Raw genomic sequence first — 228656 nt, 5'->3', positions numbered from 1 at the left:
TACTCACATCCAGGAAAAGAATTACTGGACTAAGGGCTGCCTATTCCATGGTGTCATGTTTTTGCCTGGTCTCTAAATGATCAGTTATGTGGGAACCTGAAAATACTTTGTTCTACCTGAGGGAAGTATGCACTGATGTGATCTGAGTGGTATTTAAGACTTTTAGGTACCTGAGTGTTGTATCTTACTGTCTTGCCAGAGAGACTCATTTGTCAGAGAGAAGAAAAATAAATTGTCCACAAAGCTGAATGTATTTCTGACTTCCTGGAAGTGCTTCCACTCTCTGATTGTATAGATACTGCAATCCTGCTGCTTCTGGGATTGCAATTACCATATCTGGTGAAACAGTGTTCATAGAAATATTCTTCCTTTCTGTGGGCCTTTGCAAATAATACATTTCCACAGATCTTGAGGACTGATGTTCAAAATTGATTTTGATGTCGACATGCATGCTAATGCAATGGCAAGACACATGTAAATCTTTCTAACTGTAGTCTAATTTGATTAGTCATATTAGAAATGGAGTGGGGCAGCAGGTACCTGGTATGCTGCATTAAAACTCACAAGCTTGTCTTCAAGAGGTACCGTCAAGATTTACTTTGTAATATACCTCACCTTTGTTAGTCCAAAGCGCTGGTTTTTACTTTGTCTGTGGAGCAGTTCTGGTGGACTGAAAGGCAGAGCTTCTGTCTGAGATGCATTGTTTTGGAAGGACAAATTTCCTTCAGCAGACAGCAGTACTGACCATGGGCAAATCACACAGATGGCAGGGTCTGAAAAATATTGAAGTAGGTAAGGGAGACCTTAGTGTTGAATTCACTGCACTCAGAAAATCATATTTCTGGCATCTCACTTGTATAGCCAAACTAATCCCTGATGTTTCCTGAAGATGTACCCAAAATGCCTTGCCTGACTTCCCAGCCTGACCTCAGACTTGCCTTGTCACTGTGGCCTTGCCTGCTGATCGCTGGGCTGTCTGACCCTGGTCGTCCACACCACACCTGATCCTGACTCAGTTTCCCAGCTTGACCTCTGACCTGCCTTGTTACTACAAACTTGTGTGGTGGTTGGATTCTCAGTTATCAACCCCAGACCTACTTTGATCATCTTCTTTGGATACTGTGGAATAGAGCCCTGGCTGGCACAGCCCCTGCTGACACCCTTGTGGGTCCTTGAGTCTGGGCTCCTTCCTAAGAAACATCTTGCCCTCTCTCTTCCTTGAAAAAATCTGTTTGAAGGTAGCTCAGAAATGGACTGGATTCTACTTGCAAATGTCTAAATACTCTTAAAAAAATATCACTGCAGAGATCCACTGAGGTTGCTCCCAGTGGTGTGAAGCAGGAATGGCAGCATGAGGATGTGTAGTCTGCTGTTAACACTGAACTTGCATACATGCAGTAAATGAATTTGACCAAAGACATCCAAGTGATTTCATTAAAATACTCATTAAAAAACAATGATAAACAACATATAAGATCAATATGTTTACTCCAGAAAGAGGAAAAGCTGCATTAACTATGGCAATATTTAGTCACTGTGTTTCAGGAAATATAGGTAATTCAAAAATAAAAAGTTGGCTGTTAAACCACTCTTCAGTCTAGAATGTGAGAAGAGAGACCATTCGGATCTTTGCTGGAGAAGTGCTCAGAAATGTGCCCTAGATGCTTTAGTATTTTAGCATTTAAGAACTGTATATTAAAAAAGGTCTACTTAGTTCTTATGCATGGTGACCTTAACATCAGGAAAATGGATAGTAAAGATAGGTAAAATGTTAAGCTGGGAACTCATACACACCTAGGAGATTTGTATAGCCAGAGGACCCAAAGATTCAAGACTTAGGGACAGACCACTGGTATTTGCAATTGAGGCATTTATTTCTTTAGAAAATTAAAAGTCTTAAAATCATCAGCTAGCCTTCTCTTTTGCTCCTTCCCCATTTTCTGTAGTTAAAGTAAACAAGTACAAGTAGCACATGCTAGGAAGCTTGTCTGTTTTAGAAACAGGCAGTCAGCTTGTACTTCAGCCTCCATGAAGAACACCTGGCCTTCTGTCATGTTGGCCAGCCAATGTCTGAGCATTCCTGCCTAACCCATCGGTGCCCAAGCACACTGGAAATATTGCTATTAGCAAATGATGTTTACCATCACAAGGTCTAGCAGGATTTATCACATCAAGCACAGTGAAGCAAACGTGGCAGTACTAGCCCTGAGAAGAAGCTGATTCCAAAAGCAATATAGTTGTAATTAAGTGATGTGGAGCCACAGATATGCCTTAGTCAGCTGGGATGATGCTATGCAGAGGCAGGTGACCTCCCCTGCCCTGCAAGAAACTGGAGGACTGGGCATTCAGCTTCAAAATGTCTCCAGCTTGGCATCACTTCTGGACTTCAGCTCTCTAAAAACAGCAGCACTAAAAGACTCAATTTCTGGGGAGGTGTGCTGGGAGGCAGATCTGTGGAGGATCTGGGGGTGGATACTTCTTGGATCAGACCATAACCTGTGGAACCCCTAGACACAGGTGCATGCCTTTGTACTCCTTGCACCAGAAGGTCTTCATTAAAGACCTGCTCTGTATCTTACCTATAGTAAATTTGCCTGGTGAGTTTTTTTTCTCCCTGATCTTTAGGCAACATTATTAGCAGCATGCTGTCATTGCTGTTAGTGCTTTTTGTCTTAAAAACAAACAAACAAATGCAACAGAAGTAAAATAACTCAATAATTAATTTCCAATGGTAAGAACTATGAAAAGATACTTTTCACCTCACCTTTGTGAAGATCCTCCAGAAGCTGTATTGTGGACAGGTACAGAAGTGCCCATATTTCTTCTTCCTCCAAAGGGCTTCCTTTTGCCCACAGGACCTCGGCCAATGTTACACAGGAACTGCTCATGCCTGCTGCAGTAAATACCAGATTTTGGACACACTAAAAAAGACTGAATTGCTCAAGACAAGCCATACTGATTATAACTGTACCCTTCTCTCACAGGAAGAAATACATTGTAAAACATCCTGCTTTTTTGTTCAGAAAAGGTAGATATTGCTGATCCCTGTCTTAATCTGAGTAAGAGTAAATAAAAGAGACTGGACTAAGTGATTTCATGTAATCTTTTTGAGCCCTTTTATTCATCATTTGAAACCGAACACAAGATTCTGTGGAGCAAATAGCTTTTACTCAAGAGATCCTTCATGAATATGTGCTGTTCAGACTTTGTGAGTAGTTATTTGAATGGCAGGGGATTGATTTTGCTGCTTAATTGGATGCTCTTTTCTGTAAAAACATGACAGAGTTAATCTAGGGAAAAAAGAATGTCAAAGCAAAAGATGCACTGTAACATAAAAGGTTTATAAACAGTCCAACAGAACAATTGAGTTTCATTCATTGCTCAGCAGATTGATCAGTAAAAGCTTGTAGACTCTTACTGAATTCACTGATGATAGATTTTCTTGCTCAGATATCTGAGACTCAATACTTGCAGTTCATCCATTCCAATATACATATAAACTTGCTTTATTTCACTAAACCAAATTAAAAGATGGTTCTCTCTTTGGGCTGCCAAATAGCATTTTAGTGGCTCCCAGCACACTGTCCTGTCTGATGGGTACATAAGACCTGGTGTATTGAAAAAGAATGTGGGTCCACACACTTTCCCTATTTTGTCTTAGTTGCAACACAGCATCAGATCATTTAGACAAAGGGATTCTGTAGCAAATCATAATTTCATGTGTTACCTACTGGAAAAGTATTTTCCTAATCCCAGCCAACTACAAACTGACTTGTGACTTGAAGTATCAAGGCTGCTTTTCCTTCAAATGTTTTTTCATGCTAAATACTGTCAAAGAAGGTTTTGTTCTTCATCAATGGGTCTGATCTTTCCATTTAACCAGTTTTACATTTTTATAAATTACTAATTTAGGCAGAACTGCTCTAGGTCTGCACAAGCTTAAAATTTCAAAAAAATTTTTAACAGCTTTTGCTGTTACTCTCCTGTAACAGAGAGCTCCACAGGTTCCTTTTAGGCTGTGTTAATAGGGGCATAATGAGAAAAGTTAGAAGTGATCCACTTATTTGAGGTTTTGACAATGTCTGTAGACCAGCAAGTGAGGACACTATAGCCTGGGATGCTATTGTCTCATACAAGACTATAAACACCACTGTAAATTGAGTTCACTTACAGCCTGAAAACTCATCTTCCCTCCTAACAATTTCTTCACTCTCTGTACACAGTCCACTTACTGCTACTGTTTGCTCTCTGCCTGCAATGGAATTCACTGTGTCTTACAGCTGATTGCTTTGCCAGCTTCCCATTCGTTATGGAGTCTTCAAGGGGTCACTGCAAGAGCATTACAGTGTTCTGCAGGACCAACTTGTTGCTGATTAACAGACTACTCAGACTTTGCTTCATGGGGTCTTGTCCTGGCTCACTAGCTTCCAAACAAGGAATCACAACATAGGAAGAATGATCCCTTGTTGCAATCACTACAGGATTATAAACCAACCTAGTGACATTTTAAACAGAACCAGAGTCCTAATTTTAGTCTCTGCAGCTTCAAAGGGCAGTAAATCTTCTTACAAACCTAACCTTAATTAGAAGAGACAGACAAATCTTCTTAGTCTAAGCCATCACCATTTCTCTTAATAATAAATTACTGTGATAGCATTTCACTTAACCCTATGGTACTGGGACTAAGCAATCAATTCACCTTCCCAGAGCTAAAATCTTTGTGGGTTCTCCATATAGGTAATCCACCAGATTGTACTTAGTGCAGTTTTATTTGAGACTGTGATGGGGGAAGGAGCACTACATCCCCCATTTTAGATAGAAAGTGCTTTAACCAGTTTTATTTCAGTGCTGATATTTCTAACTAGCTTAAGTTAGTCAATAAGCAACTAAAGTGCAGGTGTTACAACTCCATAGAACCGAAATGAAATCAGCAGTCCCATCAGAGATGCTTAACTTTTGTAATGAATCTTTTTTTCTAAGAGTAAAAGTAATGTCTCAGATCAATACTAAATTTGAATTAAATGAATTCTGCTATCAATGATGTGCAAACTTCTTGCAAAAAGTGTTAGACTGTATGGCCATGGAAATCATAATCTCTTTAAAGTGTAATAAATTATTGCTTTAAAGTAATGTATAATTAAGCAATGTGCTATTTTACAAGCAAATTGCTAATTGGTTTTTAAACACACTCAGAATGTCCTGTAGTTTTAGGCTGTATTTTTAACTTCTGATTTTGAAGACCAACATGATGTGATATTTGACAAAAATGTAACTGTGTGAATGCTTGAGGAAAAAAATACATCTCATTTCCTTTTATAGCCAGGCTATGCTATGTAAATTATACAACACTAAAAGTGATGGAAGGACATTGTTATCATTATAGCACTGCCCATATTCATGGTCCCTCAATTTAATAAAAGCTGTGATCCAGAACCAAACAATTCTGACCTTTAAACAAGATACAAGTGATAAGACAAAGCAGACAAATTAGGAGGCAAGAAGGAAAAAGTTAACAGCAACCTTGCAAAAACGGACTTCTTTTGCAGTAACACTGCATATCAGGAAATGATGCTGGATCTGGTTGAGCCTGCATGGAAAAATTAGAGCAGCAGAATGTAATCACCCACTTTGGAGTTTACCTAGAATATAGAGGTTAATGTTTTTGTGACTGGAAAAAGTAGCGAAGGGCTTCTAGTGCCAATTTGTGCTTTGAGATCAAAGGTGAATTCTGCTGATTTCTATGGAAGAAGGTAGTGCCATCCAAATGAGCCTAAAATGTCCTCTCCATTCTAATCTTTGTAACACAGTTTTTTATTATATGGACTCTCTCAAGTCAAAAGATTTTCCCCTACTCTTCTTGCATAGATATGAAAGGTACATTGAGGTGAGGATAACCCTCCATTTTCCCACCAACATCCACCTATTTATCACATTTCTTTCTAAATTATATTATTCAATTTTGGTACGTTTCATTTTATCATTTGTGCAAACTTTTATCTATTGAAAGCTAGAATCAATGAAGGAAATTTAATTTATCATAAAAGTTAATGAACTACAGCTTTGCATCTGAACTTGACACTTAATAATAATTGTGCATTAGTAATTTCATATGCCAGGGTCACTTCATGTGCAATTTGGCTTCATTAGATTTGGCAGGCATATTTAGCAAAAAGTAAAAGAGCAACTTGACTTTTGTCAATCTTCATCTTTACTTTTGCTATTTTGTTTACTGTATAAAGACAACAAAAGAGCTAAAAACTATTACTTTTGTAGGAAAACTGACCTTCCCTTATCAAACACAGTCATGTGCATTAAATATCCTAAAGAGGAATGGATCATCTGGATTCCTAACTAAACTTTTCATGCACGCTTCTCAGAGGGAATTTACTGCAGAGTCGGTTCAGCTGTAGAATCAGTTTCATGGCATGAAAGTCTTAATCCACTATCTGGATGATGGTGAAAAACACAGATAAAGGAGATCATAGGACACATCAGGGAACAAGATGATGAGGAAGGAGAAATCACACTTAGGTTTTGAAAATATGGAGTCAAGTTTGTTTCTGGTCTACTTTTAAAGACATGAAACGAGAACAGATTTGCCCCATTTGGGCACCCTGAAGAACAACTGGAAATTAAGACTTTGGCAAAAAAGTTTCTATATGAACACAACAACAACAACAATAACAACAAAGGATTAACCTTGGTAGGAACCAAGCATTTTGTGAGCTGGAAAGGCTTCTGTCTAATTAGAAATGCCTTTCAATTTTTACTGCCTGGAAGGTGTTCTTGCAGAAGTCTTGTCTTTCATCTGACTGAACTTTCAGTTCTGCTTCATTACTCCATCTGTATATTGCAAAATACCTAGCTGGAAGTGTAACCAACTTTTAATTTGCTGGATGGTGTAAACAAATGTAGATTTTTTAAAAAGTTCTGTCTGGGAAGGGTGTATTGCCTATTTATGGTTTGGACATAAATGCCCATCACAGCCCCTCTACTAGAGGTGAATAATTGATTTTGACATGAGCGAGTCAGAGAGAGGCCACTCAAGTAGGTCCTCTCACAGATCTGAGAGGTTGCTAACATCGTCCACTAACCTCACTAAAAGAGTTGGAGTGCAGGCTTGTATTGACAGGAAAGTGAGAAGGGGCTGGGAGTGTAATTTCTTCCATTTGCACCACTGTATCCAGAAAAAGTTCTATACTCATAACATTCCATGGAAACTGGTGTAAACCCACTGCACTTGAAAATGCATGAAATTGGCTAATACTGATTTTGATTAATTTAACTGCAATGACTGAATATTCATCTGTCACTTTCAAGGACAACTTTAGAGACAAGGATTTGTTTCTTCTAGTGTGGCGTTGAAGGACACACTGATAAAACTACACACAAGTCTATAAAAAGATGGTCTTTAGCCAGCTTTCTCTAGATACAGTATTTTTCTTAGCCTCCTATCCCTTTCAGCTGTTGTACTCTGATTTCTTAGCTATATTAGTGGTCCCTTTTGGGATTCAGGGCTATCTGATAGTCAAAAAGCACCTTCTGTAAATAAATGACCAAACCCAAGGGGACCCAATCCTCCTTCAGTATAGCCAAAGGAAAAACTTCTTGTATCCGTGGCAGCAAGATGCAATGGAGGGAAAAAACTTCCTGGAAGAAGGGAATTAGCCAGAGGACCTCAGGCACTCTTCTGCAAGATGTCAAGCAATCTGCTTTCAAGATTTCTGATCAAACTCCAGGAAATATGGGAACCTGAAGTGATATTTTTCTAGAGTATTGGAGGGCTAATAGACTGATTTTAAGGGCTGAAAAGGGGTCCAGAAAGACAGATTAGCAAAACAGATTTGCTAATTCTGAAATATCTTTTAGAGAGAAAAGTAACTAGGAAAATGCATTTTTAGTCATCATTCTTTTACTTGACCTGAGGTGCTGGACAATGGGTTAATTAACTTATCAATAATGCAATTTCTGATCGTACCCAGGTGAAGACTTTGACTGAGATAAAATCAGTCTGGATATCCTATCTCTTGGTTTTCCTCTGTGGTTCCACCCCTCAAAGATTAATAACTTACAGTAACACATTGCTTTGAAGTGCCTTATGTTTGACAGTAGCCCAGTGATGAATGTGTATCTTTACATCTTTATGACACAAAAGTTCAGAAACTTCATCAAAAGGGACTGAAAATTCATGGATAACTAGAAGTAAATTAAAACACAAATATTCTCTCACTAAAGGCAACACAAATTCTTTTTTAATACCAAGTATTCCAAATACCCTAAGAGAAGTTCTTGCAGTGCATCTCAGGACTGGCTGCATAATAAATCAAATTTGGAATACAAAATTAGCAGGATTAAAAACAGGACCAGCATTAACATTTAGATTGAGCTATAGTTTCAAAATCATCAGTGATAATTCTGAAGTAAATTTACAAAATTTATCAACAGTCTGTCCTGAGCCTAGCAGTACATCGATGTGACACAACAAAGGAAGAACCATTTCTGTAGTCACAAAGGGAGAAGGAATGATGCACCGAGCATCAATCTTACTGCCTTTGACATCTCTGAGTCGTGGTGGCAGGAACAGCATTTGGCATGAACCTGAACCAGGGCCAGAATCATCTTTCTGCATTCAGTAGGAGGTATTTCCAGGAAGATATTTAACAGATTTGCTTATACTCTTAAAAATTATATAGTTATAAAAATGAATGTAGAGACAGTTTTGAAATTTAAAATTATCCTAGTGTGCATAAAGATTAAATATTTGATGTACATAATAATTTCTCAATTGAAATGGGAAAATATGGCTTGCTTTTTATAGAGGCACAAGATTATTCCATATTACTTGTGTATTAATCTGATTTTAGGTCTCTACAGGCAGTTTGGGATCAGTGAAACAATTTGCCCCACTCCTGAGTGTCTACACTAAAATACTCTTAAATGAACAATTTTCACATGAGAATCACAATCTTCTGTTGCTCAAGGTTGAATTTTTTGCTTCTTAAAAACAAATAAACAAACAAAACCAATAAACAAACCCTGTAAGTTAGAATACTGCATAGAGATTATTAGAGATGTTGGTCTCCAAAATATCTATGACTAGGTAGCTAGGAGATACTGAAGAATCAGTGAAAGTTGTGGCCAAACTGTCAGTGACAACCCTAAATTTCTTTTGGTTTGCATCTGATTCATAACAAGTCTCAAAACTGTAATGTGCAAGTGGCTACAGAGGAAAGAAGATGATCACATCAGTCTGTAACTGTGAGCTTTGGATAGGGTCTGACTGTATATATTGGGTTGATGATTGTTCTGATTTCAGATTTCAAGTTGTGTTCTGTTTCTGAAGAACAGTACTCTTCCATAAGAAAAATTAAGGTTATAAAAAGTACAGTGTAGAAAGTATTTACTAAGAAATGACAACTAAATATATTTGGTTTATAGGCACTATTCATCTATAGCATTTAAAATTGAAAACCCCAGTAAATTCTCAAAATATATTAAAATGTTCAAATTGAATTGAGTGAATATTGTTGCTATCACCAAACTAATGACTGTTACTGATAATCTATGGGAAAATAGAGAAAAAACTGTATTGAAAATAAATGTAATATAGTATCTTAATCATAAATGTATGCATATGTTAGAGAAATGTAAAGGGAAAGAATTTAGGGAGAGTAGGTGCCCTCACCATGTACTTTAGACTTTCTTAAATGTTACATCAAACTCTGAGTTTCTTCTGTATATAATGAATGTTGGGCCCAATACAGTAACCTTTGATATATTTAAATGGTTCTTAATACATGCTATCATTCATGATAACATGGTTTTTATCTGGATACATAAGCGTAGTAACTGGATAAAAAGCTGGATATGTTACTTTGCTTAAGTACAAACTACTGTATTCCAGTGCTGCTTGTCCATAAAATACCAATAAATTTTAGCTATATGGAAAGTTGCAAGAGACTGAAGAGAGCACATTTTTAAAAGGTCAGGTTTAAAATTAATTTAAGTCATAACGTGATTTATTCATATATATTCCATATATGAATTTTATACTCCAATTCACTGTACATTTGTTATAATTGTGGAGAGAATATACCTTATTCCTCATACCAGAGAGATGAATCTCATTAAGTATGAAATTTAACTCTCTGAAATATGGGTTTATAATTGGAATAAACTCTTAAAATGCTGTTAAAAACTTCTGTTTGAGTAAAGTAGACAGGCGGAACCAAAAATGTAAACACTGACGAGTCAATAAGGGAGTTGCCTTGTTGCTAAAGAATGACTTTCCTTAGAAAGATTACATCCCAGAAATCATAGCTGGAATAATACAGCCTTCACTACACAGTATTTTTTCACTCTCTAATGTAAATTTCTTTATTTTATTTTCTTTCTAAGAACATATACTTTAATCAATAGGGGACTTAATCAGACTATTGTAAAGTATTCATCACTCAAGGGGGATAAAATTTCATTGCTGCAGAGAGACACATTTCTTTGCTACGAAATCATAAACTTAACATGGGTTGGGCCAGTCTCTAAAAAAAGTCTAATCTTTGAAAGAGAGAGTTGAAATCTGGTTCCTGAATAGTGTGTTTATGTGTCTCTCTGTAGTGACTTTCATGAGCTGAGTGCTAAAAGATGTGACTTCATTACAAGATCTTCATCACAAGATATTGTTCCTCAAAGACACAAAACATTATTGATTCCAAAAGAAAATGTAGAAAACCCCAGCACCCTACAGAATCAGACTTACAGGGCCAAATTCTTATTTCCTCTCTACCTCAAAGGGAACCCACCTGTGAATTTCAGAGGAGAATATTCCACTGTCTGCAGCCAGTTTGCAAATAGATATTCTTTCAGTAGAAATGCATAAAAACATGACACGGGATAACTGCAATCGAAAGTGGTGCTCTGCTTGTTCTTGCTAACTTTATATGCCCTTTCTCCTCTGCCCTTTGGCTGATGCCAAATACCAAAGACCTCCTAGAGTATCTGTCTATGTCAGAGAGCCACAGCCATTCTTCTTTTTTTTTCTTTTTTTCATGCACCTTTCATAAAAGCTCATTCTACATGACAGTACACCAGACTGGTGACCTAGAACTGAATCTAACACATCTAATACATAATCCACATACCAGCACTTCAAAGATTGAAGCTTCAAAGCCATGCTGTCTGCTGCTGCCATGCCAGAAATAATAGAACCCAAGCACCACAGTAGTATTTCTCTTTTATGTTTATTGATTTATGTCCTTTTTAAGGCATTATGTAATTCTCTGCAATGAGGCAGCCTCCTTCCAGACAGAGGAACAGGGAATGAAGGGCCAAATGATATGCTGATGCTGAGGTTAACAGGCAGCACCACAACACAGGTAAAAGAACCTGAACAGACTTTTACACTTTCTTCTTCATGTACCAAAGAAAAAGGAAGTCCTAAATGAAAGATGAAGAGCTAAGATTTTAGCTTATACTGTCCACTCCTCTCAAAGTCTGTCCATAGCTCCTCAAGCAGCTAATCTTATTGTAGTCAATGTTGCTGTGGTTTGCTTATTGCTAATAAGTTAAAGCTTATTAGCTTTATTATCTTGAATTCTAAAAGTGCCACAGTTATACCTTTGCTTGCAGAAGAGAGATATTCAAAGCTTCTGATCCTGATTTTGATGCTGACTGGTTCTATTGGCTGACAAAGACTCAGGGTCTTCTTTCACCACATCATTGAGGATGACGCGGTTTCCAATCATTAGCGATACACAATAGATGTAAATAGTAAATTATCATTATTTGTACTCTTCTGGAATCTCAATCTAAAAATCTCTAAATCAGTAATGTTTATGAAGCATATGCCAAAACTTCCATAAAATCAGGCTGCTTTTATTTTAGAAACTGCAAACTGTAATGTAGGGACTTGCCTAAAAACACATTAGAGAGCTGTAGAGAAGAAATTAGGAAACCAGTTTCTTAACTGAGAGTCTTTAGTCACAGGTTATAATCACTGGTAATCTTTCTGCTGTTTGGAGTTCAGTGCTGTTTCCTAAGTAATAGTACTTAGTACAAATCCATGAATAAATAATATACTTAAATGTGTTTTCCAGAACCATGTGAACTGTGCTATGCAAATGAAGATTTATCCCTGCTGTAAGAGCAGTAGCAATTTAGCACCTTCTATTCCTTTGCCTTCAAGAGAAAATAAAAATATGCTGAGGTACTCTGATTTTTAGTCAGTGCAATTCTGTCATATGAAATGAGATTTAATGTAACCCCCCCCCCCAGGGTAATTATTAGATACTGCTGTGCAAAGCCAGGAAGATGAGTGATTTAATACTTATTTAATTGATAATGAGATTAAGAGAAATACGTAAGAACCTACCTGTACCAGTTGGACAGATGCCGCATCCAGAATAGTCTGAAATCTTCTATATTTTTGCCCAATAATGATTGTTTAGACCATAATAGTTGTAAATATAACATTAAACATATTCAGGACCTGATTGGACTTTTTTTCTTGGGTTTTTTTTTCTCTCTTTCTCTTTCTTTCCTTCCGTCTTCTCTCTTTTTTTCCCTTTTTCTTCCTTTCTCTCTTTCTACTGCTTTGTTTGTATCTCGTAACCAAGCACTGTGTGGTCCGGCAAGTGGTTAAGCAAGTAAACAGTGAGGTTCCTTTTCTTGCTTGCAAGCCAAGCCTAGCAGCTCCTGGTTTGAAGCTGAGGGCAACGTCATGTCTACTAAGGCTGTTTACACTCCTTCCTTTTTTTTTTCCTTTCCTTTTTTTTTTTTCCCCCCCCTCTGGCAGTTCACCCGCCAGGTAATGAGAGTCAGCTTTTAGGAAGTGGCTCAGTATAAATCTCTGGGTCCGTCGACTTACAAGAACTCAATTGGATTACCTGACGCACACGGGAGCATTAGATCTAAAACCCCACAGACTGATGTCCCTTTCAGCCCCTGCCAATCCAGGGAGCAACTGTACAGCACAGCAGAGACTGATGGTCTAAGGGTGTGAGTGTGTCTTTTATGAGCAGCAAAATCCTTCAGATTCAATCAACAATGCAGATAAGATTTTGATGGGTCTATCTGGCATGAAAAAAAACAACCTGAAAGAAGGGAATTTGGTGTTTTCTTATTATAGCCTAGTCTGAAAAGTTTTAGTAAGTTATGGCAGGGTGCAGCTGTGCTCAGATCAAGGCAAAGGGATGCTGCAGGGCAACTGTGAGCTGAGCATAAGAAAGTGAAGGTAAAAAAAGCTTAGCAAAACAGAAGAAAGTTCTATTGGAATTATTCAATAAGCTCTTCACATTAATTGTTCCTCCATTTTTCCAGCTCTGTTTCTCTTGTATTCTATTTTTGTATTATTTTTATAAGAAGTCCACAAAACTGCATTTATTTACTCTTTCTCTATATATTTTGTTCCTGAGCAATGACATTTGCAAATGCATTTTCAGCTACAGTCTTTATGGCAATACCTCACAGACATCTCTAGTGTATATTTCTCTCTTCATGTCAAAATGAAAACCTTGGATTGTCTCTCATTGCCTAACTTCATGCAATAGGTGAACAGTTCATTTAAGTTCAATGTGGCCACAGAAAAATAAAAAAACCAAAAGTCCCCTATTTCCATATTTTTCACTCCTTTTTCCTTTCTTAGTCGCTGTGAATGCTGCCACTGTTATCCCCAGCCCACGTCCTGAGTTTCACATTCAGTTTGTTCAACCCTTCCACTGTATCTGGATCTTGACATGTACTTTTAAAGAAAATATACAAGCTATGGTCTTCTTTATTAATCTTTAAAGAAAATGTATTCAGGCTTTCATCATCTCAAGTGCTGTAAATCACTCTCTTTTGACACTGAGAAATTCAATATTGCCTTATCCAAAATGTTACATAAAATATCCATTTTGCTGAATCCTCACACTGGGCACATCACCCATCCTTTGGTATCCCCTCTCCGATCCCTTTACTTTATAGCACAAAAATAAAAGTATTTCTTTTCTAAATATGCTCTTGCTCCACAAGTCATAAATCTGATCTGATGGGCAGTCTGACAGAACTGCAGGCAGGATTAAAACTAGATAGAAAAGTCTCACATCTATGATGTCCCAGACAGAACATTTTGGAATTGGCAAACCAACATCTACTGATAAACCTTACCAACTGTGCAATAAAAATTATTTGTTGACCCTTTTCCTGTGACCACTGGGACTGACAATGCTCTTCAATTTTTGAATTCATGGATCCAAATACGAACAGATCAGCAAAAAGGCTGTTAATGATAAGAAGAAACTGAGCACTGATGCACCTCAGGAAGTATTCTGCCTGATGGTCTGATACAGTCATACTAGCAGGAGAAAAGCAACACAGAAGTTTGTAGCTGCTCCTTCCCCAGGTAATGAGTGGGGAGGAGATAGGAAGTTATTTATAGTGGTGCATTTGTAGCTACCAGATTAGATTTAAGTAGATGTGTGTATAATGCTGTTTGTGGGGTTAACAGGGGTGTGTTGAATCATTTTGCTAGGAATAATATGTTGTGTGAACATGCTCCTGTTAAATAAGGTAGAAATGTTGTTCTGATTAACTAATCAGAGCTCCTACATAATTTATGCTTTATTGCTTTAAGAAAAGACTCGATCATTCTTCTCATGAAAACATGCAAATGCAAACCTGTGGTAGTTGTTTTGGTGTCAGCAACAGTTCCAGATTTATGAGATCAAATTCTCGTTCATGGTTCCTTCTTTATTCTAAATAATCATTGAAAACAGACATTTTAGAAAATTATTCACGACCTATGGGCTTAAACCAGTAGTATTTCAGACTCCTAAACTCAAAATAGACAGTATGAGAGCTTCAGATGAATTAATTCTGTTCACCTATTGAATCCATAGGGTGTACAGATTACATGTATGGAATTGCAGCAGTTTATGTAACTAGATCACTATGAAAGAAGGTTAACAAGATGAAAGACTATTTATCCCAGTGAGGGAACTGCTGGATGGAGGCTTAGGATCCCCCTTATGTTCCTTCCAGCCTTGTGAGAACTGGCAATGGTTAGAATCCAATTATTCTCTGACATTAATGCCTTTTTATCCCACAGAAGCTGAAGTGTGGGAAGCTCTTAAAGTTTACATAAAGGTGAAGATTGCTATTTACTTCTCAGCTGATGGTGGTACAAGCAAGCTGTCAAAACTACAACCACAGCTCAGGCCTGGGGTTTTTGTTAAATGGAGATCTATAGTGCTTCTGTTAAGGTTTAACTGGTTTTAGTTCAGAGTCCCATGCGGTGGATCATAAACTTCTTGAGCTGTCAGAGCTAAATAGAGATCACTTAAGCCTTCAGAAAAATTGGGGAATCTCCCTTTTTGTTTTAAATCTACTCAAGACATATAATAGGACTTAACCACTTTTTCTGATAGTGAACTTCCACACATCATCCTTATGCCCAGTAGATATACAAATTAAAGTTTTATTTCCATCATGGTTTCTAAGCAGATTGGAATTTGTCCACTATATTTAGCTTAGCAAAGTAACATAGGGATGTGAGTCTATGCTCTTGTTCTGGTCTTTGCTTCCAAGGGTGTTTCACAGCAGTATCTTCATGGGAATTAAAAAAAAAAGAAGAAGAGGCCAGTATCTGAATAGCCTGTTTCCCTTTAGAAATAATCCATAAGATAATTAAAAACACCTCTAAACTGAGAGTGGAGGTATTTTGGGGTTTGTTTCTAAGTTTGTGTTTGAAGAAGGCAGGAAGGCAGCACAACATTTATTGTCACTCGTGACAGTATCCGCTTTTCCTTAAGAACAACAGCTGGCAAAATCTGGCTGAAAGTTCCTATATCTTTAGCAAGTTCTATGAATGGATGAGACCAAATTAAAATACTACTTTCAATACAATCTCTTTTATTTGCTTTTGCTTCTTACACCGCTTTTGAAATGTGATGTAAGGCAAAAAGCATTACTGGACAAGCAGCTCATGTTTGTGATACCTGATTTACAGCTCTGCTGATCCCAGAAGTAATTCAATGAGAAGCCAGTATTCCTATGAAACATACTCTAATGCATTTATCTAGGATACAAGAAGAGAGGGTGTGAAATGATTACTATTTAATGCCAAATGTTCTCAGATTGTAATGCAGCCACTCTCAAAATAAGAACAGTAAGTTCAGGCCATTAATCTGAGGAAAGAAAGATTAAAACTTCTTTAAAGGTTTCTGGAATATCGTGATGGAATTCCGTGTATCCACTCAATGTATAGTTTCATGACCAGCAGTTACATGGATGCTGATTATAAGGGAAAAAAAAAAATCATCTTCTTTCTCTCTTGGAATAGAAATTTTATATTTGTTATGCTCTTTGTCAAAACAACGAAACCTGTGTACATTCATGTATACTTGTGTATATTAAATTAACATTTTCTTACAGAGTGAAAATAATTTTTTCTACAGTAGATGAAGTGATCAAAATATATCTTTATTTCAAAATCCTAGAATGAGTGTACATAAGTGGTTACAGGGTACTATTCCATAAGGCAGAGATGTTTGCAGGCACCAAACTAGCACAAAGAAGTACAGTTTCACCCAAGGGGAATCATTTGCTGTTGAAGGTATCCTCCTTATTCTGCCTGGTTCACTGAATGCTAAGTACTGTATTGCACAGTGTGGACATAAAACACACTATTAATTATCTTCAAAATGCTTTGGTAAAATCATGAACCAGTAAGATGAACCAAGGCAAAAGAGATAAAACTAAGTTATCTGTATTCCTCTACCTGCCATTTAGCTCACTGTCCCCACATTTGGTTGTTTTTCAAAACTACTTTCAGAAGTCAGCAGGTTTTGTATTGGAATCATTATATGGAATTCTAGATTGAACTATATTTAGACAGGATGTAAGATAATTGGTGTTGGCCAATTTAATTTTCTAGCTCTTTTCAGAGATACTGTATGACACATTATTTGCTATAGGAGAGGTGTTTGCAGTTGAAACTAAAAAACTGTGAGAAGAATTGGTACGTTCCTGGGAAGTAATTTTTTTAACCAGAAGGACAAGTTTGGGAATGAAGAACACAGAATGCTGGTTGGAGAGATTGTGACTGAAAGTTAGCCTTCAGTATCCCCCAAGTTCAGTGCCAGAGTCATCAGTAGTGTTGTTCTTTATAAGGTCACTAAGTTTTTGTTAACTTTGGATGGTCTCATGTAGCAGAAGCTATGAACAGAGGATGGTACAGGAGCTTTCCCAACTATAATCACCTTCTAATGACAAGGGAGAAGAAGATGATGTAAAAGTCCTTTATGGCCTTGTTCTGAATCCTGGAAATGCCTTTTGCACTGGAATTATTCTTAGAAAGGCAAAAACTAAGTCTTCATTGATAAGGGTGCAGGAAGGAATATCAGTATGTAATTTAGAAAGACAGGCATGGGGTACAGATATAAATTATGTTTGGCAGATTCCTGAACTAAAACCCACAGCTGGAAAGCTGCACACAATTACAGTCAGTCTTTGCCCACTAAAGAAACCACAACAACTTCTTTGTGACTGAAGTAGAACATATTGTCACAATCCAACCCAGTGAACCCTCTGTCTAATGTTATCCTCAGTCAATGCTAAACCCCAAGAACTTTTCTTGAATTTACCTGTGAAAAGTTTCCACTGAATAATAGAATAAATAAACACCCTATGATGTGCTAATATCACTGTATAGAAATATGAGGTATGTGATACCATAAACACTGTTTTGTAAATAGTTAAACTACACTTCCCTCCACAAACCATTTCCAGCTGGCTGAGTATGTCTAATGATTGTAGACTTGGCTGCCTAGTTAATCAGCGTACCAATTAATATAAATTGGCTGCACATTGAATTATGGCAGCTCAGAAAGAACTTGCCAGGGACAGCAAAGAAGAGGTTAATAGTATTAATGATATTTGAGAGAACACAGTTTCTTGACTAGATATTCAGCCATGTCTGAGCTTCAGTATCCCTTAGCCAGGAACACGGCCCCACTCTCACCTTCACATCTATAACCTGTCGCATGGTGCCCCACGGTGGCTGCTTGCCTTCTGTAACATGTGCTCAAGCCAGGACGTGCTCCATTCATTTTGGTTACTGCTAAAAAAAAAAATAAATTTATCCCAGTTCATCATTATTTGCTAATAGTCAGAATTCAAGTGTGTAACAACATTTTGCAACTACTGACTGTTTCTAGTTCCATTCAAAGAGGGAATACAGGTCCCTCTAGCTGGTTACTTGGAGTTGATTTCATGCTGTTTTTCAAGATATAATTAAATAAAAAATATAATTGTTACAATGTTTCTTTTATTAGATTATTTTTAATTTTTTCATTATTAAAATGAAACATTTTTACATCAGCTGTATTTATCAAGAATTAGTATGTGTGATTTTTCTTTGTACATCTTTTTAGGCTGTAATATGTATATTAGTTTGCTGTTTGGTTGTAATTATTTTCTAGCAAATTTCCATTTCACTTTCTTATGTGAAATGCAGCTTCTTTGCCACAACCAATGATAAACGAAAATGTTTCAGAAAAGATATTATTACCAAACTTCTTTCACATAAACATTTGCATTACTTCTGTAATTTTGTAAAACGTTTCACAGTCTGGATTTTCTTTCCATGTATATCTATCTCCCTTAACAAACAGTATCTTGTTTTCACCTGTTTTCATAAGGTGAAAACATTCATGAATGTTGATCCTGGCTGTGACATTTCAAGCCTCAGCTTGGAAAAACTGGCCCCCGAGTACCCACAACTCCTATTGATGTCTTCTTAATGAAGTAATTAGTGAGGTGAGAGAGCCAATTAATTGGCTTAATTTCCAGAAGGTGGTTTTCAGTGCTGCAAGGCACTCCGATGGCTATATAATGATAATATGTATAAATGACTAAAATAAATAATGATAGAATTACAGTGGCTGCATATATGCAGAGGTGGCTCAGCCTGAGAAGTAGAGAGGTGAGCTGCTCACCAAGGGTGTCACTGGAGCACAGGTTGTTATTCAGGGAGCAGATGGGGCTGCCTTACTCAGCTCCAGCATCTCTTCTGATGTGACAGGTCTTTTCTCTTCAGTCTGCAGAGCAGTGAAGCAGGTCTGCAAGGGCACATGCCTAGAATATCTTGATTCTATTTTTAGTTTGTCTAAAAATGACTGTAGGCATAATCAGATATTTACTTGAAAAACAACTATTGTGGTTTAAGCAGTTACCACCTTGTGCCTGTTCACTACAGTCCCACTCCGCTGACTTACTATTTGTATTATGCTAATCCATTTTGCTGCAAAAATAAATCAGTATTCTTTACTATGGCTGTTTTGTGGACAAAAATGACTGCTCCTTCTATCTTTTGGCCTGTTGTTTTATGCTATAGAATCTAATTTTTGACATTTTGATTTTCATACATCAAAATTTGGGTCAGACATTCAGATCCATTGCCTCGACTCCAAAGATTTCGGCCTGAATTGTTTGCTTTGCAGTTTATAAACATCAATATACTTAAACTTTGTTCACTGCCAAGAGTGTGGTAATTGATAAGAACTTAATGAAAATATTAAAAAATTACAAAACTACATTTTAATGTAATGTCATGACTGCTGAATCCAAACATTTTAATATGATTTCATAAACATACTTGTATATCAGAGCATGGGACTGAAAAAGCTTGCAGTATTTTGACATAATTCAGATTTTACTGGCACTTTTAAAATCCAAACATTTATTAAACACTCAACAACTGCTTATTTTAAAGCAGGAGTCCAAATGCAAGACTACTGCTACATGAACACTGAAACTGAGGAGATTAACAATTATGTGTAGGCAGAGGAGGATTTTCATGCTCCAAATTGTTCATTAACTTAATTTTGGAGTTTCTATTACTAAATAAACCTGCTCATCACATTCTTCTCATATATAAAATGTCATGATTATTTTGGAAAAACGATTCAAGTTCTGAGGTTGGTGATTCCCATTATTTTGCAAAGAAGACACTTATCAGTTTTCAGATTTTCTCACTGGCCACTGTGAGAAAATGCACCTTTATTGTCAAACCTATCACCCAAAATTCTGTCAAGTTTATGTCATTCTTTGGCCTCAGTAGGGCCACATCTGAGAGTCCTTGCTGCAAAGACCTTTGCCCCTGCAGGTAGCCAAACTTCCTTCTATAGTCTTCTCTCTTTATATTGTTCTGCAAAACGTTTTTTCCCCTTCTGCTACTGATCCTCTATGAACAAATATTAATTTTCTGTCTGGTTGACTGTATGTTCTGTCATAATGGATCCATACTCCTGCTCCCTACCCATATCCTTCTAACCTGTTGAGAGGTCCAGAGCAAAATTCTGGCTCTGTTGAAGCCTGTTGTAAAATACTTGTTTCCTTTCATAGATATCAGGAATTTAGCATTGTATTTTCTTGAATATCATTCAGGACAGTCCAGAAAAGAGTTTTCATCCAGATGTTTGCCATACAGGAGTGCAACCATAATGCTTGTAAGAAAATACTTCTGCAAAACAGTTTCAAAAATAATACTATAGTGATGCTCAATGACATTCTCAAGGTTCCCCTTTCTTATACAGGGACTTGTTTTTGAAAAATTGATTATACACCCAATCAAAGAAACCTTTGTCTTTACTCAAAGAGGTATTATTTCAATGTCTTGTAAATTTTGCATAATGTACAGGAAGTTTACAGCCAGTCTATCATATTATCTTTATTTTTAAAACCATTATACTGGTAAGTGACAAATTTACAATATGAAATATTTCCTTTCACATTTTTCCTTCATAAAATCTTTACATATTTTTAAAAAGTCACACAGAAATATATCTCTGTCTAGAAGCATCAACTTTGTCAACTATAAGATCCAATGAAAATTTTATTATGTCCTAAAAAAAAGAAATGCAACAAATCTGGATCCAAAGCAAGAACTATTTTATACTTTAAAGGAACTGTTGTCCTTTTTCACTTGCAAATCTCGATGTAGTCTAACTTCAGATGGAACAATCAGGAACAATGACTCTCAAGAACACCAGGAGTACCATCAGTCCTGTAAGGCCATGGGACTTGCTGCAAATAACTCAACTGGCCAAACATGATGTCACTCTGCCTGCTTCTTGCTGTGCAGAGAAGACCAGAGATTAACACTGGAGGTCTGTTTGCCAATGGAAATAAACATCTGAGGGTGCCATGACCTGCATCAGCCAAAACCAGCAGGCTGGTTTAATCTGCTGGCCAAGATGAATGTGACCTATCCAGATTAAATTTTGCCTGCAGCGTATTTTGGGGATTCATATTGCCCCTTCTGCCAGCTGAGCTTTGCTTATAGCACATGTCAACATGGAAGGGAGCGCAATGCCTGGGTCTGATCTAACATGCTGCAACAAGAAAAAGCCTTGAAGCTAAAAACTGGCTAATTCTGTTTGGGGTCTGTCCCACGGAAATGATCAGAGGTGATGTGGGAAATGTGTCTTAAAAGCCCAGAGGCATCTAAAGGGGACTGGTGGTGGAGTCTGAACAATAGTGTTTGGTTTTTGGGGTTTTTTTTGTATAGATATAAAGGAGGTGTTATATATATATGTCCTTGGGATCTGTAAAAAAAACACTCTAACATATGGAATGAAAGTGGGCTTGCTTAAATCAAGTGACAATTTTAAGGGCAGTGTGCAGAGATCTCACTAAAATAGGCATATGAGTATGTACATGGACAGTTTATGGAGGTGAAGCTTTTAACACCAAGATAGTAGACAAAACTGGAATATTCTGAAGCACTACCTTTACTTTGTAAAAGTCTATGCTTATTAAAGAGGGATAAAAGCTGCTATCAACAACAATCTTGATAGAATCTCTGGCATCTTGAAAAATGTGACACAGGACACATTTGACAATGAAGTAAATCTGAAATGTCCATTTTCACAGTACTCTCTGCCTAACTGGCAGACTTTATATATTTTTAAAATACTGCTCATAAGGCCTTTTTCTGTACTATGTAGTAAAAATACACAAAGGCTTGCTTCAGGGTGCTGAGTGGCCTCCTTTTGTGTCTAAGCAGGGACATTCCTGGGGAGAAAAAAAAACAACAACAAAAAAAACAACAACAAAAGAACCAACCAACCAACCAAAAAACCAAACAAAAAAATGCAAAAACAAAAACAAAAAAAAATAAACAAAAAACAATAACCAAAAAAACCAAACCAACCAAACAAAAAAACCCCACAAAAAACCCAAACAACCAACCCAAAACACCAAAACCAATTATATGCCAAGGAAAATACTGAAAATCCAAGGAGAGAGTACTCGTGTCAGGTGCCAGGAGCCAAAGGCAATGGTAATGAAAAACTCAAAATCCCACAAAGAGGTACTTAAGATTTAGAGGGAAAACACTACCATCGCAGATACAGAACAATAAAACGTTACACCACTCCAGACACCCAATAATGAGATAAAGCGCTGCCATGCCAGGCCTGCCGCGGGAAGCCTGGAGCTGCCAGGGCCGTGAAGGACGTCTTGGAGCAGCAGCAGCCCCGATGCCAGAGTACGAGGGCTGGGTGCCAGCGCCCTGGCGGAGAAGGCGAGGGCAAGGCCTGGAAACACGCAAACATTTTACGAAAGCCCCAGCAGGAAGAGAGGCCCGGCCACCGGGCGTCATTCGGGAAAAAGACTGCTCCAGGAAAAGGGCAACATCACACCCCCGCCCGGGGCGGCAGGAGCACCGCAAAGCCCCGACAGGGCCCGGGCGGGGCCGGGCTCGGGGGCCGGGCCGGGCGCGGGGCAGCGCCGGGCGGGGCGAGCGCAGGGGGCGGTGCAGCCGCAGCCGCAGCCGCGGCGGGCGGAGCGCGGTGCGTGAGCGCGGCCCGGCCCCGGCTCATTACTCAGCGGCCGAGGCCGGAGGCGGCGGGCGGTGAGCGGAGCCGCGGCCCCGCGGACACGGAGCGGGGGCGGCGCGGTGCGGGAGCCGGGCGGGCGGGAGGGCGGGCGGCGGTGGCGGCCGGCGGTGGCGGCCGGGGCCGGCCTCGGCCCGGGCGTTTTGTTTACGTTCCGACGGGCAGCGGGCGGGAAGGAGCCGGGGACGGCCCGTGCCCTTGCCCGGGGGGCGGGCGGCGGTGCGCGGCTCTCTGGCCCGGTGACCTCCCCTGCGTGCTCGGGGCTGGGGAGTCGGGGATGTGCGGTGGGTAATGGCGGGGGGCTCTTTGTTGGTGTGGCAGGAGGGGCAGGAGGCTCGGCGCGGGGCTCCTCCTCCTCCTCCTGGGAGCGGGGGCACCCGGGCAGGCCGAGATGGCCTCTCGTCTGCGAGGAAGGAAGGTTCTGCGGGAGAGGCGGCGAAAATGCAACCTTCCGTGGTCAACTGCCATGACCTTGCTCCTAAAAATGCCTCTTAAAGCGTAAAAATATTCCTCTGGGATAATGTAACTGCTCCAGATCCGGGGGCTGGGGGGTGACCGGCGGCGTCTTTGATTCATTTGCCTTTGAATTCTTACATTTCTTGCAAAAGGAGCCACTGTCTCTTTGCAGAATTTCTTTTGCTCTTTGGTTTCTCTGTGTTGTTACCTCCAATTTTCCTCCCAAAGCGTGTTTCTTTATGCCTTTCTGCTTAGAGTAGTTCTATCAGTGAAGTTTGACCTGAGCTCCTCTAATCTACAAAAACAAATGCCACTTGATTATTTATTCCACCCCCAGCTACACTAATGGTTTTGGACGTATTGTGTAGTTTTAAATCTCAGTGTTGTACAGAACAGGCTTGCTGACGGCTTTCAAGCAATCGAAAAATTCTACACGCTTTGACCTATCTGATAATATAAACACAAAGGGTGTTATGCTTGTTTGGGGATGGAAAGTATTACTTGCCCTAGGGCATATGCATGTGGAATTGAGCAAGCTTGCTCACTGCAGCTGGGTTTTACTTACAGGTGTGGAGACTTAACCAGTGATGGTCTGGCAGGTCACAGGGGACTTGGTCTCAGTTCTAGAGGTGCCAGCAAATGCAGTTCTAGGCCCGAATAGTACATGATGTGTGTCTACATGTGCCTGCAGGTATATCAGTGTATTAGATAACTTGGAAATGGTTTAAACTGTAACGTGAAATGAAGCTGGGCCAAACCTTTTTAAGAATACTGTCGAAGTGAGTTCACTGACTTATTTGAGCATTCCTTGTATATAACAAAGGAAACTCTTTATTCTTCTAACGGTAGTTAATAAAAATGTTGAATTTCAGATAGTCCCTTGCTTTGATCTCGGTCTGTGGGAACAGCCATCTTGCCTTTTTGCCCTGTTTGATTTGAAGATGTGTAACACAGGCTAGTTTGACAGTAGGATGCTGTTCTGGAGTTCTGCAGGACATGTGATGCCAGGGCACGGACCAGACACGTCAGGCTGCCTACCAGGTCTTGATAGTTTTCAGGAAGGCCAGCTGGGCAAAAGTATAATAGGAGAAGAGAGAGAGAAGCATCTGCTGAACCGAGAATAATTCAGAGTTGCGGAGGGTGTACAAAATTGTACTATGAAACAAGGAATTTTAATAATATTTTCCCCTGCAAAAGTTCCCAAGGCTTTTGGACCATTGGCTTGTATAAGGATTCAAAGTAATCTTGAGGGCTACCATATACTTCATGGAGACTTCTGGGTCAGAAATATTAGTGAGGGGATCTGATACGGTTCCAAGTCCTATAGTTCTGCTTGTTCTAGGCAGAAGTAGAGTTGCCTTTTGTGTGTGGTTTTTGTGTTTTAAGTTTAACCCTGCTCTTTAGGGACCAAGGCTTTTGCTGGCTTTATATGTGTGCAGGTATAAGCTCCTTTGCAAGTGCTTTAGGTAAAATTGTTATGTTAGTGAATTGTTATGCAAAATTAGGGAATAAATGTTTGGAGATGGTAACAGCTGTATTTATTTTCTGCCCACTACTTACCTGAAATGAATTGGTGTGTTTATTTCATGTGCTGTTTGTTTATTTTCTGAAACAATGAGCTAATACATTAGTATTTGAGATCATAATTCTACCTGGCTATTTATTTACTGTATATGTGTTTTGGTTTCCTTTTTATCCTTCCTCAACTGCCTAAATTGTTTGGATGCTTATTCTTCAAAAGATGCATGCACCTCCTCATTTCTGAAGATTGATCCATTACTCTGAACAAATACAAATGGCCTTCCTAATAATTTGCTGATAAGTATGGTGTGCTATTTCTTAAATTTAATTTACCACACCCCCCCCCCCCCTTGGGGGAAGAAAAGGGCTCTGTGTATATAGTTTTACTGTATGTTATATTTAATATATGTAATGTATCGTTTTGGAAGTTAGACAAATGTTGTTTTGCTCCTGTTTTTTTTAATAAAGGCTAAATGTATTGTATTGCTGTAAATGTTCCCTTTAAAAAAAAAAACACCTTAGTCCTTAATTCAAAACCTGAAGAAACAGGCTTCTATTTATGTTATGGAAAGATCTTTTGAAAGCTCTTTAAAAATCCAGTTGAGACTACTTATGTTGCTTGCCTGCTGTGAAATTCACCACAGTTTTGCCATGAATTCTGAAAACAGTTTTTACTATGATTTAGGAATCTAAACATATAGTTTTCACATCTTTCAAGAATCCCCTTGTTTATATGGAGTTGGAAATTCACCTTTCAATTTGATAAAGGTCCTTTCTGGCTCATGAAAAGATGAGCTGCATTCAAAGAAGCATTCAGTGCTCTATTACAAGGTGTATTTGTATGAAAGTACAGTCATAGTCTCTTTTTATTTGTGTATGTTCTTTTTAACAAAGACTGTAGTGGCAGTGAAAGATACTTGGTTGATATAATTGCTCTGAAAAGTCAGGACTTAGTGTATGTATTTCTATGACACCACACCATAGTTTTGTGTTCAGTGCCTGCCTTGCTTAAGCAGTTTCTGTTACCTGCTGTTCCTCCTTGCCAGCTGCTGCGTGGCAAAATAGATCAAGGAGCTAACTGATCCAGCTGAAACAAATCTTCCTCTTGGACTATTTTTCAGCCTGATTAATTCCCTTATGTGTCTGAACCAAACGGCTGTGCCGCTGCAAGGTTGGAAGACCAGGAGGTTGCTTGGGCGGGGGGAGGATTGCTGTCAGTCAGGGATATGCACAAAGGTATTCACAGATCAAGTGGTGATTGCTGGAAGACTGAAGTGGTGGGAGGGGGCAAACCTCTTGTATTGAGAAGTGCTAGTTTAAAGACCTGTTTGCAGACTTCTGCTGCTGTTACTGAAAAGCATTCTGAACAAGATGTTTATTTTGATTTTTTTAAATGCGCTGTAAAGCCCAGAATTATTGGGGATGAGTATCCATTTGGTAATGAATGTTGATCTAGAAGTTATGTGCCAGTAACTTGATGTGGATGGACATCCTCTTCCACACCTAGCTGTATTAATCATTTCAGAAAACATGTATTATCAATAGGGGCCCTTAAATAAAGTAATCTGGAAATTTTTGGACTGAGGTGGGGCAATGGGGCGGAAGATGCATCTTCCCAGTGCTGAAAACTGTTTGTACTTTCTACTTTAAATACTGTGTGAAGAAAAAAATATTAACTATTTTAGGACTATTTTATGTGAAGGAATGTGAGTGCTCAGTTATCTTTTGTGGCACTTCAAAAATATGTAACATTTATCTTTTAGGGTTTTTTGCTTGGTAGGGGCAGCTTTTAATTCAATGTTCAAAGCTTTCCTTCTAAAAGCTTTTCACAGCTTATTATATCTCAGTAATACATGAAGTCTTCAGGAAAAAGCTGAAAATAATCTACTCTTTTTCTGTCCCAAGTCTTATTCAAAATATGAGACTGCAGATGTAGGTCACTAAGTAGTTTCTGAAGTTGCTTGGATTTACCAAATACTTAGCGGAATTTTATTAGTACTAGACATCTGTATAAGCTTGTCCTGTGGCAGAACTGTAGCCTTCTTAGTGAATGGTGATATTTTTAAGAAATGTACTGTCTTAAAAGAATTTGAACATGATGCTGGGAAATACATGATGACTTGGCGATGGGTAGAATACATTGCCAATACATTGACTTGAAATGTATGAGAAGGAAATGGCTATAGGTGTAGCAGGGAATAGCAGCTTGCTTGCTGTAGGTTCTGCAAAGCCTTTGAGTGAGAACTCCTCCAACAGACTGGAGCTGACTGCGTCAAACTGCGAGAAAGAGATTCATTACTGATGTTGAATCAGATCAGCGTGGGTAACTTCCCAACTAGCTGTTCATATAGTTCTGTTGACTGTTATTTATTTTGTAAAATATTTTTGTAAGGTTTTCTTTGACTTATGTGTGAAGAGATAATGATCTTTGTGTACCAAGCATGTAATTAATAACCACACATTTCATCTTACCTTTAAATAATTTTTTTCTTCTGTGTGATTAAAAACTAATTCTTGATTCTTTTTCTGTCCAAATTGATTGCCTGTAAGCTTGATACTAAAATAAACCCCACTGTTACCCATATTGTAATTTTTATTGTTGGATAAATGCTGCTTGTTATGTGAACAGACGGGATGCTTATTAATTTTTCTTAGCTGAATATTATAGACTAATGCTAAAATGATGACTGGCAGAAAATATACTTCACATTAATGGTAATCTGTGTTGCAAACAAAGCAAATACTGTGTATGTGTTCATATGTGTGTACACTTAAAATAAACAGAAAGGGCAAACATTAATTTTACAGTGCTACTGGACAGCCTGTTTACTGTGATTATTGATTTTGAGGTTTTTTCTAAGAAAGACAAACACAACTCTAACAACCTTCAATTACTTAATTTTATTGATGTTATACCTAGCATTTTTTGATACAATACATCTTACAAGTGTGCAGAAAAATGTCTTTACTCAATATTTATTCTTCTACAAACTATGGCTAAAATGTGTGTTCCCATCATTGTAGTCTATGTCCATTGAAACATTTACCTTGTCCCTCAGTCTGCTGAGCAAAATTGAAATGTCTCCAGTCTGGTCCTTTGCTTGTTGTGAAATCAGGATGAACAGTAGGTATTGTGTTTCTCACCGGGATCTCAAAGTCATGGAAATGCCCAAGTTTATAAAATGAAAATGATTCTTCAGCTGTTGGTTGCTGGCAGAAGAGGATTGGGGGTCCTGCTGGATGAGCAGCTGACCAGGAGTCAGCACGTGCTTCTGTAGCCCTTGAGGCCAATTACTCTGAGCTGCACTAGAAAGGGCCTGACCAGTGGGTACTGGGGAGGAGCTGTTCCCATCTGTGGAGCCACTGTGAAGCCCCACTGAAGAGCTGCTCAGTAGATCACACACCCCTGCACTGTGTGAGAGAGACAAACGAGGGAGTCCAGCACTGAGTGGGGTCTAGAGCACCTGAGGGTACAGAAGGGACTGGGTTTGTAACCTGAGGAAGAGCAGGCTCAGGGAGAATGCAATTGCTGTATTTAACCACCAATTACAAGAGGTGATGGAGCCACTTTCACCTCTAAAGCGTACAGTGAAAAGATGAGCCAAGGTTGCAAATGGAACTTTCAGAAGGACAGGAAGGAAATAAATGTCTTGGTGCAGCAGTCACACCCTCTCATGGATCAAGAGCCCAAAGGGGCCACGGAGTCTTCCTCCAGGGAGACTTTAGATGGAGCAAGGTTCGGAGCAGCCTGAGAGAAATACAGATTTGAAGTTCTGCTTGTTTTGGACAGATAGATGATCTCCAGAGGTTGCTTTCAAGCCATATTATGATTCTTCTGTTAGAGATTTTAAAACTTTATTTTCCAAGTAGCTTGAGGAAGTTGGCAAAACAAAGGCAGGGTGATGTAGATAAACAAGGCTGCCCCGAACTGTGTTTAGAAGTTGTGAAGGGAAAAGTAATGAGATGTGATAAGCATCTTAGTTCAAGTCTGCTGGTGGCAATACTGATTTTTCTGCCCTGCATTGAACTTTCCAGCTGACTAGGCCAGAATTGCTTGCAGGCTTAGCATAAAGGACAAAAAAAAATGGTTATGGTGCCTATTATGCCTGTGATCACTCTAGTGAACACAAAAACCCATCTGCAAAGAAACAGCTGGCAGCGAGCAGCCTGTAGCCAGCTGAAGTTAGTCCATGTCTCGCTTTCCGTAGCAGAGGAGCACTTTGGCAGCTGCTGCTCCAAGGCTTTGATCTGCTGGGTGGGTGATGGTTCCTTACTCTCAGCTGGAGTGTGGTTACCCTGGCAAGGGACTTCATGGAGTAAACCAGCTCTGAGCTCCAATGGATCACAATAGCAGTTCATGACTGCAGAGAGGTGGCAGGACTAATTGCTGCTGGGAGAAAGAAAAAGGGGCCATGTCAGAATCATAAATCTCTCTGTGCTGTTGTCTTTAATGCTTGTACTGCCTTGAGAAGACCTTGTCCTGCACCTCATTTGTTTCTGTGAGTTCTTATGTATTTGTCTATTTAGCAAAGTCAACAAGAAATCTTAGAGAAAGGGAGGTGAGCAGAACAGAAAGTTACAACCCAGAGTGAGTGTTTTGTATCTTAACAAAGCAGCTGTCCTGGTGTGAACTTGTTGGTATTTAAATATGTGAATACAGGTGCTTATGTGTGACTCTAAGAGAGAATTGTGTGAGAAATCCAGTATTGGGGATGGCACATCCTTGAAAACCCTAGATGTGTTCTTTAGTAGCTTTAATGCTAAGATGATGTTGGAGTAAGTACAAGTCATGATGCTTACTTGCAGTATCTTGGGTGTAAAAGTACATAGTTTTGAGCATGTAATCCCAATTTTAAGTTTTACTATGAAAACAGTAAAAGTGAATGCCATGGTTGACATGCCAGCCAGCATAAATCTTGATAAATTCTTGATTGTTCATTGTGATTGGCATGGTGACAAACATCCTGATCGCCTTCAGAGCAGGAAGAGTGGTGCTAAAAAGTTTTATTAGAAGGCTGTGAGCTATGTTCACTTGTTTCACTTAATGCCATAAAGCGAATACATAGGAGACACACAGTAATAGCAAGGTTCTTTTGTGTGGCAGTGGCTCATCTGAAGAGCAGTGAAACCTTCCAGCAGCAGGTGACTTCCATTTGCACAGTTGCTGCAATGCAAAACTCATCCTTGTTGAACAATAGACTGGGTTTCTTTTGCTGCTTTTTAGAAAAGCATTACAAGGTTCTTATGCCACTTATATGTCAAGATGAGGGAAGGGGGAAGACAGTGCAGTTTGTGATAAGCTTATATTGTAACAAGCTTTATAACCTTTATTATAAAAAGGGTTAATATTAGCATGGCATTGTGGGGAAATCATAAAAGCTTGTTGTGACTAGAACTACTTTATTCTCCCCCTATTTTAGTTTGTTTGAAATTCTTTCTTAGTTCTCTTCAGAAAATTTCTCCTCTCAACTGTGCATGGCCACCAGCACTAGTGTACAGTGCACAGCAGTGCTTCTTAAGGGTGGTTTTCTTCTTGTGTAAAGTATAGGAATTCTCAAACTCTTTCTATTTTGGAAACTTCTGTCTTTTTTTGCTAAGGCAGAGCATCAGACGCTGCTGAGGTCTAAGAGAAATGGGACAACAGAACAGACTGTATTGCCATTAGTCATGATTGGTGGAGTTTCCTGCAAACTACCTGGAAAGTAAAGTCTTTATTTTGAAATGTACTGCCTTTCTTCCCAGCCCACTCCCAGGAAATTATTGTGCAAAGTAATGTATCTCTGAAGGAATTGTTAGTGCTCAAGTTGTCATATGTTTTGGAGATTTTTTGTTCCATTCTAAAGCTCTTATTACAGAGGTATTTTATGCCAAATACTTTAGACAGGATTTCATAGCACATTAATCTACTTGTACTTCACAGATAAATGCATGAATTAGCGAAAGTAGCACATTCATAATTGGATTCTAAGTTTTTGTAGCTGGGATTTAAAGTTAAAATTAATGTAGTTTTAAATATTCTGTAAACTTTTTTCCCCAGCTGTTATGCAAATCCTTGCTTCCTCTAATGCGCTGTAGCTGTTGTCCTCTTGATCACTGATATTTAATTACTATTTCAGGTCACTTGGTATCTTTTGTTTGCTGTTGTCCTTTAAAAGAATTAGAGAACTGTTTGATCTGTTTCTTTTGCTTAAACATTTAATTTTAATTTTCCCCTGCAAGAGGTTAAAGAACAAGCATTTCCTTCTACCTCCAGAGTAATCCTGGAATGGGATTTCGCTTCTAAACTTTGCAGATCTCATTGAAGCACTCTGAGTCATATTTAATGGTTTACTTTGCTGATGGTTTGCCTGTTTGTTCTATACTGTTGCTTTTCCAGTGGTCATTGGATGGGCAGAGGGCTGACATATGCAGGCCCACTTTTGTGGAATGGTTAGAATTAGCACTCCCTGAGATAGTCAGCTGAAACAGTGTTGTGCCAAGATTAGTAATTTATTCTTTTCTCATGAATTTCAAGTTAGCTTATGGTTAAGCTTTTTCAAATATCTGAATAAGTTGAATGGGCCATGACATGCTTCTGGCAAAAGGAAGATATCTACAGCAACATGGAATGGCATTGCCTTGAATGCAGTGTACTCAGTCATAATCTAGGCAGGATTATGATCTGACTTGTTTTCTGGGTCCAGCAGCGTGCATTCAGATTGCACTTTTGACAATTAAATTGTGTGCTTAAAATAGAAGAGCTTGTTGAACTGTTGCTTTACTGAATGTGCTCTGATTTCAGATTTTAAGAGAATTGTTCAAAAAAAAATACAAATTCAACTGACAAATAGTGCCCTGAGATAAACCTGAATATTTTAAGCCTTTTATCTTGATTTTCTCTCCATCTACCATCCTTTTGTGTAATCTTTTGTTAGAAAAAGGATTAAGGAATTGGAAGATCCTTGTCTTACCCTATTATTTCTGAAAAGGAGAGTTTTGCTAAGAATAGTCTTTTAATCTGCTGTCACAACAGCTTCTTTACCAAACTGTAGAATTATATAAGTTTTCTTTTCATGGAGCCATTCTGGTTTATGATTTCTAATGCAAAACTGACCTGCAAGACACAAAGGTCAGTTTGTGATAATAGGATTTATCATGGAACCATCTGTAGTGGAGCTTCGAGTGACATGACACTGAAGAAGCTGTAGAGGTACCTTCCTATGAAATGCAGCACAGCAGTGTGTTTGCATAGTGACTTTTTTTTTTTTTTGGTAGGTATAGCACTACTCATTCTGATAATGCTTGTTCTAGAAAAATGCTACCTATTAAATATCTTTATGATTAATTAAAGTCACAGTTCAGGAATCCGGAAAAGAATTTGAGAGGAAAGGTAGAGTGGGAATCTTCATCATTAGAAATGCCAGTTTACAAGCTGTTTCCTAGTGCATGCTGCAGGCTGTCTGCCTCCTTTACATTCTCCTTGCATGTGAATCGAAAACCTGTTTTAAAGGGGAAGGAAGATACTTTCCTAAAAGGATCTCTGGTGATGTCTAATCACTTAGTTAAATAGAGTATTTAAGAATAGAGAAACTCTGCAGTGTATTCTGTTAAAAGTGCATCGTTTCATTGTGCAGCCTCCTGTGTTAGTCTTTGTGTCATATGTACCCTTATCACAAAATAAAGACCCCTGGAAATCATGTAGTACAGAATACCACATAGCAGCAGAGTGTCACTGTAATAAACTAATTCAGAAGTGATCTATAACTTGGTAGGATACATAATTTAACAAAGTGCTGTTGGCCACAGGTGAGATTTTCCAGAGAGAGTGCACTGGTATTCCAGAGCAGCTGTGTTGTGGGAGCTGACCTGACTGTGAGAAATGCTGGGAAGTTGCATGTGCTACTGTCTTATTTGCTTTTTTCCCATGCTTTAGGGTGATCTCTTTTGTTGTGCCATTAACAAACAACACCTTAAATCTTCATTCATGACTACTGTATGCATTTTTGTAGTACTTTTTGTAGTGGAGGGCTGTAACTTATAGTCTAATGGCGTTATGTGGCAATGCTTTAACATTTAGAGAAACTGAGGTGCAAGAGGAGGAAGGTGGATTAAGTGTAATCCTCTCAATAAGAGCTTTATTGATAAAAAGCAGAAGAATGTCTGTTTTGAAAAGAAAATCACTGCAAAACTTATGTCAGTTGTGGGTAATTTACTGTGGGTGCATCTATTACTTTGTTCTTCATTTTCCTGCTTGTGCAAGGTGTCTGGTGTGTTTATCTGACTAAAAAATTCAGTTCTCAGCTGAATTGATTTTGATATTAAAAAAAACAACCGTTTTAGTAGTACCACAAATTATATTGATTGTCTTATTTTGGATGTTTTGCAAGAGATGTTTCACGGTATGAGAATTCTCTTTAGAAATGTGGGTAGCAGTTTAATACTGATTTTTATATAGAGGGTACTCAGAAGTTGTGATTGTGGATTCAGCATTTGAAGTTGATGCTGCTGACCCCAGTTCAGGAGTCAGGACTAGAGAACACTGGTATTTGGTACTTGGTTTGCATAAATTCATGCTTTGAGCTTTTGAGGGAAATGGGATGTAAAGGGGACGTGTTGACTCTCTGCCTGTGCTCCTTGGGGAGCAGTGTGTGAAATTGCTTTTGGAGCGTTGGTGGTTCTGTCCATGCCAGCTGACCCAGCAGTGCTAGGAAATGGTTTTGTTGGAGCAGTGTTTAACAACAATGTTTTTTGTGTTTGCATGTGATCTTACACTACCTGTTTATAGACAAATGTCAGTATCAGTATTCTGCTAGTTACAGTCTTAATTTTATTGCTTCCAGTCATAGGCCTTTCCTTACTGTTAAACAGCCTCTGAATCATTAGTTACTTCTGACATTATATGAGATGGTTTGAAGTTCCCTGAGACATGGAAGCAGAAAAGCTCAAGTTCTGGTTGCCCAATACAAAAACTTCAGTTTTCCCCAGTTTCGGGTTCAGCTGTTAGCATTTTGGCACTGGTGACTGCAACCTGTGACTGATTGGTGTTTCAGCCTTCCTTGTATTTGAACATAATTTGATGCAGGGAATTTCAACACTGGTACATAAAATATAATGTTGAAAATGAACTGTTTGAGCTCATTCCTGGTTTTGTTATTAACCTTTTATTGTGACTTTTGAAACCATTTGGCGTGAGGTTTCCACTGCTTAGTGGCTGAGATGCTCTGGTATTGATCAGGTAAGTCTGACAGGAGCAGTGCTAGAGAACATGCCAGCTTCAAGTTCTTGCCTGTGTGACTCACCCTGCAAATATAATCCCTAGGGTGTCCTAGCTACTGTGACACCACAGAACGTGTCTGCCCTCAGCCTTGGTGAAATTGCTTTCTTCAAGAGAGAATGAGGAACAATACGAAAAGGGAAAACTCAAGGGGCTGCATTCACCAGCAGCTGCTACTGAAAGCTCTGCTTGGGAAATAAGTATGTTGCTCTTCCCTGGGGAGATCCTTGCTTGGTTGCCAGTAATAATTCTCATCTTCATCCCTCCCTTCAAAGCAAACAAGGGAGCTCCCAGTGCCGGTGGTGCTTGTAGATCAGGCTGTTTACCTGCGCTCTGCCCAGGAGCTGCAGCCGCTGTCACGGCCCCGGGATGGGGGTCAGTCACTGACTGAAGTAACTGGAAGAAGGAGCAGGTCAGTTTAATTAGGATGAAAAATGAAACATGCACCTGCTATCCTTGTTTATGTTTTTATATACTTTTTTTTTCTTTTACTGACTTCTAGTCTGTCTCTAAGCTGGAAGCTGGCTTTCAGTAGGTGTGAAATTTCATGGATGCATTCTTCCCCCTTCCATTGCAGTTTACACAGTAAATATTAGGCTGGGAAAGATTTAAAATGCAGGAAGCTTGCTAAACGTAATTTAAAAAAAAAGTTGCTGGTTGTTTTTCTATGAAGAAGTTTTCTCCTTTCCTGCCCATCAAATTCTACTATAATAGTATTAAAGGTAAAAGTTCACCCGGTTTGGCAAGAGGAAAAAATAGAGGGCTGAGCCTGGATGTCTGTTGAAGAATTTTTGAGAAACTGACTAGCATTTGGTGTCTCTCTTGAGCATTAATTCATCCTCAGTGCACTTGGATTCTGGTTTCCTGCATCATTCTCACTCTCCGTTCACACATGGAGTAAAAAAAAACCTGTCCAAATCTTCCTCCACTATTCAGGCTCTGCTTTGTTGTTCTTTTTGTCTTCCTGTTATCCTTTGTAAATTTTAATTATTTATTTCTGCTTTGATTCAGGATCTGGAAAATCTCTTCAGTCACTATAATCTAGGTAAAAACTCATAGGTACCTTATGACTCTTGAGGGCACTTTGTGCTTCTTATATACTTATATCTGGAGATGATGGTTGCAAGAAAGCTCCCTCTATGTAAGGTAATAGGATTACTTGTCTGTTCCAAACAGAGCTGGTATTTGGGGAAGGACATCACTTGTGAAGATTAAAATCAGATTATCAGACTTGTTTTGTGAGTGCTGAATCAAGAAATGCTGATGGGTCGTTGGAATGCTCTTTTGTGGGCAACATGAAGTCTTGAATTTAGCGGAATTTTAGATTTTTCTGAAGGAACTTTTACCGATAACTGATGAAGAAAGAAGTATAGACTTTTTATTTGCCAGGTTAAGAACTTAGAACGAGATGCCAACTTTTGGGTATTTTACAAGTAGCTTACAAAACCATTTTTATGTAAATACTCTTTTCCAAGCAATGTAACTTGCTGATCTTCCTTGTCAAAGGGAGAATGTGCTTCCTGCTTTCTTTAAAGTCTCCTGTGATCCCTACCATCCTATATAGGGATTGTTTTGTATTTAATGGTAAAGCTTACGTTCATCTTAATTTTGCAACTTTATTCCATAGATGGCAGAGGCATCACTGAGCAGACTTGAATTAGAATTCAATATGAAGTGCCAGTGCTCCTGTGTGAACTTGTGCTGTTTAAGTGGTAGGCACCTCCTTGTTACTGATGGGGCTCCAGGTGATTTTTGGAATGCCCAATTCAGTTCAGGTTACTGCAGTTGCATTCAAATAGGTTATCTTTTATGGAAACTGTAATAAGGTGAATAACTGGTCAAGAAAAGACCACTGGAGTGGAGAAGAGGATGGTTTATTTCCCTGTATGTCCTCCCCTTCTTAGTAGGCTCCTCAACGACTGGAAGAAGTCATATGATCCAGCTGAAGCATGTGGTTAGAGTCACTATATGAACCTGTAAACTGCAACACTAAATCATGGTAAAGGTTGCATCAGTATTAATGGATTTTGTTCATTGTTTATTAATTTAGGACTCTATGTAGTTGTTTCCTGTAAACTGTACTGAGAACAGAGTTAGTTAAACAGAGAGAGCTATAAGGCTTTCCAAGAGTTTTATCAATCTGGCAGTGATGTTTTTTGAACCAGTGAAGTAATTACTTGATTCAAACAGCCCATATTACATTTTCTTGAGCTTCATTTGCTATTGTGTACTCAAAAGTTTTTTGTTTTAAAGCCAAATTTATTTTTCTATAGCAAACCTGTGATCTTTTCTGAAATTATCTTTAGTGGAGAAAGCCATCTGTTTATTGTTAAATATTCAACAGACTCTAGGAAATCAGTAATTGCTTTAAATATTCCATATAAAAACGATTACTAAAAAAGAAAATGTAACAATCCTAAAGTTTAGAAAAAAATAAATGGGTCTTAAATCTCTTGTCTTCAAGTAAACTGAAGTGACTTACCCTTTTCTGTTTGACCTTGAAAGTAGTAGGCAAGTCATAACATAGAAATCTAAATGTACCCTTGTTGCATTTATGCAGGTTTCCCCTGCCTCAGTACTTCTTTTCTGGATGAACACTGAGATCTGGTATCCACCTTTGCTTTACTGAATCTGTAACTAGTGAAGTTTGACTTTTTGGTGGGCAAAAGCTGTCTTAAAATGTACTGTTATTTTAAGAAGTGTACCTGCACTGCACTTCAGACCTGAGCTATGTAAGAATCACCCTAGTACATTTGTGTTTTGTTTAATAGCTGCAAATGGAAAATAGCTTCTGGGATCAAGCTGTAGACTTGGAATTTTTGCTATACCACTCCTCCCATGAGTGGTGTGAGCCAGACAGAGGACTACTGTAATGCAGGCATACATTAGATGAGATGCAAGGCACTTCCAATGTCCTTTACACATCAGCCAGAGGCCTCATTAAATGCGTCAGCATTAGTAGTAGTTCAGGCAATTGTGTGGAAGTTGTTCAGCTTAAAACCATCTGATCTGTGAAAGTATAATTTGAAAGCCATGCAAATCCTATAGTCAACAGTGAGAATATCTCATTTTAGAATAAGCTTTAGGTTTTTCAGACATCTCTGGCATTTGTAATGGTTTAGTAATATCTCGCTGCAGTTTTCAGTCAGCTGATGTTAACTCCTTTTTCCAAATTCCTTATCTGCATTAGCATTTAGCAGAACTGGAAGTATTGCAGAATACAACATTCAGTTTCAAGGGCAGCATGGAAAAAGAAAATGTTATTAAAAGTGTGGTTACTTTTGTGAATAACTGAAAGAGATACAGAGTTACCTTTAAGAAACAGAATTCTTTTGTTTCCTAAATTTGAACCTTTGAAGCATTTTTTTTGTTGTATATCTGACAACTAGGCTGTATTTGCACTATCCATTTAGCAGATGTCCAGAAGCCTTTAAACATGACAGCTGAAAATTAGACAAGCATTCACGAACACATGATGCATACAAATCAGCTATGTGTGAACTGTATTTTCACAAAGAAATTAAATAAAATTCATTAATGCAAGAGCTTTATAAACACTGTGCATTTGTTTTGCATTCAGTAGCAATCTAGCGTGTACTTGAAGTACTGTTGGCTTTTACTAGGTCAGCCATACATTCCTGCAGTATATTCATTTTTATAGTGTTAGATGCCTTCTGAATGGTGTTATTGAATCATCGTTGATATGGAGTTATGTCATTATACTATCTTGATTGTATTGCTAATTAATGTGTTAATATATGCAACTGTTTTATTTTAAGACTTTTTTTTTTCCATTTCTTTGTCTCTTTAACTGTTATGGTCTTCATCTTTTGTCAGTCCTACTTCTAAGCAGCTACTCTAATAATATCCTTTCACTGTAGAACGGTTTCGCCCAGGAGGCCACAGTCTTCACCATGTGTAGACAGATTGCTGTCTTAGGTGGTGTTTGTCTTGTACCTGAGATATGTCTTTTGCCCCAAAGACTGTTTGCTGGCGTAGCATCCTAAGTTTCTTCCAAGACTAAGCCCACTTATGCTTGCTCTTAGGAAAGCATTGTTCTAGAAACTGTAAACATGAAAACCGAGTCTGATTTCATGCAAAACTTCTAGTTAATGCTGGTTGTTCCTGCCTATGGTTTTTTCTCATTTCTTATACTCTGTTGCATTTCAAGGTACTGGGGTATGAAAATACCTCTTCTGCTATACCTCTCCACTGCAGTAGGAATAACCTGAATATGAATAATTTCTTAGATAAAAGGATATTTAGAATAAGGTGTTATACACTATAGCATGGATTGAATCCTGGATTTTCATAGAGACTTAGCTGGACAGAGCCAATGTTTCTCCACCCTTTGTCAGTATTCGGGCCAATTCTATTTCCATGTCCCTAGTGGAAAATTATCTCTTGGGTTCCATTTCTTTGTCTGAACAGAAGAGACATCTCTCAAATGTATCCTTTATGTCAGTTTTTAATGCAACCTTTGAAGCTTTCCTGTTCATTGTTACTGTCTCTAGTGAGGGGAAAGCGCAGAAGAGGTTGTAAGATATTTTCTGCTCTTATTTAAACTGAGATATCCTTTCTTTCACAAAACATGTTCCATTTCTGTTCCTCTGTGTGCCTGGAATGCATGCATTCAGATCACTGCATAAGCAAAGTAACCTTGTACATAATTGTGTGTGGTTTTTAAAGTGATGTCTGATTTAAAAAGCATAGTCTTGGTATCTAGTTGATGTGAAGGCTAGCAGGTGTGATAGCCAAAAAAGTAGCATTTGATTGTGCTGCGCAGAAGGTAAATACTCACATGTCTAGTGGAAAGCACATGGTTTCCAATTAAATTCTAATTGTGGATACAGAAACTTTCTGTGGTTAACTCAGGTGCATAACACTTTGGGCTCATGAACTGAGCAAGTTTTTAGTTGCCTGCTGTTTCAGCCAAACTTCTTGGATGAGCCTGGATTGATTTTAAATGCTAAACGTTAGATTGCTCAAATCCAGCCATAAATACACAGTGGGGACTGGTGTGATAACTGCCTGTACCACGAGCTCTGCACAGAGTAAACCTCAACGGAGCCACGCTGGTGCCAGCTCTGGTTCAAACATGTTAAGCTCACAGACACCTTGCAGTGTGCTAGTTAGAGTTGAAGCTCTGTTACTGTGAGGGCCCCTTTTGAGCATTGACCGGTGGTGTTGTAGGTGTAAAAAGCATTAAATAAAGCAGGGTCTGGAATGAGCAGCAAGCCATCTCTCTCTGCCTTCTAAAGAAATCAATTGATACACTCTGCAAAGACAAGTTTACTAAATATATTCCTATTGTTTATATAATTTTGCATTGTGAGTTTTGGTTTTTTTTTATTTAAAGCTTGGCCATTTCTAAGGTTTTTAATGCACTTGAAGTAGGGCTTTTAAACTGAAAACTGTGTGTGCAAAGAATTAGCTCCTCTGTTTCCCACCCCACCTTTCTGTCCCCAAACCATCTGTTTCTCCAGTGTATTGAAGCTGTATTGGAAAGTCATTTTAATGTATAGTGTCCATACATTGTCCCATATCTTGATTAATACATGGAATGCTTTCTGTATTAGAGGCAAAATTTAGTCTTGAAATACAGCATTATGTTATCTTCCAGATATCTTGAAGTCAGCAAGTTTATGTAGAACAGTCTTGTTGAGACATGCTAAGGTACGTGTGAGATGTTTGCATATTTGGGTATGAATATTGCTATACATGGTTTCTTTACTGTTTTAAATGTGCTTATTTTAAAGCTGGATGAAGAATTTTGGTCAATCTTCATTGGTAGCATTATTCACTTTTGGAAGAGGAAGAGGTGTCAATGAAACATTTTTTATGAATGTCCATACCTCTCAAGGTTAGCCATGATACTTTCATAGGTCTGTGCTTCTTGCATTTTCATGGAGCTACATGTTCAACGTGTCCACGTTTATCCTTTTACAACTGTATCAGGCTGTAGAGAAGTGATGAGTGGAAATTGTTGACCATCTGAAGTCTCCTGCAGGACTATTGAATTCTAGTTGCTGTTAGTGAATTTAGAATAAAACTTATGCACAGCCTTGCAGATCTCCTAGGGTATGGATACAGTGTTACTTTCAATTCCTGCATTTTTGTTGTGCTTCCTTGGGTAAATAGTACTTAGGGCAGTCTGAAGAATTGGTAAATTAATATGCCAAACACAGAGTGCTATCTTAGGGTTCAGTTTTGAAATACCCTTATTTTGACTAATTGTGGGCTGCCAGTAGAAGGTTACCATGTACTGAAATTTGCTTAGGCACAGTATTTTCAAGGAAAGGAACAATGGTTGATGTGTGAGAGGAAATTGAAGTTTTCTGTGGGATTATTCCCCTGCTGACAGTTGACAACATTCCAGCAAGTTGACAGTTAATGGGAAAAATGAATTATTAGTTTCCTCATTAATAATAGAAATCTAGAGTCTGCATCCTGCCTCTCTTTCCATATGTGCTTCTGCAAAGTTGCTAGAAAATGGAACAAAATGTCAAATTTCAGGCAGATGACTTTATCTGATATAGCTTAATCATGTTTTAATGAAAAACATTGAAGGTATACATCATTTAAGAATCTTAAAAGTCTGACAATTTCTGAATTTAGACTTGCTTTAATATTTAAAGACTAAGATTTTTTGGTGTTGTGGATCTTTGAAGCTAGTCTTCATAAGACTAGTCATCAGTAAGTTAATACCTAGGAAAAAATTAAGTCTTTGGCTTTTTTCTCTGAGCTCTGTTTACAGAGCTGGCAATACCAGGCATTTCTGAGGATGCTTTCATGTGAGATGAAGATACAGGGAGCACAAGGGGTTCTGAGCTGAGTGGGAGCAAAGCACTGAGTGGAAGTACACTTGGTTATAAAATGAGAGACTTACACTCTCATGATTGATGAACAAAACTGTGTGGAGGTTATGAGACATTGAGGTGAGGGGCGCAGAGGTGATGTGTGTCAGGGCTGTCAGCCTGAGGAAGCTGTAATGGCCAGGTGGAATACCAGAGGGTTGGAGGCAAGGGACATGTGTACATATTTTTTAAGACCTCTCTTTGTACTGATCTGAGTGTGTTATGTCCAAGTGGTTTATTTACATCCCACAATGGCTCCCCACAGAACATGTGCAAGAAATGGCTTTTCTGGGAACGTACTCCATTTCTTCTGAAGCTGAGTAAGTCCATTTTATGGCAGGAGAGCATGCATTTAAAATGAAGAGAGAAACTGTACCTCCTGCTATCACAGTATAGACTGATAATTTTTGATGAACAGCACATGGGGCTGCAGAAAAAGGAATGATAATTTAGATGCAAGTGGAGATACTCCTTCTTCCTCACTTTGTAATACCTCTCCTTCCTCATTTATTTACTATTCTCTTGTGACCGTGGTTTGACTGATACCATTTTTCTATCCAAACTATTGGTCTGGGGTGCTTTGAATTCTTTCTCTGCTTTAGCCATTATTACAGGCCTACTTTTTAATCTCATGTGAAGCTTATAGGAACAAACTTCATGGATAATGGGGAAGGAACCAATTACTGTGATTCTGGTTGCACATGCTTTAGCATATATTTAACTTGATGAAGAGTTTTCAGACTTGGAGTGGTGCTCCAGATTTGCTGCACACAAATGTATATTGAACTACAAAAACTTTTCAGTTTTATCAAGTATTTGTTTTCCTGCTGTGTCTTGATTGCTTTTACTGGTGCATTATACCCTGACTTGAAGTTTCTCAGGAGTTCTTTGAACACTTTTTTTTTTTTTCTGAGAGAGCAGTCCCTTCCCTGAAACAGTGCAGAAATTGTTTGGTTTTGCTGTATGTAATAGAAGGGCTATTTGTTTTTGCTTGCTTCCTCATCTAAATGTTTCCTGCAAAAACAGTCTTTGCACTGCAAAAGTCATCTCTCCGGTCTTGCTTTTTACTCATTTTCTGGAACTTTGAAATATTGCCAAATAGAAGTCTGAGAAACCTTAAATTCTCACAGTCTTGTGAGGGTAGTGATGGGTCATGGTGGTGAGGGGGAGTCGGGTGTCTGAGGAAGGGTCCAGGTAGATCAGGTCTCTTACAGAATACCCACAACTATTTTAGGAACATATCTTACAAGGAAGAGTTACTCAACAGGTTTTGTGAGTAAAGGGGGAAGCACTCTGAAACTTTCTAGTAATTTATTTTGTATAGAGTTTAATAGATACATCAGCAACTAAAAACCCGAGTTTTTCAACTGGCAGTAGAAAGATACAGTGCACTGTAGGGTCTTCAGTATTCAGGTGCAACGTATGGCGTGTTTTTTAACAACATTTTAAAGAATCCAGTATCAGGGAAAGCCTTTTAAACCATAATCTGATAGTGCTTTTGTAGTATGTTATGTTTTTTCCATTTTATTTCTTTGTTCTTTACTAATTGAGGTTTATGTTTGGTTTTGAGTTGGTTTGGTTTTTTGATTTGAAGTTTCAAGAAGCCTAACTAAAGTGAAAGATGTAACTTAGATACCAAATCTTGTAACAAGCTTAATTTTTTTTTTTTTTACTATCACCATAGCTACTGTAATAGTCCAGAGTATGGGCCTTTCAGTTATGAAGCTTAGACTTAATTTAAGCTTTTTTTGTTCATATATCTTTGCAGCAGAGAGACGAATTGGTTATAGGCAGTACCTAGGTGACTGCCAAGCTTATATATTCATAATGGAGTTAAAGCTTTATTACCGAAAGATTACACAGAAATTTTTTACCGTGGTAAAAATAAACAAGGACTTCTTTCATATGCTGCTGTGTAGTAAAATACTATTATGAATTATAAAATAGTTAGTAAATGCAAGTTTCTCAGCCCATTTTGGCAAGCATGTTTTACAGTTTTGCATGTGTAGTAGCTGACAAAACTTCAAGGCAATAAAATTTGCTTGGTTATAATACTGTGTCTGGGATGTAGGTAAAAGCTGTTAATATAAAGAAATTGTTTTCTAAGAGAATACTATCTCTCAAGATCCTTTTCTTAAATTACACTTGCTTTGTTTCACTCTTTGATCATATGAAGTTTACCAAATTGAAAGAAAATTCAATTGAATATTTGGCTTTGACTATTCAAAATACTGACCTTTAAATAGAATGGTGTCAACATTCATCTGGAAACCTTGGAGGGAAAGGAACAGTCCTTCCTGCGTTTGTCTGAGAGGAATTATCCAAAGTGAAGTATGAAACTTTCATTGTCTTGATGCTGATACCAAACAGCAGACCTCTATTTACTGAGCTGTTCCAGCTAATCCTACATTGTTCAGCGTCACTTGATCTTAATACATTTTTAGTGGATAAACTCAAGATCCCGTTTTGGTTTTTTTATCTCAGCTGATGATGAACAAATGTAAAATTACATGAATTATTGTCTTCATTCTTTGTTTTCTGATTTTCAAAAATTTGTTTGGGTGATTTAATACCATCCGCAATAAATTTTCTTTTTCCTAATTCAGGGTGGTTTTTTTGTCATTATATGTCTGTTGGGCATTTTTATTCCAAAACTGTGTGCAAATACATCTATGAACAGAGTGTTGAGAAAGTAGCAGAATCCAAAGCTCTAGTGATAAAAGGTATAGGGAAGAAAGAGCTGGGGATGGTGTCACGTATTGCTCAGAAATTAGGCTTTTTGGGTCCCTCCAGTAAGCCTACCTCTTTTTAATATGAGGGGACTTTGGTGAAATGTACATCCTTTTCTCTTGCTCTTGTTCTCTCTTTCCGTGGTCATTACTTTTATTCATAGGAGCTCATATGTGAGATCTCTGACGAGCCAGTTTTCCTTCTCTGTCCTGGACTGACTGTATGTGTTTCCACATCAGTGGCAGGTATTCCTGGTAGTTGTGACCAAGAGTATTTTGATGATTGTAATATCTGGAGGACTTGTCACTCTTTTATTTATGGACTCATGCAACAATTCAGGTTGGATGGGACCTCTGGAGAGTGTCTGGCTCCTTGCAGCTCCCTTGCTGTATGTGAATGTGTGAAGGGATGGTAGGACCCTTGGAGCTCTCTGGATGATGTGTAGCTTCCTGCCTTTTGATATTCTGTCATTCCCACCTAAGATTTTTGCTACCATCCATTCACTTTTGGCTTTCTGTTATTTTCGCCCTTCTAGAATCTTATCTTAGGAACACTCCTAAAAATAAAACATTTCAAACACATGCTATCTCATTCCTGCAGACATGAAAAATAACTTACATTTTAGTGTGGGACTTTCTTGGGAAGTATCTTTTGTGTCTTATAAGGAATTTTGCCTTTTGTCAGATTACATACAGTTGTAAAATCTTAGTTTTTCAAATTTTGTCTCTTCATAGGCCAGAAGCGAAATTTGGATGAACTGAACTAACTAAGTCGCCGTCATGAGTAGGAGCAAGCGTGACAACAATTTCTACAGCGTTGAAATTGGAGACTCTACTTTCACTGTATTGAAACGATATCAGAATTTGAAACCAATAGGATCAGGAGCACAAGGGATAGTATGGTAAGGTGTCTTTAAAATTTAAGCGTTCCTTCAGTTTTCCTTAACAGAATTTTTGGGGTTCTTGAGGTGTTGTGTGTCACTGAGCAAGAATGTGGAAAACTACCTTCTGCAGGCAAAACAGTGATGGTAGCTGTTGGTCATTTGTCCTTAGCAAGGGCTATTGCTGTTGCTTTTTGGTGTGTGTCCTTTCCAGCTTCTGAGTCAATGCCCTTTTGTGTAAATTCAGCCAGATATGCTGAGTCCTGTAAATTAATGGGGGGAAAAAACCTGGATAAAGAAATGAATCCTAATCCACACTGCTTGCAGTGGAACAAAAGTGAGAAATACTCTTTATAGTATTTGCTGCTTGTAGATGCTTGTACTTCTTGAAATGGTTTGTTAGGAGTCTGTTTCACTTAGTTTTGTAATCAGTAATTTGACAAGTTTGTTTAGTTGCTATAGAAATGCCAGCAAAAGCTTTAGATGTTATAACTGTCCTTCTGATTGCCAGTCATATGTTACTGCCTATTTTCTTAAAGCTAAGATCCAAAAACTGACCATGTAATTACTCTAGTGACATTCTGTACTTGCTGGTAGTGACAATGGAAGCCTTTTTAGTTAAACCTCTCTGCTTGCCCTGAGGAGGACTGGAGTGCTCATGTAGTTAAATCTTGTCCATGTCTGAAGGAGATATGGTGCAATTCTTGTGATTTGGGTTGGGGTTTTTTTTAGTTAATCTGTATTTGTTGGTTTTAAAAAAAAACCAAACTAATAGATCCAATTTGATTTGGAAGAATATTAAGTAGTTGGCCTAATATTGAAACAGGCTCTAAGGCTGCAGTTATATACTGGGGATGCAGAAATTTAAATACTAGTACAGGAGTCCCAGGTTGGCAGTCTTTCCTGGCCACCTCTTGAATGCTCTTTCATAAGATAATCCTTGTCTTGGGGGCAGGTGGAGGAATTCCAGATACAGTAGAAAATGTAAATCAAAGAAAGTTACCAGTACGTGTTGTTCCCATTTTCTTTTCCTTCGATTTAATAGATGCTGCTGTTTGCTGGCAGATGTTCTTCATTAGGTTTGAGTACCTTTCTTGATAAGAGACACGAAAACAGTATTTTCCCTGCTGAGACTATTTTAGTAACTGATAAATATTTCCTGAGTCTGCATGGTGGTAGTCAGCTGTTGTATTAGCTCTGGCAGGAAAAGCAAGCTGAGCCTTCCTGTCATGGAAATGTGATATGTAAGGGAGTTGTCCCCAGTAACAGTCTTCATCAGTTAAACAGCTTGTGTCGCTGAATCATATGACAATCTTGACATTAGTCTGCAATCAAAATGTTATTCTTTCTTTTTACCAAGTTAAAGCCAGTGACATCTAGATGTTAAAGCTTTCTTAAGACTTTTTGTTTTGACATTGATGCTCTCATTGTCATCAGGATATTAAGCAACTACATAAGTGAAAGCATGGGACCTTTATATAACCTACTTTTCCACTCTTTTCCCTTCTTTTCGGTGTGAAGATTTTGTGTAAAATGGATGTGCTTTTCATGTTTGAAGTATTTTGGATCTTGTTTAGGCAGTCTGTTCCTGGGTGCCAGTGAGTGGCAAGAACTCAATATCTTTGGAAGCAGAAATCCTGCAGTATTTTGTAGAAGTTGTCATGTGTTAATACTCTGAAGCTGGGAAATACTTTTAAATTTTGAATCACTCAGCATACGAGAGCACTTTGCTTTATTACACTCCCTAAAGCCGAGTAACACTGGAAATATGGGGTTTTTGCAGACATGATTCAAAGTATATGAAAAAGGTTGCAACTGCCACAGCTTAAAGGACCTTGGGTAGAGATGTAATAATGTTATTTTTAATTACAGTGCAGCTTATGATGCCATCCTTGAAAGGAATGTTGCAATCAAGAAGTTAAGCCGACCGTTTCAGAACCAAACCCATGCTAAGAGAGCCTACAGAGAGCTTGTTCTTATGAAGTGCGTTAATCACAAAAACGTGAGTGCAACATCCTTGTCCTGCTCCAAATGTTAAAGATTTAACTAGAAGGTTATTCTTTGTAAAAGGAAGTGACTTCAGGAGAGATTTTCATTGCATGGTTGTATCTCCATGATAAGTACAGAAGGATATATCAGAAGAGCTATTATTTACTGGTTTTAATACCTGCCCCCACTTCAAAATCAGGAAGGGAGTGAGTGTTAAATTGCTATGTTTTACATGCAGCTGTCAGATAAGAGGAGGATGATTGGTAAGTGCATCCTTGTCTCTGTTGCTGCTGCTAGACACATAGGAGGAAAAAAAAAAGGCTGTAATAGGTTTTTCTTTTTTTTTTTTCCTGATGCATGAATGAGTTTGGAATCTTGTGTTGTGACAACAGTAACTGTGTTATGCTTATGAAGCTGTGCAGTAGACCAGATCACAGAAATGGGAAGAGAATAAGTGATAAATTTATTGAGTTGAACTACAAAAGGCTGGTATTGGCCATTTTCTTCCTTCAGAGACAGCTGTGTTCAGTCTTCCTCACTTTCCCTCTTAATCCCCCATCAGGAAGATGGCTGCTAGGGAGGTAGGGAGTCATAGAAAACTTACTCTGTCTTCTAGCTTCTTGGGAAAATCTTATAACTTTTCTCAGATGGGGTTGGCTTATATGGATTCTCTGAAGGAAGTTTCACCTAATAGCATAATTTGTATGATGATAAACTATTATAAGCCTTCCTGACTCTTGATGAGTAGTATCTTGGCTTGTTTCTGCACATCCCATCCATTCTTAGCACTGGGAAGTGTCCTAAATCAGCTCTAAGAATCTGTTTGTCCATTTGGATTAAGTTTTTTCTTCACCTCTGTCAGTGGCAAAGTGGTATCTCTTAGGGAGCCTTTGTCAGGTTTTCATTTTATTATTCCTCATATGCAATAGAAATCTTACCAGATCTCTTCAACCTGAAGGTAGGAGGAAGGGAAGACTGATTAACCTTCTTAGGTTTTAAGCTTTGAATGTCATCCTGTTAACGCACACAGAGTGTCTTTATATACTCCTTCTAAAATCATTAGTATCTGCTACAACATGGTAGGCCTGGTTGAGCCACTGAGCATCTTGAGCCTCAGAGCATACCAGGAGGTTCATATCAGAGTAATAGTTACCAGTTTTCAAAAGTTGGCTGCATCTTTGCTATTTCTGTGGTGCAATTACACTTCCTCTCCCCCTTCTGACAGATAATCGGCCTACTGAATGTGTTCACACCACAAAAATCCCTGGAAGAATTTCAAGATGTGTAAGTCTAATTTGAACTAAATCTGAGAATTTATTTTCAAAATATTCATGCCAAAGGATGAGCAAGAGAAAAAATACAATAGAATAGCCGTATTATCTGATTATTTTTTTTCTTCATAAGCTACATTGTGATGGAGCTCATGGATGCAAATCTCTGCCAAGTGATTCAGATGGAGCTAGACCATGAACGAATGTCCTATCTTCTTTATCAAATGCTGTGTGGTATCAAACATCTTCATTCAGCTGGAATTATTCATAGGGTAAGTGAACTAAACTGTGTGTAATTTACATTGCACCTGGTTTTGCTTTGAGTATTTAAAAGATAAAAAAAAATCAGAAATAGGATCACAAAAGGTGATTCATAGCCTGTCCCATAGGCAGAGAGAGAAAGCTGAAAGGAAATCACACTTACCATTTTGCAGGGTGATTCTGGAATGAACCTTTTGAGTGTTTGAATGATTTGATGATAATCTGCACAGAGCAAATAAAAGATTTTTGCAGTGAGTTACATTACCTCCTCTGTATAATGTTCTATTTTAGTAGTCATGGCAGGAAAGAATATCTGAAAGCATCTCTGCCTTTATTGTTTTGGTAACCAAACCTGAAATCTCATCTTTAGAAGGAACTGCCAATTTTATTTCTCATCTTGAACTAGCAGAGTAATGAATAAGTACCTGAAATCATGATACAAACAGATGATAAAGACCTGTAAGTGGAGCTTGCATTACACCTGTCTGTCACAAAGCATTTACTCAGACTGCCCACAGGCAAAACTGACTACTGCTTTTTAAATGGCATCTATGTTACAATCCAGTCAAGAAATTTTGAATTTAAGATTGCCCGCTCAAGTTAAACATCCTATATACATTTGTATGTAGTGTAAAAATTGCTTGAGATTGTCTAGTTACAACTTTTTTAAATAGTTTGAAATTGTTAGTTTGGGAAATGGTAAGCTTGTATTTCTACAGTACTACATTTTTATTGTTACTTTTTTAGAGGGTTTGAGAAGTTTTCCATTCTGAAGGGATGCAGAAGATTTCATTAAACTTAGTCGTGTGGGTTAGTTTCAATCATTATCATATCGTCTTCCTCATGGATGATAAACACAGCAATTTTGTGATTGCCATAGGCAACACCACAGGAATTGCTGTCCAATTGCTTGTCCAGGTCAGTGGTTCACCACACTGTGAGTGGGATGTTGAATGGCCTGCAGGCTGGATCTGGCAGTCTGACATGCCTGTTCAGTTTGCTGCTTTTCTCCCAAGGGAACAGGGACAATTGTTTGAATAGAAAATACAGTTTGAGTGGCCAAACACTGCTTCCTTTTGCTCAGCTAGTTCTAGTACTCATCAACTGCTTCATTCCAGTGAGGAGCTCAGGGAGCAGAGGTGAAGCTTCTTGCATGCGATTTCCCTGAACTGCTGTGTTGAAAGAGATGGGTGAGGAAGAGTAGGGAAAAGCATCACCTACAACCAGACATTGTACCTGGTGCTGCTTGGTCTGCACTTGGCATTGAGACAAATCAGTGGACTTCTTGCATTATTATGGGAATGCTAGGGAAAACAAGGTTGCTTCACTTACCAGTGTTGGGGTATTATGTTGCATATGACTGAGATTATGCAGCCCTTTGTGTCCTAATGCATGTGCCTTTGGGTTTGAAATAACTGTTTTGTATGCAGCTTCACATTTCCTGGTCTCCTCAATACTTAGGTATGCAAGTTAATTGCTATGGGTTTTCCTAGGTCTTTTTTAGATTTGGAAAAATGGCATATTGTATGGACATCCCAGAGTAGGTAATGTATGAATATCTCTCTGTGGATCTTAGTGCAGGCACAAGGGACCTTCTGAAACAGTGCTTGTTTTCAGAATGGTTTTTACTTCTGCAAAGTGAACGTTGATCCTATAGAAGTCACAGAAATTTGTACATTTATAGAAAAGGAGTCACTACTCAAGTAGCTGTTGGGCAGGAGTAAAGATTGCTTTGAGGATAGAATTCCTGCCTCTGTAAACACAGGTTAAGTCTTTGAAATGCTTCATATTGCTCAGGGATAAATGATGCCAAAGAGACTACAGGTACAATTGCTATGTAAATAGTACCATGCGTATGCATGAATGCTTTTGAAGGACATGTGCAGATACATTTCACTTGCATGTCTTCCTGGTAGATTTTCAGCTGACAGCTTCTTCTCAGACTTTGTTAGAAGATTAAGTACATTCAGGCAAAACATTACCCACTGTGTGCCTTGTGCCTTTACACTTCAAGGTGTAAAGTATCAAAATTCTGTTTCTCTGTGGAACAAGTTAAACAAAACCTTGGAAGTCAAGGAGGGCATGCTTGAAAAGAGACATATGTTCCGTGGACCATGTGGTTGCAGCAGTAACTCTATATCCCTCTTTTGGGCTCTCAGCACCACTGTCCTTAAAGTTCAAAGATAATTACTTGGTTGAAACTCCTTAAACATAGCCTGCACTACTGTGGCTGCCTGTGGAGCATTCTGGCTACAAATCTAGTATACTACTTTAGCATTCTCTAAAGCTTTAAGCTTTTTTGGTGTTGGTAGTTTCACATGTTTTTTAACTGGGTTCTTAAGCTTCTAACACAGCTGTGGGACTCTCAGCATCTCAGTAACTTTTTCAAACCTTGCTGCATGACTGAAACCACAGCAATCTGTGTATGTGTCTTATAGCACTGGATAGTACTTGCCATAGAAATAGGTGTTTTTTTCCTAGTGAACTAGAGGCACGGAATGAAGCAGAGATCAAACGCAAAGCGAGTTTCAGTCAATTTCCCCTGGAAAAGTTGTAGGGGGTATATTTAGGTGCCACATCAGTGGGTAAAAATTTAATCTCTGTAAAGATTTGACTGTAACTTTACACTGATTTTAACAGACGTTGGCAAACATTTTGCAGAGAGGCAGTTTCCAGCCAGTGTAGAAGTACACGTTCACTTCTGTTTCATAATCTCAGGGGGATGAATGATCAGCGTTTCAGAGTTGTGCCTCGCTGACTTGCTGAGGGACACAGAATGTCTCATTAGTCTTGCATGGGAGCTCTGAAACATGGAATTCTGCCTGATTTTGAGTACTTAAGAAAGGGGCCCAATTATGGAAGCCCTTCACAAATCTTTTGTTAATAAGGGAAAAGCCCAAAGAAGCCATGAATTACCCTCCAGAGATGTCCCTGTCTCCCTGTCTGGTTAATGGGGATACAGCTATGAAAAATCTGTTTTCTAAGCACTGACATTTTACATTTTTAAGGTTCAATGACACATCTGCTATAGGTTCTGGATATATTTATACGGCCTAATTAACTTGATCACTCTTAAAGGAAGTTTTGAGTTTGTGTTTATTTAAAACATAAGAGATGTGGGTTCTGCATGAATTTGAATGCAGTGTTAAGTCAAGTCTGGCCTTCATCATTTTGATCCTAGGCTTCATGACAGCTACATGGTGTTCAGAAATTAAGGAGGGGCAGCTTTTGCATTTTGTCCTCGTAGTGATTTTTCTCGTGCAAAGGGAAGATCTTTTAACATTTTGAGTGTTAATCCTGCAGCTTTGAGGAGGATGAGTATAGTTAATACCATAAGCATGCACCTGGGATTTTGCAATGAACATCCTGAAAATAATAGAATTGTGCAAAAATAAAGATGATAATAAACAAGACTGTAGCAGAATCTGAAACATACGTATTAAAATGACTGGAATGCCTTGTAGAACTTGAATTAATTTGTGGTGTGTGAGAATGTTTTAAGCCAAGGTTGTCTGCAGAGTCCTTGTGCAAGTGTTTTGGAAGCGCATGTATGAATATGTATGTATGCAAGACTTTTAATTGCTCACTAAAATTCTGTTGTTCTGAAACTCTTTTTTGTGGTTTCCTCTCTCTTTAATGCAGTTTTCTTAGCTTTGTGAGGAGATTGCTGAAACTACATAAATCTTGCAGATAGCCAATTTTAAGTCTCTGTAAAACAGTGACAGATATTGCTACTTATCAAATGCCTGCAGCTCAAATGCTGGAGTCCTCTGCCGTGTCTCAGGTTTTTCTCTCATTAATCCAGTAGAGTGTAGGCAGGAAGGATCTAAGTCTTATCTGTGTTGGCCTGTGTGCTGTGAATCATTTTATGATTGTAAAGTTATTCAGAAGTTACTCTGTTTGTAATATTTGCTCTGTGACATTCAGATGTGTGTAAGATCCTCCTGATATGATGATGGAGTATGCCAGTGTAATGTCCGTATAAACAGATGTTGTAAAGCCACTTGTCAATAGGATTCAAATGAAAAGAATAGTTACTGTATTTCTAACTAAGATGATCTGAAGCTATATCAGTGCTCCACTCTATATTTTTCACTGCAATATAATGATTGTGTTAATTCTTGGCAGTTTTTCAGTGGTGCCTTTTTAGGTTTGGTTGCCAAAATTAGTATAAAACCAAATCCTAAATGGGAAACTAAAACTATGTGGGCATGGGGATTTCCTTCCTGTTCAGAGAAACATTGATTCGAAAGAGGTAATGTAACCTCAACTAGCAAATAAACCTTTTACTTTTTACATTCATATTATAATTCTAATAATTTTTGTATCAAGATGATTATTACATCAAATGATTTCAGCAATTGTTATGTTACTTGTGTTCTGCATCATAGTAATAATCACTGTTCCAGTGAGCAGTTTCTAGACCTTTCCTCAGAGCTAACACTTCTTACTAACCTCAATTTATTTCAGACATTGCTAACATATCTTGTAATGCTGGTTGTATTTTCCTTCTCTAATTGCTATATAAATCTACAAGCACAATAAAGGAATTAGTTCTGTAGTCTGCTGAATGCACATGAATTAATGCAAGGGGAAAAAAACCTGCAGTTATAGCAATAACCAAGTTGTATGTGTGGGGTATAATGTTAGCAGTAATTATATTTTTAAAATGTGAACCACAGAGTACTTTGTGCTTGTCTTAGCAGTCATATATGATGTTTCTTTTTAAAGGATTTAAAGCCCAGTAATATAGTAGTAAAGTCAGACTGCACTTTGAAGATTCTTGACTTTGGACTGGCCAGAACTGCAGGAACTAGTTTTATGATGACGCCTTATGTAGTGACTCGTTACTACAGAGCACCAGAGGTCATCCTAGGGATGGGATACAAAGAAAACGGTCAGCAAATATAGTCTTTCTTTGGCATAGCTTTATTTTTTTTTTTTGTTTGGCACACCACATTTTACATGTTAATGTTTTTTTCAAGCTGTAGAAATTTTATAAATTAGTCTTTTGATCAAAATGCAGATTTTGGATACACCAATTGTTTATTCAGCTCAACCCATTAGAAAATGTTTGCATTTAATAGGAGAAGAAATTGAGGGCCTTGTTTATTTAAAAATTTAAATAACAAGTGACATCCATAAGAACTGGAAATATATTTCCTTGATATGTCATGTACCTTGATAGACCTTCACCTGACTTTATTCCTGGTGAAGATGTAAATTGACATTCATCAGTAGATGTGTGTACTAAATTGAACATTAAATAACTACATTCCATATAGCCTTTTAGGATGTAGGGAACATAAAGGCTACTGAGGAACAAACAAACTGAGACTACCTACTGTGGCATTTCTTTTAATTAAAACCCGTGTTCTTTAAACCTGTTGCACTCAGTTCTTAATGTTGCTGAAGTCAGTAATATACTTGAGACAAGAATACAGAGAGTACTGTCACGAAGCATCATAGATTCCTTGAGGTCCATGACAAATTCCAAGGAAATTTTACTTTGTCACTCTGCTTGCACACATTTCCCTTCTCTTTATACTTGCTCTGTGGCCAGTCTGTCTCTCTCTGTCTTCTGCAGGAAAATAAGGAAGGGCTGTGTCGTTTGAGGGAAACACACAATCAACTACACTGCACCTTCTCAATGACACAACCAGTGCCAGTTGGGAAAACAAACTGATGTGTCATTCCTGCATTCCTGTTGTAGCAGCCCTGATTCTGCTGCCATTTCATTGATCTGCTGTCACTGTGGCCAGTCAGCTCCCTTGTTTCCAGCTCAGGCAGGCACAGTGCCCAGAGGTCACTGGAGGTATTTTAAACCCTCTGTTGATCCACCAGCAAGGCGCTGAGATGCCCTGCTGCTTTAGGCTTGGTGAGCTGTCTCCTGGGGATGTGAGGTGTGGCTCCTCACATTACTGACACAACTGGGGCTTGCTCTGCCTTTCAGGATTCCTAATATAGTCTGCAAACCTGCCTGGCAACTGCAACTACATAGTCACAACCAATGACTTCAGGTTGTGTGTGAATGGTGTTAACAATGAAAGAAGGCAGCTCAAAGGAGTGAGAGTAGATCATTTTTGCAAGGCTGTGGTTTTATTTCTGTCTGGATCGTTAACATGAATGAGAGGAGGTACATTCCTTCAAGTGGCCTCCATGGCTGGCTGTTTTTCCTGTGATTTAGAAGTCACAGGTTGAGTACAGCAAGTTATTTTTTTTACTCCTAAAGTTTTTAGGTTTGCAAATTTGTCTTTTTTTTTCCCACAAGACTTTACATTGGCCATTTAAGGGGCACTAGATAAAAGTACCCAAAACTGTAGTATTGAGTCATGCAGCTGCCTTACAGGAGGAATTGATACAATGAAAATCATAAGCTTTCTAATTTAGCTTGCCCAGTTTAGATTTTTCTCTTAAATAGTAAGTAATTGGGAGTTGCAGAAGTGTGAAACATTCTTTCCACTAAAATGTTGCTTAGGTTATTGTTAGTGTTAAATAGATTGTGTTCCAGAGTATCCTGTCATGATAGTGACAATCCTGTTCCTAAGGACACAGGACTTGTTTGTGCAGCAGAACATAAATAATAGTTTACTTTCATTTGAAGAACTGTCATGTCTTCACACAGCCAAATACATGGTCATTGAAATTAGACAGACACTTCTGGAGAATGTAAAAGTAAATCTATGGACTGAGTCTGAAGACAGTCTGCATTTCCACATGTACTGTTCTCATTAAAAGACCATTTACACTGTTTGCATAGGCTGTTATTCTTCTCAGTCACTGCCTGAGGAGTTTGTGGAGCTCCCATGACTAGGAGACAGGTATCAAGGATGCACTTAGAATAAAAACCATGGGCTGCCCAGAGGCTTAAACCTGTTAGTATGGATGCCTCTTATAGCCCCTTAAACCAACAGTTAAATTAACTGTTAACTTATTTAATATAGAGTTAAATATTGAAAATTGATGGTTAACTAATGGTTGCAGGGTCATCTGGCAGTTTCAGCACCCTGCTGAACTGATGTGAGAGGATTGCAATTTATATTTTGATGACTGAGAGTAGTGTTCTTTTGTTACACGCATCCAAAATATTTGTTTTAAAACTCGCAAAGATGCCAAACTGATTATATAGAATTCACCTCTGCACATACTGAAAGAGATTTGGGTATTTCATATTGAGAAACCAATCCTTGCAAAATCAAGAAATGAAACTCAAGGACTGAAGGACACCAAAACTGTTCATGCACATGTACCTTAACGTATTTAGATTTATGCACACTTATGTGCATGATTATCAGAAAGGAAGCACTGACAAGCAAGGAAAGCCCTAAACCCTTTGAAACAACTACTTTTAAGTTTCCTATTATGTACATTGGGTTTGAACTTAATTTTCACATGGTTTTTTTCCTCCTAGAGTTATAGAAAACAGTTCACTTCAAACAGGGTTATTAAGAGTACAATGGACTCCTTATGGCAGCATTAGATTTCTAAAAATATTTTCAAATCTTTAATGAGATTTTACTCATTTTACTTGGTCTTCTATAGAAGTATTCACAGGAGCAGTCCTCAGTGTACAAATTAGTTTAGCTTCATAAAAAAAGTTAGAGACTTCTTGATTTAATGAAAACAGCAAATCAGAACACCCCAAAACATCTCAATTTTGGTAACTTTATTGTGTTGGACACAAACTGATTACAACAGATTTGGGTATATTTTGGGTTGGGCTGGCAGAAGATTGATTTGTGGGTGAAAAAGTCAACCTTCAGAATTTTATTTAAAAAGTCAAATGCAAAATTTGACTTCAAATCTTTGGGTCTCTGAGCCAAATAATATGTACTTAAATATTTGGAAAGGGTTTTTAAAGGAAAAACAGCACTAATCATAAAATGTTGACAATCATTTTTAAATGAACCAGGCCCTTAATTTTGACCTATTAATATGCACAACTAAGATCTCCTGTCATATGATTGAGATACTATTTTAGAGGAACTTGTAAATGAGGGAGAAGGAATATTTTCAGTGAGAAGCAACATTGTTTGCTTGACATTGTTGAGCTCCTTCAGAACATTTACATGTGATTCTTAGTATACAGTTGTTCTCATTTAAATCCCCTTCTTACCTGCTTAATTGAAATTGCAGTGTTATGTTTTATATAAAAGTATTCATAATTATATAATTATTATGACTTCAAGAAAACTTGTGCATACAGAGTTAACAGTACCTCTGAAAGCAACTGCAAAAGAAATTGGCATACCTGTACAAAGTAAACTTGTGCATCTCTAAGTATGTCTTTTGAGTAATTTATTTTAAGGTAATGTAGAAAATGCATATTTCATTTAAAAAAATTGCTTTTGAGTTTTTCTTTTGTATAAGATGTTATTTCAGCATAACTGGAGAAATATCTTTAAACAAATGATTTCAACTGAAAATCTTCTAGGAGCATACTAACATTGTCATTAACTGATCCTCTAAAATTCTAAGTGATCTTTTACTGATTCTGTTTGCTTTTTATTTAAAGTGAGAGAGAGATGCATGGTAATCTGACTTTTAGGAAATACTTGACGTCAAATTTTAATTCTATGTAATACCTAATTAATTCTTCTAAAAAGCATGAACTGTTTCAATAGGCAATATTTTTACAGGTCAATTTACTTTGCTGCTTTTAGAATTATTCATACAACTACAGTGGAATTACTTTCAAGAAATCAAGCTGTCTTTGGTGCTTGAATCTGGTCTCTTGGCAGAGGTAGCTTTGCAAGCTTCAGAGCTTGGAGAAGGGCCTTACTCTGCTTCATGTGTGTGTCTCTCTCTCTCTCTGCTCAAGCTCTTGCTCTAGCACTATATTAAACAAAAGGATGTTTTTCTGCCTTGTATTTGAGACAGTTAAAAGCTAATCCTTACACATGGTGTATTTTAAAGTGTTTTCATTGATTAATACAAAGATTTGCTCTTCTTCCTGTGCTGTCTCTGCAGTTTATAGGATGCAGTCATGTTATGCTTCTTTTAATTTTAAATGACCGTTTGCTTTGCTTTTCCTTCTTTTTGTGCTACAAACATAGTGGATTTATGGTCTGTGGGGTGCATTATGGGCGAAATGGTTTGCCACAAAATCCTCTTTCCAGGAAGGGACTGTATCCTTGTGCTGCTGCAGCAGGTTGAATTAGTTAGGAAGTGATTAACCTTTTTATTGATGTTGTGTCATGAAGATGCATATTGTACAATTTTATTTTTTTTTTATTAAATGAACATGGATTTTTCTTGTGATACACTTATTAAAAAAAAAAGAACTTCATTTATATTCAGGCTGCACCTAGCAGTAGGACATAGTCTCTGCTGGTCCTGTAGTTAGCATACATTCACCTTCACTCATTACATTACACATGCTTTTTATAGTCACTTCATGTGTATGTGTGTGTCTGAATATTTTTATTTCTTTTATTTTAATAACTATCTTTTATGTTAATATCATTGCATTTTGTTTTCAGTTGACATTTGGTCAGTTGGGTGCATCATGGGAGAAATGATCAAAGGTGGTGTTTTATTTCCTGGTACAGATCGTATCCTTACCTTTGGCCTAGGATGTAGTTGTAAAAGGTCAAAAGATACTGCAGCTATATAGTTCCAGATTAAGGTAGTTCTAATTTTTAAAATACTGGTTTTCAACTGCCTTTTCAAAGTGCAAGTTCATTATATACCACTTTGGCAAACAGACTTATTTTTAATTTTTCCTTTTTCTTTTTTTTCCTCTCTGTTCTTTTTCCAGTTTAATATAGTGCCTATCATTGCTTTTGAATGTCGTCACATTTAAGACAAATTTATTTATTTCTTTATTTTTAGGTGGTGTTTTACTGGTTCACATGCATTGGTTTTTACTTTGGAGGTTATTTTTATGTAATAACTTACTAATCTTGTTTAGTATCTGAGTGTGTTAGCAGTTATTATTCTTTGCATTTTAAAGAAAATGTTCACAAAAAATTCCTGATCATCTTCATTAGTTACACGCTGGAATTTTATATTTTTTATATTTTATTTATATATGCAGAAATGATCCTGCAAATAGCTTTCAGAAATACCTGGCATTTCTGTCTTTCTATTCTATGAATGGCTTGGTGGTGTCTATATGGGTTGTCCTGTGAACACTATTTCAGACAAAGAGTCCACTCCAAACGAACAGAACTGAAACCTCTGGATCATCCCTAAAATTAATGGAAATAATTGGTGTTTGACATCTTATTTGTTTTACTAGTACTTACAGACCAAGTTTTTTAGATGCCATCAGAAATATTTCCTGCTTTTGCTGCAGGTTACTGTTTAAAAATTGTTAAGTACCATTTAGGGGTGGAGATGGGGTCAAGATTTTGAGACACAGTGAGGAGATCAAGGGCATCTTTACTTTCACACAGCTCTGTCATTGCATGAGCTGCACCATGCTTTGCTTTATGCATCTGGTTTGCTAGCATGGCTTTTCAATTTACACTCAATGCCATACAGTGTAAATACTTTTTTTGTCAAGGCCTGTACTAAAACTCTGTAGAGCTTGAAAATCCTTATATAAAGATCTGTTATTAAGTTTTAAGAACAGAAGAGAAGCCCTGCTACAACCCATGGAAGATTTAGGTGGCCCGGTATCCAGTCTTTGATGGCAGCTGAAAATAAAATTGAGGAGAATATATGAATGAGATAAGGGTATATAAAATGTTATATGAGCTCTCTTCCAGTATCTAACCATCTGCAACTAGGAATTCTCGAGACAAATGTTACTTTTTTTGTTCAGTAACATGTATTAAATTCTTCTGCCGTGAACTGGTCAATCTCCCTTTACGGTGTGCAGACTTTTCAGTTAAGATGTTCCTTATACATCCTTGAAACTCTTTAACTTCTTCATTCAAGTCTTTGACAGTATTGTCATTGACCTGTGTGGGCCCAGACTTCATCCTTTGTGTGCCCACTGGTGGTCAGTGTTGCATATCCTTAGTAAGAGGTTGCCCCAGATTGGGGTGAGGTATCGAGATGAGAACAAAGGACAAAGCACCTACCTGGGGTAATTGTCACGAGTGCCTTGGTGATGTGTAGTAGCTCCACTACTGTGAATGTGTGTTCAGACCAGGAAGTGAGAGTTCTTCTCCAGAATCCAAACGAGGCCTTAATTTAAATTCATTTAATACATTGTGTGAGTCTTTTAATATTCTGTTTCTCAGAAGTATATCCTTTTCTAGTTAATTATTATTTTAGTAAAATTCACATTGCCTTGACTACGCTACCATAGTCTTGCTTTGTTTCACTGTTTTCTCTAAGAGGATAGTCCTAATTTGTGATGATAAACTTGATATTTTATTATCATTTTCTGTATGTTCTCTGTTGGTTATTTCATGTGGTTTTAATATAACTTTCTAGCTGAAAATCAGGCACAGTGTTTTTCTTAGCTGCATAACCTTAGATATTGATCAATGGAATAAAGTTATAGAGCAGCTAGGAACACCATGCCCCGAATTTATGAAGAAATTGCAGCCTACAGTCCGAACTTATGTGGAGAACAGACCTAAATATGCTGGATATAGTTTTGAAAAACTCTTTCCAGATGTCCTTTTTCCTGCTGACTCTGAACACAATAAACTTAAAGGTAAGGTCTATCTTCTGTGTGTTGTATATTTTAAAAGTTTTAAAACTGTGATATACTGAACAGAAATGTCTTGGTTTTGTTCACTATAAAATCACCCCATTAAAGATTTAAGTATATAAGATTTATATCATGAGAATGGATGAATGTGCTGGCATATGCTTGCCTCCACTTATATATTTTCGTGAAACAGCTGCTATTCTTGGAGCTGTCTTTATAAAGAGAAGTAAATACCTATATTCTTCTCAGTGACAGATGCCAACATGATTTAGAGAAAAGCTGGGGGAGGTTGGAATAGAAGTTGTGTAGGCAGAGTAGATCTTTGTTCTCTAGGGACGCATATAAGGAGTTTGTATTCATAATATATAGATATCCTGTAGTTATTTCAGAAGCTTACTGGTTTTAAGTCACCTACTCACTGTATTTTCTGTGACTAACAGTACATGACAGAGGGGGGGTAATAGGTGCTTGCCTGTTGCCAGACAAGGCTGCACTGCCAGCTGAGCTGTTTCATGTAAGGATGTCACACCAAGGGACACTGTATGCTGAAAATGTACAGTGAAACATATCCAACCCCTTTCCCACCTGTGTAATTTTCTTCAATTTTTTTTCCCATCAAATGGCCCATTCTCCTAAACCTCACATTATGGGAGGGTTGCATCAGTATTTAACTGGAATTTGTTTACTCTGGATCTCTTCTTTATGAGATTTGAAATACTGTGTTATGTGCTCTATCTATGGCACTAGTCTGAGCAGAAAATCTTATTTTTGCAGCAAGTCAAGCAAGGGATTTGTTATCAAAAATGCTGGTTATAGATGCTTCTAAAAGAATCTCTGTGGATGAAGCCCTGCAGCACCCATACATCAATGTTTGGTATGATCCATCAGAAGCAGAAGCTGTAAGTCCTTATTTTAGGTCTCTGCTTAGGAAGGTACTGTACTAAAGCCATCTTGTTGTGATGCTTGATAGAGCTGCTTGAAAGAAGATTGTTGCACATTTCACTAGAAGCTTAACTGAGCCATAATTATTTTTATTGACATCTATAGATGTGTTTATTAGAAACAGCATTAAGAATAAGCTTAGACTAAAGTACTGATCTCTGTTGTTTGTACAGTTGCATATAATCTGAACATGTAGTAATGCATCTGAAATCTTTTATATAGGGTTCTAATTTATTGAGCTTCACTTGCTTCGGTGTGGTTTGATTGCCCTTGATGGGGTTCTGAGGTATTTATTCCTGGGCAAGAGAAAAATTTTCATTAGTTGTAATAGTTGGTTGTCCTCTTAAACTAGAAATTATTGTTCCAGCAAAATCAGAATACAAGATCTTGAGTTTTCAATTGTTAACACTAATGAGCAAAGGGATTAGTTGAAATTTTTTCTTAAAAAATTAGTTTTGGGACAATATCATTTTATGAGAAAAGCATCATTTTTTAAAAAAGAAAGGTGGTTGGTGATTGCCACTAAGAATAGAAAAAGATGCCTGATTGTAAGTGGAGCAATTAGAATTCTGATGATCTGTAATAGTTAGATGGCAAATGTAGTAATTAACAGTAAGTAGCTAAAATTGGCTGCTTGTGCTGGAGACTGCACTTTGGAGCTCTTTTACCAGACCATTTTTCTATTCTATTACCATACTCGGTTTCTATTTTAATTATTACAGTAAGGTAAGCAAATTTTTTATTCAGAAGAACATTAAAGCAGTAGCATCTAGAAAATAGGCCAAGTCTGAGTGAAATATATGATCATGTAAATATGGTATTTTAAAAATAGGTTAATGTTTTGAGTGGTTAATTTAATTTTCCATTTATACTGGTTTTGTATCCCTTTTGATTGCTCTATGATGAGTTTTGTTTTCCAGCCTCCACCAAAGATACCAGATAAGCAGTTAGATGAGAGGGAGCACACGATAGAAGAATGGAAAGGTAAGAAGGGCATTTAAGGTAAAATAAGGCTTTTGGGAGTAGGCTGGGCCCCAGTGATTACACTGAGGTGCTTCTGAGCAACCTAGTAGTATTTACTTTACCTGCTTGGAATGGCAAGGAAGTAGATCAGTGCTTCACAACTTCTTGATTATTGGGACACACAAAAATTTTCCTTTGGCGGTGCTGAACCTTTGTAGAGAACTAAAGACCTGTTCATTGCAGTCACCTTTTGCAAACCATAGGACAGCATTTTTAGGGAGGGTAACTCTTCTGGACCAACAGCTAAAACTGAAAAAGATGCAGGAGTTTGAGCAAAATAAGTCTGAATTAGAAGGACTAGTTCTCAAATGAAGAGCACTGTAGCAATAACTGCTCTTTTAAAATCAAGCAGAGGACTTGTAAGAAGAAGCCATAAGGAGTGTGAGTAATTTACGAGATAGCGAGGTTAAAGCTGGTGTGGGAGATGCTGATGGTTATCAGCTGTGAGATCCTGAGAAAGTAGCTGGGCTTGAGGTTTGGAATGGATTGTAGTATAAGACTCATACCTCCAAGAGCATGATCTTTAGTGTTCAGTACTGGTTTAGTATCTATATGTCCTGGTCATATATACGAGGTACAAAATGGTAAGTATAAGGGGAACATCCTTGTAACCTGTAAAGCTTGTGCTTCATTTTGAAATTGCTTCTATTATTGCAGAGATTCTAGTGCTAAGAAAAAAGTCCAGATTGCTGTGCAGGCTATAAAGGTTGCATTTAAGCAAGAGTTTAGTACATTGAGCAATCTAATAATTTGTACTGAAAAAGTTTAGGAAGGGATATTAGACCTGTATAACCTTTATATCCTCAGAGGAAAAAGAAGAAGGGAAAATATTTTATGAATAATTTTTGACAGTTTCATTGTGTTGGCTAATAATGGGCACAAATCTGTAAAATTTAGTACTATCACACTTCTAGTTTACCTTCTGTTAAAAATTGAGTTTTAATTGTAAAGGCAGAGATGAGGAGAATTGTGGAAATTCTCCTACCGTCCTCATTCCAAGCAAAGTTATTTCCCTTTTGAAGCAGATGTGCTGAGGGTATTTCAAGCAATATGGTGTTTACTTTTGAGATTCCCATAGCCCTTGAAATTATAATTCTTATATGCTAACATTATGCTCCATTTCATGGTGATCTGGACTTTTACACGTTGTTGCTGAGGAAATTTAGTGGCAAATGTGCATTGGAGTTATGGCAATGCTGTCTGGGCTTGTTCTTAGCTCTTCCTTTAAAGACAGCTGATTGAGTTTATCTGTACCAAAGAAACCAATGATAAAAACTGAGCGAGCCTTAAGACTCAGTTTAACCTCAGGTCCCAAAGCAACCTGGATGAAAGAACCTTAGAGCAATGTCAATGTGTTCTCAAGAGTGCTAGGCCACTGTAACTCCAACAGAAAAGAACTGTACATTTTTATATCACTTTCCAGTTGCTGTGTAGGCTACAACCTGTCGTTCAAAACTAATTCTGAACAGTAATAAACCTGTGAAATTTAAATGTACATCTTAACAGGAGATGTGTTGCAAATTCTTGGGGTTGCAAATTCATTTTTTGCCTTCCCTTCTCTGCATTTTCAGAGTTGATATACAAGGAAGTCATGGACCTGGAGGAGAGAACCAAGAATGGGGTTATACGCGGCCAACCAGCCCCTTTAGGTTGGTTACATTAAAAGCACAGTACAAAGCTCCATGAGTTGTAGGGCAGGAGGGAGTAAAGCTGTTCAAGACATCCAAAAGTAACTCAAAAATATGGCTCTTAAATCACCAAACCTCTTGAATTCTCTTTGAGGTATTGTATATTTGAGTGGAATATAGGGGGCTGACATCTCTTTATTAGTCTGCTAAATCCCTCTATTATTGTCTCTGTGTCATTTCAGTCCTCAAGAAACATGCTGTTATGTACTGGTGCTCAATTGCTATAGTTTGGTTAGATGTGTAATGAGTAGCTGGTACAGTTTCAGATAAGATGTAACCACTACTTAGATCTTGGAAATACTGAAACAGGATTTCTAGGCTGGAAAATGGTGAAGTACTTTGCACTTAATTTTCACTGGCCTTGGAAGAATGTGCCCATTAACTGACTCTTGATAAAGCTTTGTGACAAAAGTTGGACTGCCCTTGCTCACTCTGCTTGGGATTCACTGAAGTTCAGACTTGGAGAAATCCCTGGATATCTGAGGTTGAATGGATGTGATGTGGCTGGGCACCAGCTATTCCCAGCCCCAAGGGGAGGGGAAAAAAACCCCAAGCCCCTTCTTTCTTTATCAAAATATGTAGATACATTCTAGCTTAGGGTCTCAACATTTTCTAGGGTATGTTATCTTACTGTCTTTGTGATTTATTTTTTTTTTAACCTTCAACCATAAGCATTTACTGTGATTTGGCAGCTGTCTGTGCCATGTGAGTTCTGTGGTTCTTGACATACCATCCATTAAACCCCACATTAAAGACTTGTGGGTTTTATTTATTTTGACAATGGATTGGGACACATCTCTTTCAACTTGCCAAAACAGGGAAAAGTAATGGCCATTAGGAAAAGACAGACTAATGCAAGTACTGAACTGTGCAACTGTATCTGCAACTGATTTGCTGTTTTGTTTCTCATAGCACAGGTGCAGCAATGATCAATGGCTCTCAACATCCATCTTCATCATCATCTGTCAACGATGTGTCTTCAATGTCAACAGATCCAACATTGGCCTCTGATACAGACAGCAGTCTAGAAACCTCAGCTGGACCTCTGGGTTGCTGTAGATGACTACTTGGTCTTTTGGGGGGTGGGAGGGGGGTCCTTTTAGTCATTAATAGGGCACTTTTAAAATTTGGTGGTATTTTTGAGTGTTTTTTCAAAAATAATCATGAAATTCATCATAAAGTGCTGTAATTTCAAACTGTAAGTTGTGTTAAAAGCAGCCACTTTTTTGCTGTAATTAACTGTAAAATATTAAACCTGATAATTTTTATTGTGGTTTTAAAATCTGCATATTTGCTTTACTATTATGCTGCTGATCTTTTTTTACTGAATTTGTAAGATTTGTTTTATCAAAGCACATATTAATGTTGTGGTCATTACCATATAATGAATTATTTAAGATTTTATAGGTTTTCAATTTTTTAATTAGAATTTATTCCAGATGTTTTGTTCATGATATCCTTCAGAGTTTTATGCTTGGTCATACATCTGTGGTCTAGGTGGAGGGGGAGAGAATTCAGTGCAGCCAGCTGTAGTTTTGGGCATACTACTGTGGTGCTGGCAGTGAAAAAAATCCTCTTTTATTTTGGCCACTTGCCTATAATACTTCAGCAAAAGCAACAATTACTAAGTTTTTTTAGAGAAAAAAAATCCTTTGCAAAATAACATTGTGTGAATGGGTTTATGAACATAAGAAAGCAAAGCATATCTTCAAAGCTGCAGAAATACCCAGCCTAGCAAAGTAATGTGATGTTTTCTGCAGAGTTGTGGCATGCCAAATCTTGTGATCACCATAAAACCCAAGGATACTTCATGAATAATGCACTGCAATGCCAATAAACTGTTTACTTTTAGCTTGTAGCCTGTTTTTGTACACACAAAACAAAGTGTATCCAGGATGTCTAGACTGACAAAAAGGAAACTGAATATGCTGTAGCTATACTTTCGTATAAGATGTGATTCTTGGGAGTTGTGGTTCTTACTGGTTTTGTCTACTAGGGCGAGTGCTTTTCGAGTGCTTTTTGGGTCAAAGAGGGAATGACATGAATGCAATAGGGGCAAAACTTCAGCTACTCTTTCTCCACCAAAAATACTGATTGCTAAAAACCATTAAGTGGTAGGAGAACCTCAGGATTTCTGTAGCTACTGCATTAATGAGCAATATATGCCATCCAAAGGAGGGAGAAGTAGTGCTGTATAAATTAATATTTATCTCTTTCATTTCACCATGAGATCAGTGTAGCAGAAATCTTAACAATGGTTCATTTTAAGTCATAAATATTCAGTAGTTTTCATCACCGAAGCTCCAGGCTTCAATACACTTTTTAAACAAAAGATATATTGAGATATATAGAACATTTACTAAATAGTCATGTAAGATGGTGCTGCTCATCACAGAAGTATTTTAACTGTTTACATTTTATATTTACAGAATGATTTATGTATAACTGACTTAAGTTTGAGTTAAACAATCATTCAGAATTTATTCCTTTGGAAAATGCAGATTGTTAGTGAAGCTAGGTTATATAATTGATTGCCTCGTGTAGATGCATATTTTGTGTAGTGAATTAGAATGCGAAGAGCAGTTTAAATTAGTAATGCTCACAGAAATGGACACAAATACAGAAGTCTTGCCAGGCACCGAGCATAAGCAAGTAATGTAACTGGCTACAGAGGTCATCCAGGAATGACTGATAGTCTTCAGTGTGGTTCCTTCTGCCTGTTGGGTTAAATAAGTATCTTTTTGAAGTTCTAACTGAAAGAGGAAAATGTGTCTTTACAGTAACTTTCAGAAAAATAGAAGTGATAGTAATGCTTTTGATATCTAACATGTCTTTTTAAAAAACATGCAGGGTTTACAAGAAATGGTAATGTCTCAAAGATGACTAAATTGATAAACTGCACAATTGTTTTCCTGGCCTGGCTAGACTGCTGGTAAGTGCTTTGTGCATGTAATTTTGCTTTCCTCACTTGTGTCTAATATTTCAATATTGCCTTCCTAAACCACATTTGTTAAGGCAATTATTTTTGCAGGATCTTGCCAAATTGTGTATTACCTTGGAATAGGTAGGACATGTTTGGATTCATCTAGCACTGGAATGTAGAAAATCTGCTCAAGTTGAACGGAGACCAACAGAACAGTCTATTTTGTCATTTTTTTATCAAAGTTTAAGCTGTGAATTAAGCCAAAATTTTTGGTCATATGACAGTTCTCTGTTGTTATATAGGATCAAATGACTGTGTGGTCAACAGTGTAATGAAGTTAAGACTGACAAAAGCAACTTCTGATGCCTCTAAGTGCTGTTAAAAACAGAATTTGATAAATATAATTCGTATTCAAATTTATTTTAGACCCCTCTGGATTACAGTGATGATTGAAATATTTTGAAACTTAAAAATACTTTTTGCTGTCACTTTCCAGTGTCCTAAATAAAATAGCCACTGAAATGAGTTTATAAGCTCTAGGGAGAATTGAGCTTTTCTTCTTTCACGGTAGGTTTAATGAATAGGTAGGACTGTCCCCTGCAGCCCATTGCAGTGTGATTGGGCAGTAGTTAAAGGGATTGTTTTGGTTGGGTCAGAGCTTTGCCTGTGGAAGCCTAGAGCTCACTTCTGGCACTATCTTCGTAGTAGTGTTGCGTTTGCTTTTTTTTTTTTTTTTTTAGGCAAATTAGTGGTGGCAAATTTCAAAGATAAGAAAGTCAGATTCAGTCACCAAAGTATCACAACAACATCCTAGTCTTAACTTTCCTTTTTATTTGATGAAATATAAAATTACTTAAGCGATAGTTGTGCACCGCCACAGATAGCAAACAAATAGGTAACTGGAGTTGAGCTGTCTTTGTCTAGTGTTTGTTAGATTATATGTTGTCCAGTACACTGTACAATTTTATTCCTAAAGTATAGTTAAGCTTTATTTTAGACTGTTTCAAAATCTTCTCATGACAGTGGGCTTCACTAGAGTGCATGCAACTTCCTGGGGCTGTTCTAATCCATGGGAGAATTGGTAGGGATTGAATTACAATGAGCTGTCTGATCTCTTATGTCAGGTGAGCTTAAATGTTGGGCAATAATAATGAGATTGATTTCCACCTCCTTTGGTCAGAGCTGTGGCATGCATCAAGGATAAAACAGCACTCTCCTTTTGTAGAACTAGGTTCTTCAAGAATTTGAAATAGAAGTGTGGGGGGCAGGCGGGAACGAGTACCATGATGGTGTGCTGCAGTACTGTATTGTAAGGCCTTTTGCTGATGCAAGACAATGGGGTCAGAACTGATGTTTCACTGTGTGTTGGTGTGTGTGAGCAGCTGGGCTGGCAACTCTCAGCCCAGCCTGACTGTCCAGGGCGGCCCTGGTTCATTCTGCTCTGCTCAACAGACACAGCACTTGCCCTGTGTGAGCTGCACTGCTTGGGATTTTAGCTTTGAAGAACCTTGCTGTGCTGGGTGCAGTGGCATGTTTTTGGATAGGAATTCCAGCTAGATACAGAGTATCACAAATTGTTTGGTCGGGGGGTGTATGGGTATGTGTGTGGGGGAGTGTCTGCGTATGACTGTCTCTGTGTGTCTCTGTGTGCAGTCCCCACGTCCCCACCACAGGGTGGGTGCTGAGGGGGTGCCAGGCCACAGCAGTAGCACCCCTCGCTGTCCGAGGGTCCCACGGGGATGGTCCGTGCAGTCCGCTTGGAATGGTCAGTGGAGCCAACACTGAGCACCTGGCCAGGGGCCCTGCAGGGAGGGAGGGATGATGTGGCATTCAGCTCAACAGTGCATGAAGAAAAATGGTCAAAAAGCTCCTACAGGAGGATGGTTCTACCCAGCCAATAATCCAAAGTGTGTGATAAAGTTTCTCAATTAAGATTATGGGGGAAAGGGGGGAAGAAGGTTCAGCTTACACTCAGTCTTACTCTTTCAGGTTGCTAAAGGACAGGAATTATGGTTTCTAGAAATGGTTTTGTTTGCTGTTGGCAGCAGCTTCTCCATGCTGTTATATTTTATTTTCCTATCAGTGGTTTGGTTCTTACATATTTAGGTTGAGGACTGGAGTTGAAGGAGAGCCTGTCTGCATTTTTCAGTAGGATTAGAAAGAGTTCTAATGAAGAAATGTGATGAGACTGTACCGCCTACCCAAATTTTCAATTAATTTAATTTATTCCTAGTTTAGGGCACTGGATAAAAGTGGTATTTTAAGTGGTCTCTTTCACTCCTTCCTCCTCTTTAGATATGTCTGCATTACAGAAATGTGTTATGAATCAGGTCACATTGTGTTTCTAATTCTGCAGTTAAAAATTTAAGCTAGGTTTTCTTGAACTACCTCACACAAACTTTCTACGTTTCTTAAGTAAGCAAAGCTAACCCTTGCTATTGGAACTACACTGAATGTGAATAGAAAAATACACCTCCTTTAGAAAAACAAACCTATTGGCCAATGTTGAGACAATATCAGTAAGTATGTTTCTTATATATTTCACGTAAGATGTTCATGTGTAATATATAGCTTGTGTACAGTAATGTACATCTAGAATATTGTGTTAGCTGTAAATTGGTGATTTTATTATTGTAGTCTGGTTTTGTAGGGTAAAAATAGCTTACTAGTAATGTCAGCTCATCCTTTACATTTTACAAAAGGAATAATTCTTGGTAAGCTTTGCATACAGATGAATTACTTTTGTAGGCCCAATATCTAGTCTATTTTTGAGAGTTCTTTAACTTTTATTACTAAAGTTGAGAAAAAAAATCCCACCCCAATTATTGTGATCATTCCTTCTGCCCCTTTTGAAGTATATTCTTAATTTTATTATGTCCCAAGAAATATGAAGTAGAAGATACACCATTAAAAATACTGGGGAAAACTGTAATTCTTTTTTCTTCCCCACATTTGATACTTTTTCCTGCTTTTCCTCTTCCTTTATTCCCTCCAAATAAGCTGTTGGTGGGGCATTACTGAGAACATTGTGGGTTTTTTTACTCATTCATGCCATAGGTCATTACATGTGCACCACTGGAATGTATACATTGTTATCTAGTATGTCAATTGGTTATAATGATATTTTAAATAAAAAAGAAAAAAAAAAGTTTGACCACTATGCATTTAGTGTTTCTTCATTGCTAGGCTAGAACGGTTTCATATGGATTGCATAAAAAGGCTGCACTTGAAATCTTATTATTGTCAGTACTTCTTGAGAATTCATCTGGTTTTTAATGGTACTTCAAGTCCCGTCTTGTGTGTGAGCTCACTCATGGGCAAAGTGACATGTTTTTTCCGTTTCTCCATTCCTACTGACTTTGGATGTGCCACAGACTGTTAACAGCCACGTGTCTTTGCAACCACTGGGAATGTGTTCTTGCCTCCTTGCTGCTAGCTCTAGCCACTTTATTTCCTGGAAATACAGCTGCCAAGACCCTGTGCTGCAGAAAGAGGTAAGCCACGGGTTGTCTAGTGTATGGGACTAGAACTGAGTCTCAGAGAAGCCTGAAGGATCTGACTTCTGAAGAGCTGACTTGTGTGCCCAGACCACTTGCTGGCCCCTCTGCTGTGGGTAAATCCTAACACAAAATGCATTTGATTGCCTTCACTTCCAGCAGGGTGTGGGTGTTTTCTTGAACAAAGACTGCAGATGCCCTTGAGCTGTGCTGTTGGTGTCCCTGTACAGTTTCAAGGGAGAGGGACTGAGACTCCTGCAGTCCAGTGTAGCCAGCTTTGTTTCTCTGGGCCAGCTGTTTGTGAGACGTTCTTCTAGGAATGTGGTAGGACTCACAAATGCTTTTCTTTATTTGCATGTCAGCATAAAGAGCAGCCAATTTCGAATGATATGCCAATAACAGAGCAAGGCTGGAGAGACAATCTTAGCTCTCCCCAGGATTTGTGTGTGGGTGACTCAGGACTGAAACACTGCTTAGAGCTGCTGGCTTCAATAGAACTCACTGGTGAATGTAGATGATTCAATGAGCTACCTTCGGTCATTTTCCTTTTTGTGTTAGAGATTACATGGAGACTTTCAGAAGGGTTTTTTTGTTATTCTGAAGCATTGCTGTTTTGATTTTTTTTAAAGTATATGCTTGTGTTGGGTTTTTGTCACTGAAAAGTTTTTATGCTTTTTTGCCTGCAAAATACTGGAAGGGAAGATTGCACAGGTGAAGCTGTGGTAAAAACATTTTACCTGATTCCAGGAACCTTTTGTCGTGTTAAGTAATATTACCAACTTGTATCTTGTAAACACTTGCTAAGAAAGCTGACATTTAAATCAGGGGCTGTAATGAGCGAAAGGTCTGCAAAATAAGGATGCTTGATATGGGGAAATGAAGTGGTGGGAAAGGGTGTATCATCTTCCTCAGATAAGGGCATAGTGTTCCATGAGGTGTGTACAACAACACAGGTGGGTTCCCATTTCTTGTATAAATGCCCATGTCTGGAAATGAACATTATACTCCAGTTGCTGCATTTAAGATTTAACATCCTACCATCGTGAATTTTAGTGTGAACTGGGTATTTTGCAGTTTCTTGCAGGCTTTGTTTACTGCAGCGTCTCATCTTCAAAAGGAGCTGGAATTTATTCCTCGTGAAGAGGCATAGATGGTGCTGGAGCACAACAGTCAACCTGCAACTGTTTAGTTTCACTAATCAGTTTGAGTGTATACTGTTTCATTTGTGACACTGAAAAGAAGAATTAATTTTATCCTGAATGCCAGAGTAATTTTACTCCTACAGATCTGACAGATTGTCCTGGAGCTGAAGGTTTAGGATAGGTAGGTTTGTTCCCCAGTTCTGCTATATGTAGCAGTTACCTAAGGTTAAATACTTACAGAGTTGGCCAGCAGTCCTGTTCACTGCTTGTCTTGCATATTTGGTGTTTAGTCTCCCAGTCAGCATGGCTCAGTTCCCAAGTTTGTAGTGTTCCCAAACTAAAGGGAGCAGTCTGCACTTGATAGATATAGGAGATAATGCAATATAGTCTAAGGGATGTGTGAGCCATCATGATGGCTACAGTGAAAGGTTTCCACTTTTGGGATAGCAGTAAGAGAGGGCATTGAAATACCCTGGTTGTTACTACTAGTTGTATTGAATGTTATCAGTAGAAACTTCCTTTTTATCAGTCCTGATTTTCTACTTACATCCTGACTCAGGCCACCCTCCAATATTTAGGTTTATTTTGTGATCACTGGCCTGGTACTGCAGCTCCATGCCACACTGTGCTCTTCCAGCTTGGTCATTGTTACAACAACTGCTTCTCTCTCACATTATTATGGATCTTAATGCTGCTGTTTTAAATGGCCATCCTATTCCATGCAAGATCACTTGTGACCATCAGTAATAACCTAAGGCAGAGATGGAGAAGGAAGGTGGGGGTGATGCTTGTGCCTGCAGGTGGCAGGCGGGTGCTGCTGAACAGACGGGTACCTGCTGCCTCACGCCACGGGCTGGAAGGAATCCAGTGCTGCTGGAGAGCCTGGGAAGGAGGAAAAAAGCTTTGAAGTAACGGAATTGACCTGTCCACAGCTTACTGTACCACCTTGCTTGACTTGTCTTATCCAGAAAAGATTAGGTTAAAATGCTGGGGTTGGCTCCCATTCAATGGCTTACATTTTTATAGGAAGAAGTGTTACAGTGCAGCAGAAACAAGTAAACATCCAGATGTTTAAATACTGAAATACCTGGATGTGAGTTGATGATGAGAAAGTTGCTACTGAAAGGTGTACTATCTGCTGGTATGTAAAAAAGCCCATTCTTATTTCCAGACAGTGAGTTATAGTCTTCTCTAGTAAGAAACAAGATTCAGGGCAATTTTTTTTAAATACTTAAAATAAAGCAAGCTCTTCATTGCTCCTTCTGTACTTTCCCTTTAGCCAGTTCATGTTGTCATGACACTTTTCTGTTAAAAAACTTTCTTCTTAGCGACTCCCAAGCTGCCTCAGCTGTCAAAGATAAAGTGCCAAGAAAACATGAACAGTGCTGTGAGTGCTGGGCTGACAGGTGAGAGTTCAAGCTGAATCTGGTGAAACAGTTTTCTGTGTGCAGGCTCCACATGGCTCAGGGTGCTACAAATGCTATGCAGAGCTTCTCAAAATCCCTTGGGAGGGAAGTCAGCCCTGGCAGGTATTTACCAGAAATTACAGCTTCATTCTAATGGATTTTTTCTTAGTAGAAATAATGAACTTGGGCTGACAGGTTGTTTGCAATATTCCTCCTGTCCCCTCATCTCCCTGTGAGAACCACCAACAAAAAAAACATAATTATGTAATGAGAAGTGATACAAGGCAGCCAAGTGTAAATTGTCCAGGGAAGGTTAAAGATAGATCCCCACCCTTCTCCCTCTACCACCCCAATGCCCCCCACCCTGACTGCACTAATTTCTCTTACCATAGGTTTTGCTATTAGAGTTTTATAGATTAAAACCCCTCGGCAGCTGGATCAGTTGGATATCTTTTGATGATAAGAATCTTCCATATTCTACCTTGATGACTGATATTCCATATTCTATCTTTATGACATAAATCAACTCATGAAATTTTTTTTCTTGCAGCTAATACTGGTCTATTTTTGGCTCAAAAATCCCCCAGATACCTAGGGCAAAATGTGCATATTTAAAGTTCCATGGAGTTTGTGTAGCCAATCTGATTATTAATCACATACAGTTTAATAAGTTGCATTTTTATGAAACACTGAAACTGTTTGGCAGGTAAGGGACCATTTTAGTGAACTGTCAAGATTTTGGTATCTTCAGCTTTTTTGTAGATTTTGTTTTCACAGTATCTTCATAAAATAATGCCACTTCAGGAACGAGAAATTTGAACAAACTTTATGTAGGGAGTGGGGAGAAAACCACCTCATTAGAATCCATCTGGTAAACAACCCCATTGGCTGTGGTGCCAGACTGGAACTGCCATCTCCCCAAGCACAAGTACAGGAGGCCCTCATCTCCTGGCTCAGCCTGTCCATCGGTTCTGGCCATCCACCCATGCTGCAGGACTTCCCACTGTCCTTCAGCCAGTGAAAGGATGGTGCATTTGAATCCAAAGATGGCAGGACAGCTCTGGAGAAGAGTGTCTTTTGTTCTGTGGATATAAAGGGGGCCCCTTTTCTGGCCATCTGACATCTAAACTTTCAAGCATTATGGTCACACTTTCCCAGCTTGCCCAAATACTATAGCATATGTAAAGACAACAGAGCAAGTGTCACCAATAGCACAATCACTGTAGAATTACTCATGATACATGAGTATACTGGAACAAAGTGTGCATTTTCACTCATTTTGCCAGAAATAGAAATTTCTGTGCTTGTTCTACTTGGGGACTTTAGCACTTTGACTCCCAAGAGTTAAACATCCTAATGTTGAAAAAAACTCCTCCATTTCCTTCTGCAGGAGGTAATTTCTCTTCTCAGCATCTTCACGAGCACGTTCAGAATTCCTCAGCTTGATCTCCAGCATTGTGTATTTCTTTCGTTCTTGGTCCAGTTCTTCTTCTAACCTAACCACTTGTTTCCTCAGGTCTGCACTTGTTTCTTCAATTCTTAAAACCAATGGGGAGAGAGAAAAAAAAAAAAAGCTTTTTAAGTGGATGGACAAATACAGCTTGTAACTATAATAAATTTAAGTTGTTCCACTTAGTTCTCTCTTTTAAAACTTTCTCTTAGTTTCTAACTGCCATTTCATTAATGATGATATGATTTAGGATATAATTTAAAAAATTAGGCTTTTCCTAGGAAAAGTGTACCCCCTTTAAAATAGAATAAATTTTTAAAAAATAATTAAAAAAACCCAAAACACCAAAAAAACCCCAAACATGAAACCAGTCCCCGCTCTCACCGATACCCAGCTGTGAAGCTTACCTTTCTGTGAAACTGTGAACAGGTTATTTTTAGACAGAGTAAATTATACTCAACAAGGGCATGCTACTGACTCCATACTAAAACAAACAAAAAACAAATGAGGGCTTTGGCAGTGCCAGAAGGGTCTGAATTCCATTTTGTGACTGGCCAAGATGCAATTATGCAGGCAGTGCAGTTTGTCCCCTTGAGCTGTTCCTTTACATTGTTTTACATGCAGGTAAAGATGGCAATGGGATCCTTGTCGCAGTTTCCACAAGGAATCAGAAAGTCACACACAGGTGCACTGACCTGCACCAAGTTCTGCAAAAAAGGCCCATCTTGGTGAAGGCAGACCTTTGTCACCAGCCAGCTGTGGCTTCTTACCTAATAGGACTCTTCTGAAGCTGGGTTGCTTCCCCACACACACACTTTAAAACATTTTTGTTACATTCTACAGCTCTGAGCTGCCAATTATATTTTTCTACCACTAAATTTAGGGGTCAGCTACAGCAGCCTAGATTAGCTGTCTATGTTCTGAATTACAAAGGGTAACAATACCTACTGCATTTCTACATACACAACATAGCAGTCCTCTCCATTTTCTTAAAGAGTCCAGGTGGTAAACATGAATTACTAAAAACAGAGAATGTCTGATAATTATATTAACCTTGAGGGAGAAATGCTCTGGAACAGGCTGGTTACAGGCACGCCATAAAACTTGCCTCCCTCTGACTAAGAGAGAAAATAGGCAGTTGATGATGAGAAATAACAGCTTTTCCATCAGCAAGTGTTCCTTACATCTGCCACAGGCAGGTAGTGACTCTGCTTTCACTCCACTTATGTATGTGCCAACAAAAAGCTCATGTTCTTTCATTAAAACTTGTCCTGCTACACACACAGAGTTCTGCAAACCACACAAGCACATGTACAACTGTAAAGCAATAAATTATTATTTTTGGGGACTAAATTATCTTCAATAAAATAAAGACAGTGAGGCAGCCTAAATTTTTCCTGCTAAGCAGCCTCCCTTCTTTGCTAGTTAGCTCTTTCCACAGAAACAGACTTTCATGCAGTCTCAAAAGGAACATATTTTTTCACGTGTAAATTGCTGCAGATGTAGTAAAAACATTGCAAAATTTTTGAGAGCTGAAAAACTTGGCTTGAAATTCTTAGACTTGACAGCACAATCCTTCAGGCTGTAATCCTGAACAGCTGGAGTCATCCTGTTTGATACATAAAGGCTGTGATTGCATCTTGCCTGGTTTTATGAAACTATTAGTTCATTACGCATTTTCCTCTCAGTTACTTTGCCCTGTGAGACCTGGGCAATTTATAGCCCTCCCCTCCAGCCACAGTGCTCTCTGCCCTGTCCAGCTGAAGGGGAAAGGCAGGTGTTAGAGCTGAAGCAGCTGGAACTGCTCAACAGCTGGAATGAAGAACAGGTCTTCCTGGATGCCCCTGATGTTCACAGCTTAAGGCCCTGTTGGAGCAATTTTAGTAATAAGAGGTGGAAAGCCATCTCTTCCCCCAGGCAGCAGGTAAGAATGTGCAGGCTGGTGTTTCTGTTTATTACTTTCTTTCCCTGCATCAAGGCTTGCCAGAGCAGCTCTGCAGAATTAAATGCAAGGCACATACCTTCCTCTCCTCCCATTCTGCATCAGTAGGGCATCTAAAAAATCCAAATAAGCCATGAACTACCACACTCATTCAGAGACCTTTTCCAACACCCCCTGCTAGCAACTGGTGATGTTCTCATCAGCTCCTGTACCTGGAACACAACAAGGTGAGGGTAGGCTTTTCTCCCACTGTGATGGAACTGAAACTGCTACACAGCCTCTTTTTCTTTTCAGCTTCACACACCAAGGCAGGACAGTGCACGAGGCAGAAATGCTGCAGAGGCTGGCAGGTCACCACCATAGGAAATCATAAAATAAAGCAGGAAGGTAGCAAGTAGAATTCCTGCCTTAACAGCTGGCCCACAGGAAGACATCAAAGTTAGATACATTTCTGAGAAATTAATTAACAAGGAAAAAAGTGGCAACTAATGCAGCCTGAAGCTGTGCTATACTATGCCAGCTGTCATATGTGCTTTTGGTACCAGGTTTGGGAGACTGTAAACTGAGGTATGGAAATGCTACCAGAGTTTTAGTAATTGAAGGAGTATAACATCAACACCTGAACACAAAAAAAACCCAACAAACTCTGAGAACTAAACTATTAGTAAAAAAATGGGACTACAGCCCTTCTTCAGTGCTTTCATGTGAATACTTCCCTGAGTGCTTGCCTGAAAGTCATTCTATTAAGCACATACACTCATAAAACCTAATATACCAACTCCCACAAATGAATAAATATGACTTCCTAGTTCTTAATATTTTCTACTTCCTACAACAGCCCCTGTCCTCACACACAGCTCTCCTGAAAACTAGAGGAATTTTTCTGAGCTCAGCTCTTAAGTATAACACCAGCAGTTGTGCAAGGAAACACCAGTGGGCAAATAATGACACAGTTTGCTGTCTGCTGCACAAGCTGCAGCTCGCTGCTACTCCAAGCCAGGGGCTGCCACAGGAGCCAAAGACCGCTTTTTACATAAAAAAAAACAAAATCAAGGTTTCTAGAAGTTTAACACAAAAGGGCTGCAGAAAAAGTTGTAGCTGAGATGCAGTCCCAACACCACAAAAAAAATCCACTGCAGAACAGTCAAGAGCAGTTTCCTCAAGAATGTTTCTGTTGGGAAAAGCAACAAGAAGCCCTCAATTTCAGACTGATTTGGTACAAATACTAGCACCTGCAGAGACCAACAGAGTTCTTTGTTGAGGCCTGACCATGCTGGGTCCCAATTCCTGCCTCTAAGATTTGCTGTTTCTCTGAGGACAGTAAGAGGAGACTTTGGTATTACCTGTGCTGTTCTCATTTCCACTGAAAACACAGAATGTGAAATACTGGATTTCCCTGTATGGCAGAAATCCCCCTTTTTTTTTTAATGACCTCTTAGATCAGAGAAAGAAAAGCTGGATTCAGAGAGCAGTGAGGAAAAAACAGGACCAGATCTGCTGTCATCTAAACCCAAACTTCAGGTCTGAGATCCTGATACCCTTCAGAGCTCATGCTCAGACAGGGCTAATGTTGGCAGACAACTTCCTCGTCCCCCCTGCAGATGACATTACCTTTTGATACTAGTCTCATACTCAGTCCTCTGTTTGCTCAGTTCTGTCTTTAGCTCCACCACCAAGCTCTGTAAGGCCCTGGAGCATTGGACAGAGTCTCGGGAAGCTGCAGCTGGGTCGCTCTGTTCGCTGCTGCTGCTGCTGCATGCATCAAACCTGTCCATGCTGTTTTCCAGGTCTGCAGTCTTGCCCTCGCTCTGAGACAGCGAGCCCTGAGTTATCCACTCGGTTTTGAGAGAGCTTAAAGCAGAAGAGTCACTGGCCCGGCAGGCTGGGCAGCTGCTGACTGAGTCCATCACGGAAATCTCACACGACGACGTCGACCATGTAGTGCTGGCCATGCTGTGTGTGCTGAGGGACAGGCTGGACGAGGGGACGTTGTCGTAAGTGGAGAGTCTCTGGGAGGAACATGAGTCTTTGACTCGCTCCCCAGATGCTGTCCGGCGGTGGCCTCGGAGTGAGTACAGTCCGTTCATCAACCAGTTCCCGCTGGAGGAGAGATTGGGGATATCTAAGGATGAGCTGCCGAGCTTTGGACTCACAGACCGTGCTCCCTGCTGGCGGAAGGAGTATTTCCACGGAGGCAGTGTCTGCACTCTTTTACTGGGGCTGGTGGCAGGCTGAGTTAATTTGCCACTGTGCTCTGGAGGAGTGTTTTTCACTGCAGGTCCTGGGGTGGCCTCTAGTGCCACAGCATTGCTAGAAGGCAAATCAGCAGGGCTGGGAGCACTGTTCTCTGACCTGCTGTCCTCCCCGTCCTCCTCAGAGATCCACTCCACAGTACTGCGCTGCCGCACAGGCCTGATTTCCAGCTGGCTCCCTGGCACGTCTGCCTGAGGAACAGCAAAGATTCGCCCCTGTTCACTTATCAGCACTGTCATCAGGTGTTGAACTAGTGAGGTGCCTGTGGGTGGAAAACAAAGGCAAGCAGTTGAGGAGAGGTGAAAAGCCCTCCCAGACTCATCCCCAGCCTGTGGGATGTCCCGTGAGCTCCTTTGAGGCCTGTGGCTGCCATGCCTTTCAATGGGTCTGCAGGAGGAACTACTCTGGGCCTTTCTATACAGGACTTCAAAGGAACAGGAGTCATTGCTTTTACTGGAAAGTGGGACTGTGAAGGATGTGGGTCTCAGTTCAGTTCATGAATGTAGTTGACTAGCAGAGCACAAATTATCACTAGCAATGATTAATAAACTGACCTGCTTAAGCAGGCTGGAAGCTTAACTGACCTTGGAGGATGACAGAGGTGGAGGACACCTGGAAAACAGGGCAGGTCTGTACCACACCAGGCATGGGCTTCAGAGCCAGCATCAATCTCAGTGTTTGCATCCACGCAGGATAGTGCAGCCCTGTGCAGGGATGCATGGCAAGATCCTGAACACACTAACCTATTTGCTGGGATGAAACACCTCTCCGTCCAGCTTCCAAAACCAGCAGGTTTACACAGCTAGGTTGCAGTCAGTTTTACAGTCTGAACAGGCCCAGAGCTACTGCTTATTGAAACCAGAAATTTCAGCTCAGGCCTTCTGCTGCACTCAGTGTGCAGAGAAACTTGCAGAAAGTATGACATTTGCATGATACTCACAGAAGGTGTACAGCAAGTGCAGAAAGTACTTGCAATTATTTAAATCCACAGAAATGAGCTATCATTGTTTTCCAGTAGTGGAGCCAACTGTTAGGAACTAATAGAGAACACCACACTTACCAAACCTAATACAAAGCACTTCCTACAAAAGAGAAAAACCCTTAAAAGAGTGAATATGCTATTCTATCTTTAAGTATTACCTAAAATAAAGAATAAGACCAACATACTCAGGCGTTCAAGACAAAAGCCTGATTTTAATGATGACATTTTGGCCTGACAGCAAGAGGTACTGAACTCACCTACCACTTCTATTATGTCTGTGAACGCAGGAAGAGAAATAAATGTCTTGAAGATAAGGGCATTCCTAACAATCTAGCTGTCAAACTTCAGATATTTCTATTTGAAATTCATGGTTTAAATTTGAAGAGAGACACAACTAGAGCGCTTTTGTTAAGATCTGGGTGCAGTATTTTACTTTACCAGTTTATTTAGCAGATTGAAATTACCCTGAAGCTAAAAAAAATTGAGTCTGTACACTTCTCTGTTATTTCTATCTAATCAACCTTCTATCCTCAACTAAAAATTAAACAAAACATTGCTATTGCTGTTGTTATTAGTATAATGATTAAGTAAAAAAATCCAGCCTACATATCCCAATTTTTCTACAGTTCAGATCTACGTCAACACAGAATTTCACATCAGATCACTGTAGTGTTTTTAGATGATGATTAGGAGAGACCAGGAGACCACAGCATCTGTGGCACCCGTGCACCTACACACAATACAAGCACCTCTGCCATCGGATGAATGGCATAATGAAATACCTGAGGTGAACTGAACCCAGACTTGTCTCCTGTGCCAGCTGAACAAAGAGCATGCTGTTGGCCCAGGCTGTGAGAGCCACCAGCGCTGGCCCAGTGGCCACTAGGGGAAGTTACAGCATCACACACAGGCTGATTTCCGCTGTCCCCACCTCTCTAATACTGAATAATCAGCATGTGCTCCCACGCTCCCTTCTCCTCCCCGGACTTTTGTACCTTCCACACTTTGAGGGAATCTCAAATCTACCCTTAATAATATGGTCCACATCTCTGTGGTAGGTTTTGAATCCCTGAACAACTAGAATATGTCAGGACATGCTCTGAAGTTGTCCTTACAGTGACTTGCCATTATGGGCAACATCTGCACATCACCTGGGCAGACCTAAAGGCACTGCTGCTACTACAGCATAAAAATATTGGTGTTCTGTGAAGGATTTCCATCACGCAGAACACCACATCAGCTGTCCCCTACAGCTCAGGAGCAGCACCAGAGCCAAGTTCAAACATCCTGGGCACAGCATCTCTGTCTGTGCCTCCTACTGCACATCTGTGCAGGCTTTCCAAGAGCCCACAGAACTCAATGCAAAGACTCTACTAAAGCCTGCACCACAGTAGTTGTGTTCCAGTGCCAGCTGGGAGAGGAGCTGCTTCATAGCCCTAGTGTCAGCCTACTCGACCCATACAGAGGCAGATGATTTTAAAGTTTCAGATTTTTACATCCAAAATTAATGATTTTACATCCAAAATTAATGATTTTCAACTCATTTCTTGGATTCTGTGAAGTTCTGACCCATATACAGTCTGATTAGAAAACTACACTTCTAAGAACCCTAGTTATAGCCACTGTGGCACAGCAAAAATTACAGCCCTCTCATTGTGGCCTGGATGTTCTCTACAGGTTGCTGTGTAACTACTGAAATGCACCATTGCTAAATGACAGCAGTTTGGTACTTAAGCATGGTCCTTCTGAAAAACATGTGAGCTTTTATTTTAGCAGTAGGTTCAAAAAGAGTTTCCAGGTGGCAGAGGCATCTCCACATAGTGGAGAGACACTCCCAGACCAGCAGCAAATGGAGTAAGAGAGGCCAACCAATACACCCCCTTCATAGGCACTGATGGATGGCTTGACTTGTTCTGACTGTGCAGCTACTGCTCAGCTACCAACAAATGCATGATCTGCAGCTCCAAAGTACAGCTGTTGTGCTGTCTCACAAGAGCAGTACCTACCTTCCATCATGGTCACCGGATCTTCCATTTTGGGACGTAATATATTTGGTCCAAATACTGTAGCCAGGTTCTGGACACTCATCTTGTTAATGCTGGAGTGAGCCTGAACTTCATCGAGGAACCTTGAAAAGCCCCCCCAGAAAAATCAAAGGAGGAGGGGAATAATAAGTAAGTCACTTCTTAGACTATAGGCATTCTGGGGCAGGGACAGTTTAGTCTTACTTTCATACAACCCGGACACCTGAAATGATTCTGGGGACTAACGCAGCCTAAATACTCAGTAATTACCCCAGATCCCTTTTAGTGTATGAACTAGAGAAGACAGGATGGTTTCTCTCAGAAGTACCCATCTAGCAGGGATCCAGCCTTTTACTGGGTCTGAAAGGACAGCTTTTTGCATTTTTATAGGAATTCTCCAATTACACAGATTGACTTTACATAGTTTTCACTTACAGACATAACAGAATTAAAAAGACATTTCACTCTTCTCCTTATCCTAGAACTAGCAGTCTGTGAAAAAGGCTTGAATTTAACAAAATACAGATCACAGAATCATAGAATGGTTTGGGTTGGAAGGGACCTTTAAAGATTATCTCATTCCAACTTCCAGATAAAAAGGCAGCCCAAAAACTGGGAGAATCAGCACAGAGATGAGGGGAGACAAGGCTGTGGAGTCCCTGGAATCCAAGAGGAAGCTACTCCTAACCACACTTCCAAACCAGAGCAGATGCCAGACTGGCTGTTCTGACTGCATCTGCTACTCAGCTTGTGTCATAAATTTTCCAAGTGTGCAATACGTAGAAATAATGTCTTTCTTTAGTGGTCTGTAAGTACTTCTGAAATAAACAATATAAAACATTGGTATCATTCATGCCTTCTGCCAAGGCTGTGGGTGACAGCAATTTGCTTGGCTGATGCTCTTGGATAAACCAAGAGCTTCCTTCAGGCAGGCTGTTCGTTCACCTCTGAATGTTTTATAGGAGCAGTAACTTACACGTAAGTGATGTCTGAATATTCATACATTCAGAGTATATTATTTGCATGTAAGCCTCACAAAACTTAAAGACTTTTCCAAGTGTTAATTAATTTCACTTACTTGCATATGTATTTGAGGAGGTTGTAGTTGGCTTGGGGCAAATTCTTCACCTGTTTAACCAGTTCCTGGGTTCCCTGAGGGACAGGAAAAACAAGAAGGAGAGATATTAATGTAAATGCTGCAAAGCAGACGTGACTTTCCTTCAGTACTACAAAGTCCTCTTTCCATGGCCAAATGCTGCACAACAGATGACAACACAAGGACGCTTCACTTTAAAAGAGGTGTCATCTAATGCACTGTGCATTACCAAAAGAAACCGCAATGTCCGGAACTTGACTCAGTTCTCAGTGGAAATCCTCCAGTCAACTTTAATGGTTGATGTAGAAGCCTTCAATTAATAAGGCCTGCCAGCCTTCAAAGCCTGCCCACTGGCATCAGTGGCAATGTACCAGCAGATGTGCCTTTGCAGGACATGGCCTATTTGAAACTTTGAGGCACTGAGTGCAGTACAAACACACCGCAGTAATGCTCAACTGGAGCAGAGGAGAGTTTTTCCTGAAAAAGCTAAATGACACTCCAACTACCTCCTTTTAATTACATACTTCTATTTGCAGTCATTCTGACCGGGAACATACTTCCTCACAAAATTTCTGTTTTCACATTAAAACGTAAGATGAGACATCAGCTGAATGAATGACTTAAAACCCTGAAGCTATTTAAATCATACAATGAAAACCTCTGACTCAGAAGGCTATTGTCCTGCTACAGTCCTAAGTATCATTTGCTTCTTCCTGTCAATGCTGCAGTTGCCCTGGATATTGCTTATTTTGGGGGACAATTAAACCTTTTGTAGAAAAATAGATACCGAAGCACAATTATGAAGAGTGATAGCTCCTAATGAACGACAGAGGCTGCAAACTAATGATGGAGACATTCCAGAAGCAACTGGTTCGGGGCCAAAGAAGTGCAGTTGGACATTCATTTCAAACTCTCCTCAATTTATTAAGGACTGTTAGGGAGGGAATTCTGTTGGCCAGACTCTTGCAAGATCTTCCTGATTTCTCTGGTCCAGATAAGTCAGAAAGATCCAGAGAGCAGTCTCTATCCTACCTTTCTCCTTAATGTCCTAAATGTATAGGTACTTCTTTATTCTGTACGTCCCATCACAAAAAAAAAACCCAAAAAAAAAACCCAAAAAAAAAAACTTCTCTAGTAAAAACCTAAAACATAAAACACAATTCTTAAAAGCAGCAGGCCTTTTTTAATTCCTTAGCTTAAACACCATGCTGTTTTAACAGTGACAACAATGGAGACAGCAATAAAAGGCCAGTCGCTTTTGAAAATCAAAATCTTCTTTTTTAACTTCTGAAAATTTTTGAATCAAGAACAGCTGCTACTGACATGAAGGTTAAGGTCAGTTGTTCAGGTCAACCAGCTTTCAAGTGACAAGTTTGAACTAGAAATGGGTGAGCTGACAGACCTAATTCCCTCTTGAATTTTGCTCTGTAACCCAATTTATTTCAAATAAGGAAATCAAGATGGTATTTGGCACTATATTTCAAGTACTCTGAATTAAAATACCATAGCTCCACTGAAAGTAAGAGGAGGCTTTAGAAAGAAAACTGCAGGCAGCTGTGAACAGCAGGGAACATGACCTAAAGATACAAGATGCTACCTGAAAGAAGAAAAGGTTCTAAAAATTTATCATTCATGCTCTGTCACAAGGAATCTCAAACACGGTATTATACAGAAAGTATCTTCACATTTATCAAGGTAGAAACACCTGCCAGGTTAAAAAAAGCTTTCTCTCCTACTGCAGCATTTATAAGCTGTGCCACAGATTTGTACCCACCAACCACTTGAACTGCAAGAGGGCAGAAGGCTGAGCCTGGTAACACCACAGCGAAAGCGTAAAGGAAAACACAAGCTCGAAACCGCTGAATTAACAAATAGCACTGACCATGCTATGGCTGCAGCCCAGCAAGCAACACAAGCACTGCACTGTTATTCATCGTGGGATTTTGCAGTGTTAACTCTTACCTCCTTGAAAATGCTGCTTTCCAACGAATTATCCCAAACCCAAGGGTTTTGCACTGTGTGTAACAGATCAGCACCAATTTGGAGCTTCTAGTTTGGCTGGAAAACTAGTAACACTTTAGATGCTCATCCAAATTCAGATCCCTCTTTAAAAACTCAAAGCCATGTGTTCAATCCACTGAACTGCTGTGCAACTCTAGAGTACAGGTAGCAGTGAAGGCTGAATACTACCATGTCAAGTCAGCTCAGACTCAAATGAGTTTTTAGAAATTTGAAGATCTCTCTTTCTCTAAAATTGTTTTTAATTTTTGATCCCTTCTCCAAATCAATCGGGATCAGAATCAAATCTTTTTTAATGCTGCAGTCCTGCTGAGATACCTGGAGACCTCAGCACAATCTAAGGTCTCTGTTACGTTTCTGTTTGCATTTGAATACCAGAGATGAGTTGGATACAGAACGAAGAGATGAAAAGCAATTTGAATGAAAAATGGAAAGCTTAGCACAGTGCTGGAGTTTGGCCAAGCTAAAATCATAGTAATTTCTATCCACGATCACAATGTAGCAGCACAAGGTGCCAAAAGTTTTATTCGAATGGTTAATTTGCCTTGAGCAGTTCTGGTTTTATTGGGTGAGGGGGGGAGAGTGGGAGTGTAAAACTAAAGAAACTGATATTTCAAGTTCCAAGTAAAAAATGAAAACAAAATAGTACTTCAAACTAAACACCATGCTGTTCTAACAGTGACAACAATGGAGATAATTGTTTTAAATAATGTTTTATTCTTTAATAAATATGTTTTGATTTTTAAATTCCCTGCTTATCATTATGTGTTACAAATTATGGTTTCAATGAAACCACAGTTTCTAGGCAGGGGGATTTTCCATGTGGGAGGCGGCGAGTCAGGCCCCACAGGCTAGGTATGACTTTGTGCTACATTCTGCTCCACATGCTACTGTGCACGTACAGCATCTCCACCCTTGGTGTGGGCACTCCAACCTTCCTTTCTGAAAAAGTAAACAGTCCTTGCTAAGGTTCCAGATTTTGTTGAAAAATAAAATTGCTTATGTTTACAACAGCAGCTTAACAAAACAACTCTGTGCTAGGACCAGTGCTGTATTTTGTAAGCTTTCATTTTGGCTATCTTGTGCTCCCCATCACCTTTCTCATCCAAAGAGAATTCTGCACTACAAGTCATTTGAGTCTGACCTTGCTCCCACAGAAGCAACACAGATGTTGCTTCCCAATCTGCTGCAGCCTGTGCAGGCAAAATCAGGCAAACAACGTAGTTAATAAGCTGAGCAGTGATATACAATTATGTTTGCCCAATTTGGCAGTGTCTCTACTCTTGTGCAACAGTGCTTAATGGATCCAAAACTTCTCAGTCTGCACATCTTATGACCAAAATGAAACCAGCTCCACCGCCTCAGAAGTACTGCTGTTTCTTGTGAAATAACCGCTGTGTGGTCTGTAACACAGCACCCTGCAGAGATGCCTGAGTTCACTGAGGGTAAGGCAGAAAATGAGCAAGTTTTGGAGCTAGTAGACACATACCTCTACCTATGAAAAGACAACACTAGTGCACTGACACACTGATGTGGCTGTGTCCAGGATGCAAATGCATATTCACCTGTGGTAATATACTGTGCCATGCACAGAAATTTGCTTTCTTGGAGCTGATTGGAGGTTACATCATTTGAGTGTTGAGAGCAGTAAACTTGCCTTTTAACCATAAAATCTTATATTACCATATATGCTACATTTGAGGCACACAAACAAGGTTCTTCATATGGGCATCATGAAGGACAATCTCCCCAGATCCTTCTGCCACTTGAACTGAAGGTGAACTCCAGGCTCGCAGTGAAGAACAGAATCCCACCAAAGACAAAGATGAGCATGCTCTTGAGACCACACACAGAAAACAGAACTGTGGACTGCAGCTTACAAGCCCTCAGGCCTTTGCCTCTTTAGCAAAGGAAAGACACCAGTAACAGCCCTTACAGCTTCTTTAAATTGCTGGTTTAGAAAGTGGCACAGTTCCACCGCATCAGACCAGATCCAACGTGCCTCTGCAGACAGCAAAGGACTAAAGTAAGAAGAACAAAATGGATGAAACCAATCAATCAATCATATTGTAAATTATCCTGCTCCTCTCAAGCAGTGAATCAAAATTTCCATGACTGCCACAGACTTGATGATTTTTGTCAGCCCCTTCCCTTGCCTGGAAACCAAAGAGAAGAATATCATAAGAAGGTTCTGGCAAAGTATTCATAGCATTATTTCCCCCCCCATTTGGGGATAATAGCGTAGTCTGCTCTTTTGTAGTGCCTTTCCTCTAAGAAATACAAAGGCCATTGCACTTATCACTGTCTCATCCACCAAAAACTTTGGGAAGCAGAATATGTTGTTCTGATATTTAAAATGGAAAACACAGGAAAAGGGAGTGACTTTATACAGACTGCTAATGAGTTAACAGCAAGGCTGGGAAAGGAACCCATACCTCCTTCCTACCTTGCATCTCTTGCTGATTATGCTACAGAACAGCTTTGTTTAGAAAAAAGAAGCACCAGGCTACAAGACTGACTTCAAAAAAAGCTCCTGCTTCAAGCAATAGCCTGTGACAATAGCACCCAATTCACAGCTTCAGGAAAATTCAGAGGAAGGTTCCCAGGGACTTCACTGATTTAAATCAAGATTGAAGAATGATGAGAAAAAAAATTATACTACACTGATCTGGGGAACAACTTCTGATGTAGGAGGAGACAGATTAGAAGGATCACTGACCTCTCCTTCATCTTTTGAGAGCAGTTGTCCACAAGAAAGAAAGTCTTCATATTTGGCAAAGGGGATGACAGGTTCTGGCAACTCTCGAAGGTAAAGCTTCAGGAGGGACGCCACAGTGTGAACATCTGTGTTGCTGCAACAGAGAAGAGGGAAGGAAATTTAGAAACCTGCATTACTGTAAAGTTTGATGCCTTTCACTTGGGGTGCATCAAGGTCCCTCTTAGGGACAGGGACAAAGTAGGCACATGGAAGGAAGCTCTTCCACCACATGTTTGTACTAGACAGGAGGGTCTACCTGGAAACAAGGGAAATCTCCCATTTTGTCAAGATATAAATGCACCTGAGGCAACACAGGCAGTGGAAGGGATATGCCCATGATACTGCTTCAGGTAGGGTGGCACTGCGGTTCCTCGGCCAATGTGGATCAGGAATGCGAGCAATACAGTCCAGGCAAGTGCACAGTGAACACACAGCATTGATAATAGAGCTCAGCTCCTGATTCCATAAGCTCTTAGCCTCCCACTGATCCTTCCTGATACTCTCCCCAGCCAGCACACACATACATGTGATGGGCTAGGCTCCCAAGTGCCCTAGTCAATCGTTAGGAAAAAAATGGAGGAAGCTGTATTTCCTCCAGGTCCTCTACTGCCATTTGGCATGGCTGCCCGGCTTGTGGGTCACATCCCCTCCCCCAGACTGGGGTATCTGGCATTTCCTAGCACATCTGTTATGATAGGATATCGGCTTTTATTTTCTCTCCCAACCCCAGAACTTCTTTTTCCTCTTTTCTCTCCTTTGCTTTAAGTTGGGTTTGAGGTGTTACATAGCACGATGAAGATGCATCTGTTCTTCCCTTTCCAGCTATCCAGCTTTTGGTGTATGGCAATACCTCTCCCTCATTTCAAGTTTCCTGTTTTACAACTTTGTTAATCATTGCAGGTGACCTCCACAAAGGTTTTGAGTGTTGGAAGTCTAAACAGGTTTTGTCACCAGCTCCTCCCTACCCACCATTATTCTGGCGGTCTTTAAGGAAGAGAAAAACACATCATAAACATTGGGCAAGGGAACTTCAAATCTCTCTTGCTATCCAAAATCTGAATCTCTTCTACTTAGTATACTTTTAAGCATTTTTGGAACACATGGTTAAAACAAAACTGGAAAAATTACAACAGGAAGCTGTCAGCAGATACCACTTGCTTCTAATCCTGCTAAAGCTATTCCTATTAAACAGCTCCATCATATTTGAGAATACCACAGTTTCACATAGTGGTTTTCTTCAGCTGATTATAAACATTCTACAAATGAGATCAGTACCATTATTCGTTTTTCTTTTTTTTCTTTAGTGCAGACTTTCACGCAGGGATGGTGGATATGACTATCACTGAGCAGCAGAGCCCAGACTACAGCTTCAGGGCTGCTGGCTGCAGTAACTGTTTCATCCATGATGCCATGTGAAATCCAGCCAAACTTTCAGTGGCATGAAAGCGCAATAGGAGCAGACTGCTGTAGGTGCTTCCAAAAGAGCAACACCTGGCCTTTCATAAGAACATGCACATGCATTAAAAACCCAAATTGGAAAAGCAAGCCTTTTAAAAATAAATATTTTAATTATCAGTCATCACAGAGATCTGATCCACCATGGGGCAGGCAGGCCCTGTCTGTCTGGAAGATCACTGTAGTTACAAAAGACACCTACAAGTGCTGACTGCAACTAGGAAATAAGAAAGGATATTCCTTTCACTACACCTGATTTGGAAAGAAGCATAAAGATTTCACACTTCTGTTGCCTAAGCATTCCAGGCCATACCTAGATAGTTTGAGTTACACACAGAGAAAATTACGTTAGCTAGGAGGAGGAACATTTCACTTAGCCAGAGTGTAACTGCCTCTCCCTTGTTGCTATCTGTGACTATACATATACATAAGATAGATTATATATATACAAGACCAGAGAGAGCTGGGTCTGCAAGTTGCAGTGGACATGGTGGAAAAAGCAAAAGGCAATAACTGGGAGACTCTCAAGTATCACACCAGTCAGGTACCCCAGGCTTGCTTCCTTTAATTCTGTACTGAACCTTCAGTTATCATATCACACATCGACTACCTGAAAGGCAGGCATTCCTTTGTGGAGATCTCTAGTTAAAGGGGAGACTTAGATGCAGAAAGCACCTTTATTTTCATAGGCATTTACACTGCCTAAATAGATCAGTGCCGAGGGTGGTGAGGCACTGGAACAGGTTGCCCAGAGAAGCTGTGGATGTCATCCCTGGAAGTGTTCAAAGCCAGGCTGTATGGGCTCCGAGCAACTTGTTTTAGTGAAAGGTGTCCCTGCCAATGGGAGGGGGTTGAAACAAGATCATCTTTAGGGTTCTATTCTGCTTTAAAAATGCTGGGTGGAGGCTTGGCTTATCTTTGTAGCAATGAAGTTCGTATAGATAACACTAAAGTAAAACATGAAATTGAAACTGTCATTCCTAATTAACTCCTTCCATAGATACTCCTGTTCCACAGGAGTATAATTGAATGTGTATAAGCATTCAATTAAGATAATTCTAATTCTGAACAAGAACACCCAGACATTCAATTAAAAATACAAAGATTTTTTTTAAGAAAAGATTGAGACAATTTAATGATTTCAAACTTATTTTTTCATGAAAATATTTCTCAATGTTTGACACATCCATTTAGGGAGCAAATACTGTCTGTGGTTAAGAATCAAAGAAATGAGGATGGGTGGTCTGGGAAGCTGAGGGAAGGGAAGAATTAGAAGAATGTTCCAAATAAACTCCTAAGATATTCTTCCCAAGATGAGACCAAATACTGTTTCTGCCCACGCAGGAGAGTTCTAGCTCTTCCTGGATAGCAGGCAGAGAAGTTATTGGCAATGTTGAGGGTGGTTGCAGGTCCAAGGGAAGTGATCCCCTAAGGTTATATATCAGATATATGGTAATATATCAGATGCCACCTGCATCACCTGGAAAAATGGTGCTAGTGAGTTCCAGCAAGAAATGATGCCAGGTCTCCAAGACAAGATCCCAGATCTGATCTCACTTATGGATCTGCGAGACAGGGATCAGGCCAGATCTACAAAATGGCCTTGGATCCAAATATGCCTGAATGTTCTCTGCTAGGGTCCAGCCCTATTTCACAAAGCATTATTAAGGTTAGCACAATGCTGACCTTCACTCTGGGCAGCACGTACATGTGACAGAGTAGAGGAAATGTTAGTTACAGGGTATGGACAGGATTTGACTGGAAGGGTCCTGAGAGCATTCACCTTTCTGATCATTTGACTGCCTGAGCTCAGGGTCAACATAGAGATAGCAGAGCTGAGAGCTGTCCCTTCCCTGGCTGCCCTTGGATGGAGCGCTCAGAGACAGGTCTGACACTTCCCATGGGAACGGATACTAAGCTGAGCATAATAGTCTCTGGCATAACAGAGAAGATGTGTGAGATGGTGGTGACTATTCTGAAACCTGGTGACAAAGGAAGAGTCGAGCTATTGCCCCAGGCAGATCTGCTGTGTTTGTGACAAGGGAGAATGCAACATCTGAAAGCAATGAAATACCTAGTTCACCCCTGTTATACCCCTTTCTATGAGGGGATCCCACCAACTGCACAGTATGCTGCACCCAAATCTAGCAATGTTTTTCATTCAACACATGCTGAAGATGAAACACTGGAGTAGCCCCATATAGATTAATGAGCCCATTTTTCCCTTTGCTCGAGCACTGAGCTAAGGCCTCCACACCCAACACCATGCACGAGAAAGCTCCATCAGCATTTTAAATAAATAGAATGGTGGTGTGGAAAGAACACATAAGCCAGGATAGCCACTGCAAGGACATTCCTAGCAGATTTTACATGTCAGAAATACACTAGCCTGAATTTGGTGATGCCAACTCACCTGTCAAAAAGGGGTTTCTCTCCACAATCAAAAGAATCCTGCAGATCTTTGACAAGGTTGGCTTGTCCAGGCATCCGAAAGAGCCCCTCCTCTGTAAGACCTCGCTCCCGAATAAAATCCACGCACTGTTCCACCAGCAGCGGGGCCAAGCGCTGGCCATACTTCCGCTCGTACTGTACGGTGTCCTCCAACCGCTGTCCAAAGATCCCTGACAGCAGAGAGCAAGAAAGACATCTGGGTGTCAGCTTAAACTCCTCTTGAGCTACTGCTCGGGGCTTACAAGGGGGGGAAACCTTCACATGGAGGGGGGAGCCTCCGTGAAGGCCCAGTTTCTAACAGACTCTGAAGAATAAAATTATTTTTAAAAGCAAGAATTATATGATGAATGATTTTTTTTCCTCTTCTTATGAGTGCTTCAAACTATCCTCTGCCCTAAGCTAGTTCATATCTCATACACAAGGAAGGTGGGTTTAAGATTATGCTTATGGTAATCCACATCTGTGCTGAGTTTGAATCAAGTAATTACACTTTTATTGCATCTTCTGTCCTAAGAAGACCAAAACAAAGGCTACACTGACTTTATGGGACTCATTTCCTTTCTGCATGCACTCTCCTCTTAGGCTCTTCTCACACAGCTGCCCTCCAGTAGTTTGCAGCTAGCCAGCCCTACAAGCAGCAACCCCACTAGGAAGGGATTGCTAACACTGCAGAGTACAGCTGTCAACATTAGAACTGGCTATTGTGAGAATCTCCCACCATCTTGGGAGACCCTTTCTATATCTTTTTCTTTAATTAAACTTGCTGAATGAAAATAAAAAAAAAAAAAAAAAACAAAAAAACCCCAAAAAAACAAATAACAGTAAAACGCATGCAAAATCCATTGCCCTTTCTACTAAAAAGTGTGTGCTATATTTCTTGCAGCTTGGAAATATCAAAAGCACCAGATACCCTAAAACGAGACCGGCCTAGGTTAATTCTTAAGTCAGATCTACTGTAGACACACATCATCAGGTATGAAGCATTGTCTCTTTCTTTGGGGAACATGAAGTTCCTGGCCAATAGCAGCTGCTGAATGCCACTACTGGCACCAGATCTTTTGACAACAAGGAGTTCAGGCTGTAAGAGCCAGAGGTCTTAGTTCAATTCCTGCCACTAGGAAACTGCTCCATGTAAAAGGACAGCCACTGAGTTGTGTTCTGAAATTCTAATTCTAACACTCCACAGCGTGTGGTGGAGTCATGGAGGACAGCATCCAAGTTAATCAGGTTTTGGTCATAAAAATTCAGTAAGTGAGGGAATCCCAGAATTTACTGAATTTCAGATGACAAGAGACCACAGCAGATAGGAAATTCTATTTAAAGATTTCTCAAAGCAAGAGGAAGCTCTCTACAGATATCAAGATCTTCAGATTGTTCATTCAGTAGTTAAACCTGCAGCTCTAAAAAAAAAAAAAAGCAGCATGCAATGTTGGACTTACACTGTTCCACAACCAATAGCCAGATGCAGTGTTTAATGGCTGCACTTATGTGCTTATACCAGGCCAGGGAATTTGGTCATTTCTTAAGGCTCTACTTACCTTCCCGCTAGTGACCATGTGTTCCATTTTTACTTTAGTGCTATATTCATGAGAGGCTGATAACTTCTGGCAGGAAGCTTCCTAATGCCTGTTCACTGTTCTTCATAGAAGATACCATGTCAAACCATACCTGCTTTCTATTTTCAGTCCAACCCTGCTGAATCCTCAGTGAAACAAACCTTTTGTTATCAGTTTCAACTCCCAGAATTAAAGCTTCAAGGAGGATCCTGAATTCCAATTTCCTTTCCCTGCCTGTTTGTTATACATTAGAAGACAGAAACCTTCCTTACACCACAGCCTACACAACTGCATTACAGTATCAAGGCCGGAGGGCCATGAAAAGTCTCAAAGGAAATTCCCTCATCCTGGCAGGAGGGCATGCCCCGGAGCATGGGAGCGACTTATCTTTATCACTGTATATACTGGATTTATTGCAGAGTAAAGGTTTTACTAGTTCTCATTTCTAATCTGTTTGAATTTTCACTGAGTTGGGTGTCTCTGAAGTTACATTCTAGGATAGGGAATGTCTTTCTGCTTTTGCACAGGTTGCTTGGTAATCTCATCACATAATCCCTGCTGTCATGATGGGGCATATCTATTTCCTTTAAATGATACATGTTGTTCACTCTTCTAGATGCAAGACATATAGGTTCAGGGAGGTCAGCCCGTGGTAGATAGCAGCAGGGCAATAGCAGCCCTGTTTTCTCAGATCTCTACTTGTTGAATCACAACCCTGTTTTCTAATGTGTCTGTTTAGAGAAGAGTGTGGGAAAGAAGTAAATGCTCTGCATTCCCCAGGCATAAAACATATATAATGTTTTTCTAAAAGCTCATGTTCTGGTGTTCTAGACTTAACTCAGATCAAGGACAAAGGCAGTGTCAGACACACACGTAAGCGAGCACACACAGAACAACTGCATGCATAATCTCCACTGAGGCTTTGTCTACTTTTCCCGAGCCTTGGCTGGTCTGTGGTCAGCAACATGCTCTAATACATTTCAGGCAACATCAGTCCTTGCCTTCAACTTGGAGCACAACAGCTGGAGCTTTCTGTAGGTACAATCAACCTGTGAGTGACTTCCGAATAACAAGTGGACTACAGTCAAACAGAGACCACTGACACAGAGATTAAGCAACATGATGCTAAGGAAACAGAGATAGAAAGGGGACCTGCTTTGAGACTCAGATGGAGCAGCAGATGGACCCTTCACAAGCACAGCATCACCATTACTGTCTGCTGCACATCCAGATGTTGGGGATCCCATCTTTCCCCCTTCTCGCACATTGAGGTCAGTAACACCTTTTTCTCCTGGATAAAAATAACGATCTTTGGAGGAAACAAAGGCACTGAAATATTCTTACACTGCAATACTGCTCCACCTCCCTCCAGACCATTTCAAATAGGTAACAAAAAAAACCCAGGCATGAGACCAAAACTGACACGACTGAGGATGAAGCTGACCTATCTATCACATGATGAGTGAAAGAAATTGGCACAAGTGCGGGTTTCTTCTTGTGTGACAGTGTGGGCTGAAGGGCTGTGCAAGTGAGATCACAAAATCCGCACAGGTCATTTTTTGTGGGAAGATGACTCTGAAGCCATTGCCAGGCTGAAAGACTCCTCCCAGCCCAGCTCTCTTAGGTGCCTCCCACCTCGGTTTGGCAGCCCCACTCCAGCCCAACCCCAATTGCAGATCTATGCATTTTCTTTACCTTGAATCCTAATTTTTCCGGGAAAGCACTAGAGAAGATCACCAGGCATTGCACAGACCAAATACTTCACCCAAGCTAAGTCTGTTGCTAACTGCAACTTTTCCTCTGTTACATTTTTCCAGTTACACTGCATCTCTGTTTTTTCTTTATCCTACTTTTTTTTGCTGAGCCACAGACAAGGACCACCACAGATACTGCTCAGAAGAAAGACTGCTCTCAGGCCAAGTCTTTTGGCAGTAAGAGCATTATGGTTGGTGTTTAGAGAGAAAAAGCACAGAGCTGCAGCTAGAGTGGGACTGGAAAGCTGGCCTTGGAGAAATTGTTCATCTGTGCAGTGGCTGCAGAACTTGTCCATGGCTTAGAAAGGGAAAGTAGTGCTAAGGTTCATAAAAGAGGAAGCTAAGAGCTATCTTTGGAGTGGGGCTGGAAAGGGACTGTCAAAGGCAAGCTGGAGATGCTGACAGTTCCAGGCTTGCAGAAATCTTTCATGTGGGCATCTGCTGGGGGACCTTGATGAAGCCTGCCCTCAGGAGAATTATCACCAGGGCTCTCACAACCACACTGGTAACAGATGTAACAGATGCGCCTACTTCAGCCTCCCAGGGCTAAAACAGGGCAAACCGAGGAAGCAGTGTCCTGCTAGCCCTGTAGTGTTCGTCTCACCTCAGTCAGGTCTCAGAAGAGTTTGTCAAACTATGTACTAAAATGTCCGTGAAACTACCAGGTTATGATGGCATCTCCGGGTCAGACAGGGACTGCCCTGCTTTGCAAGGAAAATCTAATGTGGAGCCAGTCACACACAGCCTCATCTGCTGGTTCCTCGAGGCACAGGCCTGTTTTTAATCACTGGGGCCTGCAGCTGAGACTGAACTTGGCAGCGCTTCACTCCATTTGATGATCCCGCTGGAAGACATTAAAGTCTTTTTCTTCATTCAGAAGAAGGGGAGTCAGTGCCATCCAGTCACACTCCAGACAGAATTAGGCTGGAAATAAAGCCAAAAGATTGCTAGCAACCTAAGGGTTAACTTTCCTTGTCATACCCTTATCTTTAGTTAGGCCCTTTTGTTTGGTTTCAAAGCAGAAAAAAACTCCAGCATGCCTGGAACCACATCCTTAATCTCAGAAAGATTCAAGAGATACAAAAAAAATGGGCTAGCAGAGCTACAGAATTTCTTTCCTCCACTCCAACAAGCTGCCTCTGTTCTTTAAAGATTTAGGTGACTCTTTGTGGAAAAAGCGAGCCAGGAATGATGTACTGACTAAGACACAGACAGGCTTTCTGTCCTGGCCTGAATAGCTCACCCACCAGCTCCAGGCATACAAAGCCTATACATTCAGCTATGCTGTCCAGACATGCAGTGGGCAGGAAAATATATGCTCTCTGCTACATTTTTCCTCTTCAGAGCTCTGATTTCAACCAAAATAAACTAAAGACAGAGATAAAGTCAGGTTTTGAGTAGATTTTTTTCATGGGGAGGACTGAGGACTCCGTATGTGCTTAAAGGGGGAAAAGTCCAGACACACCTACGTCAGCTGTATGTACAGCTTATTACACACACGTTAAAAGATGTGTGGGAAGATAATCAGGCTTACACCTGGATGCTGCTGTACAACAGAACATACACCCGCGCACGCATGTGGTGCCTCACAGACAGGCAGTTTACGGATATAAAGATTGTGTACGTGCTCACCTGCACAGGTAAGTGCCTGCTTTTACCTTCCCACTTTCATTCTTAGTTTCCCATTTATCTGTCCCTCTCACACATGAAAGCACTGAGAAAAAAATCACGGGCAGATATTCAGAAATGCATTTGCTTCTACAGCACAAAACACACACAAACCTATAACTTGTTTCCCCTCCCCTAGCCCACCCAAGCACACTCTATGTGAATTACTGCAGCAGCAACAGAAAAAAGAATTGCATGGAAGGAGCCATATGTACCTAAGAAAAAGATAGTCCTGAAAAACTAAGCATTCTAGTCAGCCAAAGAATTCAAGAATGAGGGAAAAGAAAGGAAGCAACAGATAATTAAGAATCAAGAAAAAATTATGAAATAACTTGCTCATGGTCACACAAATGGGTCTGTGGTAGAACTGTGTGTCTTCTGACACTCCACACAAGGACTAGTTTCCATATACTAGGAGCTGATTGTTCTCAATCCCGTACATCCATTTAAATATTCTATCTAAAAGCAAAGAGAAACATTCCTCCCCAGAACTATCTTCAAATGCTAGCTTGGTCTCCACTAGTATTTTTGGCCATGGGACAATGACTCTGTCCTTCCCACTCTTTCCCCCTTTGTAAAGTCAGCTCCTATTTTAGATTCTTAGTTTCTGTCTAAGGCTAAACTCAAATATCTGCTTTTCCTCTAGAAGGAAAACCATAACAAATCTAAAGTCTGGAAAATCATCTCATACCTCTCGTTCTTGTGCAGCACTCTGCTACATGACAGGCGCTGAGCTTCAAGCAGAAACCAGGCAGTGTCAGACAGCAGGAGCGGCAGAGAAAGAAAGTCCTGACTTCAGGCATCAGACACATTCTGGGTCCCAGCACTGGCAGCTTTCCATTCACCCAGCGCTTCAGAGCGGAGAGCAGCCGATCTGCCCTGGGAGATAATCTCGGCAGCACATCTGGTCTTAGCTCCACAACTCGGCATTAATTATGACTTGTGCAGAAAGCATTTGAAATATCCAATGAGATGCAGAGCTCCCCGGCTCGTTCCGCACAGAGAAGGAGAGAGGAGAAAGACAGGCAGGTAGGGTCTTGCCCACCCTCGAAGCGGCCGCCAATGTAAACAGCAGCTAAGTATGGGTCACAAGTTTTAACAAAGGCATCCCCCATCGGCTCTGTAATATATTCATGCTCTAATTGCTTGTCAGATCTATTCTAGATAGCTGGAAAAGCTGAGCAACAGTTGCCGTCTGCATGCCACACTCTGGATCCCTTCCTGATACAGGCAATATTAGCTGTGCTGCAGGCAACCTGGTGCCCTGGTCTGGCCCCTGATCTGCTCGCAAAGCACCAGAACCAGAAACCTCATTTTGGAGGGGAACATTTCCCCAGAGTAGCCTTAGCATGCCCCAAGAGTACCTCTACAGCTCTGGGACATGTTAGAAAGTTTTACAAAGCTTAGGAAAAGCTACAGTCCTTGACCTGTGCGGGTTTTTTGGTACTTATAGCCTCTGGTTTAGCTTTTTACAGAGAAATTGCCTGACAATTAATATCTCAGCTAAATAACTGGTAGGGGAATGAACTAAAAGCTCCTTATATGTGAACCAGTACCCAGTCACTTTGCTTGCAGGAAAATATTCACCCCTCTCAGCTCCTGCTCTCAGAGAAAGAAGCCTGTCGTTAAGAAAAAGGCTTATCAGACAACGCCCCGTGCAGTTATACAGAGGTCAGCTCCCCATCCCATTCACAAAATGCACTCATGTGACTACAAATCTGCAGCAGCCGCTACCCAAAACCTTTTTCACGAAGCTTCTGGGTAATTTTATCAAGTTTAGCTAACTACTTCTCCCTCTGCAGGGAAAAAACAAAAACAACAACAACGTTATCCCTGTCCACAGCTGCTCATCTGCTTCAACTATTAAAATATGTCTGTGGTCACTGTATAGAGCACATTCATCTGAACTTAGTGGCCCACCACTTTCTTAGCTACACTGTGGCCCGGCTTGAACACACATGTCAAAGAAGACACTGACCCAGTAGTCAACCTTTGAGATTCCAGTCAGTGAGACAGTGTTGTTCCACAACAAACTTCTCTACATTCTCTGTTTTGACCCAAAAGCTCCTGAAGAAAAGAATACCCCTCACTACAGGTGAAGGCAGTACCAGGATCAAAAGCTCCAGTTCTTGAAAATGCTGTGATTCTTGGGGCTGTCCTGCACAGCACCAGAACTTAGATTTGGATGATACTAGTGGATCCCTTCCAACTCAAAATATTCTATGATTGGCAAGGTAGTAAGGCATTCCTCAGCTATTCAAGGTATACCCTGAGTAGCATGGCATTGCATACCTAGACTCAGAAGCTCAGACAATACACTAGACACTATTTAAAGCACACTACAGAATATTTGGAAAGTGATGGAAATCCTTAAACAAAAGGTACAAATGAGATCCTGGGTATTCCTCACCCTTTAATTATCCTCTCTTCCCTTGTTGTGAACACAGAAGGCTGCAGGTTAGGGAGAGCCTGCCTACAGTGCTAACTCTTCTAAATGGCAGAGACACTACCAGGATTTTTGGCACTATTCCCTGGAATAATATCTCAAAATGTGTCCCATCTGTTAATAACATTATAGCGCCCAAGACTCAGTGTTTGGGATAGGAGCCCAGGAGATAGCAAATGCAGACTTTTATTCTTCCATTCACTTCTCCATTTCTGTTTTCCATCTCTCAAAACACAGAAACAAGGAGGTATCCAACGAAATAGAAAGTCGTGCTGTTTAACGTGGATATTGTTATACCCAAAGTATAATTAACCTGTGAAATTCACAGCGTCTCTGTGGCCAAGGACACAGCATGACTCCAAGCATGATTAGACTTCTCCAGAGCCTATAATGCTATGAGTTGTAAGAAAGATGATGAAACTGATGCAAACTCAGATTTCTGAGTTTTCCAAACAGCAAACACAGATCTCTGGTGAGAGAAAAAAGCTGGAGCACATGCTTGCTCACATAAGCATCATAACTAAAGCAGAAAATGGCAGCTGCCTCAGTTTGTTCCCTGCACAAGGTAACTGTGCAGCTATAGGTGTCCTGTGACAGCAACATTGTGCTACACTCTCCAGTTACCACTTATCTTCTTACATGAAACAACCCTCAGTCCTTTTAAAAATGTGTTAAAAGTTCATGACTTAGACTATAGAATATGATGAGACTGGAATAAACACAATATAGATAAAGATATAAATTTTTTCTTCTTGTTGAATTTCCAGGTCATACTTGGATCCTGCTTTCTCTGTTAACCCCATTTTCAACAACGAAATCCAAGACTCACACATAATCACTGGATTGCAGGGGCTGAAGACTCTAAAAGTATACTTGACACTGCAGGAATTGCAATAAAATCCAAAGAGTTGTTCACATTGCATATAAACTACCATCTGGTAGTTTTCACCTGGAGATCTCCTCACACACATGTGCCAAGGAGAAAAGGGGTAATGGAGATTGAACTCCCTCTTTCCCCACTTGTATGAAGTTTTTTAACTGTAGAAAAGTTTACCACTTGGCAGATCTTATTTTCTAAAGAAGAGCTTAGGTTTATTAGACAGTAAATCTCACATGAACTTGCTGCTGGGAAACTGGAGGCATTTTCTTTCCCAATGTCATTGCAGGGACAGAATCCTAGCAATGCTCTCATGACCTAGCACCACTGCAGTTACTCTGTTTCAGGTACTGGAACATAGAGAAAGCATCCTGCCTATATATGTCACTACAAGCCTCAAGACTGGCTGGGAAGTTCACTACAGCTCACACAACCTCTGAAAATCCAAGCATGTTTTAGGCTTGGCATCTAACTCAGGTGAAATTCAGTCTTGAATCTGGTTGCAACAGACAGGATTGGTGAACCCACATGAACTCATAAAATATTCCTCCTCGTCTCTGATTGTGAGCAAACTTGTTGGCTTCTACAGCTCTAGCAAGTGCCCATAGGGTGTGGGTATTTTTAGATACAGGCTTAGCGTATTAGCTAATATACTCAAGCGGATCTGAGGGAGTTCAGAGCTAGGAAATTGCTCTATTTGTACAGAAAGGGTCTAGTATCAGAGTTAGAACCAGAGCTAAAGTTCCCTTATTTTCAAGAAGGTTGAGCCTTATACAGGCTCATTTTTTAATCCAGGTAAGCACAGGCACTTCAACATCTTATATCTGCTGAAAGCTGGCAGTGAATTGGCTACAGATCATCAGTCACAAAGCTGAACTCAGCAGGAAAGACTTTAGCAGTATGTCCTCTGTACAGAAAACTTCCCTTCCACTTTCCTCCCTCCCCAGACTCTTTGGTCAGAACCTTCTCCAAAAAAAATTATGACCCCACCCCCCTCACCTGCTGGGGTCTCCACCTTTACTGGTGAAATGAAATCTCCTGAGAATAAACAGCCTTCTGGTTACTGACTGATAAAACAGTTCACTCTGGGTTAAAGATTAGCAAATAGCTATACTCACCCTTCCATGACAGCAGATTCTGCCTAACCTGTGTGAGGTGTCTTCCCAGCTCTCCAAAATATGTCAGAAAAGGAACTGTCTAAGGAGCACAGTATATTACCCTGCCATAAACTCTGACCAGTTTATGCTCTAAAATTGAGATTTTAACTGTGTGCTCACTGAGAAAAGATGATAAACAAACCTAAACATCACTTAACCACGGCATTCTGAATCCAGAGCTCTGTGTTTATTGCTCTGTTTCTCTCTAAACAAAGGCAAGAGTATTTAGAGAACAAAACATCAAGGGCAACAAAAAAAAGCAGTGATCTGGACCAACGTGCCCTGGAAAACTTCTTTCTTCCCACAACCTAAGATCATATTTTACAGAACCTTTTTGTTTACTGACTCTTGCATATGTCTCTATGTTTAAAAAAGAGCTTCCATACCATTGTCATAAGCTATGTCTGTAGAAAGCACCTGACCAGCAGATCATCTCTTTGAAGTGTGCTGCATGTTGATGCCTCCAATGCACAGAAAACTTTACAAAAATTCTGGGTATGAGTAAGTTAAAAAATAGTTATGACATAGTATAATTTTTGCCACCAGTGTCTCATCACCAGAGATAGATGAGAATTCCAGCTGTGGGTTCAAATGCAAGGATCATGGAGTCTGAAACCTGTTGCTGATCCTCATCTCTAGTACAGAAAGAAATTATTTACCTGGATTTCTGGCCATCTAGAAACCTGGCAGGGCCTGTGATCTAGACTCACAACCAAAATTTGGCACACCAGGCAGTTTTACCCATTCAGAAAACCAAACAGGTTTATGTCTGGCAGCTTTTCCACATCCCAAGACATCCCATATCCCAAGGTTGAAAACGCAAGCACAATCAGTCACTGAGATGCAGATAGGATCAACACTGAACACACCAGATGATTATCCAGTTCAAACTTCATCAGAAATACCTCTGTCAGTCTCTAACTTGCAATTGTAAAACTCACTGCCAGGTAAATTGTGTATGGTTTCACTTTTTTGTATCCTCAAACTCAACCAGTGGTGAAAATCTGTTACCTAATTCCCATATATTTTTCTTTATCCTCCACTGACCAACTTAAATCCTCAATCAATAAAAAGCACAACTTAACTTACAGCTTCACCACCCAAGCAATAACATCATCTCAGTTCCAGCAACAGCTGAACCTGACTGGCTCTGCTTGGGGAAGCGATGGCATTTAGTTCCAATTTGTAAAGTGGATAAACATTTCACTAAATTTGCTAGGCTATAAAGAACACTTCTAGAAGAGGTAAACAGCTGAATGTTCCCTTCTCTCACCTGCAACTCAGAAGGCATGAAGGGGAAATTGCAAGTCCAATTACATGATGATGAAAGAGGGAAAAAAAAGGAGCAACTGTGGAGGGTAGAAGGATAACATTAGAAAGAAAATAGGAAAAGAGAGACAGGGTGGATTTATTTGTTCTTGACTCCTAAATGGTTAAAATTGCAACTTGCAAGGAGCAGGTTACCATTCAGTAATCACATATCCTCATAACATTCATCAAAGGACTAATACACAGAAATTAAAATACTTGCCTGCAAGCTGAGAAACACCACAATAACATGTTTGTCCCATTAATACACAGTCAGGATGTGCAGTGAGAACCATCAGTGTTTTAAGGACTGTCAGCTTTCGGACATCAAGCACAAAACTAATGATTACAGGAGTGGTCTCACTGAGAAACCACCAGTGTAGGGGGTGATGTTGGTCAGACCAAGTGCTACAGGCAGTAGGCACCAACAACGTGACAAATGCACAGCCACTGTCACCTCTCCATGGCTGAAGAGAAGAGGAAAGCAATCCATTATTGAAGCAAACACAAGCCTCATCATATTTTATCTAAAGCTGAACTGCTCCTCACAACACAAGGCATATGAAGTTAATGACTGCCTCCAGAAATCTTTCTTTGATTGCCCAGGTAGACTTATCTTCTATGAACACAAATAATTTTATTTTTAATCCATATGTTATTTTTATTGTGACAATGAATTTCACATTTCAATTGTGCTCTACAGGAAACTCAATTTTTTTTGGTTCAAACCTCATCACTGTGCACTGTTCAAATTCTCCTTAGACGTGTCATTTTATCCATCAGCCCTTCCTGCAATTTTCTCTTTTCCAAGAACATTTCCATAGTAATTTTTTTGAGGAAATGGATTCAGATGGATACATTTTACATCTTAATTGCTTATACAACCTCTGGAATACAAGACCAATTCAGGGCAGAGTTTGTATTAAAAATTCTACCCTGAGCTCAAAAAACCTTTCCTAGCACAAGTTTCATTCAAATGAAAACATACCCATATGATGTTTCATTTTATCAAATCAGCATTTCCCAACCAAAAGAAGTTCCATCAAGCGAATCCCATGAAAAGCTTAACTCTGTTCACCTGCAAATGTTATGAAGTAATTTCTGTTTGTAGTTTTTCTCTACCTGCTATCTGGTTGAGCAGAGGCACCGAGAAGCTGCCTGCCATTCCCCAGCTCAGGGTGCCTTTGGTGCACTCTTTGGTGCCCCAGACTGCCCACAGTAACAGATAAAGCACTGCAAATTCATTCTCCTGATGCCAAACTGCATTATCCTTCAGAAGCCACTGGGACTAAGCTGGCTAACGACAGCTGGAGATGGTGCTGCAGTGCAGAACTCGTGCTGCTGCCTGGGGCTTTTGAAACCAGTAGGAGGTGACTTTCCCCCTGTCAAGTCCTGACACAGTACTCCAAGAAAATTAATTTTTGCTCTGTGTTAACCAGGCTACTGCATGGTCTCCACTCAGAAGCCAGACCAGCTTAGGCTCTAATACTGAATGTCACTGAAAGCTTTGACCCAGCAGCTTTAAAGGTGAAATACATGCAAGAAGCAGGGGAGCAGGATGTGACTTCTAAAGGTAAGATCTTCAGAAGTCAGCAAGGAACACCTTTTGCCCTTGACACGCTTCACTTTTGCTTTTAGTTTTAGACCCTTTCATCAAATATTTATGCACACTTATAGGAACCATTCTGCACCTTCTCTTCTTCAGGTTAAACAATCCCAGCCTCCTCAGCTTCTCTTAGTATTTTACTTGCCACAATCCTTTAATCATTTTAGTGGTCTTTCACTTGACTCACTCCTATAAGCCCATGTTCTTGTCCAGGGACACCAGAACTGGACAAAGAACTCCAGATGTGGTCTTACCAGTGCTGAGGGGAAGGCTCACCTCCCTGAACCTGCTGGCAATGCTCTTCCTAATGCAGCCCAGGAACCTGTTGGCCACAAGGGTGCATTGCTGGCTCATGTTCAACTTGTCCAAGAGCATCTCAGGTGCTTTTCTGTAAAGATGCTTTCCAGTCAGTCAGCTCCCAACATACACTGTTGACTACATTTATTCATCAACCTCGTGTGCAGGACTTTGCATTACTCTCTGTTGAACTTCGTGGAGTTCCTGTTCACTGATTTCTTCAGCCTGCTGAGCCCCCTCTAAATGATGACACAATCATCTGATACACCAATCATTCTTCCCAATATCATCTGCAAGCTTACTCGAGAGTGTACTCAGTCCCATTTTCCAGGTCATTAACAAAGTTGTTAAACAGTACTGGCCCCAGTGTTACCCTTCACATCCCTAACCAAATTTAACTACAGGTGTCCTTTTCCTAAGTCTGTTCCTGCATGCTCAGTTTCTCTGTATTTCCCCTCTTAGGTCACTGGTCCCTGCTTCCACTTCTGTGCTTCCTTTGTAGGTAATGAGCTTTGTCAGGAGCTCCTTGTTCATCCATGTCACCTTTGCTTAGTTACCTGCACAAGGAGGAGTGCTGTTTGAGCTTGAAGGAAGTAATCCTTAAAAATCAACATGGTCTCCTGGTCCCCTCCTCCCTCCAGGACCACATCCCATGGGATTCTTCCAAACATATCTCTGAGAAGGTCAAGGTCCAGAGTTCCAGACAATTTTTCTATCTGCATTCAGAGTGGCTCTTTTACAGACAGTCATTGTCACCTCAGGCAAGTTAGCTGATTGCTCAATACTTCAGATTCTTCCTCTACAGAAAATGAGGACAATTGCCTTTCCCTACCTCAAGGCAGTAGAATATGACAGTAAAATATTCTGGTCATAAAGCATTAATAGAAGACCCAGATGTATCTGACAGAGATAAATTTTAAAAAAGAACTTAATCAGATCTTAGATCTTAAAACTTTCTTTGTTGTAAACAGTTGCAGCAGCAAAATCCGCTCCCAACTCACTTTAGTTACATGCTGTATCTCAGTTTCTATATCCTAAAGTGTACCATCTGCTTGTGATACCTTTGCCTGGGGCAAGGCTAACCAGCACCTCCTTACAGATGATTCATGCATCCCCTAGTCCTGGGCAAATATCTGAACTCATAACCCCCATCATCTTTCTCTTCCTCTTCCCTTGGCTGGGCCCATCTCCCAGCATTAGACAACAGCAAAGAGCAAACAGTGATAAGCTGCATCAGGCGCCAGCTATCTCTGTGCAGAGATAACAGCACCTATCAGGCACAACAAACACCACACACCTGGGGCAGCCTGCACAAGGGAAGCCCACCCTCACACCTAGTGAAGGGGCACCTCTTGACCCAGTCAGGAATCCTACTTGAGACTGTCAGTCAGGGGTAGCCCACTAGCAAGAAAGGGAGCAGAAACCTCTTCTCTGTCTTCACACTGGGGAAGTAACAGAAGTCACCTCCCTGCTCTTCATTACTGTGGTATCTTAGCATCTTAAATTCACTGATATGGCTTTATGCTTATGATGCTCTTACTGGAAAATTCCCATCTTGCAGGTGAAAAAATTAAACTCAAGACTTCCAAAACTTAATCCTAGCTTCTAAACAGTCTGGCATCCAGGTGGACATGCATCTAATACAAAACCTGACCCTTCACAACAGATCACGTTTGCTCTCATGCAGGTGTTATCTGAAAGACATTTACTCATCCAAAGCAGGATTCCTAATTAGGCCTATGTAGGTCTAGTCTTCCATTTACCCATAAGGACATTGACCCAGGAACTAAATTACACCTCAATTACCCTAGTTTGTAGCTCTCCCCTAATACAAGACATGGTCTGCACAATAAGGCCCTGGTTGCCAAAAAAAAAACCCCAAAATATTTTCTGCGCTGTTTGCTGGCAGAAGAAGAAAGAATCCACACATCATGGTTTATCTATATGGGAAAGATGTCTGGAATTAACAATAGTAGAGTGGCTTCCTCAGTGGACAGTTCCTCAGACCCCACCAGTTAAAAACTGACTATTCCTCCTGAGCAGAGAAACTTCCTGAAGCTCTTGCAACGCAATTCCTTTGTCACAGGGTAAAGCCCTCCATGCTTGCCTAAGGGAAATACATCCCTTCCAACTACTTCACCTCCCCTGCATCACAAGTAACTGATGAAAGCTTGGGATGAGGAGGAGGAGAAATTAGGATAAAGTAATGGAGAAAGAAAGCGGCTGAGACGTGTATTTCTGGCAGAGGAGCAAGGAACTGCTCACGGCAAGACAGAATATGTAAACAGAAGAAAACAAACACAAACATAAATCAAGATTAACAGAGAATTATTCTGTCCCCATGGAGTGTTGGCTGTGTGCTGAGCTGTGATAGAGTTATGCCACTTGGCTTTCAATTCAGGCACCAAAAAGCCCAGGCTTTGTATCTCATGGCCAAAAATTCAGTCCTAGACACATTCTGCTCTACAGCTGATGGAAACAAAAATAAGGAAGGCATGTCAACTGAGAGGTGTGTAGAAGAAAAGGGATTTCCTTTTAGTGGCTGTACCTCTTCAGACTAGAAGTACAGCCCCACCCTACATGTACAGAGCTAGGAATGACCTCCTCTCTCCCCCAACTACACCAAATGCATCCACCTTTGGAAGACACTAGCAAGGTCATTCTCACCCAAGCCTATGGCCACAAACCCTTTGCATTTAGCACTACAGCACTGCTACAAGCACTTCACATGAAAGAGCAACTGCTGAACAGCATGACTGTAGGACACAGAGGGACTCTCCAGATAAGCTTTTAGTGGTGTAAACTTGGAACAAAATTTGTCACAGAAGTAAAAAGGACCATAGGAAACAGTTTTAATCACCCTCTGTCAGAATGTGCTCCAAAACTTACTTCTATCAAGTCACTGTGACAAATTTTTTTCTTAAAGACAATCAAAACATACAGAATACTCTCAAATCACTGTTTACAAAATCTTCTGGTCTGAATGAGATGGGCTAGACTAAAGAATTAAGGAGCCTGAAACTCAAGGAAACTTGTTAGGAAATTATTTTCCCTGTAAACAAGACAGCTCTTCTTCAAAAGACTCAGGAACTCTAGGATTTTATTTTAAAGCCACATTTGAAGTGTATTTCAAAGAACACATTCCATATGGCTTTTAAATCTGAATGTGTCTATTAATAATTTAGGATCCTCAGCAGCTTTGGGGAGTTTTCTGTTTTAAGAAGCCTTTGCTGTTGACCTTTAAGCACAGTTCATGTGCTCGCAGCAACATATAAGAAGGTACCCTCAACCCTTTTTATTTACGTTTCTTCAGTACATCAGCAAAGATTACAGTGTGGTTAAGCCCCCCCCTTTTATCTTTGCATAATTCTTTTTTACACCATATCAACCTTCTCCAGGGCTGGATATTTGCATATTAATAATGAAGCCTGCTTTTTAATTCCTCCCTTTAGCATACTATATTAAATAGTGTTGATAGATAAGACTCGGCTCTCAAATTAGTGGTGGTAGCAAAGCAGAGTTCAAATTATTCAATTAAAACAGAGACAGCTATGTTTATTGTCTTCCCACATTTGAATTAAGCTGCAATCTCACTCAAAGAAATTGCCCTGCTCTGATTCTGATGGAGAAGGTGTAAGTTTGATCATTTCCCCAGACTGCCTAAAAACCATTTGGAAAAATTGGTTTGAACATCTTCACTGTTTCATAGTTATTGACATTCCTATAAATTCTTTGCAAAGTGCAAAGAAACTGAGGATGCAGCTCCACAGTTCTTTAAGCCAATTTAAGTGTGGGTTGCAGTCAGAATGAACAAGCATGCTCTCTTCTACCCCATCATCTCTCCCCCATGTCCTCATTGTGTTGGAACTACTAGTCCTGCAGCTGCATGGTTAGCAGGACCAAGGAATCAATCTACTTTCAAACTAATCTTCCACCCTTTTTTTTTCCTGTCAGGTCATTTCCTACTGCACAGCTGTGTAACCACTAGTGTGAGCAGAATGAAACCTGGTGGGAAGCCATGGCTGCAGTGGGAGAAAAAACCCACCCCTGACAGTGTTTAGTACTTCTGTTAGCTCAGAGAAGTGACCCCAGCATAAGAATCTGCCCATGCAGCTTGGACTACAAAGCAGGCATAGCCAAGCTAGCCTCAGTCTGCTGCATTTCAGTAGTAAGGCAGAGAGCTCAGGTCAGACTGATTGCCCAGGGTGTACCCATATTCTTGTGTAGTTTTAATCCACAGATAGGAAAAATCAATACATAATTGCACTTATTTCCAACTCTGCAAACAGCAGTGCTTCTCTTCCACAGGGCTTAAGCCAGCTCTCACTGACATCCGAAACAACCTTTACACTGACACTGATGGAACAAGATCAAATCTGCAGCATGTGAAAAGAGCAACAAACAGAAGCTGCTGTATTCCCCCTTGCACTGCTGTAGTGCCCCCACCCACTTCCACATCCTCATGATTTCATTTTATGGTTCTATGGTATCTCATAAAGTCCCAGTTCCTGGAATCAATGTAAGAGTAACAGTATCTGCCTCAGTTAAAGGAAAACCAAAATGTCATCTGATAGTTTTGCAGAGAAGTTTAGAGGTACAGAAGAATAGCATATTAATTAGGACAATACTACCCCTTAAACAGACAAATAAAAAAAAGGAAGTCCATCCCTACTTTTATGCCATTCTGATGTTTTTGTTTTTAAAATATTGTGATTTTTAATTACTTATTATTTTAATACTTAAAGATGTTTGCTCTGAAACTACTTCAAGAGACTGTTCAAAACATTAGCAAAAAAAGAAGCCAAATTTGCACTGATACCCACAGTGCTGACAAAACATGCCCTAAAGATGGTTGTTGCTAGAACATGTAGCATTTGTCATGACTGCCTCCTTTTTCCTCACAGTATTTCTTGGATGCACATAGCAAAGCTGTAAAATACACACTATAAGGTACACTACAAATGGCCACAGAAATACCAGCTTAGATTCTGAGACTTCTGATGGAAGACTTGCACTGAGCTCAGAGACTAAAAGACCCTTCATTGTGGACTGGAATTCAGAGTGAAAGCAAAACAAGCACATATTCATGTTTGAGGAGAAATCATGGTAGACCTATTTCTACTAATGAAGAGGGCTTGTTCTGCCCACAGCACAACAGCATCACACACAAGCTCTCATATCAGATACAAGCTAACTTTTTTACATACGCCCTTTCTGCTAAGTAAAAGAAGGATCTAGGAAAAAATTGCATCAGTAGAGATTTTATCTCCTCCAGACAAAGCAAATGCTGCTACACAGGAACTCCAAATTTCAAGAGTCACTTAAAAGAAAAAGAAAAAAAACAAACCAAAAACCAACAAGATAAAAGTTACTAACAAACACCAGGTCTTCTTGGTGACCTTGTGGTATTTGAGCCTCCCTCAATTGCATCAAGGTCACTTTTCTCACCCCTACATCCAGGAAAACTAGTAACTTCATTTCTGCAAAAGTAATTGTATTACCTAACCCTTATCTGGTGCTTTTTTATCTGTACCCCTCAAAAGATGTCGACAGCACTATCTGCATATGATAACACTATTTGCATGAACTCCATCAGTAGCATGGAAGTCACTTCAAAGCCCAGTGTCCAGCACCAAGCCAGCAGCTGCTGTCACCAACATGAACTCAGAAGAAAACAACTGTGAACCCTTGTTCTATGCTAAAACCACACAAACAACTCCTATCTAATCTACTGACTTGAGAATTCTAAGACTATGGTACCATATCAATAACAAGAGTCTGGATTTTTTGTTCATTTTAACTACAGGAATTGTCGGCAGCTGTATTACCTTACAGGTGTTCACTCAGCCTGACCCTGTTCTTCTTCAGGCTACACCCCCAACTAAAGCCAGTGGAAGCTTTGCCTTCTCAACTGGGCCCTACGTTAATTAGATTCAAAGTTTTGCTGCCTCTGGCTGGTATGGATGTTCAAGGTGGGCATCTGCCCTTATGGAAGAAAACCAAGATAACTGGATAGACTCCTTCATGTCCATAAGGATACAAAAGGTCCACAGAATAATTTGCTGTAAAGAACTGAGTAGTGACAACAGCAATATGTTTGTTATCACCACCCATTTCTGAGTCAGTTATACAGTCTGCATGTGCCCTTCCCTTCTATTCCTGTCCATCCCCTGGCAGGAGGGGTGTGGGGGGGAAATCAACCCAATCTCCTTGCTTCAAAATACTCCAGACAATCAAGAGCTTATCTAGACATCTCAGTGATTTTACAGTGTTACACATATCCTAGTATCACAAGAATATGTTTTACCTTGAGGCAAATGTTTTAATTTATGTGCATGTGAGCTATTTGCAATACCTCCACCAAATGGAGCCCATATAACCCGTCGGATGGCTTTTACCCAATCTTCCATTTCGTTCTGGGAATTAGCCATGAGCAGGAAAGCCTCATGATTGACAGGCATCTTTTCCCGGTCCCCTGCGCCACCTGAAAGACAGAATACAAATCTCTTTTAGTACCTAGTTCAGAGGAGAGCAACCAATGCTTAAAACCACTAAAAATCTGGGCCCAAATGATCAAATTATTATTTTAATTGAGCAGTTTTACACACAATTCCTACACATGTGCTGCAGCACCCACAAAGCACAGGTTAATAGAAGATCAAAGCAGAAGTGCAAAATGGGCATTTCCAGTGTGGGAACCTGGAGATGTTGTATCTGCTGTCTCAGCAATAAGAAAGTGAAAGCACAGGTTGTAAGATCCCAGAGGAAAAGTATGTAATTAATTCCACATACCTGAGCTGAGATATTGAGAGATTATTACCCAGAAAGGGGACCAAGGGAATTGTAAGACATTTTAATTGCTCAGATGCACAAGTCACAAGATAATCCACTTTACCCAAGTCCTAGGGAATTTCTAGTCTCAATACAAAGAAAGAGACCCATTCTGATTTTGAATCCTATTCAGAAGAAAGTTAAGACCTGGGAATATGAATCTGACACTTCCACTTGACACAAGAACTTCAGGAGCTACTAATGCTGGCACACAACATCTCAGAAAAGTACTGACCAGAGTATCAAATCCACTCAAGCTGTCACAATGCATGTGTCACCTGTGGATACTTCAAGACTTGAAACATTTTCACCCCTCTTTTCCTGTTTCCTTTTTAGGTCAGCACTCACTTCAGTCAATTCAAATCTTCCCCTCACCCCTCATTTTACGTTCCAGAGCTGGATACAACCTATGAGTGAGTACCACATAAACGCACAAAAGCTTTACAAGAGCAGCCTCTGTATGAAAAGGCTACTGATCCCATCCAACACAGCAGCTGCATCACTGGGGGCCTGGAGCTTCTCCATCACCATGGAAACTGCTTTGGCTTTGCTAAGGAGATAACATCTGAGCCGTTGTGTCACTGTCATTTCCACACTTACATGGATTTCAGCACCTACTGGCAAGCTAAAGCTGCCAGCCTGTGCTGAGCAGCTGAGATTGCCTGTCCATGGAATTCAGAGATAAGAGCAGGATGATGGTATGCTGTGGTTTCTGCAGAGCTGGTTTAGCATACAGAATGTGTGCTTCTTAAATCCTCTCCAATCTGGGCAAAGGAGCAATCTGGGAGCTGCCTGCAAGCCAAGGAAGCACTTTTTCTTGCTATTAATTGTTTTCTGGCCTCAACACACTCAGCAGCATATGTTGATTTGCAAAGCAAAAGTGGTAAAATGAGATATGTTGGGAAGTATTTTGTGGCTCTCTAAGAAGCTATTCACTGAACTGGGAAATTGAGGCAGTCTTTCAGTAAAGAGGAGAAACAATGGCCACCTGGGACTAGGCATTAAGCTTAAGAAACAAAAGCCATGATGTTTTATCCCCCGTGTATCCAAATTCTGCTTTTTTTCCTCATAGCATGCTCTTGGACAGTCTCCCATTTTGAATTTACTGAATTATTCATATTCTTAAGATATATGAAGCAGAACAGCTCTCTAGCTCAAGGTTAGGATGCAGGCATCTGAACAGATCAATGTTCCACCTCACTCTGCTACAAGGATGACATACTTCATCCTCTGCATACAGAACAGTCAGAGCAGGAAATTAGTCTGGGAAACTTGTCACCACCTAAATCTTTTACCAACATACCCAGCCTCATGATGAAAGCAGAGTTACCTTACCCAGCAGACCCATTACTGTGCCCTTTTTCACAATCACATATTTTATAGGAGATACGATAGCAACAAAGAGGTTTTCCACAGCCCTCAATGCACATAAGAAACTGGGTTCAGGATGTGGCATCTGGAAGATAGGTGGCCTGAGCTCAAGCTAGCTCTTCAGTGGAATGAAACTGTCTCAAAAAAAACAATTACTGTATGGGTCATACCATCAGCAAACAACTGAGCTTGGTCAAGTTAAAACAAACATCTTGTCCTGAAGTTCAAAGGGACCAGCTGAGATCTTGCCTACTCATACCACAAAGGGCAAAAAGAGACCAGAATTAAATCACAGATTGCAAATTTAGTTGGAACAACTGAACTAACCCATACAAAGATTGCCATAGGAAGTACAATAAGCAGACAGGGAAGACTTTTTACTGTACTTTTGCAGAAGTGGTGTCAGCATCCTCCCAAAGAATCACTGTGCCAGAGGGACCTGACTACAGTTCCCCTTCCCCAAGATGTTATTTGGACAAGCCAGCTGCTTTCTAAGCCTTCATAGACATTTTTCATGAAAGTATTTAGGAAAAAATAAAAAACATTTATACTTCTATTTGAGTCTCTAAAAAGTAAAAACTGGATGGGAAAAAAAGATTCCTGTACACACAAGACCTGAGATTCTGCCAAAAACTACATACAGCTCCTCCATGTCTGGCTTTCCCCACTGAAACTTTAAATAGGAGCAAGGTCATGACCCTACAATTTGCCTGTGGGAGAGTCAGCAGTGACTAGACATGTAACTACAAGCAAATGAAGACAACTCTACACACGGAGGCCAGCTTAGAAACAAGAATGCACTTCAGAAGTACTTCAAGAAAGCATCATGTGTTAGCATGATGTGAATATGCAGTGACAGAGCTTGTAGACCAACCCAGAAACGTTTTTCTTTTTTAGTAACATTTTACTTGTATTCCTTTGCATACATGGCTGGTTCCTTTCACTACATCCTTGAAGCAACAAGCAGAACTAGAGATGCCCAAAAGGCAGAGTTCAGACATATCTCTCTACATTGTGGTAATATTCAACATATTTTGAGTCTTAGAAGTCAAAAGAATAAGAAATTACTGAATTCAAACACCTAGATCTTCTTAAAAAAAAAAAAAACAACAAAAACCCCCATAAACCAAAACCAACAAAAAACCCCCAAGAAAACAATGAACAATGTCACATGCACCTTCTTCAGAAGTCCAGAATTGTACCTAAAATTCATAGATGCTTTCTTTTCTGGGCTCAGGAAAGGATCTCATTATGGATTTCAGGTTTGAGTTGGCGACACAACACTGTATCAGTTCAAACACCCTAGACTTTAGAAATTGTTTTAGGAAATCAATTTCAAAGCTTCCTGCCTAGAAACACTTGGGGATGGAATTTTAATTTTGCCCCCCACAGCAGGATGAAGTTCATATTCAGCTACTGCATTCACACATCCTGTCACTAACAGAGCTTCAGCTCTTATTATGGTTGCCGTTAAACTCTAACCCTGAAGCACATGAGCACTGCTTCTACTCTGTGAACCAAAAAGGGCCTCTAGCTGCTAAGTACCATGACAGGGACGCTCTGCTAACAATTTTAAACACAGACAAGGGTTTTTCATACCCTTGAACTTCTTGCTCGTCTTTAATCAAGCTTCCATACAAACAAGATTGGGTCTCAGAGACCAGCCCTGCATAGCTCAGGGTTGCCATAGGTAGACATTCCAGTCCTTTTGCTCAAAGCTTCTTCCATCTCCAGACCAGAGTTTGCAAACACAAACAGAGTGCAAGCACCTCAACAGATGTGGCAGAAACAGGGGGCTTAACTTTGGGGATGAATAGTCCATCTGCTTCAGCATTAGCCTATGACCAGGGCATCCTGCATTCAGTTGCCTCCTTTGCTGCAGACTTACAGTGCATGTTGTGCAAGATGCACTAGATTCCATCCTTAAGCAAGCTGGCAGTGCGGTTTGCCTCCCATCTGGGTGTACAGAAACTGGGAAAGGTGATGGCAACCCTGTAAGCATATACAGTAAACGTAAGAGCCTAGAAAGATTAAGGGACTTGTTTTGTTACTGCTCACCATCAAAAGGGCTGCAGGTCCCAGCTGACTTCAATGCTTTGCCACCCCTGTCTTAAGGTATCTTTGTCAACGTGCTTTACATACCCTGGTAGGTATCTTTGCCTGGAGGGAGCAGTATAGCTCTAGGCCCCCAGTTGCACTGCACGAGTTCTCTCTTCCAGGCTCAGACTACCTAAAGCTGGCAGAACTGCTCTCCTTTGCATCTGCTTATGTTGTTTCTGCAATTGCATTTCATATGGCCTGAGAGCCATCTCCTGTTAATGTTAGCCATATAGCATTCACCTCAGAGTAATGTGCCACCTCCTAATCCTTAGAAACAGTCCTCCTTTCAGCTCTCCCTTGCACCCCACAACAGGGAAGGTTAAATACTGAAAGTCTGGGACTAAGCGACTTGCTGAAGGTCAGATGCAGAAGCAGGAATCACAATCTACACTTCAAAGCTCTGTTTACTGAAAATTCTTCTTTTTTTTGACTATCCTTAGTCTGGTATGCATTCACTGGAAAGTGCAAAGCATAAGGCTGCCATTATGTTATATTTACCTGTCCTGCCTTATATTCCTGTTCAAAGAACCTGCAACAAACATTCAGTTGCATCTCTCCCTTTATATAGCTGTTGCAATGAGGAAGAGTTGGAATTTTTTTTTTTGCCTTGAACCTCATTTACTCAAGCTTAACCTTCTTAAGATCACTTGTGAGGCCAAGCCTTAGATCCCCTTTGTCTGAGGGAAAAGTTCAGGAGGAACAGGACTAGACTTCCATGTAGAAGATGTTCCTGCCCCATTGCATGTAAAAGGAGGAACTTTTATACTCTCAAGTAAAGATGCTCTTGCGTTCTGCTGAAGTTGGCAGCTTCTTTTTTTTTGGTTAGATAATTCCTCTTCCTTTTACCCCCCATCTGGTTTGCTTTTCACCCATTTCTTATGTCATTCTGCTTACTGATGTGTTTCTATATTGTCATTACATCAACACTATTGAAAAGTTACACAATTACAATAACTTGTGTATGTATATATATATATTTGCATGTTTGTATTATGTATTACACGCTTGATTATATGTTTGTATTGCTTTGGCATGGATAGTAACTCTACTATTTTCAGTAAGGGTGACATTTAGTCGGCCATGTGCTGCTGCAGCGCACGGGGAGACAAATGGCAGCTCAAGGCTGAATTGTGAAAGGGGTGGCTGGTGGGTAACACAAGGCCCAGCTGACGTGTTTGCCCTCAGTACTAAAGCAGGTAGTGACAGGAAGCCTTTGATTGCAGACAAGCAGCAACAAAGATCTTGACAAATGGACAAAAACTAGCACCCATAGCTGAACAGAACAATTGCAGTGATTCATCTTCCCTGACTTGCTCTTTACAATTGACTTAAAGGTGAGTATCAGTATTCAGGGCTCAAAGATCTCCCCGATAATGAAAGAAGGTGAAAAATGAGATGAATTATGTCAAGATTAAGGGCAGCTCTATTAGGGGGAATCTTCCTGAGCACAGCAGGGAAAAAAAAAAAAACAAACCCAGTCTTGATCTTTGGATTATGAGAAGAGACAAAAGAAATATCAGTGAGTAAGGAAAAGTTCATTAAGATTGCTTGGAATAGATACTTGAAGACTAATTCCATTTCTTCAGTCTTTTTGCCTTTGATTCCAGCTAATGCTGAACCTCTATCCTGAGTACTCTTCACCCCAAACAAAGGTTTTCAAGAGCCTGAATGCCAGAGATAGACCCTGTCTATCACAACTGAATCTTGGGTAAACCTGCCATCAGCGTCGGTTTAAACTTCACTACAACCAATAACAACTCTGCTATTTTGTTGTTGGCTTTTTTCTGGATCATTCTTTAATAGAATGAAAAACTTACTGTGCATAAAAAACTCATCTTGAAATGCTCCATTTAGGCTACTTGAGAACAGAAAAAAACAGCAAGAAAAATCTGAAGTAGCCAAGGAGGCAGAGATAAAAATAAGGAAAGCTGGAGTTTTCTCAGTATGGGTAATATTTGTGAAGAATTAAGCTGTACAGTAAACAGTGCTGTGTGCTTGCCATGATTTTTTTATATCTATCTATGTAAGCCCACCCACCCATATATCTATATATGGAATATATGAGTTGGAAGTTGATTTGGAGTTGAAAGAGTTAATGCATGATCGTATTTTAAAAAGTGTAAAAAACTAGGAAAATACAACCCATGGGGATTTAGTATCACGTGCAGTGCAAATAAACAAGCTTTGAATCAAAATAAATTCACTGTGTCACAGTTCCAATGGAAAACTTTTCCTAAAGTTGGTGGCAATTTTTCCTAAGGAAAAATGCACCCTTGTAGATGAAAGGTGTTTTATTTCCACAGTATGGAACGAGTTTGAGAGGATTCTAACATTTAACATTCATTTGGTTGTGTCAATCAGGAAAGGGAAATCTTAAAAACCTTTTATTGCACTGAGGAAGTTCAGCTCATAAATTGACATGGTTCAGATTTTCTAAGGACAGGATTTACAAGCATACACTAACATCTCATTGACTTCTCAGTCAAATATAAATGCCTAATTTCCTTAAACATTTTTCAATTTAACAGGTTTAATGATCGCTACAAGTAGAAGATGATCAAATTTTCAACTAAAAATCATCGTAGAGGATTTTCATGAGTCCATAATGATTTTTAGATCCCAGATCTTACACCTCATCCCAGAGCATAAAGCAAAAGCAGGCAAAGGCACTGCCATCTATCATCTATAAACTAATCCAAAGGCCCTGTGATCTCCCCTCCCATGCCTTCTGTGGTTTCAGAAGCCATTAAGCTGCTTTAAAAAAGCACCAACAAAGAGATCAGACCTCAGAACTGTGGTTTCTTATGCAAAAGTGTGACAAGATTTAACATGAACAGAGTCACTAATAAAGTTTCTCTGTACAGGTACATGGACTACAGAAAACCCTTACAAACCTAAGGCTAGTGATCTGTTTCAGTTGTCAGGATCAAGTGTATGATTACTAAAACTACACTCAAGAAACGAGGATTTAGTTTAATCTCTGGCTTATTATTCATAAAACCGTACCTGCTAGCTTGACTCTCCTGCCTGGAGATGCCTTTCTTGATAATGTGTGTGGCCTTATTAGTCTAGACTTATCTATTTATTAAACTGAAGAACTGTTAGAGACTACCAATCGCTTCAAATAAACCAATGCCTTGAAAATAAACCAAGCAATGTTCCAGCTAGGCTAAACACTGGTAAGTGATGTCACACCTCAGGAACTATGGCAAGCAGAAAAAAAAAAGATGCAATATAAGAGGAAGAGAGAAAAATAATTTCAAGTGCTCTTAAAGAGAAAGTACGTAGCACTGCACACAAACTTCACCTTGAACCCTTGCTTGTAAAACCTGCTTACATGAGTTCAGTGCTTTGTAATGTTTGAGTCTGCTTGAGCTGAGTTTTTCTTAATGTGCTTTGTTTGGCCTCGGCTGAATTGTGAGAAGTTTCAGTAAAAAAGTTTCAGTTATTTTTAAGTTATACTTCTGGCATTAAAACATATTTATTGTAATAGTACACCAATGGTCTCACATCTCCTTGTTTTCAGTGATTTGTAATGTCAGAGAAGAGACTATGTTGCCTGGAATGTGCTGCTCGCTGTGGCCCAAAAGTACAGTTTGTTTTGGCTAAAGTGAATTCACAATGAAGGAAAGCCACCTCTACTGCAGCAGCCCAATATTTAGGGTTCAGATGAGCCCAGGCACAACACGCAACTGTTAAGTACATTTTTTTCCAAGGACAAAGTATTTCACTTGTACCAACACAGCTCAGGCAGTATTCCTCCCAGCTTCTGCCCACAACTACTTTGTTCCTTAAAAGAAACAGATACTAACAACGACCATGCTGCCTCCCTAACTAGAGAGGATTCTGTGAAATGTGCTCCCAATTCCATGCAGCAATCCTATAAGCAAGCTGTATTATTATTGCTTTGTTATCAGCTCCTACTAGCTAGCAGCAAGAGATGAAAACTCTCCAATATGGTCACAGATAGTTCAGGAGGACAGCAAGGAGGATGCCAAAGAGGAGCTGATCAACCATAATTAACATGAGGAGCAAGTACTGCACCAGCAGTTTCTAGGAGTTGCATGACACCATTTCACCTCTGTTGCTGCTTTTTTGTTTCATCCTGAGTAGGAATTCTAGAGTATCAATGTTCTAATTACATCCAACGACACCTCAGGGGTTAGACTGTCAAACAAGTGACAATTAAACTGTTCTGGCTCTTGACTCAAATAATTTTTCCTGATAGGTTACTGTGGAGACTGAGCATGTCCACTTCCAAACCTTGATCATAACAGAGACAGCAGCTTCTTAGGTGGAGCTCTCACTGTGCAATGGCCTCTTACAGCCATATCTACTGACAAAGCAGAATATTTAGGGTATAGTGTTGCCTAACACTGCCTTTGCCTGATGAAGTTCCTACTGGAAAAGAATCTGAAAGCATTGAGAGCTTAAGCATAGGTGCAGTTCAGCTTCTTCCACTTGCTCAAACTTGAATTCTAGAAACTCATAAACCCTTCCCTCAGAATCTGTCTGACATACCATCTGCTCTTAGGGAGCTGTTCACCTCTGAAGGGTCTTAGAAAGACAAAAGGATTTCTGTCCCTCTCTACAGGTGTGCTAGGGGGGAAAAAAAAAACAAAACAAAAAAAAAACCACAACCCACTATTTCTTCCTCTTGTGTAAAAAGACCTGGTGGGGATGACAAGGGGGAACAAGAAAGGGTTGCACAGCTTTTTCACCAGCATGTTCCATAGACAGCCTTGTACCAACTACTTTCCCTTACCCTTCTTTCTTCCACTCCAGAAAACTAACCCTTGCAGTCTTTCCTCAATGTATTTAAGATCTAGAAGGTTACAATGAGCCCAGTCCTCAATGGTGATAAAGTGTGGAATTGCCTGCACTACGTGCCTACAGTCATTTCAGTGACCTCCAATTTGGATGGAAGGGAAATGAATTTTTCTCAGGCCAGCAGAAGCTACACACTCACAGGGAAGCAATTTAGGCCAGCCAGCTGTCAGAAGTTGTGTGTCTGTCCCTACAAGGCACTTTGCAGGAGACATCTGAATTAAGGCAACTGTGAATTTGAGGGTTCAAAAAAAAGTTACAAATATATGTATGAAAGACTCAGAAAACAGTAGCACATCTATGCATAACAGGTCACATTGTTCCATGTGGTTCTCCAAAGCAGCAAGTGCTCAATGCTTCTGAAGAATGTATCAAATTATGTATTCCAACTGTGGTTATGTTTACACGTTATTATAAGGAAGGAAATTCCTTCCTGACCAAAGATGATGATACTTCATGCTTTGAAAAATCTGAATGAAAATTACTGGATAATTTTTATGCATTACCATGCAACCACAAGCAATTTGCTAATTCTCATAAATTTCTTTAAATCTTTAACACTGAAGACAAAACTTGAGGAAAATTTTAAGTCTTGACAATTAATTACTTACTATATAACATTAGAATGGTAAAGCCGGATCTATTTTTCTTTAACAATTTCATATTGGAGAGATAATACGCAACTTCTGCATTCTTTTGGAACTGTTGAGCTCACATTTTCCAGGTCTGCTCAATGACAGGAATGAAGTGGTTCTCATGCCTTTTAAATAAGTCTCTCTACAACCACCTACTCCTCTTCCTCACCCCTCAAAAGCCTATGTTTTCTTTCTCCTGCATCTAATCCACCATGAAATCAAAGACATCCTCAATGTATCTTTAAAGGATTGCATGTCTCCCATCTTAGCCAATGCTCTGGATTTTGAACTAAGAAGAATGGAAAGGAAGCCATCAGCTGGTACAGCTTAGTTTGCAGATGCCAGAGCTTCTGGCTGAGCCTGTAAAGACGCTGATTCTCTGTAGAATGAATACAGAGTACTGCAGAAATTCGAGCCAACCAATTACAAACGTTGTTATCTTCTTTAGTAAAATGACTGAAGCTTTACAAGCACAGTTTTGGCAGCAGTAAATTAATGGCCTATCATTAAGGACTCAACAGTTGCAGACTTTGTTTTTACAAAAAACAAAGCTATTTGTCACATTAATGCAGAAAAAGGATTGAAATGCAAAGGCATATATACTGTAGGCCTTTGGCAAAACATTGGCAAATTTGAAAAAACCCTGGCCAATACTAATGATGAGACAATGTAGATGGAAGTACTACTGTTCTACAACCAAACTTTAAGAGCTCAGGGATATTCTGATCCAAGTCTGCAGTCTTGTTATAGTTTGCACAGACTAACAGTTTTAGAGCAGTCTCCTCCTATATCTGGCTATGCATGGAGTAGACAAAGAATCTTCTAAACATGACTGTCTAACACATAGAATTCTTCACTGTCACAACAGTGCTCATTGGAAAAAAGGAGAATTACACACTTGCCACTTGGGCTCAGCACTGCAGCCACTCAGAACATCCACAAGCGTGGATGGCTAAAGGACTCCAGGACTTGCATTACTCCAGGTAATGCAAAAAGCAAGGGCCTATATTCTTTGTGCTTTAAGACAACTGCCAGTGAACTGTGAGCAGAACAATCCTTCGAAGAGCCAACTCTAATTCTGTACACTCGCTGGCAATGAACAGTCTCCTCCCAGTTAATAGCATTATCAAAATGTCCATAAAAGTTCCTTTGCACTAGTTAATCACTAGCCGATATAACCTCACTTTCCAGAAACGTGCTGTTTTAGATCAGACTTAAACAAGAGAAGAAAAGAACCTGTTAGGTAAACAACTCATCCTAAGAGAGGTCTTCAGCTGGTGGACTTGCTCCCACTGAAATTCAAGGGAGTGTTGCACAGAATGCCTTCCTCTGTGAATCCGGATTTCCCAAAGCAAGTCCTGTCTTGCAGCACTCACTGCCACTATTGTATACAGATGTACCCTTCCATTGCATCCCATCTTGATGCTTGTATGTCTCCTCCATCATGGGCCAAAGGCCTGCACACAAATGTCTCAGCTGACAAGCTAAGACAGTCACCTTTACATTTTAGAGGCAGAGAGTAAAGCCCAGGTGCATAACATTAGAGACCACGTTTCAGGATGACTGCTTGAAGAAGACTATTTATGATTTGGGACTATTCAGAGTCTTCATCAAACACAGCAGAACTGCCTCAAGCATTGCTGTGCAACCTTCCATGCCCACAGTGCAGAAAGCTCATCAGCACCAAATCAATCAGCCACTGAGCTGTTGCTGTCCAGCTCCTCCAAACAACAGTTTCTGAGCTGGTACAGCCCACTCCTGTCTGTATGTCTCAGTACTCATGGACTGGGGAAAACTCCAGTCAAGTGACATCCTTCCTGCAGAAATCCTTGAACTTCTGCTGTCTTCCTAGATCTGCAATGCACTGTAGTCTACATGTTCTGTCCTGACAGTCTTCATCCAGAATGGTTAGCTGCCAGAAGGGAAATCCTTGTATTTGAAAACCTGGATCAGCAGCCTCTTCTCCACTCTAAGAGCATGCAGAGTTCCTTAGCAAAGCACAGTCACCTACTGAGGGCTCTGTTACACTGCCAGAAGGTCCTTCAAACCATCTTATGTTATTTGATAGTTTACAGGTCTGTTGTTCTTCAAGCAAAGGCTGCTGACCAAAGCCAGGTCACAGTCCTAGCAAGGTAGAGTCTCTTTACTAACAAGGGAAACTAAGAATTTCCACAAAGGAGCACAGAAAGGAGACAAACGCTCAGCATTACAACTCACATGAACACACCCCAAAAGTCCTGAAGACTGACATTGGTATGTACAGCAACCAAGTGTGATGGTGCAACTTTCTCCTGGTGTGAGTGCATATTTGCAGCATGGATGTTAACACTGGTTAGCCAAACTTTGTAAATACACTTCAGTTACCTCTAGAGCAAGAAATGTTACCTTAAGGAAAACCTCCACTTTCCCTAAGCTTAGAATCAAGTAACAGGTAAAGGGACAGAAGAGGTTTACCACATGCAGTTTACACATGGTCCTTTGAAGACACACATACTCTGGGGGAACCTAGCCATCAACATATTTTATCATGTTCAAGTACAAAAGATCAAGTTCTTATTCCAAGAAATAAAAAAGCCTTGCACCATGCATCTTGTGATATATTACTTAAACAGAAATGTTAGCATTGCCAGTTGAGCTGCTTTTGCCAGAGTGGTATTAACTACATAAATCAAATGTAAATACACAGATTTAGGCCACAAAGAACTAGAACTTGGGTGAGACTAGAAGAATATCACCCTCACTGTTTGGAATGCTCTCTATTGGCAGTATATTTGAGTATTTTTATGCTTATAGAAGCAGAAAGCCCATTCTAACAATGCTGGCATAAGTGTGGCTGCTGCACAGATATACTGAGCCCAGTTGGTCCACTGAGAAAAATGCGAGCAGGAAATAGGGCACATGTATCTGCCTTGCGAGCCTCCCCTCTCTCCTCACCCTGCTCCTTCCTTGAGAAGGCAGAAGTCTGTGCAGCCATTGCAGGCAGCATGTGTTATAAGGATTTTTGTCTTTGTAGTCAAAGGCAGAGTAACAGCCAGCAACCAGGATCTGCTCAGCCAATGACAGGGTATATTAAAAAGCCTTCCAGCTTCTGTTTCAAAACAAAGAAATCTTGATAAGCCTGAAGGCAGCAGCTGCTGCCAGCAGCATGTTGCCTTCCTTACCTTGGGGACACCTGCTGAGCTGCTGGCTGTTTAATTTTACATTAAAACAGCAGCTTTCCAGATAATGAATTATCTATGGTGAAGCTGTGGTACGCAGAGGGTGTGAGGACATGGTTTGGAAATCGAAGAACCATTTGGGTTAATGGTCTGCAAGGCTGGGGGGGAAAAAAAAATACTGATGGCTTCATGATTTGTCAGAGCCCCAGTCATGTAACAGAGGGAATGAGGGAAGCATGTTGAGTGCCCCTCCTCTTCCCTTTCACTTTTTTTTTGAGAGCAATCAGGTGAGTTTGAAAGTCCCTAAAAGGAGATACGAATCTAAAATGAGGGGGAAAATAACAGAGCTGTGAGCTTGTATAGCTTGTGACTGCAGCCAGTTTCACTGCTCTAGCATTAAAGACACAGTTACATTTTATCATGTTTTTTTTATTTAAATGGTCCATAACGTGAAGGCAGAAATCGAAGACAGTAGTAAATTATTGTCTTCAAAATCTGGTCCCTGCCAGTTATGTATCTTTAACAGAGAACTCTATCTATGGTCTCTGAAGCAAATCTGCAAGCACTTGTCAAACAGACACAGCTCCTCCAGCCTTCCAGAGAGAAGTTTTAATTCTCTTGCTTTTTTTAATTTAAGTTAGGTGATCTGGGTACCTAATTATGAAAGCATTACATGTATGTAATGATCATAACGAATGAGCATATATGTAAATGCATTATTAAACACCTGTAACCCTTAAGTGTTCCTGTTTGCCTGTTTGCAGATATTCTAGTCCTGTCCATGTTAGAGTCTAAATATGAGTAAGGCTGATTCTCATAATTTACTGTTGGCTCAGGAGGCTGACAGTAAAAAGAACTCTTTATATCATACACCTTATCCTAAATCAGCTTCATTCTGTCCAGTTCTATTACTTCTCTGTCCAATTAAAAATATCTAACACAGCCTGGACTGCCTTTTTCAGATAAGGAATAGCCACACAACAGTAACTGCAAGCCAATCTTATGACAAGGATATGAAGGCAGAAGTGATTTCAGTGTATGCTTTAGTTAGTAACAAATAAATCAAATGAAATAAAAAAATAAACCCCATTGCTGGAGTATGCTTTTTAGACAGAATTAAATCTTAGTGTTTTGGGAGAACAGGCACAGAGAGGCTGAAATTACTTTCCAAGGTTATATTGTGCATTAGTGGGAAAATGCCTTCTCTGTATTAAACAAAAAAAAATAAAGAAAAAAGCCTTCAAATTCCACAGTGAGAAATTCCTACATACCAGTAGAGAACAGAGAGATACAGAGACACTAACTGATTTCCAGTATGATACTGGCTAGTGAATGAAAAACACAACTACCACATCCAGGCACCCTGGATCCTCATCTATCCTCATAAAGGAAGGAATACTGTTTAGAAGGTGGTTGTGTGCAACTGCAAAGGCAGTGCCAGCCCTAGAAAGCAGAAAGCAAAGAATGAGAGAAAACAAGCTGAACAGCAAAAAGATTGTTCCCCCAGCACTGGATGGAACGCTGGCCACTTTCTCATCAAAGCACTGCTCTCAAAATGGGAAATCAGAGCAGAAATTAGGAGCGTACTGTGTCTCTAAAAGCCACTCCTTTGCTCAGCAGCTCCAGAGGTTGCCTGGCACCTCCTGTATTTGGAGAGCTTTAACTGGTGAGCTGAAGTCACCACTCTCTCAGCAGTGTGCACATGGGTCATTGAGAGGCACAGCAGTGTGTTGGCCAACTGTGCCTCTTGAGCACTATGATTCTTGGCAGCGCTGGCCTCTCTGGCTGCTGAATCCCAGAGCCCTGTGGAGAGAGTGGCCCAGATCCCACAAAAGCCTAGATACTGATTGGATAAAGCCCGAATTCCACTCAGATTTTAATACTGATGAGGGAGAATTGCACCAGAGCCACATGGCTCTGCAAGTCATTTACTGAACAACGGACACGTCTCTGTGGTGCCCTGCCAGCTCCTTTCATATCTCCAGGTCTGTGGAGTCCAGTACACTGTTTCCCGAAGACTCGAACCACCCGAAATGGTAAAGTGTGCAGCCAGGATCCAGACTGTCTGTGGACTCATCTTCTACCCAAGTGCCTTGTCGTGATCCCAAGTACCTCACCTCATGTTCGGACCTTGCTGCATTCCAAACCTGTAGAATGAATTTATTTGTAGGAATTTTTAAGACTGATTTCTACTCAAGAAAACAGTCCTTGTAAATAACATCCTCATCAGTTCAAGAGGTAACAGTTATCCAGCCCCTTTTCTGCCTCATCATGAGGTTTTTGTTCTACTTTCTGAACTGGATAAGTGGATAAGGAGTTTGAGGAAACACAAAGGATTATGTCACATTGCCTGGGCTTCAGAGTTGAAAGCACAGCCACACACCACCACACTTTCCAGGTCCACCGAATGATGGAGCTATCTAGCTCCTCTTTCCTCCCCATTAGCCCTGCTGTATTGAACTGGTGACACATGGTTGATTGGACAAAGTATTAATATAAGAGCAAAATCAGAATGGCCCCTTTTCAACATGACTGCCATAGAAGAAGAGCATCCTCATCTCCAGTCCTGGACCTTACACCCCTCAAACCACAGTGCTGTATGGATCAAATGCTTCCTTTCACCAAGATAGCCTCTCTCAATTTCCCTAATCTGTATAAAACCACCCATGCTGTGAGTGCATCAGAGGAGGAAAACAATCAGGCACAGGAAGAATAAAGCAGGAGAGGCAATAGAGCTCAGCCCCAAATCCTGCCTTTAGCATGACCATCCCCAGAGGTCCACAGAGAGAGAAGCTCTAAGCATACTAAAAGCAAACACTGAAAGTCTTACAGGTCAACATCATGCAAAAATGACCTAATCATCAGCCATCAAATATCCTGAGGTTGCTGGGTGCGGGCTGCTCTTCTCAGGCAGCAGCGAACAGACTCCCTCCCAGGAGTGGCAGCCACATCACTTGTCTGCCGCACATGGCATTTTCCCCAGCAGCTCCCTTTGCTGAGCACAAAGAGCGAGCCCACAACATTAAAGAACACTCCCCTCCTTTGAAGTTCAGATTGTTTGGTTTGCCTGGGTACAAACTAAAACTGCACCTTAATCATCCAGCTTTGAAGTTCTGCAAATCTACAGCTGCAGAAAAGTAAGGACCACTTGGCAATAAAACATTCATTATTAATTTATTTTGAATTAAAGTGGAAAAGGCTTGGCTGAAGCTGAAATATTCTTTTTCGCCCACTAGAAATGAAGAGATATGTGAAAAACCAACGGTGACTTGCCAGATCAGAGACAATTATGACTATATGACATTTTATAATCCAATTTTGAGCAGTATTGAGCCAGTGCTCAGGGCATGGTCAAAGAAAACAAAAAATTTTTATGGGAGAAAGTCATATGAGAAAACAATGGGATTTAACAACAGGCTGCAGAGGTTAATAAATAGTTTAATTGTTTTGATGCCTTATTTAAAGTGTGTATGGGGATGTAACTGATAGGAGTTTGATAGTAATTAAAACTGGTAACAGGAAAAATAAAGGAACCCTTACTTGTATTTTTCCAGAATCTGTCACTGCTGTATGTTTACCAGAGGGTATAAGTAGGCTAAGGATACATCACCAAATGAGACCTGTGGGAAATCTCCATAGGCACAACTGTCTGCAAAGCAAAGGATGTACAGCAAGAGAGAACATTCTACTTTGGCTGTGCTTTTTCACTTCAGGCATATCTGGAAACTCTCTCAGCCCCCACAAAAACAAATAGAGAATTAATCCAAAACACAGAAGGTCTGGCCTGGAATGTTAGCAAGGAGATGACATGGTGCATCATGAGAATAAAGCTCACTTAGAGAGAAAGAGGCTTCAGCTACAACCGGGTACAAAGGAGCTAAGACACAGAAGCATGAACTCCCAGGCTACAAAACTCTGGAGAATCAGGTTTCAGTTCCCATCTCTGCTGGCCACTTCCTGTAGTAATCTGGGCAAGTTCCCTCTCAAGGCTGAACAAGGAGTGTTTACCCGGGAGTTTTGTTTCCCATGCAATCAATATTTCTAGCTGCGAACTTGTCCACAGCCCAGTTCTTGTCCCCAGGTCATTTGAACCTGTGGGAAAGAGATCACAGATCATGCATAAACCTCACTGCTCTTGATGGCTTGCTCCTTCCCTGTTCAGAGACACAGAGAATAGCAAGGTCAGATCATTTGGAGCCTGTGGCTACTATAGTTTTTATGCAACCGCACTTTCGATGCCATGCCTTGAGCACCCTAATCATTGAATGCCTTTGAATGACCACACTTACTTATTGGAAGGATATCTTTACTCAGATGATAGTAAAACCCTCTGCAAATGAAGTGCTTTCTGAAAAAGTGCTAAAGGGGATTGCCTTAAGCAACTGGATGGAAAGTGGCTCAAAAGCTGTCAGGAGTTCAGCTTCTTCAAAGCAACATCAGCGATAGACTGATATTAAACAGCTCATGGAAAAGCTCAGCTATCTCAGCACTTCCCACTCAGACACAGGTTCTCCCTTCATGCTTTGGCACTTCCCTTCCTAGACTGTCCTGGAAGAAAAAGGAAAAAAAGCCAGCACAGAGCAGAGTGGCATCAGAAGAAATCAGGATCTTTACCCTGCCAGAGTGCCTGAACCAGGTGGTGTTCTGGACAGCTGGATGGATTTCACAGATCAGGTAGATTTGGGCAGAAACAGGTTCAGATTGACAACACCCTCAGTTCAGTTAGCTGACAATTTTCACATTGGTAGTGACTCAGAGTACAACTGGTGTCTGTTCCCTGAACTTACCTCAGTCACCTCCTCAAGTCTCAGCCTTACCTTTCCTGGCTGTACCATAAGCCCTGTCCTGCAATGCCTTCTGTATACACAGGTAAGGCAGCCACCTTCCCTCAGCCCCTGTCTAGAGTCACATTCCTACTGTGGCACATGCTATATGGGAAAGAAGCACTTGTCAGCTGATGAGCAAAAAGAGGGAGCCAAAAATTGTCCTATGTCCCCATTGTAAAGTGGCATTTATATGTGCACACATTCAACAAAACTCTAAAAAAGAACTCAGAACAATCAAATTCAATTATAATATTTTTCCTTCTTTCTAATAAAAACTTTTCTGACATGACTCTATCCTTAAGAATTTCTGAATTATTGTGTAAATTTGTGTACAAGTGCATACATTTCACTCAAAAAAATACCAAATAGTTGGTACCAGTGGTTACAGGTCAGCTTAACTCAATTCTCACAGCTAAACTGCTATTTCTAATTGTGCAATCCCCTTTTAAAATAGGAACCCATTAGTAAATACAAAGATAGGTTAAAGAAAGCAAATTCGCATTTCCTAAAAACATTTTCCTCAAGTTTACACATGTAGTGAAAACCTATACAATTCCCACTTGTATGTATACCTTGGAAACAATTTATATTCAAACTAGGAATTAGGGAAATGCACATATTAAAAACATATATATAAATTCCAGGTTATAAAACTAGCCAGGTAAGCAAGTCAGATTCCTCAGATCCTCTGGAACTACTGCATGTCCCAGCTATAAGAAATCACAGATATTTGCCTTTATGCAACCCCCACATCTGGACTGCTGGCTAAACAACAAACATCACAATAAAGACACATGCAAAAGAACAATCAATGTGTTTTTCTGTTAGGAGTTTAGTACATTGTCAATTTTTAAAATGCTAGAAGCAGACTGTTCTCATGAAGAGAGAAAAAAACAATTACATTGTATTTGGAGAAAAAAACAATTACATTTCCTGAAAAAGCCCACACAGCAATTCACAAAAAGAACCTCACAACAGCAAGCTGAAAATCTATGTGGAATCATGCACTCAGGTAGCCCGACATGGGAAAGATACTAAGAGGAAATATGCTTTTCCTTCACTTAGGAATATTATTTATTATTTCAGTGCAGATTTTAAAAAAATGCTCCTTTTGGAGAAAAAGAAAAAATACTAGAGCATTACTCAGCTGCCTAACTAAACTTATCTGTAAAAACAAATACATATTCTCTTTTTCTGTTTTGTTCTACATTAGGGATTCCATCCCTATGCAAAACACATGCTCCATGTTTAAAGGGTTAAACATCCTCTCGCTTAGTCGGCTTTTCTGAATGTAAAATGCAAGATAATAACATACACTGTATCTTGAACCAAAAATGCACACAGCATAATAAAACCCCCAGTGCTAAACAACCAGCAGTATGAATAGATCCATTTCCACCGCTTGTTAATTCAAAATAAATCCTGTGCAGTGATTTAAAGCAAAACAGACAACACTAAACACACCAAAAACATCATGACTTACCCTTTCGGAGACACTTGCTTTTCTTAAGATATTTGGCAGTAAAAAACGGCATGGCTGCAACACTGAGGTTTCAGCCAAAGCTGACCTTTTATTACCAAGTGCTAAGACCAAAATGAACGGACCAAAGAGAGAAAGGAAATTATTATACCAGATCTTTAAAATGCTCAGAGATGAGCAAAGGGAATTCAGAGTGGGATAAAGTATGTCAAGTTGCACGGTGGGGATTGCAGATATCTTTCTGCTCATTAGCACTGCTGTTCGAGTTATTTAAAGTGTGCTCAGGGGAAATGAGGACAATTTCCATGACAATATGTACAGTATCATATAAGGAGGAAGCATTTTTTCAGGCAGAACTTCTGCATTACTCAGCTGTTAGAGCAACCAGCAATATGGTGAGAAGAAAAGAAAAAAAAAACCAACAGGTTTGGATAATGTAAAAAAAAAAAAAAAAAAAGAAAAAGAAAAAACCCACATCAAAACTGATTCTATTAACCAATTCTTGTCTAGAGTGGAAAATGCATCACTGTAAATCTCCTGTCATGTCACTGGGCTATCTCCTCATTTTCTTCTTAGGCACTACTGGAAAAAAAAGGAGCCTTGCTTCAGGAGGTTTTGATTCCAGACAGTCATCCCACTACCCTATGCTTCAGTTTCCCTCTCTTTCAAATTGGGCCTTAGTATGACATTGCTTATATTTTAAAAAAAATCTTTGAGACTCTTGGGCAGTAGGTAATAAGAGAAGAACCAGAGCTTAATCCCATTTCTTTACCCTAGATGATTACAGTTGTTTATTTCCCCTTACTCCACCATGCTGCTTTTAAGTTTCCTAAAAATCTTTTGGTTTTATTCAACCAAGATCACCCAATCTTGAAATTCAGTCTTATTCCTGTTGCATTTGCTGCCTCTCTGAAGAGTTTAAGGTAGTTTGGTACTGACTTCATATCCTTTCTAATTCCATAAGGTTGGGACAGTACAGTTAATGGCAATGGCATTTATCTGTGTTTGCCTCCTCCTAGTCACTTACCTCTAAGTCACTCAACCACAGCCTGCTGCTTGGGCAGGCAACACCTCATTCCCTGGCATATAAAGGACAATGCCAGAAATTTGACTACAGAGTCTTGGGCACATTAGTGTTTCTATGCCTCAAGTCTTCCTATGTGTAACGATTAGAAGATGGGAAAATGCATAAAAGAAAAGATCTAAACTTCCACAGGTGCTTCAGCCCTTGGCTTTTACTGATTCCAGCCTTTGGGATACTGCCAAGTCATAACTGCACTGAGATACAAGTAAGCAGTTATTTGTAAGAGAAAACATTTATAATCTATAATCAGCTACTGACTGGATTTGAAGTCAGCTTTCTATACTAGCAAAGCAACTGATCTGAATAAAAGCAGTGCTATTCTTATAAAGTAAAAGAATATACAGCGCTATAATGAAGACTGTAAAAACTAGGGGTGCACTCCAAAAGGTAGAATGCCAATAGCAGTGGCTTTTCTTGAACTATTTGTTGTCAGCACAGAAATAAATACTATGCTTTTTTCCGGAAAGCCAAGTTTCATGCTTGAGGAAAATCCATTTGGTGTGCAATCTGAAAAACTTCACCATAGTTTAGTATTCATAAATCCTGCGATATTCAATAGGATGCCATTGTTCTTGTATCTGTACTATCATACCGAAAAAGCCCAAACCAAACAAATCAGCAACGGTCTGCTCTTTCTAACTATCAGATAGTTTGGAAATCAGCTGACAAGTTTTCAGACACATAAAAAATTCTTCTGAATCACACTTCAAGCTACGGTCAGGTTAACATCATTATATAAAAAACTGGTTTGTATGTAACTGTGTATAGAGCAGAAAGGAACAGTAGAAAGGAAAGAGGTGAGAAGAGGGTCCCTTTAAGTCAGTGACATGAGCAACTGCCACTTGTGAAACACTGCAGGCTGTGGGTTGGACTTGGGAAATCACAGGACCTTGGAATGGGGGGCCAAGCTTGCTACTGCTCTCCCTTGGAGATGGCCCAACATCATCTGCTTCAGAAGTGGAAGGCTTGCACACATTAATGTGCATGTACCACATCCATTCCCTCCATGATCTGGTTGGCACACATCTCTCCCCCAAAGACTAGGGGGCACCACAGTGTGTGAGTACAGAAGGAACTGGTCTGGTTAAACCAATCTACAACATATTTAATCTGGAAACAATGCCTGAACCTAATCTTGTGCCAAAGAAACTCAGACTTTCTCCCAGATTAAACACAATTTACAATCTCACAAATCTTTCCATAGATATCTGGAAATGTTTGGGTGGGTGGGACCTTTCCATCACTCCTAATTCCTTACAGAAGACCTAAACAAAAATTTACACTAGAATCTGGTTATTTTGAAGGAGAAATTTGGCAGTCAGGATAAACTCAGCATTCATCCCTGAACCTCATGATACTTCCTCTTGCTATCATTGTGTGGTACATGGGAAAAGATGTAATGCCCAAACAGCCCTCGAAGCACCAGCTTCCTGTTTGCCAGCAGACATGTCCCACACTCAGCAGCACACCAGGCTGCAGTTTCTGCTGCAGTAAGTCTGCCTCTCTGCACTCGGTAAATTAAAGGAAAAAAAAAAGAATGAAAGAAATACGCAGTAAAACCACAGCACGACCACAAGGGAACTCCCTTCTCTGCCAGTTTAGCACAGGGTCAAATATAGACTAATGCAGTAATCCCTCCCAGATGCCTAAGAATGGCCCTTTAATGACCTTGCACAAAACCTTACTGCTTTTAACTCCAGTACCCCATATTCTGTCTAATTTCCAACTCACTCTGCCCTTGGAGCTGAAAGCAGAGATTGTCTTCCTGTTAGACTTGTAATTTCTAGGGAGAACTTTGAACTTATATAAACAAACATTTGTATCTCTCATTTGTATCCAGGGCAATGAAACCTAGGCTCTTTCTCTTCTACTCCTCATCTCCTACCACCACAGCCTACTTTGAGGAACCCTAAGACCTTTTATCTTCATGATGGGAGAACTGTTTATTCTTTATTCTCCAGTACTCTTCTGTTGCTGAGGCACAGCTTTCGTTTTTCAGCTCTCCAAACAGATTGAAATCAGGTAAAAATTTCTACCCTGACAAAAATCTGCAGACATCAATAGACTGAATTGGATCCAAACCCTTAAATGTTATCATTCACCCACCTTTGTCTGCTTCCTTTAGTAATGCTTTTAGAAAGGACTAGATACAACTAGGACTGCAAGAAATCTAAATATTTTTCTGTTATGTATCATCTCACCAAAACCACATTAATATACATTCAGCAGGTTTCCCCTCTTTTATTTGTCCTCCTTTCCCAGCTTCAGATCTCAGCTCCCAGCAACTGACTGTGGAGTGCACAGAGCACAACCTTTACTGTAAGCAGCAGGCTGTGGACAAAAGTACCCACAACTCTTCATACTGCATTTTCTGTTACAAATTTCAGCATCGTGTTTCAAAACACTTTACTAAGAAAGAGAGCATCATCTTCCCCACCTTACAGATGGGAACTGGGGAAAGATATTATGACTTCTGTACAATCACCACGAGATTAAAAAAGGGAATAAGAAGAAGATTTTTTCTGATACATAAGTGAGCAGCACACAGATTTTTGGTTCCTCTTCTCTCTCCTGTGGCCCAAGAGGATTTCACCATCTCAGATGAACAACAGAATCACTGACAACAAACATGAAAACTCCTGCTTTCTCTTAAAGGTCATTAGTTGTGGACACATGGAATTTTCTACTGAATTACAGCCTTGGGTGATTTTCTGCTGTTATTTCCCACCTGGGCACAGTTAGCATGAAACTCTGAGAGAAAGACTCTACCTTATTGTTAAAGCACCTGATCATAGACTACGTGATAAGACTACATCTCTCTCATAGCCCTTGAATGCCAGAATGTCAGTGACTGAAGGGAAAGGAGGAGGAGCAGAGGTGACCTCCATCACACATGATGCTCTAGAACGGCAGGCAATAGCAAAGCAGGTGCTCCCTCCCTGACTCCACCACCATGTCTGGCCTGGAAAGGGACCAAGGCTCTGCACCCAACATGGTAAATGAGCAGGCAGGTGGCTGTCAGAGGATGGCATGGCCACGTGCCAGGCAAAAGCTGCTGTGCTATGCAAGCCCGGACACACGAAGGATACCAGATGACTGCAGTAATACTCACCTCAGCGTGCTTCCATACCCCCAACTCCTATTTTATCAGATGAAAAGAGCATGCACTCAGGGTACCAATTTAAAAAGACTTCTCCTCCCTACAAAGTGACCAGGAGAGATTTCTATCTGTTGCTGATTGGGCTGATAAAGGCAGGTTTTTTTTCCTTTTAGCAATTTAGAACTCAGCCTGCCCTAGAACAAGTAGGGTCATTTTAGTCTGTGACCACATACATAAATTGTATCTACAGAACAAAGGAATCTCAGGTCAATTAAAAAGATCCTGTGGCTATAATATTCTTCTGGGAAGATGCCATCTACATATGCTTATTACAGTCACATAAATCCCACCCCCTCACTTGCCTCAAGCAAGTAATTGTCTTTAAAAGCAAGCAAAATAATTATTTTTCCAACATACTTGTCATCATTAATTATGGCCAGAATAGCCAAGTAGGAGCTCATGCCCAGGCTTTTAAATGCTTGTAGCTAGTTAGCATGGCTGCCTGTAACTTTACAGCTTTTTCTGCAGTGTTAACATTAACATACTATGGCTTCATTAAATCAAGGCACCCACTGATGAGCTAAGTATGATTCATCTGAGAACACTGAGACCCTTCATGCTTATCAGTCCCCTAGCAAGACTGGGGTTTAATTTATGCCTATGCTGTGAGTATATTCGAGCAGTGCTGGCTGTATTCCAAACATCACATTCAAGTAAACATGTTCCAATGAAGAAAAGATTTTTTCAAAACACAAAGACTGGAGGTTGCAGGAATTAAATGCCAGAGGTCCACTGAGATAGAGACATTTCATTGGCCACTTTTGCAAAGCTCTGTGGCTTTAGTCTACAAACATCTGATACTAACTTCGTAAAAACCAGAATGCAAACTTTGGCCTGGCTCCTGTACTTCTCTCTGAGCCAAGTCTCCCACTGAAGTTGATGGGACTTTCCCTGCATAAAGGCTACAGAGTTTGCCCTACTTTTCTTTTTTTTTTTTTTTTTCCTAGTTTAACAGGGCAGGCAAGGGTAGGGGAAGAGATACTATTTCCTTAGTACACAGAGGGTAAATATATGTGATGCATAGATGTGATCTGTGTAGAGGGTGGTGTAATGAAAACCCACTTGATTCAGAAGATTACAATATAGTAGGAAGTCCACTGACAGCTTCTAGGAGGCATTTTTTTTAAAATTTATTTTTAAATGACATGTTTCTAAAGTAATAGTGACTTTTGTTGGTCAACCAGCCTGAACACAATCTGGCTTCTGAATTGTTGCCACTCCAGGCATTCATAAATTTCAGATCAGTTCACCAAAACCAGGAGACTAGCTTCCAACCAATGGGAATTTTTCATTACTACCTATCTTCTGTTTTGAGACTACAGATCCTATTTGGTATCTTAATTTTAAATCCACAAGTAATAAGAGACTTGTTCTTTATTAATGAAAGCTGCAAGTTTTATGATCATAGTATTCAGAATTAGGGTTTTCAAGGGAAAACACATACATAATGAGACACAGCATATGAATTCAGGCCTATATACAGCCTTGCTACATATTTTTTAATTCACTTTGAAAATTAAATAAATTGAATTAAATTATGCAGGTACCTAAATCAAATGAGGACAGAAATATATCTATAGCACTTACAAAGCAGAACAGGACAAAGTAGTAAGTCTATAGTGCTTAGTTAAGAGACACTGATACACCAGACTGATTCAGTAACACATTTTTACTGCTGAAATGGAGTCCAAAGTATGGCTTTTAGTAACACAGCAGGTAAAATAGAACAGAATAAATCACTAAACCAGTAAGTGTTGTGAGAGTGAGGAAGAAGCCTTTGCTTACAGCTTCAACACAGGGAACAGGTGCCATTTTGTTCCTAGTCCTACTAGCAAGAAGTTTAGCACAGATACATGTACTCTCCACTCTATACAGGATAATGAAATAACAGACAGAGAGATGGGCGCTGAAAAGAAAGACTGTATGTGCAACATACGGTAGCAGCACATCTTCTGTGGGGTGTTCTTATCCTGCAGCTGCAGAGCCATTGGTTACAAGCCCCTGATAACCCCCCCAGCATCACAGTCCTTCACCAAATCCTCCAGTACAGCTAAGAGAGTCACAACCTTGCCCCACGTGCACAACCAAGAGGATAAAACCCCCCCACTCCAGGCACCAGTTAAGAGAAAAGTTTATTTTTCTCTCCATAAGCTCTGATTTTCATCCTCATTACACAATTGCCATTCCACAAGTCCCTCAAGCATCCATAATGCAACACAGCAATGCCAGTCTCACCATGCAAACCTCCCCAGGCTTTTACAGGGGCAAGGGGAAAGAGGAATAAAATGGTAAAATGCAAATCAGTCACATACTGAATTTCAAAGCTGCCTTTAATTACAATTTCTTCCTGTTTCCCTGGGTGTTTGGAGCACTGCTCTAAGCAAGCCACACTGGTAAACAGAGTCCTGATCATCTCATTAAACTCATTCAAGCATAACATCTGCCTTGGCAAGTCACTGGCTTCGAACAGGATCTGAATTCTAGGCTACAGTCAGGCAGAAGAATCAAGGTACTATACTTCAATATTTCTATTTTCACATCCCTCCTTTGGGCAAAGAATGAGACAGAACTTCTCTTTCATGCACAGATGTGAGGAAACAGGGACAGCACAGGTTCCTGTAAGACTCCTAAATGAGGATGCACTTTCTTTAAGGGTTAAACCACTGCTAGCCTGGGATCTGCACACCCCTTTAATCCTGCACTCAGTCCACGATCCCTTATGTTTGGATGACTCCTCCTCAGGGAAGCAACTTGACAGTTAACTCTGTTTTCCCTTTTCCTCCACCAGAGCTGACAGCAGGCAAAAAACCTTCTCTTGAGAACTGGTAATTACAACAGTAATTGCTAGAAAACAAGCCTATTCAATCAAGCAAAAGCTGGTTGTATTTCAAGGTGCAGCAGGGGAAATAAATACAGCCATAACACTGGGCTAAATTCTCAGTCAGCAATAATGATGTCAGCAAAGCCTGATTTATCCTCAGCTGAGGATCTGACGCCACTTCTTTCCAGCAAAGCCACAGTTGAGACCTTTAGGCCTGTTCACTGAACTCCAGGGCTGGATTGGTACTCGGAACTTTTCCAGTGATGCCAGAGGGGTGTCAGTATGCAGACTGAAGCATCATTCTTAGTACACCTTCTGTTTAGACTAAGGGAGATGCAGATCTGCTACCATAATGCATCCTGTAGTCCACACTGAACAAAACCATCACGTGAAGAGAGGTAATGGATACTTAACTGCATTGGCAGTGTCTGCTAAGGCAGCTGTGTTCAGCAGAGAAGACACCTATTTTCACCCTTGACCAATAAAGAGTATAACGTACATTCAGCTTCAGACTGGTACAACTAGAGTAATTTAACTACACTGTTATCCACAGAAGTATCTTAACAACAGAACAGAGCCAGAAGAAATGAAAGATGTATTTTGAGGAGATTAAAACAGTTTTTTAATTCAATGCAAATTGCTTTGGCCTAAATTAAAACCTATCAAATACTGCATTTTGCATAATGTATTTCAATATCTTTACTGATAAATATGAGGGGTTTTATCTAAAAGCTGATCTGCAGCAGAAGAAAAACTTAGGCAAAAGCAATCAGTATAAAAATAATCTAAAAACATCTGAAAGACAGCAAACTGTCTTGGGATGAACCAAAATGAATTTTTTGTTGTTACTTTACTGAAAAGTAATTTCAACATCTCTGCCTGATTTTCCCCAGGAAGCCTAAATTGATATTTTTCCCCAGATTTCTTCCCCTTAGATCACTGCTTTCCTAGTAAAAAAAATGTAGGCAAGTAATAAAAAAAAAAAAAAAAAAAAGAAAAATAGAACCCCCGCAAACAACAATTACAAAAAGAGATTTTATTTTTCTGCAATGGTACCTAGATTAGGCCCTAAGAGCTTTGTTCAGAAAAGGCCCTGAAGCTGACAGTCTTACAGTGACTCAGACAGCTCCGCTCCCAGTACTAGGTGGAGAGCAGGAGACATTTGCACATTCTGTGCTTCAACTGCTTTGATCCATCAAAAAGCACCAGCTAAACATTTCACACCACTGGCCTCACTGATGAGGACTGTCAGCATCTTCATCACACTTCTACTGCACATGGGTCCACAGTCCATAGGTGTGACTTCTCAGAATGCATTACTTTGCTTTACTCATTTGTCTCTAGGAAGTGAAACAGTCTCTCCACCTCTCATGTTGAATATGGTGGATGTGAGGCTTGATGTACTATGCAAATTCATCACCATTTTGCTTTAAATTGCAAACTGGCTCCTCCAACTTTCTTTCCCCTATTGCATGGCCAAAACCCAATTCGGTGCTAATAATGCCAAGGCAGTGGGTTCAATTCCCATATGGGTCATTCACTTAAGAGTTGGACTTGATTATCCTTGTGGGTCCCTTCCTACTCAGAATATTCTGTGAATATCTAATAGTGATGCAAATATTCTCATATAACAGGTTAATATGATTTGTTGCTAATTACTCAGACCCAGGTAACTTAGCCCCAGCTGCACAATGACAATCTCCATTTCAGAGGAGGGGACAACTGCTCCCTACAGATGACAAAAAAATCATGTTTTTCTATCATGATACTCCTTCAAAGACTGAGAATTAAATATTTAGACAAAGAAATCATTATTGATTAAATCTGTGCATCCATTACTTATGTCAAGTACAGCCCCTGGATGAGGAGGGAGGGGGATGAGGTCTCAGGATGGAGGAAGGATCAGAGTAGGAGTATTCAAAACCTTCTCATATTTCAGGCTCAAACAGGTTGGATCCTACAGGTTTATCTAACGCTCTGGAAAATGAACCAGCCTGGAACACCTTGATGCACAAGTCCAACCCCCAGTATCAGCAATAAATAAATTGTTCAGTTCAGGGTATATGCCATATATATTATGTATTCCTCAATGCTGCAAGCTACAACAAGTTTTAGAACATCACACAGACTCAAGACTTTAGTTAAAACAAAGAAACTAAAGGAAGCAGAAGAAAGCCATATTCAGTCAGATCAGAGTTAGATGTATAGGGAGGAAGCACAGTAAAAGTACAAGTAGAGAATGTGGGGGGTTTTGTTGTTGTATAATACATATACATTTGTATGTTACAGCTCTACGTAACAGCTACTAACAGACTTGTTATTCCATGAGGGTCTACTCCCATTCTGAAGCCATTTAAGTCCCACAATGAACTGTGGAAGGAGAGCTGCAATCTCATTGTAAATAATCAAGTAAAAAAAAAAATACTTTTTTGTTAATTTTTAAAAACATTTAAGTGATCATAGCTGCTGTGTTGTGAGTAGTCCTGAATATCTAATTATTTCCTTCTTGTTTTGCCCATCCTGTTCAGTTATATACAGTTCTACTGTACTCACCTCTCAATCATATCTTCTCATGACCTAGGCAGTTTCTTCCTGCATGGAAACCATAGAATTGAAACTATTCCTGTTGCTTTTACATTTGGTATGTACCTTTTAGAAACTGTTATAAAAGAGTAGGGGATATCAGAATATGATCAAGGTCCTTAATCTATTTTACAGGACAGCATATATGTGTAGAGTAAAAATGGACAGATGACCCCCAGGAAGTGAGTGAAAGTGAAATCAAAATGATCCCAATGTGCACAATGAATGTAGGAAAAGCTTCTGATATTCAACACCAACATGACAGTGATGATGACTAATGCACTCCTACCAGAGAAGCTACATTTGTACCACCTTATTCTTGCAATTCAGACTCTGGAACTGCCTATCAGAGTTAAATGGTCTTCCCCTGGATACCAGCATCTTGCTGGTGGTGTGGTGGTGAAGGGAAATACAATGTTTCCTCATAAATTTTTTTCACTTTGCTGTTTCTTCCCCATTCATGCAATGTATGTGTACAATGTGGTTTCAGAATACAGCACTAGGATGTCTGCATTTTAAGTCATAGGGCTCATGGCTTTGAACTATGGGTGGCTATATTTAGGACCTCAGGCTGCTGCAACCAAACAGTGTGGGAACACTTTTGCAAGTTATCTTGTCTGTTTAGATCTTTTCTAATATGGTAATTAGGGCAACAGCAAGCAGTACCTTAGCTGAGAATGCTTCAGAACTTTCCTGTTTTGATACAACTGAAGAGATGCCTCACTGTACAGCAGCTGCCAGCACACAGATCGCTATGCATGGACAAGGAGCTTTTTTGAAGCTACTGCTCAGCTACAGCCACCTTTCCTGAAACTGCGTCCACAGCACTGCCACAAAAAGAGCAGGCAACAATATTGCTCTGGATCAGACCAGCTAGCCTAAACAACCATGTCACAATAATCCAAGATAAGTGGGGTTAAAAACTGACACTGTCCAACTTCTCTGTGTTCAGCTCTTGCTCAAATGCAGCATTTTGCACTATTGCCCAGCATTATGCATTGTAAGACTTTTTCAGTCGCCTACAACACAAATGTTTTCCACAGGGTTGCCCGTGTCTCACAGGCTGGCCAGCTCACCCTGGGTAATAAGGGCTGCATTGTCTGGGATGGATCTGCCACCCCAACCTGGTGCTGACAGCTGTCCAAGTCTTTCTGTTCTGGTGGAAAGGAGTCAAGCGAATTCTGCTAAGAGTCTGACTGGGTCACCTAGAGAGGGGAGCTGGGGAAGGAAGATCATCTCTGCAACACATCCCTCTGAGATGGTAATGTGATCAGGAGACAGAGCCTTCTCACCTGCCATTCCATATGAATTAGCTTTTAGGTCTTTCCTGCTGTCCTCTAAAGCACTACCTTTTTCCTCAGCACTTTCCTCTGCAGTTCTTCCCCCAGACTGATTTCCTGAAGGCCAGTGGGTAATTCCCAGTCTGGCAACTCTGGAAAACTATCTAGTACTTGACCCACTTCATCCAGGACCTCGCAAAAATCGAGCTAAGACTGCTGGTTGGACCTGCAGGGTCACACAATATTTCTAAGGATTAGGCATCCTCATTTTGCTCTAACGACCTTCTACACATGACAGTGTGTTTGTTGGGTAGACACTGAATTGTGTTCTATACCTGTCAAAATTCCATCATAAAGGAACCAGGGGTTCATAGTCTGTTTGAACACTAGGATCAAGTTTACATTTCTGTGAAGTGCAAAATTTCCAGCTACCTATAAAACTTAATGTTATCGTGACCTATATTTTACAAGCAGACATAAAGAGTAATAATCCATGTAATTACTGGCCCGAGCCAGATCACTCCTCCAAGAAAGAATATAAGTACTAGGAAGATAACTAATCACTAATCAACTGGAAGATTGTAAATGATGGATTTCAGAGACAGTGTTGGTTTATAAAGGGCAAAATATTCCAGACAAAATGGGCTGGATTGACACAAGGAGGCTGTAAAACAAGCACAGAAGTACAGGAGGGGCAATGTGTTTTACAGTACAAAATTCCTGAATTCCTTAGTACTGTAACTCAAGTTGTCTGGAATATGAACACTGTCAGAGGTACTCAAAACTCAAAAGGGCTTCTCAAAAAGGCATTATCATAGCAATCAGTGGATTAAAATTGAGAAAAAGTAAGCAATAGCCAGCAACAGAGCACACAGCTCAGAGAGAGGAGGCCAGTTCTGCTCTGAACTGGAACATGCTTTTGATCCCTTTGCCACAGTTCCTTGTATGCAAAATGGTGAAGAGGACAACATATTTCTGTCTCGTGCAACATGGCAGAGGCTCCACAACAATTAATGCTGGCTCTAAGCTACCAAATCACTTAAGGCATGACTGAGCTAGATCAGGCACAGACACAATCACATTTCTGTCATGTTAGGGAAAGCAAACAATAGAGCATTTACATCAGCTTTATGTCAACTGCAGAAGAAGAGATACCTAATCCAACACAAAAATGGAATGATATAAGCAGACCATATCTATATAAGCAGGCCATATCCGAGTCAAAATAAAGCCTGCTAGTTTACAGCCTGAGGGAAGGATGTCTTTTTTACTTTTTTTTAAATTTGAAACATCAAAAAGAATTTATATCAGAGCAGTACTTTGGGTCACATGGCTACATCTTTGGTACTAACAGCTCCAAAATCTTGTTAAATTTTTGAACAGCCTTAGACTGTCAACTCTCCAGTACCCGTTAAACCTCTCATCAAATACACACAGTATGAGGCTCTAGTCCCAGCTGTTACTCAGGTCTTGTAACCAGATTTTTGTTTGCATCTCCATTTTGACACTTCTAAGATTTCTCTCTCCCTAGAGAACGCATCTTTTAATGTTTTATTTAGTGTTCAAATAATATCTTCATAAAGATCTATAAGCAGAAGAGTGTGAGAGCATAGTAGATAGTAGAACTGTTGCAAGCTGCAGTGACAAAAGTAGAGCAAAGAATCCTAGATAGGTTACAAAGACAAAAATAACCACAGGAGATGAAAAACAATGTATTATGTGAAAACAATGCATATGTTATGGAAAAATGAATCCTAGCAACCATGAGAGTTGACAGGCAATGGTTAATTATAAAGGAATTTGTATGTGATAAAAGCAGCAAAGAAAGCACTGTCTGGGCTGCCAAGTAAGAGATCAATCCTCTTCCAACATGGCTCTATGAATTTAGATCTTGTTATACACTCACCTGCTGTATGCCCAGCTCTACACCTTTCCCAGCCTCACAGCCAGGATTCTTTCCCTGCTACTGTTGTCTGAATTAAGTGATTTTACTAAAACTGTAAAAAGCCTAACTTCTGTGAAAAAAAAATCAGACTTTTGTGAAAGCTTTCGTTTTTAACAAAATTATTAGGTGACCTATCCATGAAAAAGCAAGGTTAAATAAAATGGTTACTGGCTGTTCTGTTACTATACAGCCTATATGCAGCTAACATGAACAGTTTGGCAAGGCTATCACAACTACTTATGTGATTCAGAACTAATTCTACCCCTTCTCCCTGCACATGTACCATACATGTTTTTTTTAACGAACTACTGCTATGGAATGTGCCAAGTTGCAACCAGGCAGGCAGTTCTGTAGGTGTCACCAGTAGGTATAAACCTTACTGTCCTGCACTGACACACACTTCTTAATCTGTTTCACATTTCTCTGAGATTTTCTGTAAAGCTATCCATTTATATTTTAAGACTGCACGTTCTGAAATGGGATCTGATAAGTGAACTTCAGCATTAACATCTACAATACTATCCAGAGATAAGCCAGAGAACATTATGCAAACCTCAAACCATGGAGAATATACACAAGGAATAATTCAAGCTGACCCTCATCTTGAACAGGCAATCATGTCTGCCTGAAGCATTTGCCCTCCTGTACTCCATGGCTTCAAGACATGAAAGTGAGCAGAAAAAAAAGATGATGCATAACTTATTACAAGGGATGTGAAAGCATCACTGGGCTATGCTACTAACGGTAAGTCAGAAAAAAATTCCGAAGTGGTTGGAAAGACAACAACCTGGAGCAACAAAGGCCAAAGTGGTAGGGAGAGAGGGCTTGCTGGCTCTTTCACAAGCCTGCTAGGACCTTCACAGTTCCTGCAAGATTTCTCCCACCATAAGCAACTGGGGTGGCATTTTGGGCTTACACGGGAGAACAACCGAACAATAATGATTCGATGTGGAATCCATCCTTCCCTGCTTTCCCCCACCTCCCACCTGCTCCCTGCCTGCAGGGAACCTTTGCTAGAAGCCACAGCAACAGTTCTCTATCCCCTCTAGCTGGATTGGTGTTAATAGCAGTGAGACACACACATTTCCTGATTGACTTATTTAAAACTCTTCATTACAATATATGCACACCACTTGCCCTTTTATGACAAAAGTGAACCTCGAAGGCTCAATTCCTACAATATTAACAAATCAATGTGGTGCAACAACCAAAACTGGTTTTCTTAGTAAAGACAAGACTGTGTTTTGAGTCACAGTTAAAGAGACTGACTCACCTTCTCATTGCTGGTTTAAGATTAAATCTACTCTGATCTCATATTCTAGCAGTCTTATTTGATCTATTACACCTCACTGCTTGTGAGTGGATTCTGCTCTCCCAATATCCTTGTATGGTAGGGAACACAATGTAAATAAAATAATTGACTACTGATGTCTACAGAGTCATTGAATAAAGGTTTTTTAAATTCACTGTCCCTCAAAATTTTCTGTGTTTACCCCCAAACTTATTTGGCTGCTATTATATCTAATTTCAGTCAAATACCCTTACAAGTCAATTCCTTTCATCCTTCTCACTTACATGTTTATATAAAAATATAGATGTGTATTTTTAATTCTATATAGAAATATATTTTGGTTTTAAGAACTGTGCTGAATGCTGTACTCCTGAGGCAGGAAGGAGTGGTCCTTCTAAGAGATGATAATTAATATGTTTATAGCTAAGTGATACTACATGCTACCTATTGTCTGGATGGATTGTGGTCCACAGGCCAACACCTTCACAGAAGCTAAGAGGCAGTTAACATTTCTGCCCAAATCACACTAAAACCAAATCTGTCATCAAGTTACAAATAGCAGGGAGTTTCTGGATCTTCTTAGAAACTATTTAAAATATAGGTGGATGAATGTTAGTATTTGTTGGGAAGTAAACAGATTATTTTACCCTAATATCTCCTTATGCTCAGATACTTTCCAGAGGAGCTCACAAAACAGCTTGCCCATTTTGTGATTCTGTGGAAAATCACACATACGATTTCCACCCACTCAAAGAGACGAGAAAAATAACATTTTTAAATAAAGTTTAAACTGTCTCCCCCATTTTTTAACACGAAAAAAAAATCTCTAAACATGCAGCAGATACAACTTTATCACTTTATCTAACTCTGACGATAATGTTCTTTTTGATGACAAGCTAAACCTAGAAAGTGTTTAGATGCACAGAGTGTAATCTTAGCAGTGAGATTTCACATGCCTTGGATATCCCCCTTCTCCCAGCTCCAACACCCAAAGGGATACCTGTACTGAAAAGAACAGCAGGTATATGGGCTGAGCATTTCAAACTGGTACCTAAGGAAGGGTAGCTTGAGTCATCTCATTCACTAACCACAGCTATTGTGAGAAAGTCCCTAAAATCTCTCCAAAGAGGTGGGGGCAGGATTGTATTATAACCAAGCAAGTAAACATCTTTTAGAGATAGCAACCTCTCTATCCACTCCAGCTTTCTCACTTCCATCTCAGCTGTCTGAAGTTCCTCAAACACTGAAAGTGTAGTGGGAACAGCTGAAAGAGAATGAAAAATTAACTGATCTCTATTAATAACAGCTGAGTGGAATCAATGAGACAGACTGGGAGAGTGAGACTCCCAGGAGAGTGAGACAGGACAGACTGGACCTCAGCATGCCAACGAGGGCTTTATGTTCTGAGAAACTTGAAATTAAGTGCACTTTAAAAATAAACCCAAGTCATTTCTGAATCTCTCTCATGGCTAGAGTTGCAATGCTGAATTTGTGCTCACAATGTTTCTGGCTTTCAGCCAAAGATTTGAAAGTCACTGTGATCTTTTTTCCCCTCCTCCCCAGCCATCCATAATTTTTAAGCATTCCCACAGCTGTGAAAGAAATGATAGCTGGGAGGGGGCAGTGCTTGGGTACCCAGAGGCTGCTCTCTCACATTTGCTCACAGCTGGAATTCTTCATGGTCTTTGGCACAAACCCTTGCTACTGCCTTGGCTGCTGGGCTGCTTTTTGAATGGGTGCAGCTATCTGAACAGTTTCAGAATTACTTCTAATTCAAGAAATACTGGATTTTCCCATAAGCTCACCAAAAAATGGGCAGCCGTTACCACATTAAAAAAAAAAAAGAAAAAAGCAGTAAGTCTATTTGGAGTAGAGGTTAATAATTCAAACAGATGAATATTACAGACTTCAGCGTATGAAGCACAGGCTGTATGTCAAGCACCTCGAGGACACGACACCATTTTCCTTGTTCACATGCCCCTTACCCTGCAAAACTAACTTACCTGTGAAGTTCAGTTTGCAGCACTAGAGCTGCTGAGCACGTGAGTGAGCTCCTGGAGAGAGGGCAGCAGCCAGGAGTCAAAGGATCTCGTGTTGACCCAGCTCTTCAGCATAGGAGCTACTCAAGGTTCACAGTCTCCTCCATTAATGTCTGTCATTACTCAAGTGTAAACAGGAAATACACAGGGTATGGAATTAGGGTCAGGTCCCTTGGAATGAATACAGAGATATTATCAGAGTAAGTAGAAATGAGACCAGGAAGGTTGAGGCCCATCTAGAATTAAATTTGGCCAAGGATGTCACAGACAGCAAGAAGGGCTTTTTCAAATACATCAACAGCAAAAGGGAAACAAAGGATAATGTTCTTAAATGAAGGGGGGACCCTGGAACAGAGAATGCAGAGAAAGCAGAGTTACTGAATGTCTTCTTGTATTGGTCTCCACTGACAAGATCAGCCCTCGGGAACCTCTGACCCAATGGAGGAGGGTAAAGGAATGTTAGAAAGAAGACTTCCCCTTAGTCCAGGAGGATTGGGTTAGAGAACACCTGGGCAATCTTGGCATCCATGAGTGCTCAGACACCAGAGCTAGGCTGCTCACAATCACCTTTGAAAGGCTGTGGCAATGAGGAGAGATACCTGAGGACTGGAAGAAAGCAAATGTCACTCCTATCTTCAAAAAAGGCCAGAAGGAAGGCGATGGGAACTATCAGCCAGTCAGCCTCACCTCAATCCCTGGAAAGGTGATGGAGTGTCTGGTTCTGGAGGCCACCTCTATCCACATGGATGACAAGAAGGTGATCAGGAGTAGTCAATTTGAATTCACTAAAGGTAAATCATGCTTTACCAACCTCAATGAAACAACCAGTTGAATGGACAAGGGAAGAGCAGTGGATATGCCTACCTAGACTTCAGCAAGGTTTTCCACACTGGCACAACATCCTCACAGGCAAGCTCAGTAAGTGTGGACTGGATAGGTAGACAGTCAGGTGGATTGAGAACTGGCTGAACAGCAGATCCCAGTGGTACAAGGTCTAGTTGAAGGCCTGTCATTAGTGGTGTCCCCCAAGGTTCAATAATGTCCCCAGATAATGGGGCAAATCACCTCTTCTAGAGGCCCTTAAGCATTGTACCCCACCCCATTATCATGTCATTAGAAATCTATCACGTGACAGGTGTCACGCAACAGGAACATGTGACATCTCATAATGGGATGTGCACATACAGAGTCAAATGCAGGTGTTCCCAGCACTTTCCAACACATCACCAGATGTGTCCTCATGGCATGCATAGGAGCTGCTAGAATTTCATTCACCTGGAAGATTTACCTTGTTCATAAGCTAGGAAAAATCTATGGAGCCTCTGGGTAGGAGCATAGCAGGGACAGGACTAACAGAATAATCCCTCCAGTCCTCGGCCCACTTCCTGCCCACATCTGAAGAACCACCAACAAACAGGATGGGAGGGAAATGTTCTGGCCTGTGCAGTGTATGCTTGGCATCCTTGGATTAATCTTTTTGAAACCTCAGGCTGTCCCGACAGTTTAAAAAAGCTGTAAATACAGGATGAAGTGTCCTAAATTAATATGCCTGCCTAAACTGTGAAGATTTTACTTTGGCTAAAGAAAGTTGATTTTTTTCCCCCCTCAGTCTTCAGGAAATTGAATTTAACGTGCTCATTTACATACCACTGCAACTATGCAATTTGTCCCCTCAGTTTATGTCTCAAACTTTGCCTCTCTCAACTTAGTTTATGAACTTGATGCCTGAAATGCACTGAAGTATGGCTGATGATACCACCACTGAAACAGCTGACACAAATGCCACAGTTAAAATCTGGATGGTATCAGAACTCCATTGTGTCATAGCACTCTAAAATGCAGAATGGTGGAAGGTGAGTGACAGTAGGGACCAAAGATGCTCACCAAGCCTGGGCTGCCAAGTGCTAGGTGCTGTCTAAACATGCAGCTGGCAGTCTCTGCTGTCTGCAAGATAGAAGTAACAACTGGTTGAGACAAATAAGGACTAAAAATAGTCTAAGGAGGGAGCGGTATCTAATGAGGATTGGCATGGCTTTTTTAGACCACAACAAGCATTGGTCCACGCCCTGCAGAGTTTATCATCATAACAGACTAGAGAACAGGCAGGCAGAGAATTGCAAACAAAGAGAGCAGTGTGCGTTCACAGCCTCACAACAGGCATCAGTAGAGACAGGAGAAGGAACTCACTGCTCCATTCTGTGTCATGCCTAATCCACTATCCACAACCTGAACCTGTCACACACAAATACACACATTCCCAGGACATCTGCTTTCTACTTTATATTCCACTCACCTCAGAGGAGCTGAGCAGTGTGTGCAATTAACTTTTGCAGATGCCTTTCACGGACTCTGCAAGTTAATCACAATACCATGAGATCAGAAAATCTCTGTTAAACTTACTATCAAAGGAGAAAGAAAAAAGAATGCCATGAGACAAAATAACTGAGATGTCTATTATTACAGTACATCTCCAGAAAGGAAATTAAAGCAAAACAAAAGGCAGATTTAGGCTATTTCTTGACTTGGAAGCGCTGATTCTTGGAGTGTTAATATTCAACCACTTGTGCTGGATTTTATAAAACAAAAGATAAACCTGGAAAATGTTATCACCAAAGACCAAATGAAAAACTGAAGATGGGTTAAAACCTGACCTGGTAAGAGAAGGAATTTACAATACAAAATCCCATTACAAAACACTTAGCGCTTGTCAATACTCACTTTTATACATATTTAACTAAACTGACACAAAATCCAACACAGTTAAACAGATGCAGCCCTTCAGCATAACTAAAGTCAGAGTACATTAAAAGTATATCAGCATGACTTGGTTGGATAGTGAATTAACTAAAAATCAATATCCATTTAGTTAAATGGGTTCAGTAATGGATTCAGAGTGCCAACCAGACACAAGCAATGATGAATTCTAACCATAGATGTTATTTCTTCCCTGGATTCCAAGCCCCAGCTCCAGCACTAGGGCTGACTTGCTGAATAAATTAGTCTGATTCATAAAATCTTAGTGATATGCATCTCAAGCTGAGACATAATCACAATTCATGCAAGAACCACTAGGCAATACTTCGCTAGATTTTGACCATCTCTAGCATCTTTGCTTTCCAGTAAGCATAGGCATAAGGATGAAGGAGCTCAGCTCCAAAACCTCCCTATCCTTTTGTGGGGCCTAAAATGAAGACATGAGCAGAAGTGTCACGGTGTAGTTTCCTCTCTCTGGCGTTTCTCATGCTCTCCCTCTTGTGGCAAAAGAGACTCACTTTTTTTCCTTCAAAAAAGCAAAATCTTCAATACATTCAATGAACAACTTTACACATAAGCCAGCACACGTTGCTGAGTCAACACAAGAAAAAAAAACAAAGGCTGTTATGAAACAAAACAGAGACTTCTCTCCTACCTCATCTTTTCATTTCTAATAGTGGTACTTGCACCAGGCAAAATGCTGATACCAGAAATCTCAAATCCTATCACACTGCCTCCTTTCTTTATAGCTGTGGTTTTAAACAACTCCTTTGATACTCATATTTGCCCCTCTGTGACTGTGTTGCAAACAATACTCACTACCCTCTGAAGCTCATTCCCGTGTAAGCTTTCATCTTTAGCAGGAGTGAGATTTACTTATGTGGAAAAACAAGCAGATGAGTAAAGAGCGAGGAAGGTGGGAAAGAGAAGGATCAAAGGCCCTTCTCTGTATGCAGATGTAGAGAACAGATTAGAGGACAACCATCAATCCTGCTCAATCTGTTGCCAAGCAATTGAAAATAAGGATCCATGAATTGAATCCAGATTTAGTATCCATGAAGTCTCAGAGAACAGGATATTAAATATCATAGCATAGCAACACCTGTAGTAATGGTCTTTCATGACACACATTTCAAAAGAAAAATTAGTATGTCCTCTCAAAGGTTACACTATACCCACTCTGTTTCCAACCCTATTTTGTTTAGCTACATCCAGTGTCCACTCCCCTCAATTAGATACATTCATTATTCAAGCTAATCCAACATGCCCTTGAGAACTGGGATAGAAAACAACAGTATCACTGCAGGGACAGACATATCTTTAAATGACTGCAGCTTTAAACAGTCTACAGATGGTGGAGTCAGGCCAAAAGACAGAAAATAAAATTTCTCCCCCAGATACAGAGTAATCTTAGCGTATCACATTTTTAGGCTCAAGAATACACTAACAATGTATTACTTCAAATTACAACAATTTTATTCTACTGTCCACAGTTTACAAGCTTCATTCTATATGTGACCTTTTTATTCTAAAAAGTTGTAGCAGTCAATTTCCTTAAAATGTTTTTCAAATGCATGTCAAAGTGAAAGCAAGCAAGGCAATGTAAGTCGCCAAGTGAAGACCATTACTGAATTTTGATTGTAAGAATTAAATAAAGAAGACAAAAAGTTAAATACCAGAGGCATAACTGCTTCATGCTCCTTCCCTTATTTAATGTTTAATAATTAAATATTAAAATTGTTAATCTAGAAGTCTTCCCATAAGACTGGAATGTCATTACAACCATAGACCTTATAATCTAACACAGAGCGTAGGAAAGCTTCAGTACAAGCAAACAGCTTGAGAACCATACGAAAATTAAATATTTTGATGCTACTCTACTTTAAGGTCAGAAATTGCAAGCCCAGGCATTCATGACAGATACCCAGAAAGATCTAGGTCCTACATAAGGGTAAGAACTGTTCTTAAGGATGCGGAAAACAAGTCCAGCATAACACTAGGAAGTGTTATGTTACTAGGAAGTTCTGCTGCAGCTGCTGCCTCCACATAGTGAGCAAGCAACACGTGAATATTTGCATGTGTCCTGTCTAACATGCATATAAACTAAGAGGCAACTAGTCTGTTAGAAATAACAATTGAAGCCTAGGAAGATTTTAAACCAGTGCAGGAGGGAACCTCAGGGGAAACAGGAATTTAACACCACAGGAATCGTAATCAGGGCAAAGCCCTTCTTCCGTTATATAAAGACTTCCTAATTTGCCACTCTAGATTTAATAAGTCTAGCCTCTAGCATAATTTTTTTATTCTTTGATTAGCTTAAAAAGCTTGATCTAGAGCTTCTAGTCAGTTTGGATACTGAGGTGAAAGGTTCATTGCTATTTACAAAATATTTATTCTTTCCCATGTGTCTTTTATTCAACACTTTTTTTTAACTTGGGCTAAAAGCTTTGACTCCTGAGCAGAGTTTATTAGTTATTTTAGGGTCTGAAGAAGCATTCCTCCATTTTTCTCCAGCATTTGAAGATTTTTACTTATTTACACAGTCATGTTTCCTTGGCATCTTTGCTGAGCATACTGGGGCTGTAGGTAGTGACTAGGGCCCTTAAGTACTGCTATATCTACCTTCTAGGTGAGTCCTTCTGATGAAGGTTCACTGGATTTGAAGCAAATCTGGAAAGTCATTCTTTTCAAATGGTGCATGGTGTGCTGGTCTAATCCACCCACAAACCCACTATCAACTCCACAGCAGGAGAATGCATATGCATTGACATGTATTGCTAAGAAAGTTTGCCTGCTATAGTGGCTCCAGATAGAGCTTCAACTTGTGCTTCAACCATTAATACTTGCAATAAATTCCATTCAACCTAACTTGATCATAACACTGTGACAGACTTCAACTGATTGAACTTCTTCTAGACAATAACAAGAACTAGGGTTTCAACACCAAAGTTTCACCCTCTGAACATGGATACTAAAATAAAGAAAACAGAAGAATCACTACCAGAAATCAGTAGCCTCCTCCCTATGATTATGAAGTGCTAGCAGTCCTGTTCAATTAATCATGACAACTATTTGCATGTACACAATTCAGTTAGTCCATTAGGATAACATCACTAAAATGACTTAGCACTCACGTGGAACTTTAAATTACCCAGATGCAGTAACTGACTAAGAAATTAGAGAAACTACAAAGTGAGAGCAGTCCATACATTTTAGGTGGCCAGATAGTAGGAACTGAGAATTTGCTGGTTTTGGTTCTTCCCCTCCCAAAATCAACTATGAAGGCAAAGTGGATTAGCAATGTGCAGCAGAAAGCCACACACCTCTTCTCCCTAATGGGACAGTGTGAAAACTACCTACTTTAGCACACTGTGAGCAGGCTGACACACAACGCCAAGCATCACCTCACAGCACCAGTCTGACTTTGCTCTCAAAGTCCTTTACAACACTGTCAGTATTGCCAAGGGCTGAAAATGCTTTACATGCAAAAGTAGCTTGTCTTGCCCCTTCAACTATCCCCATCCTGAGGGGACACTTAAGATGACAGCATTTTTGTACCCTCCTGAAACAATGCCTCACTTCAATAAGCAGCAGTTCTAGAGGAGCATCATCATTGTTGACCCTGGTTTCCTGGGAAACAAGGCAGTAAAAGGATAAAAAACCTTAAACAAACAGGCTAACCCTAGTCAAAGCAATCCAAACAGGCTCCCTACTCAAAAATTAATTTTGAAAAAAACAGAATAACACAGATTAGCGCTAAGGATAATAAATATATTCAAAAGCAGTGTCTAATTTTTGGAATACCTTCTGCATGTTTAGATTAGTCTGAAAAATGTATATCATTACTTTCATCTCTATTGGGGTAATCTCTCTGTTCCTTCATATCACTGAGCAATTATTATTAAACCAAAGTAAAGGTCTTTGCCTCAAAGGAACAGACAAGAACAGAGGCAGCTCTTGCAGTGCATACACAATGAGTAAGTGAAAATGCTGAAATCATGGTCGGACCATCTACTCAGCACATCTCTACGATTTACCAACCTTATATCTAGCAGTCTTCATTTTTAAGGGAGATGCATAAACATACCATTGCATAATCTTCAGTGAATGCATTTTACTTTGCAGTTCCACCAGACAGAGGTACACCCATAAGTTATCCTGCTTCTGAGGATGATGGAAGTATAAGATGCACTAACCTGCTAGCTTAATACTAAGAGCAGCTAGCAATACTTGCTAGCTTGATCCTAATACTAAGTGCAGAACAATAAGTTTACCTGAAAAGAGAATAATAGATTTTGTGATGATTATAACAGAAGAGAACTGAGGAGGGTTTATAGTCAATCACCTCACTTTCTTCTTATTTTTAAGAGAGCTCATTATATCAAGATAAGGAAGCAGAGGTTCTGAAAGCTTTGACAAAAGAGCTTGAATTACGCATAAGAAATAAAGAAGCAGAAAGTTGCATCTGATTCACTGAAGAAAGAATGCAAAGTGGAGAACAGAAGTGACCAAGCAGCAAAAGACACAACCTTATAGGTCCAAGAGCAAGGACTCATGAGTAAGTTTTGGATTCCATCCTCCAACAAACACACCATCTTCCTCATTACATTGCCCTGCAGTAAAGACTCCTCCATAGGAGGATAACATCAGACTCCACAATGTGCTTTTATACACCCTCTGTTAGTGCTCAGGGAGGTTACATGAGGAAGGTTTTACCCTTGTTTTGGACAAATCAATGGATAAAAACAGAGATGCTCTCTAATATTAAGCAAACACATCCACTTGTAGACACAGAATGGCTGCTTTGAAGCTACCACCCATGTATTGCAGTAGGTAGAAAAACACCAGTAACAGGAGGAGGAAAAGACATTTGCATGGTTTATTTAAGATATGAACTGGTTCTATGCCATTCTTTTGCTGCACAAAATGAACCAGAGTATTAAATATAAACCTGACACGGATGATGATGTGGTGTTAATGTCTCTCTGTAACACTCAGTGTAGATTAAATAGCTATGTCTCAGGGGAATTTTGTAGGTATGGATATATTTCAGGACTGCAATGGGCCAAATTAATATACAAAATTACACCTCCTCCCTGTTAACATATTCTAAACTGGACCTTAAATACTGTGTGCCTCAGACTTTCTAGTTCATTTGCATGGATTTGAATTCCTGATCAAACGTACATAACCTTTTGTAGACCCACAAGCAGAAGTTGCCTCCCCTGCATTTTCTGAGGCTCCTCTTGTTTCAGTGATGCAGAAATCACAGAGACACACAAGGAAAAAGTTTATTTTAATGCGTTATTTAGACATTTCTGACAATTCTCATGGCAGCTGAATTCTGTATGGCAACCAGGACTAGCTCTGCACACAACTCACAAAACAACAAGTCCACTCATATGGTAGTAATTATGAAACTCCCAGAGGAGCAGACCTTGATGGATGCTCCAGCTGAAAGCTATTAGCTTGTTCACATTGATTCTAATTGGCATTTAGATTTTAGAACACAACAACAAAACCACCACAAGAGAAAACTACTGGGACTATTACTCTTGCAGATCAGACTAGACACAACATCCTGGCACTGGATGAGGATGTCAGAACTGACTGATTCCCCCCAAGGAGAAACCTATACAAGAAAATCATCCCTTTCCTCATCCCCCTGCACAAGCACATATTAAAGGAGGTTCTCCTTTCTATGATTATTTTTGACCCAGATTATCAGGCCTTATACCCCCGACTTTAGTGACCATGACATTTATTCACATGAAGAGTATTCACTATAGAATCAGTATTGGACACTAAAGGGCGTATCTTTTATGAAATTGCCACTAAAATATCAACTCTGGTTGCTGAGATTGGCATGCCCCCCCAACCCATCATCAAGCCACATTTGGACCCAAGCAGTAATAGCTGGCTACTGCTGCCCTAAAAATGGCTTTCACTTAAGACTGACAGAAGACAGATCTCACCTATTGTACTACTGAATATGGCATCCCAGCATTCTATGGCTTACCTGGACTGCTAACAGCAGCAGACGTTTTGCCAAAAAGCCACATGCACAGATCATTTTGTGCCCTACACACAAGTTCTTCTCAGTTCCAGACCTGGACTGATGCCATTAAATTAAAAGAAGCTAAAAGGAAAGAGATGAAGTAAAAAGAAGATTCTGGATCTGCTCTTCAGTTTTACTTAAATGTCTTATGGAGCTCACTCAGTGGCATTAGTTTCAGGGATTGCCACCTACCCTGATGGTATTAAACCATCATTCCTCAGAGCCGTGTTACGCCTTAACCCAGAAAGGGTTTTTGTGCACAACATGAAGGAAATTTAAAAAACAAAACAAACCCAAATTTTTTCAGGAGGTTTTCACTTCAATGCAAAACTTTCCCAGTGTCCAGGACAAAAGGACACCAAGATCCCTGAAGCCCTGCTGCTATTTAAGGAGAATTGCCTCAGTATATTTCATTTAATAAAAATTATCCCACACATTCACCCCGTGAAAGAATGTGCACCTTGTGATTCTTGAAGACAGCGAAGGAACTTGTTTAGATTAGTCTACATAAGTATTCATTGATTCCTCTCTCCTCTGGGGGCTCTGCATTCCTTCCACAACTGAACAGACAGAAACAAACCTGCATTGTCATTCAGCAAAGCATAAGGTTAAGACATCTATCAACATTGCATTTAAGAACATATTTTTCTGGACAGACTACTGAATGTTAATCTATGCTGGGAGACAGGAATCCCAAGTTTTCTCCTGCAGTCTGCCAAGGGCATGACACACAACTTTGAGTGTGTCCATTGGGTCGTGCTTTTCAGAGCTGCCATGTCCTCCTATCTCCCACTGACTTCAGTGGGTGTTCTGAACTGTGTTTCTGAAGGTCAGTCCCTTAACTGCTCAGTGTCTCAGCAATCTCATCTGTAAAATAGGAATAGATTAGATCTGTACTCAGTTGAATTACTCCTGAACTCTAGTAATGTGCAGCATCATTTATTTTCTGCCTTCGTAGTGCTCTGAATCAATGGAGCACTCAACAACTGCAGATTTACAGCTGCTGCAGGAGGTCTCTTCAAGCAATACAGCTCTGAAAATTCAAGCTGTTGTTCTAGCTGCCTGTGCCAGGATATTCACAAGCAGCTGTAGGATAATCACCCCAGTTAAAATTTGCAATGAAATAGGTCCAGCTGGGACCTGAATCTGAACTACAGTAGGTGATGACATTTGGGTGATGCTCAATGTTAGTGAGGCTACTCAACTCTCAGAATTGGTGATTCACAGATCATACACTTCTTACTTAGCTGAACTAAGGGATGAAGGTTTCAAAATCAGACTTTTCTTTTAAGAAATTGTGCCCATTACTGGACGTGAGATACCACACTGCCTGGCTCAAATTCCAGAAGATAAAACTACATTCTTGGCCTCTGCTTAAGTTTTTCTTGGTGTAAAATACAGACAATATATCTACAGAAGAGGAGCTATTTTTACTGAACTGAACTCTAGCTAACAAAACATCAGGGCAGGTAAAGTTGATTATGCTTCCACAAGTGACCAGGTGGCATCTAGGCAACAACAGTTAACACTGCTCAGCCCAGCAGTCTCCAAGAGTAGTATATAGCAAACAGCACTTTTACCATCACTGCAGCTGAGCTGGCTTCAATAAAGAAGAAAATTGCTGTTTCACTACAAAAAGAGTTAACAACCTCTCTGAGGAGCTGGGAAGAGCAAGTGGAAGAACCGAGAGTTCTGTAAACAGGAGCATAGCCACCACATAAAAGCAACAGATCTTTTGAGGCACCAAACTAGAAAGAAAAGGAAAAAAAATACTAAGGAAAATGCCACAAAATTTATGATGCAAAAATATTGTATATTCCTAGTGCTAGCAAGACTATCCAGAATGATCACTTCACTAGAACAACAGACAATTAGGAGAAATATTGAAACATCTTTTCCAGAGCTTAAGTTATCGCTAGCTGTTAAAGACACGACAAAACCTAGTGTAGGGTAGATTAACTCCCACCTGCTATTCCAGAGCTCAATCACTTTAGAGACATCTGGTGCTAGCCACTGTCAGAGACAGAACACCAGACCTTGGGTTAGATCCAGTCTAGCAACTGCTGCATTCTCAGAAAAAGAAAACAACAGACTTGATAATTTGATAATGACAGCACAGTAAGGGTTCTGTCCAGGGAAACTGAGCTGTCAGTGAAAACAGACCTTGATCATGCTTTGTTTTAGCCCTTAGCAGAGAAAGGATACTGCTGCAGAGACTTCTTCAAGTATGGTGTTACTCTCCTGTTTAATATAGTTCAGAAAGGAGTGTTGAGAACAGATGAGAGGTGCATAAAACAGCTTCAAAAATCATGAAATCAGAGTATACTTTACTTCTGTTCAGCAGAAACCACAAACTTCCAAAGATACTTGTGATCTTTGACTCACATGTTTGTCACTCAGTAATATACTACCAGCCACTCACCTACAACATCAGAGAAACAAAAGAGGATGATTCTTCTGCCCTCCCTGGACTAGACAAATCTGCCAATAACACCAGCTTGGGTCTCTAACTGGTTGCAAAACTCAGTATGGATAAATTATTGGGATGTTGTGAGTGAGAGGATGATCTGGTTAATTAAGACCACCACGAATTCATGAGGGAGGCTTAGTAGTGTATAGTCAAGAAAATACAGCATTGTGAGAGACTGGACTGGGCGATGCCAACATGCTACTGTCCTATAAGGCAGTAAAACAAGTTTTAGGGCCGTTTCCATTATATCGGAAAACACTCCAAGTTGCACAGTACAAAACGAGGGTGCAAAATCTGTCTGCCATGTTCAGACATACTAAAATGTTGTCAAAGGATAAACTACCTTATGTTGGATCAGACACAGTCTACTTCCAGAGGCATGAAGTGGCAGCATGTGCTCTACCTGTGTGTTTATATGGAATCCCATATAAACATGAATTGACCACATGGATCAGAATCAGATTTATACTGCCAGGTGATCTAGCAATACACATCGTGCATTAACAAGCATGGAACCAGGATGCTTAAAAGCAGTAATTCACAAAGCATCTCACCATCAGTGTGCTCAGGGACCCTTTCCAGCCCTCTAAACAGCTGCCTAAGAAGCCTCTCAACCAGTCTAGCCCCCTTTTCTTCAAAAGATTATTTAAGTCCCAAACTCCCTTGTGTGTTTCTCCAATACTGAAGTCTCTCTCTACCATATACATGTCAATACTGGATCTTCAGAATCAACACCAGAAGAAAATTACAATATAAAATAGAAACATACAGTAAGGCTCTAAGTCATTGGGACCATCAGCAGGTACAAAACTGCCCAAGTCTGTCTCTGGCTCAGATTGTTAAACCCCTGACAGTAAAGTCTAAGAGCCCCTTCACATTGCTGCTGCTCCCCTCATTTCCTTGGAATCTCTTTCTTCTCCCTATAGCGATGGCTGAACTATATTATGCCTCCCAAGGGAGAGCTGGATGCCTGTCACTTGAATTGCTTACAGCCAAGCTAGTCAAAGCACATGAGAATATGCCGAGGGGAACAATACTGCATATGGTTTCTCAGCATTCCTGAGAGCTACAGACAGAAAGGGATTGATGGAGTCAAAGCCCTCCCTCCCACCGTCCTTCAGTCCGACTCTTTGCTCTGGAGGGGTGTCTGACCCAGTGGGCTAATCAGCAGGGCACACACATTGGTGCACACAGATTTTCCCACACAAAAAGCCAAAACACTGATTTTTCAAAGCATTACTTCAAGAGTTAGACACAAAAGGCCTACATGTTTTGGGCAATGGGAGTGAAGTCCCTGATTCCACCTTTTTAAAGGTGCTTAAGTGATTTAACTTCAGCAGGATGCTGCCCTCCATATGGAAAGGAAAGCAGTCCTCAGAGTATGAGGATACAGTGGTAAAGTGGAATGGTTCGTCCAAGGGTTTTCCTTAAAGGATTGCTTTCTTCTCTATTTCTGATCCTAGCACCTTCCTTTGCACCCAGAGTTGCTCTAAGCAAAAGCATCTTGGGCAACAGACTGTGGTGGGAAACAAACTGGACAATCCCTGCTCCCTCCTTAGTTCCTAACGGTGCCCTGGAGTACCTTGCTGAGTGTCACTGGGGGCAGTCTGGGTTATGTGGGACAGCAGCTGCCACAGGACAAGGAAGGCTTCATTCCAAAAGCAAGTACAGCTAGTGCTGACAGTACAGGTGACAAGAGTAAGGGCTTAAGATACAAAAAAAAGACTACTTTCCTTAAAGTCGGGGACAAACATCAGAGAGTCCAATGGTTACATTTAAATAACCTCACCCAAAAAAATGCAAGGACATAACGTAAAGCTAAATAGGCAGACCTGAGTTTAGGAGTATGATATAAGGGTTTTCACCAAGCATACAGGTGGGGTGCTAGATGATGGCTGCTGCCTGCATACACTGGAAGCTAAAGGAATGGGGTTTATGAGCATGAGCTCAGAGACAGCTTCTTGGGCATGTAACATCCTAGTGCTAGACATGTAGTACACTCCAAGGCACACAAATGCGATTACTTAAACAATACATTCAATTTACATAACCAAAACCACCTTACTAAATCTTGGCTTTTGGCAGATCACTTCAAAACAGGAGTAAAAGCCAAAAATTAGTAAAAACATCCTTATATTATTTTATTTCTTAAGTTTCATATCATTTGCCTAAAACTTAGAAGCAGGTTTGTGGTTCCCCCCATTTCCAATTATGTACATTAAAATTATTGTGTCAAACACATCTGAAAGCCCCCTAAGGAGTTTGTGTTGAGACAGCTATAACCAACTCATGAATCATGCCTCCAACAGTGTTTTCAAATGTTTAACATATCTAAGAATAAAATTCCATGAAATTTTATATGGACAGATCTCTGAACCTGACTTTGACTCATGTTCTCAGCTCCTGCTATATATAAGCACAGATAGATGGTGCCTTCCCAAAAGTGACTGGACAGAATCATTTATTATGTTGCCACTCTGGAGAGGAGGGGTGGGAGGCAAGGAAGAACTGACTTCATGAACCATTTTCACGAGTCATTACTATCAAATCTTACCAATACCTAATCAGAGAAGTGAAAGAAACTTCTCTAGACTAAGGAATAATTTCCTGCCATTACCAGATATTCAAAAAATTCACAAAACTATTGGCAATGAGGAAAATAAAGCTTTCATTCTTATTTTGCTCTCCAGTGTTTAGTCTGATTTTTTTTCAAAACTTTCCATACTTAATACAAATTTCCCTTGGAAAAGTCAGAAGTGTAGAAAGGTTTCATCTCCACAGTGAACTTCACAGAGAATCATAAATGGTTGAAGATGGGGAACAAAATAGTGTGATTATATTTAAAACCACAACACTTTGCAGAAAAGAGAGAGTAAAAAAATAAATATTCTAGATTACCCTCCACTGCTAAAATGATTAGTTACTGGTTTGTTACTATATTTCTTCATGTGTTACTGGACTGTCGTCCCAGGCCCTGGTTTCATCTGGGATGGAGTTCATTTTCTTCTCAGTAGCTGGTACAGTGCTCTGTTTATTGGATTTAGCGTGAGAATAATGTTGATAACAAACTGATGTTTTGGCTCTTCTAAGTAGTGTTTACCCTAAGTCAAGGACTTTTCAGTGTCTTGTGCTCTGCAAGTGACGAGCTGCACAGAAAGCTGGGAGGGAGTGTAGGCAGGACAGTGACCCAAATTGGCCAAAGGGATATTCCACACCATGGAACATCATGCTCAGTACATACACTGGGTAAGTCACCCAGAAGGGGCCAACTGCTGCTCTGGGATGGGGGGTACCAGTCAGTGGGTGGCAAGAACTGTGTTGAGCATCACCTGTTTCTCTTGAGTTCAGGTATTCTCTCTCCCTTATTATTAAAGTTAATACTAATATTACTATCATTTTTAATATTATTATGATAGTATTTTGTTATGAATATTAAATTGTTCTTAACTCATGAAGTTTACCTTGTCTTTCCAATTCTCCCATAACACATTAATTCTGACAACATACAATCTCACAGACTTGTGATAATAATGTAGCTCTCATTATGACAGTATCTGAGCATATCACAATCTTTAGTGTTCAGTCTTAACCCCAGGTACCATTAAATGCCTTTCACAAATAAGAAGTGAGGCCTTACAGGACTAAGTTACTCTTTTGGGGTCACAGCAATGACTGAGGCAGAGCCAGGTACTACACTCAGGTCTCCCAAACTAGTGCTCTAATCACTGGGCTTCCTTAGATTCTCTTACCCCTCTACTAGCCTTCATCCACAGCATCTCAGTGGCAAGAACATAGGTGGAAACACCATGGTGACACATGGTCTCATTCTGATGGCAGTAGTTCACTGCATATCCCAGAAACCTCGTGAAAACATGATGCTTAGTAGAAAAGATGTTACAGTGTATGAAGATAATGACTTCCCCCACCAACTGCACTTCTGATTTATATTTTTATAAACAAAAGGTCGTGGGAGACAAGGCTATCCCATCAAAGTAGTGCTAGGATACTACTGTAACCATCAAACTGGAGAAGCATGTCTGCTGCTCATCCAACATTAAACAAGATTGGGGGGGGAGGAATCTTTCATACAGGATTTTTTTCCCCTCTCATAGTCATACCAATAGCAGAGCCCAATTCACTTGGTTGGTAATGGCCAACTCACAGTAAGTGACTGAGCCATAGTTGGTGCTGCCATGACATGGCCAAGAGGAACCATATCTGAAATTACTGGAAGCAATGATTTTACCTCATATGCCCAGCTACAGCAGAGGCCTCAATTACTAGCTCAGTGTCACAGGTTATTAATGAACTGGCACATACGTTATACTTCTCTGCTGAAATGTAATGGCCTTTTTATAGATTTGTTAGAACTGAGTTAGTTCAAAAGGAGAATTTGAAACAGTTCATCTGATTAATTTTCCAACTCCCCACCAGCTTCACTTGCTCAGTTCGTTAAACCTGGCAACATAGCATAACTGAATATTCATTTCTAGTCAGAGATGTTACTGTACTTTGAAAATCCAGAGGTAATGTTTTTGCTGCAAAGGCTGTAGGAGGAGAGAGAGCCTCTCCTGCAACCCCAGCTGCTTCTAAAGCAATACTGAAATTCCTTGGTTTTGCTCTTTCAGGAACCAGTCTGCAAATCACTTACAGATATTGTCAAAGACTCTGCCAGAGAGAGCACATTGTGAACTCTCTCTCCTTATTACCGGCTTTTTATGACAGGAATTCCTGTTAAGTGCAAAAGGACCATCCTGTCTATGAGGTTAAGCTATGGTAAACTCCATCCCATTTTTTCATGTAGCATCTACCAACTGTAGAATAGAAAATGCAGCCATGGGATCACCCACACAGCACACACCTGCTCTAATGTTTTATATTACATGCCCTCATCTTGGTTAAAACCCTGGTTTAATTACTTATTCCTTGCAAAAATGCACTAATTTTATCAGAGTGCAAAACTTACCTTTCAGGCAGCTGTTTCACTGCCTACACTGAGGAAACTGCTGAAATTACAGTCTCTAGTAAAATAGCAAAAGAGTTAACTGCTAAAGTAGTAAAATGAAGAGCCTATCTGCTATGACAAAGTATCCTGAACAAAGATCAGAACAGTTCCTTTGCTTTTTTCTGTGACACTTAAAAAAAGGTAAAATAATTATTAGACTTCTACTATAACACTGCCCATTGTTCTTCATTCTCCTCTTGTGCGCTCTTTACTTGTTTGCTTTATGCTTTAAAATGTAGATTTGTTGGAACACAGACTATCATCTTATTTGAAAGTGCCAATTCCCATATCACAGGCCCAAAATACTTCACGTGTGATTTGTATTTGTATTTGCACTTAGTCCAAATTTCTTTGACAACCTAAATATTAATAATGGAAAAAGGATTGACTTAAGTCCTGTTCTGTTCAAACACACTAAAAGCCTATTTTATGGAAATTCTTTAGGAAGCAGTGAGAGGAGTATCCCATTGTAAAGTAACATGCCTTCTTACATGGAATGAATTGCCAGATTATACCATGAGGCTTTCTGGAAGTCAAAAATAGGTGCTCAAAGCCTTAGACAACATCATTCCTTAAAAATGAAAAGGTACTACCTGCTTTTGTTGCTAGATTTATACTTGCTAATAGTGCTAACATTATACTTCTTGAGAATAAACAAAAATAAACAAAATAGCATTATTATTCCAAAAACATTCAATAGAGGGTTTGTTTGGGTTTTTTTGTCAAATGAGTCACATCCCTAAACACAGTAACTCATCTGAAAAACTCCTTCATTTATAGCAGCTGCTCACAGCAATGTGATCACCTAAAACAGATGCAAGACACCCAGTGCTGACATTTGAACAAAGCATCAAATATTAATTACGGTAAAACCAATTGATGCACAGCTGTTTCCAGCATATGAAACGGAAGCATTAACTCCTTCAAGTCTGCAAGCATGTCCAAGATGTTTCAACAAGGTTGTAATTCACAGGCTGCATTGTACAGCCAGGAGCAGGACTGGTGCGTCAGGCACATGATCAGTGCGTGCCCAGGTGCTTGATGGCACATGATCAGCACGTGCCCAGGTGCTTGGGTGCGTGAACGTCACAGGAATGACATGCTGCTGCCACCTGAACTTTTATGGATGTTTAGGTAGATGCCACAATCGGGACAAAAGTCAGCTTTCCATGAAACCTCAATTCCTGCCATAGTAAGTGGAAACTAATCAATTGAGCTCTGTATGAAATATTCTAGATAAAAAGTAGATGAGGTCAGAGAAGATCACAAATCCTTGGACAGGGAGCAGAATAAACCCCCCATCATGCAGGTAGAAATATTTAAAAGATGTTGTGCCACTTAGACACAATTTATGGGACCTGATGGTATTTGCCCAAGGGTACTACTAAGAAAACTGGAGGAAGAGCTTTCCAGGTCACTTTCCCTCATTTATCAGCAGTCCTGGTAAACTGGGGAGGTCCCAGTTGACTGGACGTTGGCAAATGTGATGTCCGTATACAAGAAGGGTTGGAAGGAGGATCCTGGAAACTACAGGTCTGTCAGTCTGACCTCTATGCCAGGGAAGGTTATGGAATAGATTAATTTGAGTGAAATTACACAGCACATGCAGGACAACCAGAGGATCAGTAGCCAGCCAACGGGGATTTAGGAAAAGCAGGTCCTACTTGACCAACCTCATCTCCTTTTATGACCAGAGGGTTGCTTTAATGCTTGAGGGAAGGGCCATGGATGTTGTCTACCCGGACACCAGTAAAGCCTTTGATAGTGTCTCCCACACTGTTCTCCTGGAAAAGCTGCCAGCCTATGGCTTGGGCAGGTGCACTCTTTGCTGGGTTAAAAACCGGCTGGATGGCCGGGCCCAGAGAGTGGTGGGGAGTGGTGCTACATGCAACTGGGGGGCAGTCGCTTACTGGGTTCCCAGAGCTCAGTTTTGGGGGTCAGTCCTGTTTAATATCTTTATCAATGATCTGGACAAGGGGATCAAGTGCACCCTCAGTATGTTTGCAGATGACAGGCACTATTTGGGTGGCAGTGTTGATCAGCTGGAGGATAGGAAGGCTCTGCAGAAGACCTGGATTGATGGGTCGAGGCCAACAAGATGAGATTCCACAAGGCTGAGTTCTAAGTCCTGCTCTTGGATCACAACAATCCCATGCAGCACTAGAGGCTGTGGGAAGAGTGGTTGGAAAGGGGCCCATCAGAAGAGGCCCTGGGGGTGCTGGTTATCAGCTGTTTGAACATGAGCCAGCAGTGTGCCCAGGTGGCCAAAAGGACAATGGCATCCTGGCTTGGATCAGCAGTACTGTGGCCAGAGGGACCAGGGCAGTGATTGTCCCTCTGTACTCAGCACTGGTGAGGCCAGAGTTCAAGTCCTGTGTTCAGGTCTGGGCCCCTCAATACAAGAATGACATTAAGGTGCTGGAGTGTGTCCAGAGAAGGGCAACAGAGCTGGTGAAGTGTCTGGAACTTAAGTCCTATGAGGAGCAGCTGAGGGAGCTGGGTATGTTCAGCCTGCAGAACTGGGGGCTCAAGGGAGACCATACTGCTCTATTAAGAAGAGGCTGTAGCAAGGCAGGGTTTGGCCTCTTCTCCCTGGCAACTAACCACAGGATAAGAAGAAAAGGCCTCGTCAGGTGAGGGTCATAGTGGATATTATGAAAAATTTCTTCACTAAAAGACTAGTTAAGCTTTGGAACAGACTCTCCAGGGAAGCAGTAGAGTCACCATACCTGGGAGATGTCCCCAAGAACAATGAATGCAAGTTCTACCTGTGGTAGGACACCAGGCTGAAAGCCCTTATGTATAGTAGAACAGTGTATTTAGGAAAATAGGTAAGACAGGCTATAAAAGAAGTTGGTGAAGAGACAGCACACAATCTCATTTCATGCAGTTTAGAAAACTTTCCTGTTATGAGTGAGTGATGTGGTAACAGAAAGCAGAAGCAGTGTCACTGCAGGGGTTCATGCAGCATTTATGAGCTGTCTCGCTATGAACGCCTGAAATTAGATCAACAAGTAACAAGACTGTTGACAGTAAATACAAGCCAGAGGTTGTATATACAGCAGATGTTATCAAATCTTCAGGTGTTAGTTCAGTTGTGTGCAGATTAAACACAGCAGGCAATTTAACCCACAAAAGACAGTTCATTGAAGGGGCACAGACACTGTTTGCTAAGGAAAGACTTGCTTAAGCATCTCAGCTTATGCAGTTGTTACACACTGAAAAACTCTGTGCACCTACCTTCCACATAGCTGTATTCCATAGTTCTCCTGTTTTTACATACAGGTAGTGATCCACTGCTTTGCTGAATCTCAGCAGCACCATTTCTGGGTTTGAAACCACATTTCCTGTCCTGCAAGGTTATATCCCACTCAAATTAATATGCCATGTTGCTCATTTTTGAAGGACACGGTCCAGCACTGCACAAAATAACACTTAATTCCTTGGACAAAAATGACGGCAGAAAATATCTAGCACTTCTGCTAAAGTATTAATTTTACAGGAAGAAATAAACTTCTGGTTTTTTAATTGAAACTGATGTTTCCAAGTTACAGTAATCAGAAACTGTAGAAATACGACTTTTGTTAGAAAGTCTTTTTAATGCAGTGTCTCAACAAAATGATTGCAACTAGTTCTGCTTAGCAGCCAGCCAATATCAAACACAGATGGTGAATCGGACAAATGACAGAATATATCATCAAGCCTTTGAAATGCTATCAGTTAATTCCTTTCCTCTTCAGAGCATAAGTAGTAGACACCATAAAGGTGAACAGTACTTTTCCATCAACTAACACAGGAACAGCTCTGCTGTGTTAGGCCAAAGGTTACTCTTTGCTTTCATTGACAAAATCAGTCACAGAAAAATTTTCTAGATGAGTAATAATTAGCCATTGACCAGATAACTTCAGGATAATGTTTTCCTAAAATGAATCTCTCAACTTTTCCAATTTCTAGTTAATTTTTTAATTTCAGCAAAAATAAGTAAAGTGCCCCACATGCCTCAAGACACACCTTTGAAATTCCACCCATTGTAGCTACAGGCACATGGAAAAAGGAAGAGTAAGCACATTTGGGTGCACACCAAGGAACATCAGCTGGAGAACCATGCAGGTGACATACTCTGCTGTACTCACTGAGAGAATCCATTCACTTTTTCTTACATCTTGGAAGAGACTGTGAGTTCTTTCCTTATCTCCTTTGTTTATCTTGGGTTTTCAAAAAGGATACAGAATGTTCAGAAGACTCTGAAGTTCTTTTTGCTATGGTGGTTATAATGCAAACTGACCACCTTGTTGAAATAAGGAATGAGTTCACACACTAACTTAATATACACTCCCAGCCAACACAGGCTGTTCTCACAGTGCTTAGGTCACATCACAGAGAACTGTTTCTCACAGAAAGGAAATCATGCAAAATAAGAGTACACAAGCCTATTCACACACATGCTTTCTCATTTGAAAACTGCATAACTGTAAAATACTGCAGCTGTGCCACTGTGTGCTTCAAATGACTGCACATCCAATCAAAACTATCTGCAGGAGAGCACAATGTATAAGATTGTGGTCAAAATCTACTCAGTAGTTCTAGTGAGAATTCATTCTGGACTTCTGTTAGAAGGTATCTTTAGTTATGGTGGAAGCTCAAGAAGCATCCAGAAAAAACAAACAAACCAACCACTAAACAAAACCCAAACAAACCCCCTCCTCCTCAAAAAAAACAACCAACCAAAAAAAAAAAAACCAAAAAAGCAAAAAAAAACCAAAAACCCCCCAAAAACCCCCAAAAACTCAACAACAACAAAAAACAAACAAACCAAACCAAAAAGCAAACAACCAAACATCCCCCCCCCCCAAAAAAAAAAAAAAAACAAATAGGAAAATTAGTTCCTTGACTCTGAGATAGTATCATGAACCCTAAGAACACATTCCCAAAGCACTTCAATATGACAGACTGGAAAATACTAAAAACATCTTATTTGCATCAAGAATTACAGACTTCTCAAGTATGGTATTCTCCTAAATCATTAAGGTCACCCAACAGATACAACTGTCTTTTTCAAGACTTCATTTTCTATTCCTTTTACACAAAGCACAACCGTCATTAAAATCCTTTTGGTATCTTAGGTAAGCTGCATTATCCCAGTGTTCCCAGTCTTACAAGCCCTACACACATTGCACCTTCTTAAGCACAAAACTGTAACAGGACACACACCTTGGCAGCTGGCATCAGACAAGACAGAAAAGGCAAATCCTGTTTGGCTGAAAATGAGAGTTCTTCATCCTTGCACCAATTTGAAACTTTTTACCATAATGAACACCATGGGGGTCTCCCTAGGATAACTAAATTGAGCAGGCCCAATTGATGACCAGATTAAAGGAAGTAAAGGAAGAACTCACAATCTTGATTATATAGCATCACTGGAAAGTCACCAGAAATCTTTGTAACACTAGAGTGCAAGATTTGTTTGGATCATCTGATTGGGAACAACTGTCATTGTGAAAAACACCAAGAAACACAATCACATTGAAACAAGCAAGCTCGGGAAACAGTAAAGTGTAAATAATCAACCACAGCACATGGAAAACACTCTCCCACAAGCTTCAGGTTCCAGTCTGGTCCAGGCTAGTAGGACCGAACAGTACTAGAGGGTGAGGTAGGAGGACTTTATTTCTAGTTACCTTCCAATTCCTACAAGCAATCATTATTCTCCCACATTGGGATTTCAGCACATAGCACTTGACTGAATCTAAAGACAGGGTAAAAGGACAATTCAGTATTCCTGCCTACGAATCTGTTACTTACTTGACAGTAGGGTAATTCTACTAAAAGGACAAATAGAGATGAGTGAGAAAGGATAAAAACAGTCCATATCCATTCTGGTCTTAAACAAATGCAAATATTCCTAAACTCCCACCCCTTTATTAAGTTTGTTTCTGCTATCTGCAGATAACCAGCTGCATTCAGGGAGACACTTCAGCTGGTAACTTCTAAGAAATCCAAATCTAGTCATCAGTTAGCCCTATCTTTGCCTGATGTGCTAAAAGGCAATCAAGAGAAAAAGATAATAGGGCAAATGCAGTAACACAAAACATATTATTATCAGTACCATGGTCCCCAGCCACACCCCTTGTCCCACACTTGCCAAAAGTATTCTCACAGCAGAGAAGGACTAGTTGAAGCTCATGGTCAAAAGGCCAGTGCAGCAGTAGCCTAAACCACTCCTTAATGCCAGAAAAGCAAAGCAGCATGGGCAATCCAAATTATTGGCTTCTCTACAGATCTTATAAACTTAGAGGTATCTGAAAAGCCCTGGAAAATAAGCTTACTGCTTTAAAGGGGCCCATGCCAAGCACCAAGGAACAAATGAATTTCAGCAGCTTCATACAAAGCCAAATTTGGTCCCAATTAAGAATACAAATAACAGCTAAGCACTTCAGGTCTTTCCTCACAGTGACTGACCAGCAAGACAGGGCATAGACTTTTTACCTCACTGATCATATTAGTACCAACAGCAAAGTCATATTAAACTTGAGCCTTATTGAGTTTCATGCAGACAGAGCCACACAACCTTTGTGCAACAAGCTTCAGCCTTCTACACAGTTAAGAGAGTCAACCAGGAGATAGATTTATTCTGTTACACAGGACTGACTTAGAGAATATATTTTCCAAATAAGACCAAAAAACCATGGCAGGACCTTTAACAGGCTACCCTTGAAAGAAGTGCTCAAAAAGTTAATTAATATTACATACTCAGTAGGGCTTCACAGGCAAAGTACAGCTTAACACAAATATCCATCTCAACCATACCAAGTCTCAGAGAATGGTGTGGTTTCACCACCGTCTGCAGGTTTACCCAAATGTGCAAAGCTGACACAAACATACTGTGTTCTTTCATGCCTGAATGCAATATGCTAGCTGAAATACCCATTGTTTGTAGAAGCTCTCCCCGAAGAAGATAAATACAATTTCACTCAAGTGAATGAGGTGGCTGGATTTATGCCAGGAACTAGGACAAATGTGTTTTGATAATACCCAATCTAAGCCTCCCCTTCCTCAACAGATCAAAAACAGAAGCAGATGAAAAATCCCATTCTCAATCCAAAATTCAGGGGTATTTTGCCTAAAGTTTTTTCCTGATCCCGTCTTTAGGAGGAAATTCAGATCCATTCACACAGAGAATCTGGACATAGTCAACTCAATAATAACTGAAATACTACATACACCTTTACCTGGCCTTCTCTACTCCTGACAGGGAAAATTCATTTCAGTGTTTATCCTTCTTTCTAATATATAACTGTGATTGATATTACTTCAGATCAGCACACTTTTCCTTTAGCTTTATTTTTATACTGCATTCTTTAACTTTGTGAAGCTTATGTGTATTTATAAACTTTACCCTGAAACAGCTATGATGCATCCACATACTCACCAAATTTCCACTAATGTATTTATTTTTCCCTTTGTCTCAAAACCAGAGTGTTAAATAGCTACCATTTTTGGAACCATATTTTCAGTGTAGTGACTATAAGGGTGCTTCTCCCAAAGGTTAGTACTAGAAACAATTTTTTCCTCTATTTTCTCAAAAATACAACTTCAGAGGATTCTGATTTCTAAAAGAGAATTATATTCAGCTGTCAAAAATTTAAAACCATTAAGAGTTCATTTTACTAACTCCAAGCATATTTTTGAACACTATTCTTATAAGGAGACCGCTTTCTACTGAGTAAAGCATCACCTCTCTTTAGGCTCACACGTTACCTATTCTTAGAGCTCCTGAATCCAAACTACAAACTTTCCCCAAAGCAGACAGGATGTCAGAGGCTGGTCCCAACATGTAAATCCATCCAGGAGCCACCTTGGAAGTAACCAAAAATCCTTAAAGATAGGAGAAATACAGTAGCTTTAAGTGGGTTGGAGTCACTGTCTCTCAGCTTCCTAAAGCAGCTTCTTCTAGACTAAGGGGAGCTCGACCCTTCAGAAAGTATTCAAGTCCATCAGGACATAAGAATAGATGAGGAAAGACTGTTGCCACATTGACAGCCTTTCTGAAAAGGAAACAAACAAACAACCAGTCCCCCTCCCACCAGATTTCACTTGTTAGTGAAGAAAAAGAAGAAACAAGGAATTGTGTTTAAAGCATAAGATCACACCGAGATAGTTTCGTTTAGTTTGTTCACGGTTGTTTGTTATTCTTTTTTTTTTTTTTTTAATGAACCACAAAAGAAGTCAGCGCACCTCCCGAAGGACTAGAAACCGAGTGCTGCACAGAGGGGGCAAACAGCCTCGTCTCCCACTCCTCCCTGTCCCGTTCCCGCAGAAGGCAGCGGATCCCGGCGCCGCGCCCGGCGGTTCCCGAGCCGCGCTCGCTCCCCCGGGGCTGCGCGCACCCCCGCCGGGACACACGGGCAAAGAGTTTCCGTGTCACCTCTGAGGGGGCAGTTAGTTACCTCTGGGCTCCTCACGGCAGCCTTTGCAGGAACATAGCCCCATGGCAGGTGACAGCGTCCCTCGCAGCCCCAGCCAGCCCGCTCCCTGCCAGGCGGGGCCGCCTCCAGCATCCCTGGCAGCGGGGCGGGCAGCCGGGCCCGGGCTCCTAACAGGCTACGCAAGGGCAGGTTGGTGCCCTGGAACTCCCCGCCTTTGTCGCCCGTATTTCCAGTCGGCCTCGAGGCAGAATTCAGCGCTTCGTGGCTCCCTGCCCGTTAAACTGCACCAGCTTATTAATTACAGTCGCCCTTTTGAAGGGGTGAGAGCCACCGGAGCCTGCTTTATGCGAGTGGCAGATGCTTGCTCTCAGATAGCCAGAGGGCAACAGACACCAAACGTAAACCTTCAGTGTGCATAAAAAGATACTAGAAAGACCATTTCACCTCTTGCAAAATTATGTCAGCACAGGACAGGGTCATATCACATCCCCCCACCACACTCCCCCTCAAGAGTAAATACTTCTCCATGTATCTCAGTCTCCACAGAGATACTGAGAGTTACAGGGACCTTGCATTCTTGCGAAGGTCAGCACTACTCCAGCAATATTCAGAAGGCTTGTTTAAACACTTACTTTTAATTGCATTAACCTAACTAAATCATCAGCCACAAAGACAAGATAAGAGTTTTGTTTTGGGATAAAGAAAGAACAACATCCCTAGAACAGATGTTCACTGATTCTCTAATCATTCAGTGCTTGTTTTCTAGACCCCACAGCACTTCACTTAACCGAGCAGGGACCCTGCTTATTGAAGATCCAGTGCCCAGGCGCAGCAATGCCCTAAGCACTGCAGCATAGTTGCACAGTTTGTTTTATACATCAACTCACAGGCAAAGCAGGTGCCTTTGCAAAGCTTGGATCAAGTGTTAAGAGTTAGATGTCACAAGCAAGAGACTGACAAGCAAGTCTTCTCCAGGCTGAACACTGCAGAAGAGTACATTCTTTGATTGCAGTGTACAATGCACAAAAATTAGAGTGTGGGTGGGAGGGGAGAAAGCTACACAACTAAAAGTTTGGGGGCTGAGCAAAGTAACAAGGACCTACATCTTTGAATACAATTAAAATACCAGAAACAGCCTGAACCCAAGACCTGATGACAATCCGCAGCTCCTGCTCGCAATATATATCCCAGCCTCAAGACTGAACCAGTTCTTCAAAAGGGACTTCCATGAGATAAAATGAATACCCTAAAGGACAGATGCCTACCGGGTCTCCCACCATCTAAAATAACAACAACAACAAAAGACTATGAGAATGTTCTACAGAGAGGTCCTCCTGCAGAGTATTCTGCTGTTAACTGCACGCTTGAGCAATCCCAGATCATGAGCATTCGTTAGTTAGCACAAAAAACCTAACCAAAACCCAATCCCACACAGGATGGAAGATGGACAGGGCAGGAAAACCTTCCCATCACCGCCAAACATTTAAGAGGAAATTCAAGATATTCTTGCAGAAGAGCTGAAAGAAATACATTGCTCTGGCTTTGCTGGTACCAACTTGTTCTCCTTGGAAAGATGTGTGAGAACTCAGTTGTTTTGTTGAGCCTCTAAACTTGTCAGGTAATGCCAATAGCTGACAGCTGCTTGGAAATCCACCTCTTGTGCAAAGCACTACCTTCCCCTTGTAAAGCAGCAGACACTCTTTCTTCTTGGCTAGAGGGTGATCTGATCTCAGAGAAGAGGCATGTAAACCACCTGCTTGAGGGGCTGGACACTCTCCTGGCAACACTCCTGCATTTCATTTTAAAACAAACTCCAGGCAGCCCCCAGCAGGGGTAAGTTTTCCAAGTTCAGAATACCCAAAGTATTTACTAATGGCACTGCCAGATCAGTGGTAGATAAAACGTATGGAGATAGCACCCTGCTCTCCAGCTGTTCCAGCCTGGCAGTCAAGCCTGCTCCATGGGGAAAGTTACTAGATGTTATATCTTAGAGAAACCCCTGGACTACCTAGAAGTTACTGAAATTTGAGTATTTAAGAAGTTTTAGGACTACTACGTACATCATCTCACATGGACAGACAGAGGCTGATGTGGGGTTAAACACACATGCATGTTTTAGAGAAGGTGACAGTTTCAATAAAGCATATCAAGAATTTTTGTCTTTTTATTACCGAAACATTATAATTCTAAACTCTCCTTATTTTCACAAAGTATTTGAAAAACTGACAAAAAATGTGTCTTCCATTAGATTATGTGACATTACCTGAAGGAATTAAAAGGTCCCAGATGAAAACAGCTGAGATTTATTTACTGCAATAACCATCATCATGTATTTAAAACAACAATCTTCAGGTGCATTCATTGCAAGAGGAAGGCAGAACCTCTGATGTGACACTATGTCCACATGGTAAGGATATTACCCAAGAGCATCACTATATAAAATGGAGTTCAAGAACACTTAGTTCTTCCCTCAGTTTTGCTCTGGATGGCAATACTAATTACAGTGAAGTTCAGCAATAAAACAAGCCAATACTGACAGCTTTCAGGAAGCCATCCAAAGCTTGCATATATTTATATGCAACTATCCACACTTTCAATTTCACAGCAAAATACAAATTTCATCCAAAACAAGACAGTTCTTCAACACTGGTTCATTCGAAAACAATTTTTAAAGAATTATTCATTTAAGAAAAATCTTCATTGCACTGGTGACTTATTGATATGTTTGTGTCAGTCTTGAGTGTGAAAAAATACACTCAGGAAACACAAAACTGGGGGGGGGGGGGGGAGAAATCAGAGCTAAAGCGTTGTTCATTGAAAATTCAACCAAAGAAGTGGAAGTGAAAATGTGATTAAGTCAGAGCTGTAGTCTCTAATAAAGTAAAATACTATAACCACTATCTCTTTGATAAAACCGCTTTTCTAATCTCAAAAATCCATATAAATAATGTAAACTAGGACATTCATGCTCTGCTTACCTTCAGTGCACTTTGCAGATCATTTGTGCTCTCTAAAGCTAAAATGACAAAGTTTCCTAAAACTTAACCCAGTATGTGTCTGTTGTCAAACTCACTGCCAGTCCAAATCCTGCCAGACAGAAGTAGCAGGGGATCAGGCTAGCAGAGTGTAGCCATACAAACCAGACACCTTTTTTTTTTTTTGGGGGGGGGGGGGAGGGCGCAGTCAAGATTAAAAAAAGGGGCATTTTGAAATAACTGATTTGTGAGATGGAGGAGTCCTATCTCTAGATCTATCATTCCATGGGAAATTGAAGATTATTCAATGGCTAAAGCACACTTAGTTTCTCTTTTGAATGCTGTCAGATACAGGCAGATCATCTCAGCTAATGAAGTGCAGAACTGACACCCAAATCTTTTGGCTAAATATAAAGGCAAGCCTAGAAACTCTCATCCTAGACCCTAATGTGTTGTTTGATAGAGGTACGAGGTCTGATATATAACCTGAAGGGTTTAAAGACTCAACACAAGATAATATCAGAGAGAGCCAAACCTGTCTGGGTTAAACAGAATTGAGACTTATACATAACTTTTAATATTATATAAAATGTATTTATATTTACATACAGAAAACTTCAAGTAGGTACCTGCAATAAGAAAGGTGGATATGCTTGCACTTTTCCAACAACAAAACCCCCTTACTCTGCAGTAAGATTTTTGAGGCTCATTTCTATTAATATATGTGACTCAGTCTATACAGCAGGAGCTATTCAGGGTGGGATTTCCGTAGTTCTTAACAATTTGACCTTCTAGATCCACGGTTAACTATGACTGTTTTCTCCTTAAACTGCACACACCAACTTTAGACTAGGCTTTACAAAATCAGGAGCTCAGAATTCAATGTCTAAATCTAGATTTCAAGTACTAAATCATTAGACTGATCTTTCAAAAACACTAAGTACTTAACAAGTCCCTGTAAAATGAACAATGAACTGGTGCAGACTGAGCGTTCTAAGATTTTCTGAAAAACTGATACACTTTGCACATTTTTTTCTCCAGCCATAGCTCTCAGCTTCACCATCTGAAATTCCTGATTTAAAGTTTACATCTTCTCCCATTTCTTAAGAAATAAAATAGTGAATTGGGTGCCACTGAAAAGGAAAGCTGACTGCTAAACACTGCTGTGTGAATATTGAACTTTCCTATTTCTGAACCAAGCTAAGGATCCGGAAACCAGAGGTAAAGACTTCAGTTTTAGTTAAGCCAACCACTTACGTTCTGAGGGAAAAAAACCCAACCAATGAAATTTAAAAAAAATACAGGATGGCAGAGGAACATGTTATTCTAGGTCAACTCCAGATGTGACAGATCACTGGTGGCTGATGGTATTTATTAGCATTCTCTTACGAGAAGATAAATGTTTTCTGTGATTCCCAAATGTGTCAGAGTTGCATCTCTAGAGCTGGACAAACATTCATTTTCAAAGTTTTTTAGACACAAGGACAGGATTATAAAGTTTAGGGTTTTTTCTCACCATCCCCTCCTCCCCGAAAGGCACAAACTGGTCTGAAGAACACTAATGTTGACACCACCTTGAATAGTTACAATTAAACAGGTGAACTGGGCTACAAAGAGAATGGATCAGAGCCAGCCAGTATGAAACATGCATTTGTGAAAAGCTCACAATTTATACTAATACCCATGCTCAAAATTCAGAATAATGTGTTAAAATTTTCAAGTTTGGCCAATATAAGCTTGTTTTGTCTGATCTGTAAAACTTTTTATACTATAAGCTTCCCCATATCAATCAAAAAAATCTACAAATCAAGGCAAACTTCCTGTTCACAAGTTAGAGCCTTCCTAAAATGAAAAATAAAACAAAAAGTTTACTTTTTATGAAAAGTCAGATTCAACATGGATTATTCCCATGATTTCCAAAATAGATGGTGAAGCTCAAGTAGAAGTGGCTTGCAGGGCAACACCCCGTGACTCTCCACTGAATTCCTAACAGCCACTGAACTCAGAAGAAAAAAAAGACTGTTTTGACACAGGTAGAAGAGTACATTACAAAACTCCCTTAAAGACCTATTACATCTCTTACAAGAGCCTAAAACTAGAAAGTGAGTTTTCTAGACTACTATTTATTAATAAAGTGACATACTACCTCCCCAAAGGCTTCTTTTCCTGTGAGAGTAGAAAAATATAAGCCATTCTCCCCTTTCAAGCCCCAGTCTCCACCATTCCCTGCGTCCAAAATCTCAACCCTCCAAAAACACACTTCTAGTACGTTTAATATAAATGGCAAAGAAAATGTTTTTGAAAACTCCAGTTCTCTGGGCTGCTAAGACTATGAAAAATAACCCGCTAAGAGAAGAATCATACCTTCATGGCTTAAAGGGAAAATTTATAGTTCATCTATTCTTCACAGAACACATTGGCACAGAAAACATGTAGATATATCACCAGACTGTAAGACAGGTGGGTACAGCATTAAAGTACACATTTTGTACTCACACACCGCCTTCTTCCAAGTGATATAACAATGCATTTCTGTTAGCCAGGCTAGGTTGGTTCGTAATAGGGCACAGTTCTGTTAAGAAAAGGCTTAAAGAAGAAAAAAAAACCCAAAAGGATCAAAAGTCACCTGGTTCTGTCAGGAATAATATATCAAAACATATGACTATGTCCTATTGAAGAGTTTCTAATCCAGAAAGAGTAAAAAGATACTGAGTTTATAAAAATTTCTTCTGAATTGACTAAGTCCATTAGCTCAGTTGGTTAGAGCATGGTGCTAATAATGCCAAGGCTGTATGGGCCGTTCACTTAAAGAGTTGGATTGAACTCCAAATATTCTGTCATTCTTCTCCCTCCTGTCACTGTAATTCCAAGAGAAGTTCAGTCATACCCTCTGACACTCCTATGACAATAATTTGCACTGGCATGTTGACATTTTTTCCATACCACTGGCCATACTTTAAGAGATACCCAGGTGTCCACTTTCTTTGTTCCTTCCCTTCAAATAATGACTCTGCAGCCTAACACACTTGTGAACTGAAAAAGGAATCCCACGAATTCTGATGGACCATCTGTTGTATGCAAAAAGCTCACAGCTTCCCATACAAATTCAAAACAGAAGAATTTTAGGTGCAAGCATCAACAAATAAAGAAAGCTTGGTTGTAAATTCCAATAGAGCTTTAGCCACACTGTGCTAGGGAGTATATCCCCAGGTTTTCGCTTTGCAGGTATTATCAAGCTCTTTAGGGTTCTGGAATTGAAGTACCAAGGAAGCATGAAAAAAAAAATCTCTGAATAGTCAAGCCTTACACATGGACAAAATCCCTTCATAATGAATCTTTTGCAACTGGTCCCAGCAAAGCTGATGTCCTTACTGTTCCATTTTTGTCAATAGAAAGGCAGTGTTGATTAGAGTGCTGGGGCAGTTCTTAGTGCTGTGCTTTCATTTCTTTCAGCATCAGGTAAACACACTGGCTGACATCAGCAACTCTTACCCGGCACTGCCATGGATCCATAGCTGCTCGTGCACAGTTCACACTGACTTATAGCCCAAAGGGGAAGATAGTGAAGAACATAGATTATAAGAAGCACAGTTCTAGCACAAATACCTGAATGAATCTTGCTCCCAAGAGCACTTTAAACTGCTGTAAAAAGAACCATTTCCTAACAGATCCCAGTGTACACAAAGAGCTGACAGCCTACCACTAACATATGTAAGCTTTTGCACTTACTAACTGCAAAGAACCCTTGCTGCTAGAAAAAAAGGGAGGATCTGCTTTGGCTCAGAGACACATAACTCTGGCAGAATTTTAAGCTAATGGTAAGAAAGTCTGACCTCGACAGAAAGTACCTGGATTCCTAAAGTCTGGGATGCCTTGCTGGAGGTGGTTAAGAAATAACCACCTTATTTAATCATATTTTTATCAAAAACCACAGCAGAACCCTGTGATGATGATGGAATTACAACTGAAGGCAAAACATCTTTCCAAGAGGAAACAACTGTGACCTCAAAGCACTACTAAGGGAGGACACTGAATTCCTTCTCACCGGTCCTCCCCAGTCCCTGTGTATTCCTGTTAGTAAGATAGTCACCCTACACATCCACAGCCATAATTATGACATTTTCCACAGACTTCCACCAGCTTCAGAACAAAGGCTAAGGTGATTAAAATTTCTCTTACCAAGCATGATTATAAGCGTAAAATTTTAATTTTTGTTAACTTTCTCTGTTCCTTGCTCTGACGTGTTTGGGTCACAGAGCTAACTAAAGATCTATCTCCTTGCATGTTCTTCAGTATGAGCAACACATGGCACTTTTGATCCGTGTCCAAGACCTATAAGGACACAAGGGCAAAAATAAGTCACTGAACCCTGGCCTATCTACTCAAAATGGACCACAGATGGACCACAGGAAACTTAGTCTGGAAAACATCTTCTGTTGACAAACCTCCCCCTCCACCCCCTTCGAAGGCATCATTTTGACTCCCTGATTCATATACAAACCACATGCTGTAAAAGCAGAGTCTTGATGGCCTCTGTGGAGCAGAAGGATGCTCAGACCGTACTGATCTTTGTAGACACTTTTATCTGTGTTATTAAAAGTAATCTTTCTCCTCATTACACTAATATGCCAGTACAGGCTTTCTTTTGATGTAATTATATTGGGACAGCATTCCTAATGTAGACGAGGCTCTTCATCTCTCAAGTGAGCAGCTGCCAGTGTGCTGATAAATCCCTGTATTAAAATCCATAACCCCAAATCCAGGGAAGCACCACATTTTGTACAGTTATCCTTCAATGCAAATAATATATGGTTGTGTATAACAGGCTTTCCTAATTGCCATACAGACATTCCCTTTTAAAACTATGTACTTTTGACTTCACAGCTCTCTTCTTTGTTATATTAAACTCCTCCTGCCCCTTCCCTCAGGTTTTCATGACTGACAGTTGGTGATTAAAAGCAAACCCCAGAACTAATAACAATGCTTCATAAATCAAAGATTACACAGACCATCTTTGATACCACATGGAAGCATGGATATCAGCATCTTTTTAAGTGGACTTCGCTCAGATGAGCAACGGTGTCTGGCTGAGATTCAAAGACAGACTTCGAAAGAATGTGTGTGCACTGCTCTGAGCACCTACTAGAACAGAGACAGAAGACATAAACTTGACCAAGTGAACACAGAGTCTGTTAAAAGAAAAAGCTCTATAATTATGGATGAACTGTAGCCTCCTAATGGAAGAAATAATTAATTTCAATTAGAGTGCTTGAAGAAAGTTGGGAAGATTAAGCTCATCAGAACGTGCTACACTAAATAAATCAGTCCTGATTCCAGTTGCCCCACTACCTTTAGACAACAATACCTTGAGCAGAGCCCCTGTGATGGGTGCTGAAGAGATGCCGTGAAGCTTATAATGAACTTTAGAGAATAAAGTTGTTGTAATGCCAATAAATCCAACACGGATTAGCCACACTGCCATAATGTACTCAGCACTCATCCACTCCCTCTAGTGAAACTATACCTGGATACCTACCACAGAGAGTTAAAACTATTCCCAGTAGAAAACAAACACACACAAAAAAACCAAAACAAAAAACCAACCAAACAAAAAACCCCAAACCCCATCAACAACAGAAAAATAAAACACAGACATGCTGGTTAGTAACTACGTCTATCAAAACTGTCACGATACCTCTCTTTAAGCCCAAAAAGTTTAACCACATCAACAGGCTATGGTCAAGTTACTCAAATTCAGTGGAAGTAACTTCTCTACAGAGCATAAAGCTATCAGGAAGGAGGAATTGCTCCCAGTGTCCTGAAACGCATGTAAATCCAGTATCCAAGCATCTACAGGATCCTACCTGTCAGAAGTGCTTGTATTACAAAAAAATACTGTATCTAGACATGCCAAAGATTCCACCTCCATCCCTTAATTAACAATTTCTTTGAACAACAGTAATTGATGGAGAAAGACACTAATATTATAATTGATTAATTTTCAAACACAAAATTAATTCCTGTGAAGTAATATTCTGAAGACAAACTGAAGTAATAACACTGCATATGGTTCATTCTTTAATGTGATTAGCATCAGTATTTCTCTTGGCTACACCAGGGAAACTAAACTGTTGTGCTTGTTTCATGTTCTACCATTTTTCGTGACACAGTAGTTCCTCAGAGTCTGAATTTTCAACAATTCAGACCAATTTGTTTCCCCTGTGGTAACTTGCATCTTTTAAATTTTATTCAAAAATGTCAAGACCAAGAGGGACCTGTGAGATGACCTGCGTAACACAGGAGAATCTTACGAGCAGCTTCAGAGTCAGGCAAATATTTTGTGAGCAACCAAGCAGATAGGACCCTAACCAGGGGTAAGGCTAAGTAGAGGCATGTGCACAGGATAATCTGAAAATCATTAAAAAGAAGTATATAAGTTACTTCAACACCCCACTCTCACACCTAATCAGTACGTCAGATATACACAAAGTAGCAGACTAAAGAAAGCTTTTACAGTAACATCAGGTTCTTGTTACTTTACAGCGTGATGATTTGTTTAACAAAGTCTAAGTCTTATTTTATGTCCTCTCCATCATATTTCCTCCTCCTACCTATGAAATTCAGAAAGCCCAGTGCAAGTTGGTTCTCACTGATAGCACACTAGTTATCCCTAAAGCCATAACAAACACAGAGGGGATTTTGCCTGTGAACCCTCCCTCACAGGTGTTTGACAGTGGGCCAGCTGCCACTTCCAAGTGGCATTAGTGCACCAATTATAAACACCCCAGATAGTTTCCCAATTATATTTTCTTCTAGGTGCTGGATCAGCACATTATCAGCTTTGCAGCCACTCTTCCCACAGCCACTAGTACTGCATGGGATTGTTGTGATCCAAGAGCAGGACTTAGAACTCAGCCTTGTGGAATCTCATCCTGTTGGCCTCGGCCCATCGATCCAGTCTGTCCAGGTCTTCTGCAGAGCCTTCCTATCCTCCAGCTGATCAACACTGCCACCCAAATTAGTGCCTGTCATCTGCAAACATACTGAGGGTGCACTTGATCCCCTTGTCCAGATCATTGACAAAGATATTACACAGGACTGGCCCCCAAAACTGAGCCCTGGGAACCCAGCAAGCGACTGGCCAGCAGCTGCATGTAGCACCACTCCCCACCACTCTCTGGGCCCGGTCATCCAGCCAGTTTTTAACCCAGCAAAGAGTGCACCTGCCCAAGCCATAGGCTGGCAGCTTTTCCAGGAAAACAGTGTGGGAGACATTATCAAAGGCTTTACTGAAGCCCAGGTAGACAACCTCATCCACTAGGCAGGTCACTTGGTCTGTAGGTACTGTAGGGACACACAAAGTAAAGAATATGAAGTTCAAATAAAAGGCCTGATCCCACAAGACTTACAAGGTCAACTCACCTCAGTAAGATTATTAAGGTGGTGAAATATTTGTGGGGCAGGCACCTAAGCAGTAAACTTTTAGCTTGATGTTTTGTTTTCTTTATGCTAAGGTTGACTTCTAATACTTATTTCATTACCACTAGAACTTGGTGTGTGCTGTGAACTAGCACATTGGCATATATCATGTGCCTTATTTTATTTTACTTTATCATGCTAGCCTACGAGACTACTTTATTAGCCTCAGGGACCCCAGACATTGCATAAATCTTGTGAAGAATTCATCCTAGGAACACAGCTGCTTCTGATGCTGAAAAAAGCTTAACCTATAACAGCAGCACCAGAGCACACAAGCTGCAAGGTGGCATTGAAAATCTGATTTTTGACAAACTAGCAAGAAATATAGAGATGGCATTACGTAACTGATCGTGTTGACAGTTTTATAAACATATCTTATGGAACAAAGCTGTTTCTTGCACCAAAATACTCAAAAAAACCATCTACTAACTACACATGCCTTAGGACTTAATATATTATCCTCAAGGCAGAATATTCAATAGCAGAGCTCACTCTGGAAGGTCTCAGCAGGAAGTATTCAAAATCTTACCTAATTTGCACTAAAAGGACAACCTGGGGGGATCAAATTGTGCCTTGTAGATTCCAGTAGCAACGTGCCATCATGCTACAAAGCCACATTTCTATACCCAAAGGGCAGCCTACACAAAATGCTATGCTGTATTTGTCTTTCAGGAATACAGTGGGTTAAGGAAAACTGCTCAAGAATGGTCAGAGGTTATGTTTTAATGATCTGCACTAGCAGAAAGCCCTATTCATGAAACTTCTTAAGCCTCATGATCCTTTCCCAGCAGGACTTATGCTATTGCAATTGAAGTTGTGAAAACCATCATTCTTGTTGAAAGTCAGCACGTGCATTAAAGACAGCTAGATGCTACTGTTCAGGGATCAGATGCAGAACTTCTCCTGGAACGCAAATTCCAGGACAGCAGAACAAATGTATGCTGTCACAGCCCATTTCCAGTTCTGCTTTCAACTGCCCAGGGCCTGAGAGCACTGAGGGATCAAACACAATAAAACAAAAGCAGGATCTTGTTTATTTCACAAAGCAGGATCATTGCTTGCCAAATGCAAACATAAGCCTTGGGCACTGCATACACTAGGGAAAAAAAAAAACAAAGTAAAAAACAATTTACAGACTGCAGGTGCCTTCTGATGCCCTTCAAGATGTTTTAAGTTGATAAGGTAAGGTAAGCCAAAACATCCTTAACTATCAGAGAGTCTCACAGCCCTCAGGGGAAAAGAGCTGTGAGGGAGCCTAATAACCTTTCTGTACAAAAGTCTGGATGAAGTCCGAAGACCTTCACCTGCAGTGAGTCATCACCATAAGTAGGCAGAAGTGTATTGGTCAAGCTGCAGGGATACACCACTGGACTGAGCACAACACTGTTGAAATCAGTAAATTACATGAATTGAGAGCAGAGTTCAGCCTTTTTTTTTCATGTTCTCTTCTCAGAAGAATTCAGTGACATGGTAGAGAGAAAGTACAGATCAGGAAATCAGTAAGAGATGCCTTGCTTGCAGAAGACTTCAGTTGTTAGTGTATAGTATCTGCATGAGAGAAATGAGGGCCTCCACTAACTTATTCAAATAACAGTTGTTCAACTGGAATGCATTTGTAAAACAAGCCTAGAAATATTGACAGCTGATTGAGACTTTTTCTGATGCAAATTTCTGATGCAATTATCAAATTCTGGACAGGCCACAAAAGCTGTTTTTTTCAGCTGGATAAAATAGTTTCAATATAATTAGGAAAGGAATAGCCCTAAGGAAAACAATTAGTATCTTTTGGCAAACACCAATTCTTTAAAATAGGAAAAGTCTCAAACTTATTTTTCAAAATATGCATCAAGCTCAGAATGGGGAAAGGAGAGAACAGTCAGACAGATGTCACCAAATAGCCAGTAACCCCCAGATCAGTATGTTAACCTGAAACAATGGAGAGCTAGGTTCAAGTGGTTTTCCCACATAGTCATTACTGAGCATAGTATTGGTTTGACAGGCTGGGCAATAACAATTTGAGGGAACTCTTGCTTGCTGACTTCTTCTGAGGAGACACCAATGAACGAAAAAGAGTAGCTAATTTCCTCTAGGAGGATCAACTCACACTCCAGTGATTCAAGACACGCCATAACCGGCAGCAAGTGTCCAAGCAGAAGCTGGAAAGAACCAGCACCATCTAGTGCTCAGGAGAGACGGAGCAAGCAGAACATATAGAAAGAGGAATGCACCAACAACTTTCAGGCAGAGAAGTGCAGGATACACTTTCAAGGAGACTGAAACTGCACTTGAACATAAAAAGAGACTCTGCAGCTGGCAAAAGACAAGGAGATGGACCTGGCACTATCTTAGTGCTAAGACTTTATTACCTTAAAGGTCTTTAACCCAAGCTATAAGGCAACAATGAACGACATTTTATAGACTGTAACTGCAAAGAAGGCATGCAATTTTGTCATTCTGGGCACTCCTTTGGGAAGACAGTTTAGAAAGGATATTATATGTTTCTCCCTTCTTAATTAATGGAAAAATCTATCTCTTTTTAAACTGAAAGATTGAAAAAGTTATCTCTTTTGGTGACATAGAGATAATTGCATGCCCTCAGCTGCACTCCAGACATCTACACTACTAAACACAGATTAGACAGGGCCTTCCACTGCAAAACCAATACCACCAGTGTTCTTGTCCAGGTCAATGCAATGCCATGGACATTGTGGTGTCTGCAGCTCTCACTTGCTAAGTGTTTCCATAGTGCACTGCTGCAACTACATTGTCTTAGTCTTTCTAGTAGGACCCAGAACTACTTTATTTGGTTCCCATTTCCCTAGTCAATATCCTGAGTGCCAAATCACAGAAATCTAAATATAACTCTCAAATATCAACATCATCACATATTCAGATATGCACAGTCAGTTTTCAGCTGTAGACTTCAGGAGAAAATTACCAGCAGCAAACTCAGTTTCCTGCTGTTAGTTAGAATTACAATTTACACTGAATAATAGAGAACATGGAATGATTTTTAATGTATGAATTTCTAATTTCCCCTCCAGGTATTTTAATTACACACCATCTCAACAGGAACAGAGATAAAAAGGTAACAAACATAACTTAGTTGGTGTCAATCACCTGAGACACAGAAGATTACCACAGAGCAGACAGCTTTGTAGGCATCATTCAACCTACTGGCACAAGACAAACAAGCTGCCACTCCCAACTTCTCTGTAAGACACTGTTAACAACACTAACAGACCTCTACAGAACAAATAGAAAACAATTACTGTCCCTATAAGAGTTCGGACTCCCACCTTCTGATTCTGCCTTTCTTGATTTCCTTCTTGTTATTTAGCACAATGAAGGCAGTGAAGTAGCTTCTACATAAACCCTGCAGAAGTTCCTGGATGAGGCATTTTACTTTGCTGCAGCCTAACTTCTGGCATAATGCAACCACTGGTCCATCTTTAAAAGAGTCAGTATTAAATGCAAATCCTTTTTGTAGGGCAAGTTGCCTATACTGAGCTCAGCCTTTATAACTAACTGAAGACCATGTCATAGAGATCTGACTTGTCAAGTTTTGAAAATAACCTTCTATATGTGAATCAAGTATAGGCAATCATTTGTGCTCTGGCTGAGTCTGCAAAAAGACCAAGATAACAATTATGAAGAGGACTGAACTGCCTCCCTAAAAAGAGAATTTGTGGTATAACTCAAGTGGAGCACAAAATGCAACCATTTTTTCTCAGGCTTAGTTGGATTGACCTGAAGTCCAGCTGGTCTGAAAACTTTTTACAGTCATAAGAGCTGAAGTGAGAGATATGATTAGATATTTGGAAGAACCCAAGAAGAAAGGAAGAAAGCAAGATCAAACCCTCCAGCAGCGGTTTCCAGTTTAAATAAAATTAAACTTATTACAGAACTGCACTCACAGAAAGTCTCAGCTAAGAGCTGTGATTGTTCACCTTGGCATAAAGCACTATGGCAAGAAACAGGAACTAGCTATCATCAGTGACAAGGAGACACTAAGATGTGTACCATGAGTTTTGGTCAGGAATTTCTCAGGCTGCTTTCAACCATAACATAGCAGTTTGTTAAAATAGAAAAGGATACATTTTCTTTGGACAACAGCATTACTCTAGAATGATTGCACAGTAAAAATGAACAAAAAATATTCCCCAGAAAAGAACCCAAACAAACAACAAACAAAAACAAAGCCCCCAACAAACCAGTAGTCACTGAGGGCACTTGGCCACTACACAGGTGACAAATTTAGGTTCCTGGTCTAAATCCAGTGAAACAAATTTGGGTTTGCTGCACTACAGGTGAGGATGTTAGCCAAAGAGGTACCAGGTAATCCATAGAAAATTTCTTGTTCGTGTTTCTATTTTCTTTCTCTTACTCTCCATCAAATCCATTCTGAAGTAGAATGTCCTCAAAAGTCATCAAATTTTCTACAAAGAAAAGCTATTCTCCAAGCAGTTTGTAGCAACCCTTGCCACACCTATCAAAACACAACACTTTTCCCCTAACTTCTGAACCTTTTTGCCACTTCCTTCCTGGACTCTGAAAACCTTATGATAACAAGGAATTATCTCTGACTGCAGAGAAACTTGAGCACCTCATAGTGCTGCAAAAACTAGGGAATAAAACTAGGCAGACCATTTGCCATAAGACATTAATTAAATACATCAGTTTCCTAAAAGGTGAGACTTCAGGAGCATTTAAGTCATCAATATTCCTTCAGACATTTTCAGAGATTAATCCCTGTGGCTTCTTACACATTGCATTACACCATCCCGAAGTGCACTGTAACCCCAGACTAACACTAGGTTGTTTTGTAGCCCCTAGTAATCAGTCAGCTGCTGTTAATGTTGCCAGATTTAAGACCCCTCTCCCAGGCAACATACAGTTGGTTATTTCTATCCATAAATACCAGCTGCTGTGGGATAATTACTTTGCATCTGACCTCATACTACCCTGATAATTTTATAAAAATATCCCCCCACTTGCTAATTTGCACTGGAGTATGAGAGCAACTTGAGGGCACATTATTTTACTCTGCCATTCCACTTTGAACTTCTAGCTATGACAGAGGAAAGCATGCATGGGTTAAAAAGGGTCCAGAAATTTAGAGAGTTCCCCCCCATCAAAAAAGGGATAGAGAACATATTTCAGGAAGTCCTGTCACCAGATCTAACACTGGTTTGACTGTAGAACTGTTTTGCAGTCTCATGTCCCTAGTTAACCCTTCTCCCAGCTGCTCTATACAGCTTAAAAATGAACTTGATGAAACATGAATAATACACAATGCCCATCATTAGTTCTTGTTACTCAGCAGAAAATCAATACATGCTCTGTTACAGCACAGGACATGCTGTTACTCTAGTCCCTGCACTCTGAGGGAATAGCTCCCACAGTCCAGCTTTACACAGCTTGCAGCAGAGGAAAGGTGGGAAGATCCCACCAACAGTTCCACAACAAAGACGCTGAGAGCCTTAAATATTGATTACAAAATAAATTTTTGGAGGTAACTGGTACCACAGACTTGGCTGGTATCAGCTCTAGGAATGTTTTAACAATGCTGCACTCCATTCTTAATTTTATTAGTTAAAGCTCTGATGTTTACTAGCACAGTAAAATCCCATATCTATATTTACAGGTATCAAGTGTACCTGTATTCACAAAGTCCCAAACTTAGTTAAGACAACTTAAAAATTCTCATCATCCCTATAGAAACCATAGAGTTCTAGCTTACAGTGAGAGAACTGAAGCACAGTTAGGCAGAGGTATGATCATGGCCATTCATCCAACACAGGCACATAGGAAATGATGGAAAATAAACATTAGGGTCCAGCAAGATCATTTGTGCCCCCCTTCCTATCTGGCATCCATTTGAGAGCAGTTCACTATGTGGGTGTTCTGCAGGCTGGCAGCCACACAGAACACGGTCATTTCAGAACACGTGCAAAAAAGAAAGGGCATTTATGCCAAAACCAGCACAGAATAAATGTACTGTGAACAAAACGGGGAACTCTTCAGGCCACATTCTCCAGTGACGTCTGTGCCAATCACATTCTGTATTGACTGGCTATTTATAGCATTTTTCAATACTTGCTATCCACGTAGCAACTAGGTTTGCTACAAACATGAATGGATTAACTCCCCAAGTTAGGGAAAATATCTTCATTTTGCAGACAAGTCAGTGGAACACTAAGACTGAATTATTTTTCCAGGGAACACATAAAAGGGCAATGTCAAAACCACAAGCTGAACACAAATGTCCTGGGATTCACAACTATGCTGAACAGTGTAACTTTTGCCACCCTTCTGCATAGCCTCTATGAAGTAGCCACATGGAACTGCTTTACTAAGTCCACTGAAGCAACAGCTACCTGCAGTTTAGCACAATCTTTTGCAGCCTACAGTAATGCAGCCTGACAGGTTGAGCAAGACATGCAGAATGACTGTATTCCCACCTAGAACCAGAGCAAGAAACCCCCTCCAAACAGAAAAATCAAGGAGCATTATGCATCTCAACTACCATGAAATGAAAATGAGGTACCACAGCAGCATTTTTATCCAAAACAAAGAACACTGTGTAATCTGTCAAGTCCCATTTCCCAGCCTCACTAGATAATCTGGTGAGTGTATCAGAACACTTAGGAGTGAAATGATCAGTACAATTCGATTATCATTAATGAGAATTGATGGGAATAAAGTGATGTTATGTTGAAAGCACTAAGAAATGCTGGCATACCTGGGGTAATTTCAAAGAGATGTTTTCCTGGTTCATCAGGATTAGGTGGCAGCTCATTCACCTGATTGCCTTGCAGTAATATCAAACCCTGTAAGGGATACAAGCATTAGTGAAAAGGGAAAAGCCACCAAAAGAGTAAAGAAAAAATGATATGATATGTAGCAATTTCAGAGCCCAACTTCTTTCCACATTTCTGAGCAAGAAAAGATTAAGCTGATCATGCTTTACCTGTCCTTTCTCTGGACACTTTTGGTCAAACACTCTTTCCTCTGGGATAACAATACTCTAAGCATGTGGAGGTGATTCTCCTTGGTTTCCATAACTAATTATCCTTTGCAATAATTTTGTCTCACATTACATCTACTCTTCCTTCATCCTTTAATTTCAGGTTGCAGCATGAAACTTCAGTCACCAACAAGATGGCTTAAATTCTATTGTTTATCTTTATTTCTGCAATTGAATAAAATGAACCATTTTCCAGAGATCCTCAATACACAGAAGTTCCCAGGGAGATACTGGAGGAAAGCAGCTAATTCAGGTTTGCAAAGCAGTGGACTACCTTTTATCCCAGACTATAGTTTCCCTAAAGGAAACCTGAGCCCCTTTACTTCCCAAGTTCAAATGCTGCCAATATTCAGCTTCATTTCCACTTTGAGCCCAAGCATAATTAACACACTCTATTCCAGTTTGGGAATTCTGCATAGTTGGTGACATAGTATCTTCAAAGTGAATAAAGTCCTCTTCATCTGTGTAAAGCTGAAAAAGAGATCACAGGGAGTTCTTGTCCAGAAACATGAGTGGAACAAGCATTTAATCTTTGACATTTTAAAGGGTTTCCAGTTAACATTCTTCAGCATATACTCACAGTAAGGTAGACAAAAGGCAATAAGAACTGGAACTCTCAAGAGTTAAGCCATGAATGGGGTAATGAGGAGTTCCTACTCATGCATTGAACTGACCTGGAATGGAAACTGGGTTTTAACTAATAAAAGACAACTCATCATAGGACCTTTGAAATCGTCTCAATAAAATAAGCCAGATGTGTTAATTTTCATTCCAACTATTATGGTGTAACTTCTATGGCTTTGCTCCCTGGGAATACATTTTCCTCAACATGCTTTGTTCAGAAAACTACTAAAATTGCCCAAGGAGCCAGCTTGTATTAAATGTAAAGGAATTAAGTTTTACTCTTTTCTTTGAACATAGAACATTCAAAAACTACTACAAAATAAAATACCACAACAGTAATGCCTGAGATGGAAAATACTTCGGCTAGGAAATAAGCTCCAAGTCATGCAGGTTTACAAGTTGACATTCCAGTTCTGACAAGCCATCCTATTAAAGTGACTTGCTGCTTTGATAGGAGTTGTTTGTTGCAAACTGAAAATGTTTCACAAGTACTCAAATTTTGTTCTTCACAAAGCAAAACTCACTTCCCATGACACTGTACGCTCAGGAACCTAATTCTATGTTTAGCCATCCCTCAGGGGTATCAGGCAAATGAAAGCCCTGTGTGTACTGCAACTCATGAGATCCACACAAAGTAGAGGTAGTGTCATGGGATACTATGTCAGCCAGGAACAAGGACCAAACAGTGACCCACTGACCACAGCATGAGTTTTGAAGGCAAGACCCTCAATCTGTCTTTTACCCAGTGCTTAGGATATTTTGCCAAGGAGCAGTCTCAAACTGTGGCTTGAGCAGAAGGACTGCTTTCTTAGTGTGGTTTCTATCAGGTAGTTCTTTGAAACGAAAATGATTTAATGGGATGTACACTGAGAGGTTCATGCTCCCTCCTCATCTCCTCTTCATACTGAATACAAAAGTTATAAAGTAGCTACATAGCATTCCCCTAGAGACACCATATTGAAGAGGTAAAATGAACAAAACTGAAATGAAAGTATCTGCTTGCCTTTCCACAGAACAAAGTTCTATGAAGAGAGGGGAGCAAAAGAAGTAGCTCCTATGTTAATCTGAGGCTGAAGCACATGAGTAAGGGGACGTGGATAGGTGGTAGGGTCACAATTCTTTCTTTTGAAAAGCTCCTTTATGAAGAATAGGACAAAGTTTTAATGCTGCATACAGAAATTCAGACACCTCTCACTTTTAGGAATACATGGAACATGCCTAGGGAACTGGTAGCACAAGCAGAAGAAGATTTAAAAGTCTTAGCTACACAAATGAAACCACAAAGTATTTCAGAATAGCCTAAGAAAAGAATGCTCAGAAAACACAAGAAAGAATCCTGAAAAAATTCAGAAAGCTGACTTGGGGGGGGGGGAAGTCAAACAAGGAAACAATAAACCCACCAAATTCCAAATAATTATTTTGTTAATTTAACTTAAACTTGATGTTTATGCATTCTCAGTTGTAAATTTACACTTTCAGGTCATTATTTTATTAACAGAAGTTGCAAATATGGCAATAAAAACTAATATGGTATCAGTTGATCCCAGCTGATCAGACATTCAGAGCCTCAGTTACCATTTGAAAGCTGGTAATAGTTTTCCATCACAAGATGTAATTCTCTTAAGTGTTAACAGCTGCTTTCTTTGGAGGAAAAAAATACATTTTGTAGAAAGAAAAATCTCTTCAAGACCCAGTAACTGAACTCTATCTCTTATTTTAAGGTACAGTCCTCTCTTAAGAAGCCCTCTAAGCAAAACTAACCCATCTCAAAACAGGTGCCTACAATTCCTCAAAAAAAAAAAAAAGTTGGGCCTTCTTTATTGTATAGTATAAATCAAGCATAAATTCCCATTTGAAATGGTTACCTAAACCTCACATTTATAATCAAGCAGAACTCAGGACTCTGAATCAAACCCTCTGTTACTTCAGAAAAAGGAACACTTTTGTGGAGGGTTCTTTCCCTTAGCCTAAATTAATAAACCTGGAAAACACGTATTTCTGGGTCACACATACTTTAGGCAGAACCCAGTGATATACAAGCTAGCTTTTTGCTGTTTTATAGTATGGAAGGGTGAAGATGCATAGCAGTATATACAGGAGGAGAGTGTATTTACAGTGAAGAGCAGGAGCAGTTCATAGAAGAATGCTGTCAAACTAGAGTTTCAGAAAACCCATCTTCCTGCAGGAAACTGAAGTCAGTGATGAAGTCAAAGGGTTAAACCAAATTCTCACTCTGTAATGTTTTCCAAAGGTTGTACTTTGCTTGACTCAGTCACCATTCTCCTGCAACAAAACTAAGCAAATGGACTTTTGCCATGCTTGATGCACCATATGGTGCAATGTCACCTGCCTCCTCTTCAGTGAGATACACCTTCGACACATGAAGGTGATGTTTACTTTAGAAGAGATTACAGAGGCATAAATTGCCTGAAATAACACCCTAAACCAAAGCATTTCCCACTCAAAATATACTTTCTTTTTGATCCTTTTTAGGAAATACTTGATTTCATATATTCTCTAAAAAGTTTTCATTGAAGTGACTTGTCTCTTACTCTCAGTTTAATCACCTTCAATGAAATGTGTATTGTACATCAGTAAAGCTACTTTTTCCTTACCAGTATGCACCTCATTCAGTTGTGCAATGAAGTTGCAGCAAACTGAGCTGGTAGCATAACAAACCAGAAAAGAGAAGGTCTTACGTGTATAAGACCTAGAAGAATGATTTTTCAGAAATTAAAATTGAGAGATGCTCATTTCACCTATGAAAAACAAGAAAAACCTGCAAAATAGGCCCATGTCTGGAGAGTATTCTTATGTTATAAGTGTACATATAGCAAAGATTTTCAGATCAGCTTCTTGCACTTTTCCCTCTGCACACCAGCAAATTCTGCTGATTTCTCTCTATAAACAGTCCTTTTAGGGGACAAAAAACTTGTCCAGAGGGTAACAGAGTGCCTAGCTCACAGTTGTCCAATCTGCCTGGCAAGCTATGGGGAACTCCAAACAAACAGAGATGAAAAGGTAGAAAAAAGTAATTTATCTTAACGGGGAGGGTGTATCAATTCTGACAGTTGCTGTCACTGGTAGAAAGACATTACTAAATTCAAACAGATTCATGTGTCCTTGTCCAGGAGCCACTCAGACTGCATTAGCAATCTTGCTTGGGAAGTAAATTAATGATGGATTAAATCAGTTTAAATTCCCCAAAATCTAACTTGATATATGCCAAAGCATGCCCCAGAAATAAACATCAACTCACGACCGAGTTATTCCTCCCTCCCTCAGGCTTTGGGAGCCTGAGATGGTTGAACAGCTCAAGGGGCAGGCAAGAGGTTGCAGAACTTCCACTAAGCTGGAGGCTCAAAACCCTTTTTTGATTATAGCACCACCTTATACCCTTTGGGGGCCTTGGTGCTTTGAGAGAGAATCCTAAAGAGGACAAGTGTTCATATATTAATGGTATTACTGTAGTTCTCCCTAACAAGATCAACAGAGAAATCCTGCTTGTACCAGGCTCTTTAGAGCCAGTATTTGGTAAAGAAAGTCTGTGACGCAGGAAACATGACTGAAAAGCTTCATTTACTTGTCTGAGTCCCTCAACAAATGCAGTTGGTGTCAAAACACTGATCATCTTAATTCTCATACCTTTACCTTTAAAACAGCACTTCAGTCACTGTTACAAATCCTTAAAAGACTGGAAGGGGGGAAATAGTGGGACTCAAATCTGCCCTTAGGTATGGGTTTCTGAATCCCAGGCTAAGGATGATGAACTGAATACAGGAATATCTTTATTTTAACTAAGCACACAACAAAATTTCTGCAACAGCTTCATACCAATGAATAATCTCCAACCCTGAATTCTAAGGATCATATAGTCTAAGCTAATCCATGACCAGACTTAGCCATAGTCTCAGTAAAAGAGATGGAAGCCAAGCTGCCTCAGATTTAAAGCAGGCTAAAGGATAGATCCCACATTTCAAGTGATAAGTCAATTGTTGTCTCAGATCCTTTTTTCTCAGACCAGGAAATGTAACAAGGGAAACTTTCCTGGGTGTTTGTGAAGAACGTTCCCAGATGTAGTCAGGCATGAACTTTTAAAAGACCTCTCTTGTTCATCACGTGGACACTCAATAATGGTTGTGTCAATAATAAACAAAGAAGGATGACTTGCTGGCTCAGGTTGCCAGCAGACATTGCTGCATTAACATTACTAGAGCTAGGTTTTGTTTGAGGGAAACATTTGGTTAGTAACAGCCCTTAAAAACTTCTAGAGTCAGTACTGGGAAATGAACAGAAGATTTTGAAAGCTTAATGCATGTTCAAAACCTCTAAACCAAGGCTTTAACAGATTTATGTATTTTTTCAGTCAAGTTGTACCTACAAACCATACTGGACCTGAGGCTTACAGGAGCACCTACAGGTATGAGTAACAGCAGCAGTTCAGCCTGCTGATGGAGTAAACAGAACAAACTTTTCTTCATTAGCAGATAATACTCTCCCCAATGAGTTGAACGATGATGAAATTCCAGCCTGTTCCAAATGAAAGAAGAGCTTTGCTCCTTCACCTTGCAAAGTACACGCTAGATTAGAATGAAAAAACAGACAGCTACGAGGTGGATTTTACTGACAGGAAATGGTCAGGAAACTTGTGGATAGTCTGAGAGGACAGAGATGTGCAGGCTCATGCAGTTCCCTTGGAGAAGGAGAAATGTAAAGCTGTCCTGCTATTACTAGGTATATCTAACTAGGTATATCTGTATATCTGACTCCCATCACCATTCTCAATATATATTCTCCAAGTATTCAGTATAACGAATAAAAATATTCACCAAGTTTGTGCTTTATGACTCCCCACTTCATATTACAGATGCAGCTGCCCTGCGACTCTCACTCTGCCTTTTGTGTGTCCCATTACAAAGTGTTATGTGGAGATCACATCATTGCCATCTCTGCTCACTGACTGGAACAGGATCAACACCAATCCCCAGTAGGCTCTCTAGGTAGTGCTGCAGAAGAGTGTCAAGGTTCAGTTCCTGTCCCCTACTTAGTGAAAGGACACATTGTAGGAGGACACTTAGCAAAGACCATACTGAGAGGTTTATCTAGAATGATTGCAAGTTTTAAAATTAAGGTAAAATAAGTCAACAGAATAGGATGAACTTTCAGCACCCTCCCCTCCCTACCCTATTGCCCTACAATTTGACTTTGAAGTTCACTGAAATTTGAAGACATGCTGAAGGCATTCCAAAGATAACAGGAAAACACTGGAAAGGTAACATGACAAAAATGCAGATGCATTTCAAATTATTCCAAATGGAACAAAAAAGTATAACATACAACATTATCTTTAGAGTCCAGTGGCCAGAACACATTCTAGAAAATTCTGCTGTTTTCTAGAGGGCAAAATTCAATCCCACTGCAGATGCACTACAGCCTTTTATCATGCCAAGTCAACACTGAAAGAAAGGTTAATGAATTAGTTGCACAGTGGCTTCTGTTCCCCTGGAAACTGGGGAGGAGTGCATGCTATCTCCTATCCTGGGAATAGAAATGAACCCAAAGCTACTTTAAAAACCGACCAATATATTGACAGAGTCAGTAGGAGCATCAAAAGCTCTTTGCAGGTCAGTCCTCCCTTTCCCCTTTCCTCATGGGGGCAACCTGAGAAAACACTCAAGAAAAGTAATGTCTGCAAGTCCACCCTCTAAACATTGGACTCTGAGTGGGCTGTGCAACTGCAGCTATGTCATATGGCACACAAATGCACACACCTTCAACAGTACTCAATCCATTAAGACCACAGAGCAATTCCTCTTCACTCCAGAAAGCCTGTGTGATTCTCCTACCATTAGATTACAGCTCCATCTTTTTAGCATTATTATCAAGGGAAGAACATCTGCAATTTCCTCTTAGAATCTGATTTTCATAAAAATAGGCAATGCAACATCCATAAACAAAAAGCTGTTATTTCATGTTTGTCTTTTGAAACATTATGTCATAAATCTCACTTACTTTATCAGTTAAACAATAAGAATACAACCTTCTTCCAGAGTATGTATAAATAATCAAGTAGGCAGAAGATCAATGGGAATTTTGGTGCAGTTACTGATTTAGTTTCTGCACACAAGCTTGCAGACCACACTTGATATATAAAACAAAAACACCTAAATTAAGCATGAGAACCTTTCAGGTTAAAGGAATTTAGGGATTAATATCAACTCCATGGTCTGTAACAAAGATCTTCTAAGGTCTCAATTGTGTTCCTTTGTATGCATCCCTGTGCCATTGCCCCCTCATTCCAGAAAATCCCAAGCAATAGCTATCTACAAGTTACAAAAGTACATCTCACCTGTGGGATGCATACAGTCCTAGCTCAAGTCAGATGCAAATCCTAGTTTGCGATTCCTAAAAGAATAGTCAGGACACAGTCCTTTATCATCCTAATATTCTGTGATTCTGTGAAAACTGCTTCCCATGGTGATAAATGTATGGCAATCCCATGCCCCAAAAGGGCCAGGGTTAAAGAAATGCTTTACAACATGACTACTGAGGCAGTTTCTTCCTCCTCATGTCCACTAACACAGTTCAGAAGTGCCCAGCTCTCCATATCCATTGCACACGAATATAAGGTGCTTGGCTTAAAAGCACAAAATCCAGCTGTTGCTTGCAGCATCCTGAGTAACCAGGCTACATCATCAGGTCCAAGTGTCTGTAGCCTTTACACAGCAGGCTGTCCATAATGATGGACCAAATCCCTGATTAGGAGAGTGCAAGATATAAGATGCAGTCAACATCCTCATTCATCTACCATACTTATATCAGGCCCACAGGGGAATATTCATTTCCATTCTCACTCTACAATGAAATTTATGTGACAGTCAAGCACACAGCTGCATCAAGCAGTTCAATAATCATCTATAATGAGCGTGTGGATGGTGATGATATTATACAGGCTGACTGTCACTCTGTAATGCCTGTACTGACTCATCAGGAGGCAGCAGTACAGGGACATTGTCTGGCTTATTCAATTATGTTCCCTCTGTTCAATGACTCTGGCTAAAGGCCCGACAGTCAAAACAATAACTACATGAATTATGATACATAACCTACTACAGCAACTAGGGAAGACCTTAGCTCAAATGCTGCAAGAGTATTTTACAGGCATTTGAAGAAGACAAATAATAAATTCTTTATCTCCTCTATAAGCTTTATCCCATAGCATAACACCCTCTCCTTCTCCCACAATGCTAAAACATATTACAGCCCATTCTCAAGCCCTTCATGCCAGGATGTAACAAAACCTACCCACTCTGCACACACAAGCCAGCCCTACACAGCTGGTTCACCTCTCAGCGAACAATGGATTAGTTGGGAGATAATGAGTCCCAGCTGACTAAGCAAGGTTAATCACTCCTGCCTCAGGAATCTGGAACTCCATAGCTCTTCCTGTCAAACTCCAGTCTCACAGATGACCATACTAAGATTTGGAGGTCAGCATGCCCTAGTGGGTAAGTAAACACCTTCTAACCTTTTCCCAAGCTCTACAACTTGCCTGATAGAAGTCTCCTTACCATGTCTCTTGCCTTTGAACCTTCTTAAGCGTGTACGGTTTTGGTGAGGATAGAAAGCAACTGAAATGAGCTCAATCAAAGCAGTAACTGTGATCTACACAGAAGTCGCAACCAATAAGTCATACCTGAGGTTTAGTTTCCTCTTCATCCTTGTAATAGAAGAGCTGATCCCCACGCAGCACAAACCATCGCTGCTGCCAGTTCTTCATAATGCTCCTTTGTTTCTTTAGCCAGCCACACTTCAGCACACGTTCTTGAGGGTTTGGAGAAGAAGGTCTGGAGGGAGGCCCAATCTGTTCACCCATCACCAAACTCCTTGACCGGGCTGAAAAGGCAATTACAGAGTAAATGAAAAAAAAAATAAATAAGGATAAGAACACTCAGATGTGGATAGAGCATTACACGTATGCTACCTCTTTGAGCAGGTACTTGTTTTTCAGGGTGTACATTCAAGTTCATGACAGTCAAACAAAAGACAAACCACCTTTTTGGTACTGCTCACTCCAGCAACCTTCTAAAGTGACACAATACCTCCACTAAGGCTCCACTGGTCATACTACCTTTCTTTGTGGCAAATCATTACTGAATTCCAGCTCTATAATAATGATATTGCTCTCTCCTAAAGGCATATTTACCCAATGAGGATGTGCAAAAAGTGTGGTGAGGGGGGACAGAAAAGGAAAAAAAAATGAGGGAATATAAGAAAATATTCTTACTCCATACACTATCACTGTGGGGTGATTAGCCAGTGAACCCAGCTGCCATAAGAAAAAAGATTAAAAACTGGGAAAGATTCAAAAAGAGAATTGTCAATCAAAATGACAAAGACAAAAGACATATAGATAGCATAGCTATCCAGAATGATTAAAGTCATCTCACTCTTCAGGGCTTTCTGACATCAAAGCAGAAAAACAAAATTAAAACAAAAGATGAAATAAAGGGAAAAAAATCAACATGTAAATCTGACTAAAGGTTTCAGAAATAGAAAAGAAATGTATCGCCCTTTCTATTCTCTTTCCACATGCCTGCAGTAAGAGTACTAAAGTTTTGAGCATTTAGAGCTAGTCTGGCATAGCAGATAATGATTATATACTGCAGGCAGCAAGCCAGTTCTCTAGAATGGATAGGTTAGGTGACCTTATAGGTCTTTTCACCTCTACTTCCTTTGGATTTATGAAGTATCTTATAATAATAGTTATTTAATATTTCATGCCATTTTCCTTCATTAGTGCTAACATGATCCTGCTCCTTCCCATTTTCTACAGTCAGCTAACTTAAAGCACAATTTATAATTGCTCACTTGGAACAAGGTGTTAGTTTAGAGGCCAATACCAGTAAATCTACATCACTGATGTCTTACATTAACACTGTAAAAAGAAAACCAAAACAAACCAGGCAGCTAAAAGACAGGCAAACTTCTAATTCACATAGCCCTGATATGCTACAGCTAATCCAGATTGTCACAACAAAGGGCAACTCTCCACCTCTCAGAGCACTGTCTAGCTTTGCCTCTTTTGGGTTCACACAGCTACAACATGGCCTTGATGTTACCACTCGATTCTGGTTTTTGCTCCAGGTGCCTTATCACACATTGATGAAACTGAAAACATATGCCAAAGAAAGAAAAATAATTTGGAGGTTGTGGTGTTTGGGAAATAAAAAACAATGATAAGAAAAAATAATTTAAAATAATCACAATTGCAACATCAAACTTGATCCTTTTTCTTCTCTTCCATCAAGCAAACTGCAAAATAAAGAGAGTCAGATAACAGACTTAGGTCAGATCTTTGGAGAGCCTCCTCAGTGTAATCCAGTGAGGGAAATTCCATTAGTATCTGTAATAAAATCTACTTTGACCTTCCTCGTGTCCTGGCAGTCAGGCCATCATGTTTTGCTTTATAAAGAAATATAAACCAGTACGTCTACACACTAAACACTTCTGTCAGCAGAGGGCAGATCTGAACAGTACCATGTCCTCCCATTATAAAAAAGTCTCAGTGACACTATCTCCACTTGTACCATTTCATATACTTTCTCCTTTCACTCTGGCTTAAGGATCTGCTCACCTCTTCTGTAACCATCCTGTAGGCACTCAGTTTGACCCCTGACAATTTCCCAGTTTTATAGGCAGAAGATAACATCACTTTGTTAGTCTTAAATGTCAGACTCAGTGAAAGCCATGTCTGACAGGCAGAATGGATTTTTTTTTTCACTTCTCTGAACTGATAAGGTAAATTCTGGTACTCTCAACAGAACTGTGAATAACTGGTTTTGTCTTGTGCCAAGAGAAATTAGCTTTCAACTTATAACTATTCCCTGTTAAAAGAAATCAAGTTTTTATTTTGTTATTAGCTTCACTTAAAAAATGTAAATTAAAAGTTGAAATATTCTAAGAAGTGCTGCTGCAGCATCATAGCTTTTTTTGAATCATACTTCCCTTATTTTTGGCTAAAATAGCTGGCTGAATTTAACCTGAACTCATATACAGCATTAGTCCTACATCAGCAAAGTTTACCAGCAACCCCTGGATTTTCTTAAGTAACCCAACACTTCTCAATTCTGGTTATTTTTACATAGTCAAAAGAATTCGAAAAAAAAAATCATAATAAATAATTTCCTTAAAATCAGGCTTTGATGTATCCAGGCTTATTCTCTAAGCTTGCACACTGTAGTCTGAGCTCTCACAGACAGGAATTATCATTCCAGTAAATATATCAACAACCGCTTTCCACCACGCACCCAAGATCGTCAGGATTTGGTTCCAGCCCTTCTGGCAGCACAGCACCTCTCACAGATGGATACAGAGTTACCAAAAAAACCCGTCCCCTTCCCACACCCCCATCACCACCAGGTCCTAGAGGACCCCATTTCATACACACAGAGTAAGAAAACTCCCTGGTCACCTTTGAGTCTCTATTGCAGAGGCCTGCAGAAATTTAGTTGAACAAAACTTCTTTGCTTCATCCCAGGCCACATTTTACAACTATGACCAAACTGTAATCTAGTTTAGACTGTCCAGAATCTGTTCCACATTCATGTTACAATTTATGTTATTACAAGAGCAAATATCCCAAAAATTTGCTTTTACCAACAGCACTATAATGTTTCTTAGGCAACATCTTGGCTACTAATCTAACCATTTAGTCTAATAATACCAAAATCCATACTTCAGTAAGCACTTAAGTCATCTCCACACTCAAGTACCTTAAGCACTCTCCAGCTTAAGCATGAAAGTCCCATCAGTTTCCAGTTTTCCTCACTTGCATATAGTTCCATGCACCCTTTGCTATTTTACCCCTCCACCTAAAAAGAAATCAGCTTCACGTACCTGGAAAACTACCATGTATATTGACAGACCTCACAAAACACAAATGTCTTGCTTTGCAATAACCCTAAGTAAGTTACTCTGTACTTCCACACACCCTTCAGTGCTATTCGTAGAGTTCACCTAGCAACTATTTATTTCAGTCAAGAGTAAAAGCTTTCGTGATCATTTTTTATTTTATTTTATGCAGCACCCTGTCTCAGTCAATTGCTATGGTTGTCAATTCTTCATGCTGTCTTAGCTTTCCATTTCCTTAGTTTCTAATTGTGACTGTAATAGTTAATTTCATTAGGGAGATACTTAGCAACTTCATCTGCAAGTCAGCAGCATGGATCAGATAGAAATTTTCAGAAAGAGGAATTATTTATGGCTATTAACAGCATTGATGTTTACACTGCATGCTTCACAGAATACAATAATTGCATAGAGGTCAGAAGAAAAGTTTCACGGATGAGCACAGCCTTCCTCTAAAGCAGCAGGTATCTCATACTACTGGGATCAAAATATCTGCTCTGATAGTCTGATGCAGTACATCAAGCCCCTGATTCTTAATGGTAGAAATACATTCTTTATGCTCATCTATTGAACAGAATTATGGAATCAGCAGAACATAAGGAAATAAACAAATCAATAAATCCGACTCACAACAACTCAACAAATACTTTACATGCCCTAGAGTTCTGATCCAGTAATGCCTTTTCAATAACACCACACAGTTTGGTTTCGCTCTTCACATTGTCATTAGTTGATTATTGATTCAGCCATACATATAAGTTCTAAACAGAAATCAGTGTAGGAAGGATTCAAACTCTCCTTAGAAAAATGGTTTAGGATTCATTTGCACAGTGTGACAGTACTGAAATGCCAACCATATACCCACTCCATACCCACTCAGAAGCTGGGAAACAAGGCAATTCCAGCACAGCAAGGTAACAAACCAGGCAGACCCATATTCTTGCTGCCCCACAGATGGCACTAACGAGTCAAGCCATTTTGAAATGGTAAGTCATAAAAGGCAAGAATCAGAATTACAGACCTTGAAAATACTCCTCTGACTGGAAGTGACACTGACACATGGAATTTCTCATATCCAGATGATTATGGGAGAAAGAATATGAGCAAAGGCAGTGAAGAGATGCTTCAACACTCAATATGCAAATACCTGGGGCTACACTAAATAAACTCCCCTCCAAAACCCCACAATTGGTTGTCATGTCTTTAATAGTAAATTCAAAGATTATCCCAAGGAGTGAATGGGTCAAATTGGATGGAGCCACACTGCTAATTCTTACAGAGGTAGCAATCCCTATCCCCATCCCAACTCAGCCCTGTCTAAAGCTAACCTTTCTTTATTCTCTTCATTTCCCTATTATCAGGGCACCTGCCTCCAAGCTACATACACATTCCTGTTCTCACATCTATTTTCTACCCTGAACATGCACATAACAGAGACATCATCTTCCCTTTCCATTCCTCCTTTCCCAGTTCAATCCTGCCTGGCAACATTATACAATCTCTTCTGCTCTCCTCCCACTCCCAGCTCTGAACACCACTAGGGATTTGAGCACTCAGTAAGTACCTACTTAAACCAGATGTGGAAATCAATCAAGTCAACACAATTCAATATCAATTAAAGTTGTAATCTTTTGAAATTTCATAGGCAGTTAGCTAAAAAATCAATATAGTCATTATAATTGATTTTGGCCAACAACTGTCCTACAGTAAAGGCACTTTGCTCTAGTGTGTCTTCAGTCTAACAACACAGTGACACACTATTATTTGTAATATAGTCTTTGTTTAAAGTATTACCCACAAAGGGAAGTGGTTTCACATCCTATAAACAATATTCTCAGTCATTTTATTTAATTCAAACTTGGCCTCAAAAAAGGATTCACTGGAAACACAAGTAATATGCTTTAGAAAGAGAAACTGAATTTCCTTTCACTGAATTGTAGGAAATAAAATATTTGGTTTAGATTTTTCTGTGCCCATCACACAATTGTATTTGTGTTTGAATTTGATAGTTGAGATACCAGAATCAGTAAGCACAAATGAAACCAAGACACTTCCTCAGCACCATCTGAGAATTAAGCATCTTGAAACACAATGAGCAAAGAAATTAGAGACAGAATGTTTGAAGTGGTTGGTGACAAGATGTGCTTAGGCAACTAGAAGGATATCAGTTATAAGGAACTGGCAAGGGCTTTTCATTCCCTTAAGGTAAACAGAGCAGCAATCTGTACAGAAACAAAAGGGTACTACACAGCCACACACCTGCTCACATTTTGTCATCTGGAGGACAACTACCACATTCAGAAACATTACCATAAGAGCAGGTTGTGCTCCATCACTTCTATTCAATAAAGCTCTACCTGTCTACTCAGAACATTTTATAGAGCAAGGTGATGTTCTGTGTTCTACTTCCTTCCCTTAATTTGTTTTTTCTTTCAGCCAAAATAAAAATACAAAAGGATAAATTAATGGATCTGGAAACTCATCATTTTTTCCAAAAGAAAACATTCATACATTACACTATAAGCACTGCAGTTCTGTAATCTTACTGTCCAACCAAAGGAAAATCAGGGAGACAATTAGCTTTACATATGTTAGTCTAGTAACCTTGTGTTTTCTGCAGTGGCTGGGAAACCAGACTTAAAGTACCAAACCAGGTTAAAAAAAAAAAAAAATAGACCTGAAAGTCTGAAGGAAGGATCTGTTTGTACAGCTATTTATTTGCTAGTAAGTGCCTGTAAGAACAACTGCATTCCCAAAGACCAATTCACAAACCGAAAATCCAACATAAACTAATACAATTCACTATACTATAGTATGATTGCACTCTCAGACTAGGGATAACTGCTGCCAGAAACTGGTTATACATACTGTCAAAAATACCTTTCAGCCCTTCACTGAAGGGCACAAACTTCTGTTACAGATTATTTACCTATAAATAAGCACATTCTGTTTAAAAACAAAAATCAAAACCAAACAAAAAACCCCACACACCAAACAGGCACTCTTTTGAGCAGAAAGATACTCAAGAGAGGGATGAAGGAAGATCTGAACAGCAAGAAAGTGACCAAAAAGCATGTTTCAGCTATGGCCAAAGAATCTGAGCCAGCCTGAAGGACTCTGACAAGAAATAAACTATATATTGTAGTAGAAGATGCATGCCCAAAAAGGAGCCCAAATTCTTCATGAAGCAGCACTCTGTTTCCAGAACACAATTTCATCCCCTCTCAGAACTTCTAAGTCCAAAACCTGAAGGTTCTGGACTTTCAAGATTTTATAAAGGTTGTTCTCTCATCTCTTTTGCACTGCCGGATCAGTCAGCTTTTTCACTGGAAAACTGCAGGTGCACCACGGACTTCTGAAGCATAACACCAGACTGCAGATATTGTTTATATCAGCATGTTTTTAGGGTGAATGTGCTAACCGTACCTGCACCCCAAGTACCGGTTCTTTACTTCTCAATAGAGGATATCACACTGAGTGGTGCAATTTTTATGCCTGCCTTTCAGTATTTCAGTACAGCAAAAAACCCAAACTCATGCAGCAGCATGAGTCAGCTTCTCCACAACAGAGTGTACAAAATACATCAGAACACAACCATTTATCATGCTACCATCTTTTTCTTCTTTAACAGTGGTCTCCTCTCCCTCCTAGCAATAGGAGGATGCTGCAGGTCATATTTTAAGCACTCTATTTTGCATAGCTTTCTCAAAGTCCATGAATATAAACGCAGAAGACAACGAACAGCACCGTAATACTCTTGAGGCAAAGTTAGAGAGCTACAAGTTCCATGACTTGAACACTCGTCACTATTCTTTTTTCGTAGGGCTGGGGGCATAGTCAAGCATATTCTTACTTATTCTTCTTGCTGATTGTGAGTAGACTCTGTAACCAGTGTAACCAAATTCAACACTGTGTCCTTTGTTATTGAAAAATCAGAGTTACAAACCATATTGATAGGCTGCCCAAGTACAGAACTGCTCCCAGCAAAAGACCATATTTTAAGGTCCCTTTATCTGCACCATCCTCTGAGTGCTCTCAACAGGATCCACTGCAGACTATTCAGAGGGCAGATCAGCATTTAGGTCACAGCTATTTGGTGTGTCACTCTAAAGCACATGCACTTGTCACATACTATGGCCTACAAAACTGTCCAGCAATCCTAAACACCAGCTCTCCACTCCAGCTGAACCCTGGCAGAATCTCTTGAATGCTGTAAATCTTCTCCATCTGGTTGGTTAGAACTGCCTTCCTGACAAGCACTGCTGAAGGCATCTCTGTTGCTGGCAAAACTCTCATAGTTCTGTGGACATTTACACTGAACTACAGCTCACTACTGCCAGAGGAGAGAAGTCTTATTCCTTTCTTTCTACATCCACTCTGTTCTTCCCTTCTGCTGATACACCCAGCCTTACATTCCTACATTATATTGACAAGCTGAGACCTTTCTATAAGAAAAGTTAACTTTCTACCATTCCAGTAAATATCTAAGATTTTTTTCTTCCTGCTATTTTAATGAGTCAAATTAGGTCACAGAAGGAAAACTGAATGAATACTTTGTACTCCCTCTGCAATCAGCAATAGCCCCTTGAAATCCTCCCTATGGGTATGACTATTAATTTTTAATAACCTTTCCAGCCATAGTGGCTTAAGGAGCAAACAAAATATGCTGACTATGATAACATTCAGATTGGAGCTGGGATTGTAACCTGAGCTTGTACAGCATCAAATACTCTGGAGTTCTGATCAAGACCACAGCTCTACAGCACTACAGGTGCAGCACAAACATAGGTTCACTGCAGTGTTAACAACTCAAACTAGCCAGAGGCACCCCAGTCACCCATGTTTTTGATAAATACTAATGTCTGTGCCATGCCAAGCACGTGGTTCATGTTATTCCAACATGCAGTGTCTGCTAGCATCACTGATACCTAATACTGATGCTATAAACAAAGACCTTTGTCCACCATGCTCCATGAGATATCACTTCCCCAAATTATTCTGGACTGAAAAAATAATCTAGAGTACAGAAAACTTTCTGAAGGCCTTTAGCCAGGAATGGGCAATAAAATGAAGTGATACAATGACCCAGCCACTTTGAACAGTAAACTTCCAAAATCCAGCCATAACATTGTATTTCTCTTCTTTCCCTCATCCAAAGATGAGGGAGGTATTCATTCCTACCCTACTTTTCAGGACATAGCACTGAACCAACAGCTAGGTGTGCCTGTTCCAACATCATTGTACCTGTTTTCAACCTGCAAACAAATTCTGTTTCCTTCTCCGTACAAGTTGCCACACTGTCAGCATTGATTTGAGGGACAAAGGCAGAAGAAAATCAGGAATCCTTATTCTTACACTAATTCATACTCTGAATCTAAGTACTCAGATTATTTACTCGTAAGTATTTGTGATAAGATGTCACTGGCTAATAGGGTGAACTGGAGGTCTGCAAAGGAGTACTAGCCCTGTGCCTATAGTTCACCTAAAGAAATAGTAATCAGCCCAATTCTTCCTTCTAAAACAAAATTAGTTCTCACCTTAGAAACAACATACACATCTTTCTTGTCATTCATCCCCATACCACAGATTTTGGTTTTTTGGGTAACTTCAATACCAGTTCACAGGTATTGAACTGGGTATTATGATTCAGGTAACAATTTTACCTGAAGCATAACAATTCTTAACACCTGCATTTAAGAGGAAGGATATTACAAGAAACTAGGTTTTTGGTATGGTTGAAAAGTGTATCTCCTCTCTTAAACTCTTCATAAAAAACAATTTACTGCTTTTTGGGCACAAGTGATGCACAAGAAAAGCCCTGTGGAAGGAACACATGTTTAGAAAGACTGTCAGCAGCAGCTTCCCTCCCCCACGTTAGTTTTAAATACCTCCAACATGTGCAAGCCTGGACGGAGTCTAGGCACAGATCCTTTCCTCTTCCAGATGAGCAGACAGCTCACACTATGGCCTCATCAAGGAGTTTCCCCTTCCCACCACAGTGTGCCCTTATAATTACCTCAAACTACTCCTGCTCATACTGAAGGGAGCTGGAGAAAACAAATTAGGCTGTTTATGCTGCTATGCTTGCCTATCAACTACCATGAATATAAAGGGAAAGCTGGCAGGGAGAAGTCATCATTCTGGTAGCAATCCTGCAATGAAGAGTAATACATTTACACAGGTACTAAAAGTAGCAGGTGACTGTCCTCTCAGGAGACAGATGTTACCATTTGTAGTGCTTCCGCTGCACTATTCACAATCCTGTCAGTTTTACCCTGTACACACTCAGTGGTATTCTACAAGTAATTAGAGAGCCTATGGCTTTTTAATTTTTTAATATTTAATTCTCTCCCCACAAGTGCTCCCCTCCCACAGTCCAGCTATCCTTAGAGCTGAATTACTGCTCTTTCTCATGGCCCTTTCCCCTCCCCAGGAGGTAAGGCCATGGCTCATTATTTCAAATTCAGATTGCCTGTGCTTAATAAGCTGGTGCCTGCCTGCAAACTTTTCAGGGCTTTTTCTATGGAGAGTGATTGCCTGCCTGAGCCTTCAGGCAAGGACAGAAAGCTGCTATTGCCAAGAGCAGCACTTACTCCAGCACAAACCATGAAACCAGTTTGAGAGGGGCATCTCTACAGCAACAGGAAGATTACACCTTTGAACAAATCATGTGCTTCTTCATGGGACATACCACAAAATAAGAGTGGGAACCTGAACCTGTCTCTGGAGGAATCCCACTAACATCACTTTCTTGACTCCTTCTGTATCAAGACAACAGAGACAAAGAAATTACACCACAATGCTCATAATGCAGCTCACTGCCATGCACCCCTGCACCAAAGCAGCACAGTGCTAGGAGCCTGGCTGGGTACCAAGGAGCAGAAGTAACTCCCTGCTTCATTCACCTCCCTCAGGCAGCATATGGTGAGAAGGAACACCCAGATCCTCCTGGTTTACTTGCCCCCTACACTTTACCTTTAATCTGGTCCTATTTCTTCACACTGCCTCCAGGGCAGTTAATTCACTAGTGCACCAGCTCCAGACCCAATGCTTCCCTCCACAGCCCTTGTACTGTTGCCTTAGGATTTTAAACTCAATTCACCAGCTTCATCTGAGTTACTCCAAAGCAAAAAGATAAAACCCAGACTCACGTTGCCCCAGAGCTACTGCCACCTCCTCCTCCCCAGTGTCTCAGAGACTCCTTCCTCCACCAGCTCACAAACTGAGACATAAACCAAACCCCATTTACCACCACATCATCCTAGCCTTTTACCCACATACCTTTCCAGAGAACAACTCCTGAAATTGCCTCTCCTACCTTAAAGAATCACTCATTTAAGGATGTGGGGTAGTGAACCTCCCCCTCACAGGTGCTCCTCCTTAACGGTGGCTCTGCCATGCCAGCTGCAGCTAGTCACACTGACTGCTCCCCACCCTGGAGCCTGGTGTGCTCCCAGCAATGTTGGTGGGCTCTAAGGGCTGAAGGAAGTGTTTGGAGGAGTTCACAGCTTTAAGGCTGTTTACTTTGGTTCCAAGAGTAAGAAACCTGAGTGTTATTATTTGCCTGGTAAGCTGGAGGTGCCAAGGTGCTGGCCTCCCACGTGCTCTGGGATAGCTGTGTACAGCATCAGCTCCTCAGAGCAGAGCTGCAGCTTGGGGCTGTGGAGGCTCTGGTGCTCCTCTGCATAGAGCTAAGAGGCTGCAGGTCCTAAGCTGTGATTTGGTGAGGGGGAATAGACACATGAGAGAGTTGCCCTTCTCTGCCTTTCATTACCAGTGAAAGGAGGGCTCTTTCACTCAGCATCATTTGGAAGGGAATACAGGCTGAGGAGCTGCCTGCACTGTACAGTCCCTGAGGGCCAGGACTTGCTCCAGCAGCACGGTGCTGGCCTCTGCAGGAGTCAAGGGGAAAGGTGCCACCAGTTTCCCCCTAATACCAGGAGAACATAGAAACAGGACAGCAAACTCCTGTTGGGCACAGGGCAGCAGGATTGCCTCCTCTCTGTGCAGGACTTGGAGAGCAGCCAGAAGCTCGAGGGCTGATGCCTTGGTAAACAGAGAAGACTGAGTACACTCATGACTGTTCGGTTAACTCCGTGTCTCTATGAAATGCATTTATTTCACTGTTTCTAATTACTTCAGTCTGCCATGTCCCTTTTAACAAAGGGACAAATAGTTGCAAACTATTTCTTTTAGTCTCTCATTGAAATCGCCTTTAACCACTGTTTTTTGTTTCCTTGCTGAGCCTCATCTCAGCTGTGCATCTTGTACTGATTTTCCTGTTACCTGTGTCTGCTACTGTGGTTCTGAGGTTTCTTCTTACATGAGGCCCAACTCCTGGAACCTGAAGTGCATTGAAGATGATTTAGAATTATTAACTAGCCAGGCCAAATATAAATTTGAACAAGCAGAACCTTCTAATATAGTGAGAGGTCACCTTCACTGGTCTAAAAATGCCTAATTCACATTCCCTTACATGTCATTAATCATAATTTTCAAAGCTTATTCCTGAGCCTGGAAAACTCAGGAGAGATGAGAACTCCCAAAAGCCATGACTAGTTGATAGCCTTCTGCTGTGATTGAGACTGTCTTGAAGAAGTGATTAATAATGTCATTTTCTTTATACAAGAAATCTCTAGAGGGATGACCCAATGTTTCTTGTACAGAAAAAAATGTTCCTTGAGGCATCCCCCACAATTTCATACTGGTATATTCATACTATTATGCTGACACCCTCCATTTACTCAAGAAATAAAGCTGAAGGTTGCATTTCTATGTCTATACTGTTCTTAACTGGTGAGTTTTTATGGAGTCAGATGTGTTGCAAGAACAAAACATGGCCAGTGAAAAGCTGTTTAATAAGATGGAAGGATAATATTTTTTCACATACGCTACGCTTTGGGAAACAAGTTTCAAGTCCTGGTTCTGCCTTGGACTTCACATGTGGCCTAGGGTTTTTCCCTAATCCATGGAAAATAAATGTTACCTGTGAAATGGGGCACATGCAAGGGTAAATATGCTTTGAATTATTAAGCTCTGAGATACTATGGTAGTAAGTCATTGGCCACCTAAATAATGGATTAGCATAAAATTATCAGTTCTGAACACAAACTCTTGTGACTCTGACAGTTTCAAAGATGTCTAAATTAGGAGTGGATCTGTTCATTAATGGCAGGGAACCAATGTCCACATATGCATTACAAGGGACTCTGTTTTGGACTAGTTCTATTCTGATCCTATGGACTGGAACACACACTGGTTGCTGGAGAGCATTAGGTGCACTCCTGAAATTATCTTGCCACCTAGTTTAATCCAAAAGGAATACTACTTTGTTTGTTTATTCTGAGACTGCTTCATGACACAATCAGAGTGCAGTAAGTGACTAGAAATAGATTTGTTTTAAAAGCTCACTTCTAACCCTAAAGTGCTCATGTAGATTACAAAGTATACTACTGTGACATGACTGTCACTTGGATTTGTACTAAATAATACGCTTTCAGTCTGCAGAATTAAGGTAGTCTGGATTTTCACTGATTACTGTCTATAGTCTTCTACGATACTGTGCTGGTTCTGGCTGGGGTAGAGTTAACCTTCTTCTCAGTGACTACATGGCTGCATTTTGGATTTGTTCTGAACACAGTTTTTCAGCTTTTACTCTTCCAGTTGTCTCTCTGATTCTGCTGGTGGGGGAGTGAGCAAGGGGCCATGTGGCACTTGGTTGCTGGCTGGGGTTAAACCACGACACACACCAACCCCAGTTCTTCTGCATGGTCCTTCCTCTTGCATAAGGCTGTCTCTTCATCTTGCTCAAATACCCAGTTCTTTCCACATCCCCAATAACCCCACACACTTCTATATCCCTTACCTGTTTGTCTGCCTTGAGTATATGTGTGCTCTCACAGGACAACCAATATGTGTCTTTAGGATGGTCAGTTGGGCATTATCTTTCAGAACATATATTCCTGTTGAGTACTAAGTGACAGTTCTCCCTATGGTTATATGGTTATATGGAAATATGGTTATATTTCCTCTGTCCTGCCACCAATTTTCTTTGAATTTATAGGAGCCAAATCTTGTTTTCAAACTCCTTTAGTTCTTTTAAATAAGATTCAGTTTAGCCCAGCAACATAAAAATTCTTAGGACAGAAATTGATAGAGAAATCATGCAATCATGTATCCTTACTGCCATAAGAAAGCAACCTAAATATAGGGTATTCATGCTCCTGTAATCAAAGACATGGAACTTTCATTAAAAATACAATTACACCATTGCAAAGGCACTGAATATTAAAACCTAGCTGTGTTCACTGCAAGCATGTGAAGCTTACATTGTAAATGTGCACACTCCCAGAGGGCTATACTAGTACTTTACCCCCTGAAGTCCCTCCTGGCAGCATTACTATACACCATCCTTAGAAACGCATTAAGCATGCTAAAGCCCACTTTTCATTAAAATTGAATTATGAAAAGTTTCAGAGGAGGAAAAAAGAGAGAGGGAAATACCTCTGTTCTACTACAGGCATGTGAAGATTACCAGCTCATTTGCAGCAGGCTAACTAGCCAAAATGTCTCCTATCGCTTTTTCCAGGCTCTACACTTTAATTAAAACAGTCAAACAAAAGTTTAATTCTTATGACTGTGAAGAAAATTTTCAACATACTGTAATATATGTATGAGCATACCACAAACAGAAATAATAGGTCACTGGTACCCAGTCATATAAAGTCCCAGTAAGGAGAGAAGGTTTATCCTTAGTACCTCTACAGCTGAGACAGACTGTCCTGAAGACAAGACTATTGTAAAGAATCTATCATGCCAGCAGACTTGCTTTCTATAGAGGGCAATTCCATCACATCACTCATTAAAATACAAATGCGTAAACTTCTACTCAGTCCAGCTTCCAGTTCCTAGCACATTTAAATACAACTGGGAAGGTATACCCTGTTTGACACTTTTCAAACCAAGGAAAAAATGCTTTGTTTCATTTTTTTAATCTCTTAAAAACAATGAAACAAAAATGCATTCCTGAGACTGAAGGATGTAGTCTGAAAACTGTTCTCCCTCCTCTCCATACTGAAAGTTTTCTTGCTTCCACTCTGCAAGGCAGTATTTCTATGCTCCATCACCTAATAAGAATGTGAAAATAGATATTTTCCATTGCAGTCACTTATTTCAGGCTCCTGTACTCCTCCAGTTGCTGTACATAAACCACTAGATGAAAAAATAATGCAAAATCCATTCAGGTCTACCCACGTTGAATGATTTTCCAGAGGACAATTTATACACATTAAGATTTTCAATCTGTGAGATTTTACACCTTCCTAGGTCTTATGAAAACACAATGTACCTCTATATGCATATTTCTGAGTTACGGATGTGAGGTTGCTGACGGAACAGCAAGGACTGTGTTATACTTGACATTTACTTTTAGTAAGGCAAATTATCTTTGTTCTCTACCATACCTTTCACAGATATTAAGAACTACACACTGGATGTCAAGCTCAAGTCCAGACTCAGCATTTTCAAAAGGCTGAATGTCTTTAAACCCACGAGCTTTTTTAAGAACAATCCACAAGTCAAACAAAAATGACAGCATCAGATGTCACAATTGAAGGTTTAAAGGTACATTTGTAGCAGAGAACTGGAAATAAAAGAGATGTCAGTGAAGCATTCCTATTTGCAGCCTGAAGCAGAGTTATCTAGCCACACAGAGGGGTTTGAACCTCAAGGACTCTACAAATCCATCCCTAGGTTCCGCTTAACTGCTGCTTCCTGTCACACTCAAGTGAATTCACAGGCTTGTACCCAGAGTATCCTTCCTTTTCCCTTCTCTTCATTCTGTCTGCTCAGAGAACTCACACTGCCTCCCTTACACAACTAAGTCTTCAATGGCAGAGCTGACAGTCACTACTCAGAAGTCAGCCAAGCTCATGCAGCAGTTTGCAGCAGATCTCCTGCCCTCACTGTACACAGTATATTCTTGCAGTCTTCTGAATATTTTGCTTATCCACCGTTTATTACCTGAACCTTCATTAGCAATCCCAACTGAGACACCAGGGAGCATGAACTACCATTTCACATTCACCTTAGTCTTGCAGGGTGGGACTCTTACCTTCAAGAAGCATTCAGCATCTTCAGCACCACCTGATTACAGTTCCTGTGAACAAGAGCTATAGAAGAACCTTTCAGGATTAGGTCCTACTTGGTAACCTTTGCCAGAGGTTACCAGTGCTTTGCCACAGCATTGCAAAAGTAGTTTCAAAAGTTTCAAAGTTTCAAAACCCATCATGTCAGCTCTTTTCACAAGTTCTAAATTCATCACAGTTAATGAACCCAACAGAACAAACCCAGAGAGAATGACATATACCCCTATAAATTGAGTCACAAAGTTACACTACAGTTTGTCCCCCAAGCATCAGTAGCCCATAGGTATCTACAATCCCATAACTAGATTTCAATATTTGTTAATGCTCAACTTAAGTCTCTTCCAGATGATTTCAAGAGAGTGGAAGAATGGCAAGCATGCTGTTCTGAAAGCCTGTGTTCCTTGCTCTGATACAGAATTCCTTTACCACTCTACAAGCGACATCTAGCTTGTCTCATCAGAGCTATAATAGCAAACAGGAATGCTGGATAACACATGTATTAAAAGGAGATTAGACACCCCTTAGAAGGGGGATGGCAAAGAGGCAGCATCTACAAAAGACTTAATGAACTTCTACAAAATTCTGTAACTAAGAAATAAGTACTTATGACTTTACTGAGGGTGTGGTAGTACATATCCGATCCTGACACCTGCAGATGGCAAGAAGCTTCTTCCTTCCAAGATGCTAACAGCTGTTTAATGGGCTGTTGGTATTTTAAGGACTGTTCATCGTGTAATACTGCTTTCATATATATGAAGCCAAGTGACATTTGGCTGAAAGTACCGGTCTCAGATTCACAGTAGCTAGAAGCAGTGACGCTTTTCCTATTTTATAATGGTGGCATGGCTGAAGAATACCCTAATCTTTGCATACTCTTCTGACTGTGCTTCTTTTAGCTCCTAAATGACATTAGTCTAATCTGCTTCCAATGTGCAGGAAAATGTATCCCTCTGAGACTCTCATTAGTTTGAGAGTGGCAGCAATGATCAACAAACGCCATGTCAAACGAGCAACTGGTGAAGATCACACAATACATCCCCTGCCAGAGCATCTCTTGCAGGTGACCTGACTTGGAGACAATGGCTGTGCCCAGCCCCAGCTAATTGCTTTACAAACACTGCACACAACACTCAGAGGTCTGCTCAAAGCAGCTATTACAAACCCAGGGCATGTTTTCCTTCCTCCCTTTTGTCTTGCCCACAAGCTCACACAGAACGAGTATCTCCACCTCCTGCTTCCAGCCCTGGAAGGATAACGTGCTACAGCAAACCGCTTCTCCAAGATGCTGCAGGTAAACTTGTCACAACTGTCTCCAACTGTTATAATGAATTCAGCGTTAGAAACACAGCATTAGCAACCAGCACAGGGGTGAAAAGGCTCAGTCGAGTCCCAGGACAGAGTACTATTTTTTTAATTGTCACTGTTGATCAGCCCTGAAATTGCAGACCATGCTGGTGAACACCAGCACAGGATCTCCTCCTGCGCTTCATTTTCCCCGAACATTCATTCCCGCTGCACTCCCCAGGGCTGGCTTCGGCCAGCGGGGTATCAGCCTTGCTCTCCGGGCAGCCCCTGCAGCCCAGGTGGAGGACGCTCCGCGGGCAGCGCTGGGGTCTCTCCGCCACCGCCGCGAAGTTTCCCAGTGCCGGCAGATGGTCTCCCTCCCCACAACGCGAGGCGCAGGGGTAGGCACACTCACCTCTCCTGGCCTGCCTGATCTTGGGGCTCAGCATGCTCCCGGCTGGGCGCTGCTCGCAGCATCAGCACCCGGCCCCGGCCGCCGCCCCGCACATCGCCGCCACCGCCGCTCAGACGCCGCTTCTCGCCGCTTCCAGCTCTGGCTCGGGGGAGACGCTTCACATGGGGCTGAATAAACCCTAATGCATTATTTATCCGGCCTCCAATTAATTCCCATCCAAACTAGGCATTAAGTGCGTCGGTAATTATTGGCGATAGATCACCAGAGCGCAGACACGAGGGCTGGACCTGGCTCCTGCCGCTAATTGGCCACGCGGCCAATGATCAATGTGCCGCTTCTAGGGAGCGACGCGGATCCCCGCTCCCGGTCTGCATCTTCCTCTGGTCGCGCTCAACAGATGCTTTGACTCGACAAGGATCAGTTCAGGAGCTGAACCTGACTCGTCGTGATTTCTTCTGCATTATAAGAAATAGCAAGTGCGCTGGTCCTGAGGGCAGCGGCGTGCTGGGCCGCCTGCTGCGCACTGCATCCCTCGCGGGGAGGCATTCCGGTGAGCTGAGGGAGAAACGACCTACTGCTCTTTGCGAGAGGGAAAAATATCTCTTGCCTGCACCGACAGCTTGGCAGGATAGGATTACATTTTAGCACCATAATTTTTATTTGTACTGCTTGCTAAGCTCACTCTCAGCCCCCCGGAGGGGAGGCAAAGCCAGAAGTCAGTAATGGGGAGGAGGAAAGGACAAACATTTGTTGAAATAGGTAGATACTATTCAACAGTATCTATAAAATATAGATAGATAATTGCACGATAATTGCATATGAGTAATGGGCCCATCCTGACCCTGGGCTCCTCTGTGCTCAACCTCCTTCCTCTCCATCCCCATCTGCTGAGCAGGTCCTTCTGCAAGTGTCAGAAAGGGAGTAAATATTCCCCTAGCAATGTACATGCCCTGCAGTATCATCCTGCAGGTTTGTATTGCTGAGGTATACTGAAAAAAGGCATCTGAGATTGGCAGCTTTCTCCTCTGCCATGATCTGTCATATCCTGGATACTGAATACTGGCCATGAAGTTGTATCTTCAATACTGGAAGAGGTTTTCTGGCTCTTGTTAGAGGTTGTACTTTTCAATGTGCAGACTACAGCAATGGCTAAGATATTTTGGACCTTTAGCTGCCGGTGGAACCAGCTGCTTATAAGTGTAAATCTTTGAGTTCATGGTGTCATGAACTCAGATTTACACACTTGTGAGGATAGAAGTGGGATCCGAACCACTGTCTCTGTTTCAAATACACAGGCTCTTGCAGTTATTTTCCCACTAATCATCTGTATTAGCTGGGTTTCAGCACAGTGAAGACTAGCTAACTGATAATCCCTTGGCCAACAAACTTAGAAAGCATCCTGATACTGTGGATAACCAGCAACAGCATCAGCAGAAGGAAGTTACATTTCTGCCTTTCTACCCAACCTCAAACCCTGGATAAAAAAGTCATTCCTACCAACTATTTAATAGAAGTCTTTCTCCGTATTTTTAGCATTTCTTATGTGCTTTGATGCTGTTTATATGCATCATTTTGCAATTTGAACAGGAAGTCAAAAGGTGTGTACAGTAAACGTGACAAGGAATAAAATTAAATGAACTTTTAACCTCATGGGAAGCATGGAACACTTCATCCTGCAAAGTCACTTCCCACGAAAACTTGATTTCCCTTCAGGGAAAAGACATTATGTAACGTGACCTGTATAAATAATTGGGTAAAATGAAAACATTCAAACAAATAACAGCCAAGTTCAACACTAAATTCTAACTTTTAAGGTTTTTTTAAAATAAAAAATTCTCAATGTAAACAGAAATATTCAGTTTGATCATGTTAAAAATGTTTTGCTTTGACTTAAATATTTCCAGCCTTTTAAAAGCAATTTTCAAAGGATAAATGTAATGTAAATGATTTTTTTAAGACTTGGAAATTTCTGAATTTTCCCCCCAATTTGAGCATTGGTTTGAAGTTCACGTCTGAATTTCTCAAATACACTATTTGGGGAAAGTAAATTGTTTGTTAGAGAAGAAACCCAAACCAAACAAGCCAGCTGAGAGATAAAAAAAAAGCAAGTGGTTCCATACTGGTTGCAATGCTTTGGTCTGACAATTTAAATAAATACTTCCTGAAAGAAACACTGAAAGTAGATCCAGTAGAAAGGTAGCCTAACAAATGTCTAGAAGGAGCCAGACTTATGGGAATGTTTAATTCCTGAAGCTTGTGTACTGAATTGCTTAAACTGAGCAGGATAATTGGGACAAGATATCTCAATAGTTTGTATTTACCTTAATTCTCCTGTGAGTTTCACAGCCCCTTTCCATCCCACAGGTAGTTGCTCAGGGGGCAAGTTCCTCAGCTGTATCAACACCACAGAATCACATCCCACAGGGGCCCTACCCATGGAACAGGGCTGGGACTGCAACTTTTTTGTAGCCCAAGTCAATTCTTTACATGCATCTGTCCCACACCACTGTCACCTGCCCCTTCAATACACATAAAATCATAAAATCATTGTTAAGGTTGAATACGACCTCCAAGATCATGAAGTCAAACCATCAACCTGCAAAGAGGTGTTTTGAATATATACCCTTCTATATAAAAAGCCCCCATGTAAAAGGTAACAGAGCTCTGAGTAGTCTGTGGTGACTACAGGAGTGGTAGAACTGAAAAAATAGTTACAGTTCTGTGACACCAGTTCTCTGCTCTCACCCAGCAAAGTTATCCTTGAGGAGAGTTTGAAATACCCTGATTAGAGAATCCAGTCAGGAATGCCAGAAGAGGCATCTGGGCACGTTCTGCAGCTTGAGAGTTTCTGAAGTTGTATACTGACCCTCACACTGAGTCCTTACACCAGCAATTCTTAATAATGCCTACCTGCTGCTGCAGACCACAACTCATCTGTGTCCTTGCTATTGAAGCCTAGGGTTATGATACCAGAAATATTCTGGAGTAGAGGTACAGAAAGAGTTACAGCAGAGTCACAACAAGCAGCAGTGATGTTCTTGCACCTAAGCACACTCTACAAAGACTACAGAAACTTGTGTTGTGGCCCTGAAGTACATTAATAGCCTTAACACACCCCACATGGCCACCACCCACACCCTCTGCCCATAGGTCCAGGATCTCCATTTAAGCCCAGGCTTGGGCTTCACATCTAGTCTCAGCTGTCTTGTAGGAGTATTGTTTTTCAGTGCAACTGCAGTGATGCATGAGTTTGGATTGTGATCTATAGATCAAATTCTCAGCTTGACCTTACATTTTCCTTGTTGCTGTGGATCTAGCTAGTAATGGAAGGATTGGGCCTGATGGTAGTAATCTTTATCCTACCTAATTCTGACTCTCAGCTGTGGATTATTTTCCTGGCTTGACCCTAGACCTGCTTCTTCATCATCATGAATGTGTTTTATGATCTGGATTCCTGGTTGCATCTGGGTATTTCTAAGTCTTTTATCCTTACTTCATTCAAGTACTGTGGGGACTGTGCCCTACTGTGCTGTGCTGTCCCTCCCTTTCCCTTAGGTAGGGTGTGGATGTTGCTGGTTATCTTATTCCAGAGCTAGGCTAAAGATGGCCCAATTTAGCAGGCTTCTGGGCAGTAGGCAATAAGGCTTTTATGAATGACTGATCTGAATCAAGAGAGGCATCCCTGATGGCTTGAGATACCAATGACCTTGATATACAAGGTCTGTACCAGATGGTGGAAACCATTGCTCCCATGGTTATATCCCTCTGCTTGGTCAAATCCAGAATGGTAGTCTGTTATAGAGTACTAACCTAGAAAATAGAAATCACTTGGCTAACCAAGTGCTAGAGAACTGCTACTATCTGACTCTTAACATAAATCTAAAAATAAATGTGCCTGTTAATTATCTGCTGCCTTTCTGGAATGTGGAAAAACTCTTCTGCCTATCACAAGTGCTTACCATTGACTGTTAAGCTCACATAATGAAGGAAGGTGCTGTGACCTAGGGATCAGAAAACTTAAGGAGAGTGAGGAGGTATGGTCTCTAATCTTAATGCTGGTTGATTTCCCATGGCTACATGCAAGATATTTAATCCCATCCGCATTAATGCAGTGTTTTGAGATCTGGGATTGGCAAGTGCTATCTAACTGCAGAGGATGTAAGAAGTTACTGCAGCAGGGACACTCACAGGAGATATGATTCATCTGTTGGCGCCAAGGCTGATGACTGGAGGCTATGAAACATGTTGGGTGCTTGAGACGGAAGAGTGCGTGGGCCAGTGAAGTTACTGAGTCTGTTGTGAGGCGGATTGAATGGATCTCTGTTTCCCCAGGCTGCACACACAGCATGCTGTCACCTACCAATTATCAAACGGTATATCCTTTTTTCCTCCTCCTCATCTTCTGCTTCCATATACAGGCCAAGGACTTGTTGTAACTAGCTGATTGATATATTCTCTTTTCTTTACTTATCAGCAAGATGCATCTGGATCAAAGCCCAAGATCTAATCACCCTGGATTTTGGCACCATTGAACTCTATATTCAGTTTATTTAGATTGCAATTTTGGTTACAAACTACTCTCATATGGTATAAAATGGAGTTGATGGAAAACAGTCCAAAGAAACAAGGAAAGACCATGATGTGCATTTTGAGATCAATAACTGCAGTAGCATTTCTTCTGCAAGGTAAGTTAGAATGGTTATGTATACAGAAACTGTGGGAATTCTGCTGAAGAAGACTGGACATAAATTGACAACTTTTCAAGTATCTAATGACCAGAAAGAATTTCAGTTTGATATGAGCCTTGCTTACAGGCTGAGTGATCACCAGTTGAAACCTCTTGATGGTTTTTCAGCTTGTTTTTGAGGTCAAAAAGGCCACTGGCCTTTCAGCTGTCAGTAACCAGTGATTTTACTGCAGTCTTAGGAGATATAGCAAGAAACATTCAAACCATGAAGGCAGAATTCCCTTGTTCTTCTTTTGAGATGGCCTTTCTAGTATCATGTAAGCTGATGGGGCAGGATGGAAAAAGCTGTACAAATGTTCTAGAGTGGCTATGGAAACAACTGGAAGTTCAAAGATATCTTTGAGAAAAAATAATAATTTAGTTCAGGGATTATCTAGTGCTGAGAGATAAGGAATGGAGCAATTTCTTTAGGTTTGGCTGAAAAGTAAGGAAATGCATGAGTATTACATCTCATTTGCTTTTCACAGGGAACTAAATTAAATATAAAATGGATACTGGTTATATGGATAACCAGTGCCTATCTTAATTTTGAACCTAGATGATAACTTTATTAATGAGGCAGAGAGAAATCTTCCAGCCTTTACAATACCTACTGGAGACACCTCAGGGCAGATCAGAGACTTTGAATTATTTGTTTCTGCTCCATACAAGATCTAGTGGATGTTTTCCATTCTGAAATAGAATGGCAATGACACTGCAGCTTGTCTTACAGCCAGATAAAATACTGAGTTAACACAATTAAGGTAAATATAAGTGAATTGTTCCCAAAATGTACTTGGCTTGAAATCTGTCTCACGTCTGGATAAGGGCTCCTCAGACTGTTGAGGACTAGGGCACATCTATCAGGAAGGGTTAAGGGAGACAGACTTGCTTAATCTGGCAAAGGGCCTAATGGGGGAATCTAATAGCAACCCACAATTAGTTAAAGGACATTTTCAGAGTGTAAAACCACACACTTGGTTTTACAGATACCAAAACAAAAAAGCAATGCCCCTAAGTTTGGAGCTTAGAAACTCAGATTGGAGCCCAGAAGAACTTTTTCAGCAGAAGGATGGTGCAGCAGTGCGACAGATACGTACAGAGCAGAGGTGATCTCAGTCTTCAGAGGTTTTCAAGATGACTAGGTTAGTCTGGTTTTTGTGCAGCCTCTGCTCCAAACAGAAGGCTGGCCTAAGTAACCTCCAGATGTCCCTTCTGTTAACATTTTTTGAGTCTGTCTGAAAGTCTGTTTTCTGCTGCTATCTCTTGGTCTAGCAAAATTCTACTTTTCTCTCTAACCCTTGCTATACAATCACCTTCAGATCAGCACGGTTCCAACTGCTGTCATATCAGGGAAGTCACAGCTGAAGGTCTTCCCTTCATCATGACCATTTTCAGTTGGGTGATTCTTCTGACAGAAATTCTCTGTGAAATGAATTCTGATTTTCCCTGAACTTAATTTCCTGGTTCCAGTACAGAAAAGCATTTAAAAGCTTAGTTTAAACCATGAGAGACTACACAAAATCTTCACAACAGTATACATGCTTAACTGACCTGCTGGATCAGAATTTGTTGGAGTAATTCACATTGTTTGGATTTTGCATTATGTAAGCAAAGCATATCAAACTTCAAAGTGGAGTTTTTACATGGCCAAGGCCCAGTTAACTGTGCTGTTGTGATCAGATCTGTGATTCTAATTGTATTACCTACACAGTTATGCCTCTAGTTGTATCTTACATCAGTTTGCTCTGATCACCCAACTACATTTGTCATTTTGATTTTCTCTGCTATTCCTGGGACAAGTAGGATATGGAAGCCTGGAGAGATTACTGATATCTCCCTTGTTCATCTGTTCCTCTATACCCACAGACCTTCCCTGCACCTTTGAGAGCAGTGACAGCAATATATGCTTTACTTGGGAGATGCAGGACCTCAGGAATCAGCTGCATAAAATGCAGTAACCTGGGCAATCACTTATCCCATCTGTCACCTATGGACCTGGAAGAACTGAGGTCCTTGGTTCAGAGAGGATATACAGAAATTAATTATTTAAAACTTGAATGCTATCTCTGCAGAATGAATGTTACTTTTTTTCTTTTAGTGGCAGGAATCAAAGAGCAGTGCATGCATATTTTAGACACTGGGGACTGAAACTGGCATCCTCAGGAATGTCTCTCCTCCTGTTGTCTCAGGGGAAGAATATAGTCATTTAGGCAGATCTGATTCAAAATGAAACTAGGGTGAAAACTGGAGGCTAGGTGAAAAATGGAGGGAGCTAAAAATTTCAAATGTGCTGTTATTTTAACACTGGCCCATTTTTCTCCTGTTTCAAATCATTTTAAGCAGAGAGGAAGAAAATAATGAGATTAAAATAGAGTTCTTAATGACTTCCAGACTTGGGGTTTTGAGGCTCATGTAATATTTGTTGCTCTACCACTGTCTGGGAATGTGGCCATAGGTATATCAGTTCAATTCTTAATGTCACTGTTTCCAGCCTGTGAAATGGAGACTGTAACATCTACCTCTCTGATAAGGTTTTCAAGATGTATGGAAGAAAAATTCCCAATAAAATGGGTTCAATATAAGCAATATTACTTAGGAAGCAAAAGAATGATCTGAAAATCTCTTCCTGGGAATATTTTTGGACCAAAATGTTGCAGAAAAATGTGAAAAGCTTTAGGTTTTTCTAACTAATATCAGCTTTTCTATGGGAAAAATAATTTAGGGATTATGGTCTTTTAAAGCAGCATTCATTTTAGAGCAGATATAAACCTAATAAAGGTGGTCCTAATTTTGGTTACAATGTTTGTTTACAATGACACCAGTTTCCTGGAAGATGAAAAATACTTCTTCCCTTTCCCTGCCCCAATATTAATATGTGTAACAGATATTACTTGGACTACTCAACTGTTTATTTATACAAATTCTTCTCAGATATGACCTACTGTGGAGGTTGTCCACTCATAGCAGCTGTAATGTGATGAGTCTGCATAGAGATACATCTTTTAAAAAGTCAGAAACTTTTAGCACCAAAAAATCCCATGGTTCTAAATCCTTAGCAAGGTTCCTAAGCTTGTGTTTCTGCAGGGAATTTCAGCTTGGGAAAATTCCTTGTACTGAAAAGCTCTATATTACTAGATGTACAGAAAGAACTGAACTACTCACTAAAGTTGTATGAATAGGATTATTTTTTTGTTTAAAAACAACCAAATAACCCTCTAAGAATCATTAACTCCAAACAAATGACATTTATTTCTGGAAATTTTTTTTATGTTCTCCTTTTTTAGCCTTCCTAATATTGTTGTTCAAGGTTTAAATGAAAAAATGCCTTTCCAAAACAAAACATCAAGTAGTTTAGTGTTGAAAGTATGGAAATATCCCTTATAGTTTTTTCCTTTGCCAATGCTGACACAATTTACAAATAATTTGCTTCCCCCCAGAGTTCCATTTTCCATTCACAATCTTTTATCTGTTCTGCTACATGCTGACATTTTTATAATCTGTGTCCCTAGAGTGGTCCAAGCAGACCACGGTTTTCTAAGTGGCTTCTCTGCTGGCTGCCCAGCTGAAACCTGTCCATTGCAGAGGCTGGTGGGAATATGAAAATGTAATCCTATAAATGCTCAGATTGCTGAAAGCAAATAAACAGGAAAGTAAGTGGTTCTATTTTGTGCTGTAACACTCTCCTGTCTCATTTTCTAAGGTGGTCTGAGGAAAAGAAATGGAAGCTGCAAATAGAAGGTGGAAATGAACTGCGTACCTACGGCTATGTGAGATTTCGGCTGCCTGATGTCAGAGCACTCCTTGCAAGCCCTTCTGTCGTGCTGCCACCTCGTGACGCTCGGAGAGGAAGGTGCCAACACAAAAGATGCTCAGGATTAGGACTGCCCACGTTACCGCTGAGAACCATAAACCAAGTAGTGTTCTCTGGAGCTCGGGCAGAGGCTAAAAGGCTCTAAGGTACAGTTTCGTATTTAAGATCTGTATGAACAAAAAAGGTCTGTGGGAAAGGGAGAGCTCTGAATATCTCTGGCAGAAATGTCTGTATTGGGCAGAGGGAGGGTGTTTGAACTTTTCATCTTTATTCTCATCTCATTTGAGAAAAAAGATATGAAATAAAAATAGAAAATAAAAGTTGAGTGGAAATGAAAAAGGATAAGAGACGTTAAATAGAAATAAAAATATCACTAGAGCCTGGCATGTCTACACAAAGTGTTTAGTCATACACTTGTCATCTGTGCATTTAAGATGTCTTGTAAGATGGATCCCATCTCTGAGCTACTCTTCCAGCTCTACACACTAAAATACAAGCTATGCACCTGCTTTTGACCATTTTTTCCTCCACTAATAACTCTGTCAATGGTCTCAGCACAGGTTCCTGGTACTAGTTTGTTGCTACATAGCTGGATGAAGGGAGGAAACCTTGCAGATTACATTCTGAATGTATTTATGTCCCAGACTTTTACAAGGTAGGTTTCTGCTTCCTTCAAGTAAGCAGCTTTGTACTGTGTGGTGACTGATGCACTGAGATACAAAACAATTATTTAAGTTTCACCTTAGGACTGGTGTCTGGTTTTTAGACAGCTTAACAATTTCTATTTCTGAATAAGCCTTCCTAGACCTCCATGTGAATCCTTCACATTTCTCTGCTTACAGAGAGGCAATTCTTGAAGGCAGTGACAGCCCTGGAGACCCTGTGTCTGAACTGGCATCCTAACATTCAGCCTTGCAGCAGGAATTTGCTAGTTTGTCAGCTCTGAGCCACTGCTCTCCAGCCCTGGAATGGTATGGCAGCAATGTATGGGGTCTGGCTGAGCTGGAGTTCATTTCCCCATAGCAGCCCTCACAGTGCTGTGCTTTGCATTGGTAGCTACAAAAGTGCTAATAACACACCAGTCTTTTGGCTACTGCTGAGCACAGCATCAGCACTCTAGCATGTTTCCCCAGTCGAGGGCAAGATCCTGGGAGGTGACACAACAAGGCCAGCTGACCCAAACTAGCCAAAGGGATATTTTGTACCATATGATGTCAGCTCAGATATAAAAGGTAAGGAAAGGAGCAGGAAGGGGGGGTATTCATTGTTTACAATGGTTGCCTGCTAAGAAACCATTATGTGTGCAGAAGCCCTGCTTCCTGGGAAGTGGACGGACATCCCTTACTAATGGGAAGTAGAGAATAAACCTTGTTTTTTTCCTCTTAGCTTGTGCATGTGCAAACTTTCGCTTCTGCTTTAGTAAACTGCCTTATCTCAACCTGTGAGTGTTTTCCATCTTATTCCCTCTCCCCTGTCCAGCTGGGAAGGAGAGTGATAGAGAAGCTTGGTGTCCAGCCAAGGTCAACCCACTACATTCAAAAAGAACTCCAATCTGACCAAAAGCTGCTGCTGTTGCACTTCCCTCTTGTGGTGAGTCTCTCTGCAAGGTGAGGACTGCATTCTTGTACCAGTTCCTCCTTTACTCCGTGTGGTAGCAGCCTCTGCTGTGAATGTGAAAGCTGTGCTTTCAAGTTCTGCTGAATACACTGAGCTTGCAAATGATGACACAGCCAACGACTCTCTTGCTCTAATTTGCCTCTTTAACAAAGTATTTCTACATGCGTAGTGCCATAGTTTAATTTCAAGACTAAAATTACCTCTCTGCTGAGCAGCAGCAGCATTTTTGTGTATCCTTCTAGGTTCAGTTCCTAGCACAAAAGAAAACACTAATGTAGGATCTGGCTATAAATTAAATCGAGAATAAGGGGATTTTTTTCTTATTATTTACCAGTCAAGAACAGCCATTTGAATACCTTAAAAGCAGTCCTTTCCTAGGAAAAAAAAAAGAAAACCGTGGTCCCCAGGGAAGCTACTCAGCTTCAAGAATTATTTTTTAAACCAGACCATAACAGGTAGCAAAACTATTGCTTTTCTCCCCATCCTTCTGTTCATATTTTTGTATGACATGGCAGAGCCTAGCAACCAAATGCAATTGGAATATTAGTTCTGTAAATAAGGAATTAAGAAGAAGGGAAGATGCATGAGTCTAGTTCAGAGAGCTAGAAGAATATTTGTAGAAAAGCCAGGCTTATGCATGAATAGGGTGTGACAGCTCATTAAGCCTGGGTTATTAGGTATTTGAAGGTACCTGAGCAGTTATCACTGTGGGAAAGCAGCCTTACTGGATACACTCAGAGTCTCTCTGCTTATTGGAGAGCAAGGTCACAGGAGATGGAGTTTATAGATAGACTTAGGAACTGCAAAAGGAAAAATAATAGTAGTTAGCAGGGGACACAACAAAAATGGAAAAATGTCTGCTCTCACACTGAGTTGCAAGGATTTTGTTTAATTTGTTTAGCCTGAACTTCAGGCTCCCTATTTCCTCTAAGATGAAGATGACAAGATGAAGCTTGCTGTAGGCTATGCAAGCTACACAACATCCTTGCAAAAAGCAAAGGGGGTGTTAAAAGAGGAACTAGGACCAATTTCTGAAACTTAAGAATATGGTGTTGTCTGCAGAGATTTTAGTAATTCTTCCTCAGAGAAAATGAGAAGAGCAAATTCTCCCAAGAAAATAGCTCTTGGTAAATATGTATTTGTTTAATTATATCTTGTGCTTTCATCTGGTGCTGTCTGTGAGTACTATTTCCAGATAAGCACTCTGTGTTAAAGTCTAAGTTTCTGTTTTGTAAATATTTGTGAAAAATTTTCTTGCAGAACTTCTATCATGATCCTTTAATTCAACAACTTTTGAGTTGATTGTGAAAACAATGAATTCCTGTGTATCCTGTAGTGGAGAGCTAATCTGGGCTATAGGAGGGGGCATGCCATTGGTATGCCAATTATATTTTGTGTTAGCCTTTCGACTTCCTCTATCTCATTAGACTAATATGCCTTCCAGTGTGGAGATCATGTGTTCAGTCAAGCTGCCTTAAAATTTTCCTGCACATTTTTCTAGTCAGTAGGTGACATTTAATCAAAATAGCAGTTTCCCAGAGGAACTGTTATATTTGATACTTCTTTCTTCTGGGGAAAAAATATTCTGTTCATTTGGTCAAGATGTTTGGGTCTGACAGTTTCAAACAAAAATGTTTTCACTTATCTTACAAACCCATTTTTAAAAGAGGCTTCTTTTTTCTTGTGTTTTTAAAAGTTGATGTTTTAATAACTGTGGAATAATTTTGGTGGCTTTAAGTCATGCATAGAATTTTTTTTAAATGTAGTTTAAAACTATTTAGGGTATTTCTGTGATTATATCATCCAGTGATTCCCCCCAAATGCTTTTAACATAGCCAAAAAAGTTTAACAAAGGGGAAAGCTGTCAAGCAGCAGACTTACATGTGCTGTGTAGGAGTTTGTAGGAAACTACTTTGGAATTGCACATATTTCAAAAGGCTGAAAAGCACTGCTGCAGCTTGACCTGTAGGATGCAGGCTGTTGAAAACTTTGATTTGTTCCTGTTTAAAAAACAAAAGCATTGGAAAAAATTCCATTTTGATTTACAGATTTGTGTTGATGAAGGGAATTTGTTCCCATTTCCAATGAAACTTTTTGAAATAGAAGTTTATGTCACAAATTATGCTTACCAAACAGTGTTGCTACTGCTAATGAAACCTTACCAATGTCCAGGTGCAGGCTGGGTGCCAGGAGGCACAGAAGAAGGGCTGCAAAATGTCTGGCCTTGCTCAGGTGGAAATGCTGCGAAAGGTAATGGAACCCCTTCCTGAGTCAAGTTAGGAGCTTGACTCCAGGTCCAAGGCTGCAAACTGCTCTGTCCTTTTACACCCCTCAGTCATGGTGCCAGTGTAGTCAGGGGTGACGTGGTCTCTCTGGTAAGAGTGCTCAGGTGCCAGGGGTAGCTGGCAGGCAGCAGGGCAGGGAACATTGCTTTGTGGATATGCTGCGTGTCTGTGCTAGCTGCCAATCCCATGGCTTCATCAGTATGAGCTCCACTTAATTTAAAGCCAAAGTTTAGTTGTGCAGGTGCCCAAGTGTGCCCATCTGTGCGGTGTGGCTGTGCATGGGCACATGCTGCCTTCTTTTCCTCAAAGGTGGTGATGCTGCCTGAGGACAGCAGCCACGGGCAGGAAGGGCCCTGGCTCAGTTCGGGGCTGTCTGGCAGCCCTGGCAGGCGCTGGCTTTTCCTTCCCACCTCCCAAGGGCTTTGTCCTCCAGGGAAAACCCGGCCAAAGAGATGATACCCCTGCTGCCCCAGCCTACCCCGTGCGTGTGCCAGAGGGAGAGGAGCTGAGCTGCTCAGGCTCACAGTCCTGCTGCTTCTTCATAGCCCCCTGCTTTTGCTTCTTTGGGAAGATGTGCTGAAGAAGCTGAATGCATCCTTTATTGCAGATTTCAAGGTTTGCTGAGAAAAAACACGAGTGAAAATGATGGTTAAGCAGATGGTTTAAATTTTTGCATTGACTTTTTCTGCGGTCTCTCTGTCAGCTTCTGTTCTGCCACTGAAAAGAGGGGAGGAAAATGAAACACAGCCGCTTCCCTAAAGAAATGAAAAATGACGCTATGAACATTTTTTAATCAACTTTCTTTTTACCAAGAAAAAAGATGGATTTTAGCAAGAAAGGCAACGAGTGGAAAAAAACCTGCAGCTAATTCAACTTTTGGACACTGAAATGTTGAAAGGGACATGTGTTTAACTGACTTTCCCCCCCGCCACCACATTGAAGGTTATGAATGTGCAGCAGAAAAATGTATTGTCTCAGCAAATTCAGCTAAATTTTATTTTTTATGCCTACAAGGAGAGAAACTTACCAGAGAGAGAAATACAGGCTTTTCAGCAAAGCTCCATCGCACTTGGGTTTGCAGTTGGGCTGGACTATGAGCCCCTTGGGCAATGGCAACTGCACAGCAGCAGCCAAAGGACATGTCTGTTCTTGCTGTAACCAGTAAGCCACTTGGTGAAACTAATGCAAGAAACATACTGCAACTTGTGTTTTTGGAGAATCCTGCAATCACTGACCTGCAGCCTCAAGTCCTGTGATTCTAGTCATTCTCAACCACTAAAATAATTAAGATACTTGGGTGTTTGTGGTATCATTAATGTAAAGCATGAATCAGGGTTTTTCCACTTGTGTGTGGAAGTTGGATTGGCAAAGAAGAGAGAGGTTTGGCAGGAGTCAACATAAGGGAAATTATTTGATGCTGTGAGACAGGTGGACCTTGTAGTTATCTCCAAATCCTTGCCTCAGGAAGCCCACTGTATGTCTGGCTCAGGCAGGACACCATCTCCACTGGGACATACATGATCTACATCAGAGTGCTGCATTACCAGATAAAGTTTCCATCCGGTGTTGGAAGAGCTAGCTCCTGGACCAGGAGGTTTAGTGCCCTTTCTAGGTACCTTAAACCAAGATGAGGTTTCCTTTGAACTAGGTGCCCTGCACGTAGATGCAAATGCAAGTATGTGGGAGACATATATTTTTTAATCTTGTTTTTCCTGTGAGACTATGGGGGAAAGGACGAAGAAAGGAAGGATTTTTATCTCTGTTTTTGTAGGTGGAGGCACAGTGCAAGGGGCTTTTAATATAAACAACCCAAACTGGCAAAGGGCGTTGTGACACTGTCTCCTACTACATTATCTATATGCTTGTCTTTACCCCTTGAGTTATTTTTACTGCAGATAATTTGGTTACATCTGTTTTGCTCCAGTGAAGCAGAGATTAAGTGGGTGTGCGTGTTGAAACTGGACTTTCAGGCCCAGCAGCAGTTAGTGCAGAGTGAAAAAGAGAAATGGTGCTTCCTCTGCCGTGTGGATTAGAAATCTACTAACGACTGTGTGCCTGCTTGACTCCCAACAGCATCTAGTGAGGAGGTACCACTGGATAGGGAAGGCTCCTGGGAAATAAACCTCTCTGATCAAACAGCATAGAGGAGCTGCTGCAAATGACCTTTGTTTTGTGCTTTTAAACTGACAGTAAAAGGGTGGAAATGGAACACTTTTAGGCTTGTTTCTGAGTTAGGAAGTTGAAGACAATGATGTTCTCTCTGGGTGGGTTGGTATTAATATTCCCTTCTGGTCTCTGTGCTTCTGCCATTCATCTGTCCACTGTGGCTAGATTGCCACAGGAACATATCAGCTAATATGTGAGTGGCCTAAGGCAGAAAAATAGTGGATATGTTGGCAGAGCCTTTCACAGGCTGCATGAGCTTGCTTGGCCTGTGCTCAGAGCAGCCCAGAGGTCTCACAGCCATGCCAGTGCAGCCCTGAGCTCAATGGCACTCACTGAAGTGGCCAAATGCAACATTCACTGGAGCTTGCCCTGGGTGTGGGTAGCTCAGTGTGACCTTGTATCTTCTTGGAAAACACCCTGTAGATTATACTTATTTTAGCTAATGCTTTCCAAAACCTAGTAACAAAGCTACAGAGAGGTTTAATTCCTGGTGTAATCTGTAAACGGATGAACTAAACCCGTGATTTTGCAGCTGCCTCTATTGTTTATCTTTCTATTAATGCAATGCATTTCTACTGGAAGGGATGAGAACAGTCCTCTGGGATTGTTCTGTCCCAGGAACACCAGTGCATCAAGGGAGGTGCCTGTGGTGTATATGCAATTGCTGTCCTGTTTATTACTTATCAGGAGTCTTCAGCCTGAATTAGCTGCATGTTATCCAGCTAAATTGCAGCCTAGTTTGAAGAGAAAGTTAAGTTTTCCTACTGAACACTTTTTCAAGCATTTGAGTGAAGTAGATGTTAAAAGAAACAGATGGCTTTAACCACCTAGGATGCAATCCCCTCAGGTTTCAGTCACTGTAAGGCCATGATCTCACTGATTCTCAAGGTCACCATAAAATTGTTGGGGAGAAGCAGTTGGAAACACTTGAATTTCCCATGTAAAAATGTTTGAACTTCACCTCATGTTACAAAAGTTTTAAAGCCTTTCACATGTATGAAACAAAAAAAGCAACTAGAAAACTGAGAAATAATCTTCCCCCAAGCCCATAGCTATCTAGGTTCATTTATGTTGTCAATGAGCTTATAGTGCTTTTTTGCCTCTTGATCTGAGTAGCTGCCTTGACCATTTTGCTAGAGAGGTTAGAGACAAGCATTCACCTCAGCATTCAAATGTATTTATTTTAAGGGTGCTGCATTTGAGGAAGGACTCCAACAGTTGCCTGACCTTTGGGCCCAGATTGTTGCACAGAAAGCATGAGTTTTGTGGTGCTGTATTCCTCTAGTAGTTCTGCAAACATTAAATTTAAAAACAAAATGAAAGAAATCCCACTCCCCCTCACCCCCCTCCTTTGTGAATATGGTACAGAGGGCAAAATGCCTGGTTACTCTTGACTCGGGCAGAAGCATGCTATGTGTGCCAGGTTTGTGTGTTAGCTGAGCTGTTCTAAGTTGATTTGGGAGCTTGGTGGGTCCTGAGCTGTGGTTCATTTGCTTTTCACTTCTGCTTTCCTCAGGAAGTAAGTGCAGCAGCTCATCAGGTGATTCACAGTGGAAAGTTTAAAGAGCAGAGTGGGAGCTGCTGCATGCAGCAAGATGCCTAGTAGGACAGAAA

General features: G+C 40.2%; 2 protein-coding genes across 8 annotated transcripts; one reads left to right on the top strand and one right to left on the bottom strand.

The window, feature by feature from the left end:
* Positions 1-22794: 22794 nt before the first annotated feature.
* Positions 22795-65210, top strand: MAPK8 (mitogen-activated protein kinase 8). 4 transcript variants are annotated; one of them, XM_051800160.1, is made up of 12 exons: positions 22795-22891; positions 44426-44592; positions 46444-46573; positions 47786-47844; positions 47965-48103; positions 52824-52989; positions 57575-57646; positions 59527-59709; positions 60481-60605; positions 61569-61632; positions 63243-63320; positions 64277-65210. In XM_051800160.1, exons 2-12 carry the CDS (start codon positions 44471-44473, stop codon positions 64420-64422), a joined length of 1284 nt encoding a protein of 427 aa, XP_051656120.1. In that variant the 5' UTR covers positions 22795-22891; positions 44426-44470; the 3' UTR covers positions 64423-65210. The 4 variants fall into 4 exon arrangements, with proteins under 4 accessions (XP_051656120.1, XP_051656122.1, XP_051656123.1 ...); XM_051800162.1 differs by having other exon boundaries at positions 22804-22936; XM_051800163.1 differs by lacking the exon at positions 22795-22891 and having other exon boundaries at positions 64272-65210.
* A 4983-nt stretch (positions 65211-70193) lies between these two features.
* On the bottom strand, positions 70194-212968 carry ARHGAP22 (Rho GTPase activating protein 22). 4 transcript variants are annotated; one of them, XM_051800107.1, is made up of 10 exons: positions 212435-212968; positions 195375-195574; positions 186770-186857; positions 109734-109910; positions 90720-90927; positions 86813-86945; positions 82057-82130; positions 80961-81082; positions 77331-78234; positions 70194-73865 (listed from the first exon to the last, which is right to left on the bottom strand). In XM_051800107.1, the coding sequence occupies exons 1-10, from the start codon at positions 212466-212468 to the stop codon at positions 73637-73639; spliced, it is 2169 nt and encodes a 722-aa protein (XP_051656067.1). In that variant the 5' UTR covers positions 212469-212968; the 3' UTR covers positions 70194-73636. The 4 variants fall into 4 exon arrangements, with proteins under 4 accessions (XP_051656067.1, XP_051656068.1, XP_051656070.1 ...); XM_051800108.1 differs by having other exon boundaries at positions 109782-109910; XM_051800110.1 differs by lacking the exons at positions 186770-186857; positions 195375-195574; positions 212435-212968 and adding an exon at positions 128658-128906.
* Positions 212969-228656: the final 15688 nt, after the last annotated feature.

This window comes from Manacus candei, unplaced genomic scaffold (genome assembly GCF_025592945.1).
Source record: "Manacus candei isolate 608988 ecotype Guabito, Panama unplaced genomic scaffold, ASM2559294v1 h1tg000050l, whole genome shotgun sequence".
NCBI classification, from domain to species: domain Eukaryota; kingdom Metazoa; phylum Chordata; class Aves; order Passeriformes; family Pipridae; genus Manacus; species Manacus candei.
This window is presented reverse-complemented; position numbering and strand designations above follow the sequence as displayed.

Coding starts and splice junctions, on each gene's coding strand:
- ARHGAP22 (XM_051800107.1), bottom strand. CDS start 212,468: ATGCTGAGCCCCAAGATCAGGCAGGCCAGGAGAG. Junction 186,858..195,374: donor AAGAGGAAACTAAACCTCAG/GTATGACTTATT, acceptor TATCCCTTACAG/GGTTTGATATTACTGCAAGG. Junction 73,866..77,330: donor TATGAGACTAGTATCAAAAG/GTAATGTCATCT, acceptor ATTGGTTTTAAG/AATTGAAGAAACAAGTGCAG.
- MAPK8 (XM_051800160.1), top strand. CDS start 44,471: ATGAGTAGGAGCAAGCGTGACAACAATTTCTACAGCGTTGAAATTGGA. Junction 48,104..52,823: donor CAGCTGGAATTATTCATAGG/GTAAGTGAACTA, acceptor TTCTTTTTAAAG/GATTTAAAGCCCAGTAATAT. Junction 52,990..57,574: donor GATGGGATACAAAGAAAACG/GTCAGCAAATAT, acceptor TTTTGTTTTCAG/TTGACATTTGGTCAGTTGGG.